The 288,358-nt window shown below is 43.6% G+C and overlaps 1 protein-coding gene across 2 annotated transcripts; it reads right to left on the bottom strand.

Annotated features, from left to right (window-relative positions):
- Positions 1-95,861: 95,861 nt before the first annotated feature.
- On the bottom strand, positions 95,862-255,249 carry LOC145359954 (D(2) dopamine receptor A-like). 2 transcript variants are annotated; one of them, XM_080214842.1, is made up of 8 exons: positions 254,972-255,249; positions 141,984-142,289; positions 116,183-116,292; positions 113,117-113,253; positions 110,682-110,878; positions 106,225-106,311; positions 103,018-103,357; positions 95,862-97,182 (listed from the first exon to the last, which is right to left on the bottom strand). In XM_080214842.1, exons 2-8 carry the CDS (start codon positions 142,260-142,262, stop codon positions 96,986-96,988), a joined length of 1,347 nt encoding a protein of 448 aa, XP_080070968.1. In that variant the 5' UTR covers positions 142,263-142,289; positions 254,972-255,249; the 3' UTR covers positions 95,862-96,985. The 2 variants fall into 2 exon arrangements, with proteins under 2 accessions (XP_080070968.1, XP_080070970.1); XM_080214844.1 differs by lacking the exon at positions 254,972-255,249 and adding an exon at positions 146,669-146,766.
- Positions 255,250-288,358: the final 33,109 nt, after the last annotated feature.

Genomic DNA, 288,358 nt, shown 5'->3' with positions numbered 1-288,358 from the left:
GCTGTGAGGCTACGTCACATTCTACATTGTTCTGCACTTGAATGCAACGAGGAATGAGATTTGTGGTCTTCAGTTACTGAATGTACAGTAAACTATTTTCTATCGGTAAATAAATGGGTGTTAGTGAATTGTCAGCCTGTTGTACACTTTGTGTATCACCTGGAAGGACGTACTTGCCCTTGAGCGAGAGAGAGAGTGCAGTGAAGGTCCACTAGATTGTCCTTGGGATGAGTGGATTGTCCTGTGTGGAGTGGTTGACCCTGGTCTAGACCACTGGGCCACAGACTCAGAACAAGACATTAGCCATTTATCATAGAATAATAGAACCCTTGCAGTGCATAAAGAGGCCATTTGGCCCATCGAGTCCACACCAACAACAATCCCACCCAGTTCCTATCCCTGCTAATTTACCTTGCTAATGCCTCTGACACTAAGGGCAATTTAGCCTGGCCGATTCACCTAAGCTTCACATCTTTGGAGTGTGGGAGGAAACCGGAGCACCCAGAGGAGAGCCACACAGAGACGGGGAGAAGGTGCAAACTCCGCACCCAAAGCCATAATTGAACCCAGGTCCCCAGAGCTGTGAGGCAGCAGTGCTGACTATTACGCCGCCGTGATTTAGAACTGAGTCAAAGAGTTGTGAATCTTTGGAATTCTTTGTCCATAAAGCTGTGAATACTCAGAGCTTGGGTATGTTCAAATCAATGATTAATAGATATTTAAGGAAATTAAGGGATAAAGGGATAATGTGAGATGGTGGCATTGAGATAGAAATTCAATCATGATTTCATTGAATGGAAGAGCAGGCTTGAAGGGCCAAACGCCTAATCCTGCTCTTATTCATTGTGTTCTCATGTTTTCCCCTGCCACCCAAGAGGAATTTTGTTCCCAATATGTGACAAGTCGACTCATACCGCTAGATCTCTTTCAACTCCTCCTTTTGGTAATTTTAATCGACTCACGGAGCACCAATGCTGGGACAATAGCTGTGATACTAATGGACTAACAATCCAGGGGCCTGGAGACATGAGTTGAATTCCCACTATCAAGGTTATGCAATTTCAATTCAATTAGGCAAGATCAGAATTAAAAACCTAGTAACAATAATGGTGACAATGTAACAATACAATGGTTGTAATAACACATCCAGTTTACCAAAGTCCTTTAGAGGGGCACATGGGGGCACAATGGTTAGCACTGCTACTTCACAGCTTCAGAGGCCCAGGTTCAATTCCTGACTTGGGCCATTGTCTGTGTGGAGTTTGCGCGTTCTCCCTGTATCTGTGCAGGTTTCCTCCGGGTGCTCCGGTTTCCTCCCACACGCCAAAGATGCGTGGGTTAGGTTGATTGGCCATGCTAAATTGCCCCTTAGTGTCCTGGAATGCGGAGGTTAGAGGGATTGGCAGGATAAATATGTGGGGTGATGGGGGTGGGGCCTGGGTTGTTGCCAGTGCCGACTCGATGGGTTGAATGACCTCCTTCTGCACTGTAGGATTTCTATGATTTTTATGAGATGGAGCACAGGGAAAAGATAGAGAATCTGGTGAAATGATAGGTGCAATCTCTCCCTCAATGTCAGTAAGACGAAAAAGATAGTCATCGACTTCAGGAAGTGCAATGGAGAACACACCCCTGTCTACATCAATGGTAACAAAGTAGAAATGGTCAAGAGCTTCAGGTTTTTAAGTGTCCAGCTCACCAACAACTTGTCTTGGTCCCTTCATGCCGAATTTATTGTTAAGAAAACCCACCAATGCCGTCACGTTCTCAGGAGGCTTAGGAAATTCGACATGTCCAACTCTCACCAATTTTTGCAGATTCACCTTAGAAAGCTTTCCAGATGTATCACAGCTTGGAATGGCTCCTGCTCTGACCAAGACCATAAGAAAATATAAAGGTCATAATGTAACCCACAAACCAGTCTCCCATCCATCGACTTTGTCCATACTTTCTGCTGCCTCAGAAAAGCAGCCAGCATAATCAAGGACCCCATGCATCCCGGACATTCTCTGTTCCACCTTCTTCGATTAGGAAAAAGATACAAAAGTCTGACATCATGTTTCAAGCAACTCAAGAATAGTTTCTTCCCTGTTGCCATTACACTTTGAATGGACTACCTTATGTTAAGTTGATCTTTCTCTACACCCTAACTATGACTATAACATTATATGCTGCACCCTCTCCTCTCCTTCTCCCCTATGTACTCTATGAATGGTATGTTTTTTCTGTGTAGCACACAAGAAATAATACTTTTCACTCTATACCAATACACGTGACAATAATAAATCAAATCAAATCAAATCAAGGAAGGAAAGTTGCCATCCATAAGCAGCAAGGGTCACATACGAGTTCAGACCCACAGAATGTAGTTGATCCTTAAGTCTCCACTGAATTGGCCTATGAAGCTTCTCAGTTGTATTCGAAAAGGTAGCTCACCACAATCTTGTGATGATTAACAAATGTTGACTGTTCCAGTGTTACTCACGTTCTCTGAATGAAGGCAAAAAAAAAATCAATGGGTGATCACTTACGGCCCCCCTCGCTGGTGGGATTTTTCTGTCCTGCTGAAGTCAATGGAGTTTTGAACGGTTTGCTGCATTTCCAGCCCCTGACGGGACTGTAAAACTTTGTCCTCCATCTCCTATTTTTGCTTCCAATTTACAATATCTGCAAACAGTACAAACATCTAATTTCTTGCTTCCATCACAAGGAGACTTAAAAAATCCTGATATGGAAATTCCATCACTCACTGAGTCAAAATCCTGAATCACCTTTCCTAACAGCACTATGGGTTGACCACATGGATTGCAGCGGGTCAAGGCACTACCTTCTGAAGAGCAATTAGGGGTGGGGATTAAGCACTGGCTAAGCCATTGGTGCCCACATCCCATAGAGAGATAACATTAAAAGGTGTTTCATGATTTGTTTGGAAATCGGTCATTTAATATTGAAAATTGTAATGACTTTGATTCAATCTTATGCCTTGTAGTATATAAAGCAGTGATTGGCTACCCAAAGCCCAGGGGCCACATGCAGCCCATCAGGGTTCTGAGGGTGAGACATTCTGTTCACCATTGCCCATGTGCAAGGTTACAGATTGCGCTAGTTTTTTTAAAACATTGTAAAGCTTATTGGTGCCTCTAGTAGATCTATACTAACACTGCAATGAAGTTACTGTGACAATCCCCCTATCCCACACTTTGGTGCCTGTTCAGGTACACTGAGAGAGCATAACCATTGTACCTAATCAGCATATCTTTCGGACTGTGGGAGGAAATCAGAGCATCCGGAGGAAACCCATGCAGACATGGGGAGAACATGCAGACTCCACACAGAGAGTGGTCCACCTGGGAATTGAAGCTGTGTCTCTGGCACTGTGAGGCAGCAGTGCCAACCACTGCACCGCTGTGCCACCCTATTATTAAGGTGATAATCAGGTAAAGCAAAATCCATGTACCTCTACGCTGTCCTTCAAAGTGTACAGAATATGATGTAAGTAAAGTAAACGTACATATTCATTTTGTTTTTATTTGAAGTTGATGTCAGTTCTATTAATAAATGAATGACTAAGTTTTTTCTATAACTGATCATAGAATATTCGGTGTGTATTAAATGTATTTTGTTTTATTCATGAGGTTGTGGGTTAGTGAATAAAACCTATTTCAGTCTTGTTGCCCAGTGAGATGAAGCAGGGCCACTCTTGCTGCCTACTCACTGGTCTAGGTTGCCCATCACTAATATAGAGCCTGTGAAGGAAGGCCTTTCTGGCTTAATTGGGATTTAAACCTTTGAACGCGTCTTGTCACTATGAATTAAGTCTCCATTGGCTAGCCTCTCCTCTAATCCATGTGATTTGACAGTTGTCTCAGTAAGTACCCTTTTAACTTTTACCAAAGTGACAGTAAAACATCAAGGTAATAACTGTAAAATTGCCGATAAGACAGGAGGCCTCGTGGTTCACTTCAAGTTGATGAGGAATGCAGCTTTCTACTGTTCATCTGGAATCACCTCAGTTGCATTTACTGATTCAACGGATGTTTCTTTGTATCATCTGAATGAGAATTAAAACAACCCTGCAGAATTTTCACTCTTCAGATGTAAACTTTCCATCCCACGGGAATTGTGACATGGACCATGCAAAGGCCCACTGACCTCGGGTGGGATTTTCTGGTTCTGGGGTGAGTGGAAAATTCCGCCCTTCAAGTTTCTCGATCCCAACCTCAGAAGCGCAGCCTTACTCATCCACCTTCAGTTTTCTTACTGATTGCCAAGTTAGACACAGTCATGTGCTGACAAGGATTGAGTTTGCCACAGCTCATATCACCGAAATGGGTGACGGTGTAAATGGTGCCTTAGCCGCCTCTTACACATCACCTCCCGTTTCTGTTTCCATGTTGTCCAGCTTTAAACTGTCCCCAAAACAAAAATGACCACCAAAGGCAAAAAAAAATTGATTTTCATTCTATCAATAAGATCTGTACATGATGTGAAGATCAGTGTTTAATTGACTGCATCATTCAGAACCCTGAATGCAACCTTTAAGTTGAAGTTTATTTATTATGGTCACAAGTAGGCTTACATTAACACTGCAACGAAGTTACTGTGAAAATCCCCTAGTTGCCACAGTCCAGCACCTGTTTAGGTACACTGAGGGAGAATTTAGCACGGCCAATGCACCTAACCAGCATGTCTTTCAGACTGTGGGAGGAAACTGGAGCACCCGGAAGAAACCCACACAGACATGGGGAGAACACGCAAACTCCACGCAGGTAGTGTCCCGAGCCGGGAATCGAACCGAAGCAGCACTGACCACGGTGCCATCCAGGGCTTTTAAGAAAGAAAGCAAACAGAATATGGCACATGTCGTATCTTGGAGCAGCAGCATTTGGTATTGAAGAGTGGAGGATTAATTAAATTGACTATGCTGAGTTTTGATCTTGGGTTTGCTGTAGTTGGGAGGGGCTAATCAAAGAATGGGATGGGGCAATGTGGGTGGGGGAAGAGGGAGACTTGTTGCTGGACAGTTGTTCAAAACCTTTTCCTATTCATGTGTTGGGCTTGCTTGTTAGCTTTTTGTGATTCACACACAAGAACACTGAACCCCTCTGTATTTCACTCACCTGCAGTCACTCCCCATTTAGGTGATAATCTGCCTTTTGATTCCTCTTAGCAAAGTGCATGACCTCACACTTCCCCACATTAAACTCCCATTTTCTACGTTTTCCCCCAGTCACCCGACCTATCTATATTCCGTCGCAAAATCGCAATGCTCTTATCACAACATGATGCTCTTCCACCTATCTACGTATCATAGACAATATTGGAAACGTAGGACAGAATCTAACCGGCCGATAATGCCACAGTCCCGCTGTGGCAAAGCCGCAGACCTTGGTGACCAGCTGAATCTCCGTTCAGATGGGGAAATCCCGCTGGTGTGAACGGCTGTAACATTCCGCCGTAGTATATTTGGATTTTCTTAAAAGTATTCGATAAGATGCCACACAAGAGGTAGTTATATTAAATTTGAACTCATCAGATTGGGGGGAGATATATTAGTATAGATTGAGGAATGGTTCATGAACAGGAATAAATGGGACTTTTTCAGGTTGGCAGTTGTAACTAGCAAGGATCAGTACTTGAACCTCCGCTACTCATGACATATATAGAATCATAGAATCCTTACAGTGCAGAAGAAGGCCGTTCAGCCCATCGAGTCTGCATTGACCACAATCCCCACCCAGGCCCTATCCCCATACCCCCGTGTATTTACCCTAGCTAATCTCCTTGACACAAAAGGACAATTTAGCATGGCCAATTCACCTAACCTGCACATCTTTGGGAGGAGACTGGAATACCTGGAGGAAACCCACACAGACACAGGGAGAATGTGCAGACTCCACACAGAGAGTGACCCAAGGCTGGAATTGAACCCTGGGTGCCTGACGCTGTGAGGCAGCAGCGCTAACCACCATGCCACTTTGCCCTGAATTATGTGAAGAGACTGGAACTAATTTTTCTAATTCATTGCTTTTTTTTTTCAAACATGTAAATTTATTGCCACTTGATGTCAAATATTTTGATGTTTATGAATTTAACTGCCACTCCTACATATTTGGCTGTGGCGCAGCGATAAAATGAAAAAAAAAATTGGAAAACCTGACATCTGTCGCTAATAATGTAATGAGCAGCATGCTGGTTAGTACGGTGCAGATTAATGTAACCAGTGCTGGTTGAGGAACATTGGTTCTGTAGATATTCTTTTCATATTATGTGGATTCTGTCTTGTAGTTAATTAGTCAAGGGTATAATTCATAATGCAATTTTTTAAGAACATCTTGGTTTGAATTGAGATCCTTCTAGGATCAGCTGTTCTTCTCTCCTTCAGTTTAATTAGCAATGTGTTTGAAGAATGTTGCCTCTCCTGAGGCTGCCTGAGCTTCCTCTGTGGATAAGGCAGCTGTAATCCTCCCGTAGACCCATTCAAGCTGAAAAGACACTTCCTTCTCTGCTGCCACTGCTCATGACTCCAGGGGTGCTGAAAAAGGACATTGCTCCAGTTGCCCTCCTGTTCCCCCGCTCCCCCCTCCCTCCCAACCTGGAGGCCTGACTTTCATGAGTTCTGCTCTGCGAGGAATGCTTTACAATATCTTTTTATCGTTAAGGGGACCAAAACTGTGTGCAATACTGAAGATTATACAAATATTTCAGATTCACTTACAAGGAATTGGGAGAAAATGTAGCATATTGAGTTAGGGTCTAATCTGGTGAGGCCTCACCAACACCCTTTGCAATTACGACAAAACCTCCCTATTTTTAAACTATAACCCCTTCGCAATGAAGGCCAAAATGCCATTTGCCTTCTTAACTACTTGTTGGACCACAGGTAAAGCACAAGTAATGGTGAAAATTCCACCCAACCAAGTCCATTCATTCTGAAGACCTGGGTTCGAATCCTGCCATAAGCAGATGGTGGAATTTGAATTCAACAAAAAAAATTCTGGAATTAAGACTCTATGGATGATCATAAAACCACTGTCGGAAAAACCCATCTGGTTCACTAATGTCCTTTAGGGAAGAAGGAAATCTGCCGTCCTTACCTGGTCTGGCCTACATGTGACCTCAGAGCCACAGCAATGTGGCTGACTCTCAACTGCCCTCGGGCAACTAGGGATGGGCAATAAATGTTGGCCAAACAGCAACGCCCATGTCCCATGAACAAATAAAACAAAACAAAGACTTTGGTACAACCTGCTTGATCATAGACCGTAACTCAATGTGCTACATTTTCTCCCAATTCCTTGTAAGTAAATCAGATGAAATATTTGTGTAATCTTCAATTTTCCCCTTAATTGCAGCTCTTAAGGAGAGAATGTGTGAGTCCCCATTGCTGGCATGGAACCAGAATAAGTATTAAACCTAAAGAGACATGAGCTCTCAATTTGTAATTCCTGCCCTAATATTTAAAAGGTTGAACGCACAAATCATGTTGCCTGCAGGATTTAATTATTGTTATCTGGATGTATCCCCAATTCATTGCATTTTTACACCATATTGATCCAGTTACAATTTTAAGCCTAACTGTTTTAGCTGAAATTTACTCCACGTATCAATGATTCTGCGGGGGAGAAAAGTATTTATTTTTCTAATTTCAAGCCTTGCTTGAGGTTGAGTAATTTTCCACTCGCATCGTTTGATTGAAGATCTTAGCCACCCTGACAATTATTGGATAATGCAAATGGATAGTTTAAAGTTTATTTATTGTCACAAGTAGGCTTACATTAACACTGCAATGAAGTTACAGTGAAAATCCCCTAGCCGCCACACTCCTGTGCCTGTTTGGGTACACTGAGTGAGAATTTACATGGCTAATGCACCTAACCAGCACGTCCTTCCAACTGTGGGAGGAAACTGGAGCACCGGAGGAAACCCATGCAGACAAGGAGAGAACGTGCAGATTCTACACAGACAATGACCCAAACCGGGAATCGAACCTGGGTCCCTGGTGCTGTGAGACAGCAGTGCTAACCACTATGCCGCCCCGGTCCTGGATATCTGGGGCTACCTTAATTCATAAATCTCATCTGAGGAGGTGATATTGTGGATCTGAGGGATGGTAAACTGAGCTTATTGTTGTACACCAGGTCGTAGCTGATTGTGGTGACATTTTAGCAGAATCTTGGTATGGACATTTCTTTTGTTTGCCTTAGTTTGATATCTCTGGAAAGCAATGGAAATTGAAGAGTACCAAAATCTTTCCACTGACTGGTTTAATTGTCCTATTTGTCTTTTGTTGTGCTCTAGATGGCCAAACCATACTGTACTTGTAATGACCACAGTAAGAAGTCTCACAATACCAGGTTAAAGTCTAACATGTTTATTTGGTAGCATGAGCTTTCAGAGCACTGCTCCTTTATCAGGCACTCACCTGATAACCTGATGTTGTGAGACTTCTTACTGTGCCTACCGCAGTCCCACAGGAGTGGGGTGGCATGGTGGCACAGTGGTTAGCACTACTGCTTCTCAGCGCCAGTGACCCAGGTTTGATTTCTGGCTTGGATCATTGTCTGTGCACAGCCTTCACGTTCTCCCCGTGTTTACATAGGTTTCCTCCGGATGCTCTGGTTTCCTCCCACAGTCCGAAAGATGTGAAAGTTAGGTGCATTGGCCATGCTAAATTTTCCCTCAGTGTACCCAAACAGGCACCGGAGTGTGGCAGCTAGGGGATTTTGACTGTAACTTCACTGCAGTGTGACTGTAAGCCTATTTGTGACTAATAAATACTTTAAAAAAAGTGTAGCATCAACTTTTTCTTTAATTGTTCTTGAGAACTGAGCATTGCTGGAAAGGTGAAAATCCATTACCCATCCTTAATTTCTCTCCTATGACTGTCGCAAATGCAACGACAGGTAATTAATGGATTATTGTGTTCATTGTATGATTCATCCTGTTCCAAATTGCAAGTAATTCACAATAAAACCTGATTTATTTTATTGCAAATTTAAGTTACAGACATAAGGTATAGCGCATAATAAATGTCAAAGCTGAGAAAAGGCCATTTGACACATCAAAACTCACCCCACTGGTGTCGTAACTCCACAATGATAACATCCAGATGCACTTTGAATGCACCTTCACATTTTTGTTGGAAGTGGTGTGAAATGTGTCCTGGCATTGTCTCTGCAGAAACATGTGTTCCCTTGTATCTAGCTGTGGGAATGTTGCCTTGTAGCATTCTTTGCTAACTGGTTGACACACATTTTTAAATGAGCGCAAATTGGGTAAAGAAATAATAGAAGAAAAGTGCTTGTTTCAGATTTAGCCTTGTTGTGAGCGAACTAGAACACCTCAGAATGACTCATTGATGAGGCCATGTGCAATATTTAGATGAGCAGAGTGCAATGTTAAATCACTGAGGCATTTTTATGTAAAGGCTTTATTAGAAAATAGTGTAAGTGCGTCCTAGATGTCTAAGTTTTTATGGTTGGATGTGAAGGTGGCTTGATTCTTTTTGACATTCATGTAGTATTTATCTGTCCATTGATGGTAAGCAGTAAAAGGATTTGATTTTCCCTTTGCACCAAAAGAAGTCCATTTCACCGTGTAATTTATAGACTGTTAATGAAATTTTAACGATGTTTGCGTTTTGGGGCAGAATTTTCTAGTCTCATCTCACACGGCTGCCAGTGAGAATGGGTAATTTGCCGCTCAGCCAAGTCTCCTTCCACAGCAGCGGGACTGGATAAACCCAGCCATGTATGAGGTCTGAGAATTCTGGCCTTTTTTCCTGACAGTATACTTTTACTAGAAACAGTGTAAGTTAATCTTAACCATGTAATTTTTAAAAAGAATTAATTTGTGGGACGTGCTGGGCCAGCATTTATTGCCCATCCCTAGTTGCCCTTGAACTGAATGGCTTGCTAGGCCATTTCAGAGGGCACTTGAGAGTCAACCACATCGCTGTGGCTCTGGATTCACAAGTTGGCCAGACTGGGTAAGGAGGGCCAATTTCTTTCTTTAAAGGACATTGATGAACCAGATGGGTTTCCCGACAATCAACAATGGTTTCACAATCATCAATAGATTCTTAATTCAAGATATTTTTTATTGAATTCAAATTCCATCATCTGCCATGGCAGGATTCGAACCCGAGACCCCATGACATTAGCTGAGTTCCTGGATTAATAGTCTAGCGATAATACCATTAGGCCATCACCTCCCCACAATAATAATGGTGACCTTATAGTAGATGAGAAGTTCAAAAGGACTTAAATTTCTACCGCACCTTTCACAACCTCAGAAAATTCCTAAATATTCTACAGCCAATTAAGGAACCTTGAAGTGCAGTCACTGTTTCTGTGTTGGAATAACAGCAATCAACGTGTGCACTGCAAATCCCACAAATTGCAATGTGATAATGAGCAGTTCATCTGTATTGGTGAGGCTAGGGTTAGGGTTAATTGGTGAGGTTAAATATTAAGTGAAATGCTGCTCTTCATTGCAAGAGCCACGGAATCTTTTACATCAACCTCAGAGGGCAGTTGCAACCAAAATATTAATGTAAGTGGCTAATGAGGGACTGACCGAGACAGACAAGTGTTGGACAATCCATTAATTTAGCAGTGGAGTATAAATTATCTGCAAATAATGATTAAAGAATCATTTTCATGGAGGCATGAAGCCATTTATTCTTATTTTTAGGTTGCAAACGCTACTTTCTAATATGATATAAAACAATTCTTGCCATTTAGTCGTAACATTTTTTAAAAATTCACTTTGGTGTATGTGAGATAAGTTAACAGCAAGATTTGTGATTGTATGTGTTAGAATGAGCAGTTCATCTGGGTGGCAGGTTACTTTAAGAGCTGATCAGATGATTTGACGGCAATGTCATTAGGGTGTTGGAAGCTGCTGTTACAGCTCTTTCAATAAAACCTGTTGTGTGTTAGTTCCAAGCTACGTATGCAAATCATAGTCTTTTCTTTTTGTTAACACTCACAATTCCAAACATAGTTAGGACATTACAATATGGTATCTATGAAATAACTTCCGTGAGGCCGGTGTCCCTTCACAAAAAGCAATTGATTTACAATGGTTTGCAATACTCAGACAGATACTTTGCAGTACAGAGTATGTATCCCAAGTGCCGGTGACCCAGGCATTCACATTATATGTCTCTGTTGAGCTCCCTGACTGTGCAGCTTTAACAGGCCTCAATTAAGGGAGCTCATATTCCAGAAGATCCAACTGATGGATCTCTTTGAAGTCATTATGATCCACAAAAGGATATTCAACTTATTTGTGACATTATTGTAAACGTATCAATATAATTTGGAGTTGATGTCGGGGAAAGGCCCCGTAAACCATAACCGGCATTTGCTTAAAGTTGACCTGGAGACTCAGGCAGTGAAGACTAAGAGACAAATGGGGCAAAAGTGAATCAGTGGGATCTACCCAGCGATGTTTTGTTAAGGTTTTCTGTCCTGTGGCATTTGTGACATTTGAGGTTGCTTTCTAAGTGAAACTCTGGCAACCAAACTGAGCTGAAACTAGTCTAAAGAAGAAATAAATCAGCTGACGTTCTATTGTTGCTGCTGAGAATCCCCCATCTGGTAAAATTCCTGACCTCCATCTGTTGTATCAGATGTGTAGATAGTCGGCAAAGGCAAACGTGCTTCCCCTCAGGGAGGTAGACTCAGAGGGCACAACTCCCAGCTGCTTGTCATACAGCCACAGAAACCCAGGCCTTGGGAACAAGGTAGCCACCTGGGGAATCCCGCAGGATATATGAAAGCCAAGACAGAGGGAGGGTTAAGAAACCATTCCGCTCGATTCACCTCATGATCTTCATCATCTTTACCTTGTTTCTTAAAATTAACTAAAAGCAAGAACTGATTTTCATGAAACACAAAGTAAAACTTTCCCTTGATATTATTAAAGGTGCAGCTTAATCCGGGATAGTCAGCACGGTTTCGCAAGGGGTAAGTCTTGCCTCACAAATTTGATTGAATTCTTTGAGGAGGTAATTAAGTGTGTAGACGAAGGTAGGTTGATGTCATATACATAGATTTTAGTAAGGCATTTATAAGGTTCCCCATGATAGGCTCATGAAGAAAGCAAGGAGGTGTGGGATAGAAGGCTGATTGGATAAGTAACTGGCTGTATCATAGAAGATGGAGGGTGGAGGTGGAGGGAAAATTTTCAGACTGGAGGCCAGTTACCAGCGGTGTACCACAGGGATCAGTGCTGGGTCCTCTGTTTTTTGTGATTTTTATCAAGGACTTGGAAGAGGGGGCTGAAGGGCGGGTTAGTAAATTTGCTGATGACACCAAGATTGGTGGAGTAGTGGATGAGGTGGGGGGTTCTTGTAGGCTGTAAAGAGACACTGATAGGATGCAGAGTTGGGCAGAAAAGTGGCAGATGAGTTTAATCCTGATAAGTGTGAGGTGATTCATTTTGGTAGGACAAACTTGAATGCGGATTACAGGGTCAGCAGCAGGGTTCTGAGGAATGTGGAGGAACAGAGAGATCTTGGGATTCATATCCACAGATCTCTGAACGTTGCCACTCAAGTGGATAGAGCCGTGAAGAAGGCTTATAGCGTGTGAGCGTTTATTAACAGGAGTTTGAGTTTAAGAGTCGTGGGGTTATGCTGCAAATATACAGGACTTTGGTGAGACCACATTTGGAATATTGTGTGCAGTTCTGGTCACCTCACTATAAGAAGGATGTAGAAGCATTGGAGAGAGTGCAGAGGAGATTTACCAGGATGCTGCCTGGTTTGGATGGTAGGTCTTATGAGGAAAGGTTGAGGGAGCTGGGGCTTTTCTCTTTAGAGCGGAGGAGGATGACAGGTGACTTAATAGAAGTTTATAAGATGATGAGGGGGATAGACAGAGTGGACATTCAGAGACTATTTCCTCGGGTGGATGTAGCTGTTGCTAGGGGGCATAACTATAAGGTTCATGGTGGGAGATTTAGGAGGGATGTCCAAGATAGATTCTTTACTCAGAGAGTGGTTGGGGTGTGGAATGCACTGCCTGGTGTGTTAGTGGAGTCGGACACTTCACGAATTTTCAAGTGGTTATTGGATAGGCACATGGAACACATCAGGATGACAGGGAGTGGGATAGCTTGATCTTGGGTTTGGACATAGTTCGGCAAAATATTGAAAGCTGAAGGGCCTGTTCTGTGCTGTACTGTTCTATGTTCTATATTCTATGTTCTAAAATAAAACAATCAGATTGTATTCGAGTAAAAACCACTTTCATATATGAGTCCATTGTCCACGGTTTTGGCAATGCTTGAATATATTTGAAATAGAACAAAGAATCATAGAATCCCTACAGTGCAGAATGAGACCAGTCAGCCCATCAAGTTTGTACCAAACACAATCTCACCCAGGCCCTATTCCTGTAAACCCACATATTTGCCCTGCTAATTCCCCTGACACAAGGTTCAATTTAACATGGCCAATCAACCTAACCCGCACATCTTTGGAGTATGGGAGGAAACCGGAGCACCCAGAGGAAACATATGCAGACATGGGGAGAACATGCCAACTCCAGACAGACAGTGCCCCAAGGCCGGAATTGAACCTGGGTCCCTCGCACTGTGAGGCAGCAGTGCTAACCACTGTGCCGCCCGTCTTATTAATGCCATGTCAACTACAATAATCTCACAGTGAGAGTTCAAAGTCAGTGTTGTAGTTCACTAGTTGCCTGGATGAATATTAATAGCAGTGTGGTCAAAGACTCATTTAAAGCCTGCGTTTTAATGATTTAATGTTTTTCTTACTTACCATGATGTTTAAAGTGTCACTTACAGGTGATCATTACTCAAGGTGTACAATTTTGAATAAGAAACTCTTCAATGTGATTCTGGAGACAGCTAAGTAATTGGTTAAGAGGGAATGCTTAGTGATAGAATCTCCTTTTGTGAGCTATTCTTTCTGAAGTGCCTACACAATTCCATGTACAGGGCTACCTGGAGGATGTGTTTGGTATGGTCGCAGACCAGCTGATCTTTCAGCAAGTTGAAGCCCTTGCAGTTGACAGATTGATGTCCCTGAGATCTGAGTGCCACCTGAGTGCAGTCGATGGCACCCTGCACCTGTGGAAAACCAGAGATCTGTGCAATTCCCAGTGCCCTTGATTCCTGGTATGCCTGTTCCCGGACAAAATGAACACACTTGTGCGCCCCCATGAAGATCGCACCTGTGATCTCCTGGATACGGTTTTGTGTGGAGAATTGTGAGAAACTACAGAGGGAGGGGCCTTGGAAGGAGCCACAGGCTGGGAAACTGAGTTCCACAGTCAATTTCAGTGACACTGACAGTTGGTGCCCTCCAAGCATCAAATTTTGCAGCAGGAGGCAGATATGACAAACCAGTTCCCTGATCAAGAGCAACCTTCAGCGACACTAGTTCTTGGTCACTTGCAGCATTGACCAGCACTGTCTGTAGACTCTGGGCCTAGTGAGGTGCCTAAGAGCAATGGCTCTTTGGGTTCATCCTCTACACGCGAAGGGGGCTCTGTCACAGGTTGGTCTTGATGTTCTGCTCCTGCCCTTGGTGAGATAAGCACTACCACTGTATTCTTCTTCTTCTTCTTTCCTCCTGTGAGGTCGCCTGGTTCAAGCTTCATGATAGCCTCCTGACTGCAGTATCAAAAGAGAGAGACTTGGCGGTCAATGTTTGTCTGCTATGAAGTATGACACGGTAGCACAGTGGTTAGCACTGCTGCCTCATAGTGCCAGGGACCTGGGTTCAATTCCAGCCTGAGGTTGTTGCGTGTGTGGAGTTTGCACATTCTCCCCATGTCTGTATGGGTTTCCTTTAGGTGCTCCAGTCTCCTCCCACATTCCTAAGATGTGTGGGTTAGGTTGACTGGCCATGATAAATTGACCTTAGTGTCAGGGGGATTAGCAGGGTAAATATGTGGTGTTACGGGAATAGGGCCTGGGTGGGATTGTGGTTGATGTGAACCCGATGGCCCGCATGGCCTCCTTCTGCATTGCAGGGATTCTGTGGTGAACTACTCTTTGTCCATCACCTGCAGCTGCCTCTCAAAGCCTATTAAATCATGCCCTGATCACAACATTGATTCTGAGTCCTTAGTCTACATGATGGCTGGCTGAAACGCCACCCACCCTTCTTCTCACATCACATGACCAAGTGGACTCATGCATCCTGAGCTCCCATCTCAGGTGGGGGCATTGTCCTAACCTTCACTCTGAGGCCATACACATGTTAGGGGGCACACTTGTCAATAGGCACTTCAGCTTAGTGCAAAGAGTTAGGAGCGTTAGCACTGGGCAGCGTGCCATGGCCAAGGGGATGGTCTAGCTTGCCCACAGTCACACTATCAGAGTCATTGAACTTGGAAGGGTTAATTGCACAGCTACAATCAATGACACCTACACACATTCATGCTGCTTGAGTAGGGACAACTGTGAGGCTATCTGACTCGTGGCTGGGATTTTCCAGTCCCGCTGTAGTAAATAGAGTTTCAGCTGAGTGCCAAATTCTCCACTCCAACTGGTAGCGGTGATGCGGCGAATGAAATTGGAGAGTCCCAGCCTGTGTTAATTGAGCTGAAGCTAAGCGGGATCAACTGCAACAGGGAATGCGGGCAGGATTTTCCGGTCATGCTCACCCCAAGACCGGAAAATCCTGCCTGAGGTCAACGATCCTGCATGATCCTGTCCCCCCGCTACCATTCCTACGGCAGGTAGGATGGGAAAATTCTTCCCCTCGTCTTTCACATAGATATATAAATATCCAGTGCAGAAGGAGGCCTTTCAGCCCATCGAATCTGCACTGACCACAGTCCCACCCAGGTCCTACCCCCATAGCCACAGGCATTTACCCCAGCTAGCCCCTCTGACACTAAGGGGCAATTTAACATGGGCAATCCATCTAACCAAAACATCTTTGGACTGCGGGAGGAAACCGGAGCACCTGGAGGAAATCCAGGCAGACACGGGGAGAATGTGCAAACTCTACACAGATAGAGACCCAAGCTGGGAATCGAACCCAGGTCCCTGGCGCTGTAAGGCAGCAGTGTTAACCACTGGGCCCCTGTGCCACCCTGTTTTCCTATTTGCCTTGCCTTTGTCTTCATCCCACCTTTATACACCATCCTCCCCTGCCCATCCCCCTCCCCTGTCCCCCCCCTGCAGGCCAGGTCATTGTGAGGAACCTTCAGTTGGCTCTGACGTCCCCCACCTCACTGAAGCTTGTGCCAAGGGCATCCCTTCCCTCTCTCCAGCTCTAAGCTGAAGCCTGTGGCCTGGCATCAGAAGAAGCTGCTGTGCCGACTCGCCTGTGATTCCACCACCACCACCACCACCCCCCAACCCCCTTCCATTCAGCCCAAGTGGCCTCTGACTGCTTGAATTTTCCAATTCCATCTGTCAACGAACGATTATATTCTGTCATTGATCGCAATGAGTTTGAAAGCTGTCAAAGAGCAAAGGTTTGAGTGAGGTTGTCTTGTCTCCCACGATCTCAGCATCTTAATTAGAATGTAATATGCTGACAGATTGCCAGCAGGCCCATTGTTTCAAACAGCTTGAGCACTGCATCCTCTTTAAGTACAGCTTTAGCCAGAAGGGAAGCGTTCAACCCTTAAGGCAGTTTGGTGGCATCAAGGGCTTTTGGGCTGTGTAGAGATAGCTGTTGCATTATTTCTGCCGTTGTACATCGCGTTCCGTCAAACAGGACGCCAATTCCCTCTTTGCGTTCCGAAAGCATTTCAAAACGCAGGGCTGCAATGTCGCTCCGGGCTATTCCTGTTGTAAAGTCTACTCTTTAGTTTTGAGAGCACTGGACCTGAAGTTGTTGTGTGCGTCCAGCTGTGTGAAAGTCATTGTTCACATTCTCCAAAAGCACAACACTGCGGATACTGGGGATATCAAATAAACACAGAAAGCGCCAGCGGTTTAGAGACAAGGGAGTCAATGATATTTTTTAAAGTAAAAGGGTTAGTCAGAATATTTAATGCACAACGGGTCATTGAAAGTTCAAAGTGACGGGGAGGAATTTTAGGACTGAGTCAGAACTCTCTTCACACAAGAAGCGATGGACACATGGAAGAGACTCCCGGATATTATAGTGGAGGGATCATTCATGCCACAGCTCTGTATTGTGAGGTGAGGTTGAGTTGTGGGCAGGCAGGGAGGGGATTTGGTCAGTGGAATATTTGGGTGGGGGTCGTTTGGTTCATTGGTAGGGAAGGCATGGGCAGGCTAAAGTTTCTTTAAAGTTTATTTATTGCAAGTATCAAATTAATACTGCAATGAAATGACAGTAAAAATCCCCTAGTCACCACACTTTGGCACCTGTTTGGGTACACTAAGGGGCAATTTAACATGGCCAATACACTTAACCAACACATCTTTCGGACTGCGAGAGGAAACCAGAGCACACAGAGGAAACTCACGCAGACACTGGAGAATGTGCAAACTGCACACTGACAATGACTCAAATTTGGGAATCGAACCCTGGTCCCTGGCACTGTGAGGCAACAGTGCTAACCACTGCGCCACCGTCCCATCCGGGATGTGAATGAATGATTGGAGGATCAGTCGGGGAAAAATGGTGAGAACAGCTGATGTTTTCTGCGTGAATACACACTGGGGTGGCTGGTTATTCTTCATCGTTCACATCTACCTCGTAAGCTTCTGGTTAAAGATAGAGATACAGATGTTCCAGTCATTTGTCAAGTTGGACATTTCTTCAGAAAAAGTCTCCTTTAATAGTTTAAACATCGTGCGCAATATTAAAACTGTTATTTGGGACCAGAAACTCCAAGGTATATTATGAAGTTAGCCTTGAACCCAACTATTTTTGATTTTGGCATTAATGTGAACAGGAGGTGTTTTGCTTCAGCTGTGATTCTATTCAGCCACTGGGAAGCTTTTATTACAGCAAACTTTATTTAACAATACAGTTGAAATATAACAAAAACAATGAACATACCTTTTACCAATGAAAATACTTAAACATAGAAAAGCATCATTTTTAACTGCTGTGTATCTCTAATTTTCCAATTTAAGCAATATTCCCACAGATGTTAAGCTCGCTTCAGAATCAGGTGGCAAAAACACGCAGGCTGACATGGGACACGAGGTTTCCAGCCTTTTAACAATTCTGGGCAGGAATACACAAAAATATCTGTCTTCTGATTTCCAGACAGCAGCCTTCAGACAAATATCTATCTTCAAACAGCAGAACCTCAGAGAAAGAGACCTTTTGTTTTGGCAGGTACCAGACTCCAATCTCCAGAGAAAGAAAGAGAAAGAAACAGAGCTACTACTTTAAAGATTCAAAACAGCAATTGACTGCTTGTTTCTTTCTTAAGCCTAGCTCTGCCCAGTCACATGACTTACCTGTCAATCAGTCAAGGTAGTCAAGAAGGCATAAGGCATGCTTGCCTTCATCGGCCAGAGTATTGAGTTTAAAAATTGGCAAGTCATATCGCAGCTTTATAGAACCTTAATTAGGCTGCACTTGGAATATAATGTTCAATTCTGGTCGCCACATTACCAGAAGGATGTGGAGGCTTTGGAGAGGGTACAGAAAAGATTTACCAGGATGTTGTCTGGTATGGAGGGCATTAGCTTTGAGGAGAGGCTGGAGAAACTTGGTTTGTTCTCACTGGAGCGACGGAGGTTGAGAGGAGACCTGATAGAAGTCTACAAGATTATGAGAGGCATGGACAGAGTGGATAGTCAGAAGCTCTTTCCCATGGTGGAAGGGGCATAGGTTTAAGGTGCAAGGGGCAACGTTTAAAAGAGATGTATGAGACAGATTTTTTACACAGAGAGTGGTGGGTATTTGGAACTCGTTGCTGGGAAAGGTACTGGAAGTAGATATGGTAATGATTTTTAAGGGAGTCTTGACAAATACATGAATAGGATGGGAATGTTGCAGATACAGTCCCCAGAAGGGGAGGGAGTTTTAGTTCAGTCAGGCACCATTGTCAGTGCAGGCTTGGAGGGCCGAAGGGCCTGTTCCTATGCTGTAATTTTCTTTGTTCTTTGCTCAGAGGGAATTTGAGTCAACCATATTGTTGTGGGTCTGGATTCACAGGAAGGACAGACCAGGTACAATTTCCTTCCCAAAAAGATTTCATGAACCAGATGGGTTTTTACAATTGACAATGGTTTCATGATCATCATTAGACTTTTATTAAATTCAAATTTCATGATCTGCCATGGTGGGTTTACAAACCTGGGACTACGGAGCATTGCCCTGGGTCTTCCGAATTACTTACCCAGTGACAATACCACAATGCCACCACCTTCCCTAATCAATTATAAAGGAACATAGACACTCCAAGTGGGCAATGTGATTGATCATAGACACTGAAAGTTGGCAAGGTGAGGTGTAAGGTCCAGTAGACTTAATGGGCTAGGTTGTATGACCTTGTTTTGTGCACTGTGAACCATTGGAAAATAAGCTCCAGCCACTGATAGAGTCATGGAGGCTCACAGCATGGAAACAAGCCCTTTGGCCCAACTCTCCCATGCTACCCAGCTTTTAGCAGAAAGCTGGCCCCAGTTGCCCATGTTTGGCCCATATCCTTCTATACCCTCTTACCCATGTAACTGTCAAAATGTTTCATGAAAGACAAAATTGTACCCGCCTCTACTACTGCCTCTGACACTCAGCAACCTCTGAGTGAAAAAATTGCCCCTCTGGACCCTTTTGTATCTTTCTCCTCTCACCTTAAACCTATGCCCTCTAGTTTTAGACTCCCTTACCTTTGGGAAAAGAAACTATCTACCTTATCTATGCTCCTCATTATTTTATAGACCTCTATAAGATCACCCCTAAGCCCCCCTACGCTCCAGTGGAAAAAGTCCCGGTCTATCTAGCCTCTCCTTATAACTCAAACCATCAAGTCCTGGTGCATCATAGTAAATCTTTTCTGAACTTTTTCCAGTTTAATAATATCCTTTCTATAATAGGGTGACCAGAACCGATGGTTTTGAAAACTGCTTACGGCGACATTTGGTGTATAGTTTGCAGGGAATAACGGATTGGTTTAAACCTGTATCCAAGGAAACTCTTCCTGATCTCCTTCCTACAGAGACTCTCGTCCCATTTCTGAACCCGTATACACCCTGTGAATCCATCTGCCATTAACCAGCATAGAGTTAATTAAACCAGGCAAATGAATTACTGAATTCCATTATTGATCTGCTTCTTGATCAAACAAAGGAGTGTGTCAGAATCTCTATAAGGTCTGCTTTGTCATCTGATTATCGAAACAAAATGTATCCTTTCCTTTGACCTCCTTCAAACACAAGTGAACAAACAACACTGATCCTAATAATGAATGGACAAAAGAGTTCTGAAGATTTAATGAATACTTTAACCAAAATACATGCAGTGAAAACAAAATTATTTGCTGTCATTTTTTGCCAGCTGTCTGGAACAAACTTTCTGGAATATTTATTTGGAAGCTTGAAAACTGATGTTTAATTTTGATAGCTTGAGTCTTGTGTGTTTTTAAAATCCCTGAGCAAATATACACAGCATGGGGCAGCACGGTGGCACAGTGGTTAGCACTGCTGCCTCACAGTGCCAGGGATCCGTGTTCAGTTCCTGGCTTAAGGGACTGTCGGTTGGATTTTGCACATTCTCCCTGTGTCTGCATGGGTTTCCCCCGGGTGCTCCTGTTTCCTCCCACAGTCCGAAAGGCCTGTTGGTAAAGTGCATTGACCCAAATAGGTGCTGGACTGTGGCAATTAGGGGAATTTCGCAGTAACTTCGTTGCGGTGCTAATGTAAGCCTTATTTATGATTAATAAAGAAATTTTAAACATGCTGGCGGAGATTTTCCTATCCCGCTGTGCTGGTTTGTTTTTAGTGCAGTGGAAGGGGAGATTTCAGTGAGACCGGATTCTCATAATCCACGCTGGGCATCCATCCCGAGCACATCTCCCATCACCGTCAGGCCCACACCAGAAATTGCCGTGGAGCTGCATGACATCTGCAGGATGCCATTTTAATCTATTTTGAATGCAATTCCAGATCCTAATTACTTGCTGCGTAGAACATTTTCCCTCATGTTACTGATCATTCCTTTGCAAACCACCTTGAATTGGTTTCCCCTGGTTCTAAATTCTTTGAACAGTTTCTCTTTGTCAGCTCCTTCCAGACCCTCATTATTTTCAACACATCCAAATCTACATCTCCCCCCTCATTTATCCAAGGAGAACTGCCTCACCTTCTCCAATCTATTCACACAACTGAAATCTCTCGTCCCTGGAGCCATGCTCACCAACTTTTCTGTGCCCTCTCTAAAATCTTTATTTTCTCTTCTGTGGTGCCCAGAATTGGACGCAATACTCTACGTGAGGCTGCAGCTTTATAAAGGTTCATCTTAACTTCCTTGTTTTACTCTATTCCTCTATAAAGCCCAGGATCCAAATTAGGGGCAGCACGGTCGTTAGCCCTATTGCCTCACAGCACCAGGGACTCCAGTTCAATTCCCAACTTGGGTCACTGTCTGTGTGGAGTTTACATGTTGTTCTCGTGATTCTATCTTAGTCTTTTGAGCTATTTTCTCAACCTTTCCTTCCACAATCAATGATTTTTGCAGACGTACTCCCAGGTCTTGCTGTTCCTGCATCCACTTCAGAACTTACTTTTTATTTCATATGGCTTCTCTTCATTCTATGAACATTTACTAAGCTGGTTCCTGGGGTGGCAGTTTGTCATATTAGCAGAGACTAAATTGGTTAGGGTGATATTAATTAGAGATGACATCTCATAGAAACTTTTAAAATTCTAACAGGATTAGACAGGGTAGGTTCAGGAGGAATGTTCCCGATGGTGGGGGAGTCCAGAACTAGGGCTCGTACTTTGAGGATAAGGTGTAATCCTTTTAGGACTGAGGTGAGGAGAAATTTCTTCAACCAGAGGGTGGTGAATCTGTGGAATTCACTAACAGAGAAAGTAGTTGAAGCCAAAATATTGTGTGATTTCAAGAAGAAATTAGATATAGCTCTTGGGGACCAAGGGAGATGATGGCCTAATAGTATTATCGCTAGACTATTAATCCAGAAACTCGGCTAATGCTTTGGGAATCCAAGTTCGAATCCCACCACGGCAGATGGTGGAATTTGAATTCAATTAAAAAAGAATCTGGAATTAAGAATCTACTGATGACCACGTGTCAATTGTCGGAAAAACCCATCTGGTTCACTAATGTCCTTTAGGGAAGGAAGTCTGCTGTCCTGGCCTGGTCTGGCCTATATGTGACTCCAGATCCACAGCAATGTGGTTGACTCTCAGCTGCCCTCAGGTAACTAGGGATGGGTAATAAATGCTGGCCCAGCCAGTGTTGCCCATGCCCCACAAATGAATAAAAGAAATGGGGGGGAAGGCGGGATCAAGATATTGAAATTGATGAACAGCCGTGATCAAAATGAATGATAGAACAGGCTCGAAAGGCCGAAAGGCTTACTCCTGTTTCGATGTTTCCTAACAGAACATCTCATTTCACAATTGTGAAGTGTCTGCAGTAAATTTAATCTGCCACGTGTCAGCCAATATCACCAAACTGTCTTAGGTCCTCTTGAAGTCTATCACTATCCTCCTCACAGTTTGTAATACTTCAAACTGTTGGGTCAGGGAATTATGCCCTGCTCACCTGAGCTTGTTGATTCCCTCATCAGCATCAAGGCAGCAGTTTAACTGATGTATGGATTTGTTCTGTGGTGTTTTGTCTCCCCTAGCTTGTATCTAAATCCTTGTATAGAACTTCAAATAACCTAACAAATTCACACTTCGTTCTGACATATTTATAGCCAAACTTGCAAGAAATATAAAAAATGCTGGATAAACTCTGCAGTCTGGCAGCACTTGTGAAAGGATCAAATTGTGTCACCATTTTAACTCTGTTTTTAAACTCTGTTTCTCTCTCTACCGATGCTGCCAAACCTGCTGAGTTTATCCAGAATTTTCTGCATTTGTTTAAGACTTCCAACACCACAGTATTTTGCTTTTATTCTTGTTGTTATTTTCTCTCATGGGATGTGGGCATCGTTGGCTGCCATTGCAGTCCATCCCTAATTGCCCCTTGAACTGAGTGGCTTGCAAGACCTTTTCAGAGAGCTGTTAAGAATCAGCTGCATTGTTTTGGGTCTGGTATCACATATTGTCAGGCTGGGTAAGGACAGCACATTTCCTCCCTTGAACATAGACAGTGAACCAGATGTGTTTTTACAACATAAGAACATAAGAAATAGGAGCAGGAGTAGGCCATCTGGCCCTTCGAGCCTGCCCCACCATTCAATAAGATCATGGCTGATCTGTCGTGGCTCAGTTCCACATTCCCGCCCTTTCCCCATAACCCTTAATCCCCTCTCTTATCAAAAACCCATCAACCCGCGTCTTAAAAATATTTAGCGAGGTAGCCTCCACCACTTCAACGGGCAGAGAACATTCCACAATAATTGCTTACATTCCACAATTACTAGCTTACATTCCACATCTATCATGTAGAAGATAGGAGCAGGAGGAGGCCATTTGGCCCTTCGAGTCTGCTCCACCATGCATCATGATCATGGCTGATCATCCAACTCAATAGCCTAATCCTGCTTTCTCCCCATAACCTTTGATCCCATTCACCCCAAGTGCTATATCTAGCCTCCTCTTGAATACAGTCAATGTTTTGATATCAACTATTTCCTGTTGTAATGAATTTCACTTGATTACCACTCTTTGGGTGAAGAAATGTTTCCACATCTCCGTCCTAAATGGTCTACTCCGAATCCTTAGACTGTGACCCCTGGTTCTGGACTCCCCCACCACTGGAACATCCATTGAATTTAAATTCTACCATCTGAAATAGTGGGATTTGAACCCATATTCCCAAGTCATTAGCCTGCGCCTCTGGATTAGTAGTCCAGACACATTAAAACCATCTGCCCCTTTTGCCTGACTCCTTTTTAATTCTTACTTTGTGTCTTCCCCTTCTGGAGGCACAGGGTCAAATTGACCTCTCCAGCACTTGCTCGATTGCCTTTGTGTTGTCTACATCAAGCCCTGCTTAAAATCTAACTTCTTCCATCCCATCACCAAGTAGACCAAAGCCACCACATCTGTTGCTGGAGAGAATTGGTTCTGCTGTAAGTTTCCCCCCAGTCAAATTAACCTGCTGATGATTGCTTGGCTAGACTCAAACATCAGGAGTGGACATATGGACCAGACAATGATGCACTACGCTCCCTGTGGAACTGCTCTCAGCAAGAGGAGGCACCTTCAAGTCTGCAGGACACAACTTCAATTTTTTTAAAACACTTGTTCATGGGAGGTGGGCGTTGCTGGGTGTGCCAACATTTGTTGCCCTTCCGTGAGGACATATAAGAGTCAACACCAATGCTATGAATCTGGGGTCACGTGTAGTCCTGACCAGGTAAGGACAACAGATTTCCTTAAACATAGAACATAGAACACTACAGCACAAACAGGCCCTTCGGCCCACAAGTTGCACCGATCATATCCATACCTACCAGGCCTATCTATAACTCTCAATCTCATTAATTCCCATGTACTCATCCAGAAGTCTCTTAAAAGATCCCAGCGAATTCGCCTGTACCACCACTGATGGCAGCCGATTCCATTCACTCATCACCTTCTCTAAAGTTCTTTCCTTCTCTAAAGTTTTTTTTTAAACAACAATCGACAATGGTTTAATGGCCATCATTAGATTTTTAATTCCAGATTTTGATTGAATTCAGATTTCACCATTTGTCATGGTGGGATTCAAACTCAGGCCCCCCAGGTCATTACCCCTGAGTCTCTGAGTTATTAGTCCAGTGTCAATACCGTTATGCCACTTGTTGTAAAGTTGAGTTTATAAAGATGTGCAGAATGTGTGTAAAAGATGTAAAGAGGAAACAACAGTCTGTGATCCCTTTAAAAGCTGGTTGTGTTCAATGCTGAGCTGTTTAAAATACAGACTACTCACAGACTCGAAGTTGCAATATTTGTTTTGAGCACCAAGGCTCAGGGTTGCCTTGGTAACTGGCTCTGCAGGTTTTTGCATTTTGTTGGGAATTTAAAGAAAGACAACACTCAGCTAAAGGGAACCTATCAGATTTGAATGTGCTGTTGTCGTCAGCATCAAATCAATCCTGACATAGAGAAAGCAGAGGTCATCAGGAATATGAAAAAGGAACTCAACTGCCTTCAGTTCAGTTCCACCGGGGGTTGAGCCAGGAGTTCAAGCAGAAGCAGGGCCCGACCACCTGAAGCAGTTGAAGGCAGTTAGATCAACCGGAGTAGTTGGTTCTTAACTCTGCCAGTTTCAGAGAGGTCTCAAGATAACTTACCCAGTAACCAGCGAAAAGTACCAAATCAGACAGTGCTTATAGACAACAGACAACTACCGAAGAACTCCAAAACTTCCGAACGCTATCAGACCTAGTTGTGTATTTTCTTTGAGAGTAACTAAAATTCTGCTAATACTGTTTTGGTAATGAATGCTCCTTGTGTTTACTTGAACAGCATTTCTGTCAAACTTTCCTTTAATTAAAATGTTACTGGTTTAGTTAAAGTTCCTGTTTGGTTAAAAACAAAATAACTTGTTAATTATTGTCTTAAAGTGAGTGTCAGGTCTTTATATTAATGAACCTCTAAACGTTAATGTAAAACAGTTAACACTTTCACAAACACTTACCAGTTTACGAAGCGAGGTAAAGGGATTAACCTCTGCATCATAACACACTACCTCCTTGCAGCTAACATAAAACTCAGAAGTATTATGAACTGTGAGGAGGATAATGATGGACTTCCAGAGGAAATTTGAAATTAAGGATCCGGTAAAAAGTTTGGAAGAGGCTGAACACTAGTTGATATGGTCCAGTACCTTAATTAATGCCAAATACTGTGGATGCTAGAAATCTAAAATTAGTTTATTTCAGTGCTCAGGTGGGTGAATCATTTACTCAATAACTCATAGAGGTTTCCATTCCTGGTTGAGTTTTTTTGGGGGTTGGACAGATAGAGGGCATGTCCCCTGTTCTTCTTGCTCTGCCTCTTTTTACTCAGCCCATGTCCAACTCTTGATGCCCCTTATGATGCCTTACTGATTGATAGATTACTTAAAGGGCAGAATTCTTCAACCTGGCAGGTTTTCCCATGGTGGAGGCAACTTGGCATCGACTGTCCACAGGATCTTCCAGTCCCACCAAAGTAAATGCTGGTTTACATTCCTCGCCCACACTGCCGTGGGGGAACTTATGGTGAGGGTCGATATTAGCGGGGCTGGAACATCCCACTGGAGGGAAGGTTTACAGATGTCAGAACAGTTGTGTAGAATTTACTTATTGGGAGATGCATAAAATTGAATGATTTTAGATGATCTTTTTAAAACAAGGACTCACATTTAGAAAGTGCTTTTCTAGACCTTTGGGCATCCTGAAACACTTAATCCTTTTGAAGTACAATCAATATTATAATGTAGGAAATGTGGGAGCCAAGTTGCACACTGGTGTAATATTGCAATAATTTTAAATGTAATTTAACAGCATAACGAGATCATTTTAATCACCACAGAATGAATTAGGCAGACATTGTGCCTGACCTCCATCTAGTTGATCGTGCAGTTATTAAAGTGATGTCTTTATCCTATTAAATCATATTTAAAACTATCACTGAGATTGTTCATTTCAAACTTTACTTCCATTAATGAGAAACTGATATCCAGTTATTTTAGTGCAGAAACTGATTTGTTTCTTAACTGGGTGGCTATTTTTGTCTACAGCTGTTTGATTAAGTAAGAAAGCTTGGCCTCAGCGAGAGGGGAAGGAGTATGATAATAGCAGACGCCACTCTGAAAGCTGAAACTTGGTGTTGTGCGCTCTTGGAGATAAACAATCAAAGCTGGAAGAAAACGCCTTCTTGTACACCTCCCTTGGCACTAGTTTGCTGCACTATTTTCTTTTTGCAGGCTTAGGGAATTGTCAATATAATAACTGAATGAATCCAACATGAAAGAGCTTGATATGATTGTTTTTTTCCCCTCTGAAAAGGCAAAACTTTGTGCTTGATAAAAAGAAAGACAAATTGCGAAGGATAGCCTGGAAAAAACTTTGATCTGATCTCAAGGAGATAATCCACGAGCACTTGGCAAAGTGTTGATAAGGTATTTCCACAAGAAGACCTGTCTGCACCTTCATCCCCTGGTATCTGATATATACCCAGCTCTAGGTTAATTGTAATGAAAGATGAACAATCGACTTTTGACAGTGAATTGTATCGACTTACAAATTAAGACGCTACTGAGCTGAGCATGTTCTGTGCATTCTGAGACACTTGTGGCCATTGCTGACAGAATTAAAAAGCCTCGAATTGATCTTCAAAGTGGATAAAAGACTGATTTTTTTTTTGCCACTTGTGTTTGCCAAATCCACAAGAACACACAGTTTCAAAATACTTTGGATGTGTTTAGTGTGGAGGTAATGCAAAGTCAGCCAAAAGTCACAAGGGGTGGTGCAGTGGCACGATGGTTAGCACTGCTGCCTCCCAGCGTCAAGGATCCGATTCAATTCCCAGCTTGGGTCACTGTCAGTGCGGAGTCTGCACATTCTCCCAGTGTCTGCGTGGGTTTCCTCCGGGTTCTCTGATTTCCTCCCACAATCAGAAAGACGTGCTGGTTAATGATGGCGCTGTTACTCTTATTTTTGCTTATTTTTGTGATAAACAGCATATGTTGATTTAACTTATAGAACATAGAACATAGAACACTACAGCACAAACAGGCCCTTCGGCCCACAAGTTGCGCCGATCACATCAATACCTACCAATCCATAGACCTATCTATAACCCCCAATCCCATTAAATCCCATATACTCATCCAGAAGTCTTTTAAAAGACCCCAGCGAGTTCGCCCCCACCACCACTGACGGCAGCCGATTCCATTCACTCACCACCCTCTGAGTGAAAAACTTACCCCTAACATCACTTCTGTACTTGCTTCCTACATGGAGGCTGTATCAGTAAAATTTCACCAGATTAATGCTCTTAAATATATCAAAGAGTAATTATTAAGGGAAAAAGGATTATGTTCTACAATGCTGCCTGGTTGTGTTAATTCCCTGGAAGATTTAATGTCCGTGATTTTGAAAATGAGTTTGAGCTGAAACTTAAATCGCTGCATCTGGAATATTGTGTACAGTTTTGGTCTCTTTATCTCAGGAAGACAAAGAGAGGAAGAGCAGTGAAGATTCACCAGACGGATCCCTGGGATGGGGGGTTTTGTTCTATTAGGAGAGGTTGAGGAAACTGGGTCTGAACTCACGAGAGTTTAGGAGAATGACTGGAGATCTCACTGAAACTAATAAAATTCTTATGTGGTTTGACAGGGTAGATGCGAGGATATCGGTCCTGGATTGGAGGGTGGGGGAGTGGTTCAAGGACCAAACGACGTAACCTCAGAATAAGGGTGATTTTATACACAGCAAGCTCCCCCAAACAGTCACCTGGTAATGGGAAAATATCATCTGTTTTTTAATATACTGATTGAAGGATTCATATTGTTGAGGACACCAGGGATAACTTTCCCTTTGAAATATTGCCCTGGGATTGTTTTACATTCACCTGAAGAACCAGGTCTCTGTTTAAACTGCCATCCAAATACTGCACCGGAATGCCAGCCCTGCTTCTTGCGCTCAAATTGCAGAATGGATTTGAACAGACAGCCATCTGACACAGAGGTGCAAGTGCTGCAGACTGAATGACATTGATAGCAGTTTGAGAAGAAGGCTGGTGCCATTCCTTCTTGTTATCTTGTCGCCAGCCTGAGGTTCAAGTTAAATCAACGTATGCTGACTTGATGCTTACGAACGCAGGAATTAGGAGCAGGAAGGGGGCCACTTGGCCCCTTCAGACTATCCCACCATCCAATAAAATTGCGGCTGATCTGATTGTCACCTCAATTCCTGCCCACCCCCGTTAACCTTTCGCCCCTTTTACTTATCAAGGATCTGGCTGCCTCTGCCTTAAACATTTCAAAGACATTGGACGAGATTTTCCATCCCCTCCCTGTGTTTCCTGGCAACCAGCCATTGGATGGTGGTGGGATCTTCTGGAGCCACCACTGTCAGCAGGGTGTCTGTTGTTCGCACCCTCTGCTGCTGGGGAACCTGCGGTACAGGGTCACCGCAAGCTGGACAGGAAGAACCCACCAACAGGAACTGAAGGAAAATCCCACCCTGTTCTTCCATCAATGTTGAAGAAAGATAGTTTCATTGATTCGCAACCTTCTGAGAGAAAGAGAAAGCTCCACATGCCCTAAATGGACAACTATTATTTTTAAACTGTGTCCATTAGTCAGTGGGCAGGGAGTACAGGATGGGATTCGGGGGAGGAGGTGGATAAAGAGATAACATTCGTAGAATTATAGAATCCTACAGTGCAGAAGAAGGCCATTTGACCCATCGAGTCTGCATCAACCACAATCCCAGCCAGGCCCTATCGCCATAAACCCACGTATTTACCCTACTAGCCCCCTGACACTGTGGGGCAATTTAGCATGGCCAATCCACCTAATCTGCACATCATTGGACTGGCGGAAACCAGAGCACCAGGAGGAAACCCACGCAGACGCAGAGAGAATGTGCAAACTTCACACAGACAGTGACCCAAGCTGGGAATTCGACTCAGTCCTTGGCACTGTGGGGCAGCAGTGCCAACCACTTGTGCCACCGTGCCGTCCCATGCCTCCTTTAGCTCTAAACTTGACTATTCCAACATTCCCCAGCTAATTATCCCACTTTCCACTCTCCAAGAATTTGAGGTCATCCTGAACTCTGTCCAATTCCTAATTCCCCCCAAGTCCTATTTACCCATCGTCCTATGCTCAGGGGCCTGTATTTGCTCTAGCTTAGGTGGCACCTTGATTTTTCATCCTGGTTTTCATAACTTCCAGGCTTTCTCCGCCTTCTTATCTCTGCAACCTTGTCCAGTCTGCCCTCCATGATAGTTGTACTCGGCCAATTCTGGTGCATCTCTGTTTAGTTGTCCCCTTGTGTCTGTGTTTTACCGGCTAAGGCCCAATGACCTGGAATTTCCTCCCTAAGCTTCTCCTCCTCACTATCTCTCATTCCTCCTCTGAGACACTGCTTAAAATCCATATTTTTGAAATCTGTGAATCACATGTAGACCTTTACTATTTTTAAGACACTAGATGCAAAAGTTGTTGTTTTAACTTGCAGAGAGTGGCGCAGTCTGTTGGCAATCCAAGCATTGAGATGAGGTTGCTGTAGCCTTAACGTTTCTAGGATGAGTAAGAGAGCCTGGCTGAAACAGATGACAGATATTGGTGTCCCATTCCAGTTACGTCTGACTGACTGAATTGTTGGCATTGATTATAAATGGATGATGTTTGCAATGCGGTGGTCAGCCCAGTCCGTGGTGACGCATTTGAATATCATTGAATCCTTACAGTGCAGAAGGAGGCCATTCAGCCTATTTAGTCTGTACACAATCCTACCCAGACCCTATTCTCGTAACCTCACATATTTACCCTGCTAATCCCCCTAACACTAGGGACAATTTAGCATGGCCAACCACCCTAACCTGCACAGCTTTGAACTGTGGGAGGAAACCAGAGTGCCTGGAAGAAACCCACGCAGACACGGGAAGAATGTGCAAACTTCACACAGAGAGTGACTTAAGCCAGGAATTAATCCCGGGTCTCCAGAAATGTGAGGCAGTAGTGCTAACCACTGTGCCATTGTTCCACCCTTGAAGGTCCACCTTGAAGGTTATTTTAAAAGTAATGAGAGATTTACATTTCTATAGCACTTTTGACAACCACACGATGCCTGAATAACCAATAAAGTACTTTTGAAGTGTGGCCACCTTTGTGATTTTGGAAATGTGGCAATCATGTGAGTTGTTGTCTGTGTGGAGTTTGCAATTTCTTCCCTTGTCTGTGTGGGTTTCCTCTGGGCGCTTTGGTTTCCTCCCATAGTCCAAAGATTTGTGGGTAGTGTTGAATGGCCGTGCTAAATTTACCCTAGTGTCAGGGGATTAACAGGGTAAATATGTGGGGTTATGGAGACAGGGCCTGGATTTCATTGGTGTTGGTGCAGACTTGATGGCCTGAATGGCCTCCTTCTGCACTGTGAGATCCTATGATATGCCAATCACTGACCTAAGTCCTGTTGACAAACGAATTATCTCCAGTCCTGTTTGGTGAGCATTAAACATCCAATTTCTTAATCTTTACAGTTGGCAATCGTACATATCCCCTAGCACCAGACATAACTACTTCCAGTCATGTTAGTCTAGAAATGACTCATAAGTGATATTTGCTGTTGAGCATTTTACACTCATGTAAAAATCCCTGCTAGCTATTTGGATGGGTTAATACTGCCATTAAAATAACAAACCAAGGAATATTATACAAAAGCCTCAAGGATTTGGCTGTTAATTCTTCCCACAGTCATTCTCAACTTACTTTAAACTAAAACAAATTGACTGGAGGCTTCACCTAAGAAAGAGGTGCAGAAGTATACCATCTGGGTAACATAGAGAAAGGATTTGAGTATAAGGATAGGGATGTTTTGCTACAATTGTATAGGGCATTGGCATTGGTGAGGCAACATCTGGAATCTTGTGGGTAGTTTTGGTGTCCTCGTCTGAGGAAGGATGACCCAGTTAGCAGTGTAGAGGATCAAAAGGACCTTGGGGTCCGGGTCCATAGGACTCTTAAATCAGCCTCGCAGGTAGAGGATGTGGTTAAGAAGGCGTATGGTGTACTGGCCTTCATCAATTGAGGGATTGAGTTTAGGAGTCGGGAGATAATGCTGCAGCTTTATAAGACCCTAGTCAGACCTCTCTTGGAGTACTGTGCGCAGTTCTGGTCACTTCATTACAGGAAGGATGTGGAAGCTATTGAATGGGTGCAGAAGAGATTTACAAAGATGTTGCCTGGATTGGGTGGCATGCCTTTCGAGGATAGGTTGAGGAAGCTCAATCTTTTCTCCTTAGAGAGACGAAGGATGAGAGGTGGCCTGATAAGATGTTGAGAGGTATAGATCGGGTGGATTCTCAGAGGCTTTTTCCAAGGGCTGGAATGGTTGCTACGAGAGGACACAGGTTTAAGGTGCTGGGGAGAGTAGGTACAGAGGAGATACCAGGGGTAAGTTTTCACTCAGAGGGTGGTGGGTGAGTGGAATCGGCTGCCATTGGTGGTGGCGGAGGCAAATTCGATAGGGGCTTTCAAGAGACTTCTGGATGAGTACATGGAACTTAATAGAATTGAGGGTTATAGGTAAGCCTAGTAGGTATGGATATCATCAGTGCAACTTGGGGGCCGAAGGGCCTGTTTGTGCTGTAGTTTTTCTATGTTCTATGTTCTACTATAGAGGGAGTACCACAAAGGATTTCCAGGCTGATTCCTTGGATGGCTGTAATGTGAGGAGAGGGTATGTTGGTTAGGATTATATTCACTGGAGTTTAGAAGAGTGAGAGGGGATTTCAGAGAAATTTATAACATTCTAACAGGGTTAGACAGGGTAGATTCAGAAAGAACGTTGCCAATGGTGGGGGAGACCAAAACTAGGGGGTCAAGGTTTGAGGATAAGGGATAAACCTTTTAGAACAAAGGTGAGGAGAAATTTTTTCACCCAGAAAGAAGTGAATGGTAGTGAATTCCACACACAGAAACTAATTGAGGCCAAAACGTCTGATTTCAAGAAAAAATTAGATGTCGCTCTTGGGGCTTAAGGGATCAAGGGATATGGGGGGGGAGTGGGGGGAAGGGGCAATTAGGATATTGAATTCGATGGTCATCCATGATCAAAATGAATGGCGGAGCAGGTTCGAAATGCTGAGTGGCCGCCTCCTGCTTCTAGTTTCTATGTTTCTATGTAACAAGGACTTAGTTTGAACTTTTCATCTTTTTGTAGGTACATACATTCAGAATAAAGCTCTAGTGTCACAGTACTCAAGTGGAATTCAAGAAGATTGCTTTCTCTTATGTTCCTTCTCGTTCCAGCAGTGTGACTAGATGTGTTCTAGAGGTTGAAGAGAATTCCTAAAGCCATGACTGCACAGTCCCTTAAACATTGCATAAAGACTTCCATTACAAATGCAGGGCAATGGAGGGGCAAAAAACAGTGCAATAGGACTAATTGGATAGCTGTTCCTGAGCCAGCAAGGAAGCTATGGGCTGAATGGCCACTTTTGCATTGTAGGAAATTCCCTTCCCCTTTTAAGGTCAAACCAAATAGACAAACTCAAATTAAATTAGGACAAAGTAAAAGGGGCAGCTCCCCAAAAGGAAGGGGAAGAAATTGCCTTAAACCTGACTATCTCTTGGCCTTAATATTTATGAAGTTGCTTGTATTGATAGTCACCTACCCAAATATCTTTATAAATACCTTGATGTCCAACTCTGTCTGATGTCCCTCTGGTGAGCCTTATGACATTGCACTCATTAACAATGTTATGCAAATTGCTGTGTTGTACGATTGATTCAGGACTATTGATTTGTTACTAAATTGAAACATTATTAAATTCAATTATTTTGACTGCAAAACAAATGAAGATCAAATTATGAAGCTAGATAGGTATCTCTGTGACAAAATATTTACAGCATAATGCTGTAATTATGGAAATATATAACTAGCCTGAGGGAAGATATTTTTCAAGTTTCTGGCATTAGTAATCTGGTGGTGTGATCCTTGATGAGTTTAGCTGAAGACACTGGGCAAGATATTGGGCTCAGTTTCAGATGCTTTTTGAGTGCAGTGTGTTTCCTTAATAGGGTCCACGGTATGCGTGAACATCTTAAATAAAAGACAGTTCCAGAAAATTATGTACTGATTTTTATTTTATCCATTCCTGGGACATGGGCATCGCAGGCTGGCCAGCATTTATTGCCCATTCCTAGTCATCCTAGGGTGGCTCACTGACTTGAAAGGCCATTTCAGAGGGCAGTTGAGAGTCAATCATATTACATAGAACATAGAACATAGAACATTACAGCACAGAACAGGCCCTTCGGCCCACGATGTTGCGCCGACCAGTTACAAAACAATGACCCACTAACCTAAACCAATCCCTTTTCGTCCATAAACCTATCCACGGATCTCTTAAACGCCCCCAAACTAGGCGCATTTACAACTGCAGCAGGCAGGGCATTCCAATCCCTCACCACCCTCTGGGTAAAGAACCTACCCCTGACATCCGTCCTATAACTACCCCCCCTTAATTTAAAGCCATGCCCCCTCGTGCTAGATTTCTCCATCAGAGGAAAAAGGCTATCACTATCCACCCTATCTAAACCTCTAATCATCTTATATGTTTCAATAAGATCCCCTCTTAGCCGCCTTCTTTCCAGCGAAAACAATCCCAAATCCCTCAGCCTCTCCTCATAGGATCTCCCCTCCATACCAGGCAACATCCTGGTAAACCTCCTCTGCACCCTTTCCAAAGCCTCCACATCCTTCCTGTAATGTGGGGACCAGAACTGCACACAGTACTCCAAGTGCGGCCACACCAGAGTTGTGTACAGTTGCAACATAACGCTGCGACTCCTAAATTCAATCCCCCTACCAATAAACGCCAAGACACCGTATGCCTTCTTAACAACCTTACCTACTTGATTCCCAACTTTCAGGGATCTATGTACACGTACACCTAGATCCCTCTGCTCATCCACACTATTCAAAGTCCTCCCGTTAGCCCTATACTCGACACATCTGTTATTCCTACCAAAGTGAATTACCTCACACTTCTCTGCATTAAACTCCATCCGCCACCTCTCCGCCCAGCTCTGCAACCTGTCTAAGTCTTCCTGCAAACTATGACATCCTTCCTCACTATCTACCACACCTCCAACTTTGGTGTCATCAGCAAATTTACTAATCCACCCAACTATACCCTCATCCAGATCATTAATAAAAATTACAAACAGCAGTGGCCCCAAAACAGATCCCTGAGGCACACCACTCGTAACCGAACTCCATGATGAATATTTACCATCAACCACCACCCTCTGTCTCCTATCCGCTAGCCAATTCCTGATCCAATTCCCTAGATCACGCCCAATCCCATACATCTGCATTTTCTGCAGAAGCCTACCATGGTGAACCTTATCAAACGCCTTACTAAAATCCATATACACCACGTCCACTGCCTTACCCCCATCCACCTCTTTGGTCACTTTCTCAAAAAACTCAATAAGATTAGTAAGGCACGACCTACCCGCCACAAAACCATGCTGACTATCTCCAATCAATTCATTACTCTCCAAATAACTATAAATCCTATCCCTAATAATTTTTTCTAAAACCTTGCCCACAACAGAAGTGAGACTCACCGGTCTATAATTCCCGGGGAAGTCTCTGTTCCCCTTCTTAAACAATGGGACAACATTCGCTAACCTCCAACGGTGGCTCTAGAGTCACATGTAGGCCAGATTAGGTGAAGACGGCCGATTTCCTTCGCTAAAGGACATTAGTGAACCAGATGGAATTTAACCGACAATTGATGTGGTCATCTTTACACTTATTATTCCAGATTTTTTTTATTGAATTCAAATTCCACCACATGCCATGGAGGGATTTGAAGCTGGGACCCCAGAACATTAGCTGAGTTTCTGGATTAATAATCTAGTGGTAATATCACTAAACCATTGCCTTCCCTGAATGCAGCCCATGTTTAATGTTATGAATAGGACATGCCGTTACTGGGAATGACAGTACACCCACGGCGCTGTTAGGGAGAGAATTGCATGATTTTAATGCAGAGCATAAGGAATGGTGATATTGTTCACATCAAGATAGTGTCTGGCTCAGAGGGGAACAGGTAGTGTTACCATACATCTGCTACCCTTGTCCTTGAGGTGGTGAGTCTAGAAGGTGTTGTCAAAGGAGTCTGAGTAAGTTTCTGCAGCGCATCTTGTAAGATGGTACACATGGCTGTGCATCAATGGTTGATATGATGCTAATCAAGTGAACGGCTTTGTCCTGGATGGTTTTTGAGCTTCTTTGGTGTCAATGCACAGAAAAATAATGAAAAGCAATAAAAAAAGGAAATGTTTTCATATTGTGTTTTGGATGTTTGTTTTGCCTCTTGGCCACTAGGTAGGTTTCTATTATTGTAATTTTTTTATTCATTCGTGGGGCATGGTTAATCGGCCATGGGGCATGGTTAACCGGTTGTCCATCCCTAGTTGCCCTTGGGAAGGGCATGGTGAGGTGCCTTCTTGAATCGCTGCAGTCCATGTGCTGTGGGTTGACCCACAATGCCGTTAGGAAGGGAATTCCAGGATTTTGACCCAGCGACTGTGAAGGAACGGCAATTTACTTCCAAGTCAGTATGGTGTGTGGCTTGGAGGGGAACTTGTGGGAGGTGGTTTTCCCATATATCTGCAGCCCTAATGAACATCAGCAACCATTTCATTCTTCAAATAAAACCTTGGGTAGGATTCTCTGGCTGTGCGTGTCCCAAGACTGGAAATTCCCACCCGAGATCAATAGATGGTCCACCAAATTTTCTGTGTTGCCTGCTATGATTCTCAAGGCGGGTCTGTCGTAGGAATCATAACAGGCGAGATGGAGAATTTCGGCTCCTGTTTCAGAGGGACAACCAGCTCTCTGAATTTTCTGGAAACCTAACCCCAAAATACCAAGCCTAAACAGCAAGCCTTGAAAATAATCCCAATGAATTATGATTGAAAGATATTGCTTTTGAAAACTTTCCAATTATTTCCAGTCAGCTCTCAGCAACAGCGTTCGTTCAATTGTCCTTCAGAATTTTGATTCCCTCTCAATTTCTTTTGTTCACAAGATGAAAGTCTCATCCAGGTCACCTCTGCAATTCAGCGACTCTGGTCTTGTTTGATTAAAGACCATGATGAGGTTTTCAGCTGAGTGGCTCTTGTGGAACTTGAACTGGGCATCACTGAGTCATTACTAGTGAGTCAGCGCTGCTTGAGATCATTGAGGACAGCTCCTTCTGTCATGTTGCTGATGACTGAGAGTAGGCTGATGAGGAGGAAATTGGCCAAATGGGATTTGTCCTGCTTTTTCATAGCTAGGATGTATTAGGGCCATTTTCCACTTTGTCAGGTAGGTGCCATTGTTGTACCTGTACTGGAGAAGTTCAGTTGGAGGTTTCATTATTTGGGTGGTCACCAGAACTGTAGGCAAAATTTGTCTAATCCATAGTCTTTGCTGTATCCAGAGAGCTCAGCCGTTTCTTGAGATTGTGTGGAGTGAATAGATTGGTTTTCGGGATTATAAGGCCTTCAGAAGGCAGCTGTTATAAACCATTCAGTTGGCACTTCAGTCTGAAAATAACTTGAAACATTTCAGTCTTGTCTTTTGCACTGTGCTGGTTTCCATCACCATTAACGATTGGGGTATTCATGGAGTTGCTTCCTCTTTCCGTTCGTTGTTTAATTATCAACCATCAGTATAATTAAGGATCCTGTACACCCTGGGTGTACTCTCATTCACCTTCTTCCATCAGGAAAAAAATACAAAAGTCAGAGGACATGTACCAGCCAACTCAAGAACAGCTTTTTCCCTGTTGCTATCAGACTTTGGAATGGACCTACCTTATGTTAAGTTGATCTTCCTCTATATCCTAGCTATAACTGTAACATACTATCCTCACCCTCGCCTTTCCTTCTCCCCTATGTACTCTATGAACAGTATGCTTTGTGTAGAGTGCAAGAAACAATGCTTTTCATTGTATCCGAATACACGTGACAATAATAAATCAAATCATAGAAACCCTACTATGCAGAAAGAGGCCATTTAGCCCATCGAGTCTGCACTGACCACAATTCCACCCAGGCCCTATCCCCATATCACTAAATATTTACGCGCTAATCCCTCTAACCTATGCATCTCAGGTCACTAAGGGGCAATTTTATCATGGCCAATCAACCTAACCCACACATCTTTGGACCTTTCTCAACTCAGTCTGACAAGGCTACAGAGTTTTAATCTGATCCTTTGTTTGTGGGATTTCTTTGCACTATCTATAAATTAAGGGGAAGGGATGGGTGAGTGGTATTGCCACTAAACTATTAGTCCAGTTACTCAGCTAATGTTCTGGGGACTTGGATTTGAATCCTGCCATGGTGGATGGTGCAATTTGAATTCAGTAAAAAAAAATCAAGGATTAAGAACCTACTGATCACCAGGATAGCATTGTTGATTGTGGGAAAATCCCATCTGGTTCACTAATGTCCTTTAGGGGAGGAAGTCTGCTGTCCTTACCTGGTCTGGCCTACATGTGACTCCAGAGCCACAAAATTGTGATTGATTCTCAACTGCCCTCAGGTAACTAGGGATGGGCAATAAATGCTGGCCAGCCAGCGATGCCCATGTCCCACAAATTAATTAAAAAAAACTGCAGCTCCTGCTGGTTAGCATGTGTGTGTTGTAGTTGCATTATGTTGTCACCTAATTCTCAAGTACACCTGATGCTGTTTCTAACTGATTCCTCTATACTTCTCATTGATCCAGGTTTGGCTTCAAGTTTGATAGCAGTGATGGAGTGAGGGCTATGCCAGGGGCCAGGAGGGATTTGTCAGACCATGAGGTTGCAGATTGGCCATGCTAAATTGCCCCTTAGTGTCAGGGGGACTAGCTAGGGTAAATGCATGGGGTTATGGGGATAGGATTTGGGTGGGACTATGGTTGATGTGGACTCTATGGGCCAAATGGTCTCCTTCTGCAGTATAGATTCTATGATCTAAATAACTCTAGATCCTTGGGGCAACATGGTGGCACAGTGGTTAGCACTGCTGCCTCACAATGCCAGGGACTCAGGTTCAATTCCAGACTCGGGTCACTGTCTGTGTGAAGCCTGCACGTTCTCCTCGTGTCTGCATGGGTTTCATCTGGGTGCTCCGGTTTCCTCCCACTGTCCAAAGATGTGTGGATTAGGTGGATTGAGCATGCTAAAGTGCCCCTTAGTGTCAGGGGAGCTAGCTAGGGTAAATGCATGGGGGTTACTGGGATAGGGTCTGGCCTCCTTCTGCAGTGCTCCTATGTTCCTATGATCCACAGCAATGTGGTCAACTCTTAAATGCCCTCTGCAATGGGTAATTAGAGATGTGTATGAAATGCCCAGCCTTGGATATCCCTGCCTTGGATGGAGGCAGATTCAATTGTGGCTTTCAAAAGGGAAATGAAGAGAAAAGCTTTGTAGGGCTATGGGTGGGGGAGCGGGGAGGTGGGTGGGTGAGACTCTGTGAGCTGCTCTTGCAGAGAACCAGCATGGATAGGGTGGGCCAAGAGGTCTCCTTCTGTAACCATTCTTTAATGCTGTAAATTGTGTTCCACCAAAGTTGCAAAGCAAAAAGAAGAAGTGAACTTGCCTAACTCTCAGCCCCCACAGTTCACTGCCATTCCAATAGATAACACTAGCTTCCAGGACTGAAGAAATAATTTCATTGTCCTCTTGTTGTGACATCTCCCAGACCGTGGGATCTGGTAATCTTCAAATTTCTTTTGGGGAATGGAAATATTCTCTTTATTCAACTCACTGCAATTCCTAACTCCACATCTTGGTGTTGCAAAGTGACATTTAGATTCAAAGGCTGCTGCCGAACAGGTCAACTATCTTATAACTCACGAGGGAGTCCTCTATTGTATTGCGACTGATACTTTACAGGAGCTTGAAAAGCTAAGGACAGACAGCTGAAGGCATAATATGGAATATAATGTCAAACAATTCGTAACACAGAACTACAAGAAATACTCATTGAGATCATGTCCACGGAATTATTTCACACTGCGTGGGTCTAGGAGTTTGAATAAAATATTTGACAGGTTATATTTCAATATTTTAAAATTAATGACTCACTGCTAATTGGCAGATCACCCGTGGAATTACTTGCAATGGAGAGGAGGTCAGAGTGTTTCATGTGTGATGTGGGGGGTGTTTTGTGATTAAGGGAGACTAAGTCGGTTAGGATCATATTCACTGGAGTTTAGAAGAGTGAAAGGGGATCTCATAGAAACTTATAAAATTCTAACAGGATTAGACAAGGTAGATTCAGAAAGAATGTTCCCACTGGTGGGGGAGTCTAGACCAGGGGTCATAGTTTGAAGATAAGGGGTAAACCTTTTAGAACTGAGGTGAGGAGAAATTTCTTCACCCAGAGGGTGGTGGAATGTATGGAATTCACGACCACAGAATGTAGTTGAGGCCAAAACGTTATGTGATTTCAAGAAGAAATTAGATATCGTTCTTGGGGCTAAAGGGAACAAGGGATATGGGGGGAAGGGGGGATCAGGATATTGAATTTGATGATCAGCCATGATTAAGGTGAATGGCGGAGCAGGCTTGAAGGGCTGAATTGCCTACTCCTGCTTCAAGTAATTATGTTTCTCTGTTAATAGGTGCACTGAAAGGATACAGGAAGAGATCTCTGAAAGATGCGTTCCTTAGAAATGAAGGAAGTGTTAACTGATGATCCCTTGAGGGAAAGAAAATCGCTAGTTTCAAGCTAAATTAAAAGAAATCCTTATACATAAGACAGTTACATCAGTCAATCTATAAATGTACAGATCTCTCACTCCACAAATGGCTCTTTGAATATAGGCACATCATTCTGCTTTTGTTAGAATTACTTCAAATACAATTCAAACTTTACATTAGTTTTCTGTTTTTATACAAAGGAAGTTAATGCAGGGTTATGACTGGGAATTCTTGCTGACCTAATCACAGGAATCACATGGATTTATGTAATACCCATGAACATAGAAAAATGCCTTAAGATGCTTTATAGAAAAATGATCAGAGAATAGTTTAAGGGCACAATTCCTCCATGCTTTAATTTTGGTATATAGTTTGCCACTATTGAGCCTAAATGCTCTTCCATCATTAGGAACACAATGTTACTGCTTCTATCTCAGAGATATAATTGGTACAGTTTATACAATGCCACTGCAGGCGCCATCCCACACAAGGAGAGTATGAATCCGTTCCCATGGCAATGCCAGAAACAGCTCAACAGTTGTGAGCAAAGGTTTATTTTTGCATCTGTGATCTTCGAAATCTTCCAAATCTTTGCGCTGATGGAACGCAGGCTCACTTTCTCTTTCAGCTGCTAGTCAAACAAGCCTCTAAGAATTGAAGTGCTGAAGTCACCTCCTGCAGAGAACGTGAGCACCTAATGCAGACATTGCGTAGAACGCCTAATTTCTGGATTGGAAAAAAGCAAACTGCAATCCAGTCTGACAGTACCATCTATCGCCAGTGTCTCTAGTGAGACCCAAAAGTCTAATAGTAACTTGGAGGAGGGGAAGATAACGGGAGTGGACAGTAAGATTTGCAATCAGGAATTAAGGGTTTCCCAGAAGATTCTGCTTTCAATGATATTGACAGATTTCCTGCCCAATGCTTAGCCAGTTTGGCAGGCTGGTCATCCTGGTGGCCAGGACTTGATGGCAAGGAAGACCAACGCTGTGGGTGGTGGAGGAGGAGAGGGGGTGTGGAGAGAAAAGAATCACACTGTGGTGAGGTTAGCAGAATGTTTAAAAGGAGTAAACATATTTATGGGATGCAAGCACTTCTGTTTCTCTTGGCCCACAAGCAGTGCCATAAAGGGACTTGCATCAGAGATCTGGTCCTTAATCCCTTCCTTTAACTGCCTGCTTTGCTGAGGCCCAAGGATGAGTGAAAAATAAAGCACTGCTTTCAAATCGAGGCATGTAGCCTCCTTAAAAATCTTAGCATTCAGCCTGTCTGCTGAGTGTGATTTTCTCTGATCCATCTGTGTTAAAACTGGAAGGTCAGGGGTCAGGTTTCATCTTTTTTCACATTCACCCCATTCGCTTTCTCTCCTCCTGATTTGCTGAGATTAAAATCCCCCCCCAAAAAATTTGTGACAAATGTCTTTTTGTATGGGGAAGTCTCAACAAACCTTGAAGGACCTAAGTTAATATAGTTTAAGGAAACAATGTATTCAGAACCCACTTCAATCCCCACCAGGCTCATTCTTACATCCCATGGCTCTACTGAGAGATATATTACTGATTATCTCTCTCCTGATGCCATCAATTCATGTATAAGTAATACAGTTTGAGTGAGGGCATCTCTGCTGTTAGCAAGGAGCGAGTCAAAGCTGAGGCTCAGGTAATTCCAAGGCTTCTGAACTTAATCTCTTATAACAATATCTTAACAAAAACCTTTTTGTACTCTTTCATTTATCTTACCTTGGGATCAAATATTAATAGATGATGAGTTCATACAAATCATTTTTCTTGCAAAGGTTTAGCACACAATCACACTGTCTTTTTCTATGGAGCTGTGAAGTAACTAAAATAAGAAAGCTTTTTATTACCTAAAAGCTTTTTTTATTCTGTTTGGTGCAATAACAATAATATTCAGCCAAGTTTTGGCAGCAACTGTGACAACTTGAATTTATATATCTTAGATTCCTTAACATGGAATATTTTTATTTGGCAAAGTAAGTAGTCTCACAGCATCAGGTTAAAGTCCAACAGGTTTATTTGGTAGCACGAGCTTTTGGAGCGCTGCTCCTTCATCACTCACTCAGCTGATGAAAGAGCAGTGCTGCGAAAGCTCGTGCTGCCAAATAAACCTGTTGGTCTTTAACATGGCATTGTGAGACTACTTACTGTGCCCACCTGGCAACTGCACATCATTACTTGGCAAAGTTTGGAAAAAAAGAATTTACTCAACAGTGGCTTGGTGGTATTGTCATTGGACTAGTAATCCCAGAGACCCAGAGTAATGCACCAGGCAGATATGCAGGTTAGGTGGATTAGCCATGGTAAATACTCAGGACTATACCAGCAGTGTGAGCCTGAGTAAGATGCTCTATCAGAGAGTTGGTGCAGACTCAATGGGCTGAATGGCCTTATTCTACACCAAGAATTCTTTGATTCTATGACCTTGGGATCAAATCCCACAACAACAGATATTAGAATTTGATAAGAAAAAGTTGCAATTAAAAGGCTAATAATGACCATGATACCATTGTTGTAAAAACCAATGTCATTGAGTATGTTTAATTTAGAGATTGATAGATTTCTGATTAACAATAACATAACAGATGATGGCGATAGTGTCTCAAGGCATGGCAGTTTCCATGATCATATTAAACGGCAGATCATGCTTGATGGGCTGAATGGCCTACTCCTGTTCCTATGTTCCAAACACAAATCTGTAATTTGAAGATGAGGTTTTGTCCAAGTATCAAGGTGGCATGGTAGCACAGTGGTTAGCACTGCTTCTTCACAGCTGCAGGGACCTGGGTTCGATTCCTGGCTTGGGTCACTGTCTGTGTGGAGTTTGCACATTCTCCTCGTGACTGTGTGTGTTTGCTCCAGTTTCCTCCCACAGTCCAAAGATATGCACGTTAGCCATGCTTAAATTGCCCCATAGTGTCCTGAGATGTGTAGGTTAGACGGATTAGTGGGGGAAATATGTGGGGGTAGGGCCTGGGTGGGATTGTGGTCGGTGCAGACTTGATGGGCCGAATGGCCTCTTTCTGTACTGTAGGGATTCTATGAAAATCAAAATATTGCAGATGGCGGAGATCTGAGACAAAGTGCTGGAAAAACTGAGCAAGTCTGGCAAAATCTTTTGAGAGAGAAACAGAATTAACATTCTGAGACCTGTGTGCTTCCAATTCTGAACAAGAGCATTTTCTGTTTTTAATCAAATTAAAGAAGTTGAGTTCCAAACTTACTGATTTCTTTAAGGCCTTAATTTGCCTGGATACTTCAATATCTTTTAATGTTGTTAGTTTATCAAGACGAACAGCTTTCCTGTTCTCAACCTCCTCTTAATTATTTGATTTGCTTCAGTCAACAAAGAATTTCATTAACACTTTTTTCCTAACATCCAGCGGATGGCCTGTCAATCAAAATAGACTGCGGAGGCTTCTTCTCAAACTCTCAATGACAGCTGCAGCTTTTTTAAAATTTAAAGAGCAGGAGATTTATAGGAATCTTTAGATCATGACAATTATACAGATCTTTTTGATTTGGTTTGATTTATTATTATCACATGTATTAACATACAGTGAAAAGAATTGTTTCTTGCACACTATACAAAAGACAAAGCATATCTTTCATAGAGAAGGAAAGGAGAGAGTGCAGAATGTAGTGTGACAGTCATAGTTAGGGTGTACAGAAAGATCAACTTAATGCAAGGTAGGTCCAGTCAAAAGTCTGATAGCAGCAGGGAAGAAGCTGCTCTTGAGTCAACTGGCATGTGACCTCAGACTTTTGTATCTTTTTCCCTACAGAAGAAGGTGGGAGGAGAGAATGTCCAGGTTTTGTAGGGTCCTTGATTATGCCGACTGCTTTGAGGCAGCAGGAAGTGTAGACAGAGTCAATGGATAGGGGGCTGGTTTGTGTGATGGACTGGGCTATATTTACGATCTCTTATAGTTCCTTGCAGTCTTGGGCAGAGCAGGAGCCATACCAAGCTGTGATACAACCAGAAAGAATGCTTTTAATGGTGCATCTGTAAAAGTTGGTGAGAGTCATTGTAGAAATCCTACAGTACAGGAACATGCTATTCAACCCATTGAGTCTGCACCAACTCTCCAACAGAGCATCCCACCCAGATCAGAGATCCGTAACCCCACATTTTACCCCACTTATCCCCCTAATCTCTATATTTTGGGACACCTTAGCATGGCCAATCAACCTAACCTGAACATCTTTGGACTTTGGACGTCCAAGAGCTTTGCAATGCCCATACTATAGGTTAAGGCCCTTGCAACACCCAGAATGATGTCTGTTTGAATTCAGAATTAAGTTCCAATGGCCCTGCTGTGTTTGGGTTTCTCTGTAATGCAAATGACAATGCTTTCCTGACTGACAAAATTAGATCTGTTGGAAATGAGGGAAATACTTCTGTGTTGGGTCACTCTGACATTCTTAAAGATCCACAAAATCTTCTCATCTCTGTGAAAATCCATCCCTAAATGTGGGAGAAATACATGGGCAGAGAGGATGTATGTGCTTAATTGAGATACAAAGAGTCACTGCGTATTTGAGAGAAAGGCAAAGGAAGAGTTAGTGTGTGTTACAGAGAGTGTAATGTGGAGACAGATGATGACCAATTAGGGTCAGTTGCTCTTATGTAGTTATTAATTAACATTTTTCCCATGTTCCAATGAATTTCTCAGCCCTTACTCCCTTAGACAGCTGTTAAACTACCTTCATTTAAACTATAATGAAATGGCCATGAATGTAATAAAATTTAACTTGTTATCGTAAGTATGGCATAATCATTTAACATTTGCTTAATGCATCATCATGTTTTACTTTTATGATTGCTTTAATGTTTAATTTTTATTACCTGTAATTTCATCACATTAATATGAATACATTAATTTGTGAACTTGTATAAACGACTGAATTTATTTTTCAGTCTCTGTAAAATATTAAACAAACAAACTTAATGGGAGATGGTATTGTGGTGGTAATATCACTGGACTAGTTATCCAAAGATCTGGGCTAATGCTCTGAGGACACTGGTTCAAATCCCATCATGATAGCCAATAGAATTTAAATTCAATGAATAAATCAGGAATATCAAGCTACTCTCAGTAACAGCTATTATCATGTCCATTGTTGATTTTTGTAAAAATTCATCTAATTCACTAATGTCCTTTAGGGAGGGAAGCCTGCAGTCCTTTCCTAATCTGGCCCACACGTGACTCCAGAGCCACAGCAATGTGTAGTGGGCGGTGCAGTGTTAGCACTGCTGCACCACAGTCCAGTGATCCAGGTTCAATTCTGGCTTCGGCTGTCTGTCAGTATGGAGTTTGCACATTCTCCCTGTGTCTGCATGGGTTTCCTCCAGGTGCTCTGATTTCCTCCCACAGTCCAAAGATGTGCGGGTTAGGTTGATTGGCCATGCTAAATTACCCTTTAGTGTCAGGGAGATTAGAAGGGTAAATATGTGAGGTTACGGGAATAGGGCCTGGATGGGATTGTGGTCGGTGCAGGCTGGATGAGTTGAATGGCCTCCTTTTGCACTGTGATTTGATTGCCTTATAACTGCCCTCTGCCATGGCCTGGCAAGCAACTCAACTCAAGGGCAATTAGGGAAGGACAGCAAATGCAGGCCCAGCCTGCGTTACCCACATCCCATTGAAGGGGAAAAAAGCCATGCAATTTGATCTTGTGTGACATTGCTCTTTGAATCTGTGGAAATCTTTGCCACAGAAGGCTGTGGAGGCCAGATCATTGAGTGTCTTTAAGGCAGAGATAGATAGGTTCTTGATTAATAAGGGGATCAGGGGATACAGGGATGAGAAAAATATCAGCCACGGTTGAACGGCGGAGCAGGCTCGATGGGCCCAATTCTGCTCCGAAGGTCTTATGGATTCGATAATGATAAGAGTTCTCAAGTGGATTGTGGTGCCAGTAATCCATTATGCAACACCATATCTCCTTCACTTGGCAGGGCTGGGATTTGGGCAGACACATTCCAGTTCAGCAAATCAAAACTAACATAATTGCAGACACTCGACGCCTGAAATAAAAACAGAAAATGCAGCAGCGACTCAGCTGCACATTCTGCAAAGGCAAAAAACAGAGTTAATGGACAGAATTTAGCCATCTTTTGGCAAAATGTCAAGTCAGGCGGGAAAACAGAGTCTAATCCTTCTTCTGCCAGCTTTTCCTGCCATATTTTTTGACACGTTGTCAAAAAGAAGGAAGGAGTGGGTTCCACAACGTCATGCTGGGTTCTGACAGATCCCAGGCTGCTTGTAACAGCTTAGGCTCTTGAAAGATCAGACACCCTTTTTAAATAGAACCCCGATATAAAACAAAATAGAAAAAAAAACACCCCATGGACATGGACCCCGAACCCCTGGCACTGCCCACATAGAACGCCCAAGCAGTGCCCAGGCAGTTCCAGGAGTGCCAGGACAGTGCCCAGGAATGTGCTAAATTGCCCCTGAGTGTCCCAGGATTCCTAGGTTGGAGAATATACTTCTGGGGGATTCTGTACTTTGTAGGGATGTACTTCTGAGACTGTATAAGGCCCTGGTCAGACCCCATTTGGAGTATTGTGAGCAGGTGGATAACCTTTTATCAGAGCTGGAAGTAAATACAGAGCCAGGGAAAGAGGAAAATGGAAAGGAAGGGCAATAGGGAAGGTCTGTGATGAGGGAAGTAGAAAACAGGAGACATTAAAGTAGCAAAGGAGATGACTATGAAAGGCAAAGATAAGAAATTACATTAAAGCTTTTTTATTAGTAGCAAGTAAGTCTTACATTAACACTGCAATGAAGTTACTGTGAAATTCCCCTAGTTGCTACAATCCGGCACCTGTTTGGGTCAATGTACCTAACCAGCACATCTTTGAGACTGTGGGAGGAAACCAGAGCACTTGGAGGAAACCCACGCAGACATGGGGAGAACATGCAGACTGCACACAGACAGTGACCCAAACTAGGAATCGAACCTGGGTCCCTGGAAAGCAATCACTGGTTGCTACCAAGGTTCACTGGTGTTCTTTATTGAGCAGGCTGTGTATCTCACTAATTACCTCTGGAATATTCATTCTAGGGGGTCACTGTTTGAAAAAGGTCTCACCTATTTAAAACGGACTTGGGGTGAAATGTTTTTATTCAGGAGGGGGAAATCTTCCCATCCCGACCATGGCAAGAATCATAGTGAGCGCAGTTTGGGGTGGGGGGGTGGGGGGGTGGGGGGGGGTGCAGACCATGCAAAGGCTCATTGATCTCCGGCAGGATTTTCCAATCTTGGGGTGACTGCGGCAGGGAAATCCTGCTCTCTAAAGAGTTCTAAGGCAGAAGAAGGGTTAGACTCTGTTTTCCTGACTGATTTGACATTTTGCCAAAAGATGGCTAAATTCTGACTATTAAGTCTGTTTTTTTTTGCAGGATGTGCAGCTGAGTATCTGCAGCATTTTCTGTCTTTATTTCAGATGTTGAGTGTCTGCAATTATGTTAGTTTTGATCTGCTGAACGACCCAAATCCCAAGCTGGGAATCGAACCTGGGATCGCTGGCGCTGTGAAGCAGCAGTGCTAACCACTGTACTACTGTGCCGCCCCTAGTTGACAAGCTCACTGAAGACAGGCCAGTCTGGCTAGCATGGATCACTTTCTATAACTCTTGATCCTAAAGGGATTAAGGGATATTGGGGGAAGGGGGGGATCAGGATATTGAATTTGATGATCCGCCATGATCTTAATGAATAAGGGGGCAGGCTTGAAGGGCCAAATGTCCAACTCTTGCTTCTAGTTTCTTTGACCTGAATTCTACCACCTTGCCTGCCCTGGAATCGTCATGGGCGAGGGTCCCACAACGGAAATCTCCGTTGGCCTCAGACTGGATCTTACAGTCTCACTCGAGCGAGGCCACAAAATCCTGTCCTATGTTTTTATGTTTACCCTTAGTAGGCAAAAAACAAGAGCTTTAAAAGACAAAGAAAAACTCCAGGTTCAATGTCGCCAATTAAATATCGCTTGAAGACTTCGGCTGTAGAATCAATAGCTATACTATGTATGAATTTAATATGGGATCTAAACTGGAACATGTTACCACAATAATGGAAAAGATTACTTCTTAAAAGCTCATTGTTTTTCATTAGATTTTATTATGTGATGATCTTAGTTTTGAACTTTATATGATGGACACGCTTACATATATACAAACTTATGAACAAGGAACAGAAGTAACCCGCTTGGCCCCTCAAACCTGCTCCACCATTTAACAAGATCGTTGTTGATCTGATAACAACTTCATATCTGCATCCCTCCAATAACTCATTGCCCCTTTACTTACGAAAAATCTACCCAAACTTTGCCTTAAAAGTCTTTAGAGAGCAGGATTTTCCAGCCGTGGTCACCCTAAGACTGGAAAATCCTGCCTGAAGTCAATGGACCTTTGCACGGTTTGCCTCCTGCTCGCTATGATTCCTGTTATGGGCGGGACAGGAAGATTCCCCCCTCTGAGTGAAAACATTTCACCCCATCTCCATTTTAAATTGGCGAAACCCTTTTTTAACCAGTGACCCCTAGAATGAATATTCCAGAGCTAATTAGTAAGATACACAACCTGCTCGATAAAGAACATCAGTGATCCTTGACAGCAACCAGTGATAGCTTTCCAGTTATCAGTACAGCAATTAGCTTTATATTCCAGATACATTAGTTAAATTCAAATTCCACCAGCTGATTTGAACCCACGTCCCCAGAGAATTAGCTTGGGCCACAGGCTTGTGTAGCGATTCCTATGTTCTGATGGTATACCTTTCCATGGCAGATACCCACCAAGTGAAAAGGGATGCCAAGCAGTGGGCAGAACTTTCCTGTCCTGCCCCCCCAGGGAAATTGTAGTGGGTGGGACATAGACCATAGCAAGGTCCATTGATCTCAGGTGGAATTCTCGGACTTGGAGCGAGCGGGCATGGAAAATCCTGTCCAGTAAAGGTGACCGTATGGCTGTCTAAACTGGTAGTAGTTTTTTGCTGGGGAGAGTTGGGAAGGTGGAGTATTATTAGTATTCCCATGACAGGTGGAAACTGGCCATTTTTGGTAGAACAGAGTCTGTCAGAAGAATTGAAACACTTATTGGCATTTAGAATGGGACAAGTTTAGGGGGAGGCGATGGCTTAGTTGTATTATCGTTAGACTATTAATGCAGAAACTCAGCTAGTGTTCCAGGGATCCGAATTCAAATCACAGCAACGGCAGATAGTGGAACTTGAATTCAATAAAGAATATCTGGAATTAAGAATCTACTGATGAGCATGAAACCATTGTCAGAAAAACCCATCTGGTTCACTAAGGTCCTTTAGGGAAGGAAATCTGCTGACCTTATCTGGTCTGGCCTACATGTGACTCCAGAGCCACAGTAATACAGAGACACTGCAGAAGGTGCAAAGAGAAAGATTGACACAGGTCGCACACAGACTGGTTCGAGTTAACAAGAAAAATGGAAGCAGGCTGTGCTATTTTCGGAAAAGTAGAGGCTGGGAGTTGACCCAAATGGAGACCTTTATAATTATGAAAGGGTTCGATAAGGTACATTTTCCCTGCCAGGCCTGCTGAGTTTTTCCAGCATGTTCTGTTTTTTACTTCATGAATACGTGGTTGACTCTTAACTGCCCTCTGAACAAGGGCAATGAGGAATGGGCAATAAATACTGGCCAGCCAGCGGCGACAATGTCCCATGAATGAATGAAAAACTGCTTGCAGAAGTAGGGCAAAGTGAGGCCATGGAGGATGTTGTAAATCAGGGCAAGGAATTTGAAGTCAGCAGTCAGTGAAACTTAGGAATTGGCAGGAGATTTGTGAGGCATGATATAGGACAGAGCAAGACATGGCTGCTGAATGGTCGATAGGCTTGTAACAGAGAACGTTGGGAGGCTGGTAAAGAAAGCCATCTAAAGGATCCTTCCCCAGCCAATTGTAATTAACATTTTGCGAAACAAAGAGTCTTCGAAGAAGATAGTTTGAAACCTTTCAGTTTCTTATTTCATTGGGATGGTTTCCATTGCTATCAATCATGTCGTGGCTTATTTTCGAGTATAAAAGGGAAAAAAATGCTACTCCAAAACACAGATGAAAATGACAGCTTTGTAAAGAGTGAGTGCAGTCTACCAATCAATCAGCTGCAAGAGCTATACCTAAATCCTGAGGTTCATTTTTACTGCTAAATTCACTTAATATTTATGTGGGAAGGAATCCATTGCTGCTCTCACTAAAGATGGTACATGGTACAGAAAATGAGGCTTTATTGATTTATTTTTGATTTAGAGTCTGAGCGAATGGTAAATCTCTGACACAGCACTTTACAAGTGTTTCTATAGAATTAATAATATTAAGGGATTACAAGCAAATGACTGCGGATGCTGGAATCTGAAACCAAAATAGAAAATGTTGGAAAATCTCAGCAGATCTGGCAGCATCTGTGGAGCGAGAATAAAACCAAAATTTTGGGTTTGGTTTATAATTGATAAGCTTATATTTATGGTCCCTAGGTTTGGACAGTCCCTCCAAAAACTGGGGACATTTATCTAATCAAACGCCTTCATAATTTAAAGGCCCCCATTTATGTCACCCACAGCTGCCACTTTTCCAGGCTGCATGGTGATACAGTGGTTAGCGCTGCTGCCTCACAGCGCCAGGGACCTGGGTTTGATTCCCAGCTTTGGTCACTGTCTGTGACGAGTTTCCTTTTGGGTGCTCAGGTTCCCTCCCACAGTCCAGAGATGTGTGGGTTAGATGGATTGGCCATGCTAAATTGACTTAGTTTCTGGGGGATTAGCAAGGTGAATAGGGTGGGATTATTATTGGCGCAGACTCAATGGGCCAAATGGCCTCCTTCTATACAGTAGGGATTCTATGATTCTAAGTATGGTCACCCAGACTCAAAATGTTGAACTCCGCAGATGATGTCAGACCTGCTGAGATTTTCCAACAATATTGAGGGGTTATTTTGTTTTAATTACAGAGAATTGCATCAAGCAGTTTTTGTTTACATTTTACATTCCTCTCCATTTTGCATCAATATGTGTCACAGTATAGAGCAAAGAACAAGCCACGCACCTACACAATGGGTCAGTGTGCTCTTGAAGAAAGGAAAACCTGCACACAATGACCTTTTGTACTGCAAAACAGCCTCTTGCCCTTTCTGTTGTCAGTTGTCAGCCCACACTTGTTGTGCTTTACTGGTCTCCGTTCAACAAAAGTGGATACAGAGACACTGCAGAAGGTGCAAAGAGAAAGATTGGCACAGGTGGCACACAGACTGGTTTGAGTTAACAAGAAAAATGGAAGCAGGCTGTGGTATTATTTTCAGAAAAGTAGAGGCTAAGAGTTGACCCAAATGGACACCTTTATAATTATGGAAGGGTTCGATAAGGTACATTTTCCCTGCCAGGCCTGCTGAGTTTTTCCAGCATGTTCTGTTGTTTACTTCACAAATATGAATACTCCTTACAAGGCAGCGAGGGAAGGGTCGCCATTGTCTCCATTGCCGAAACCCTAAGGAATTTTGTAACTGCTTTGTCTGCATTGAGAGAATAGGTGTGATTATGTGTGATGTGGAGATGCTTCATCTGATGGGAATAGTACCTTGGTGGAATTGTGGTCGGTGCAGTCTCGATGGGCTGAATGGCCTCCTTCTGCACTGTAGGGATTCTATGACTCTATGGTAGTATGATTCAACTTAATTTCTTCCACAAACAGATTGTGATTGGTGGCCAATCCAACGCCAGGTTAAAGACCATAAGGTTCATTTGGTAGCACGAGCTTTTGGAGCTGCTCCTTCATCAGGTGAGTGAATGTCAATGAAGCCCAGCCATTTATTTAATGGCTGGGTTTTGTTGACATCTGCGAGTGATCTTTGACATCTGCGAGTGACCTTTGACATCTGCATGATCCACCTGGTGGCAAGTCACTATCGATGGGTAAGGAACTGTACCGTGGCAAATTTTAAAATTTATTTGAGTGTCATGAGTAGGTTTACATTAACACTATGATGAAGCTACTATGAAAATCCCCTAGTCGCCACACTCCGGCACCTGTTCGGGTACACCTGAGGGAGAATTTAGCACATATTTCGGACTGTGGGAGAAAACTGGAGCACCCAGAGGAAAGAGATGGGGCTGAATGTGCAGATTCTGCACAGATAGTGACCCAAGCCAGGAATCAAACCTGGATCCCAGGCTGTGAGGCAGCAGTGCTAACCACTGTGCCACCATGGGATGCTTTGATGAGGGTGACTATATTATTTTGGATAGATGAATTGGCTAAGGGAGCTGGAACATTTTATCGATGGTTCTTCACGCAGTCCAATGAGAGGGTGTTATTCAAATAATTTATTTATTAGTGTCACAAGTAGGCTTACTGCAGTGAAGCTACTGTGAAAATCCCCTAGTCGTCACACTTCGATGCCTGTTTGGGAACACTGAGGGAGAATTTAGCATGGCCAATGCAGCTAATCAGCACATCTTTTGGACAATGGGAGGAAACCAGAGCGCCTGGAGGAAACCCATGCAGACATGGGGAGAATGCGCGGAATCTGCACAATGACCAAAGCCAGGAGCCGAACCCAGTCCCTGGTGCTCTGAGGCAGCAGTGTGGAGTTGAGGGAAGGAACTGGAACTGGGAAAAAAATGAAAATCACTTCAGAAAACATTTTTGCAAAAGAAGGAAATCAGAAATGTAATTGACTGCTAAATTCACTCCTGTTTTAACATTATAACCAGCAGGTGATATAATCAAAAGTGCTGTTCTCCAGCTACTTTCCGGGATGATTGCACAATGCAAACACATGATGGATGTTTTTGATGTGGTTGTTGCTTAATTAAACTCTGCAGGAGTGCCACTGCTGTGACTGCAATTAAAAAGACGGGAACTTGTTTGTGTGACGCCACTTCTGCCCAAGCTCTTATCTTTCTTTCCTTGCCTGGGGATAGATTGTGAAGACCCACACTGATGTGGGGAAAAATAAGTCAACTGGGTGCAATTAAAACAAGGTTGGTGAATGTGGCATAAATATATCTCTTGGAACACACACACGTGGCACTTTTTATTAAAGCAAATGCGACAGGGTGCTGGAATCTGAAACAAAAATAGAAAATGCTGGAAACTGGAGGAACAGCACCTCATTTTCTGATTGGATACTTTACAGCCTTCAGCACTGAACATTGAGTTCAACAACTTCAGAGCAGAAACTCTCCCCCCACCCACCTGCCTTCCATTTATTTTATTTCATTTCTTTTTATCTTATTTTTATTTTCTTATTTTTAATTTTCATTCCTTCCATCGTTTCACTTGTCCATCGTGTGTTTAATCTTTCTTCCCTCCCCACTCCCCCCATGTCACAAGGGCACTTTGCAACTTTGACACTCTGCACCTTCATTCTGCTATTTACACATTCTTATCCTGGTTACCCTCGTGCCCTTAAATATTTATAAAACACCTTAGGATTTTCCTCTATTTCACCTGCCGGTGATTATTCATGTTCACACTTTGCTCCCCCTGACTTATTTGTTAAGTTACTCCCTGCACTTTCAATTCTCTTCTATGGTCTCCACTAGTTTCAAACCTCTGTATCTGTCATAAGCCTCTCTTTTTTTTCCCTTATCCAATCCTGTATTTCCTCTGATATCCAGGGTTCTCAGGACATTTTGTTTCCATCCTTTACCTTTACAGGAACATGTTGACCCTGTACTCTAACTATTTCATTTTTGACTGACTCCCACTGCTCCGATGTGGATTTTCCTACATGCAGCTGCTCCCGGTCCATTTTGGCTAGACCTTGTCTTATCTTATTAAAATTGGCCTTCCCCCAATTCAGAGTCTTTATTTCCAGTCCATCTTTTCCCTTTTCCATAACTACTTTAAATCTTACCAAGTTATGGTCACTATTATCAAAATACTCCCCCACTGATACCTGCCGGCTTCATTCCCTAAAATCAGTTCAAACACTGCCCCCTGTCTTGTCGGACTTTCTACATGCTGGGTCAAGAAGCTCTCTGAATGCACTTTAAGAATTCCACCCCTTCAAAGCCTTTCACATTCTGCCTATCCCAATTAATATTGGGGAAGTTGAAACGTCTGACCATTATTGCCCTATTATTTATACACTTTTTTGAGATTTGCCTATACATTCCACTCTTCTATCTCTCCCTGACGCTTTCTTTTTATTCATCCATGAGGCATGGGCTTCACTGGCTAGCCAGCATTTACTACCCATTTCTAGTTGCCCTTGGAGGGCAGTTGAGACTTAACCACGTTGCTGTGGATCTGGAGTCATGTGTAGGCCAGATCGGGTAAGGATGGCAGATGTCTTTGCCTGAAGGGCATTAGTGAAGCAGATGGTTTTTTTTCAATAATCGACAATGGTTTCATGGTCATCAGCAGATTCTTAATTCCAGTTTTTTTTATTGAATTCAAATTCCACCATCTGCTATCTGATTTGAACCTGGATCTCCAGTACATTTGCTAAGTTTCTGGATTAATAGTCTAGTGATAATACCACTAGGCCATTAGCTTCCCACTATTTGTGGGGCCTATAGCACATTCCCAGCGACATGATTGCCCCCTTTTTGTTTTGAAGTGAGTTAGTACATGGACTAGAGATCTGTGCAAAATATGCTGCCAGTATTCAATTACTCACACTTATAGCTTTGGAGCATGATGTAATTTGATGATATAATGATTCTTGACGATAGCCATCTGCCCCAATATTACCTTATGTTGCTGGGTATCAAACCTTGCTCCGTAACACTCTTGTGAAGTGCCTTTCAATGTTTTATTCCATTAAAGGCACAATATAAATATAAGATGTTGCAATGATGCCTCACCTGTAGGAGTGTTGTATATGGTTACTCACGTGGAAAAGTTTATTTATTAGCGTCACAAGTAGGCTTATAAGATCCCCTAGTCACCACACTCCAGTGCCTGTTCAGGTATACTGAGGGTGGATTTAGCACATCTTTCAGACTATGGGAGGAAACTGGAGCACCTGGAGGAAGCCCATTCAGACACAGGGAGAAGGTGCAAACTCCACACAGAGAGTGACCCAAGCTGGGAATTGAACCGCGTCCCTGGCGCTGTGAGGCAGCAGTGCTAACTACTGTGCCACCATGCCACCAGATTCACTTAAGATCTGTCCATTGAATTACCCCAGTGACTCCAATTTATACAATTGTCACAGTCTAATGTTTGCTCTTTAGGAGGAATCCATCAGAGGATTGTGAATCTTTGGAATTCCCTACCCCAGAGAGCTGTGGATGCTCATTCATTGAGTATTTTCAAGCCAGTGATTGATAGATTTTTGGGCATAAGGAGAAGCCGGGGACAGCATGAGAGGGTATAGTTGAGATCAACTATGTTCCTTATGAATGGTGGAACAGGCTTAAGGGGCTGAACGGCCCACTCCTGTTCTATGATACCATGCACCTTGAATACCATCTGTCCTTTGTCCTAACTTACTATTCTTTATCTCTGAGATTTGGCAATTGTGGTTGGTCAGCATTTGGAAATGGGGCCACCGTAGGTGCGGTTTCCCAGTGCACCATTATGCTATCTCCAGCAGTGGATAATGATCAGACGCAAGAGTTTTGCCTAATTTTCCTTCCCTCTGCCGAAACCATCTCCACCCAACTCACAGCTCAAATTTAGGTCATTCAACACGTCATCGACCAGAAATCACATTATTATTGGGATTTTGAACAGTATTTCATGGCTCTATCCATTTGGAAGGTTGACCCATAACTATAATACTGAGAATCCAATTGAAGATCTTCCACGCGCCATGGTTCAACTTCACACTTGTCAGAACACATCGATGGAGACAGCAGGACACCACAAAAACATGTCTGGTTAATGTCTCTTTCTCTGTCTCGTAAATTGAGCAAGTTGGTAGCTCACCACACCTGAGCTCCAGTTTTACACAGCAGTTCAATGACGACAGAGGCATTGTGGGAAAATAGACATATTGGCCTCTACGTGGGGCCCGTGAACAGAACTGATAAAAGGAACAAACCAATTAACCCCTTGATTCTGAACCACCATTTAATTGGGTCACAGCTGACTTGTACTTTAAATGAATCTGCAGGTGCTGTAGGGTAATTCTTAACAAAAGGAATCATTGCTCGGATCTGTCATCCCCCTTTCCTCTCTGGGGAGGGGTGAGGGGGGTGAGGAAGGATTTGGAGTTAGTGAGGAGGATTGGATTTGGCGGGCAGGGGGGTGCTGGTGGTCCTGGGTGTTATAGTCCATCTCTGGAATTTTCCCCCAAAACCTCATTACTTTTTTCTCTTCTTTTCTCTCAGTCCTCCATGTCCCATTGAACAGTCAAGTCATCAATTCATCAATTAAGTGCCAATTTTTGACAAACATTTGTTCCTGTGAGCTACCTTGGGAAGCTGACCATATTAACGGTGTTTATCCATTGTTGCTGTTGTTAATGGCCTATCTAGGAGGGTGCTGAAGACAAATCTGAAAGTGAAGTCATCACATACCACTCTAATACTTATAAAGTTTATTTACATTTTTAGAACATTTATTTATTAGTGTTACTAAAAATTCAATTTAAAAAATCTGGAATTAAGAATCTGCTGATGAGCATGAAACCATTGTCGATTGTTGGGAAAACCCATCTGGTTCACCAATGCCCTTAAGGGAAGGAAATCTGCCATCCTTACCTGGCCTGGCCTACATATAACTCCACAGCAATAGGGTTGACTCTCAACTGCCCTTGGGCAACTGGGGATGGGCAATAAATGCTGGCCAGCCAGCGATGCCCATGTCCCACGAATGAAATTTTAAAAAAGTAGGCTTACATTAACACTGCAATGAAAATCCCCCCAGTCACCAGGCTCTGGCACCTGTGTGGGTACACTGAGGGAAAATTGAGTGCGGCCAATGCTAACCAGAAAGCATTTCAGATTGTGGGAGGAAACCAGAGCACCCGCAGGAAACCCACGCAGGCACAGGGAGAACATATAAATTCCACACAAACAGTGACCCGAGCCCAGAAATTGAACCCACGTCTCTGATGCTGTGAGGCATCATTGTGCCACCATGCCGCCCCTGAACCTCATCATGAATTTAAGAAGAAGGGCCAAATAGTGCTGATATCAACGATGGTCAAAACAACTACACAGTTATCTAGCATCATGTTTGTTACTGGACTAGATATCTGAGGCCTAGAACAATAGTTGCGAGACATGAGTTCAAATCCCATCACAGCAACTGAGGGAATTAATTTCCCCCATTGTGTAAGTACAGAATGATATGGGGTAACTCTGATTGATTGCTGATTCTTGCAGCAGGAGAAGAGAACCAATCTGAGTTGGGGAATGGATAACTGGATAACTGAATGATAGATTATTCCCAAGTGCTTTAGACATTCTCTGGCTCTTTTCTAAGAATAGGACCAACTTGATAGGTAGTGGTTTGTGTTGAAGCTGATATTTAATTACGTAGCCTGTAATTGCTTTGCCCTTATTGTCCTTTCCTTCTACATCTGATGTCCTGTCATATGTAGAGTGAGAACAAAGAAAACTGATAAAAGAAAAACCCAAACAGAACATCAATGCCAACCCACGTTAAGACCCAGTGAACTTTGAATGTTTTCAGATTATTTCCCTGCCATGCACTTTCAAGTGATGAATGGAAGATAATGCAATGTATTGCTCTATTTTCTGTAATTAATTCTGGGTTGCGCTGCAAAGTGAGGAGTTCAGAGAATTTCAGCAACAGGTGACATTGCCTTGTGTTAACTGAGCCAGACAAAGATGTCCACTTAGTCCAAAACATCCGCTGTGCACCTCCCACCTCCCCGTCCACAGTACACATCAAAAAATTCTGATGTTCAGACGCAAAGCTGAAAATCATGGCAAAAGTATAGATTAAAAGCTGTACTGTTTGTATATTCAAATGAAAGGACATGACGCGCTTAAAGGGATGAAATGCTTTTGATTGATAACAATGCAACCTGCTCATTCATCTAAGGACAAACTGAAGCAGTGTGTCTCTACGCCTCCCACTCTTATTGTAGTCAAAGAGATCTTGTTAATTAGGGACCTTTGTGCATTTTGATTTAAATGTTAGTTAAAATTTCGTTTGCATTCACATGAGCACTCAAACTGGAATTTCATTAATGCTCATTTTCACCTTTCATCCTCCGATGGTTTTGTATCCCTGCAAGAGGTCTCCCAAAGACCAGAGTTGCAATCGAGGTGTTTAAAGTGGTAATTTTCCTCTTCCTATGTAGATTTAATTTCCTGTGGTCGGCCCGTGCTAATTCCCAGGAATAAAAAAAATCTTTTTTTTGTTCAATCAATTTTAAAGTTTATTTTGTCAGTGTCACAAGTGGGCTTACATTAACACTGCAATGAAGTCACTGTGGAAATTCCCGAGTCGCCACACTCCGGCGCCTGTTCGGGTACACCGAGGGAGAATTTAGCATGGCCAATGCACCTAACCATGTCTTTCAGACTGTGTGTGAGGAAACCGGAGCACCCGGAGAAAACTCAGCAGACATGGGGAGAACGTGCAAACTTCCGCACAGATAGTAACCCAACCTGGGAATCGATCCCGGCTCCCTGGCACTGTGAGACAGCAGTGCTAACAACTGTGCAGGTAACTCATGCAGACACGGGGAGAATGTGCAAACTTCCGCACAGATAGTAACCCAACTTGGGAATCGATCCTGGCTCCCTGGCGCTGTGAGACAGCAATGCTAACCACTGTGCCACCATACTAGGATGTGGGTGTCACTATCTGGGCCAATGTTTATTGTCCTTGAACTGGCTTGCTAAGCTGAAAATTTACCCCATTATTTGGGAATTCTTGATCCCCTCTCCCCACTTCCCCCCACCCCACTGATGGGGCTGCTGTGAGTGGCGTACGGTCAGTTATTAGCTGGAAAGAGTTATTGGTGCTTGAATGAGAAACTCATCAATTGTCACCCAAATCCAAGCGGATCTTCCCTTGCAAGGTGGAATCACAAGTCCTGAAGCCATCCTGGGCTAAACACCAGCACTTCAAAGCTGCACTGAGGGAGTGCTGCATTGTCAGAGGTGCTTCTTCTCCTTTTGGCTATGAATTTAAATATCCCACCTCTTACAAGCATATCAAGGCCCCTTTTGGGGATGATACAGTGGTTAGCACTGCTGCCTCACAGTGCCAGGGTCCCAGGCTCAATTCTGGCTTCGGGTCACTGCCTGTGCGGAGTTTGCATGTTCTCCCATATCTGCATTGGTTTCCTCTGTGTACTCCAGTTTCCTCCTACATTCCAAAGATGTGCGCAGTAAGAAGTCTCACAATACCAGGTTGAAGTCCATCAGGTTTATTTATCAGGTGAGCCACCTGATGAAGGGGCAATGCTCCGAAAGCTTGTGGAAAGGGAATCTGCAGTCTTTAACTGGTCTGGAACAACACGTGACTCCAGAGCCACAGCAATGTGGCCTAGGGTGGATTCTGGACGTGTGATTCCACCTTCCAAGGGAGGATCAGCTTGGAATTGGGTGACCATTGCTGAGTATTTGAGCACCAATAACTCTTCCCAGCTAATAAGTGACCCTATCCCCGGCACAGAACTTTTAAGTTTGAATGAGTGTGTGTGGGGTGCCATTCACAGCCACTTCCGCCATTGGAGTGGGAGGAGAGGAGGAGGGAATCAAGAATTCCCAAATAACTGGGGTGATTTTTCAGCCCCATTCGACGTAGGTGCAAATCCTGTTAAGGCCACAAACTCTCCCAAGGGGGCTACAGCAGGATTTGTGCCGGGAAAAATCTCAGAGGGGTAAAGTTGATGGGAATTCCTACTGGAGTCCACGAATGGAGACCAAATGTGGTGACCATGCCAGGGTATGGAGGCCATTGTAACCCCTGGGTGGTGAGGGACACAGCTCTGGCACTGTCTCTGGATCCTGGCATTGCTAAACTGGTGATGCCAGGTTGGTACTGCCAAGGGATTGGGCCAAAAGGGGCAGGGCCACAGCCAGGGCCTCTAGGGAGACCCATAAGGGCTTTTGGGGGGCTTTTGCTGCCAACAGTCGTCAATTAGGGGATCCCAATGTCCATTAGGATGGGTAATAGGCGTCTTTAGCTTCATTTTGAGAACAGGGCACCTTTTAAAAATTGCAGCCTAATCTCTATGGAGCCGGGCTTGGCGGAGTCTTTAAGCCCCACCTTCACAATGATGGCGCAAAGCATATCCCTTCCTCCCCCTTTAAAATGGCAAAGTGTGGAAAGATCGGGACAAAAAAAAGACCTGTCTGTTTCTCTGGGGAAAATACATGCAGGTTTTCATTCAGAACCTGACAATTTGGACAGGATTCTCCAACCTCGCCCACAGCTGGGATTTTCCAGTCCCGCTGCAGTGAATGGAGAGTTGGCTGAGCGCCAAATTCTCTGTTCCCGCTAGCAGCGGGAGTGAGGCGTGTGAGACCAGAAATTTCTAGCCTTTGTCATTTCTTGGAGAAAATGTTGACAAAAAAGTCTTGACCGACTTCCCGATGTGCACACACACAACTAGAAAAAGAAGAGATGAGCAAGGATAATTTGATGATTTAGTGCGTCAAACACGGATTTAAAACTATTGAGCTTGTAACAAGAGTTTAGATGCAGAAATCAGCATCCCTGATTCTTGACTCTGTGATATTTCATCCGTTGATATTTTTAAATGGTTGCCTCATCTCTCCGAGATGGCTGCATGAAAGACAATTACTGATATAATCAAATATTCATGTGTGCAATTACAAGTTGAATAGTATATCTGCGGCTTATTTCAAACAATGTTGACCACAGCTTTTCTGAGCTTTCCCCTCTTATTCCTCTGAAACACTAAGTTTGTTTTGCTAAATATTCTTCCTCTGACAGAAGCTTCCTTGTCTTCCGAAAGTCATAATTTACTGCACCGCTCCATCTCTACCTTATTGTGTCAACAAAGGAAACTACAGCACAGGAACAGGCCCTCCAAATCTGCACCGGCTGAATTAAAACCCCCTACCCTTAAGGGGACTATATCCCTCTATTCCCATCCTATTCATTTATTTGTCAAGATGCCCCTTGGAAGTCACTATTCTATCTGCTTCCACTCCCTCCCCCGGCAGCGAGTTCCAAGCAGCCCCCACCCTCTGTAAAAAAAAACTTGCCTCATTCATCTCCTTTAAACCTTACCGCTCACACCTTAAATCTATGTCCCTTAATAACTGACCCTGGAAAAAAGCTTCTGACTATCCACTCTGTCCGTGCCCCTCGTAATCTTGTAGACTTCTATCAGGTCTCCCCTCAACCTTCGTCGTTCCAGTGGGAATAAACCAAGTTTCTCCAACCTCTCCTCATAACTAATGCCCTCCATACCAGGCAACATCCTGGTAATTATCTTCTGCGTCCTGTCCTGGGATTTCAGAACAGTCTACTGTGATAGAAAGTCTACAAAGCAACAAGAAATTGCAAATTATTTGATAACAGTCAAAATGACAGGTTAATCATTAAGTTAGTAAGTGAATTATGTTTTGAGATGAAAATAGCTGAATTAAAAATCCCTGAAATATAAACAGTCATAAAAGCTTCCCTGTAGTTCTGCACATGTCCATTAAATAATGGAAATTATTATCTGTGAACAGGAAGCCACTAATTATTTTCTGTAGGCTTTTCTCCATTACTTTTGATCCTGAGCCCTTCACCCCTCTGCTCACAGTGGGGCAGGAAAATAGGAAGCATTAACTGCGTAAAAGCCTGCAAATCCTTCAGTGACAACTTTTACTTATGTAACATCTTTAAAATAGAAAAAGAACATCTTTTACCGAGTGAGGGGAAAGAATGGTGCCAAGCCTTTGAATGAAAATTCATGGAGATGTGTGTTGAGAAACCATGCTTGGAAAATACCTTTTTTTGGGTAGCACAATGATTAGCACTGCTGCTTCACAGCTCCAGCAACCTGGGTTCGATTCCCGGCTTGGATCACTGTCTGTGTGGAATCTGAACGTTCTCCCCATGCCTGCATGGGTTTCCTCCGGGTGCTCTGGTTTCCTCCCACAATCCAAAGATGTGCGCGTTAGGTTGATTGGCCATGCTAAATTGCCCCCTAGTGTCCCAGGATGTGTAAATTCGAGGGATTAGCAGGTAAATGTATGAGGTTATGGGGATAGTGCCTGGGTGGGATTGTTGTTAGAGCAGACTCGATGGGCCGAATGGCCTTCTTCTGCATTGGAGGGTTTCAATGATTCAATACGGGGAGGGATGTAGAGAGATGGAAGATCTTGGGGAAGGAATTCTCAAGATGAGGATTGAAATGGTTGAAGGCTAAGCCATCAGAGGCTAGGTAGAGGCAAATAATATCTGGAAGCTAAGTCCACAGAGCTGGAGAATGGGGCAGGAGGGTAAAGATGTTAGTAACAATGACTGCAGAGATAGAAGAAAACTGGGCCACACAATGGTGAGAGTGATAGACATTGCCAAGCAAAACAGGACAGGATGACAGCAATGTGAGCTAAGGTGATCTGGAGAGTTTTTGATTGATTCATGAGATGTGGGTGTCAATGGCAAAGCCAACATAATTGTCCAAACCAATTTCCCTTGAGAAGGTGGGTGTGGGCTGACTTCTTGATCCACTGCAGTCCATGTGATGTCAGTACATCACATGGGAAAGAGTTCCAGGATTTCGAAACAGCTCCAGTGAAGCAATGGCAATACAGGGGAGGCGATGGCCCAGTGATATTATTGCTAGACTATTAATCCAGAAACACAGCTAATGTTCTGGGGACCAGGGTTCAAATCCCTCCAAGGCAGGTGGTGCAATTTGAATTCAATAAAAAATGTCTGGAATTAAGAATCTACTGATGACTGTGAAGCCATTGTCGAAAAAACCATCTGGTTCACTAATATCCTTTAGGAAAGGAAATCTGCCATCCTTTCCTGGTCTGGCCTACATGTGACTCCAGACCCACAGCAATGTGGTTAACTCAAGTGCCCTTGAGCAACTAGGGATGGGTAATAAATGCTGGCCAGCCAGTGATGCCCATGTCCCACGAATAAAATAAAATACCATTTCAGAATAGTGTGTGCCTTGGATGCATCAACACCTGCAAGCTCCCCCACATGTGTCTGCTACCCTTGTTTCAGAAGGTTGATGACTGAGGCTGGCAGTGAGGATATTGAACAAAACAAGTTTGGGGGACTGGTCATGTATTTCATTGGTGTGAGGGGCAAGGTAATGATTGAGACAAAGTGTTTTGCAGAGATAGAACCAAGCATTCTTGGTGGTGAATAGGATGTGACATTTAAGGTCATCTCTACATAAAAGAGAAGAGTAGGTTATATTGTAGTCCAAAGATGTGCATGTTAGGTTGATTGGCCATGGTAAATTGCTCCTTAGTGTCAGGGAGATTAGCAGGGTAAATAGGTGGGGTTACGGGGATGGGGTCTGGGTGGGATTGTTGTCAGTGCAGGCTCGATGGGCCAAATGGCCTCCATCTGCACTATAGGGATTCTATGATTTTTATTTGTATTCTTCAAAAGACCAAATGGCTGGGGTGGGTTCGAGTCCATGGATTGGGAGCAGAGTTTTCAAAAGACATGAATGTGCAGGAATAGGGAAAGGGTAAAATTTTCAGTCGACAAGTTTAGAAAATAAATTTTAGAAAATTGAACTTGCGTCCCCCAGTCAGCTTAGCAAAGCTTTTAGAATGTTTCCTGGAGGAGTGAAGAAAATGAAAACAGGTCAAAAGAAGTAAGGAACAAGCAACAAACTCTCAGTTTTTCCAAACTGCAACAACAAATCACATTTAAATAGTGGCCGGAGTTGTTTGACCTTTCACAGCCCCAGGACTTTCTGGTCCTGTTACAGTAAACGGAGATTTGGCTGAGCATTAAATTCTCGGTCTTCGCTTGCAGCTGTGGTGAGTGAACATTCACCAGAGAATCCATAGACTCCCTACAGTGCAGGAGGAGGCCATTCTGCCCGTCAAATCTGCACCAACCACAATCCCACCCAGGCCCTACTCCCATAACCCCATGCATTTACCCTGCTAATCCCCTGATACTGGGGTCAATTTAGCATGGCCAATCAACCTAACTTGCACATCTTTGGACTATGGGAGGAAAAACATAAAGAAATCCCACAACACCAGTTTAAAGTCCCAAAACTGGTGTTGTGGGGTTTCTTTGTGTTTTACCTCAATCCAACGCCAGCATCTCCATATCAGTGGGAGGAAACCAGAGCACCTAGAGGAAACCCACACAGACATGGGGAGAATGTGCAACCTTCACGCAGACGGTGACCTAAGGCCAGAATTGAACCTGAGTCCCTGGCACTGTGAGGCAGCAGTGCTAACCACAGTGCCACTGCGCCACCCTCATGGTGTGGAGGTAAACAGCTGGAGAATTTGGCCAGTGTCTTTAATTTTAATCAAACTTGATAAGCTGCAATGTCAAATTTGACAGCGAGTTACCAAAGTAATTTAACAGGACAATATCTAAAATCTTGGTCTATGAATCAGACTTTAAGGACTATCTTTAAACCTGGGAGAATAAGATAGGGACTTTCCAAATCTAGGCAGTTGAAGGCATGGCTGTCAATAATGGAGATGCACAAGAGTTCGGAATTGGAAGAGCGTAGTGGTATGTGTCGATCTGCTACCCTAACCCCCTGGCTGTACTGATTCCATTGGGCAACGCTGGGGTAAAATTTTGACCTAAATTGGATCTGGACTGGGAAGTGTTTTGGTGAAGGATATTTTTGCACAACCACATTGCTCTTTCTCTGCGTTTGTCATTCTTTCGAATTCAATCTCCCTGCCACGTTAACCACTTGACAGACACTAACTCGATCATCCTCCCAGCACTTTGACTCATATTGTTAATTTCTCTAATCAGGAATGAAATCAGTGATAATTGGTTTAATGGCTTCCAGAAAGATTAAACAGACAGGATTGTTAAGATTAAAAAGCAAATTTATTAAACTTTGATGTTTTGCCATTTACTTTTCCTTTTAATAAAATTAAATAACACACTGAGACAGTCTGAGATGCACTGTCTGAACTGTGGCTGCTACTTGCAGGATAATTCTGAGAGACTGTTTGTTATTAGAATCATTGAAAGTACCCTGTAAGATCCTAAGTGACGAAAAGCTAGAAGCAGCTAGGATCCAGAGATTTCAGGATCCAAGTAGACATGCCATTAACAGTGGCATCAACAAATTCAGAAAATAATCAAAAATGCTAATGCATTTAGCCTTTTGGAGAATACAAAGGGGAATCTTAGAATCCCTACAGTGCAGAAGGAGGCCATTCAGCTATTGAACCTGTACCGACAACAATCCCACCCAGACCCTCTCCCTGTAACCCCACCTACTTACCCTGCAAATCTCCCTGACATTAAGGAACAATTTAGCATGGCCAATCAACCTAACCCACACATCTTTGGACTGTGGTAGGAAACTAGAGCACCTGGAAGAAATGGACGGCACAGTTGTACACTGGTCAACACTGCTGCCTCATAGCTCCAGGGACTCGGGTTGGATTCCTGGCTCGGGTCACTGTCTGTGTGGAGTTTGCACATTCTCCCTATGCTTGTGTGGGTTTCTTCTGGGTGCTCTGGTTTCCTCCCACACTCCAAAGATGTGCGGGTTAGGTTCATTGGCCATGCTAAATTGCCCCTTCGTGTCCTGGGATGTGTGGGTTAGATGGATTAGTGGGGTAAATATATAGGGTTACAGGGATGGGGCATAGGTGAGGTTGTTGTCGATTCAGACTCGATGGGCCAAATGGCCTCCTTCTGCACTGTAAGGTTTCTGTGATTCTATGAAACACATGCAGATATGGAGAGAATGTGCAAACTCCACACAGACAGTCACCCAAGGCTGGAATCGATCCCAGGCTGTGAGGCATCAGTGCTAACCAGTGTGTAATCGTGCCGCCCGAGAAGAAGTTACGCTTCAATGATATAAAATACTGGTTACACCACAGTAGAGGCTGATGAGTAGATTCGTGCAACACCCTTTAGGAAGATTGCATTGGCCCCAGATGGACCGCAGCTTGAATTTGATACATGGACTCCAAGGATTAAGTCACACGAAGAAAGGTATACAAACTAAGGTTGCATTCCCTGGAATTAACCCAATAAAGATGATTTAATCAAAGTTTACAAGCTATTAAGCAGAATAGATGAAGTAGATTGGGAGAAAATGTCTCTGCTAGCCATGGAGCTTAAAGTTAGTAATCTAAAAATTGGAGTTAGGAGCACTTCCTTACACAAAGGATAATTGAAGTTGGGAAATTTTTCACAAATAATAGATCAATTGCTAATTTTATATCTCTGAATCTGATGGATTTTTATTAACTGAAGGTATCAAGATGTATCGGAAAAGGCAGGCCTGTGAAGCTAGGTCACAGGTCAGGCATGATCCATCTTATTGATTGGCAGAACAGGCTCGAGGGGTTAAATGATCTATTTTTGCTCCAGTGTTTCTGGAAGAAATTCCGTACGATTTCTTTGAAAGAGCCATCCAATTAGTCTCACTGCCTTACCCTTTCCCCGTAGCTCTGCAAACAGTCTCGCCATGACGTATTTACTCAATTCCCTTTTGAAAGTTCCTATTGACTGTGCCTTCAGGCAGTACATTCCAGATGATGGACTACATGTCATGAACATATCTGACTTCAAATAAGAAATGGTGTACATTAATAATAACTGGTGCCATTTTGGGAGTGATTAATATATAAAGGTGGCAGAAAGAATGTTCCTCTATTTACCCTGAAAGTCATAGTGGCCTTTTTCAAGCGGGTGAGATGTTGTGTCAGTATCTTTTCTTATTTATTCTTTCATGGAATGTGGGCGTAGTTGGCTAGGCCAGCATTTGTTGACCATCTCTATTTGGGCTTGAGCAGGTGTTAGTGAGCTGGCTTTTGCAGTCCCTCTGGTGCAGGTGCACACACAATGCTTTTAGGGAGAGAGTTGCAGGATTGTGACCCAGCAATAGTGTTTACAAGTTTAAAGTTCCTTTATTAGTGTCACAAGTAGGCTTACATTAACACCGCAATGAAATAAATTGCTCCTGGGATGTGCGGGTTAGAGGGGTAAATATGTGGAGTTATGGATAAAGCCTAGGTGGGATTGTTGTTGATGGGCGGAATGGCCTCCTTCTGCACTATAGGGTTTCTATCATTCTAAGTTACTGTGAAAATTCTATAGTTGTCACATTCCGGCACCTGTTCGGGTACACTAAGGGAGAATTTAGCATGGCCAATCCACCTAACCACGTCTCTTGGACTGTGGGAAGAAACTGGAGCACCTGAAGAAAGCCCACACAGAAACGGGGAGAACATGCAAACTCCACACAGATGATAACCCAAGCCAGGAATCGAACCCAGGTGCCTGGCACTGTGTGGCAGCAGTGCTAACCACTGTGCCACCATGCTGCCCTGTAAAGGAACAACGATATCATTCCAAGTCAGGGTGGTGTGTGGCTTGAAGGGGAACGTGCAAGTAGTAGCTTTCCAAGCATCTGCAGTCCTGGTCCTTTCAGCTGGTAATATCTGCAGGTTTAATTGGGCCACGATATGGCTTCCTCCATCCAAGGTCATATGAAAGCCAACAGGGATAAAAAGAATTCCTTTCTCAAAATGTTTCACGAGCAGGATGTACTTTGGAAGTATGACCATTGTTATGACACAGGTAAACTCTGCAGCCAATTGGTATACAACAAAGTCCCTTGAACAACAAGGTGATGATGACCAGCTCAGCTGCTTAAGTGATGTTGATTGAAGGACAAAAATTGGCCCATAGAACCAGGGGAACTCTCCTGTTTGAACATTACCTTGTGATTTTCTACAAATGTTGGGGCTTCAGCTAACAGCCCATCCAAAAGACAGCACCTCTGACACTGTGGCACTCCCTCATACTGCCCTGAGTTGTCAGCCTAGCTTAGGTGCTCAAGGCTGTGGAGTGAAGCCTTCTGACTCAGAGATGATGGTGCCACTCTTTGGGCTAACGCTGGCACTCAAGATTGGGAACTTGTGCAAGAACGCATTTGTAACAGAAAGGAGTCACTACTTTCAGAAGGGACGATGATGGAGAATGGTTTGTTTCATAAAAGGATTACAGTTTACAATTTTTTAAGTTTAATTATTATTGTCACAAGTAGGCTTACATTAACACCGCAATGAAGTTACTGTGAAAATCCCCCTAATTGCCACACTCTGGTGCCTATTCGGGTACACCGAGGGAGAATTTAGCATGGCCAATGCTTCTAACCAGCACACCTTTTGGACTGTGGGAGGAAACTGGAGCACCTAGAGGAAAGCCACACAGACACGGGGAGAATGTGCAGACTCCACACAGACAGTGACCTGAATCCCGAATCGAACCCAGGTCCCTGGCGCTGTGAGGCAGCAGTGCTAACCACTGTGCTGCCCACATGACTTGACCATATGCGTTCTCAGCCAGACTTGAAATTCATTGATCTTTTGGCAGTAATTCCAAATCATGCTGCTTTGTAGTTTATTATTTGAAATTTGAAAATGTATCCCTGGATTTTGCAGTCTGTTTTAATTGTCACTTCCACTTTGGTTCCCTGATCTGCAATAAAACAACCAAACTGTAATGAAAAATCTAAACCTCCCTCCAAAAAAGACGTGCATTCTCATAATGTTTGTATTACTGTGGAAACAAGAGGACAACCTTGTATCAATGAATAATCTACACTGTCAGATTGGAACAGGAATCTGAGTTGTATAAATCAGGCCAGCGCCCTTCTCACTTAGGGAACATTAAATCACTAGATAAATCACCAGATAAATCACCTCACCTGCATTTATTTTAATGCAAAGCCTGTAAACTAAATCAATCAAACTCTGGGACAACGCAAGAAGGGCAAGAAAGGGAACTGCCCAAACCAAAAGACAAAATGTAAAGGAAACTTAAAACGTCAAACCAAAATATGATTAAAAGTGTCAATGGTACATCCCAGCCCCTGCGGGGTCCAACGAGCACGGAAGGCCTTGATGGAATCACCTCAACTGCACTTATCTTTGTTACCGGTTCACCACAGCAGGGGCCTGGCAGCTCTCTCTCCATCTGTCAGACCTCTGCTGTTGCTATTGAGCATGTGCAGAATCAGAGATCCGCACAAGCGCAATAGCTCCCTCTTTAGGCTGGCTGACGAATTAAGCCCAGCCCGCTGCCTGAAGCAGCTAGAAATGGTCTAACCCATATTTCCAATGTCCAAGTACGTAGATCGGGGGTGAAAACTCTTCTAAAAAAAACGGATCAGAAATCGTTCCATTTTCATGCTAGCTGGATACTTCTTGTAAAAATCATTTGCGTAAAATTCCACCGACTGTGCAGTCTCAGACTTGCTGATAGTAAATCAGTCTTAGACATTTTTATTGTCATGGAAATTGAGTCCAAAGGGAGGAAGGTTATATTTCACCTGTACTGGGCTTAGTGAGACCACACCTTGAGTATTGTATGCAGAATTGGACACCTTATTTAAGGAAAGATGTGAATGCATTGGAAGCAGTACAGAGAAGTTTACCTGGAATGGATGGGTTGTCTTATGAGGAAAGGTTGGACAGGTTAGGCATGTATTCGCTGGAGTTTAGAAGCAAAAGAGGCAATTTGATTGGAACATATAAGATTTAAAGATTTAAGATTTAATATTTAAGATGTAAAATTTAACATTTAAGAGTTAACATTTAAGATCCTGAGGGGTATTGGCAGGGTAAGTGTGGAGAGGACGTTCGCTTTTGTGGGAGAATCTCGAACTAAGGATCACCCTTTGGAAATAAGGTGCCAGATTCTCCGAACTCACCTGAAGCTGGGATTTGGCTGAAGTTCTCTGCTCTCGCTGGCAGTGAAAGCGGAGTGTGAATGTCTGAAGAACTCCAGCCAAGAGGGCATTCCTTTAAGACAGAGATAGATTTTTGGTTCCATTGTTGTTTTCCCCATGCCACCACCAGTTAGCATTCCTAGTAATTTCTGTGTGTCAATATTTCTGTAACCAGCAGGTCACAATGTGCAACACAAAAGCAAAATCCTGCAGATGCAGGAATCTGAGACAAAAACAAAATATCATAATATCCCTGCACTGCAGAAGGAGGCCACTCAGCCCATTAAGTCTGCACTGACTCTCTGACATATTATCTTACCAAGGCCCTCCCCCTGCCCTATCCCCCTAACCCCACACATTTACCATGGCTAAAACATCTGATTTACGCATCTTGGGACACAAAGGGGCATGGCCGATCCACACCAACTTGTACATCTTTAGACTGTGGGAGGAAACCCACACAGAACGAGGAGCACATACAAACTCCACACAGACAGTCACCCATGCTGGCAATCGAAACTGGGTCCCTGGTACTGTGAGGCAGCAGTGCTAGCCATTGCGTCACCGTGCTGCCCCCTACCTTGGAATATTTTGTGGCAGCAACCAGGGAGAGAGTTCACAGATGGTTTTTCCTGGTTGGGCCGATCCACCACCAGACTGGAAAATCCCACTCAAAGTCAATGGACCTTCAACTGGTCCATCAATTTTCCATCACGCTTGTGATGGGAGTCATCGCAGGTGAGACTGGAAAATCCTGGCCAATGGGCAGGATTTTCTACCCCCCCCCCAATGCCCTATCTCCCTGGCATGTTTTCTGATAGCTGGAGGTGATTCGCCAGTGACCACCGACAGGATTTTCCAGTCTATGGTGTATTGCATGGCCTACTTATCCTGCCTCTAGGGAACCTGTTGTGGTGGGGTTGGTGGTAGGAATTACCTTTGGTGGGATTAGAAGATCCCACCAGTGGGAAAGGGGGAATGTCTCACCCAATGTTCCATCAGATCCTTCTGCAGATATACTTTTTCAAAAGACTAAGGAAATTTGGCACGTCAGCCACGACTCTCACCAACTTTTACAGATGCACCATAGAAAGCATTCTTTCTGGTTGTGTCACATCTTGGTCAGAGCAGGAGCCATACTAAGCTGCAAGAAGCTACAAAGGGTTGTGAATGAAATTCAGTCCATCACACAGACCAGCCTCCCATCCATTGACTCTGTCTACACTTCCTGCTGCCTCAGCAAAGCAGCCAGCATAATTAAGGACCCCACGCACTCTGGACATTCTCTCTTCCACCTTCTTCCGTCAGGAAAAAGATGCAAAAGGTCAAGGTCGTGTGCCAACCGACTCAAGAACAACTTCTTCCCTGCTGCCATCAGACTTTTGGATGGACCTATGTTGCACTAAGTTGATCTTTCCCTACACCTTAGCTATGACTGTAACACCACATTCTGCACTCTCTCCTTTCCTTCTCTATGAATGGTATGCTTTGTCTGTATAGTGCGCAAGAATCAATACTTTTCACAGTATATTAGTACATGTCACAATAATAAATAAAATCAAAATCAATATCAAAGATCCTACAGATTTATAGCATCTTTTGTTTTTATTTCACTGTGAGATTCCCGGCTGCAGCAGAATCTGGGCCGTATGTTAATGTGAACACTTAACATTTGCAGCCAAACTATCTCCCAACTGTACACTCAGGAATGATCATTTTATTCCCCATTGTGTTTGTGCAATGAAATGACAAGACAGAATGTTAATCTATCTAAAAAAAAACACTCCACGTAATCGAGTGAATGGTTTGCATGCATTTGGATATCTTTTCTTCTGTCAATAATTGTGTTTTGCAAATCTGCAACATTGGCAAACGTCCAAACTCATTTTCAGATGTTTTGCAAAGGGCCTCTGGGGTTGCTCCTCGGGCATTTTATTGGATATGTCTCAATGGAGAGAACTTTTCCATTCTGCCCACCATGGGAATCGTAGCGGGCGAGGGGCAGAGCTTGGAAAGTCGGTTGACCTTGGGCGGGATTTTCCAGGTGAGTGCGGCCGGAAAATCCCACCGAACGTGTGTCCTTGCAATCTACTTGTTTCAGCACATTAGCTCTGCTAATAGAAATGAGCTTGCATTTACATAGTGCCTTTTGTGATCGCAGGATGTCCTCAACCACCTTACAGCTAATGACATGCTTTTGAAGTGTTGTCACTGTTGTAACTTAAGAAAAATGACAAACCAATTTGTTCACAGCAAACTCCCTGGACATCAGTGAAATCGATGACCAGGTCATCTCTTTGCCCAGTTAGTCTACAATGCTTGGCTGAGCGTGGGGTGGCACAATTGTTAGCACTGCTGCCTCACAGAGCCAGGGATCTGGGTTCAATTCCCGGCTTGGGTCACTGCCAGTGTGGAGTTTGCACATTCTCCCTGCGTCTGCGTGGGTTTCCTCCCACATTCTGAAAGATGCGCTGGTCAGGAGCATTAACCCGCACAGGCGCCGGACTGTGGCAACTAGGGGAATTTCACAGTAACTTCATTGCAGTGTTTAATGCAAGCCTTACTTGTGAATAATAAATTAACTTTATTTTACTTTAAGTTTTAATGCCCTCAGGGCAGATAGGTTTGGGCTTTAAAGTTAGTCTTGTCATTCTGAGGTTTAATCTTTTCTGATGATGCCATTTCTCTGGCTACTTAAATCCGGCGTTTGCAGAGCAGGATGAGCTCCAGTTGCTTCTCCTGAATTGACCCATCGTGGATTCAGTGTTGTCCACATGCCAAGTGAAAAAAAGAAGGAATGAAACACTGACCGAGCTCATTTGGGGGTTAGTTAAGGGACTCCAAACTTCCGGACTCCAGTACTTACTGTTCTGGGAAAGTTATTTTGATGTTTGAAATTGCAATGCTTAAAGAGTGATAGATAAAAAATCTGTGCAAGATGTAACTGTTATTCAATATTAGAAACAGGAATAAATACTACAAAGTTATTTTTAAGTATGTTCTCAAGCCATACATGATTAATTGTTGCAGTTGTGTTTTGTCAACATCTGGATGTATGTGCCAAATACTAAAAATCTCTAAGTGTACTTAGAAGAATCATAGAATCGCTACAGTGCAGAAAGAGACCATTTGGCCCATTGAGCCTACACCGACGACTATCCCACCCAGGCTCTATCCTTGTTAACCCACATATTTACCTTGCTAATCACCCTGATAGTAAGGGGCAGTTTTGTATGGCCAATTAACCTAACCCATACATCTTTGGACTATGGGAGGAAACTGGATCACTCGGAGGAAACCCAGGCAGACACAGGGAGAAAGTGCAAACTTCACACAAATAGTCATCCAAAGCTGGAATTGAACGTGGAATCCTGGCACTGTGAGGCAGCAGTGCTAACCACTGTGCCACCCAACTTCCCGGTTTGGACATGCAACACTGTTCCTTCAAGATTTCATGGCTGGGTCAAAATCCATAGAATCCCTATGGTGCACGGAGGCCATTTGACCCATTGAGTCTGTACCAACTCTCCGAAAGACCATCTTATCCAGGCCCACCCTGGACCAAGCCCAGGCAAGTCTGAGTGAGTCCACAAGTTGGCTCTGAATTGGACCAGCAGGTCACATGATCCTTTCAGGGCAACGCCCCTTAAAGGGCTACAAAACCACACCCAACATTCGATCTTTGGGCTCACACATGAAGAATGATCACGTGGAAGAAATAATGGGGGAATGCTAAAGACAGCAGCTGCTCCATTCCAACACAGATGCATTCAGGGAAAGAGGAGAGAAAAGCTGAGTGAGTAGTGCTTGGAAATAAGTCTCTGCTGCTTGATTTAAGATCAGAAAATCCTTGGATCAGGATTGGACGCCCTTAGCAATCATAAATTCAGAAAAGGGTAGAAGGCTGGAATAAATGACATGGCAAATTGTTGGCTTCCTTCAAACATAATCGAAACTTGTCCCAGAGTAACGCTCACTGTCCCTGGGAAATGCGCCAAGAAACTAAATATGTCTAAAGGCTGCCATTTCCAAAAGTGAACTATGATGTTGCGTGTTCAAAATGGAAAACTGAATTTTTGTAAGTAACTTGAGTACACTAAATTGAAACAATCATTTTAATAACAGTGTCAAAGCTGTGTAAGAATAGAAGGAGCAGTTTTTGTTGTTATTATTCTTCACAGCTTGGAGACTTCTGGAAGTTTCTTCCTCGGATGCATCTCATTCAGGCCTTTCTTACCTAATTATTCATTAGAATGAGCCCACCTTAATTGCTCACTTTATTCTTATATGCCTTGGACACTGTTATTAAAACAATAGTTACAATTTAGTATATTCAGCTTAGTGTTATTATTATTTGAACACACTCTTGGATGACCTCTCATGTTCCACTCTTCATGACCTTGAGGTCAACTACACCCTTCTCCTGTGTCTTAACAGGCAGCAGATCCTATTCTCCAACAGCTCTGCCCATGCTTATTGACCTACATTGACTCTCAGTCGAGCAAAGTGTTAATTTTAAAATGATCATCCTTATTTTTAAATCCCTTCATGGCCTTGCCCATCCCTATGTCTGTAACCTCCGCCAGTCGGACCCTCCAAGGTACCCATGTTCCTCTCATTCTGGCCGCTTGTGCATCCTCCTTTTCAATTGCTGTACCATTGGTGGCCATGCCTTGTGTTGGGTGGCCTCGAGCTGGAAGATTTATTCCCATGCAATTCTGTTACATCCACTGATATGTTCCATCTTTGCCCCTGATTATTGCTTAGAATGACCTGCATTTATATATGCCTTTCATGACATCCCAAAGCACTTACAGACAACGCATTGGTGGTTGTGCTTTCAGTTGCTCAAGCTCTAGAATTCTTTCCCTACACCTCTCCAACTCTCTACCTCATTATCATAGAATCCCTACAGTACAGAAGGAGGCCATTCTGCCCATCGAGCCTGTACTGACCACATTCCACCCAGGCCCTATTCCCGTAACCCAACACTGCTAATCCCCCTGATACTAGGGACAATTTAGCATGGCCTGTCAACATAACTGCACATCTTTGGAGTGTGAGAGGAACCGGAGCACCCAGAGGAAACACATGCAGACAAGGGGAGAATGTGCAAACTCCACACGGACAGTGACCTAAAGCCAGAATTGAACCCGGATCTCTCTAACCACTGTGCCATTGTGCTGCTCATCTTCCTCCTTGAAGATACCCCTCAAAACTAACCTCTTTGCTGGGATATTTTTGGTCATCTGACCAAACACCTCCTTATGTGGGTCAGCGCCCTGCTTTGTTTGAAAATGTTGTTGTTCCTGTTCAGTAAAGGAGTCTCCCTCATGGCATGACCTCTGGCAAGTTATTGGAGATTGGCCTGGGTGAGGGAGATGGTGGCAGCTTGGTATGTCAACGGGCTAATAATTTAGAGGCTCAAGTGAATTCTTGGAATGGGGGGGGGATGGTGATTCATGGGTTCAAATCCCACTGGGGCAGCTGAGGGTATTTAAATCGAATTTATGAAGCCTGGAATTAGGCGCAAATCTCAGTGTTCATGGCCATGTAACTATTGGTGATTTTGTTTTTGGTAAAAGCTGATCTGGTTCACTGTGTCCTTCAGGGAGGGAAATCTGCCATCCTTACCCAGGCTGGCCTAATGTGGTTGACCCTTAACTGCCGTCTGAAATGTTCAAGCCAGCCATTCAGATCAAGGGCAATTTGGAATGGGCAACAAATGGTGGCCTTCCACGCAATGTTCACATCCCATGGAGGAATAAAAGAAATTATCAAGTATAATTTATGTGGCCTGGTCAATACTTTTCCTTTGGCAAAAATGACTAAAAACAGATAATCTAGTTATTATCATGCTGTTGTTTTTAAAAGCTTGCTGTGTGCAGTTTGACTAGTTAATTTTCCTACACTATGCTTCAAAAATGCTTTATTAGCTGTGAAGTGCTTTGGGCCAATCTGAGGTTCTGAAAGGTGTGACAGAAATGCAAGATCTATCTTTTTCTATGCTTATACAGTCAGCAAATTTAGCTGAGGTGGGAAGTAAAAAAATAGTGGCGGGATCACAATTACCATTACAGCAAACAAGCTATTCCAGATACTTGAGTGGCACTGCTGCTATTGTGGAAAGAATAAAAATAAAATAAATATCATCAGTAATAGGCAACGTTGAGCCCCCACATGGCACAATAATGTTGCATCCCATGTGCCGTATCACAAAGGAAAAAACACACACCGTTCGTCCTCCAAGCCTGTGCCGATTATGATGCCTTAACTAAACTAAAAAAAACCTTCTGCCCATACTCGGTCAGTATCCCTGTATTCCCTCTCTATTTATGCACTCAACCAGATGCCTCTTAACTGTTGCTAATATGCCTGCTGCCACCACCTCTTCTGCAGTGTGTTTCAGGTACCCACCACTCTCTGCATGAATAACCTCCCCTGCACAACTTCCTTAAACTTTCCCCCTCTCATCTTGAATCTGTGTCCCCGTGTAATTGACACTTCCATCCTTGGAAAAAGTCTCTGACTATCCACCCTGTCTATGTCTCTCATAATTTTGTGGACCTTTATCAGGTATCCCCTCAGCCTCCGTCTTCCCAGTGAAAACAATCCTAGTCTATTAAACCTCTCCTCATTGTCAACACCCTCGAGACCAGGCAACATCCTGGTGAACTTTCTTTGCGATCTCTCCAAAGCTCCCATGTCCTTCTGGTAGTGTGGTGACCAGAACTGCATGCAATACTCTGGTGCCAGTCATTCTCTCTTACCCAATGGTGACTGAATATACACTTGATTTTGCTATATTAAAAACCGTTTGGCATCTCTGAGCTTTACTGAGGAGCCTGGGTTCCTTGACTGATTCCTGCATCAACTTTCTGATTTCTGGTGAAGATTTGTGCCTAATATTAAAAAAATGTCGAAGGATTTATTTCAAAGACAAATCGCACAAATTATCCTATGTTCACATGGCACTAACTGTGGCTCTGGATGCATCCATCTTGATCATGAACTTGTGGGGCATATCAATGGTGGAGCTGGTTTGTCACTCCCAATGAATAGTCATCTTTTCACTGACCGCAATTCTCCACCATAATCAGGAAGGGAGCGAGGCTGCACCCACCCACCCCCCCACCCCCAAGCACCATTGCACTGGGAGGGGAGAGGGTGCAGTTGCCTGATCAAGCTAGATTAGAGTAGATTCGGTGGCACAGTGGTTAGCACTGCTGCCTCACAGTGCCAGGGATCCGGGTTCGATTCCAGCCTCAGGTCACTGTCTGTGTGGAGTTTACACATTCTCCCTGTGTCTGTGTGGGTTTCCTTTGGGTACTTTGGCTTCCACCCACAGTCTGAAAGACATGCTGGTTAGATGCATTGACTCAGACAGGCACCGGCATGTGGCGACTCAGGGAATTTCACAGTAACTTCATTGCAGTGTTAATGTAAGCCTTACTTGTGACTAATAAATAAACATTAAAACTTTTTTAAAGGGTCAGGGTAGCCAATGAGGTTAATCTGAGGCTTTTACCTGATGCAATTTTCCAAAGCCATCTTGGCTTTTTGGCTAGGATGAAATGTTATATAAAGCCCAGGGGAGGAGGTGCAATGCTTCATCCTGTCAGCTTGACATCGGGCAGGAGTTTCCAGTCTCTCCTGAGCGAGGCTGTAAAATTCCGCCCAATGGGTTGAATGGCCCCTATCGCACTGTAGGGATTCCATGATTCTATGAAATTTGCTCGTGAACAATAAAAGGATAGCTCAGATATATAACCAGAAATGTAACCAATCGGACAATTGTTCTGCAGTTTGCGTGCATGGACCATGGTGAAAGAAAAGGATATAATAGAATGTTGTGAGGGTGGTTACATATGAGAGAACTATTTGATGAATCAAAGAGTAATTATATAGAACATCTCCTTGGAACTCTGCTTAAAGTTGAGCCCACAGGTCAGAGTGAGAGGGGGGCTTGATGGGCTGAATGGCCATTTTTCTCATTTCATGATTTCTTAAAGCTTTAAGTTTATTTATTAGTCACAAGTAAGGCTTACATTAACACTGCAATGAAGTTACTGTGAAATTCCCCTAGTCACCACACTCTGGCGCCTGTTCAGGTCAATGCACCTAACCAGCATGTCTTTCAGAATGTGGAAGGAAACCGGAGCACTCGGACAAAACCCATGCAGACACAGGGAAAATGTGCAAACTCCACTCAGACCGTGATTCAAGCTGGGAATTGAACCCGGGCCCCTGGCGCTGTGAAGCAACAGTACTAACCATTGTCCTTCCATTGCTTCCAGTTGCCAGAGTTAAATCTTTTGAACCTTTTCGAAGCTCGAGACAGCAGCATAGTTCAACATTGAGATGTCTTCTGAGACACTACTAAATGTCATCTTTATCTTCCAAGAAAAGATATGAAGAAATACAAAGGCCAACAGGCATGCGGTATTTATTAAAAACACTCCTCCTCTGTGAGGTCAAATCCCTATTGTAAATTGACCCGCAGATAAACATTTCAGCAAGTGTTAATCTCAAGTGCGGAGTTGGAGAGGGATTTTAAAAAAAGTGATTAAATGCTACCACTTCAAAGGATGGCGCGGTGGCACAGTGGTTAGCACTGCTGCCTCACAGTGCCAGGGACCTTGGTTCAATTCCCAGCTTGGGTCACTGTCTGTGTGGAGTTTGCACATTCTCTCTGTGTTTGCGTGGGTTTCCTCTGGATGCTCTGGTTTCCTCCCAGTCCAAAAATGTGCGGGGTAGGTGAATTGGCCATGCTAGATTGCCCCTTACTGTCAGGGGGAGTAGCTGGGTAAATGGGGTTACGGGGATAGGGTGGGATTGTGGTCAGTGCAGACTCAATGGGCCGAATGGCCTCTTTCTGCACTGTGGGATTCTATGATTCTAAACATTACTCAATAATGGTACCAGTCTTTCATCTAAAATTGCAGTTACAAACTACTTGTACTCCCTATAGATTTAATCACACCACTAAATATAAAACTCTCTCTTACATCCTGTGACTAACACTGAGTCTGTTAATTCTTTTGCTTTCTCATTTTAGGTGACTCTGCGCTTGTCACACTGTTCCACCAAGAACACCCACAAATTATCCACAGTCATCACTGTTTTGAAGCTTGCAGACGTCTGTCTTGATAACAATTGGGTACGCTATGAAGGTTCTGCTTAGCTTCCATTCTTATTCCTAACTTCCTCACTTTTAATTTTTGCCTCCTGCTGCTGAACCCTTAACTGATGAAAATCATGAAGTCATTTCCTTGAATCGCAATTGCTGTTCCCTTATAATCTTGAAAATATTAATGAGGTGACATTCATTAAACTTTTGCTCATAACTTCTTAATCCTTGTGAACATTTGTGTCTTCTCAAAGGCAAGAATATGAAATGACTACAGCACTTCAGCATTTGTATTGTTTTTTGAGAATGAAGCTAAACACCAAATAGATAAGAACTTTATTTGAATATTACCTCAAGGTGCATTGCGCCTCAAGGTCTAGGCTGGAGAATGGGAATGAGAAAATTATCAGCCATGATTGGATGGTGCAGCAGACTCGATGGGCCGAGTGACCTAATTCTGCTCCTGTGTCTTATGGTCTTATTGCATTGTTGAAAGAACATTAGATCAATCACAGAATTGTTATAGTGCAGAAGGAGGCCATTTGACCCATTGTGTCTGTGCTGGTTATCTGAATGAGCAATTCACGCAGTGCCATTCCTCCAACATTGCCCCTCAACCCTGAGTTGAGAGTGTTGGCTTATTAGGAGAGATTGAGCAGACTGGGGCTATACTCATTGGAATTCAGAAGAATGAGGGAAGATCTTATAGAAACATACAAGATTATGAAGGGAATAGATAAGATAGGAGCAGGGAAGTTGTTTCCACTGGTGGATGAAACCAGATGCAGAGATGCCGGTGTTGGACTGGGGTAAACACAGTAAGGAGTCTCACAAACCAGGTTAAAGTCCAACCAGTTTATTTAACACACACCTGACGAAGGAACAGCATTTCCGAAAGCTTGTGGGTTTACCATCAAATAAACTGGTTGGACTTTAACCTGGTGTTGTGAGACTTCTTACTAGATGAAACCAGAACCATAGGGGGCATGGCAGATTTAGGACTGAGTTGAGATGGAACTTCTTCACACAGAGGGTTGTGACTCTGTGGAATTCCCTGCCCAGTGAAGCAGTTGAGATTACCTCATTGAATGATATATTTATGAATAGTAAAGGAATTAAGGGTTATGGTGAGTGGACGGGTAAGTGGAACTGAGTCTACAAAAAGATCAGCCATCATCTTATTGAATGGCGGAACAGGCTCGAGGGGTCAGGTGGCCCAGTCCTGCTCCTAGTTCTTATGTTCTGATGTAACCCTGCACAATCCGCCTTTTCATGTAATATTCCAATTCTCATTCTGTTGGCTGCCTTTTTTTAAATTCATTTGTGGGACTTAGATATCGCTGGCTCGGCGGGCATTTATTGCCCATCCCTAGTTGCCTGAGGGCAGCTGAGAATCATAGGATCATGGAATCATATAACGCAGAAAAGACCCTTCGACCAATCGAGTCAGCACCGACACATTAGGAACACTTGACCTCCCACCTAAACCCATCTGTCAGCACTTGGCCCATAGCTTTGAATGTTATGATGTGTCAAATGCTCATCCAGATATCTTTCAAAAGATGTGAGGCAATCTACCACCCTCCCAGGCAGCGCATTCCAGACTATCTCCGTCCTCTGGTACAAAAGTTTTTTCACGTACCTCCTGAGCCTTCTGCCCCTCACCTTGAACCTATGTCCCCTCATGACTGATTCTTCAACTAAAGGGAACAGTTGCTCCTTATCCATGCTGTCCCTGTCTCTCATCAACCACATTGCTATGGCTCTGGAGTCACATGTAGGCCAGACCAGGTAAGGATGGCAGATTTCTTTCTCTAAAGGACGTTAGTAAACCAAATGGGTCTTTCTGACAATCAACAATGGTTTCACTGTCATCAGTAAATTCTTAACCCCAGATTTTTTTATAGAATTCAAAATCCACCAGCTGTCATGGCGGGATTCGAAGCAGGTTAGCAGAGTTTCTGGATTAATAGTCTAGCGATAATACCACTTAGACATTGTCTCCATCACATTCTTGCTGTGGAGATGCTGGTGTTGCATCCTTAATATCCCTTACTGTGCCCTGGGTTGGGCACAGTAAGAAATCTCACAACACCAGGTTAAAGTCCAACAGGTTTATCTGGAATCACGAGCTCTTGGAGCGCTGCTGACCCGATGAAGGAGCTGTGTTCCAAAAGCCCGTAATTCCAAAGTAACCTGTTGGACTTTAACTTGGTGTTGAGAGGCTTCTTACTATAACCACACTCTTGGACAGTGCGTCTAGAACCTAACCACTTGCTGCGAGTAAAGGATTCTCCTCATGTCTTGATTGTTTCTTGCCAATGACTTCAAATCTGCCCTCTGTTTCTCAATCCTCTCATAATGGGAACTGTTTCTCGCTATCTACTCTGTACAAATCTCTCATGATTTTAAAAACCCCTACTGAATCTTTGCCCAAGCCTCTCTTCTCCAATGAAAACAGTGCCAATTTCACCAATCTATCCAGATAACTAAAGTAAAATAACACAGATATTGAGAAGATTGGATACCAAGCAGTCTGTAATTGACTGAGTGGGAACCTGGGGTTGGCGCTGTAGTATAAGGGTCTGACACATGTATGGTTAATGTGGAACCGAGTATAGTAACACCCACATGGTGATGTAAGAAAGCACGTGACCCCCCTAATCTAGTCAGTGTGGTGTTGGGCTGAGTCACGTGTGGACCAGGCATGGAGACAGTTCTGAGTTTGCCCCTTTTACTGTGGATGGGGTTATCTAGCCCCTCCCCCAGCGGGATCTTCCAGTCCCGCTGAAGTCAACTTCTTGCAGCAGGTTCTCCAGCGACAGGGCAGGTGAGCCACACAAAAGTCCATAGTCTTTGACGGACCAGAAGATCTTGATGGTAGCCAATGGTTTGCCACATTGACCATGAGAAAACGGGGCAGTGGGAGAGGAGGGTGCAGGGAGAATCCCAGCCAATATCTTTGTGAATGGTTCTTGTAGTTAATAAAGGCTTACAGATAACCTGTTAAAGACTACAAAGACTTCATCAAATCTACCAACGTAACCAACATCCCACAGCAGGAATCACCTTTCACACTCTGCCTGTGTCTGTCCAAGTAACATGTTGGAAAACCTTCATGTCCTAGCCTCAGTTTTGTACTCTGCTGTCTGAAGGGGGTGCTTATTGAGTAATGAATTCAGTTGATACTTGTGTTGTTAAATAACATTGTCATAGCAATCCAAGTGAATCCTTACTTTTCGCCATTTGGCCGCTGGCAGTTTTCTAGAAAAATGACAAATCCAGCTGTGTTCCTCAAGCCCTTTGGAACAGAAAAGAACAAGTCGACTTATCCACTCCAATCTTAAGATACATGGTGACAGAAGCCCTTCGATTTAGACCTCAGAGAAGTTTTCTTGATTGTGAACAGAGGATAGCATTAAAAGAAGACACAGTAAGTAGTCTCACAACACCAAGTTAAAGGCTTCAAAAGCTCATGTAAGCAAATAAACCTGTTGGACTTTAACCTGGTGTTGTGAGGCTACTTACTGTGCCCACCCCAGTCCAACGCCGGCAACTCCACATCATTCAAAGAGGGGACAGAGATTTTCCTCTGCGTGATAATTTTGGTCCACTTACCTGTACCGTTCCATCAGATCCTACTGTTAATTTAGCACAGGCTTCAACTTGTTTATTTTAAACATATTGACAGATGGGTTAAGGCAGAAATAGGATCTGGGAAGAAGGCAATCTGACTTTGTTTCTGAAAGTGTGCATCTAGGTTTGAATAAAGATTCCCATTTTCAGCATTGCAAATGTTAACATTTGCAGACTGTCACATAAACTGCCTTCATGATGTTCTGTACAATCAGAGCAGCAAGGTAGATTTTGGCTTTGAGCCACAGTGTAGCGGCAGGTGATGATGGCAAGTCTGTTTTCCGTTCACCCAAATGGCAATGAATGATCAGGAAATATGTAAAACAAGGGCTGCCAACCCCCACCTCCTTTTGACTGAAGCTACTGCACACACAGTCAACATCTACCTAATGCCATTCGAGTAACTCGCAATAGCATGCGAGTTCTCATTGCATCAGAGTTGCCATTAAACAAAAATACTTCTCAGCAGAGAAGGAGACTGCTTATTAATTCAGCTCAGTTCCCGTTTTACAGCTTGTTACTCAGGAATGGTTAAAGTAGAATTGCATTCAGGGAAGTACTTTTGACAAGCTATGGGATAGGGAGGTACGACAAAGTGGCACGTTATTGCAGGGTAGATAAGCGATATATTTGCAGTATATTTGATGTGATTTGGTAAATGTGATGAGAGTTTTTAGCAGCAGGTATTTAGTAAGCACTTTAAAACATAAACAGCATTCCTTTAAAGTCTTGCCAATTTCTATTCTCACACATTTTGGGCAAGGGTGGCACAGTGGTTAGCACTGCTGCCTTATAGTGCCAGGGACCCGGGTTCGATTCCCAGCTTGGGTCACTGTGTGGAGTTTGCACATTCTCCCCATGTCTGCGTGGGTTTCCTCCGGGTGCTCTGGTTTCCTCCCACACTCCAAAGGTATGTAGATTGGCCATGATAAATTGTCATTTGGTGTCAGGGGGATTTGCTAGGTTAAATGCATAGTGTTATGTGGATAAGGCCTGGATGGGATTGTGGATGGTGCAGACTTGATGGGCTGAATGGTCTCCTTCTACACTGTAGGGATTCTATTCCATTATAAACCTAGAAAATTATTTTTTCTCAGAATAGCTGTGTGACCGTGATCTTTCTGCATCTAGTCTATTTTTAAGCATCTGTTAAATGCAGCTGTTTGTCCAGATTTCATACAAAAACAATTTGTTCTTTTAAAGGTGTCACAATGTCTTAGTCTCAGGCACTTCTTGAGGACAAGAAGATCCCAAATACTTCTGCTTTCGTGCTCACTGGAGAGGGCAAAATAATGGCGTGCAAATCTTGCCTTATAAACATTTCCCCCTTCCCAAAGAGGGACTTGAGATCAGGAAGCAGTGAAACCATGGCAGTTAGCTAATGTCCCACCATTTCTTATTTTGGCCTTCGTTGGCTGGGCCAAAATTCATTTCCCATCCCTGAGGGCATTGTGAAATCAACCACATTGCTGTAGCTCTGGAGTGACCTGTAGACCAGCGAAGGACAACAGATTTCCTTTCCTGCAGGACATTAGTGAACCATCTGAGTTTTTATGACAATCATCAATGGTTTCACCGTCATCAAATTCAAATTTCACCATCTGCTGTGGTGGGATTCAAACCTGGGCCCCCAGAGTATTAGCCTAGGTCTCTGAATTACTAGGGAGAAGGGTGGGGTGAGAGGACAGGGGTGGGGAGGGGAGAGAGGGGGTTAGGGGTGGGATGAGAGGACAGGGGTGGGGGAGAGGGGAAAGGGGGAGATGGGAGTGCAGGGAGGGGGAAGAAGGGGGAGAGGGAATGGGGGAGGAGTGGGGGTGAAGAGATGGGGAAGAGGAGAGGGGCTCGGTAGAGGAGGGAGGGGGAGTGGGGAAGAGGGCATAGTGGGGGAAGTGGGGAGTGGGCAGAGAGAGGTGGGGGTGAGAGGAGAGGAGTGGGGGAGGAGGAGGGAATGGGAGGGTAGGGAGAAAATGGAGAAGGTTTGGGGAGAAAGGGGTGGGACTGAGAGGAGAGGGGGGGAGAGGTAGTGGGGGAGGAATGGGGGGAGAGTGGGGGAGAAGGGATGAGGAAAGGAGAGGGGCTGTGTAGAGGGGAGAGGAGGGAGTGAAGGAACAGGGAATGGGGGGAAGCAGGAGTGGGGGAGAGGGGGGATGGGGGGAGGGAGGTCAGGCACCCTATCCTTAAAATTGGAGTTAGGCCCTTCAGGGGTGACATTAGGAAGCATTTCCAAACACATTTTTATTGGGGCGGCTTAGTGGCACAGTGGTTAGCACTGCTTCACAGTTCTAGGGACCTGGGTTTGATTCCTGGCTTGGGTCACTGTCCGTGTGAAGTTTGCACGTTCTCCCCACGTCTACGTGGGTTTCCTCCACGTGCTCTGGTTTCCTCCCACAGTCCAAAGATGTGCGGGTTAGGCGTATTGACCATTCTACATTGTCCCTTAGTGCCCCAGGATGCGTAGGTTAGAGGGATTAGCAGGGTAACTATGTGGAGTTATGGGGATAATGTGTGGTTGGGATGGTTGTTGGTGCAGACTTGATGGGCCGAATGGCCTCCTTTTACACTGTAGAGTTTCTATAATTCTATGATAAAGAGCAGTGGGAATCTGAAACCCAGTCCCTAGGAAAGTGTTAAGTCAATTAAATAATGCAAAACTGAAATTGATAAATTTTTATTGAGTCAAGCTCGTTGAGTATTTTTCATTGAGTAAGACTCTTAAGGGATACGGCAGGTAAATGGAGTTCAGATGTAGACCAGCCATCACATTGTTGAATGTGGAGAAGACTCAAAGCCCTCAGTGGCCTTCTCCTGCCGTTGAACCACTCCTGCAATTTAGGAAAGGTATTATTTTGTGTCAGGATATATTCTGCACACGGTTATTTCAGTAGAAATAAACAGCAGCAAAGGTCTGACTTCAATTCAGGCAAATCTTTTTTTTAACTCCTTTCATTCTTGGTAGGAATAACACCACCAAAACCTTTTCCTTTACCATTTGAGTTATATTTTAAGTCAAGATTTCTGTGGCTCTTCCAACTAATTTATTAATTTGAATACTATTACAAAATATATACAGTGAGCTAAATACATTTTAATTACATTGCACACTGGAGAATCTGATGGATGTCTGCTCAGCTGGAGGATCAGACGTGAAATTCACGTTAAAAAGAGCAGCCGTGTGTATGAATTATACAGCTACTTACATTTGTGTTGAAGTTTCAGAGGAAAGTGCAATACTGTGCTACGAAATTCAATATTTTTTTGTGAGGACCAACACTTTAAAATGGATGTGTGAGCAACATTTTTTTCCCACTTTTTAATTCCTGCGTTCTGTTACACGACATGCCTGCCTACATTGGACACCACTAATCTTTACACGGATGGTTCAGTCTATGGCCGGAATTTTACCGCTATGTCCGCCCCAGAATCGGGGCGGGCGAGGCTCGCAGAACATAATTTTCTATTGGCCTTGGGTGGGAGTTTACAAGCCTCGCTTGAGCGATGTAAAATCCTGCCCTATGAGGAGTATTGCAGTTAGAACTGGGAACTGTGCGTGACCAACCAGATGGAAACATGATGTATCTGCAAACGGGAAGCCCATCCCTGCCGTTACACAAAGTGTAGCTCCTCTAATCAGATGTCCAAGGATAACTTTTTATTACTCATTCATAGGATGTGGGCGTCACTGGCTAGCTCAGCATTTATTGCCCAGCCCTAAGTGCCCTTACAAAGGTGGTGGTGAGCCCCCTTCTTGAACAGTTCATGTGGTATAAGTACACTCACAGTTCTGTCAAGGGAGGGTGTTCCAAGGTTTTGACCCAGCAACAATGATGGGACAGCAATATAATTACAAGTCAGGATGGTTCAAGGAGAACTTGCAGGTGGTGGTCTTTCCAGACTTCGGCTGCCCTTGTCTTTTTAGATAGTAGAGGCCATGGTTTGGAAGCCACTAAGGTCAAAGTTTGTGAGCATGATCTTATTGGCCATTCATGCCACACTCCCACCGCAGTGCAGTCGGAGAATTTGGCATCCAGCCAAATCTCCATTTGCTGCACTGCGATGGGAAAATCCTGCCATTGTGAATGGGCATGACATTCCAGCCTGTGGTTCAAGACCCAATCCAAGATTTGAGCACAACAATCAAGGTTGATATTCCCAATACAGTGCTGAGGGAGTGCCGCACTGTCAGAGATGCTTTCCTTTGATTAGATGTTAAACTGAGGCCCTTCCTGTCCTCTAAAGCAAATGATCCCATGGTAATGCTTTGAAGAATAGCCAGGGGAGTTATCCTTGGTGTTCTGGTCAATGTTAATTCCTCAATGAACATCACAAAAATGGATGATCTAGTCATTATCACATTCCTGTTGGTCAGTCAAGGAACAAGATTCATGATGTTGATGGGAAAACCCTGAGAGTTGAACTGTGGGTGTCTCAATTATGGAGGCACCAACGTAGATGGCTAATGAGAGTTTACTTTCTGCAAATTGGCAGCTGTGATTGCTAGTTTGAAATGGTGACTACATTTCAAAGCAACTTAATTGGCTTAAAAGATAATGAACGACCCTTGACAGTAAAATGTGTAAATGGAGGTCTCGTTCTCTTTAAATATTTTTAAGCTGTATCTATTCAACCGTATGTATTACCAAAACAAATTTGAATTTGAAAGGACTTTAAAAAGTGTCCCTTTGAGTGTGAAAGTGAGAGCACAGTGGTTAGCACTGCTGCCTCACAGCGCCAGGGGCCTGGGTTCAATTCCAGCCTCGGGTCACTGTCTGTGTGGAGTTTGCATGTTCTCCCCAAGTCTGCGTGTGTTTCGTCCGGGTACTCCAGTTTCCTCCCACAGCCCAAAGATTGCGGGTTAGGTTGATTGGCCATGCTACATTGCCCCTCAGTGTCAGGGAGATTAGCTAGGGTAAATATGTGGGGTTACAGGGATAAGGCCTGAGCGGGATTGTTGTCGGTGCAGGCTTCTCCTGCACTGTAAGGATTCTATAATTTGCATGACAAGGACTACAGGCTGATATTAGCAGAAGAATGGCATTTCAGGAAATGTGCTCAGAGCTGTTTTCCTCTTCTCTTCATCCTGGGTTAATTTGGTCTCATTAGCCATCTACATTGGTGCCTCCATAATTGAGACATCCATAATTTAAGTTCCAGGGTTTTCCTATCAACGTCATGAATCCTGTTCCTTGGTTGACCAACAGGAAGTGTATTTTGTCAAGTAGGAGAAGACACCTTTTCCAGTTAGTTTTGATGCTTCCCTGAACTGAGGCTTGCAAATCTTACCCTTGAGCTAGATGGTCCAAGCATTTTGATTTCATGAGCTGCTTGGGTAACACCAAGGACCTTCAGAGAGCCCACGGAAAGTCTAAAACCAATGCCTATTGAGCTGCACATGTCTGCTGCAGACAGCTCTCTCGAGCCTTCTTCAGCCCTAGAATTCTCCAAGACCCCTGTGTTTCTGATTCTGGTTCCTTGGACAATGATGTGGAGATGCCAGCGTTGGACTGGGGTAAACACAGTAAGAAGTCTTACAGCACCAGGTTAAAGTCCAACAGGTCTATTTGATAGTAAACACCACAAGCTTTCGGAACGCTGTTCCTTCGTCGGGTGATCTGACCTGTTTCTGATCATAACTTTCCACTCACCTGACGAAGGAACAGCGTACCGAAAGCTAGTGTCATTTACTATCAAATAAACCTATCGAACTTTAACCTGGTGTTGTGAGATTTCTTACTGCCCTTGGACAATGCCAGTTTCCTTCGCACCACTATGCCTGCAGCTGTTTAGGTCCAAGGTTCTAGAGTTCCCTCTCTAAACGTCTCCACCTTTCTCTCCTCCTTTAAATCGCTCCATCAATTGGTCAGCTGTCCAAATACCATGGGCCAGACTCTCCGGCTATAGTCCCTCTGCCACTGCCAGAGAGGATTTTGCTTCAGACAAATCTCTATTCACAGCAGCGGGACTGGAGAATCCCAGCTGAGGGTGAGGTCGGAGAATGCGGCCCTGTATCTCCTTATATGTGGCCCGGTGCCACAAGTTGTGAAACACCTTGGGCTGTTTTAGTATCTTCAAAGTACTTAAAAAAAACAAGTTGCTGTTTTTCCCTCAGTGTCCAATTTTGGAGTTGTCTCCCAGTAAGGCAACAGTTATGAAGATAAACTTTGGCACATCTTTAAGGCCAATGATATGCAGTTAGGAATAGGATAATCCAGTGAGTAAATTTCATGGACTGGATTGATGGGATTGACGGGTAGACTTTGGTAAAATCATTGTGTGTTGGAGCCCCTGAAATCAGGAGAACAAATAGCAGTTAATATTGGTGTGTCAGCATTTTAGGCTCTTTAGTCAGACCCACATATTGGCCAGAATTCTCTATACCCTGCCATCTCTGCCAGCAAGAACAGAGACTCCGGCGCTCAGCGAAACCTCTGTTCATTGCAGTGGGATTGGAGAATCCCAGGCACGGACAAGGTCGTAAGTCCCAACTATTGTCCCTTTACTTGTCTTGCATTTCTGTATAGAGAATCATAGAATCCTACAGTGCAGAAGGAGGCCATTCAGCCCATCAAGTCTGCAACAGCCATAATCCCATCCTGGCACTATTCCCATAACCCTATGCCTTTAGTCCTCCTGACATTAAGAGGCAATTCAGCATAACCAATCCACCTAACCCGCACATCTTTGGACTGTGGGGGGTGGGTGGGGGTGGGGGGAGTGGGGGGGAACTGGAGCACTCGGACAACACGGAGAGAACGTGCAAACTCCACACAGACAATTTCACAAACTGGGAATCGAACCTGGGTTCCTGTGAGGCAGCAGTGCTAACCACTGTGCCACCATGCCGCCCCCAATTTAAAATAAAATGATTATTCTCGCATGTATTGGGACTACAGTGGAAATTATTGTTTCTTGCGCATCATACAGGCAAAAGCATACTGCTCATAGAGTACATGGGGAGAAGGAAAGGAGAGGGTGCAAGATATAATGTTGCAAATACAGTTAGGGTAAAGAGAAAGATTAGTTTAAGATATGATTGGGAAAGAGTTAGAGTTCAGGTTTAAGAGCACAGAATGAGAGTAAAAGGTGGAATTAGAGGGTATGCTGGCGGTAGCTTGCAAGAAGTCGCCTCGCTCTGGTACCATCTTGTCCTCAACGTGGATGCTCTTGAGAAAGATATGCTTCGTAACTGTTGATATTGTGTTATTCTCGCGGCAATTTTCTGCAGAAAATGAAGTCTAGGACTTATCTTGCCGCTGGCAGCCTTCTGTTCACCCTCTCCCAACTTCCCTCACTGACAAGTGGCCGCAGCCAACCTAAAGTGAGTGGGTTGCTGGTCAAACAAGAGCTGCTTTTAAAATTTGTATTCACTGCCAGCAGGATTTAGAACTGGCCTTCCGATGTCAGCATTATGTTTGCAAATTGGATTCTGTCTAGTATTTTAAAATGTACTCGTTTCAGAGACACGCTCAGAGAATATTTAATTCCGAAGCGAGCCCATCCTTTCCTAACTAACTTAGCCTTCACCTTCCTCAATGACCTTGCTTGGAAAACTTGCACTGCCTAAATCCGTGACTTAGTGCAGGAACACAGTGAAGGACCAATGTTTCCCCTGTGGCATCCAAAATTCTGGACAAATCTGGAAAGACGTTATCGGGGAACCCCCGTGTGAATTTTAAGTGAGAGTAGACTTTGATCTCGGATCTTGCGACTGAGGTATCTTTCATTTCAGATAGGCTAGTTACCAGACCAAATTTGACCAATATTTACAGACAATCACACTACCACTCATTTTCTGTCAATTAGGCTCTGAGATCACCTGGATTGTCCTTCACGATTTAAACGTAACACAATTGGATGCTAAATTTATTTATTCTTAGCTCTGTCTGACTTCCAACTGTTTTTTAAGAATTATTTTGTGGGGTGTGGACATCGCTGGCTGGGCCAGCATTCATTGCCCATCCCTAATTGCCCCTGAATTGAGTGTCCTGCTAGGCCATTTCAGAGGGGCAGTTAAGAGTCAACCACATCGCTGTGGGTCAGGAGTCATATGTAGGCCAGACTGGGTAAGGACATGAGATTTCCTTTCCCAGAGGGCATTAGTGACCCAGATGGGTCTCTAACGAGAATCAATCATAGCTTTAGGGTCAACATTACTGAGAATAGCTTTCAATTCCAGATGCTTTCAAAATCGAATTCCAATTCCACCAGATACCATGGTGGTGTCTGAAACTGTGTCTCCACAGCATTCGCCTGGGTCACCATCTCCGTGCCCATCATGTTGGGTTGTACAGAGCCCCAAAATGTGAGCACCACTTTCCCCCTTTTAATGAGAAAAGCACAGAGAAATCCAGTGACAATACAGCCTTATGGCCTCAGGTTTTTAAAGAGAGACTAATGCGTATGCACTTGGATTGTGATTGTCAGTAAATATTTTTCTATTGCTGTGGCCATGCATGAAATAACGGTACAGTCATTGAGACATTGTCAGGTGTAATTAATGCTAAATCACAGCTTCTCCAACAGCTTTAATTTGATAAATAGTGTATGGTTCAGTGTTAGGATTGTCAGTAAATATTTTCCAAAGTTAAAGTTTATTTATTAGTCGCAAGCAGGCTCACATTAACACTGCAATGAAGTTACTGTGAAAATCTTTTAATCGCCACAGTCCAGCGACTGTTCGGGTACACTGAGGGAGAATTTAGCACGGCCAATCCACCCAACCAGCACGTCTTTGGACAATGGGAGGAAACAGGAGCACCCAGGGGAAACCCATGCAGATTCCACACAGACAGTGACCCAAGCCAGGAATTGAACCTAGATCCCTGGCACTGTGAGGCAGCAGTGCCACCTGTGCCGCCCACATTTCTAACAATGTAGCTATGCATAAAATAGTGTTGCAATAGGGGCAGCACTGGATATACCAATTCTATGGTGGAAGATTGAGTTAACATTAATCGTGCTGTATGGTGTATTGTCACTGGATCACGCTTGATCCAACCCATCAGAAGGCCAATCAACTAAAATTGTCGTAATTCAAGTCTTTTTTTTAATGATGCGCAGAATTCACCATTGCATGAAGAAGCATCATACACAAATACTGCAGGTTGCATTGAGTGCAACTGACTTTCAAATCTGAAATTGCCTTAAAGTCGATTTGAGCTGATCTAGACAAAATGGCTTCTCTATAAAGGACGAGTACAATGGTCAATTAGTTCCTTTGGATGACAGTTGCATAGAAAAAGACTGATGCAAATGCCAGCGACATAGAATTTACCAAGTTCAAGTTGAGCAGAATATTTCCACGTGCCTTCATGATTTTGCAAAAACTTAACATTGTGCACAACTTAACAATGTTTACTTTATAGGTAAATACTGGAATCACCTCAGAAGATTTACTCAGTAATTAGCATTCTGTGGAAAATACTGTATTTCTTATCGAATAGTTTGAAATGTTTGGTTACAGTGTAGCTTGGCCAGTAAATTTCCAGTTTCTTTTCTTTTGCACCTTTTGTGATTCAGTGTTGTAATTGAATTTTCTCCTTGCCAATCTTGGGAGGTGTTTGATATGTTCCGATCGATCCCAGGCACTCCATGGAATCTTCAAAGCTTAGTTGACTTGGTGAAGATTCATGGGCCAAGCCTTCTCCTTCCTGTGGTCAGGGATGGGAGGATACATTCTGAACCCAGAGAAATCCTTTGAGAAATTGTTTGAGCAGGGCAAACACCTGACTTTAGAAAAATTGTAGTCAATCTTTATAGTCTGGCTTTACTCGCCATCCCCCACCTTGATATCGCTCAATTAATTTGCTTTCACTTGTTGAGCTGGCTAATTTGGATAATATTAATTGTCCATAAACCAAGATATTAGAACTTGGAATTGGCATAATTTTTGATTACATTTTGTAGAATGCTAGTCTATTGTATCAAAGTTTTGTTTGTCTTTGTTCGCAAAATAGATGTGATTTATGAAGATTTGTGGGCCACGTTGAGGGGAATGCACTTTTAAGTTTATGTTTTTAAGTTTATTTATTAGAGTCACAAGTAGGCTTACATTAACACTGCAATGAAGTAACCGTGAAAATCCCCTGGTCGCCACACTCCGATGCCTGTTCGGGTACACTGAAGGAGAATTTAGCATGGTTAATGCACCTAACCAACATGTTTTTCAGATTGTGGGACGAAACCGGAGCACCCGAAGGAAACCCATGCAGATACGGGGAGAAGATGCAGACTCCACACAGACTGTGACCCAAGCTGGAAATCGAACCTGGGTTCCCGGCGCTGCGAGGCAGCAGTGCTAACCACTGTGTCACCGTCTATTGTATCAAAGTTTTGTCTGTCTTTGCTGTCAGAATAAGCGTGATTTATGAAGATTTCTGAGCCACATTAAGAGGTGTACAAATGGTCTGCATCAGAAATAGGCCAGTAGTGAATTGATAGCTGATTTTTTTATCACGTGAACTTCTTTCCATGACGTTCACAGGATAAGAGTTCACATTTCGACAGCTCAATTCCAAGCTTCACTGGATCTGAGATTAAAAATTTTGATGTGGAAATGCCGGCATTGGTTTCCAAGTCAGCAGGAAGTAAAAGCTAGCAGGTTAGAAAATCAACTGCTACTTCACCCTGAGCACATTTTGCACTCCTCATGCAGACCCGTTTCACCACAATAATGTTTAAATTAATGTTCCCATTAACTTCCATATATCTTGAGCTGTGAGTACCATACTGCTCTCGGTGGACCCAAGCAAACAGCAGGAGAAAGCATGCAGGCTCAAAAAAAAATTCAACAGATAAACTACAAAGAGTAGTGACTTCAATCTAGCCACTGAGGTTAGCCTATTGGAATATGGACTCCCTGATTAAGGAGTCAATTGATGGGCCAATCAGGGAATCTTTTCCTTGTATTTAACTGGGAGTGCCAGTTCTCTCTGGTACTCTTGAAGGTAGCATGTAGTTGGAATTGTAAATAAAAGGATTTGGTGAAGGAACTTATGCCTGCAAAGACTTATTCCAGAATGTAGAGCCAAGAGTTAAGGAGGAACTTCTTCACTCAAAGGATGGTGAATCTCTGGAATTCTCTGCCTGTTGAAGTGGTGGAGGCTACCTCGCTAAATATATTTAAGATGTGGGTAGATAGGTTTTTGATAGGCAAGGAGATTAAGGGTTATGGGGAGAAAGTGGGAAAGTGGAACTGAGCCACTTCAGATCAGCCATGATCTTATTGAATGGTGGGGCAGGCTTGAAGGGCTGGATGGCCTACTCCTGCTCCTATTTCTTATGTTCTCATAAGTGTGCTCTTTTTGCAATCTTGTGGAGTCTGTGGACCATGTTTATGTTAAAGGCTGCACAACCTTTTCAGTTTTCTCAAAAACCTTTTTATTGGTGTTTTGTTTGCACTTCAGTTCCATGCTCCTGATCAATGGGCACCTGGTGTGGAGGGAGGGTGGGGAAGGAGGAGGACCTCCTCATGAACCTGTTTCTGGGGCTGGTGAGACATTCCATCTACAGGTCCAGGCAGTGAGTGATTGAGGGGGTCATCCAACCTGACTGTCTGCCCCTGTGCTGCGGTTGTATTTGCAGCTGGTTGTCTCTGGAGAGGAAGCATATAGTGTCTGAGGGCAGAGTTGATGCCTTCAGTGCCTTCTGGGCACTGCAGGGACTGGGGTGCATTATTGATCATATTTTGATTTGATGTTTTAAATTACCTTTCTGCTTTGTCTTTTTTTGGGTGGTGTCTGTCCTTCTAGGGACAACTCAAAAGGGGCAGTTCCCTAAGTTAGTTTGATTTTGGTTTAACAGGAGAAGATATCCCTGATTAAGGAGTCAATTGATGGCCCAATCATGGAGTCTTTTCCTTGTATTTAATTGGGAGTATCAGTTCCTCTGGCACTCCTGAATGTAGACTGTTGATTGCTAGCACTCTGAGTACTGCTTGGGAATTGTAAATAAAGGGATTTTGGTGAATGGACTTGTGCCTTCAAAATCTTCTCACAGAAAGTAATAAGTAAGGGCATAATGACTAAATTTCCCAGGCTTTGAGGGTCAGATGTCCAAATTGACAGTTTAGACTTCTGGTCTAAAGTATCTTATCTCAATGCTGTTCTTGGCCATTGGACAGAATTACATACGGCCATTAATTTTGTTAGTGCCCTTTTACTGAGATCACAAAGTGCCATTGCCCTTTTCTGAACTTGCACCAAACATTGAGGCAGAACCACACACTGTCATAGTATCATACAATATCCCCAATGAAATGGTACAGTTTAATTGAAGTATGATCCCAGGGAATTAATTCATAGCATCATATTGTCTTAATCTGTCAATGTCGTCCCTGTGTGTACTGCGCTGTTGGTGTTTTCTGGGGTTTTTTTCCTGAATATTTTTCTCTCTGTTCTGTTGAATCTTTGTGCTGAGGGAGTTACAGGCCCTTTCATACCCTACTCAAATGTTTTAAATGAGATTAATTATTGGGTTGTAAGACTGGCATTTGTTACCTGTTCCCTTGTTGGGTGGGTGCTGAGAGTCATCTTGAACGGCTGCAGTCTGCACTGAAAGTTTCCAATCCATTATTGAAATGAGTACTTGGGGATCAGCTTTTCCATCCTTGGAGGGCAGCACACTGGCACAGTGGTTAGCACTGCTGCCACAGTGCCAGGGACCCAGGGTCAATTCCGGCCACGGATGACTGTGTGGAGTTTGCATGTTTTCTCCCTGCCTGTTTTCACTGGAAGCTCCAGTTTCCTCCCACAGATGAGCAAGTTAGATTGATTTACCATTGCTAAATTGCCCTTTAGTGTCAGGGGTATTAGCAGGGTAAATGTGTGGGGGTGCAGGGATAGGGCCTGGGTGGGATTGTTGTCAGTGCAGCCTCGATGGGCCAACTGGCCTCTTTCTGCACTGTATGATAATCTCACCTGACAGTCACACCACTCCTGTCTTCAGGCAAGATCCTTGGATGAGCAATAGGAATCCTAGGTGATACTTGTCCTCATGAGAGGAGGAACATTGAAACATGTGGGCCAATTGTTGATATCAGATTATCACAGTTTATCACACCCCTTGCATCTCTTTATTCTACACATGTGGAAAGGAGCATGTTGACATTTACATTCATCACTTAGCTGGAATTTGATAGTAATTTAGTTTGGTTGAGAGCCATTTCTATCTTCAATACAGCATCTCTAATCGAGATATAAACAAACACTGTACAGTCTTAGTTGGGGTTGGTCCAAGTGAACAGTAATTCAGGGTTTTGAATCTGTCACTTGAGAAAAACTTCCCCAGGCAACCAGTCTGTAATAATTCGAATAACAAAATTGTCTTGGTCCAATACTAGTTTCAGTAATTACATTCAAGGTATAAAGTAAGCTCTTTACATCCTCTTCTATCAGGAAGCTGTCTCTTGTTGGCGTGTTGCTGGGTGGAGGTTCTTTGTTCTCCACAAAAATGTTCATAAATGAGAGAAAGGTGTCCGAATCTCGTGTTCACTGGTTAGAGTTGCTTTCCAGTTACCAATCCAACGCTCACCAGTCCATTCATCCACCAAACTCACGGACCCTAAACCAGTTTTTGGCAGTCATGGAGTAATTACATGGAAATTTCTAGCCATGTGGATGGATTTATTTTACATCACGCTATTGACTCTTAGTGCTGGAAGGACAGGTGGCATCAGCAGTGAAGAGGCACAAAGTCCCCTGAGCGTCCTCAGAGATTGAATTTCATTTTTCTCCATTCTTTTTCCGATCCATAATGACACATGAGTTAGACGCAGGTCTTTTATAAAGGAGAGCATACAAAGTGTGTCGTTGATGAGAGGAGCTTTCTCTGTACACTGTCAGGGTGGACCTTCGAAATTGGCACAATTACATCCTTTGGGTAAACTCTTCAGCAGTGGAGGATTTTGATGAAAGCTTTTCTGAATTCCACATTGAAGGTGGTGTAAATGATTGGGTTCACAGCACTGTTGACATACCCCAGCCAGGTGACAGCGCTGTACATTGCTGGAGAGATCAAGCATTTTGTGCAGTGCATATTGAGGATATGGGTGATGAAGAATGGCAACCAGCATATAACAAAGACACCTAGAAACAAGAGGAGCAGAGATTAGTGTTCAATATTGATGGCAAAATTAAATTAAATTTGGGGCAAAATTCAGACCCAACACTCTTCTTGTTGGTCATCCATCTTTCATTCACACCCAGCCAAAACACTAATGCCCATTTCTGACTTGGGCCCCTGGCGCCATGAGGCAGCAGTGCTAACCACTGTGTGGTGATTCTGATTCAATTAAACATGTAACATTATACAGAGTGTTTATAAAATCCTTGCGCATTTTTAAAATTTAATAACAAAGTAACATTATACGAAAGAAAAGCACCATTAGGAGAAGGGAGAGGTGGTGAGGTTTAAAGATAAAATTTCAGAACTTTAAAGCCTAGATGCTAAAGGCATTGCTGCCAGTGGTCGGACAAAGGAACCTGGGGATGCAACAAAGAATTCTCAGTAGATTGTGGAGCTGGAGTTGGTCACAGAGAGAGGGAGGGTGGAGCAATGGATGAATTTGAACGCAGGAATGAAAACCATAACCAAGCTATCCCAATCTTGCACACACCAGGCCTGGAAATTCTTGCCCAAAAATTAATGGACTTTTTGCTGCCTCTCCAGATTTTCCATCCTGCCTGCGGCACCATCCCTGTTTAACAATCATCACCATGTTTCCCTGACTTGCATAACTTCCTGGCCTACTGATGCCTCAGATGTAGAATCCATAGAATTCCAACAGTGCAGAAGGAGGCCATTCAGCCCATCAAATCTGCACCAACCACAATCCCACCCATTTACCCTACTAATCCCCTGACACTAAGGGGCAATTTAGCATGGCTGCTCAACCTAACCCATGCATCTTTGGACTGTGGGAGGAAACCCATGCAGGCACAGGGAGAACGTGCAAACTCCACACAGAGAGTGACCCAAGCCAGGAATCACACCCAAGTCCCTGGTGCTATGAGGGAGCAGTGCTAACCACTGTGCCACCCTTTCACTCCCTAATGGACAGGGATTTTGCCGCAGGCAGGACGGAAAATCTGGAGAGACAGCCAAAAGTCCATGATTTTTGAGCAAGAATTTCTGTTCCCACTGCGTGCAGGATTGGAATAGCTTGGCTATGGTTTTCATTCCTGAGTTCAAATTCATCCATTGTTTCACCCTCCCTCACTCTGTGACAAGCTCCAGCTCTATAATCTACTGAGAATTCTTTGGTCCATCCCCAGGTTCCTTCGCCCGATCATTGGCAGCAATGCCTTTAGCATTGAGGCTTTAATTTTTGAAATTTTATCTTTAATCCTCACCACCTCTCCCTTCTCCTAATATTGCTTTTTCCTTGTATAATGCTACTTATGCCCAAAGGTGTTCAATTTTAAAAATGCGCAAGGATTTTATAAACATTCTATATCATGTTTAAATGAATCAGGTTGACCACAGAGTGGTTAGCACTGCTGCCTCACAGCGTAAGGGGCCCAAGTCAATTCAGTCTCGGCTCGCTGAAAGTGTGGAGTTTGCACATTCTCCCTATGTCTGTGTGGGTTTCCTCCAGGTGCTCCAGTTTCCTCCCACTGTCCAAAGATGTGCGGGTTAGGTTGACTGACCATGTTAAATTGCCCCTTAGTGTCAGGGGATTAGCAGTGTAAAAATGTAGGGCTATGGAAATAGGGCCTGGGATTGTGATTGGTGCAGACTCGATGGACTGAATGGCTTCCATCTGCACTGTAAGGATTCTATGATATGGGGACAGGTTATTGAAAGAGTTGATGGAGGGATGGATTGAAGGAAAAAGATCAAGAGGGAGGAAAAGAAGGATTCCTGTGGATCAGCCAAAAAATTGGAGATCGTGTGGACAATTAAAAAGAGTACACATCAGAAAGATTTAGAGGAGAGGTTAGACCCTCGCTCAGTAAAGATACTCAGAATACATGCAGTTACTTAATAACTTGCAAGGTAAATAGTATTGTCTATGTGTCTTCATATATCTTCAGTGTGCAGCTCTCATTCAATTTTTTAACCTTCTCTCAGGGGACATGAGTAATGCTGACTTTTGTTGCCCACCTCTGATTGACTATCCTGTAGCAGTTTGGCACAACTTGAGTGGCTTGCTGATGCCCAGTTCAAAGAGGAACTTAGAGTCTAGAAGATCTGAGTGAACTAAATAGGTCTTTATGACAATCGGTGATAGTTCATTGTCACTGTTGCTGAGGCTATTTTACAACTCCAGATTTATTAACTAATTAAGTGGGGGGAAGTGGGGGCATAGTGGAGTAGTGGTATTGTTGGTGGATAAGTAATCCAGAAACCCAGGTAATACTCTGGCAACCCAAATTCAAATTCCACCCTGGCAAATAGTAACATTTTAATTTCAATAAGAACATAAGAAATAGGTGCAGGAGTAGGCCATTTAGCCCCTCAAGCCTGCCCCGCCATTCAATAAGATCATGGCTGATCTGATAGTGGGTTCAGTTCCACTTATCCACCCGCTCACCATAACCTTTAATTCCCTTATTCCCTTAAAAATCTATCTATCTGTGACTTAAACTCATTTAACGGGGTAGCCTCTACTGCTTTATTGGGCAGCAAATTCCAAAGATTCACTACTCTCTGGGAGAAGAAGTTCCTCCTTCACTCTGTTCTAAATTGACTCCCCTGTGTTTTGAGGCTATGCCCCCTAGTTCTTGTTTCCATTGTAAGTGGAAATAACCTCACTGCTCCTACCCTGTCTAGCCCCTTCATTATCTTATATGTCGCTATAAGATCTCCCCTCAACCTCCTAAACTCCAATAAATCTATTGTGGACCATGAAACCATTGTCGATTGTCATAAGAACCCATTTGGTTCACTGAGATCTTTTAGGGATGGATATCTATCATCCTTACCCAGTCTGACTGACATGTGACTCCAGACTCACAGCAACGTAGCTGACACTTAAATACCTTCAAGGATGGGCAATAAATGCTGGCTCACCCAGCGACACCCACATCCCAAAAACAAATATTAAAAAAAAATTGAGTTCAAATTCCACCAGCTGCCTTGGTGGGATTTGAATCCATGTCCCCAGAGCATTTGCCTGGACCACTGGATTACAAGTCTAGTGACTACCACAACACCAGCGTCTGTCATACAAATAGACAGGGAGGTCTTAACGTAGCAAGACCTGAATTTAGCCATGATCTATTAGCAGAAGAGTTGTGGTGATCTTTGGTGGGAGCCTAGGTTCTGATTAAAAGCAAATGATTTCTTCAATTCAGATTTCTGATTTTCAGCAGAAAATACTCTTTTTTGGTTCAGTGAATCAATCTGCTTATTTGATCTTTTCAAGCACGAGGCTTAGAATTTTCTCTCTTTGACAAATATTATGATTGTATTGACTTTGCACTTGCAAATGTGTCAGAAGCATGGAATAAATTGTAATGCAGATTATTTCATATCGGTGGCTTTTTCTTGATGAGACAATGTGAAACTGCTTATTCAATTTTTATCTGTGGCTGAATGAATGGAATTTCTTTATAGTCATGAATAAGCGTCATTTGTATTTGATCACATCTGGCTGGCACCTGAGACTAGTTGAGCTAGGGAGACTGCAAAGAAAGTCAGACCATAAGCGCAGTGCGCTGTACACATCAGAACCATTGGCACGTAATGGAATGTCACAATGCCAAAATCTCCTCTGTGACAATTGACCTATTGAACCTGTTTTTCAGCCATAGTTTCTCAAAGAAAGATCTCTGATTTCATAGAATCAATCCCAGTCTATCCAGCCTCTCCTTGTAACTCAATCCTGGTAGCATCCTTGAGTTCAAAGAGGTGTTGAAAGAATTGGGATCAAGGGGAAAAAATGGATAGATATTTAAGGGAAAAAGTTGAGCTGAGTTTTTGTTGGCTGTGTGCAGAAGACATCCTGGGAACAGCTCTATGCTGAGTGAAAGTGCAAAATCTGTAGCAGCCATCCAGAACCAGAAGAGTATTTATTTCAGAAAGTAGTCTTATTTCTTAGATTTCCACAACAGAGTGAGGTGAATCATAAGTTACGTGCTATATTGTCATCACTTTATTGAAGTGATGACAATTTTTGCCTTGGTAATAATCACTGCTTTTTATAGTTAAAAATCTACAATGAAGTGCTGCCTTGAAGGTATTTAATTGTATGTTCCAGTTTTTATTGGGGAGATATTTTGTTGGACTGTTTTAACTGTGCAACTGTGATCTTACATGCTTAAGTTTCTTTTTTTCTTGTCAATAATTCTTTTATTCTTTTAATCCCAAAAGTGTTGCTGGAATTTTACGCTTCTGCAATCAATAGTTTTTTTTAATCCCTGCTTTAAGAATACAAAAAAAGGTTATGATTAGTAAGACAAGTTTCCCTCTGGGATTTGGCTTGCTCAACAAATGACATCTGCTGCGGTCATTACAAAATAGTCAGTAACAAACCCAATAAAGAATTCAGGATATTTTGTCTTTGCTGAGACAGTGATTGGTTTGTGTATCTTGCCACCACAAGAAATATTAAGGCAAATAGCTTGGGTGCATTTAAGGGGATTCTAGATAAACACCTGAGGGATAAAAAAAAGGAAGAATATTCTGATTGGGCTTGATGAAGTTGAGTGAAAGGAGGTGTGTATAGTCAGGAACATTAACACCAACACAGATACTTGGGTTGAATGGCCTATTTCTATACTGCCATTTCTATGCAAATACATATTCTCTCTATTACTGCCTTAGCCTGAACTTTTAAACTATGATTTCTTATTTTAGATTCCTCCACAAGTTGTAAAAATAATTTCCCTGTCAACTTCTTCATTATCTTAACACCACAATCAAACGATCCTTTAACCGCCTGGGGGTGGGGGGAGGGAATTTTCCCATCCTGTCCACCACAGGAATTGTAGCAAGTGGGAGGTGAGCCACACAAAGGTCCGTTGACCTCAGGTGGGATTTTCTGGTCTTGGGGTGAGCGCGGAAGGAAAATCCCACCCCCTTATCACTAGTAAGTAATCAGAGCTGTGGTCCATCATTGAAGCAACATTGCTGATCTATGCTACATTTTGTAATAAGATAATTTGGTCACAATATAACAGGATGTTTTCAGTCAAAAAGTGGTTAGTTTTAAACTCGTCCAAATAGTTAACTGAACGCTACTTCAGTATGTTCTTTAGATCAAACTCTGACAAGCAAACCCTCCATCCATTAACTCGATTTTGTATATTTACCATAGTCTGATATTTCTGATTGAGGCTGGCAACTTATTCCCAAGTTAGGAGCACCTTCCAAAATATAGCTCTTTGGTTTAGACTTTCCAAACACATTTTGTTACCTCAGGCAGAGCGCCAGGGACCCGAGTTCTATTCTGGCCTTGGATCATTGGCTGTGTGGAGTTTGCACATTCCCCCCGTGTCAACGTGGGTTTCCTCTGAGGTGTTCCGATTTCCTCCCATTGTCAAAGATGTGCAGGCTAGGTGGATTGGCCATGCAAAATCACCCCTTAGTGTACATGCAAACGCCACACAGAGTGTGGACCAGCAGAGTAAATATGTGGGGTTACGGGGGTAGGGCCTGTTTAGGATTGTTGTCAGAGCAGGTATAATGTGCTTCTGCACTGTAGGAATTCTATGATTTTGCATCAGACCGTTGTAGCGGATTGGGTGAGGTCACTGTGAATTGGATATTGATGGGAGGTATATGTCTTTAGTAAATGTAATGGATTCTTCCCCATCCATTGTCAGCTAAGAAATAGTATTGGACAGAGGTCTTGCCATTCCAATTTAGAAGCACAACAAGATACCAGTGTGGCAAATGGTCAGCAAGGAAAATGAGAGAACTCACTTGGGGCAGCGTCCAGTTACAGAAATGAGTGAAATAAGGGCAATACTAACCGAGTACAATGGCCAACATCTGAGTCGCCTTTTTCTCCTTCTGCTGAGACAGCTTCCTTTTGCTCAAACTCTTGAGTGAAGTTCTTGTTTTGCCATTTGGCAAGGACTGGATTTCGAAAGCTTTGGGTGCTTTGGTTATGTCTTTGGGGTGTCCGTTCTTCTCACCTTTCACTGGGCTACCCCCAGGTGATTGCATACTAGAGCTGGCGCCCTGGTTAGAGGGAGTTGGCACCGTCAGCTGGCGGGTGATCGCTACCATTTTGTGCTTGGGCTTCTCCAGCGGGGGGCTGGCAGAGGACATCATCTCCATCTCCAGAACTTCTTGGTGGTTAACTGCTTCCTGAACCAGGATCAAATATCCCAAAACAAAACCAGATAAATATGCAATGTGCATGTTAGGCCAATGAAAATCAATGCCAGCAAGAATGGACACTGTGAGGACATTGAATAGAGAACTTAGAGCAAGACATCGCATCAGTCATTTTTAAATTAGTGACATGAATAGAGCATGAACCCCTTCAAGTTATACCAGGTGGCATGGTGGGTAGCACTGCTGCCTCATGGCACCAAGGAACCGGGTTCAATTCTGACCTTGGGTGACTATCCGTGTGGAGTTTGCACGTTCTCCCCATGTCTGCGTGGGTTTCCTCTGGGTGCTCCGGTTCCCTCCCACAGTCCAAAGATGTGTAGGTTAGGTGGATTGGTCATATGACATTGCCCGTCAGTGTCCAAAGATGTGTAGTTTAAGTGGATGAGCCATGGTAAATGTGTGAGGTTATGGAGATAGAGCAGGGGGACGTTGAGAGATGGTGGACCTGGGTAAGATGCTCATTCAGAGAGCTGGTGCAGAATTGATGGGCTGGATGGCCTCCGTCTGCAGTGTAGGGATTCTCTCACAGCACCAGGGACCCGGGTTCAATTCTCAGGGGTTTCCACGCAGCTGCCAACCTACAAAAACTCCCCCCATAATCGACCTCAAGATCTAACTAGCCAAGTCATGTCACTGCAGGGAATACACAAACAGCAGAACTGAAGAGAAATGCCACACTGAACAAGGCAGTTTGCAGCTAAAACATAACAGTGTGGAGGTCTGACCATTGCTGAGCAACAGCACAGGTGGTTAACTAATAAAGTGCTCAAGAGCGAACAAAATTCTACCAGGACAGGTTCAACCTGTGAATGGGAAACTTTAGATTGATTTCAGGAGCCTCATCCATCACAAACTGTGATTAACATTTGGAAAGGAGTTTTGGGTAAAATATTGGAGGCAAAATGCCTCATTATCTAATGGGATTTAAAATGTATTTATTACTGTCAAAAGTAGGCTTACATTAATGCTGCAATGAAGTTACTGTTAAAATCCCCAGTTGCCACACTCCGGTGCCTGTTCAGGTACACTGAGGGAGAATGTAGCATGGCCAATGCACCTAACCAGCACATCAAACTGTGGGAGGAAACCAGAACACTCAGAGGAAACCCACACAGACACGGGGAGAACGTGCAAACTCCATACAGACAATTACCAAGCTGAGAATCGAACCTAGGTCCCTGGTGCTGTGAGACAGCAGTGCTAACCATTTTGCCACCATGCCCCCCACATTTTAATGTACTAATATTGAATAGTATTGAAAAAAACTCTTTGAACTGCCCTTGAATTTAATTCTCCCGGGTCATGTTTCAGATTTGTTATTTCTAAACAAAAACGGAATACAACCTATCCCAGAGCGAGTTGTGCATAAAATACTTGGGTTCAGGATCTGAAAAAAAAATCCTTTCACAGGAATGAGAGGATTTCAGTAATCTAGAAAGGCTGAAAGATCTGGGAGTGTTCTCCTTTGAGCAGAGATGGTTAAGGAGCAATTCAATAGAGATATACAAATGTCACAAGTACTTTTGATAACATAGCTGGAGTGAACTATTCCCATCAGGAAGAAGGGTTGGGCAATCAGCGGTCATAGATTTTAAGATAATTAGGAAAAGAACCAGAATGGAAATGTGCTCCTGCGGTGAGTTACGATTGTGATCGGGATGTGCTGCCTGAACGGACAGTGACAGTAGATACAGGAGTAATCCTCAAAAGCAAGTTGGAAATGTACTTGAAAGGGAAAACATTTGCAAAGGTACAGGGAAAGAGCAGGGGAGTGGGACTAATCGAATCGTTCTTACCGTGAGATAGCACAGTCGTGATGGGCTGAATGGCCTCTTTCTGTGCAGTATATGGTTCTATCATTTACTTTTCGAGCCTTTTGTTCAACAAAGAGTTCAGATACAGTACCATTTTTACAATGATTCCACAATGATAACTCAGTCATGGGGAATTCTGGGAATCCTGAATTGATTTTGTTTGATAATGAGAGTGTGCAGCCTGTGTTTTATCAAATAACCTTAAAACCTGGATCCAAACAGGTACACCCTGAGCTCCTTTATGATATTTGGATGATACTTTGGCAACCTATGGCCGTGCACACTGAACTGTGTGACTGGGGCTTTCCAACTGGTCTAATATTGGTAGTTGGGGAATAACTGCAACAAGTCAACAAGGTAATAACATACACATAGAACATAGAACATTACAGCACAGAACAGGCCCTTCGGCCCACGATGTTGTGCCGACCAATTAAAAAAGCAATGACCCTCTAACCTAAACCAATCCCTTTCCATCCATAAACCTATCCACGGATCTCTTAAACGCCCCCAAACTAGGTGCATCTACAACTGCAGCAGGCAGGGCATTCCAATCCCTCACCACCCTCTGGGTAAAGAACCTACCTCTGACATCCGTCCTATAACTACCACCCCTTAATTTAAAGCTATGCCCCCTCGTGCTAGCTTTCTCCATCTGAGGAAAAAGGCTATCACTGTCCACCCTATCTAAACCTCTAATCATCTTGTATGTTTCAATAAGGTCCCCTCTTAGCCGTCTTCTTTCTAACGAAAACAACCTCAAATCCCTCAGTCTCTCCTCATAGGACCTTCCCTCCATACCAGGCAACATCCTGGTAAACCTCCTCTGCACCCTCTCCAATGCCTCCACATCCTTCCTATAATGTGGGGACCAGAACTGCACACAATACTCCAAGTGCGGCCGCACCAGAGTTTTGTACAGTTGCAACATGACGTTGCGGCTCCTAAATTCAATCCCCCTACCAATAAACGCCAAGACACCGTATGCCTTCCTAACAACCAAATAGAATCATTGATACTCACCACTTTCTTCTTATTGACAGGAAAGCTCCCGTTTGATTTCACGATTACCGTGCACAGCTTCACATCCTCCGGATGGGTACATTTATCCTAAATGTACAAATAGACTGTTTATTCCAACAATTAAAGAATTCCATGTATTCTTTTGCCACTTTACACTACTTCCTGCACAGTCCACCAATTATTTCGTAAATCATTAAAATATTACAATACAAAATCCTCCTGAACATGATGGGAAATGAGATAGATTTACCAAAATGGGTAACAGGTCCTCAAAGTGGTTGATGTACAATGAATTACTTGGGAGTATATTAGACAATGATTTTTTTTAATGTAATAGCCCAGAAAGAGAAGTTGGATGAATGATCAGGTTATTTGTTTTTTGTAAAGTTTGTTGAGGTAGGAACTTAAAGTAACCAGGATAAATCTCTGATCTTTAAATCCTTTTTGTTATATCTTAGAGTTGTTGTGTTTTCTGTGGTCCCTTTGAGCGTTTGGTCAGATGATCAGTCTGTGACATCATCAGCTACTTTGCGGGCTTTATTCAGCTTTGAGCCAGCCACGCGGAGTAAACAGCTATCTAATAAACCCGTTCTGTTGTTACACTCAAAACCCAAGTGCTATCACTTTCTATTCATTGATCCTGCAACAAGTACTACAAATATAACAGGGTCAAAAGAAAACTGGCAACAAGGAGCAGGTTTTAATTTTCTAACTGAAGAAAAAGACAAGAAAAATCAAAAGACAACGGGAAATTCTGACATTGGACAAAATCAACAACAGTTTAGGCAAGGGTGCCTGGCATCTGGCCAATAAGTTCATGGGTAAAAGAAGGTCCCTAGTTAATGAAACCAGCTTACAAACAGAGCAGGTATATTAGAAGATACACTGGGATAAGTGAAATGAGTTCAAGTATCTCTCAAAACCAAATCAAACAGTTAACCTAAGAGTCTCAAGGTCAGAACAATGCCTTATGCTCTATGTCCAAAGGCAGAATTGGAATTGATGAGTTTTGTAGAAACAGGAGTCTTAGAGCCCATCAATATCAGTGACTGGGCAACACCTATAGTGCCTGTAATGTGACAGGACGGCGCTGCGTGTATTTGCAGAGATTTCAAGACGAAAATAAATCTCATTGTCTATGTGGATCAATATGCATTACCATTGATTGAGGGCTTGTTTCCGGGTCTGGCAGGAGGACAGAAGATCAGCAAATCGACTTGTCGCAAGCTTATCTGCAAATGCATGTTGCAGCTGAATCTCATCACTTGCTTTCCATCATCAATCATAAAGGCCTTTTCCATTACTAATGATTGTCTTTTGGAATTACATCAGCCCCGCTTTAATCCAACAGTCAATGGATCTGATCTTAAACAGTCTACAGGGGATACAACATTATCTTGATGGCATCTTAATTACAGGCTCAAGTGAACAAGAATATTTAAGTAATCTTGAAACAACCTTACAATGTCTTCAGATGCATGGTCTTCTCATCAGGAAAGATAGATGTGATTTCTTCCAGACATCCATCCAATATCTAGGCCATATCGTTGACAGCAAAGGTTTACACAAAGCACCTGAGAAGATGGAAGCTATATGGAAGCTCCACGGCCAACAAACTTAACAAAACTGAGGTCATTTCTGGGGTTCCGGGTGGCACGGTGACACAGTGGTTAGCACTGCTGCCTCAGAGCGCCAGGGACCCAGGTTTGATTCCCAACTTGGGTCATTGCCTGTGTGGAGTTTACACATTCTCCCCATGTCTGTGTGGGTTTCCTCTGGGTGCTCGGGTTTCCTCCCAGAGTCCAAAGATGTGCGGGTTAGATTAATTGGCCATGGCAAATTGCCCATTGTGACAGGGGGATCAGCAGGGTAAATGCATGGGGGTTAAGGGGATTTGGCCTGGGTGTGATTGTGGTTGGTACAGACTCGATGGGCCAAATAGCCTCCTTTTGTACTGTAGGGATTCCATAATATTATGGGAAGTTAGTCTCAAACGTCGCAACACTACTTAAACAACTGCATATCTTGTTATGTACCAAATAAGCATGGCAATGGATGCCAGATTGTGAAAAAACTTACAATGCAACTAAAGGAGTGTTGAAAAAGTCGGAAGTGTTTCTACGTTTCAAACCTAAAGTTGCCACGACAACTTGACTGTGATGCAGCTCCATATGGAGCGGCAATGTCACACATAACAGGCGGGATTTTACAGCCATGCTTGTCCCGAAACTGTAAAATCCCGCCCAAGGTCAATGGACGTTTCCACAGTCTGTCTCTTGCCCGCTCTTACTCCCATGGCAGGCAGGTCAGTAAATTTTCGGCAATTACTTTCTGGGGAAGAAAGACCAGTAGCTTTTGCATTGTGTGCTCTAACAAGTGTCGAATCAAACCATGCACAGTTACAAAAGAGCTGAGATTTGGTTTTGGATTAAGGACTAAGAAAGTTCCATCAACACCTTAATGGTCGTCACTTCACATTGCTGATGGATCACCGATCCTTTAACAATCATCTTCGAGCCATATGTAGGTATTCCATTGTTTGTTGAAAGCACATTTCAGTGATGCTCATTAATACTGTCAGCACATTTGTATGAAATCAAGTACCATCAATCTGAAAGCGATGCCAATGCTGATGCGTTGCCATGTTTACCGATACCTGCTGGACACAGACCATCAAGCATTGTTTCCAATATCTTTTACCTTACGCAGACACACAACATCCCAGTGAGTGCTGGTCAAGTCCAATGAGACACCAGAAATGATCTTGTGATGGGGGAGGTGCTGGAAACAGCGTTGGATCGGAAGTTAGCCAGAACACCTCCTGATTTATGTTTCCAGAAAATTTGAGTTGACACCACAGAGCGAATTCCTATTGTGAGGATGACAGTTTAATTCCTCCAAATTGGTGACAAGGAGTTTTGGAATAATTGCAAGAAGGAATCCCAGGTATGGTCAGAATGAAAGAATTGGTGAGAAGTTACGTCTGGTGGCCTGGACTTGGTGCCCATATCGAGGAAAAGGTCAACTGTGTCAGTCATGCACGTGGGTCAGAAACACACTGCCATTGTCCCCACTACATCCATGGCACTGGCGTAAAATACCTGGGCAGCATTTACACATAGAATTTGCTGGCTCATTCATAGGGCACATCTTCATGGTTGGTATTGATGCCCACTCAAAGTGGCCAGAAACTTTCATGATGGAATCCATCACTGTGGAACAAACCATCTAAAACCTCAATTAGATTTTCACCAGATTTAGGAAATCAGAACAAATTGTAAGTGGTAATGGACCATGGCTCACGGCTCAAGAATTCCAAGATTATCTTAAGAAGAGTGGTATCCACCCTCTGATGAATGGTTTGGCTAAAAGATTTGTCCTGTTCTTCAAGTATTCACTGAAAGTCTCCGAGGACAAAGGTTGATTAAATGACTGCCTATCTAATTTCTTGATAATGTATCGCAACTCCACACATGTGACAACACAAAATTCTCCAGCTCTACCAAAGCTGATAACCAGGGATATGGGGATAGGGCCTGGATGGGATTGTGGTCAGTGCATACTCAATGGGCCAAATGGCCTCTTTCTGCACTGTAGGGTTTTTATGATTCTTTGAACCACTTTTGATCTATTCATTGTGCAGGAGATGATGGGAAGGTCATTCAAAACAATACCTATTTCAGCAAGGGAACAAATTTTGAACATAGATATACCACCAATGAGAAGTGGATTCCTGCAACTATCTTGGCTCAAACTGGTCCACCAATTCAATTCAATTCAACTTTATTGCTATTGAATAATGCACAAATACAATTACAATGAAACAAGAGCTTGCAGGCTCCCGAGATACAAAGATAAAAGCAAATGCAAGTAGTCATTATAAAATAGTCCCAATAGTCATTAAGTGTATACATGCATGTTGCACAATATCCATTGCCTGGGATTATGTTAAAGGTTAGAGTTCAGCTGGGTAACAGTTCTGGGAGAGTGGCTGTTCTTGAGCCTGGCTGTACCGGCTTGAATGCATCTATAGCCCCTCTCAGATGGCAGGAGACAAACAGTCTATGGCTGGGGTCGGCGGGATCTCTAGTATTGCTGAGAGATTGCCGCAGATAATATTTGTGATAAATATCCTGGTTGGCTGGTAGCTGGGTGCTGATGATGTATTGGCCAGTTTTGACGACCCGTTGCAGAGATTTCTGGTCAGGAATGGAGCAACTGCCGTACTGCACACTAATGCAGTTCGACAAGATGCTGTCTATAGTGCACCAGTAGAAGTTTGAGAGAAGTTAGGGGAGATAGGTTGGTTCTCTTTAGCCGCCTCAGGAAGTATAGGCACTGATGAGCCTTCTTCACTAGGCAGGGGGAGTTGAGGGACCATGAAAGGTTCTCTGTGATGTGGAGTCACAAACGGAGCTGAACATTTTGCAACGGTTATCTTGCCGCAACAGATTTACCTTTAATGGCGCCCGGATCTCTGAGTCAAACCTGCTACTCCTCTTCGTGTTCACTCGCTTCCTCCGTTTCCGCAGCACTACGTAAATTTGGACATACACCAGCAGAGTGACGATGAAGGGAATGTAAAAGGAGAAGATGGAGGAGTAGACAACAAAGTCAGGATTGATAATGGTGCAGATGGCATCATCCCTGGTGTCTGTAATTAGAAATGATTGACGGATTATTCCCACTGTCACTGAACAGTACTGTTGCATACTATAACTCTCTAAGTTTGGCCCATTCGTGGAAAATCTAAAAGCAGAGACCACTGTTGCTAGGATCCCATTATATTATTGCTTGGATTTAACCTGCATCTCCTCCCTTCAATAATTTCAGAAGCAAAGTTGGCTGTTAGATAAATCTCTATCTTTAGCACTAAAATCGTCAACAAGGAGGTTCCATTCCCCTCATGTAAGATTTACATTTCCAGCCTCCACATGATACAGAACTTTATAGGTTTTGCAGACACTTGCAGGGAGGGATTTTCCAGCCACGCTCGCCCCACTGCTGGAAAATCCCTCCTGAGGTCAACAGGCCTTTGCATGATCCATGTCCCGCCTGCTATGATTCTTATGGCAGGCGGGACAGGAAAATTCTTCCTATTGTGTGTGGTACACGGCAGCAAATGTGATAATGATCAAGTAATTAACTTGTTTCGGTGTTGGTTGAACCTTAGGCAAGCCAGGATGTTGGGGAGAACTTCACTCTCCTTTGAATGTTGTCACGGGGCATTTATAAGGGCTGCTGATTTGATTTATTATTGTCACATGTATTAACATATTATGAAAAGTATTGTTTCTTGCACACTGTGGACAAAGCATGCCGTTCATAGAGAAGGAAATGAGAGAGTGCAGAATGTAGGATGTAGAGAAAGATCAACTTAATGCATGGTGGGTCCATTCAAAAGTCTGACAGCAGCAGGGAAGAAGCTGTTCTTGAGTCAGTTGGTCTGTGGCCTCAGACTTTTGTATCTTTTTCCCCGAAGAAAGAAGGTAGAAGAGAGAATGTACAGGGTGAATGGGGTCCTTAATTACGCAGGCCACTTTGCCGAGGCAGCGGGAAATGTAGACAGAGTCAATGGGTGGGAGGCTGGTTTAGGGGACTGGTTTAAAGTCTCATCTGAAAGGCGGCACCTCTGACAGTGTGGTAGTCCCTCATTTGGATTTTGTGTTCAAGTTTCTGAAGTATGATGTGAATCCACAACGTTCTGACAGAGCAGTGAGAGTGTTACTGAGGGAGCCATGGCTGATGCAATACCAGCCACTGGAGAATTGGAATGGCCATCATACTATCTGCCAGAATGGTGAACTGATACATCGGTATCCTTTGTCACTGGACTGCACCTTGGGATTTAATTTTCATTCATTGAAAATTATTTTGCAGAATACTAGTAGTTTTTCTTATTTCACGTGGGCTATTAGCTGTGTTAAAATATCCTAATAAGGGCTTTAATGTATTTAATGTATTAGTCAGTTTGCTATCAGGGAGATGTAAACTCTCAAAAAAAATAAGAAATGTAAGTTGCCTTAAATGGCACATAATATTTCAACCTCATCATAAATTGAGAAAGTGAAATTATCTGAATAAAATCAATTCTCTATTGGAACTATAGATTTATTTTGCTTCCTGTAAGAAGCATTTAACCTCCCATTTAACAATTGTCCCCAGTGACTGCATCAAAAGTTTTTCATTCTTTGCATACGGGCATCACCAACAAGGCAGCATTTTTTTTTGGCCTTTGAAAGAGTGAGGGTGAGTAATTTTCAAACTGGAATTGGATAAGACTTGGAGGGGAACTTGAAGTGGTAAAGGTTGTGGATTTTGAAGGATGCTGTTGAAGAAGCCTTGGTGAGTTGCTGCCGTGAATCTTGCAGTTTAGTCATGGTGTGTGAGTGTACATGGGAGGTTGCGTGTCTGTGTGTGCGTGCGCATGTGTGTGTGTGCATGTGTGTGCTCATGTGTGGACATATGTTACGTGTGTGTGGGGATTCCATAGCCTCATAGAAATCATAGTATAGAATGAAGGCTTCTATAAGTACAAATACCTGCACTAGCTATTCAACTAGTGTTCTATAATCCAAACTCATTTCTCCCCCTGCTATTTTATACTCTAGGGGTCAAATTATCCCATATCGCCCACCATGGGAACCGGAGCAGGCAAGGGGTGGACCATGGTAAGGTCTGTTAATCTTGGGCTGGATTTTCTGGTTTCAGGGCGAGACTGGAAAATCTCGCCCTATATCCTTCTTTTTCAAATACTTTAAGTTGCTTCAAGTTAACCCGAGCTGCACCTTTTGAAGATGAACATCTAACAGTACTCTGAGAAGAAACAGTACAACAACATGTCAAAATATGAAAATAAAGACATGCTTTTCAATTAGAAGCATAATGCTACCTGAATCATTCAGTCCAAATAATAACGGGCAGGATATGGCAAAGGACAAGGCCCAGACAATGGAGATCATTACGGTGACCCTGCGTTTGGAGCTGTACCGGGTATTGTAAAGCATCGGCATGGCAACAGCAGTATACCTGCACACGACACAGCTTATTAAGGAAATGGCAAAAGCATCATGTACAAAAAATATTTATGTCTGACTCCTTGCTTGCACCATTTGTTTGTGCACTTTTACATCGAAAACTTGTTAATTTTTAAATATTTGATGGCTTGGAATTTAATGTTTATCTGACCTTCCAATTGTAACGTAGTAATCAAATACAAGCAAAGCTATTTTTGACTTGTGAAGACAGAGAGGGATAGAGAGAAAGAAAGAAAAGTATAGACAGGCACGCTGAGAGAGGCACAGAAATGAGAAGCACACAGGCTGAGGTAAGTTGCCAGAATCCATTAAAGACCATAACCATCTCTCTCCATTAGAGAGAGAGAAAATTGGCTGCATAAACCTCAAGGGGCAACACTCCACGTCACACGAGGGACAAGGCAAGAAAGGAGGCCTCCATGAGCTACCACAGTTAATAAAGGATTGAGCAATGGAACTAGCTGAGGCAGGCAGGGAGTCATAGACAGATACATGCAGCTCGAGAAAGAAACATGCGCATCTTGACAAAAAAGGATTGATTTTCACTTTCACCTCCCGGGCAGTAATCCGCTCGAACAGGTCACCCATTTGTTGAAGAAATTGCCAGATTTATTCAGAACAGAAGGAGATCAATCCACCTTTCAAGCTTGGCCTACCAATCAATTGGATCATGGCTGATGTATGCCTGAGCTCCATTTACCAGCATTGGGCTCATAACCCTCCTTACCCCCTGCTTAAAAATAAATCATGATGGTTTGAGTCAAAAGGAGAGGTTGAATAGACTGGAACTTTTTCCCCTGGAGCACAGGGGTGATCTCAATGAGCGGCATAGATCAGCTAGATAGGCAACATCTTTTCCCAAAGGCAGGGGAGTCTAAAACTGAAGGGAATAGGTTTAAGATGGGAGGAGAGATACACAAAAGAGTCCAGAGTAGCAATTTTTTCACACAGAGGGTGGTGAGTGTCTGGAATGAGCTGCCAGAGGTGTCAGTAGCAGCAGGTACAATTTTATCTTTTAGAATCATAGAATTGTAGAATCCCTACGGTGCAGAAGGAGTCCATTTGGCCCATCATGTCTGCACCGACCACAATCGCACTGAGGCCCTATTTGGGTAACCCCACATATTTACCCTGTTAACCCCTTTTGTTAAAGGGTCATCTGGACTCAAAACGTCAGTTCTTTTCTCTCCTTACAGATGATGTCAGGCCTACTGAGATTTTCCAGCATTTTCTCTCTTGCCAGCATTGACAATTTGGGCTGAAGGGGCCTGTTTCCATGCTGTAAATCTCTATGACTATCTCATTTTTGAAATTTCCAATTGGCTGTCAGCCTCTTCAACTGAATGGGACAGTAAATTCCAGACTTCCAATCGCCCATATGTGAAGAACTGCTCCCTTACACCTTCCCTAAAGGGTTTAGTTCCAATTTCAAGATTGTGGACTCCCCCACCAGAGGAAGCAGTTCCCCTCTGTCTGCCCTATCTCCCCAACTCTATTATCTTAAACACTACAGTGAGAAAGGCAGGTAAACATAAGGGTGGCATAGTAGTTAGCATTACGGCCTCATAGTGCCAGGGACCCGGGTTCAATTCTAGCCTTGGGTCACTGTCTGTGTGGGGATAGTAGGTCCTCCACCTGCCTGCGGTGGGGAGATGGGCTGAATTGGGCCTGATGGGCCGAATTGCCTCCTTTTCCAATATGATGCTATGATCTATACTTGGCCAACTCAAAGGTGACTTTGGCTCTTCAATCTTCTAGGTCACTGGGTGGACCAGTACTTATTGCCCATCCCTAATTGGTATTGAACAGGGTGTCTCGCTCAGCCATTTCAAAGGGCAGTTATTGTCATGGGTTTGGAGTTACATGTAGGTCAGACTAGGTAAGGATGGCAGATTTCCTTCCCCAAAGGATATCAGTGAACCAGATGGATGTGGTTCAATGGTGAACAATGGTTTCATGGCCTTCATTTGACTTTTGTTTTATTGAATTCAAATTTCATGATCTGCTGTGGTGGGATTCAGACCCAGCTCTCTGCATTACTAGTCCACTGACAGCCACTGCGTCACGCAGAGTCACATTAGTGAACCGCACAGGGTTTTTACAACAATCAAAACTAATGGTTGTCACCTTTCTATTTTTTAATTGAATTTAAATTCCACCAACTGACTTAGTGGGATTTGAACCCATGTCCTCAGAACTTGGGTGTATAGATCACTAGCCTAGTGACAATACCACTATGCCACCATCTCCCACAAAGTGCCCTACGAGGTGACTTATCAAATCTCTCAGTTGTATCAAATCATTACCAGTGGTTAAAGAATACCATCTTCTCAGGGCAACTGTGGCTAGGTAAGAATTTTTTTTAATTCATTCATGGGACATGGGTATCACTGGCTGGCCAGCATTTATTGCCCATCCCTAGATGCCCTTGAACTGACTGGCTTGCTTGGCATTCCAGAGGACAGACAACCACATTGCTGTGGGTCTGGATTCACATGTAGGCCAGACCAGATAACAATGGCAGATTTCCTTCCCTAAAGGACATTAATGAACCGGATGGATTTTTCCAACAATCAATAATGGTTTCCTGGTGTAGATTCTTAATTTCAGATATTTTTTGTTGAATTCAAATTCCACCATCTGCCGTGGCGAGATTTGAACCCAGGTCCCTGGAGCATTAGCTGAGTTTCTACATTAATAGTCCAGTAATAATACCATCACCTCCCCCTAAATTGTGGCTTTGCCTTTGACACCAGCATCTTGAGAATGACTGAAAGATATAGACCCCTATTTGCAAGTCGCCCGCACAGTTATATCTGCAGCTGCACACATTGCCCATTAGATTAAGCTGGATATGTAAGGCTGGAAGCTGTAATCGTAAATCTACAATTGCAGAGTTATATTGTAAGCGTGTGCATTACCTGTCAATGCTAATGGCACAGAGGTTAAGGATGCTTGCTGTGCACATCATGACATCGAGAGTCACGAAAATATCACAATGGATCCTGCTGAATCTCCACTCTCCCACCACCTTGGAACGTAAAAAAAAATTCAGATCTCAGTGCAAAGGGAATTAAAAAATCTCAATTTATATTGCATATCATAACATTAAGGTGCTTTGCATGATAAGGTATCATTCTTGTTGTTATAATGCCAAACACAGCAATAGTTCTATGTCAACAATACCCTTCACACAACCATGGGTCAAACCTGCCTTGGTGGTGTTTCAAATCACATCACATAATATTTTAACTACTTGAGTTAGAAGGTGGATAGAATGCCTAAAATTCAGGAGAGGTCATTCAGCCCATCAAGTCTGCACCAACTCTCTGGCTGAGCATCTTATCCAGGCCCTCTCCCCTGCTCTATCCCCATAACCCCACACACTCACCATGGTTAATCCATCCAACCTACACACCTTTGGACACTATGGGACAATTTAGCACGGCCAATACGCCAAACCTGCACGTCTTTGGACTGTGGGAGGAAACTGGAGCACCCGGAGGAAACCCATGCAGCCACAGGGAGAGAATGTGCAAACTCCACAGATAATGACCCGAGGCTGGAATCGAACCCAGATCCCTGGCACTGTGAGGCAACCATGCTAACCACTGTGCCACTGTGCTGCCTCTCAACTTAATGCTTCATGAGAAAGACACGTTCTCCAACAATGAAGAACCCTCTCCATGAAAAATGCATTTCTACAGCTTTTTTGACTTCAGGATGTCCTGATCACTTTGCCACCATAAAAGTGGTTTTGTCGAGCTGTCATTGCTATAATGTAGGAAAACTGGTACAGCAAGATCCCACAAAGTGAATGCAATATTGGTCAGACACTTCATTTCTATGGTGTTGTTTAAGGGATAAGTTATGGCTAGGATGTTGGGGTGAATGCCCCTCCTCCACTTCACAATAGTGCAACAGGAGCTTTCACTTGGAGCTCAGAGGGCAGACGGAGCCTTGGGTTAGTGCCTAACCTGAGAAACAGTGCCTCTCACAGAGCAGCACTCCTTTGGGGTACTGCTTTGGAGACTCAGCCTGGATTTGGTGCCTAGGTTTTTGCAATGGGACAATGTGAACCCACAACATTCTGACTCAGAGGTGGGAGCATTACCACTGACCTACAGCTGACACTGCAATGACACTGGAGGGTTGTGAACATAGCCCAGTCCATCATACAAACGAACCTTCCATCCATTGAATCCATCTACTCTTCCCGCTGCCTCAGAAAAGCAGCCAGCATAATCAAGGATCCCACGCACCTCAGACATTCTCTCTGCCACCTTCATCCAGCAAGAAAAAGATACAAAATCCTGAGATCATGTACCAACTGACTCAAGAACAGCTTCTTCACTGCTGCCATCAGACTTTTGAATTGGCCTACATTGCATTAAGTTGACCTTTCTCCACACCCTAGCTATGACAGATGATTGTAATGCTACATTCTGCACTCCTTTCCATCTCTTTGAACGGTATGCTTTGTCTGTATAGCATACAAGAAACCAATGCCTCTACTTTCTCAGAAGACAAAGGAAATTTGGCATGTCAGCTACAACTCTCACCAACTTTTACAGATGCACCATAGAAAGCATTCTTTTTGGTTTTTTCACAGCTTGGTATGGGCTCCTGCTCTGCCCAAGAATGCAAGGAACTACGAAAGGTTATGAATGTGGCCCAATCCATCACGCAAACCAGCCTCCCATCTATTGACTCTGTCTACACTTCCCGCTGCCTCGGCAAAGCAACCTGCATAATTAAGGACCCAATGCACTCCAGACATTCTCTCTTCCAACTTCTTCCTTTGGAAAAAAGATACAAACGTTTGAGGTCACATACCAGTCAATTCAGAAACAGCTTCTTCCCTGCTGCTGTCAGACTTTTGAATGGACCTACCTCGCATTAAGTTGATCTTTCTCTACACCCTAGCTATGACTGCAACACTACATTTCTCCTTTCCTTCTCTATGAATGGTATGTTTTGTCTGTATAGCGTGCAAGAAACAATACTTGTCACTGTAAACAATTCATGTTTCAATAATAAATCAAATCAGATTATGAAAACAAACCCTGGGTATTAGGTAGAGGTGACCTTCAGCTTGCAGTTTGCTAATCCAAAGCAGACACAAATTGACACGAGATGATTGAGCAAAGCCATCAATAAACTGAAAACTCTTTGAGTTGAAGGAAAGGTGCAGGGCTTGGATCCTCAACACTCAGCTGAAACACTTAAGTGTCAAGGACTGGGTGACAAATTGCATTTGAACATAGTCCTTTTAGCTGTGAGGCTTCATGCTGACTGAGCGACGCACCATCAAATCTAATATATAAATGATTCCCCCCTTGCTTGTTTTATACCCTTTGCGCCAGTGGATGTCATTTGCACCAGGTTTATGGAGAAGACAGTGGCAAGATGAGTCTTCAGTTTACACACCAGGGAGTCATTTTGACTTCTGAAATGAGAAGTGCGTCATTCAATATCTCTTTTGATGCTCATTTTCATCACTGTCACTGAGATGTAAAATAAGCAACTGACCCAATATCATTTACTGTAAAATATCGGCTAATTCAAGGTTTTTAGGAGAGGTGAATTCAATCAACCGTGCGAAGAAAGTGACTATGGGAAACTTACAATCCCAGTGGATAAACCTCCTTTGTCCATTCTCCCAGTGAGCTCGTGTCTCTGTTGGCAGTGTGGGGTGTTAGGGTGTCCCACAAATTCTCACAGATTTCTTTCCTCTGAGGCACACTGTCACTTGTAAATGTAACAACGTCACTTAACTCAGTCCACCCCTCCACACAATGAAGGAATTGCTGTGGATCAGGTTGCTGTGTAGTTGCTTTATAGTGTGTTAAGACTCGCTACACTGTGTAGGATCACTAAATAAGTTAGTGCTTTATCTCTCTTACCTGGCACTGTCGCCTGGGCTTTGATTTTTGTTCTCTCTTCTCTCCCCCTTTCCCTCTCCACTTCTCTGACAGGGATTGAGGTGGGAAGCAGGAAGGGGAAGTGGACAATTGGCCAAGGTCTAGGAGACGGAGGCCCCGTCGGTGGGTGAACCTGCATACCCAGAGCAAGAGATCTGAAAATGGTCAGAAAATGGCATGGGGTTGGGGGGATGGGTGGTGATGGTGGGAGTGGTAGGTGGTGATGCAGGTTGCGAAGAGATGGTGGGGACAAACAGGTGAAAAAATATTTTAAATAATTTTCCAGCCCTTCCCACCAGTGGGATCTTCCTGTCCTGCAAAAGGTGGCCCCAGCTGGCGAGTTCCCCGGCACAGAGATGAGCAATCACACAAGATGGTGTAGACCTCGGCGGGTCTGGAAGATCCACTGCTGGCCAATGGTAGGCTGCCTCCGTCATTGGAAAGCCCACGCTGGGAGTCGAAGTTATGGCAGTGTGACTGTCACTGGAAGTGAATGCAGATGCAACTTTGTTTTACGTTATACGATAGCCTTATAGCTGGTCCCCTGATCGAGCCATTGCTGCATCCAAAACCTTCATGATTTCTCCCCTAGTTCCCTTCATTTCCCAAGAATATAGGTCACTCAGCTCAGTCCATTTGCTAATCCACAGGGCGGGATTTTCCAGCCATGCTTGCCCCAAGGCCGGAATATCCCGCCTGAGGTCAATGGACCTTTGCATGGTCCATGTCCTGTCTGATTCCCATGGCGGGTGAGTCAGGAAAATTCCACCCCCAGTCTCTGTTTAATTTCTCAAGTATCTACTTCCTCCTCATCGATTATTTTGGTCTGCGAGGGCCAGATGCTAAAGTGGAAACTGCTCTGATAGCCAAAACTATCATCCCCCTGTGAGTCCAAAGTTCATACCAACCAAAATGAGGCACAATAAAGCCTCACACACAAGCAGCAAATCACCATAATACCACACAGCTCACTTACTTACATGATAACCTGGATATTTCTCCATTTGTGGGAATTCAAAGACACACATTTAAATCTCTTTCTCCAATAAAATGTAGGTTATTCGCAAGACTGGGTAAGATCAGTGAGGTTCTGGGAATCATTTAATTCACCAGATTTCAGAAATATAAAACCAGCTAGCTTCGAAGAAATCTGTGCAAAACCTGAACTCATTCCAATGGCACAAGGAAAGCCTGTTCATTTCCCATGTGTAGTATGGATATATGAAGGATTGTTGAAACATTCTCAAACTTTCTCAAACAATATGAAAGCAAGTCTCAAAGCCAAAAAAATGTTTTTTTTTAAAGAGGTAGACTTCATCTTGTATAGCAGAGACTTGGGCTAGAAGCTATCTGAGTAGTGTCCTGTGTGCATGTGGGATATTGTTGCTGAGAGACAGAGAGAAGGGCCAAGTATCTTCATCAGAGATGGGTTGTTGGTGTTGTTGGCTGGGTCAGCATTTATTCCCCATCCCTTATTACCCATGAATGGAGTGGCTTGTTAGGTCATTTCAGATTGCTGTGGATCTGGAGTCACATGTAAGCCAGACCAGGTAAGGAAGGCAGATTTCCTTCCCTAAAGAACATGAGTGAGTGGCACAGTGGTACAGTAGTTGGGCAGCATGGTGGCACAGTGTTTAGCACTGCTGTCTCATGGTGCCAGGGACCCGGGTTCAATTCTGGCTTCGGGTCACTGTCTGTGCAGATTTTGCCCGTTCTCCCTGTGTCTGCGTGGGTTTCCTCCAGGTGTTCCGGTTTCCTCCCACAGTCTAAAGATGCGCAGGTTAGGTTGATTGGCCATGCTAAATTGACCCTTAGTGTCAGGAGGATTGGCAGGATAAATATGTGGGTTACGGGGATAGGGCCTGGGTGGGATTGTTGTTGGTACAGGCTTAATGGGCTGAATGGCCTCCTTCTACACTATAGGGATTCTATGATTCTACTGAACCAAATGTGTTTTACGATAATTGACAATAGTTTTGTGGTGACCCTGAATTCCAGACTTTTATTGAATGCAAATTTCACCACCTGCCATGGTGGGATTTGAATTCTAGTCTTTAAAACATTACCCAGGGTCTGTGAATTGCTCATTCAGTAACAATACCACTATACCACCACCTCCCTAAATGTAGATATTCCTTTCTTTGATGCTTGCAGTATAGTGATATCAATGACAAGGAGACAAATCAGATTGTGATGAATTCAGGGCTGATGTAGAGCCATGGAACCTCAGAGTGTCCAGACTGAATGTTGCTCCATTCTTAACATCACAGATTGAAGGGACATGACTAAGCAAATGCATTGAGCCAGATTTTCACTGTCATAATGAGGCGCTTGACTCCATATGAATGTCCTTGCACGCACTATTTACAGTCCTTTGAGGTGGAATTGAGATCCAGTTTAGTCCACTGGCCCCGGGAGAAGTTTGGATGTGGTCGTGAAGTGGGGTGAGTGTTGAGGCAAGCTCATGGAAAGGCCCTCCTGAGATCTCTAGGACCTTGAAGAATGTATCTCTGTTGTCCTAAACCCCATCATGTTCCCCCATCTCCTCACTTAATCCCATTCCCCCTCCATGCCACCATCCCCATTCCACAATCCCCTGCATCCTCCATGCCCATTCATGTAGTATGCACTATAGAACCAATGAGCCACATAATAAGAATGGCAAGCCACTCATGCAATTATTTGCTTTGAAACGGCTTCTTTTACAACCCTATAAATGTACAGACATGGAAAGAGTAATTCAAAGAAAGAATACTTTATTATGACCTTGTAAAGATATAAATCAAAGGAAGCAATCCACTTGCACCTTCTGAACTAATCCATTAGTGAGTCCAGGAATCATTCATAATGAGGCCATCTGTGAACTTTATCAACAGAAACATGGTACGGCTAGAACATGGAGAGGAATTTGATAAGGTTTTTAAACATGCCTTACAAAAGGTTCCCAACTCCAGACTATGGTTCACGTATGGGGCTCTGGACTGAGTGATAGCGAGTACCTGACTTCAGAAAATTGCAGGGGCTGGTAGTGAATGCAAAAAAAGTCACCCTTTCTCTATTCAATCCACCAAAACACTGTGAAAATTGTTCATTTCAATTAAACTAATTCAGCATCAGTTAATCCAACCCATGTCAAAACACTCGTTGAGAACCTCTCATGCACAACTACATTTCCCAAACAAATATTTTCCTTTAGTTTCACACACAATTGTTCCAAAAATAAGAAGCGTTATATTTGAAAGCAGGTGAAACATGATCACCCTGAACTTTAGCAAATTGAGATCTGCGAGGTTCAATGAAGGGTGAGGAAGAGAATTTTTTTTTTGTTCCAAGTACATTTTGGCATATCCGCTACGAATCTCACCAACTTTTACATATGTACCATAGAAAGCATTCCTTCTGGTTTTTTAAACAGCTGGGTATGGCTCCTGCCCTGCCCAAGGTTGCAAGGAACTACAAAAGATCATGAATGTGGCCCAATACATTAAACAAACCAGCCTCCCATCCATTAGCTCTGTCTATACTTCCACAGCCACTGCCAAAGCAGTCAGCGTAATTAAGGACTACATGTACCCCTGACATTCTCTCTTCCACCTTCTTCCACCGGGAAAACGATACAAAAGTCTGCGGTCACATACCAAATGACTCAAGAACAGTTTCTTCCCTGCTGCTGTCAGACTTTTGAATGGACTTACCTGGCATTAGTAATTAGTCTCACAACACTAGGTTAAAATCTAACAGGTTTATTTGGTAGCACGATCTTTCGGAACGTTGCCCCTTCATCAGGTGTGTGCCAGGAGTGGCATTCACCTGATGAAGAGGCAGTGCTCCAAAAGCTCATGCTACCAAATAAACCTGTTGGACTTTAACCTGGTGCTGTGAGACTACCAACTGTGCCTACCCCAGTCCAACACTGGCAACTCCACATCACACCTTGCATTAAGTTGATCTTTCTCGACACCCTAGCTATGACTGTAACACTACGTTCTGCACTCTCTGCTTTCCTTCTCTACGTACAGTATATTTTGCCTGTGTAGCGTGCAAAAAACAATACTTTTCACTTATGTTAATACATGTGATAACGATAAATCAAATCAAATCAAATCTTCAATGCCCATTACAGAAAAAAATACTTGTATAACTGTGATATAATGGACTGGATTTTCACAAACCTGAAAATGGGCAATGGGAATCTGGGAATTGGATCCCACCTGCCATTTTTAAAAGCCTGGAGTCTGTGAAAATCCAGCCCATTATATCACAGTTATACAAGCATTTTGTTCCTGTGATGGACATTGAAGATGTGCTTGGAATAAAGAAAAACAATCCTCTTCCTCACCCTTTATTGAATCTCGCAGATCTCAATTTGCTAAGGTTCAGGATGATAAGGTTTCACCTGCTTCCAAATATAATGCTTCTTATTTCTGGAACAATTGAGTGTGAAACTCAGGGAAAGTATTTGTTTGGGAAATGTGGTTATGCATGAGAGGTTCTCAGTGACTGTTTTGATATGGGTTGGATTATCTGATGCTGAATTAGTTTAATTGAAATGAACAATTTTCACGGTGTTTTGGTGGATTGGATGGAGAAAGAATGACTTGTGAAGCACTGATTGAAACTGTATGTTACAGGAAGCCTGGAATTAACAAAATTAATTTGCTGTGATTGAATCATTTCCACTGATTATATTGCAGTATTTTCAGGTTCTGGCAATTCCCTTATGGAGACGGTTCTGTGTGTTTGCTATGTAACATTGTGATCCCCTTTAAATGCAGAACTGCCTCTCCACAAAGCAGTTCTGTAGTAGATTGAGACTCCTGGCACTGCGGACTTCACTGCATTTATTCAGTGACAACTCCTATTTTTATTAATTTGTGGGACATGGGCATTGCTGCTGGGCCAGCATTTATTGCCCATCCCTCGTTGCCAGAGGGCAGTTGAGAGTCAACCACATTGCTGTGGCTCTGGGTCTGGCTCACATGTAGGCCAGACCGAGTAAGGATGACAGATTTCCTTCCCTAAAAGACATTAGTGAACCAGATGACTATTTCCGACAATGGTTTCATGGTCATCAGTAGATTTCAGACTTTTTTTTATTGAATTCAAATTCCATCATCTGCTGTGGCGGGATTCGAATTCAAGTCCTCAGAACTTAGCTGAGTTTCTGTATTAATAGTCTAGCTAAAATACGACTTCACCATCACTGGGAAACGTACCTGCTAATGCAAGCACTGTTCAAGAATTGCACCTTTCTTTTTAGAATTGTACAACGCACTTCCCTACCTGTGCAATGCACCCCCCCCAACCCCCTAACCCCAGCCCCCTGCCGCTTTGGCGGTGCAGTGGCATAGTGGTTAGCACTGCTGCCTCACAGCACCAGGGGTCTGGGTTCAATTCCAGCCTTGGGTTACTGTCTGTGTAGAGTTTGTACATTCTCCCCATGTCTACGTGGGTTTCCTCCGATGCTCCGGTTTCCTCCCACACACCAAAAGACATACTGGTTAGGTTGATTGGCCTTGCTAAATTAACCCAAGTGTCAGGGGGATGAGCAGGGTAAATACGAAGGGTTATGGGAATAAGGCTGGGTGAGATTGTGGTTGGTGCAGCCTAGATAGGCCGAATGGCCTCCATCTGCACTTTAGTGATACTACGATCCCCTCCCCCAGGGTTTGTACCCCGATATTGAAGGAAAACCTACGCAAGCCAGAAATATTGAAACTGCACCTCCAGCATGTGTGAGCAATTGGAGAAAACCAAGCTAGCAACTCAACTGTCAACACTGCCAGTATCACCAACTCTGCCACTGCATTCTCTTCTAACTGTTACCGATTCAGTAAATCTTATTTCACATCTTCCAAGGATAGTTCTTTTCTTCAACAGAGCTATTTACCGAGTTGCTTCTTGATATGACCTTCAGCACACGGGCATCCAAGAGGTCATGTCAAGGACAGTGGTAATTATCTGGGAATCAAAGACATTAAATGATTTTTTTTTCTCTATACTTTGCTGAACAGCGAGGCTGGGAAAATGTCAGAAATTACAAGTTACCCTTCGGTGTTCAACTCTTAAAGAGCAAATGAAATCCATTGCATCGCGCTCTGGATTCTAATTTTACCTCCAACATCGTTCTTTGTTACACTGCTGTTACAAATTGCGGCTGACCCTGTTTCACTAACTAATCTGCGGCCTCTCTCGGCATCACAACACGCCTTCTGCAATTACAGGCACTGTGTGACAGGAGCTTCGGGCCTCCGAGCATTTGGGGCTGCAACTCTGGACTTTAATTACACCGTGTCATTTTCCATGAGACTTCACTTTAATATGGATTTATCAAGAAAGACGGTGAGGGAGGAAAGGCCAGGGCGTGCACATAATGTGTGTCCCAGAGCTAAGATGGGTCGAGAGAGAAACACTAGATAATACTTGGATTTTAACCCTTTGGAATCATTTCCCAACTTTGCCTCAGTATGTGCCAGCTGCCTTTCTCTCATGATCACAGAAGTTTATATATTAGTCATAACTAACATTAACACTGCAATGAAGTTACTGTGAAATTCCGCTAGTTGCCACAGACTAGCGCCTGTTTCTGTCAATGCATCTAACTAGCACATCTTTCGGACTGTGGGAAGAAACCAGAGCACCCAGAGGAAACCCATGCAGACATGGGGAGAACATGCAAACTCCACACAGAAAGTGACCCAAGCCGGGAATTGAACTGGGTTGCTGGAGCTGTGAAGCAGCAGTGCTAACAACTGCACCCCACAATGGCACAGAGTGGTACAATGGCACAGAATGAATTAGGGCGGAATTCTTCCATCTGGGATAAGGTGGGGGCGAGGACATGGAGGGCGCAATTTTCCCATCCCACCCAGGACGGGAATTGTAGCAGGCGGGAACAGACCATGCAAAGGGCCGTTGAACTTGGGCACGATTTTCTGACAATGAAGCATGGCTGGAAAACCCTGCCTGGAGTGCTTCCCGCTGTGGAGGCAGGCAGGAAACCACACTATATCTTCCAGCCCTGACCTCATTAATAATGCACCCGGGGGGTTAGCACCATATTTCGTGGTGGAGCGGGCATGATTGCCCTAGTCCTGCCATCAGATTTGGGTACCATATTGATCAGGCGCCCAATATCACTGACCCACTGCTGAAGAATGAAGATGGACCTCTTGAAAAAGAATGTGGGCAGGATTTTACAGCCTTGTTCGTCCGAAACCGTAGAACCCTGCCCGAGGTCAACGGACCTTTCCATTGTCCGCTCCTCGCCCGTTCCGATTCCTGTGGTGGTAAAATTCCAGCCAGTGGATCTCCAGGCACTCTGAGGCTGGAAGATGGATCTCCACAATTAAAGTGACTCTGGAAAATCCGTCTTTAGATGCAGCCCCCTCTCACTGCTGTGGTGTTCCGGGGTCCTGGGTTACGGATGGCCTCCCTCCTGTAATCAGAAGGCAGCGCCAAGCTTTGCTCAGGTGTGGCCCCACTTCTGCATGCCATGTTGTTCTCAGCTGGTGTTTTCCTGCTGGCGTCGTGGAGGATCAGGCGTGGATGGAAAATTCCAGTCGGGCCTTTATCTACATCTCATTGCAGGGTCAGTTTCACTCTGGCCTCCAGTGGTTTCCCAATCCGCCAAGATGAGCACCAACAGAAGATCCCATGAGAAATTCACGCCAGTGTAAAACTAATTTTTATTCTCACGTCAAACACTCCCCACCTGCCATTAAATCCACCAACGAGGCCACGGGAGAATTCTGCAGGTAGAATTTGGAACTGTTATGGACAGGGGAGGGCTTAATTTAAAAATTTTGATTTGTCCTTTTACCTCCTGTCTATAAACAGAAATGTGACTTGATTTTGACTTCTCCCCTTTGGTGTAATGTATCATCCCAAACTCTTAGTTTTGGGGTGATCCAATTTCTACTAATAGCCCCACTGCAAACTTGAGATAGGGTAAGCTCAGAGGGTTAGTTTATTCGGGCACTCAAATACGGGAGGTCACAATTTTGGCTCCTTTTCACAATACAATTAAAGAGCAATAGAGAAAGCAAGCTTTATTGTGCAAAGACCACAGAGTAAAGAATTATTCTTTCACCTGTGGCCAGGGTCCTGAATCAAGTTCCAGTGGCATGTTCATTCATCAAGCTTAGCAAGCCGAACTGACACCAGATAGTTCCCTTTTTCCCCAGGGTTGATTTCCACACTGAGATAAGCATGCACCAAGGAATCAGTCTTGTAGTTGTTGTTACAGAAGTTCCAATAGAAACAGTGTAGATGGGACCAGGTATTTAAACCTGGACACAGTCCCTCTTCAGTGCTGCTACTTGTAGACAGAAAGATTGCAGATTTGAGTTCTGCAGTTCCACAAGGCAATATTACGGATTCCATCAGCTAAAGGGGTCATGTCACAAGGCTCCCATCTCACCACTTGATCTTTCACAAAAGGTGTATATCCCTCTCTCTGGTTCCTGAGATTGTTAATGTTCCAAACATTAAGAAGTTGAAAGGAAGTTTGCTGGGCTCTTTGTCCTGGCAGACTAATAGACTTGAGTTTGCCAGCCTGGAATCTGAAATGCAGATGGCCTTGGTATAGTTCCCTTTGAATTTGGTCTCTGTAGTCCCACAGATGTTGTTACAGCCTCTTCAGAGGTATCAGGGTGCTAATTTCCCTAACATGTCAAATTAGCTCCTGTTATGTGAAGCTCACAGCCAGACACGGTGGCACAGTGGTTAGCACTGCTGTCTCACAGAGCCAAGAACCCGAGTTCAATTCCCGACTTGGGTCACTGTCTGTGTGTAGTCTGCACATTTATCCCATGGCTGCGTGGGCTTCCTCCAGATGCTCCGGTTTCCTCCCACAGTCCAAAAATGATCTGGTTAGGTGAACTGGCCATGCTAAATTCTTCCTCAGTGTCCACGAGCAGGTGCCAGAGTGTGGCGACTAGGGATTTTTTCAGTAACTCCATTGCAGTGTTAATATAAGCCTATTTGTTTTGATTTATTATTGCCACATGTATTAGTTTACAATGAAAAGTATTCTTTCTTGTACGCTATACAGACAAAGCATACCGCTCATAGAGAAGGAAAGGAGAGAGTGCAGATTGTAGTGTTACAGTCATAGCTAGAGTGTAGAGAAAGATCAACTTAGTGCAAGATAGGTCCATTCAAATGTCTGACAGCAGCAGGGAAGAAGCTCAAAAGCAGGAAAGAATCGATTGGTACGTGACCTCAGATACTATTCCCTGTGACAGTAAGAAATAAACTTTAACCATTTTATTCGGTCATTATCCAGTTTCAATATTTTAGATATTAGCATGAGGATATATACATATATTCATGAAAAATATGGAGACTGGAAGTCCCGGTAGGATCTTCTGATCCCGTTGATGGTACACCCCTGCCACAGGTTTCCCATTGGAGGCAATGGGAAATCCACAGGAAGGCCAGAGAATCCCACCCACAGGATCAGATCTTAGCCCCATTGCACAATTCAATTCAGGACTATGCCATTTGGGCCAAATGTTCAATGTCATGTTAATATTCCACATGGACATTCTCCCACCCTATATAATTTCACCCAATCAGAATAGCCTTCTATTCCATTTTTTCTCATGTGTTTATATATGTTTCCCTTTAGTTATTCAACTCAGCCACTCCTTAGAATCATAGAATCCCTGCAATACAAAAGGAGGACATTTGGCCCTTCGAGTCTGCACCAACGACAATCCTACCCAAGCCCTATCCCCAAAACCCCCATGTACTTAACTTCCTAATCCCCCTGACACTAAGGGGCAACTTAGCATGGCCAATGCACCTAATCAGCACAGCTTTGGGAGTGGGAGGAAACTGGAGCCCCTGGAGGAAACCCACACAGACATGGGGCAAACATGCAGACTCCGTGTCAACAGTTACCTGAGGCCGGAATGGAACCTGCGTCCCCACCACTGTGAGGCAACAGCGCTAATCACTGCGCCACCACGCTGCCCTTGTGGTAACAAGTTCCACATTCACACCACTTTGCTAGCAACATTATTTCTGATTTTCTTAATAGATTTATTAGTAATTATCTTATATTTATGAGTCCCTAGTTTTTGGACAAGTTCATCCACTATGCCAGCCAGTGGAATTTAAATTCGCTTAATAAATCTGGGTTGTAAATCTTTTCTCAGTAATGGTGACCATGACAACTATCAGGTATTATGGCAACAACCCATCTGGTTCACTAATGCTTGCCCTTCAGGGAAGAAAATCTGGCGTGCTGTCAGTGCAATGTGGCTGACTCTTAACTATTCTATGAAATGGTCTAACACGCCACTCAGTTCAAGGGCAATTTATTTATTTGTGTCACAGGTAAGCTTACATTTACACTGCAATGAAGTTAGTGTGAAAGTTCCCTAGCTGCCACACTCCGCACCTGTTCGGGTGCACTGAGGGAGAATTTAGCACGGCCAATGCACATAACCAGCATGGGAGGGAACCAGGGCACCCGGAGGAAACCCACACAGACACGGGGAGAATGTGCAACTCTGCACAGACAGTGACGCAAGCTGGGAATCAAACCTGAGTCCCTGGCACTGTGAGGCAGCAGTGCTAAACACTGTGCCAATGTACCCAATTAGGGATGGACATCAAATGCCAGCCTTGTCAGCGATTCTCCACATCCCATGAAAGAATTAAAATATCTTCTCGACATCTACCCTATTAAACCCTTTCAAAACTCTAAAGTATCACACATCAGCCCTCGATCTTTCCTTTCCTTACAAAAAGATCCCCAGTTTGTTCAATTCTTCCTTATGGATATTGTCATAGGTCTGGAATCATCTTTGTAACTCTTTTTTGCACTTTCTCCAGTGCCTCAATATCCTTTTTCCTAACATGGAGAGCAAAACTGTGCACACTACTCCAAAGATGTGCGGGTCAGGTGGATTGGCCATGCTAAATTGCTCTTTAGTGTCAGGGGACTAGCTAGGGTAAATGCATAGGGGTTATGAGGATGGGGCCTGGGTGGGATTGTGGTTAGTGCAGTCACAATGGGCCAAATTCCCGGCTTGGGTCACTGTTTGTGAGGAGTCTGCACATTCTCCCTGTGTCCATGTGAATATCCTCCTGGCGCTCCGGTTTTCTCCCACATTCTGAAAGATGCGCCGGTTAGGGTGCATTGGCCATGCTAAATTCTCCTTCAATGTACCCAAACAGGTACCGGAGTGTAGCAACTAGGGGATTTTCACGGTAACTTCATTGTAGTGTTAATGTAAGCCTTACTTGAGACTAATAAATAAAACTTTAAACATCTAACTCAAAAAACGCAATGGTGATCAAAGTAGATGATGCTGTGTACTTGGTTCACTATGAAAGTGGAATATACTGGATTCAGGAACCATTATTTCAGAAACTGGCCCATTATCATTTCAAGTTCAGGTTCAAGTTGAGGACAAAGTGATATGCAGTCACATGGATCACCTTCGAGGGAGTGAAACATCTGAACAAATGCAAGATCAACCTGTGATTGATGTTTCACTGTCAAACGCTGAAGCGTGCAGTAACTCTGCAGCTGTTGACCCTGACACATCCAATCGGCTATCAGGCATCGACCTACCCAGATCCAGTGACGCACCTTACTGTGCGGCTCCAGATCCCATTGTTCCTGTTCGGGAACCTCCCTCTGTAGAGCTACATTGCTCTGACCAATCCCGCAGAGCATCTCAGAGACTTAATTTGTGAAAGAGGACAGAGTGTTCCATTCCTTGTTTACAGGGGAAGTTAAAGACAAGAGAGTTGACAAGTGTTTTGTTACGGTTTAGGCATATTGGCCGGAATTCTCCAACCTCGCCTGCAGCCGGAATTTTCCGATCCTGCTGCTGTGAACGGAGATTTGGCTGACGGCAAAATTCATTTCCACTGGCAATAGCTGCGGGGTGTATGAGGCCGGAGAGTTCCAGCTGTTGTTGTAGTAAGTGATAAGAAATTTAAGAGGAGAAGGAATGTAGTGATGGGATTAGCTGAACCTTCTTCCCACTAATAAACTGGTTCCAATGGCTGTTGTGCCTACGGGTAGTAAGATAGAGATAAGTCTGTAAGGAATGCAATGTGTGTTCCCTACAAAAGTTAAGTTTATTTGCACCAAACCTGTTCTCAACTTATCACAACGACAATAACTTGAATTTATATAACGCCTTTCAACATAAGAAAACATCGTACAACGCATCACATGAGCAAAATTTGGCATGAGCCACTTAAGGTAATATTACAAAATATTAGGATAAGCTTGGTTAAAGAGATAGATTTTTAAGGTACATCCTGTCGCAGGAAGAATGGATGAAGAGGTTTAGGGAAGGAATTCCAGAGATTAGTGCCTTGACAACTGAAGGCATCACCACCAAGGGTGATGTGATTAAAATTGAGAATGCTCAAGAGACCAGAATTAGAGGAGAGCAGCTATCTCAGAGAGTTGTGAAACTGGAAGAGATTACAGAGATAGGGAGGCATGTGGAGGGATTTAAAAACCAGCCATTATATTTTTCAGATCAAGACGTTGCTTAACTGGGAGTCAGTAATGGTCAAAGAGCATGGAGGAGATTCGTGATTGGGTCAAGTGAGGGTTAGGATATGCAGGAGCAGAGATTTGGATGATCTCAAGTTTCCAAAGAGTACGGGATAGCAGACAGGAGCGCATTGGAATAGTTACATCTAGAGGTAAGCTCAGTTGACGGTTACGGAGACAAATGAACAGGAATGGAGTTGGGTGAATTTTTAAAAATATTTAGTGTGACAAGTGGGCTTTCATTAACACTGCAATGAAGTTACTGTGAAAATTCCCCTAGTCACCACACCCTGGCGCCTGTTCGGGTATACTGAGGGAGAATTCCATATGGTCAATGCACCTAACCAGCATGTCTTTTTGATTGAGGGAGGAAACCAGAGTACCCAGGAGAAGCCCACGCAGACACGGGCAGAATGTGCAGATTCCACATAGACAGTGACCCAAGCCAGGAATCAAACCCAGGTCCCTGGTGCAGCGAGGCAGCAGTGCCAACCACTGTGCCATTGTGCCATCTACCATGCAGAGTTGGAAATAGATCTTTTTGAGTTTGTTGGTCCTTCAGAGCTAATCATAGAAAGCCCTTTGAAGGCCAACTCACTCAGAATAGACCACACATTGAACATTTAATCTCTGGACTACTCTGCTACATATCTCCATCCTATCCTTACCCAATTGGATGAACTTTCTCATATGTGCTTGCTTAAAATTTAGTTAACGTCTATCCTGCTTCAATTTGCTGTGGATCATGATGGTGGGGAACATTTTGCAGGATGCGCACGAGAGTCAGTTTAATAACCATCGATGAAGGAAGTCTGATAGTACCATCGTCAACATCCCTGCCCCTGAGCCGGAAGCTCTGGGTTCGAATCCCACCCAAGGAGTTGAGAGGCAAGGAAGATGCATTCATAACATTGCCAAACAGATTTTGAGTATCAACTCTGCAAATCCTTCCTATACACACACGCTGGTAAGAGTTGGAAGAGATTCCTAGTCAGACTTGTGACGAAAAGAAAGTTGAAGCTTCAATCGTACCCCAGATTACGACATCAATGTAAAAGTGCATGTTGTCACAGCAATTCTGAGTACAGGAGTGTACTGTAACATGCCCAGCATTTTATAATGCCACTTTCACATTCAAACCCATTGGTGCTGAACTGAACTAATCCTATATAATTTATTTGCTTTCAGACTGCTTCAAATTTGACATCTCATTTGTTTTCCATCCATATTTTAATCATCAATGGGTAGGTACAAAAGAAGGAACTCTTTTGCCAGCTGCCAGTTGGGGCAACACAGTGGCACAGTGGTTAGTACTGCCGCCTCACAGCACAGGGACCCAGGACAGAGATGTAAAGCAGAGTCGTCTGGAGATCAGATGTTCAGTGCATGGCCTATTCTGAGTGAGTTGGCCTTCAAAGGGCTTTCTATGATTAGCCCTGAATGACCAACAAACTCAAAAAAATCTATTTCCAACTCTGCATGGTGGACGACAAGGTGGGACAATGGTTAGCACTGCTGCCTGGCTATGCCAAGGACCTGGGTTCAATTCCCAGCTTGGCTCACTGCCTGTACACAATCTGCAAGTTCACCCGACGTCTGAGTGGGTTTCCTCCAGGTGCTCTGGTTTTCTCTCACAGTCCAAAAGGCATGCTGGTTTAGGGGCATTGGCCATGCTAAATTCTCCCTCAATGTGCCCGAACAGAACTGGAATGTGGCGACTAGGGGATTTTCACAGTAACTTCATTGCAGCATTAACGTAAGCTTACTTGGGACAATAAAAATTTAAAAACAAAGGGGTAATACTAAGACTGAGGTACCATCTGGGTCATTCTGTTCCTGTGCCATATGATGGAAAATAAATGTTGTCTGAAAGACATGCTTGTTAGGTGCATTGGCCATGCTAAATTCTCCCTCAGCTTACCGGAACAGACACTAGAGCAGGGGATTTTCACTGTAACTTTATTGCAGTGTTAATGTAAACCTATTTGTGCCACTGGTAAATAAACTATCACTTGAAAATGTTCAGAGAGGAGTATAAACAAATGTTGGTGTGAGAGGGAGAGAGAGAATCTATTTGTAAAGTCAATAATCAAACAATTTTATCCACAATCTCTGCATCTGTTAATTGGGATAACATTTTTATGACAGGAAGTGTTCAAGCTGCAAGATGAAGCACCATAATTTGTTAAAACCAAGGTAACCTTGTCTAAAACTCTTGTCTTTTCAAATGCAGTTGAATCCATTAGTGGTTGATGAAGCTGTCAGATTTAAATCTGCTCATTTTTCCCAGTGAGAGCACAGAAAGATCAAAGATCCATCACTCAGGAAACAGCAAGCCCAGTACCCACATCCTGCTGTGAAAAACGTGATTCAAGTGTAGATTTTGAGCCCTTTTCTTTTGTGAAATATTTCCTATATGTCTAGTGCTGAGTAATAATTCAGAGGCCCTGATATGTGATTATTGTAACAGACTTTCTTTTCTTTCTGCCACTTAGCCACCATCTCGTGGATAATATATTCACCCATTTTATCAATTCAGAAGCAACTGGCTTGGTTATCTTGAAGGTGCCAGCTCCCCTTCAGAAACACACTATTACAGCAATTCAAATGAGCAGCACTAAAGATAAATTGCCTCGCTGAAATCATTTGGAATAGAAAAAAGACACTTTCACAATTACTGTTGGGTTTAACCTCAGCCTGTTTATCCGGCTTTCTGCTCCAAGTGTTGAATGTATCAGCGTGTAACAAATATTCATTAATATTGTCAATGCACATGTGCCCTTTAAAGGCCAGTCAGCGCGGATAGTGTCGGGGAGGTTGGAGAACCTTCTTATGCCTCTTTTTCAAGGCCTCGACAAGATGCCAATTCATAGGATGAGAACATCGCCTCTCCTGTGATCTTGTCCTTGCCCATGGCACCCTGGGGAGGGGTGAGGCCTTTCGCAACCCGTGTGGACACCACAGAATGAAGAGCGTTCGACAGACGCACACAACAACGTGATCTGGTTCAACTTTAGAAAATTCCTTTTGGACTCCATTTCAATTCTTTCATTTGTTGCACCACCTTGAAACAGAAAGGCATGCGGTGTACAGATGCAGGTAGTTGTTGTAATCAATCCTACCTAATTCTTATCTTGTGGTGGGATGAAAATCGCAGGGGTTCTATGATGAATGGAATATTCAAGTAAAAGTAAACATGTTTATATAAGGGTGGCACAGTGGTTACCACTGCTGCCTCACAGCGCCAAGGACCTGGGCTTGATTCCAGCCTTGGGTAATTGTCTTTGTGGAGTTTGCACGTTCTCCCTGTGTCAGCGTGGATTTCCTCCGGGTGCTCTGGTTTCCTCCCACAGGCCAAAGGTGTGTAGTTTAGGAGGATTGGCCATGCTAGATTGCCCCTCAGCGTCCAGAGATGTGCAGATTGGGTGAATTGTCCATAGTAAAGGTGTAGGGTTACAGAGATAGGGTAGGGGGGATGGGTCTGAGTATGGAGAGTCAATGTAGACCCAGTGGTTTGCAAGACCTCCCACTGCACTGTAGGGATTCTATAGATTCTATCTTTCACTTCATCTCTTCAGACGTCAGTTGGTGAATTGGGGGTTTATTCACTTTTGAGGGGTCAGGTACGCACTCAGGGCAAGTTCCAACATCAGCCTAATTACAGTTAATGCCCAAACAATGGGTTTCCTCATCCAGTTCTGCCCCCTCTCTGGGTGATGTGTTTGCTGGGTGACTTGAACTTATCCAATGTTGGAAAATGGCATCTATTTGTGTGAGCGGTAAGTTTATGAACCCATTTAACCCAGTGGCAGGGCTTTCCCTGGGCCTGTCAACAGTCTAAGCATAATTCTCAATAAATTGGATAGACTGACAATAAACAGCTGGTTACACCTGAGAGGCGATAATAAGTCATGAAAACTGGCCATTAAACTAAGAGGTGGATTTGGTCTGTGAGAGATCTTAGTCATTTTATTTTTTGAAGTTCTGGGATACATAAGGTGGCACGGTGGCACAGTGGTTAGCACTGATGCCTCACAGCGCCAGGGAACTGGATTCGATTGGATCGCTGTCTGTGCAGAGTTTGCACATTCTCCTCGTGTCTGCGAGGGTTTCCCCCGGGTACTCCGGTTTCCTCCCATTGTCCAAAAGATGTGCTGATTAGGTGTGTTGGCCTGTGTTAAATTCTCCCTCAGGCACTGGAGTGTGGCGACTTGGGGATTTTCACTGTGACTTCATTGCAGTGTTAATGTTAGCCTACTTGTGATACTAATAAGTAAACTTTCAGCCAGTCACCAGAAGATACATCAGAACAATACCACCTTTCTAGGTATAGTATCATGGTCTGATGGTTTTGTTTCTGGACCAGGAATCTGGATTCATAACTAATCTTCAAGAGAACATAAATTGAAATCCTATTTTGTTAGAAATTTAATCGAGAATAAAATCAGGCAGTGTGTAACGAGGCAGCTGAGGAATTCACTTACATTTGATATTGCCTTTCAAGGTGAATTTTCATCATCCTCATTCCCTTTATTTCCCCAATAGTGCAATACTTTATAATTCAACTTTATAATTTGACAGATGGTGAAATTTGAATTCAATTTTAAAAATATCTGGAATTAAGATTCTACTGCTAACAGTGAAACCATTGTCAAAAAACCCCATGTGGGTCATTCATGTCCTCCAGAGAAGGAAATCTGCCATCCTTACCTGGTCTGGCCTATCTGTGACTCCTGATCCACAGCAATGACATGGGTGTCACTGGCTGGCTAGCATTTATTGTCCATTCCTAGTTGCCCTTGGAGGGCATTTGAGAGTCAACCACATTGCCGTGGCTCTGGAGTCACATGTAGGCCAGACCAGGTAAGGACGGCAGATTTCCTTCCCTAAAGGACATTAGCGAACCAGATGAGCTTTTACGACAATCGACAATGGTTTCATGGTCATAGACGATTCTTAATTCCAGGTATTTTTTATTGAATTTATGTTCCACCATTTGCTGTGGTGGGATTTAAACCTGGGATCTCTAGAACGTCAGTTGCTTTTCTGGATTAATACCACTAGGCCATCACTTTCCCTTACTCTACGCTGTGCTGTGGTTGATTCTTAAGTGCTCAGCAAGGGCAACTAAGAATGGGCAATAAATGGGGCCAGCCAGTGACCCCCATGTTTCACGAATGAATTAAAAAAATCTCTCTTTGTTAGAGCTTTTAATTAGATTTTAAAGTTGTATTGAAATCCCTCCTTATCTCCTCCAGATTTCCAACTGTCTAGGATATTTTGACTCCTCCAATTCTGGCCTTTTTTCTCATCCCTAATTTCTAGCACCCCATCATTGATGGTAGCTTTCAACTAATGAGGTCTTAAGTTCTGGAATTCCTTTTCCAAACTTCATCCTCTGGTGCTTTCACCCATTTCTTATAAAACATATTGCACCTGTCCTAATATCACCTCCAGTGCCTTGGTGTCAAATTTCCTTTGATTGTCGCTCCTGTGAAGTGCTGTTCTTTTTCACTAGGTTGAAGATGCTATGTAAATGCAAGTTGTTGTTAGTAGTAGTGCTTTTGTGAAGGCATTTAAGCCTTTTTACAAAGGGATTCATAAAATAGAACCCCTACAGTGCAAGAGGAGGCCAATCGGCCCATCAAAACTGCACTGACAACAATCCCACCCAGGCCCTGTATAAAGGCCGATTTAGGACAGCCAATCAATCTAACCCACACACCTTTGGACTGTGGGAGCAAACTGGAGCACCCGGAGGAAACCTACGCAGACACGGGGAGAATGTGCAAACTCCACGCAGGCAACGTGCAAATTCCACGTAGATAATTGTCTGAGGCCAGAATTGAACCCGGTTCCCTGGAGTTGTGAGGCAGCAATGCTAACCACTGTGCCAGCATACCGCCCAGTGGATAGCCTGTATCCACCTGGAATACAGTGAGAAGTCTCATAACACCAGGTTAAAGTCCAACAGGTTTATTTGATAAAGACTGTTGGACTTTAACCTGGTGTTGTGAGACTTCTTACTGTGTTTACTCCAGTCCAACGCTGGCACCTACACATCATGTCCACCTGGAGTAACAATGCATGCACACTACCACATCAATATTGATGATTTCCAATTGTTTTCAACACGAGGATTTTTCGCTCTACTCTGCTCTGTGCTGTGAGGGAAATGAAATAACCTGGTGTTTTTGTCATTTGTAATCCAGAGACGATAATAGCTGTGTCCTGGGTGGTGTTATGCCTCATTTACTGTTGGGTAAGTTAACAATCGCTGTAATCTTTAGTATTCAATCTCATTCTTGAATGTGAAGGATGCATCAAGCCAGCCACCTGTGTATACTGAAAGCCATCCATATATACTGAAAGCAGTATATGGAGATTTATCACCCATTGATATCTTTGCTCCATTCAACCCAAATCATCGAGTCAAATATGTTCTCTTTCTCACTATATCTTTTACAAATATTGCCGGTTGGATCCAACTTCAAATGCTTCTTAAACTGTAAAAATAAATTGCATTTTCTTTCCATATGAAAGACCCAGCTAATGTAAATTAGGAAAGCTCTGATTTTCCAAATGTTTCCGACATGATAATGGGATGGCATGGTGGCACAGTGCCAGGGACCTGGGTTCGATTCCTGGGGCTTGGGTCTGTGTGGGAGTTTGCACATTCTCCCTGTGTCTGTGTGTGTTTAATTCGGGTGCTCCAGTTCCTTCCAAAGATGTTTGGGTTAGATGGATTGGCCATGCTCAATTGTCCCCTAGTGTTTGGAGGGGTTGGGGGGGTGCGTTGCTAGGGTGGATGCATATTGAAAGATCAATTGTACTTTCAAGGAGCCAAGTTGAGTTTCACTTGGCACAAAGGTAAGAATCCCTACAGTGCAGAAGAAAATCCTTTGGCCCATCAAATCTGCACTGATCACAATCCCACCCAGGCCCTATTCCAATAGTCCCTCAAATTTATCCTACTCATCCTCCTGATACTAACATTAATTTAACATGGTCAATCAACCTAACCCGCACATCTTTGGACTGTAGGAGGAAACTGGAGCACCTGGAGGAAACCCACACAGACACGGGGAGAATGTGCAAACTCTGTCACAGACAGTGGCCTGAGGCTAGAATTGCACCCAGGTCCCTGGATGCCGTGAGGCAGCAGTTCTAACCATTATGCCACCGTGCTGCCCCTTTTAATGATTCGTGCAGGTCATGCACTTTGGTGGGAGGAATCAAAAAGCAGATTATTACCTAAATTGAGCGAGACATCAGGTGAGAAAAGCACAGCGGGACTGAGGTGTTCTAGTGCATGAATCACAAAAAGCAAGCAAGCAGGTCCAACAAGCAGTTAAGAATGCAAGCGAAATTTATTGCAAAAAGGTTAGACTTTAAAAATAGGGAAGTTTTGTTGCAATTTTACAGGGTGTTGGTGAGGCCTTATCTGGAATACTATGGACAACTTTGGTCCCCTTATCGTAAGCATGTTATAATAACATTGGAGGCCACGCAAAGGAGATTCACTGGGCTAATTCTTGGCATGATAGAGTTGTCGTATCAAGAGAGACTAAATCTTGTGGGTCTGTACCCCTTGGAGTTTAGGAGGCTGAGAGGTGATTTTATTCAAACATGTAAGATCCCGAGGGGGTTTGACAGGGTAGGTGATGATATGTTTTCAGAAGTGGGTGAGTCTCGAACAAGGGGGCATAGTTTTAAATCATCGGCCCTTTATCTTGGAGCTGAGGTGTGTAGAAATAGAGGACGGTGAATCTCTGGCATTCTCTGCCCCGAAAAGAGTGGTGGAGGCTGGACTGGATCGTTAGAAGCATTTATTGTGAACGTGGATAAATGTTTGATAGATCGAGGAAAAAAGGGCTACAGGGAAGTGGCGCAGAAAAGGAGTTGAGAATGACATAGATCGGCCAAGATTATATTGAATGGCAGGGCAGGCTGGGAGGGCCAGGTGGCTGACTCTTGCCTCTACTTCTTCTCCATTCAAGCTAGACAATTTTGGTTGGGGCAGGAAATCCACATGCAGCTGTATCGCTTTGCAAACTTTTATTTATTGGCAGTCAGCTCCTACAAATGCTTTTGTGCCTAAGATGCATAAAATGAACATACATCAACTCGCATCATTTAAGGTAAGGAATATAGGCACAAGTCGTGTAGTAACATCCCTCAGAGATCTGATCTGATTAACCGTTATTTCTTCAGATGTTTTGGAATACCGATAAGGAAACCCAAATCGATGCAATATGTAGAAAGTGTTATGATCTTGACAGGCTTCAAGCAGAGACGATAGCGTCCCTGTATGGATTTTACCAGTTAGTCTAACGACCATGGGAACTTTGGTGGTCAGAGTTCCATGAAAACAAATGAGTGCCAGAAGAAAAATGTCACATTATGGTAGCGATCCCCAATATTAACACCCAAAGCAGTAGATATTTAAACTGAAAATATTTAAATGGTGAAATCATTTGTTTCCAAATACTATTCCTCCTTCACTTATTAGCTACGATTGCTTCTCAGGTATTTCTTGTCCAGGGGAATGCTGCCTCTTGCTCATGGGGTGAGATGCCATGGCTTCTTCATAGAATCATTACAGTGCAGGAGGCCATTTGGCCCATAGAGTCTGCACTGACAACAATCCCACCCAGGCCCTAGCCACGCAACATATTTACCCTTCTAATCCCCCTGACATAATGGGACAATTTAGCACGGCCAATCAACCGAACCTGCTCATTCTTGGAATGTGGGAGGAAACTGGAGCACCCCCACACATGGGGAGAACATGCAAACTCTACACAAGATTCACCCAAAGTCGGAATTGAACCTGAGTCCCTGGCACTGTGAGGGAGTAGTGCTAACTACTGTACCACTGTGCCGTCCCATTCCTTCTGCTGCAGCTTTGGTGGAATTGGTGTACCTGTATCATCAGAATAAATTCAAAGATGCTGCACTGTAAACATAGAAACTTTCAACACTGGAATGTAGGTAGCCCCTTCCCCAGTGGAAGCTGGATTTTGAATATATTTAAGGCTGAGTTCGATGGATCCCAAAATTGGGAGGGGGGTGTTGGGTGGGATGGGAAGGGATTGGGAGGACAGGGTGGGCGTTAGTCAGCAGGAAAGTGTCCTTAAGGATCTTATTGGGGGCACGGTGGCACAGCGGTTAGTGCTGCTGCCTCACAGGGCCAGGGACACAAATTCAATTCCCAGCTTGGGTCACTGTCTGTGTGGAGTTTGCATGTTCTCCCCATGTCTGTGTGGGTTTCCTCTGGGTGTTCCAGTTTACTCCCTCAGTCCAAAAGACATGCTGGTTAGATGCATTGGTCATGCTAAATTTTCTCTCAGTGTACCTGAACAGGCCATGGAGTGTAATGACAAGAGGATTTTCACAGTAACGTCATTGCAGTGTTAATGTAAGCATACTTGTGACTAATACATTAACTTTATCGAATAGTGGAGCAGGCTTGAGAGGCTGAAAGGACAACTCTTATTTCTGATGTTGAGATAAGGTGATTCCGTGAGGCAAGATTCCACATTAAGGTCCGACCACTGCAGAGTTCATAGACAAGTCTATCCAGTGTCTTAGCTTTTAATCACTTGACCATTGGAAATCCAAAACATTGTGGTCCTATCAGCTGGTGAGAAACCACACCCATTGGTGAATTGGGAATTTGTAAAACAGTGCCCGCTGTCATGATTTAGAGTCAAAGAGGTTTACAGCATGGAAACAGGCTCTTCAGCCCAACTTGTCCATGCTGTCCTTTTTTTTAAACCCTAAGCTAAAATCAATTGTCTGCATTTGGCCCATATCCCTCTATATCCCTCTATATCCCTCTATACCCATCTTACCCATGTAACTATCTAAATGCTTTTTAAAAGACAACATTGTACCCACTCCGACTACTACCTCTGGCAGCTTGTTCCTGACACTCACCACCCTCTGTGTGAAAAAATTTCCCCTCTGGACTCCTTTGTATCTCTCCCCTCTCACCTTAAGCCTATGCACTCTAGTTTTAGACTCCCTTACCTTTGGGAAAGGATATTGACTATCCAGCTGATCTGTGCCCCTTAATTCCTTAAATGCTAATGGATGGAACAGTGTGGTCAACACTTCTGAAGTTTGCTGGGGGCAAGCCTGCCCACCGGCACCAGGACAGAGGCGATCTACCCTCCAGGTGGACATCAGGAAGAAACCTGTCTTTCACACCTTTCCATAAAGAGAAACAATTTTGGACAAAAACAAGAAGCTTACCTCCACGTAAACAACCCATGGCATCACCAAAGTGGCCACAAGCAGGTCAGCCACTGCTAAGCTGACAATGAGATAGTTGGTGGTGGTCTGGAGGGCTTTTTCTCTGGACACAGCTATGCACACCAGAACATTGCCAAACACAATGACAAAGATCAGGAGGGTCAGGAGCATGGCGTAATAGTTGTAATGATATTCCTGCTCTGCCCCGGTGCCATTGAACAGTCCAGTCCAGTTCCCTTCGTAGGTCTCATTGAACACAATCATGCTAAAAGGATCCATGGATGACGCGTAGATTCACCTTGTGGCCTGGAAGGGAAATGGGAGAGTCAGTTCAGTAGAAACATGCACCAGGAAATGCGATGCAACCAGCTAAAGGTGAACCAAAGTCAGAAACATTAGAATTCCAGAGTTGTGATTTTACTTTCTGAAGAGAATGGGCCCATTTTCAAAATGTGATGCGATTATATTTAATCACAGCGGCTGAAAAATGGCTGGTTCTCTCTCGAAGACAACTGATTTTTTTTCCCCTCTCTCCCCCTCTTCCTTCGATGCTATTGAAATGATAAAACCACAATGGAGCTGTTATTGGAACCTGCAGCGAATGACAATTAGTTATGTGCAGTGGACACGGATTTCTCTCTGGAGGGTCGGGAGACATTATTATCATTATTGACCAGTCTGACAGTGTCTGTTAATGACACCAGCACATTGCCAAAATATAGTCACAAAGAATAAGCAATGCGGCATAATAGTTCATTAACAAGGTCTTTATTAGAAACAAATCTGGTTCCAACTAATCAATCTTCCTCACAGAGGCCATACGTGTCACACAGCAGTAATAGAAGGGGCTGGGTTAAGAATATAAAGGCCTATAATGGAGCAGAATAGATAAGCTTTTATTCTGCTTCAGGTCTGAACTTGGCTTGAGAATAATTTGTAGTGGCCTTGGTGACATTCTCCAACAATGGCATTTTTCATCTTTACGGTTTTGCACGTAGTTCACAGATAAAATCACAGAATCACAGAATCATTACAGTGCAGGAGGAAACCATTTGCCCCATTGTGTCTACACCGGCTCTCAAACGAGCGTCATGGCTTTCTGCCATTCCCCTGTCTTTTCCCCATACCCCTGCGCATTATTTCAATCAAAAGAATCATCTAATGTCCTCTTGAATGCCTCGATTGAACCTGCCTCCACCAACTTCCAGACAAAGCATTTCAGACTCAGACCATTCTCTGTGTGAGAAAGTTTCACTCATATCGCATTTGCTCTTTTGCAAATCTCTTTAAATCTGTGCCCTCTCAATCTCAATCCTTTTACAAATGAGAACAATTTCTCTCTATCTACTCTGTCCAGTCCTCTCATGATTTTGAATATCTCTATCAAGTTTCCTTTTAACCTTCTTCTCTCCAAGGAGAACAGTCCCAGCCTCTCCAATCTATCCTCATATCTGAAGTTTCTCATCCCTGGAACCATTCTAGTAAACCTCTTCTGCACGCTCTCCAATGTGTTGACATATTTTCTATAATGTGGTGCCCAGAACTGTACTCACAATCCAGCTCAGGTGTTACTAGTGTCTTGTATAATTTCAGCATTAATTCCTTGTACTCTATGTCCCTATTAATAAAGCACAGGATACTGTTTGCTCTATTAACTGCTCTCTCCACCTGTTCATGATCTATGCACATATACATTCCAGGTTCTCAGCTCCTGCACCCCCTGAAGAATTGTACCCTTAATTTCATATTGTCTCTCCATGCTATTCTTACCAAAATGCATCACCGACACTTCTTTGCACTGAACTTCACCTGCCATCTACTTAAAGGTTTTAAAAGTGAAAGGTTTATTTATTAGTTGCAAGTTGGCTTACATTACATATCGCAAGTAGGCTTACACTGCAATGAAGTAACAGTGAAAATCCCCAAGTCGCCACTCTTCGGGTACATTGAGGGAGAATTTAGCATGGCCAGTGCACCTAGCCAGCATGTCTTTCAGACTGTGGGAGGAAACCAGAGCACCCAGAGGAAACCCGCGCAGACACAGAGAGAACATGCAGATGCTGCACAGACCAGTGACCCAAGCTGGGTATCGAACCCAGAGCTCTGGCGCTGTGAGGTAGCAGTGCTAACCACTGTGTCACCATGCTGCCCAGGAACTTCTGCACTGTCCTCCTCACGTGGAATACTTCCACGTTTGGTATCATTCACAATCATTAAAATTGTTCCCTGCGCACCAAGATCTCGATCATTAATATACATCAGGAAATACACGGGTCTCAGTACTGATGTCTGGGGAGCAAATCTTCCTCCAGCCAGCAAAATATCTATTAACCTAACTCTCTGCTTGCTATTACCCAGCCAGCTTGGTATCCATGTTGCTGCTGTCCCTTTTATTCCAAAATGAAGAGAGGAAAAGCCTGTATTGGTATCGCCTCATATATGATTATGGGATGTCCAATGTGTTCTCGACCAATTCAATACTTTTAAAATGTAAACACTGCTGTTATACAGGAGACAATTTGAACGTAGCAAGCTCTCACAGACAATATGTGATAATAACCAGATAGCCTGTTTCTGTTACACCAGCACACCAGGGATAAATCATAGAATCATTGGATCATAGAATCCCTACAGTGCAGAAGGGGCCATTCAGCCCATTGAGTCAACCCCAACTCTCTTACAGAGTGTCTTACCTCAGCCTTCCCCCATCCTATTCGTGGAATTCCACATACTTCCCATGGCTAATCCACCTAAGAAGTCCCACAACACCGGGTTGAAGTCCAACTGGTTTATTTGGTAGCATAAGCTACAAGCTTTTGGAGTGCCGCTCCTTCATCAGGTGCGTGTCCTGCAAAAAACAAAGTTGGCACTGCCAGGGGGCATGTCCCCTACCACCTAGGGGTTATATCTAACTATGTTCCCCAGGAAATTTGGCATGTCAGCTATCATTCTCACCAACTTTTACAGAAGCCCCACTGAAATCATTCTTTCTGATTGTATCACAGCTTGGTATGGCTCCTGCTCTGCCCAAGATCGCAGGAAACTACAAAAGGTTGTGAACTTAGCCCAATCCATCCTGCAAACCAGCCTCCCATCCATTGACTCTGTCTACATTTCGCACTGCCCTGGCAAAGCAGCCAGCATCATTAAGGACCCCACACACCCCAGATATTCTCTCTTCCACCTTCTTCCATTGGGAAAAAGGTACAAAAGTCTGAGGTCGCGTACCAACCGATTCAAGAACAGCTTCTTCCCTGCTGCTGTCAGACTTTTGAATGGACTTACCTTGCATTAAGTTGATCTTTCTCTATACCCTAACTATGACTGTAACACTACATTCTGCACTCTCTCTTTTCCTTCTCTATGGCCGGTCTGCTTTGCCTGTATAGCGCTCAAGAAACAATACTTTTCACTCTATACCAATATATGTGGCAATAATAAATCAGATCAAAATCAAAACGATTAGTTTTTGGTTCTAAAGACCAGCAGTGATTCGCATTGGTATGATGTCACGGTGGGAAGATACATTGAGGGCAGACGTGGCAGTGTCAAGCCTGCTAATGATATTACAATATATGCCAATAAATGCTAATCAGGCTCACACACTTTCTGAACATGAACCTAATTGCATCATCAGAGGATGGGCATGGAGGTGGGGAAGACCTTGAACTGATATCTTGCTGACACAAAACCCATTTTTGGTCTCTCGCAAGATTTAGTAGCCATTATGAGATTTGCTTCCATGGATGGTGGGGCTGCTAAATTATAGACAGCGTCTCTGACAGTGCAGCACCCCTCAGCACTGATTTCTTGGTCTTGATTTCCTGGATTGAGGCTTGGACCCACAGCTCCCCGCTTTCAACTGAGCCACAATACACATATAATGATGTGTTGATCTCAATTATTGCACATGGAGCAAAAGATTTGAAATTTAGCTTAGCACATACTGCACAATATTCCCTGTTCCATATTTTTCAAAAGCTTTCCTAAGATAACATCACTGCGGTAGGTGATTCATCTGTTGGAGGAAGGTGGAAATGTGGGTGGAAAGATATCCAGGACATGTATTTAAATATATAAATACATACTGTACTATCTTGTATCTCATGTATTTACCGCAGCCAGTTGCCCTGACTCTATGGGGCAATTTAGCTAGGCTATCTGGTCAGCTTGCATCTTGTTTGTCTCTCTTGAGGGGACCATAAATTGGATTCAATTTAAATTTGGTGTCTGGAGCAAGCAAGGAGATGGATTCAAGCTTAGAATTGAATCCTTCCAGTGCAGAAGGAGTACATTCGGCCCATTGAGTTTACGCCAACCACAAACACACCCAGGCCCTATCCCCGTAACCCCACATATTTACCTTGCTAATCCTCCTGACACGAAGGATCAATTTATCACGGCCCATTAACCTAACCTGCACCTCTTTGGACGGTCGGACAAAACCAGAGCACTCGGAGGAAACCCATGCAGACATGGGGAGAACATGCAAACTCCACACAGACAGTCACCCAAGTCAGGAATCAAACCTGGGTCCCTGGCACTGTGAGGCAGCAGTGCTAACCACTGTGCTACTGTGCCGCCCTAAATGATTGAATCAGGGCTTGCCTGATTCAATGGAACTTTAAGAATGGAGTAAAAATATTTTTAAAAAGTGAAATTAGCAATAGCCAATAAATACTGACCTCATCATGAATAGATGAAAAGAAACATCAACATCGCGATTGGCAATTCCTCCCCATTAACTCCTGCTAAGGTATTGTAAAATAGAAATAAACTCATGTTAAATGAATTCTTTTGTTCTGATTCCATTTTACCTAAATTGATACCATCTGCTTGTTACCAGGTACTCTCATGCCTCTTCTTATAGGTGATGTGGAGCCCAAGCTACCTCTCCAGCTGAAGTATTTTAATTTGATTTAATTTATTATTGTTACATGTATTAGTATACAGTGAAAAGTATTGTTTCTTGTGCACTACACAGTCAAAGCATACCATTCATAGAGAAGGAAACAAAAGAATGCAGAATGTAATGTCATAGCTAGTATTTAGAGAAAGATCAACTTAGTGTGAGGTAGGTTCGTTCATTCTGATGGCGGCAGGGAAGAAGCTGTTCTTGAATTGCTTCGTACATGATTTCAGACTTTTGTACCTCTTTCCCAACAGGAGAAGATGGAACAGAGTATGTCTGGGGTGTGTGGAGTCCTTAATTAGGTGGGCTGCTTTGTCGAGGCAGTGGGAATTGTAGACAGAATCAGTGGATGGGTGGCTGGTTTGCTTGATGGATTGGGCTACATTCATGACATTTTGTAGTTTCTTGCAGTCTTGGGCAGAGCAGGAGCCATACCAAACCATGATGCAACCAGAAAGAATGTTTTCTATGGTGCATCTGTATAGATTGGTGAGAGTCGTAGCTGAAATGTCAAATTTCCTTCATCTTTTGAGAAAGTAGGGGCTTGATGATAGCTATCTGCAATGAGGAGCATTGCTTATTCACAAGGCATGGAATTCATGAACTAGGAAACACACTGAAAGCTTTAAAAAAAACCTCAATCTTAAATTATTTCTTCTCCCTGCAGGATATGATCCTTCTTACAGAAAGACCAAGATGCTCAAATTTCTAAACTCCGTACCACCATCTGTGTTGTTGCACATTCAATGATTGCAGACATGTTCAGTGCATCCTGAAGAGAGCCATTGGAGTCTGAACAGATTTCTATTTTCACATTTCAGTAGGGACAAAGTGCTTAGCAAAATTAAAACTGATTTCAGTCTGAAGCCGTTCTACCTAGCCATGCAATTAACAACCGAACAATACCTGCTTACAGAGCGTAGCCTAGTTTTATAATTTCCTTCCATATTTTCTATTCGCTCCCCTGAAGGTGCTAATGATTAAACTTTTGATACCTCGCCTCGGCAATCATTCTTCACGTACAAATCCCGATAAGAAACGTGAACTGATTGAGAGTGGAGGGCAGTTTGATCACCCTCTCTTCTGGCATTCAACCTATAAGCTGTCCTGCAGAAGTTCTTGAAAATACATATTTTGGCTGACATGGCATGGTGGCACGGTGATTAGCACTGCTGGCTCACAGAGCCAGGGACTTGGGTTCAATTCCGACTTCAGGTCACTGTCTGTGTGGAGTTTGCACATTCTCCCTAGTTGTAGGGGATAAGCAGTGTAAATATTGGGGTTACAAGAATAGGGCCTGGGTAGGATTGTGGTTGCTTCAGAGTCAATGGGCCGAATGGCCTCTTTTGGCACTGTAGGAATCCTATGAATTTAAAAAAGCCCTGTACCTCTACTGTAAAACTCCCTTACTTTCGTGTTCCTCTTCCCCAGCAGTAAGCACCAATATTATTATTCATGGAATCACTACAATGCAGAAGGAGGCCATTTAGCCCATAGAGTCTATATCAATTCTCACCCAAGTCTACCAATAACCCACATATTTAATACCCCCAATTTATATATCTTGGGACACTGAGGCACACTTTATCATGGCCAATCCACCGAACACACACATCTTTCAATAGTGGGAGGAAACCGGAGCACCTGGAGGAAACCCACGCAGCCACTGGGAAAACATACAAACTCCACACAGACCATTACCCAAGGCTGGAATTGAACTTGGGTCCCTGGTGCTGTGAAGCAGCAGTGCTAATCACTGTGCCACCATGCCGCTTAAGGAAGGACAATGAATGCTGGCCTAGCCCACGTCGTGTGAAAGAATAAAAAAATTTATGCTGTACCAGCATACTAAGTCTTTGTGATTTGTGTACAAGGACACTCATATCCCTCTGCACCTCCGAGTTCTGCAATTTGTCTTCATTTAAGGAGTATACTGTTTTCCTACTCTGTCTGTCAAAGTTCACATTAATGCGTGTTATGCTCTGTCGCCAAATTGCCCACTCACTTAAACCAATTACATCCCTTTGCAAAATCTCTACCTCCCCTTTTACAACTTACTTTATTGCTGTCTTGGTGTCATTGGCAAATTAAGCTAATGCTCGTTCAGTGTCTTAATCCAAGTCATTGATGCAGATTGTAAATAATTGAGGCCTAAGCACTGATCCCACTAGTTACAGCTTGTCAGTGCAGAAATAAAGGCCCATTTATCCCTACTCTCTGCTTCTTGTTAGCCAACCAGACCTCTATTCATGCTAATATATTACCCTTGAAGCATGTTCTTTCATTTTATGTGGTAGCCTTTGAAGTGACACCTTCTCAAATGCCTTTGGGCAATTCAAGTACACCACATCTTCAGGTTCTCATTTATTAATCTTGTTAGTCACTTCCTCAAAAGCTCTAATAAATGAGTTAAACACAATTCTCCATTCACAAAACCATATTGACACTGCCTGATCACATCATGCTTTTCTAAGTACCCCGCTATTACCTCCTTATTAATGAATTCTAGCTACTTTACTGTGACCGATATTAAGCTCACTGACCTATCATTTCCTGCTTTATGTCTCCCTCCTTTCTTGAACAAAGGTGTTAAATGAGCTACTTTTCAATCCATTGGCACCCTTCAAAATCCAAGGAATTTTAGAAGATTATAAGTTTGGGTTTATTTATTTATTTGTCACAAGCATTCTTGCAGTCACATTGCAATGATGTTACTGTGAAAATCCCCTAGACACCACACTCTGGTGCCTGTTCTGAGGGAGAATTTAGCGTGGCCAATGCACCTAACCAGCATGTGGGAGGAAAATGGTGCACCCGGAGGAAACTCACGCAGAAATGAGGAGAACATGCAAATTCCACACAGGCAGTGACCCAAGCCAGGAATTGAACCTGGGTTCCTGGCATTGTGAGGCAGTAGTGCTAACAACTGCGCCACCATGCCGCACCAGTGTATCTGTAACCTACGCAGCCGCAAGACCTACAAACTCGCTTAAAATCAGAAGGAAATGATTGTAATATGAATGAACTACTGATTATTTGGAGAATGTATCTTGAGGTTTCAAAACTGATGCGACTTTGATTTATTAACTGTGCAGGAAACTCAACCCTACACGTATAATTCCTTCAGTTGAGTCCAGTTATTTTGTAACAACCTGTATAGCAAAGCTACAAATCCAGTTGGCAAAGCTCTACCCAACTAAATTCATATTGAAGGGATAGTATTGAGAAATTCATATGTTCAACAGTCATTTGGATCGCAAATTATTCAGACTGCCAAGCAATGATTTTCATTTCTAGGTACCATATGTCCCCAGAAAACAAATCCCAATGATAAATGTGCATGACACAACACTGACTCTTCAAAGTATTAATGCCTTAAGAGGAAGTTTCATCAACTGCGTTGCACATGACTCATAGAATCATAGAATCATACAGTGCAGAAGGAGGCCATTCAGCCCATCGAGTCTATGCTGAACACAATCCCAACCAGACCCTATCTCTATAATCCCATGTATTTACTCTAGCTAGCCTTCCTGAACTAAGGGGCAATCTAGCATTGCCAATCCACTCACCCACACACCTTTCGATGTGGGAGGAAACCGGAGCGCCTGAGACGTCGTGAGGAGAAAATTCATTTACCAATGTTTTGTCATCACTGCCTATTGTTCTGCTTCAGTTATTAATTGTTGGTTAGGAAATGGAAGCAGAGCATTGGTGTCGAAACTTTCTTCGTGTAGAATCACAATCAGCTCTGCTCCTTGCCATTTGGACAGATCAGTTTGCAACGCCATTGGAGTGTCTGAAGGTCACATCATGAGAAGGTCTACTCACAAAGTCTGTTCCTGAGCTCTATGAAGCAATTATAAATTATAAGAGAGAGTGACGTGCAATAATTAGGATATAAGGGCCTGATTCACATATCAAACTGGGGGCATTTAGAATTTCTTTTCATTAGGTGCCCTATGCAATGCTACATTTCTACCAAAGTAATACTTGGCCTCAGATCGATCCCAATCACTTTTGCAGAAAGATATTCAGTGAGACTTTATCCACATAACATTGTGTAGCCTCAGAAAAGGAGCCAGCATAATCAAGGACCCCACATGCTCCAGACATACTCTCTTCCACTGAAGATTCCCCTCAATTCAACTGAAACAAGCCAAAAGTTTGCACAATTAATCCTCATCTTCTTCTCCTTAGGCAGTCCCTCAGATTCGAGAATGATTTGCTTCATTTTGCTTGAAGGTGGTCACGATCATGACCCCTCTGGCATCTATAAAATAATGAGGGGCACAGGTCAGCTCATTAGTCAACATCTTTTCCCAAAAGTAGGCGAGTCTAAAACTAGAGGGCATAGGTTTAAGGTGAGAGGGGAGAGATACAAAAGGGTCCAGAGGAGCAATTTTTTCACACAGAGGGTAGTGAGTGCCTGCAACGAGCTGCCAGAGGTAGTAGTTGAGGCAGCTACAATTTTGACTTTTAAAAAGTGTTTAGACTTTACATGGGTAAGATGAGTATAGAGGGATATAGGCCAAATGCAGGCAGTTGGGACTAGCTTAGGGATTTAAAAAAAGACGGCATGGACAAGTTGGACCAAAGGGCCCCTATGACTCTATAACTAAGACTCTATCTCCTGGCACGTTCTCCTGCCAGGTAAGAGAAATGAGGTCATGCATTTGCACCAATTCTGCTTCTTTGCCATGTTTTAGTGCTTTGGCAGGTATTCCACCTGTTCCTGATGCCTTCTTGTTCTTTAGCTGTTGGATATCCTGTTCCATCTTGTGCTGGGTTGAGCTTGTGCTGAGACGGCGGGAAGCATGCTGCGTGTTGGAGTTGAGAACCACTTGCACAGAAGACAAAGTTTCTGTTCAGGTTTTCAGTGTGCTCCTTCCAGTGGGTGCTGAGTGCCTTTCTCTGTCCCTGGCCAGCAATGGGGTGGAGCCTTGGGTGCCCAGGCCATGGTTGGCCTTGACTGCACGAAATAAACCTTGCGCATCATGGTTATTGGCCAACTGCTAAATCTCCTACTCTTTCTCCACCCATTGCCTGTTCTTTAGGCCACAGGTTTTTTGCTGAGCCTCAGCTTCCAGTGGTCTGTAGAGCTACTTGGAGTTGTGTTGCTGTTTCAGCTTCTGAAAAGCATTGCTCTTGCAGTTTATCGGATCCTGGATCTCTGATCCATCTCATCGAAACAGCTTTGGTGCTTCCTGGTCAAGTGTCCAAGCATCTTCCCGCAAGTGCTGACTACTGAGGCATTGAGGGCAAATCAGGAGCTGTGAACACTCTGCACCTTTGGGTCATCAGGAGTCATCAGGCTGGCAATGTGGCACTGACTGAATAGGGCTCTTACCAAGGTCTTTGAGTGCCTCAGCGTTGATTATCCTGCAGCATTGTGTCTGGTGCCAACGTTGCTTTGGGGCAACATTGATGTTGATCACAGAATGGACTAAGTGATGGACTGTGCAGTAGTTGCCTGCTCCTGATATGACACGGGTGAAACACATGTCCCTGTGGTCCCTCATTAGGGCAATGGTATAGTTGAACAGGTGCTAATAGTTGGTGTGAGGATGTTGCCTTGAGGTCTTGCACTTGTCTGTCTGGTGGAATAAGGTGTTTGTTATCACAAGGTCGTGTTCTGGCCGTTGCCTCTTTAAACGCATTTCCATTTGAAAGGCATTGCCTCTTTAAGACTGTCATTTTTTCTACTCAACTCTCCGCTTTTCCCATGCTTTAGGAGTTTTGGCGAACTTGGCTGCTCTTTCATCAATTTCTGAAACTTTTCCTCCTCTGATTTTTTTCTTGTCTTTGCTTGATGTTCCAGTTTATGTCTACTTCACTCACACTCGAGGTCCGTTGGGGCCATTGTTTTGAAAACTTGTTAACCTGTCTTCTTTGTTTTTGAAAAGGTTGAGAATTTCTCTACCTCTCTGACATGAGATCCTGTCATGTCTCTTTGCCTGAGGATGCTTCACCCTCTGGGGTGACTGCCCACTCTGTAGTCCATCCGTGCAGTGATTTCTGTCACGGAATGCCCGCAGGCTCCAGTCTGATTCTGTACAACAGGGGGGCGTTCAGCTGGATTCAGCTTCTTGATCTTTCCTGCGGTTCAGAACAGCTCGCTGCAATTCACTTGGGGCAATTCTTTAACTTAAATCATTGTGTACAATGAAAGCACGGTGGCACAGTGGTTAGCACTGCTGCCTTACAGCGTCAGGGAACCAGTTAGATTCCCAGCTTGGATCAACATCTGTGTGGAGTCTGCATGTTCTCCCCATGTCTGTGTGGGTTTCCTCCAGGTGCTCTGGTTTCCTCCCACACTCCAAAGACATGCTGGTTAGGTGCATTGGTCATGCTAAATTCCCACTCAGTGTACCCGAACAGGTGCCGGAGTGTGATGACTAGGGGATTTTCACAGTAACTTCATTGCAGCGTTAATGTAAGGCCATTTGTGACACAAACAAAATAAACTTTAAAAATTTAAAGCTCTCCGTGTGTTTTCTTCTTAAAAAGTCTTTGCAGCAATCTGTTGTTTCTTTTCAACTTAAATACTTTTTTAGAATTAAAGCCACAGCTCTAGCTTCACATGGTTATTTTCCCTCTTTTTTTTATATGCTTCTTTCTGAACTTTTGACTCTGCTCAAATCTAGGTTTGTCCCTCAGTGTCTGACAATATCTCAATATCTCAGATGAGTCTACTCACCCAAAGATGGGCATTCTAGTGAGTATTGTTTTTAGACTTCCATTGAAACAGGATACTCACAGGCGTTGGGCCAGAGGCAGCATCAGGATAATTTATCCTCATCGCCAGATGTAGAGATGCACTTTCACAGACTTCATTAGTGAACACCAAAAGGATTTATTAATTAAGATTTGTTCAACAATCTGCAGCGACCTCTTGTCTTGTCTTTTTCCCTGAGGATACTCTACTTTTCAGGATAATTAACCTGGAGAGTCCCATTTGGTCCCCAGGTCAGGGAACACTTTTCTGCTGTGTTGCCCTTAAAGGGACAATCACCACAACGAGTGTGTGCACTGATCTAAAGAACCATTTTTACACACCACAGTGAAGAGATAATTAGTCAGACATTCTCAGGGGGTGCTGCACCTTTGAAGTGCTGTTTTTTGAATGAAATGTTGAAAGGAGGCTCTTTCAGCTGGATTCTGACGCTATTGACAGAAGGGAAAGGTCTTTTACCCGATGCCCTGATCAGTATCTGTCCCACAAATCTCACTAGACATCACTAAAATAGATGGACTGGTCATTATCACATTGCTGTCTGTGGGACCTTGTGTGCAGTTTGGTTGCTGCCTTTTTCTGCATCACTTTAAAAGCACTTAGTTGGGTGTAAAGTGCTTTGGAATGCCAGCTGAGGTCATGAATGAATGTAAGTCTTTCTTCCTGTTCGCACAATATCGCTAAATGGAAACTTAAGTTAAAGTTTATTTATCAGTGTCACAAGTAGACTTACATTAACACTGCAATGAAGTTACTGCGAAAACCCCCTAGTCATCACACTCCGGCGCCTGTTCGGATACACCAAGGGAGAATTTAGCCTGGCCAATGCATCTAACTAGCATGTCTCTCAGACTGTGGGAGGAGACCAGAGTGCTAGGAGGAAGGCTGTGTGCCTGTGTTTGTGTCTTTGGGAAATCTATCTATATCTGAGCTCCTTTGGTGTGCAATATTCTGCAGAATTGTAGGGCAAATTATCTGCCACAGCTCAGAATGTCACTTGATGGGAAAGTGGATTGATTGGCTGCCTTGGTCAGCTCACTAAATTTCCAATTGTTAATTTTAATGGCCAGTAAATTGGAAATGACGCATTCTGACACCCTGGCACCTGTGCCTGATCTAATGCCTAATCCCCAAAGAGTAATACTCTGCACTGGGAGTTGTGTGTCCCAGAACATTAATGCAGCAAGTCCAATCATTTCCTTATTAGTAGTATGCAGGCTTTCATAGTGACAACCCTTTTATTCATCACTTCCAGCAAAGCACTCTCCCACCCCATTCTCAATCATCCTATAACTTGATCCTAGAAGATTTATGAAAGGGTCACAGGATTAGGCCTGACTTTTCTTTGTCTTTCTCCATTTGTTCTGCAGAACACACCTCACAACCCAAATGTTTATTTATTAGTGTCACAAGTAGACTTACATTAACACTGCAATGAAGTTACTGTGAAAGTCTCCTAGTCGCCACACTCTGGCGCCTGTTCGGGGATACTGAGAGAGAACTTAGCATAGCCAATGCACCCAATCAGCACATCTTTGAACTGCAGGAGGAAACCAGAGCACCCAGAGGAAACCCACGCAGACAACATGCAAACTCCACGCAAGTTGGGAATCGAACCCAGGTTCCTGGTGTTACAAGGCAGCAGAGCTAACTATTGTACCACCATGCTGCCCCTATTTAGAACCACGATTTCACAGAACATTGGATCGCAGACTAAGGTCTCCATGCACTGACTTTAAAGCCAGTGCCTTCTCATTGATGTTAAGTACTTGTGAGGATTCCCCACTCCTGTTCTTGTGGGGGGGGTGGTGGTGCAGGAATGGCGACAGGTTGGAAAATCCTGTGGGAGTGTCAGAACAGCTTTTACACTAGCAACACATTCCCTAGTTGATTGTCTCCATCTGCCATCAAAGACATAACAGGTAAGCCAATGTTGAATGCTGGAATCCCCATTTGAATAGTCTTAAATGTCATTATCAAGCCTTTACACCAATGGTCCCTCCATTGTCCATTCGTGCTGACATGAATCACAACAGATACTCCACAACAAGCACTTGGTGGGAAGAACCTGCCGGAAGCACACAGGTGAGTGCAGCCTCCAAGGAGGAAGGGGATTATTCCTGGGCAATGCCGGGGACAGCGCCAGAAGATTTCTGTGGATGGGATGTTGTGTGGGTGTGGGAAGGGAGTGTTCCCTGATAGGGTGGAGTGTCCATGGTTGGGGGCAGGGGGGTTCAAGTGGAGGTGGGGGTTGCGTGATGAATGAGAGGGTTGGGGAAGGAAGTATTTTTAACGGGCACCCCAATCTTTTAAAAACCCAAGTTGGTGGGTCAGCTTCGTTGCATTATCCAACGCTGTTTCTTCATCAAGGGGCCCCCAGAACGGTGGACGAAGCCTCTTTTGGGGCTTGGGTATGGTAGCCTAGTCATTAGCACTGCTGCCTCACAGTGCCAGGGTTCAATTCCTGGCTTGGGTCACTGTCTGTGTGGAGTTTGCACATCCTCCCCATGTCTACATAGGTTTCCTCCTGGTGCTCCGGTTTCCTCCCACAGTGTGGGTTAGGTGGATTGGCTAAATTGACCCTAGTTTCAAGAGATTAGTAGGGTAAATATGTGGGGTTAAGGAGGTGTGAGGTGGGATTGTTGCTGGCACAGAATTGATGGGCCAGATGGGCTTCTTCTGTACTGTAGGGATTCTATGATACATGTAACCCTTGGGCCTGGAGGCCCATTTGGCCTGGGCTTGCAAAATCCTACTAACTATCCTGGCTTGAGGCAATTCTCTCATCATTAACTTGTGATTGTCCGTCTCTACACTCGCACTGTCTGCACCTGTAAAGACTTGATTACCTGTAAAGACTCACATTCCAAGCATTATCTTGCAATTGTGTCTCTGTTTATGTATGCCGTGTTTGTGAACCCACCTTTCCACTCAACCTGATGAAGGAGCAGCTCTCCGAAAGCTCGTGATTCCAAATAAACCTGTTGGACTTTAACCTGGTGTTGTGAGACTTCTTACTGTGCCCACCCCAGTCCAACGCCGGCATCTCCACGTCATCTCTTGGGCAGCTTCCCACCCATTGCGTCACTGCCAAATAATCAGAGAATTTTGCCCCTTGTCTTTTATGTGTGTTTTTTGTTTTCTAATTTTGCATCTGAAAGGAGAATCTAGCTGGAGAAACGGAAGCGAAAATCTCAGATAAATTGGGACAGGATAAATTACTGTTTGAATATCACTTGAAGAGAGCAAGAGACCAACAAAGCATCATTGGGTCAAACAGCAATATAGAGTTACACCCGCAACTCATTGACCACTTTTATGAACCTCAGTAGCAGTTCCGAGTTAATTTAATATAAGTTTTCATGATGATAACATTCTGTTGATTTGCTTTAGCTGGAAATAGATTGATAACAATGTGAATGGCTTCTGGCTGCAAAATGTAAGCAATGCTTCACCATCACCGTACTATGAACAACAAAAAGTATTGAAAAGGTCTAGTCGAAAGACAAAGCAACTAATGCTAAAATTTAATCTTACAGTACATTCTATGAGGTTTATTATGCCAGGGAGTCCAAAGATGTGCGGGTTAGGTTGATGGGCAGCACAGTGGCAGTGGGTGGCACAGTGGCAGTGGGCAGCATGGTGGCACAACGGTTAGCACTGCTGCTTCACAGCACCAGGGACCCGAGTTCAAGTCCCGCCTCGGGTCACAGTCTGTGTGGAGTTTGCACATTCTTCCCGTGTCTGCGTGGGTTTCCTCCGGGTGCTCTGGTTTACTCCCACAGTCCAAAGATGTGCAGAATTAGGTGGATTGGCCATGCTGAATTGATCCTAGTGAGGGGGATTAGCAGGGTAAATATGTGCGGTTATGGGAAATGGGACCTGGGTGGGATGTGGTTGGTACGGTCTCGATAGGCCAGATGTGCTGTGGGGATTCTATGATTGGCCATGATAAATTGCCCCTCAGTGTCGAGCAGATTAGCAGGGTAAATACATGGAGTTACAGGGATAGGATCTGAGTGGGTTTGTTGTCGGTGCAGGCTCAACGGGCCAAATGGCCTCCTTCTGCACTGCAGGGATTCTATGATATTACACAAGACATGAAGATGGGCGTTTTGATAGAATCCCTAAAATGCAGATGGAGGCCATATGACCCCTAAAACCTGTCCTGCCATCCTGTCATGTTGGAATCTCAACAAGGACTCCTCACCAGAATCATCTGCCCACACTGGGCTAACGGAGCACATCAGCATGCAATTACAACAATGTGTTTCACAATGGTATATAAGCAACATTCATCTGGCTACCTGCACTTTGCTCATGACTTGGTAAGATGGGGCGAGGAGGGGGGAGGGGGAGTGTAGTACATAGGGCGGGGGGGGAGGTTCGGGGGACTGTCTTTTAATGGGTGGCAGGGTTAGGGCTGAACTGGAGAACTGGTAAGGGGAGAAAACTGGTCTGAAACATAGGAAGGGACTGCAGGGCAAAGGCTGAACTGGGGGGTAAGAGTGGAGAAGGTTGCAGAAGAGTGGGGTGTGCTCATGCCCTCCGTGGCAGAATGGGAAGGCAGTGGGTGGGTTTTTCTGGCTGTGGAAAGCCAGGAAGTCCCTTCTGAGATCAAAAGACCTTTGCATGGTCTGACCGCTATGATTCCCGTGACGGCGTGATAGTAAAATTCCGGTATGTACACTACAGATTGACTCAAACCATTTGGGGCCCAGTTGACATTGTTGAGCTTGAGAAGACTGTCCTTGTCCCACACCAGGAACGAGGGATGAGTATGTTGGACCAGTCTCAGCCATGCCCAGGATATCAGGGGATTGCACTCACACTGCGGCTGGCTAGGGGATGAGCTGGTTCAGGACCCTTTCTTGGGGATGCACTGCCCACCTCACCATCACCACAGGAATATCCTTCCGGCTAGCTCGATGGCTCAGTACCTGTGGGGAGCGAGGATGTTGATCCCTTGCAATCCACCCCCTGTCTGGGGCCTCTCCCTCCACTTGTGTGTGAGCTTGTCCTGTGTAAACACAGACGGGTGTGTGAACAGGAAGCATGCTTGTGCTGGTGATAAAGATGCCTGCTGTGTGTGAGTGATGAGTGCAGCCATGGATGGGGTGAGTTGTAGAGGAAATGAACCCTGCCAGAGATGTGAGGGTATATGAGAGAGTGAGTGCTGATGTCCATTTACCTGGCAGAATATTTGATTTGATTTGAATTATTGTTGTCGCTTGTATTAGTATACAATGAAAAATATTGTTTCTTGCGCGCTGCACAAACAAAGCATACCGCTCCTAGAGAAGGAAATTAGAGGGTGTACAATGGCACAACCATTGCTAGGGTGTAGGGAAAGATCAGCTTAGTGCGAGATAGGTCCATAGAAAAGTCTGATGGCAGCAGGGAAGGAGCTGTTCCTGAGTGGGCTCCTCAACTTGCCCAGACTGTGTCCAGGAGGCAATTCAGGGAGGCGTCACTGGATTTGGGTTCAATTATCTTCTTTCTTACCGATGGCAGTCTTACCAATACAGACATTGAAAAATCTGGTCAAGGGATGTGTACAAACGTGGCCCCTAGGATGAAGAAGTGGCAAGTTCGTGGCAGAGGTGAACCAGAGGGCAGTAGCCGGGGTGTTTCCCGTGTGTGCATCATTAATGTAGTGGGTAATGTGGCTTGGAAACCCACCATTGTGACCGACGGATGGAATGCCATTTTTCAAAACTCCCCCTGGCACAACTCCCCACCCCACCCCCATACTTAACGCACTTAGGGCAAAATCCCACCCCCTGTAATTCTGAGAATGATCTGTTTATTCCTCTATAAAACTCCGCATCGAAAATCCTTGATATAACGAGTGTCAGATCTCCATTTAGCTGATTACAGTATCATGGAATATTACAATGCAGAAGAGGCCCTTCGGCCCTTTGAGACTGCACTGATGCATGAAGGGTCCTAATGTGGTAAGCTGCTAAGTGAAGACAAGGTACTTTCCCATAAAGAGAGAGGAGCATTTGGAAAGGGAACTGAACACGTTGCAACGTGAGTGAGCACCTTTAGATCTTAAAGGACCATAGAATCCTTACAGCGCAGAAGGAGGCCATCTTCCATGGCTAATCCACCTAATCTAAACAGCTTGGGACACTAAAGGGAAATTTAGCCAATCCACCTAAACTTTTGGATTGTGGGTGCCAAGTTTATTTTTTGAGTGGTTTAGTGAACATGAAAAAGGTGAGGGAGAATAACATTTCAAAATGGTCACTCGGTCACTGGTTTCAGTAATGGCGATGACGGAAGCAGTGATATTGATTATCATTGCTACGAGATTAGAATTCCCATTCTTGAATTTTACCTAGGCAAAAGCCAAGATGCATTAACATTGGATAAGGAGAACACTAGTCCCAGCAGTGATCCTTCTCACAATTACTTCTTGACATTTAATATCTAACGGAAAACTATCAAAGAATTGCTTGCTCTGTCTATTGTGACTCAGCATGAGGGGTAGCTGCTGTGGGGGGAAAGAACAGAATAACTGCATACTCTCCTAAGTGCTGTGAGAGAAATATTAATTGTGGCAGAATACAATGCCACTGTGATCTTACTGAACAACTGCTGTAGTCCCCAGGAACCAGAATAATGACTTAACAAGATTCACTCGCAATTTTAAATTTAACTCTGTAGTCTGGAAAGACAGCCGTGGGCTCTGCCACATTCTAACACACATATAATCGTAGAATCCCTACAGTGCGGAAAGAGGCCATTCGGCTCCTCGAGCTTACACCAACAACAATCCCATCCAGGCCCTATCCCTGTAACCCCATCAATTTACCCCGTTAATTCCCCTGACTCTAAGGGGCAATTCATTATGGCCAATCCTAAGGTGCACATCTTTTGACTGTAGGAAGAAACCAGAGCACCCGGAGGAAACCCAAGCAGACACAAGGAGAACGTGCAGACTCCACACAGACAGTGACCAGAAGCCAGAATTGGACCCGGGTCCCTGGCACTATGAGACAGCAGCGCTAACTGCTGTGCCACCGTGCTGCCCAAAAGATCAAATAATATACCAAAGATCATCTCATTTGGCAGTTTTTGAAATTTCCTCACTAACTCTCTTCAGCCTTTGAAATTTCTATAAATGCCTTTAATATAAAATTTCTTTAATGTAAAATTTATACATTAGCTCCTCATGTCTACTCCACCCACTTTAATACTTTGCTTGGAATTTAAGCATGCCCACAGATCAGTAAAACTAAACTGCATGAGGTTGGGGCTAGTGTATTGAGATGGATAGAAAACTGGCTAGCTGACACGATACAACAAGTAGGAATAAAAGAGTCTTTTTCCAAATGGCAGGCAATGACTCGTACTGCTACGATTGGTCCTGGGACGCCAGCTACGTATATATCAATGATTTAAATGAGAGAACTAAATGTAATACATCCAAATTTGCAGATGGCACAAAGCTGGGTGGGAGGGTGAGCTGGGAGGAAGATGCAGAGATGCTTCAGTGTGACTTGGACAACCTGAGTGGGCAAATCTAAGGCAGATGCAGCATAATGCAGATCTTATCCACTGACATCCACAAAACCAGGAAGGAAGATTATTATCTGAATGGTTATAGATTGGAAGAGGGGAAAGTGCAACAAGATCTGAGTGCCTGTACAGATTCAGCGTGAAACAGACATGGTCCGTAAAGGTCCGATTCGGGTGCTCCAACTTCTGAGGAGGTAAGTTCAGAGCTTCCGGCTCTGACTCAGATTGATGGTGGGAGGGAGGGAGGCGGGTCAGATAGCTCTTTGGTGGGGGTGTCCGTGGGGGGGAGGGAGGGAGGAGGGGGACAAGGGTGGTGGTGGGCCCGCTGCCACTCTGCATGCGATTGGTGTTGGGGGGGGGAAGGGGGAAGGGGGCAGGGGCCGCGATTGGTCTGAGTAACGGGAGGTGGGGGGGAGGGGACATGGGGTCAGTTATGTTGTGGGGATGAGGCAATGTCTGTGGGGGCTGGGGGAAGTATTATCCGGCCTGGGAGCGAAGTGGCAGAGGAATGTTTTTCAGTTTATTTTATTGCGCACGTGCAGTTGAAGGCTCCGATCAGAGCTGCAGGATTTTGGGCGCGATAACCCCCACCCACAGGGCTTCTGCAGCACAATTGAGAATCACTGCTACTTTTTCAGGCAGAGTGGGTATGGGGGCACCTGAGAACAGGTATAAAAGTCAGATCTAATATGTTCCCAGATTCAAGTCCACCCAGCACTTAGAATCAAAATGGTAAAATCGGCCTGTACGTTTTGAAGAAGGAATTAGATGCGGCTCTTGGGGCTAAAGAGATCAAGGGATATGGGGAGAAGGCAGGAGGTGATGATCAGCCATGATCCTAATGAACGGTGGAGAAGGCTCGAAGGGCTGAATGGCCTAGCCCTGTTTCTAATTTCTATGTTACTTTCAAGTTCCAAATTCGAACATGGAAGATCATTTTTCCTGCTCATTATTTCTGCACAACTGTATACGAAGAATAAAGAGCAAAGAAAATTACAGCACAGGGACAGGCCCTTCGGCCCTCCAAGCCTGCATTGACCATGGTGCCTGACTGAACTAAAACCCCCTCCCCTTCCGGGGTGTATCCCTCTATTCCCATCCTATTCATTTATTTGTCAAGACCCCCTTAAAAATCACCACCATATCTGCTTCCACTACTTCCCCCGGCAATGAGTTCCAGACACCCGCCATTCTCTGTGTAAACAAATGAATCGTAAACATAATTTTGGAGATGATGTGGAGATGCCGGTGTTGGACTGGAGTGGGCACAGTAAGAAGTCTCACAAGACCAGGTTAAAATCCAACAGGTTTATTTGGAATCACGAGCTTTCGGAGCGCTGCTCTTTCATTCATCGGGTGAGAGGTGAGGTGGGTCCACAAACATGGCACATATAGACCGAGGGCTCAAGTTTACCATCAGTTTGTGCCGTTTTTGGGCATGAAAAGGTCGGGTGTGAGGCAAATAGCGCAAACCATGCAGGTTCCTCCTTTACCAAGACCCGAAAATGGGCATGACGGCCACCTAAATGCATTTGCATACATTTAAATTGACTTAATGGATTGCATGCTCAACCTTATTTGTCCTTCCCCCTTTACCTGCGTTCGCCCACTCAGAATCGGCACGAAACAGACACGCTCAACAGAAGTCCAATTTGGGTGCTCCAGTTAGTGAGGAGGAAAGTATCGAACATCCGACGGCTTTCTGCTTGGGATCAGTGGGAGAGGGGGAGATGGGACTGATGGCTCTCTGCTTGAGATCGGTGAGATGGGCGGGGGGGGAACCACTGCCACTCTGCTTGAGATTACTCGGGAAGGGAAGAGGAGGAGGAGCCCGCAATTGGTATGGGTGGCAGAGAGGGTGGGGGGATAAGGGGGCCAGTAATGTTGTGGGGGTAGGGGAATGTCTGTGGGGGCCAGGGGAAGGCATTATCTGGCCCAGGAGCAATGTGGCAGGGGAGCTGCACTCTATCATTTTTTTTTGTGCGCATGCGCAGTTGGAGGTGTCGATCGGAGTTGCAGCATTTTGGGCACATTGACCCCCCCCAACAGGCATGTGCAGCGCGATTCGGAATCGCTGATAGTTTTTCAAACAAAGTGCATATGGGGGTGCCTGAGAATGGGTGTAAAAGTCAGATCTGAAAACACTCCCAGTTTCAAGCCTGCCCTGCACTTAGAATCAAAATGGTAAAATAGGGCTCAGAGACTCAATTGCAAGGTAATGGTTGGAATGAGAGTCTTTATAAGTAATCAAGTTTTTACAGGTACAGAGTATGCCAATGGAGGGAGGGATAATCACAGGTTAAAGAGGTTTTGGAGAGATTTTTGTGCAGGGAGACACAACTTTTCTGCTTTGCCATTTTACAGACTGCAAGGGATTGCCGCGACATTAATTGGATGCATAAATGGAAAAATGAAATGGTTAACTGAAGAAAAATTCACCAGCACTGTTTCTGAGATTCAAGAACAGCTTCTTCCCTGCTGCCACCAGACTTTTGAATAGACCAGCCATACATTAAGTTGATCTTTATACCCTAGCTATGACTGTAACACTACATTCTGCGTCCTCTCCTTTCCTTCTCTATGAAAGGTATGCTTTGACTGTATAGCGTGCAGGAATACTTTTCACTGTGTACTAATACATACGAAAATAATAATATATCAAATCAAATCAAGTAGGCTAACATTAACACTACAATAAAGTTACTAAGATTCCCCAATTGCCACACATTAAGTTGATCTTTCTCTGCACCCTAGCTATGACTGTAACACTACATTCTGCACCTTCTCCTTTCTGTCTCCTCTATGTACTCTATGAAGGGTATGTCTTATCTGTATAGCACACAAGAAACAATATTTTTCACTGTACCCCAATACATGTGACAATAATAGATCAAATCAAATCAAAATCAAATCATTTCCCCAACCTACTTGTTCCACAAGCCAAAAGTTGAGTTGAAGGACCAGAGCAAACACAGAAAGGACTAGACTGATGTGGCCAAACATTCAAGAAACCTGTACTTGGGAATTCATTGTGCGAGGACAGCATTAGCAATTGCTCTTTTGATATTCTCCACGCCTCCTTCCATCTACTTGATTGCAAAGAGTTTAAAAGACCTCACTCTTACTTCAAGTGGTAGCAAGACCAACTGCAATTGTACGTAATTGGCCAATCTCACTCCGAATGCCCAAAATGATACGTTTTTCCTTCTGCAGAGACAAAGCTAACATTTGTAGGTGTCATACTGATACTTAGTTGAGATTAACGTTGAGTGCAATATATTTGAAGCTTAATCCTGGGAGGTCTCGCACCACCTCTTAACTCAAGGGAATGCTGAGCACTGAATCAAACGTATCTCATCAGTGCTTCTCTATGGCTAATTGGCACAGTGGTTAGCACTGTCACCTCACTTGGGGACCCCAGGTTTGATTCCTGGCTTGTGTCACTGTCTGCGTGGACACTGCACGTTCTCCCCGCATCTGCGCGGGTTTCCTCTGCTTTCTCCGATTTCCTCCCACAGTCCGAAAGACGTGTTGGTTAGGGCACATTGGCCATGCTAAATTCTCCATCAGTGTACCAAAATAGGTGCCAGAGTATGGCAACCAGGGGATTTTCACAGTAACTTCATTGCAGTCTGAATGTAAGCCTACTTTATGACACTAATAAATAATCTTAACTTAAACTTAATTGGAAGGAGGGGTGGAGAACGAATGCAGAGTAACACAGATGCAATACTTCTATCTCGTGAATGCATTTCTGATGAAGAAAACCTATGCTATGAACCACATGCTATCAATTAAACAAGTATTGGGAGCTAACTAAAGATCTGATTTGGTTACAAAAAACAATGATTAGTTTGAACATTTATTAAACAGACGAAGGATAACCTCATTAATCACATTTACAAACTCATTTAGTTGCCTAATCAGCATGCATTATTACATTTTAATGCTTACATTGTTTTTTCTCTCTGATTGCTTTGATCGTCTTTCAAGAGGCTGCTATGCATAATGAAAGAACTGTCAATGGCAGATGCGTTATTTAACATCCAAATAAGACGCAGAGCTTGCTGTGCTGACTTGTAAGAAGTAAAATTGGGGAACCCCAGAAGGAGGCGCTTGGGTTGAGTACTTGACACGCCATAACATTCAAGGCTATGGACCAGGTGCTGACAAGTGGGATTAGTTGGGCTTGTCAGGGCATTTCATGCAGAATCGATGGGCTGAAGGGTCTCTTTTGCACTATAGTAATCTCTGATTCTGTGAGTCTATGAGGCTATTCGGCCCATCGAGTCTGCACCAACTCTCTGGCAGAGCATCCCACTCATGTGGTTTCCTACAATCCCACATATTTACCCCACTAATCCCCCTAGCCTACAAATCTTGGGACATTAAGGGGCAATTTAGCATGGTCAATCCGTCTCACCCACTCAAGGTGGCACAGTGGCACAGTGGTTGACACTGCTGCCTCATAGTGCCAGGGACCCTGTTTGATTTCTGGTTTGGGTCACTGTCTGTGCAGAGTTTTCACGTTCTCCCTGTGTCTGCATGGGTTCCTCTGGGTGCTCCAGTTTCTTCCCACACTCTGAAAGATGTGCTGGTTAGGTGCATTGACTCGAACAGACACTGGAGTGTGGCGATCAGGGGAATTTCACAATAACTTCATTGCAGTGTTAATGTAAGCCATACTTATGACACTAATAAATGTCTTTATCTTTGGATTGGGGAGGAAACCAGAGCACCCAGAGGAAACCCACGCAGACACAGAGAGAATGTGCAAAACTCCACACAGTTGCCCAAGGTTGGAATTGAACCCCGGTCCCTGGCACTGTGGGCGACAGCAGTGCTAACATGGGAGAGTTGCAAGCTGAATCATTTAAGTAAGGCCAACGGTGAAAGATATCAAGGTCAAAAACAGTTGGAGAGAAGATTGCAGAAAAAGAGAAGCAGTGTGGAATTCTCCTAACAGAAGTGTGGTCAATAGTGTAAAATCCAGTGAAGTTCCCGCTGGGTGGTTGGGTGTGATTCAGTATGCAACACTCCCACATTAGCATGCTACCTCACACAGTACCAGGGACCTGAGTTCGATTCCGGGCTTGGGTCACTGACTGTGTGGAGTTTGCGTGGCTTTCCTCCGGGTGCTCCGGTTTCTTCCCACAGTCCAAAGATGTGTAGGTTAGGTGGATTGGCCATGATAAATTGCCCCTTAGTGTCCCAAAATTTGTAGGTTGGGGGGGTGGTGCTAAATATGTGGGGTTATGGGAAAGGGCATGAGTCGGATGCTCTGCCAGAGAGTTGGTGCAGACTCGATGGGCCAAATAGCCTCCTTCTGCATGGTAGGGATTCTTTGATTCGATGCTTTAGAAATGTTTTCAAGTCTTGGGAGATTGTCACCGAATACACTCTCCACCCCTTCTCCCACTACTTGGTATCACCATCTCCTCAAAAGTGAGCAACTCCCAACTATGGGATTGCCAAAGGCACCCCCCCCCCCCCACCCCCCCCGCCAAAAATCCTCACTCCAGGCCTCACCCAGGCACCTAACCCCATGCCCCTCTTCAGGCTCCTCTTTTGGCGCAGATATCCTGCCAATCTTGGCACCGTGGCCATCACGAATGGTCTCCACTTGTGACCTCCAGAGATTTGTGTCGAGTTCCCGCTATGGGTGAGGGTCGGAGAATTTAGCTCCAAACTGAGCGTGAATGTTTAAATGAGCATTTAAGTATGCCAATCTGGTCCATGCCCTCACCAAAAGGGACTTGGAGCATCCCAAAGCGGGTTTCCGCTGTCACTAGCTGTGCTATGGCCCCTTCACTGTGATTCTCCAGTATGAGCGCGATTTGCATATGAGAGCACGCGGGGCAGGAGACTTGCGCCCACAGACTGTCATAGAATCCATAGAATTATAGAATCCTATAGTGCAGAACAAAGTCACTCGGCCCATCGAACCTGCACTGACCACAATCCCACGTCCTTTCCCCATAACCCCATGCATTTATCTTAAATAATCCCCCTGACATTAAGGGGCAATTTACCATGGCCAATCCAACTAAACCACACATCTTTGGACTGTGGGAGGAAACCGGAGCATCTAAAGGAGACACGAGGGCAATGTGCAAACTCCACACAGCGACCAAAGCCAGGGATCGAATCCAGGTTCCTGGAGCTGTGAAGCAGCAGTGCTAAGTACTGTGCCACCGTGACAACCCTGTCAAACTGATGCCAAACTTTGAACGTTAAAGAATGAAGATTTTAAGTGTTGAATTGTGTTCAAGGCTCTTGTGCAGTATTCTATTCACTTCGATATAGTGTCTTTAAATCATGAAAACTTTCAAGGCACTTCACAGGAGAATATCCAGATCAAAATTGATGCAAACTGAAATAGGAGATGTTAAGACAGGTGACTAAATGCTTGATTGAGAAGACAGATTTTGTATAATGTTTCAGAGGAGGAGACAGTGGCAGGGAGATGGAGATATTCAGAAAGATTTGAGAAATACACGGGCTGAGTTTGTTAAAGTTTATTTCTTATTCTCACAAGTAGGCTTACATTAACATTTCAATGAAGTTACTGTGAAAATTTATCTAGTTGCCACACTCCGCGTCTATTCAGATATACTGAGGAAGAATTTAGCATGGCTAATGCACCTAACCAGCACATCTTTCAGACTGTGGGAGAAAACCAGAGCATCCGGACGAAACCCATGCTGACACACGGAGAGCATGCAAACTCCGCATAGACAGTGACCTAAGCTGGGAATCGAACCTGTGTCCCTGGTGCCATGAGGCAGCAATGCTAACCATCGTGCCACCATACTGCCCCAATACATATAAGTCAGGCATATTTCCCGTGTTGCAAGAACAAGAGAAGACAGCAAGACAATGGGGAGAAATGTGCAGAGCAGCCATTGGAGATGGTGGTGAAGGGATTGGAATTGGACGGTTGAGATACTTGCCAAAGTTGGGACAAAGTTTTTGAAGCACAGTTAACCAGGGAATGGAAATGAAGACTGAACCAAATTGCAGTTAGGGTACCACAGTTTATCTTATTTATAGAATTATATCGAACAGAATTGTTAAAAATTAAGTGAGAAGAAATACCACTGACAATGAGTTAATGCCTGTTTAACAATGACTGTAATAAAACAGAGAAACTAAAGGTAATAATATGTCAGGAAGAATAAGTGTTACTGAGATATGGTTACAGAATGAATTAAACATTGCTGGCTTTCGCATTTTGGGTAATGATAGAGTGGGACGTAACATAACATAACATAACAGCAATAAAAAAAAGTGCAGAATGTGTGGACAGAAATAGAATCCATATGGAAAAAGTTAAGAGATTAAAAATAAAGCATCATCACACTAGTAAGGGTAGTCTATAGCTGATTGTGCAGCTTGGTGGCGCAATGGATGTTGTGTTAGACTTCCAAATAATGGCAAGTCAGCCATTCAAAGATTGTGGGTTTGAATCCCACCAACGCCAGATTTTGGGTGAGATTAGTAGCAAACAAGTTGCTGCTTCATTGATGCCCTTCAGAGAGGGAAAACTGTGGCAACATTTCCTGCTCTGCCATCTCTCCGTGCTGTTTCTGTTTTTGGGCAGCTCGGTGACACAGTGGTTAGCGCTGCTGCCTCACAACACCAGGGACCCAAGTTCAATTCCAGCCTCAGGTCACTGTCTGTGTGGAGTTTGCACGTTCTCCCTGTGTCTGTATGGGTTTCCTCCGGGTGATCCAGATTCCTCTCATAGTCCAAAGATGTGAGGGTTAGGTTGATTGACTGTGCTAAATTGCCCCTAGTGTTGGGGAGGTTAGCAGAGTAAATATGCAGGGTTACATAAACAGAGGCTGGTTGGGATTATGGTCGGTACAGATGGCTGAACGGCCTCATTCTGTTCTATTCTATTCTATGATGTAATAGTTTTCTTTTATTCAATCATGGGCTGTTGGTGTCACTATCTAGGCCATTCCTAGTTGCCTTTGAGGAAATGATGGTGAACCATGTTCTTGAATGTTGGGGTACACCTCCAGCGCTGTTAGGAAGGAATTTCTAGGATTTTGACTCAGTGACAGCAGTGAAGGAACAGCAAAGGCCTAGTGATATTGTCATTAGACTATTAATCCAGAAACTCAGCCAATGTTCTGGGGACCCAGATTCGAAACTCGCCACATTCGAATTCAATACAAAACATCTGGAATTAAAAGTCCGTGAAACCATTGTTGACCATTGGAAAAACCCATCTGGTTCTCCAATGTCCCTTAGGGAAGGATGTCTGCTGTCCTTAACTGGTCTGGCCTCTATGTGACTCCAGAGCCACAGCGATGTGGTGGATTCTCTACTGCCCTCCAGGGGCAACTTGGGATGGGCAATAAATGCTGGCCAAATAGCGATGCCCTTGTCCCATGAATGAATAAACAAAAAACAGTTCTATGTCAGGATGATGTATGACTTTGGGCGGCATGGTGGGGGGAGGGGGTGTAATTTGCAGGTTTCCATGCATTTGGTGCCCTTGTCCTTCTAGATAGTAGAAGATACAGGTTTGGAAAATGCCGTTGAAAGAGCCTTGGTGAGTTGTGCTGTGCACTTGGTAGATGGCACATACTGCTGCCACTGTGTGTTAGTGATGAATGTTTGTTGTAAATGTGAAGGACTAAGTCCTCACACTATATATTTTATAAAATTATGTATATATATATATATATATGTGAACATCCATATTTCTAAAACATATAAAACTGAACAAAATGGCTGACCGTGACCTTTCAACAATAGAAGCTACTTAGCAGTTTCAGGAAAACACACATCTAGTTATCTCTGAGGATCCATTAGCAAATCCTCTGTGGAACGTACAGCCAAATTTCAAAGGGAATTATACAAAGGCCATCTGCATTTAACAGTCCAGGCTGGTCAGACGGATCATCCACCAAAAAAAAGGCCCTTCAACCTTCCTTTCAATTCCCAATGGCTAAGGCTCCTTGGAATCCAGATGATGGATATACATTCTTTGTCAAAGATAGTGGCGAGGTGGGAGTCATGTGACATGGGACTCTGACATAATGTTGTAAGTAATGTTGCCTTGCAGGGATAAATCGTTCAATCTGCTGGCGCCACACTCAAAGGAGCTCTTGCTCAGGTTGGATATCTGGTCCCATCTATCCTACTTCTGCAGGTTCTGTACTGTTACCTACAAGACCGATTCACTTCCATTTATAACAGAGCAGTTCATAAATCAAACTGGATCCTGGGCTTTGTAAATAGCAGCTTTAAGTACAAACTCAAAGGATGTTATGATAAACCTATATAAAACACTAGTTCAGCTCAACTGGTTTGGTGTTGAGTTCTACGTACCACACATTAGGAAGGACATGAAAATACTGGAGAGAGTGTAGATTGATTCTGGAGATGGAGAATTCAGATCTAATGGAGAAACTGGAACTGTTCTTCTTGGAGAAGAGGAGGTTGACGCGAGATTGTAAGATGAATCCAAAATCATAAAGTGTCTAAACAGCAAACCAGCACACAAACCAGCCTCCCTTCCATTGACTGTCTAAACTTCCTGCTACCGTGGCAAAGCAGCCAGCATAATTAAGGACCCCACACATCCTGAACATTCTCCCTTCCAGCTTCTTCCTTCGGGAAAAAGATACAAAAGTCTGAGGTCAGGTATCAACCGACTCATGCTGTCAAACTTTTGAATGGAATTACCTTGCATTAAGTTGATCTTTCTCTATGCCCTACGTATGACTGTAACACTGCATTCTACACTCTTTCGTTTCCTTCTCTATGAACAGTATGCTTTGTCTGACTAGCGCACAAGAAACAATACATGTGACAATAATAAATCAACTCAAATAAAAAAATCAGAGTAGATAGAACAAAGAACAAAGCGCAGAGAAAATTACAGCACAGGGACAGGTCCCTGGGCAAGCCTGCACCAACCATGCTGCCCGTTTGAATCAAAACTCCTACCCTTCTGGGGACCATATCTCTCTATTCCCAGTCTATTCATGTATTTGTCAAGATGCCTCTTAAAAGTCACTATCATATCTGCTTCCACTCTGTCCCCGGGCAGCGACTTCCAAGCACCTACCACCCTCTGTGTAAAAACTTGCCTCATACATCTCCTTTAAACCTTGCCCCTTGCACCTTAATCCTATGCCCCTCAGTAATTGACTCTTCCATCCTGGGAAAAAACTTCTGACTATCCAATCTGTCCATGCCCCATAGATATGGAGAAACTGTTCCCGTTGGTGGAAAGTTCAAGAGCCAGAGTGCCCAATTTAAGGTAATTTGCAAAAGATGTAAAGGCAACAGGAGAAAAGAGTTTTTTTTATAGAGCGAAGGTAAGGACAGTGTGGTGGAGGCAGTTTCAGTCATGGTATTTAAAAGGGAATTGGATCCATGCCTGGAAAGGAATATTTTGCAGAACTCCAGGGAAAGGCAGGGGAATAGTACTGAGAGAATTGGTGCTTCAAAGGGCCAGTGATGGCCTAAATGGTCTCCTGTGCTGTAACCATTCTAGGAATCTGAGAGTTCTCAGATAAGTCCATGCTCACATACTTACAGACCAGACTGGCATTCAGACTTAGGCTGACAAGTGACGAGTAAGACTTGCATTACACAAGTACTAGCTTGTAACCATCACAAATAAGTGGGTCAAAGTATCTCTTGTTGATATTCAATGGCATTACTACTGCTAAATACTCCACTATCAACATCCTAGGATTCACCACCATTGACCAGAAACTTAACTGGACCAGCCACATAAATGTAGGTCGGGATTCTCCAAACTAGTTCTCCCTGCTACCACTGCCAGTGAGAACAGAGAATATGACACTCAGCCAAAACTCAAGTCACAGCAGTGGGACTGGATAATCCCAACCACAGGCAAGGTCAGAGAATTCTGGCCATGATGCCCTCAAGAGCATTATAGAAGCTAGGCATACTGAAGCCAATAACCCTCTGCCTTACTTCTCAAAGCCTGTTCGCCGTTAACAAGGCACAAGTTGAGAGTGTAATGAAACACTTGCTTGGCTGAATGCAGTTCCAACCACACTCAAAACGCTCAATGCCATTCAGGACAAAGTAATCCATTTCATTGGCACCCAGTACACTTTAAACATCCAATTACTCCGCCACTGATCTAATGTGACTGCAGGGTGTAACACCTACAAGATAGATTGAAGCAACTCGTAGGTTTCAGCAGCAGCACTTTCTAAGCATGTGACCTCCATTAGTTAGAAGGATATAGAAATTATGCACATGGGAACACCATGTGCAAGTTCCCCTCCAACTCACATAACACCCTGAGTCAGATATTATTAAACTAGAAAGAGAGCAGAAGAGATTTACTAGAATGTTACTGGGACTTGTTAGATCTGAATTACAAAGAGAAGCTGGATAGACTGAGACTTTTTTTTCCTGGAGGCTTAGGGGTGATTTTACAGAGGTCTATAAAATAATGAGGGGCACAGATCAGCTAGATAGTCAATATCTTTTCCCAAAGGTCGGGGAGTCTAAAACCAGAGGGCATAGGTTCAAGTGAGAGGGGAGGGGAGGCAATTTTTTTCACTCATAGGATGGTGAGTGTCTGGAACGAACTGCCAGAGGTAGTTGTAGAGGCAGGTACAATTTTGCCTTTTGAAAAGCATTTAGACAGTTATATGTATAAGATGGGTATGAGGGATATGAGCCAAATGCGGGTGACTGGGGGTAGCTTCGTAGTAAAAACTGGTCAGGCTGAAGGGCCTGTTTCCATGCTGCAAAACTCTATGGCTCTATATATATATGCCTTCATTGTTGCTGGAACTCTCTCTCCAACAGTGCTGTGGGAGTACTGTCACCACATGAGTGGCAGAGGATCAGAAAGGCGGATCATCACTTTCACAGGGACAACTCGCGAGTAAATGTTCGTCTTGCTGGTGGTGCACGCATTCCGCAAATAAGACCGGAAGATTAGATTAGGAATGATACAATTGCATTGAAAATTAAAAAAAGAGAACCAATATTAAATATATGAATAAACCTCAAAGAGGATAAAACATCTAGCCCAGTCAATTTACATCTGCACATTCTAAAATAATCTCTGGAGGAGTTAACAGATGTTCTATTATACAGACTTAGTAATTCATTAGAAAATATGATAATGCCAGAGGACTGGTAGATAGCTGATATTTAAGGAATATTTATGAGATTGGGGCACTGCTTTTAAATTCCGCCCTGATCTCCGACCTAAATAAAAATCCCTCGCCCACCCCCCCCACCACTGCAACACCCCCCCACCCCCCCCACCCCCCAAACCACCACAGGAAATAGGGCCCACCCCCACTCCAAACATTGGGGCATTCCCCACCACCCCCATCATAATGTCAACTTTGGGGCATCCACCCTCCTCCACCATATCCTTACCTTGCCCCCCTCTTTCACAGGCATTGGGGCTCCCTCTCCTCTGTACCCTACCCCTGCACAGGTATTGGGGTTCTGCCCATTCTCTCCCTCCCCCCCAGTCATACCACACATAAGGGGACCCCCACACCTTTCTCCACTAGGGCTTCCCCTCAGTCTAGATCCCAAACAGTTTCCAACTCGCCAAACTGGGAGTAACTCTGGATTTCCCTGTGAAGGAAACACCTGACCTTGGCCTGTCGATCAGTTGCAAACCAGTTAATTCAAAAGGGTCACAAACTCCAGGACATTGAATTAGGCCAGGATTAAAAATAAATATTGTTGCAATTATCCTGTTACAGCAACCATGAAAGATACCATAACAACAACAAGCACAAAAGGCCAGGTCCTCTTAAAAAACTGCAGAGAAACATCATTAGTATACGTTCCTTAAAGGCACAATAGCATCACACTTGTGGTACCTGAATGTTATCTTTCAGTGACACATGAACAAGGACACCCAAGTCCCTTTAAAGTTCAACATTTCCCAAGCACTCATCGTTTAAGAAATACTCTGCATTTCTATTTTTCCTACTCCTCCACAATCATCCTCAACACCGGTGCCCCATAAGGCATGTTCTCAGCCTCCTACCATACTCCTTATACACCTATGACTGTGTGGCCAAATTCCCCTCCAATTTGAATTTCAAGTTTGCTGACGCCACCACTGTAGTGAGTCGGATCTCAAACAATGATGAAACAAAGTACAGGAATGAGATAGAGAATCTGGTGAACCGGTGCAGCAACAATAATCTCTCCCTCAATGTCCACAAAATGAAGGAGATTGTCATCGACTTCAGGAAGTGTAAAGGAGAACATGCACCCCCCCCCACATCAATGGGGACGAAGTAGAAAGGGTCGAGAGCTTCAGGTTTTTAGGTGTCCAGATCACCAACAACCTGTCCTGGATCCCCATGCCGAAATTATAGTTAAGAAAGCCTCTACTTTCTCAGAAGACTAAGGAAATTTGGCATGTCCGCTACGACTTTCACCAACTTTTACAGATGCACCATAGAAAGCATTCTTTCTGGTTGTATCACAGCTTGGTATGGCTCCTGCTCTGCCCAAGACCTCAAAGAACTACAGAAGATCGTGAATGTAGCCCACTCCATCACGCAATCAGCCTCCCAACCATTGACTCTTTCTACACTTCCAGCTGCCTCGGCAAAGTAGCCAACATAATTAAGGACCCCGGACATCCTCTCTTCCGCCTTCTTCTTTTGGGAAAAAGATACAAAAGTCTGAGGTCACATACCAACTGACTCAAGAACAACTTCTTCCTTGTTGCTGTCAGACTTTTGAATGGACTTACCTTGCATTAAGTTCATCTTTCTCTACACCCTAGCTATGACTGTAATACTACATTCTGTACTCTCTTGTTTCCTTCTCTACGAACAGTATGCTTTGTATAGCATGCAAGAAACAATACTTTTCACTGTTTGTTAATACATGTGACAATAATAAATCAAATCAAATCAAAATCTAAGTGGATAATCACATTTCACCATATTTTGAGTTCAAGTTTATTTATTAGTGGGCTTACATTAACACTGCAATGAAGTTACTGTGAAAATTCCGAGTCACCACACTCTGATGCCTGTTAGGGTACACCGAGGGAGAATTTAGTTTGGCCAATGCACCTAGCCAGCATGTCTTTCGGACTGTGGGAGGAAACCGGAGGAAACCCACATAGACACGGGGAGAATGTGCAGACTCCGCACAGACAGTGACCCAAGCTGGGAATTGAACCTGGCGCTGTGAGGCAGCAGTGCTAACCACTATACCACCGTGCCATTGTATTTAAATCTGCTAAATTTCTGCCCACTCACTTTGCATCTTTAAATGCTCCTGAACAGTCTTTGCATCCTCAGGCCATATTGATCTTGTATCTTGAATTATTATCAATGGTTGCTTTTCAGCTCAGGAGAATATGGTTTTAAATATTCTTTCACTATTTGAGATGGCGTCGCAATAACCATTTTTCTCAATCCTTCTTCCTGTGCTTGTTGGGTTTTGGCACTCTCCCATTGCGATCACAAACCAATCTCAAAAGGGTTGATTTTACGTCAGCAAGCCTTTAATTTAAAGGTATGGAGCACAAAATACATTTCTGGAGTTCGGGGAACAAACTTCTTTTTTCGACAGAGCTTGACCACTTAATGCGTTATGGCATGGTTTCTGTACTGGACAGGCAGCGGTGATTAGTAAAACAGACTTCGATTAGATTTTCATTTGATTTATTGTTGTCACATGTCTTAGTATACAGTGAAAAGTATTGTTTCTTGCACTCTATACAGACAAAGCATACCATTCATAGAGAAGGAAAGGAGACAGTGCAGAATGTAGTGTTGCAGTCATAGCTAGGGTGTGGAGAAAGATCAACTTAATGCGAGGTAGGTCCATTCAAATGTCTGATGGCAGCAGGGAAGAAGCTGTTTTTGAGTCAGTTGGTACGTGACCTCAGACTTTTGTATCTTTTTCCTGACGGAAGAAGGTGGAAGAGAGAATGTCCGGGGTGCATGGGGTCCTTAATTATGCTGGCTACTTTGCAGAGATAGTGGGAAGTGTAGATGGAATCAATGGATGGGAGGCTCGTTTGTGTGATGGAATGGACGTCATTCATGATTTTTTGTATCTTCTTGCTTTGACTGATAAATGGCTGAAGACTTTTAAAGGCTAGTTTAGCCTTGGAACTGAATTTTTGCTCACCCTTGCTAGGTTCTTTGACGTTGCAATGGATAGGGATTCATTATGAACTTCTGTATGCTCTGATGGAGTCCTTTAGCTGCACAGTGGAGTTTTCTACAGCCTTCACGTTTGTAACAGGACTTCTTTCTGGGTGATCGCCAACTGTGTCTTTGACTCAGGTGTACTTCACTTAGGTCAGAATGCTGTTCCTTTCAGACCCTTCTCCAGTTGCTCCAACTGGTTTGTCAGCTGCCACCATTTTGTAAATGTTTGCTCAGTAGATCTCACGAAAAGGTTCAGAGGCTTGGGAGGTTGAACAGTCATGTTTATCGGTAATGTATAACTATACACATATGTACAAAGTACAGTCCAAACTAGGAGCTCACTCCATGTTGCCTTCTACTCGAGTCTCTCCTATTCCTCTGGCTGGAATTTTCTCGTCCTGCCCACCACGGGAAGTGTAGCAGACGGGACAGGACTACACAAAGGTCTGTTGACCTCGGGTAGAATTTTCCGGTCTTGGGCTGAATGCAGCTGGAAAATCCCACTGTCTGTCTCCTGTCTACTGCCGTGTGTCTCTCTACGTCATGCTGTTGGTGATATTGTTCTCCAGTCCCACATTAATTTTTGCTGTGCAGAACAGCCTTATACTACAAGCACTCTGGTGTATTTGTAGTGAAATGGAATTGAAAAATAAAGAAATTACACAACCTGCAATCGAAATTTAAGTAAATGTTTACTTATTAGTGTCACAAGTAGGCTGACATTAACACTGCAATGAAGTTATTGTGAAAATCTCCTCGTCACCACACTTCGGTGCCTCTTCGGGTACACTGAGGGGGAATTTTAGCATGGCCAGTGCACCTAACTAACATATCTTTTAGATTGTAGGAGGACACCGGAGCACCTGGAGGAAACCCACGCAGATACAGGGAGAATGTGCAGACTCCACATAGACAATAACTCAAGCTGGGAATTGAACCCAGGTCCCTGGTACTGTGACGCAGCAGTACTGAACATTGTATCACACCTATGTACAAGTACAACCCAAACTGGGGCTAAGTCCATTTTGTTTCCTATTTGAGCCTCTCCATATAACTCGAGGTGGAATTTTCCACACTAATATTAAATCACACTTAGAGTACAATGTGCTGTCCTGGTCACCACATTATAAAAAGAGTATAGGTTCACTGGGGAAGGTTCAAAAAAGATCTACAAAAATTGTACCAAAACTTCAAAATTACATATCTGTCATAAAAGAATGAATCAACAGGGATTCTTTTGAAGGGTGAATTTATGTCAGTTTTCAAAACTATGAAAGATTTTGACAGGGTAGATGTAGAGAATGTGTTTCTGCTGGTGGGGAAAGAAAGAACAACCAATATAAACCAACCACAAAAAAATTAAATACAGAATTCAGAAGAAGCTACGTCACCCAGAAAGTGTTGAGGATGTGAAACTCGCTATCAGAGGGAGTGTTTGTGATGATGTGTTTATGGGAGACGTGATAAGCACATGAGGGAGTTAGGAATATAAGGTTATGCTAATAATGTGGGATGTTTATCAGGGTGTTGCCTGGTATGGAGGTATAAGCTGTGAGGAGAGCTTGAATAAACTGGGATTGTTCTCCCTGGAAAGACGGAGGCTAAGGGGTGAACTGACAGAAGTTTATAAAATTATGAGGGGTATAGATAAGGTGAACAGTTGGAGGGTTTTTTTTCCCCAGGGCAGAAATGACAATTACAAGGGGCCACAAGTTCAAGAAATGAGGGGAAAGGTTCAGTCGAGTGGGGGAAGTTTTTTACACAGCGGGTGGTGGGGACCTGGAATGCACTGCCAAGTGAGGTGGTTGAGGCAGTTGCATTAGCCACATTTAAGACTTATCTTGATGGACATACAATTAAACAGGGAATAGAGGGATATAAGTGGTTGGTTTAGATAGGTAAAAATGATCAGCGCAGGTTTGAAGAGCTGAAGGGGCTATTCCTGTGTGGTACTGTTTGTTGTTTTTTGTTGATCTTTGATGAAGGGTGGGTGGATGCTTGGGCGGAGAATAAATGCCGGCATGGACTGGTTGAGCTCAATGGCCTACTTTCGTACTGCGTATTCCCTGTAATTATATGCAATTTTCTAAAGATCTTGACTACATCAGTAATATTTCTTTAATTCTGAAAGTAGCTCTTTGTTCACATCTGCCTGGTTTTTTGCCAGCTGTAGTAACATGAGGCCAAGGATTATGTACTTCATTGAAAGTGTTTCTTCAAGATCATGTTCAGTCTTTCACTCAGTCTGAAACTTTTCTATGAAGAATAGCTTTTCTATCACGTGCTATTGTAAAACTTGGCCACATCGCTCATCTTCTGTCTGCAAAAGCTTTGATAATATAGAAATTGAAGACATTCAGACCTTCCATTGTGGCTGTCTGCCGTCCTTACGTCATCTACTCTTCGAAAATTAATACCACAGTGTATTCAGTTCTGACAGTCATTCCTCGAGAGACTCAATTCCTTATTCTTCACGGACCTGCCTTGATTCCTTCAGAATTTGCTTGCAAAAGACAGGTCTGCCATAACATATCTCATGATGTCAAGTTGCTTTCTCTAGACCTTCTGCATGTAGATTTGGTGTAAACCTTTGTCATTAAATGTCAAGAAGCATTCTTTCTGTCTATTTCGCAGCTTGGTATGACTCCAGCTCTGCCCAAAGCCACAAGAAACTACAAAAGCTCATGAATGTAGCCCAATCCATCACGCAAATCAGCCTCCCATCCATTGATTCTGTCTACACTTTCTGCTGCCTTGGCAAAGCAGCCAGTGTAATTAAGGACCTCACGCACCCCAGGCATACTCGCTTCCACCTTCTTCTGTTGGGAAAAAGATATAAAAGCCTGAGGTCATGTACCAACTGACTCAAGAACAGGTTCTTCCATGCTGCCATAGGGACCTACCTTGCATTAAGTTGATCTTTCTCTACACTCTAGCTACGACTGTAACACTACATTCTGCATTCTCTCGTTTCCCTCTCTATGAATGGTATGCTTTGTTTGTATAGCGTGCAAGAAACAATATTTTTCACTGTATGTTAATACATGTGACAAATAATAAATCAAATCAAAACAAGATTTAGCATGTTGGGATTTGATTATTTTAAATTTACTGTTGTCACATTTACTGGGATACACTGAAAAGTACTGTTTCTTGCACGCTATACAGACAAAACATACCATTCATAAAGTACATAGGGGAGAAGGAATGGCAAGGATGCAGAATATAGTGTCACAGTCATAGCTAGGGTGTAGAGAAAAATCAGCTTAATATATGGTTGGTCCAATATAAAGTCTGATGGCAGCAGGGAAGATACTGTTTTTGAGTCAGCTGGTAGACTTTTTTAACTTTCTCCCGACGGAAGAAGGTGGGAGAGAGTATATTCAGGGTGCGTGGCGTCCTTGATTATACTGGCTGCTTTCCCAAGGCAACAGGAAGTGTAGGTGGAGTCAATGGATGGGTGGCTGGTTTGTGGGGTGGACTGTGCTTCATTCACAACCCTTTTGTAGTTTCTTGCAGTCTTGGTCGGAGCAGGAGCCCATACCAAACTGTGATACATCTGGAAAGGATGCTTTCTGTGGTGCACCTGTAAAAATTGGTGAGAGTCATAGCGGACATGCTGAGTTTCCTCAGCCTCCTGAGAAAATAGAGGCATTGGTGGGCTTTCTAAACTATAGTGTCGGTGTGGGGGGATCAGGGTAGTTTGTTGCTGATCTGGACACCTAGAAACTTGAAGCTTGATTGACCCAGAGCAGAAACATACCAAAACAGGGAACAGTTGCAGTAATGCATTTTTAGCTGGTGAATAAATGAATAGATTCAGGCAGAATTCCATTTTGCCTTATCGAATGACATCAGAATTCATCAACCTCTGGCTTGTTCTCCAAGGCAATATAGTGCACACAAAGACTTTGCAAAGTCAAACACAACACATCTGCCCAGGCCCTCCTAGTGATGCCAGTCTTTGAATTCAAGTGACTCAGCCTTGTAGATCCCACTGTGAAATAAAGTGGTGATCCATTCAATGTAGCATGCGTGCAACCCCAGACATCTAAGGGCATCGCAGACCTGTTATTGCTCAATCTCATGTGGCTGTACGCCACTTGTCTCTCTAAGAAGTTGGATGTGGACCGCCCAGGTCCACTATTTAGCGTGCGTAACTATTTAGCATGGAGAAATCTCGTTCGTTCTCGGAATGAACCAGACAAAACGCTCCACCAAATAAAGAAGGCCATGTGCCATCTCCCACAGAATTGCGAAAGAGCTATCAATCTGTCAATCCCTTCTGTGTCCGGGCTGGGTGGGGTTTCCCATGTTGAGTCAAATTAAGCCACACACTCCAATCCTGGTGGTGCCCTTCATTTAAGTTTCAGCTCTGCTCATTACTCGTAGAAATCATTTGTAAAGAAAAACATTACAAAGCAGAAAAGCAAAGGATTTGCAACCGGTACCTATGGCACCAACATCGGCAGGACAGCTATTTCCACATAGCAAACAGTTTAGATTAAAACCTGTGAACTGTGACTTTCAATTTTCAGAATTTTTTGTTTCAGATGCTGGCATTAGCACTACAAAATCTATCGATTTTACCGAGTGTATGATTCAGGGAAAAAAATAGAGTGTGGCCAAAATGAATAACACTGAGATGAAGTGGTCACCACCTGCTCCAGAATGGGAGTGGGGCATAAGGTATCTGTTACCATTTTACTGTGGTTTTCTCTAACAATAAATCATTGGACAGGATGGCATTGGATTTGTTCTATCGGAGTGGGTTGCTATATATCAGTCTCTCTGTGCTCATTAGAGGGGGGGAGCTGTATGCTATTAATCTATGTGTTCAATATAGGCAAAGGTTTCTCTGTTAGTTTCTGTACTCAGCGTAGGCGATGTGTGCACTATAAATCTGAGTTCCGTTTAGATGGGATTTGTACCGTAAATCTTTCTGTGTTCAGTGGAGTTGAGGATCTGTGCTGTTAATCTCTCTGTGTTTAGTGCAGTTCGATCAGTTAGACTCTGCATCGTGTGACTTCCGGGCTTGAGTTAACCCTTGTCCACATGTATCTGCATTACCTGGCACAAAACTCTAATCATATTGTTGCACTGAGGTAATGTAGCCTTTTTCCCTAACTTTCTCAATGTCAGCAGTAAGTACTCCTCTGTGCCTGTGCGTCCGCTCTGCCAGGAATGTGCCTGCCCGCCAGACCAAATCCCCTCTCCCGCACCAAAGCAGCATTATCAATTTCTTCCAGCGTCCATCCGACAGGTTTGTCTCAGTACGATTAGTGCTTACTAGTGCCAAGATACTGGCAGTTTAGTGCAGTTATAGGAATAGGAATTGGGCTGACAGCACTAGATTCTAAAGAACAATCAGTCATGGGGGAGAGAAGACAGTCACCCCACTTTTCTCAGTTATATACAAACCCAAGCCCCATTTTTGTGGGTGGCACAGTGGGACAATGGTTAGCACTGCTGCCTCACAACGCCAAGGACCCGGGTTCGATCCCTGACTTGGGTCACTATCCAAGTGGAGCTTGCACCCTGTGTCTGTGTGGGTTTCCTCCCACAATCTGAAAGATGTGCTAGTTAGATGCATTGACCTGAACAGGTGCTGGAGCGTGGCGACTCGGGGAATTTCACAATAACTTCATTGCAGTGCTAACGTAAACCTTACTTGTGACTAATAAATAAACTTTAACTTTTACTTCTGTTATATACAAACCCAAGTCCCACCTTTCTCACCATTTTTATGGGCAGCACAGTGGTTAGCACTGCTGTCTCACAGTGCCAGGGATCCAGGTTCAATTCCATTCAGGAAGATCAAGGCTGATCTCAGCTATACTTCCCACACTATCCCCATATCCCCTTAAAATCAAACATCTATCAATCACTGGCTTGAAAATACTCAATGAATGAGCGTCCACAGCTCTCTGGGGTAGGGAATTCCAAAAATTCATAAACCTCTGATGAATTCCTCCTGAAGGGCAGTCATGAGAGTGTGATAACTGTTTAAATTGGAGTTGGTGGGGTAATTTAATAGACAGATCTTAATTGAATCAGGCGGCACAGTGGTACAGTGATTAGCAGTGATGCCTTTCAGCACCAAGGATCCGGGTTCAATTCCCGTCTTGGGTCACCCTCTGTGCCGAGTCTGCACATTCTCCCCCTCTCTGCATGGGTTTCCCCCCCATCGTCAGAAAGACATGCTGGTTAGGTGCATTGGCCATGCTAAATTCTTTCTCAGTGTACCCCAACAGGAGGCTGAGTGTGGCGATTAGATTTTCACAGTAACTTCATTGCTGTGTTAATGCAAGCCTACTTGTGACACTAATAAATAAAGTTAATACAAACCCAGGTCCCAGGGTTAGAATCATAGAATCCTACAGGACAGAAGGAAGCCATTCAGCCCATCGAGTCTGTACCAACCACAATCTCACACAGACTCCATCTCCATAAGCCCATACATTTACCCTAGCTAATCCTCCTGACACTAAGGGGCAATTTTGCATGGCCAATAATCTTCTTATCAATGTGTTACTCTCCATTTCTTGCTTCCTCTTTTAAACCTTGTCCTATGACCGTTGGTATTTCACCTAGGGCCTCTCAGCCAGAAAACAAAAGATCAACAAGAAACATTCCCTGGCATCAATTTAATTGTTCTACAAATAATTAAGATGCTTGGGACCATTTGGGAATAGTTTGGAATCCATATTTGGTCCCTTGCAGAGGAAATTAATTTGTTTTCTTTATCCTGTGGGATTTCAGTTCTGTCCTGTTGCATAGCACTTGCTAGCACGAGAAGCAGGTAAAATTCCCACGGAAATTAACGCACAGTTCAAGTCTCGCTCGTTCAATGATTACTTGGGTCATATCAGGCACTGTTCCAGCCTTTACGGATGTCATTTCCAAGCAATGTTCACACAATCTGAACAGCAAAAACAATTTTGGATGCTTTAGTAATCTGAAGCATCCTGATGCACCCACTCGATCTGCATGCAGTGGACCCCTGACTGATAAGCAACTGAGACGCAGAGAAGTGAAAATGACTTGGTTTGTGTGTGAAAGCGTACAATGAGCTTGAATACCCTCCTATTGCCTCAAGGCTCAATACTGTACGCTTCTGACATTTTCGAATTATTGGTGCTGACGGATTCCCAGCAGAGACCCGTGTCAGACTCGCCAAAGATTTTCCAACTGAAAACAGATCGCTGTGCAGTGTGTGACAGTCAGTTATGTAGAAAAACCCATACCCTGAGCAGAACCAAGAATAGTAAAAAGTCTGACAACACCAGGTTTCAGTCCAACCGATTCAGTCCAATTGGTTGGACTGAAACCTGGTGTTGTCAGATTTTTTACTGTGTTTACCCCAGTCCAACGCCAGCATATCCACATCAGAACCAAGAATGTCAGAGGCACCAGATGCATCAGAATATCAGATTTTGGGGCGGCACAGTGGCACAGTGGTTAGCAGTGCTGCTTCACGATGCTGCGTTCAACTCCCGGCTTGGGTCACTGTTTGTGTGGAGTTTGCACATTCTCCCCGTGTCTGCATGGGCTTCCTCCGGGTGCTCCAGTTTCCCCCCATATTCTGAAAGACGTGCCGTTTAGGTGCATTGAGCTGAAGAGGCGCCGAGTGTGGGAAATTTCACACTAACTTCATTGCAGTATTAATGTAAGCCTTACTTGCGACTAGTAAATAAACTTTAACCAAATTGTCAACTGGGCAGCACCTGAAGATTTGTCCAAGCGTGAAATAGGAACCTCCATCCCTGTTTTCTCTTTATCTCAGCTGAAGCTGTTGATTGATGCTGGGTTACAGCCACAGCAGGAGCGCAGGCTGGCTGCTGCCTGCAACTTCAGCCAAAGAGTCAATCCTTCTTCAATGGTCTGGACAATGAGGATCAAAGAGAGGAAACCTCACATTGAGGCAGCAACTTCAGGAGCGCAGGATGTCATAAAGAGCTCAGGACTCAGTGAAACACATTTGAAGTGTAGTCACTTTTGTGATGTAGCAAATCCCTCACACAGCAATGCAATAAAGACCAAACTACCTGTTCCTTTTTTCTGATATTGATTGAGGGGTAATTGAGCATTGACCAGGACACTGGGGACAATTCCCCTGGGTTTCTTCAACATGGTGTCCCCCTGAAAGACCAGGTGGGGGCTCAGTTTAATTCAGAATCATAGAATCCCTATAGTGCAGAAGAAGGCCATTTGGCCCATCGAGCTTGCACCGATAACAATCCCAGCTGGGCCTTATCCCCATAACTTTGGGTATTCACCCTGCTAATCCTCTGAGGGGCAATTCAGCATGGCCAATCAACCTAACCCACACATCTTTGGACTGTGGGAGGAAACCAGAACACCTGGAGGAAACCCACGCAGTCACGGGGAGAACGTGCAGACTCCATCCAGACAGTGACCCAAGGTCGGAATTGAACGTGGGTCCAAGGTGCTGTGAGGCAGCAGTGCTAATCACTGTGCCACCATGCTGTTCTTTGACCATGAGAGGATAGCACAGGTGTGTCAAACCCAATCCTTTCATTTGTACTTTCGTGCATTCAGAGGATTTGAATAGGTGAATGAATCTTGCCTGATTTCATGAGTTGAAGAAGTGTAGTAGCATTAAGCCTAGCCTCAGTGAGCATTAACTAATGGCGGCACAGTGGCACAGTGGTTAGCGCTGCTGCCTCACAGTTCCAGGGACCTGGGTTCAATTCCAGCCTCAGGTCACTGCCTGTGCAGAGTCTGCACATTCTTTCTGAGTCTGCGTGGGTTTCCTCCGGGTGCTCTGGTTTCCTCCCACAGTCCAAAAATGTGCAGATTAAGTTGATTGTTCATACTAAATTGTCCCTTAGTGTTGGGGTGCTAGCTAGGGTAAATACAGGAGCTGTGGGGATAGGGTCTGGGTGGGATTGTTGTTGGTGCAGGCTCAATGGGCTGAATGACCTTCATCTGCACTGTAGAGATTCTATGATTAACACCCAACTGCATTTCACAACTGGACCCTTCCCACTCTATGGGGCTCATTTCCACACTGGGCATGAACAGATAGATGAACAGTGGTATTGTAAATTTGATTTTTGGAACTATTAGCCAAGTGATGATATTATAACAACTCAAACAGAAACTTGGCTTGCACTGGGCATTCTCAATAGATAAATGCATCAATGAATGGCTTGTGTCTCCAGCAACTCTCTAATTGCATTGATCTGCATCTCGACATGTGTTTGACTGCCTTATCACCAAATGTGAGTCTTTGATGTAATTCATAGACAGACAGAGCCCAGTTAGAAATCATCATCTCTGAACCCATTCAATATTTAAAAAGTTAAAAGCTAAAGTTTATTTGTTAGTCACAAGTAAGGCTTACATTAACACTGCAATAAAGTTAATGTGAAAATTCCTAGTCGATACACTCCAGCGCCTGTTTGGGTACATTGAGGGAGAATTTAGCATGGTCTCAGCACCTAGTGGCACATCTTTTGGACTGTGGAGGAAACTGGAGCACCTGGACATAAAACATAGAACTTAACTGAACTGTATACAAAACAAACAACCAAACAACCTGATAGAAAAAGTGAAGGCTCATGGGATACAAGGCCAGGTATGTAGATGGGTGGAGAACTGGCTTGGGAGGAGGAGACAGCGAGTAGTAGTGGAAGGCTCCTTTTCCAATTGGAGGTCTGTCACCAGTGGTGTGCCGCAGGGCTCGGTACTAGGGCCTCTTCTATTTGTGGTATATATTAATGACTTGGAAGAGGGGGTAGGTGGTGTGATCAGCAAATTTGCTGATGACACTAAGATGGTTGGATTGGCGGGTACTGAGGAGCAGTGCCTGGCAATGCAACAGGACATAGACAGGCTGGTAGATTGGGCAGATAGATGGCAAATGGAATTTAATCCGGAGAAATGCGAGGTGATGCACTTTGGCCGGAATAATGTGGAGGGGAGTTATACGATAAAAGGTAGAACTATCCGGAGTATAGATACGCAGAGAGACCTGGGGGTGCAAGTGCACAAGTCCCTGAAGGTGTCGGTGCAGGTGCAGAATGTGATGAGGAAAGCGTATGGTATGTTAGCCTTCATAGGAAGAGGTATAGAATATAAGAGTAGGAGTCTGATGTTGCAGTTGTATAGAACGTTGGTTAGGCCTCACTTGGAGTACTGCGTCCAGTTCTGGTCGCCGTACTACCGGAAGGATGTAGAGATCCTGGAGAGAGTGCAGAGGAGATTTACCAGGATGCTGCCTGGTATGGAAGGGCTGTCTTACGAGGAAAGATTGAACGAACTTGGGCTGTTTTCCCTTGAGAGACGTCGGCTGAGGGGGGATCTAATAGAGGTTTATAAGATTATGAAGGGGATAGATAGAGTAAATGGTGGTAAGCTTTTTCCGCTATTAGAAATGGATAGAACGAGGGGTCACGGGCTTAGGGTGAGGGGGGCTAGGTATAAGACAAATATTAGAGGGCAGTTTTTCACGCAAAGGGTAGTGGGGGTGTGGAATGCACTACCGAGTAAGGTGGTGGAAGCAGGCACGCTAGGGTTGTTTAAGAGTCACTTAGACAGCCACATGAGCGGGCTACATATAGGGGGATATAGTAGGCCTTACTAAACATTGTAGGCTTGGGATTACGTTTTTGCCTCAGGAATGTTACAGTCTTTGCCTGTTTAATAATGAATTTTTTTGTCTCCACAGGCATTTAAGTCCAGCAAGGGGCATGCATGCGGCAGGTTGTAGTGGGCTGCTCTTGGACATTGCTTCGGGAGTTGCCTATTGCTTCATGTCGTTAGTGTGCTTAAACTGGACCATCTCGAGGGCAACATGACAGCTCAGAGACTATCTCTGTTGCTGTGCGGACACATGGATTTGGGCCTGTGTCTGTGGGAGTTTGCACGTTCTCCCCGTGGTTGCGTGGGTTTCCTCTGGGTGCTCCGGTTTCCTCCCACATCCCAAAGATGTGCTTTTAGGCCGATTGATTGGGTACTAAATTGTCCCTAAATTGGACCTCCCTGATCCTCGCACATTAGGCCTAGACTAAAATCATGAATAGGTCACTGGGACAGTGGGACGGCGGCGCGGGCTCGTTGGGCTGAAGGGCCTGTTTCCCGTGCTGTGTTGTTCTTTGTTCTTTGTTCTATCATATAACTTTCATGCAAGCCAATAAGCTTTAGGATGTTAAAGTGTTTAAGTTTATTTATTAGTGTCACGAGTAGGCTTACATCAAAACTGCAATGAAGTTACTGTGAAAATCCCCTAGTCGCCACACTCCGGCACCTGTTTGGGCACACTGAGGGAGAATTTAACATGGCCAATGCACCTAGCCAGCATGTCTTATGGACTGTGGGAGGAAACCAGAGCGCCCGGAGGAAACCCACACAGACACAGAGAGAATGTGCAGACTCTGCGCAGACAGTGACCCAAGCCATGAATCAAACCCGGGTCCCTGGCGCTGTGAGGCAACAGTGCTAACCACTCTGCCACCGAGCCGCTGTGCGACAAAGACTTGCATTTATGTTGTGCCTTTCAAGGCATCAGTACCCATGTCCTTGGCAGCCAATTAAGTACTTTTTGAAGTGTAGTCATTGCTGTAATAAGAAATGTTATAGCCAATTTTCACGCAGCAATACTCCACAAACAATAATGTGATAATAGCAGTCTGTGTCCCTATGTAGCAAGACCGTGACAATATTCAGGCTTCGGCTAAATGTGGCAAATAACATTCCACACACGTGTCAGTCAATGACTGCCTCCAACAAGAGAGAATTAAACCATCTCTCTTTGACATTAAATGACATTACTATCACTGAACCTTCTAATATCAACATCCTGGGGGTTGCCATTGACCAATATTTATATAAATACTGTGGCAACAAGAGCAAGTCAGAGGTTGGAAATTTTGCAGCAAGGAACTCACCTCCTGGCTTCCCAGAACCTGTCCACCATCTACAAGGCACAAGTCAGGACTGTGATGGAATGCTTTTCACTTGCCTGGATGAGTGCATCTCCAACAACACTCAAGAGGCTCAACACCACTGAATTGGCACCTCATCCACCACCTTAAACATTTGTTCCCACCACCACCGATGCACGACAGCAGTGAGTACCATCTACAAGGTACACTGCAGCAATTCTCCAAGGCTCCTTTGACAGCACCTTCCAAAACTGCGACCTCTGCCACCTAGAAGGGCAAGGAAGCAAATGCATGGAGCACCATGACCAACAAATTGCCCCCTAAGCCACACACCCATCTTGACTTGGAAATATATTGCAGTCCCTCCATCTGTTATGGGGTCAAAATCCTGGAATGCCCTGCCTAACAGCACTGTGGGTTTACCTACACAACTGGCAGTGCAGAAGTTCAAGAAGGCAGATCAGCACCACCTCCTCAAGGGCAATTAGGTTTGGGCAATAAACGCTGGCACAGCCAGCGATGCCCACATGCTGTAAACAAATAAAAAAAGACGCAAGATAATTTACATTAATGAAGTTGGATGAAGGATAATTATTGGCCAGGACAGGGTGAAGAAATCCCCTGCTCTGCATTGAAGTTGTGCCATGGGATCATCTACACCAACCTGAAAAGTCTTCATTTTACTTCATCTGAAAACTGGTCCTCTGACAGTGCAGCACTTCCTTGGTACTGAACCAGCCTAGATTTTATATTCGAGCAGCTGGAGTGCAAATTAAAAACCTCTGAAAGGTAAGGGCACTTCCACTGAATCATGGCTGGAACACTCCAATAATCTGCCTACAAATGAGAAAATACCATGGAGGTAATTAGAATCACCAAATGCTCCTTCATCAGCTCCAAGAATTTGTTTGATGGCTATGGAGTGGGGGAAAAATGGGACCCCGGTGTCTTTAAAGAATCACTCAGCACTACAAAGGCTATTCAGCCCATTTTCCGCAATCTTACCACCATTCACACCAAGAGGATTTTCCCAAACTGCTGCAGTGAACGGAGATTTAGCTGGCCGCCAAATTCTCCGACCTCGCTGTAGTGGGAACATGGCATGAACAGCTGGTAAGATCGTGCCCACTGAATTTGCACACTTTTGATAAATAATCCATATAATCCCCTAATCTTTCCGAGATTTCTTCAAAAAACACCCCCTCCATGTATTCATCCAATTCCCTTTCGATGGCTACTGTTGAAACTGGGCCACCACCCTATCAGGCAACACATTTTGAATCCCAGCCCCTCATTGAATAGAAAGATTTTTCCTCATGTCCAATTCCTTTACTCTTTTTCTATCACCTTTTTTTTTCTGTTTTAAGTTCTTTATTTGCTCATGGAATGTGAGCATTGTTGGCAAGGCCAACACTTACTGTCCATCTTTAATCGCCCTTGAGTGGCTTGCTAGACCATTTCCAGTTAAGTTTTTATATCTTCAAGACTGAGATATAAATTCACTTTTCCCAAGTATGCTGCAATGCTGCAAATAATTTCATTTTAACAGGATTGTGTTGGCAGGGAGGATTTGCCATAACCTTCAGTGACATTTTGGATCCATTAATTATTAGCGAGCGACATTAAGTAGGACTACAATTCGCAGGAGGTTCAAGTAGGTGGAGAGCAGTCACACATGTCACAGAGACCCATAATGTTGTGGGTCTGGAGTCACATGCCAGCCAGATTGGGTAGAGATGGCAAATTTCTTTCCCTGAAATAGTCACTATTACCGAGACTAGTTTTACATTCCAGATTTATTTGATGGATTCAAGTTCCACCAGCTGGCATTTGGACCCATATCCACAGGGCATTAGCCTAGGCCAGGAACATTACCATTACATCACCATGAGGGGGAGGAATCTCATTGAAACTTACAAAATACAGAAAGGCCTGGATAGAGTGGATGTGTTTCCATTCGTAGGAGAGACAAGGATCTGAGGGCACAGCCTCAGAATTAAGGGAAAACCATTTAGAATTGAGATGAGGACAAATTTCTTCAGCCAGAGCATGGTGAATCTATGAAATTCATTGCCACAGAAGGCTGTGGAGACCAGGTCATTGAGTGTACTTAATAAGAACATAAGAACAAGGAGCAGAAGTAGGCCATTTGGCCCCTCGAGCTGCTTCACCATTCAATTAAGATCTTGGCTGATCTTTTTGTGAACTCAGCTCCACTTACCCGCCCACTCACCATAATCCTTAACTCCTTTACTGTTCAAATATTTATCTACCTTTGCCTCAAAAACATTCAATGAGATAGCCTCATTGAATTCCACAACCCTTTGTGTGAAGAAGTTCCTCTTCAACTCAGTCCTAAATCTGCTTCCCCTTACTTTGAGGCTATGCCCCCAGTTCTAGTTTCACCCACCAGTGGAAACACTGCTTCTATCTTATCCATTCCCTTCATAATCTTATATGTTTCTATAAGATCGCCCCTCATTCTTCTGAATTCCCATGAGTGTAACTCAGTCTACCCAGTCTCTCCTCATACTACAACACTCTCAACTCCAGAATCAACCTCGTGAACCTCCTCTGCACCCTCTCCAGTGCCAGTATATTCTTTCTCAAGTAAGAAGACCAAAACTGTACACAGTACTCCAAGTGTGGCCTCACCAACACATTATACAGCTGCAATATAATCTCGCTGTTTTTAAACACCATCCCTCTAGCAATGAAGGACAAAATTCCATTTGCCTTCTTAATTATCTACTGCACCTGCAAACCAACTCCTTGAGAGCTCTGCACAAGGACCCCAGGTCCCTCTGCACAGCAGCACACTACAGTTTTTTACCATTTAAATAATAGTTCATTTTGCTGTTATTTCTACCAAAATGATGACTTCACATTTACTGACATTGTACTCCATCTGCTAGACCCTTGCCCACTCTCTTAAATTATCTATATCTTTACAGACTTTCAGTGTCCCCTGCACACTTTGCTCTTCCACCCATCTTAATGTCATCTGTGAATTTTGACACACAACATTTGGTCCCCAACTCCAAATCATCTATATAAATCGTAAACAACTGAGGTCGTAACATTGCTCCATGAGGCATACCCCTAGTCACTAATTGCCAACCAGAAAAAAATCCATTTACCCCTACTGTTTGCTTCCTGTTAGTTAACAAATCCTCTATCCATGCTAATACATTACCCGTAACACTGTGCACCTTTTTCTTATGTAACAGCCTTTGGTGTGGCACCTTGTCAAATGCCTTCTGGAAATCCAGATACACCACATCCACAGGCTCCCCATTGTCCACTGCACATGTAATGTACTCAAAGAATTCCACCAAATTAATCAAACATGACCTGCCCTTCATAAACCCATGCTGCATGTTACCAATTTATGTCCAGATGTGTCGCTATTTCTTCCTTGATGATAGATTCAAGCATTTTCCCTACTACACAAGTTAAGCTAACCAGCCTATAGTTACCTGTCTTTTGTCTACTTCCTTTTTTAAATAGTGGTGTCACATTTGCTGTTTTCCAATCTGTGGGAACCACCCCAGGGTCCAGTGAATTTTGGTAAACTACCACTAGTGCATTTGCTATTTCTCCCACCATCTCTTTTAGTAGCCTAGGATGCATTCCATCAGGACCAGGAGACTTGTCTACTTTTAGCCCCATTAACTTGCCCAACACTAGACTGAGATAGAACATAAGAACATAAGAACATAAGAAATAGGAGTAGGAGTAGGCCATCTAGCCCTTAGGTTCTTGTTTGGCAAAGGGATCAAAGATTATAGGAAAAGGCAGGAGAATGAAGTTGAGTAACACATCAGCCATGATTGGTTAGTGAAGCAGACTCAATGGGCCGAGTGGTCTAATTCTGCTTCTACGTCTTATGGTTTTACCACCATTTCCTCCCACCTTTCAAGAATATCAGCGGGAATTTTCCATCTGCACACACCCCAAAATTGAAAATTCCATCCGAAGTCAACGGATCTTTAAATGGTCTGCCAAGTTTTCTGTCCTGGCCACTATGATTGCCGTGGCAGGTGGAACTGGAAAATTTACCTCTATATCTAATTCCTTGTTGAAAGTAACTATTGAATCTGCATCCAGTAACCTGCAAACAGCAGTGGATTCTAGATAACAACAACTCACCGTGTAAATAATTCTCCCCGTCACTCCCAGTTTGTTTGTCATTTATTTTCAATTATCTCTCCCTCACACACACACCATTGTTTATCAATTAAAACACCCCAGAGGCCCAGCATTGACATTACATTGCCAATCAATTTAAGGAGCCGAAAGCAATTTAAAAGGGCTAGAATTTTAACTGATGCACTCCTCTGGATTAATCATCAGCGGAAGGCAATAAATTTAAGTCTCAGGAATGGGAGAAGGCTCAGAGGATGATTTGATCCTACCCTGAGCAAACAATTGCTGTAAATTGGTGGAGAAGAAATGCTTCAGGTTAAGATAACTTCGAATGAAAGTAAATTTTTGGGTATTTTCAAAGCCTTGACTAAATCAAAGAATTGTCTCTTTAAGTTGATTTCTTCCAATCCATCTACTTGAACGTCCGGTGAATTGTAACCCTACTTAATGTCACCCACTAATATTTAATGAATCCAAAATGCCTCGGAGGCAATTGTCGCTGAAGGTTATGTTAAGTCCTTTCTGCCAACACAATTCTGCTGAAAGTAAATTATTTGCAATATACACGGTCAGACTGAATTTATACATTGTTCTTGGAGGAAAAGCGTCGCCAAACTACTCTGTGTTGACATTCGGAAGTAGTAATTTCGTTGTAGTTCAGAATAATCTTTGAAATGCCGAGTTCTTAAACACTTGTACAAGTATTCCATTTGGAACATTAACAATATACATTTCTACAGCACCGGTCATATCGTGAATTGTCCCGAGGTGCTTTGCAGGAACGCTGACAGACAAAAGCTGGTACCAAGCTACATAGAACACATTACAACAAGTGATCAAACATGCTTTTATTTGGACAAGAGGAGGGCATAAGAGAGTGGTGAGGAGAGCATTGGCTTTGTTGGGTCTGGAGTTCACAAAAGCTAGGATGAGTGTCTGAGTGACAGACTGGTTGAGGCAGGGTGGAGATGGGAAAATGTTCAGGAAGTGAAAATATGGGGCAGCACAGTGATTAGCACTGTTGCCTCACAGTGCTAGGGGCCCAGATTCAATTCCCGGCTTGGGTGACTGTCTGTGTGGAGTTTGCACGTTCTCCCTGTGTCTGCGTGGATTTTCTCTGAAGCCTAGTTTCCTCCCACAGTCCAAAGATGTGCAAGTTAGGTGAATTAGCCATGCTAAATTCTCCCTCAGTGTACTTAAACAGGCGCCGGAGTGTGGCAACTAGGGGAATTCCACAGTAACTTCTTTGCAGTGTGAATGCAAGCCTACTTGTGACTAATAAATAATCTTCAAAAAGCAACTTTTATCTAATCTCAGCGACAGAGGTATTATGGAGTCAACAGCTCAGCTCAGGGTTAAATAAGACATTGAGGTTTAAAATACTTAAAATGTGTTTATATGCCCAGGTCAGTTAACACTTCAACTCCATGAGCCCTTTAGTTTCAAACTCTGGGCAGTTGTGTCCATAGAATAGAATCTGTACATTTAGCACATTGAGTCCGCACTGACTCTTTGAAAGAGCATTTTATCCAGACACTCGCTCCTCCTATTTCTGTAAACTTGCACATTTACTACGGACAATCCATTTAATCTACACATCTTTGGACTGTGGGAGGGAACCCACACAAACACCCAAAGCTGGAATTGAACCTGATGTTGTGAGGCAGCAGTGCTAACCACTGTGCCACTATGATCCTCCCATGTCCAAGTTGAGAAGTAATGAGAGGATAATATTAGATGCCACTTTTCTTGCCTTTGTTGCCAAAACAATTTTATGAAGTGGAGATGCCGGCGTTGGACTGGGGTGAGCACAGTAAGAAGTCTCACGACACTAGGTTAAAGTCAAATAGGTTTATTTGGAATCACGAGCTTTTGGAGCATTGCTCCTTCATCATTTCAGATGATGACATTTAACTGGTTTTTCACATTGCAATGGTATCGCTCCCCTAGAGAGATCTCTTGACCCCTGCAGCCATCCCAACTCAATTGTTGCAAATGTTCAAACCATCACTAGAAGAAGATTTTCTAGCAGAGAGGGAAATCCTCAGTGGATGGGGAATCTCCAGCGGATGGGGAATCTCCAGTGTAGAGGGAAGCCCCCAGTGGAGGAGGAGAATCCATCTCCGAGGAGATGGAAATCCTCAGTGGAAGGGAAAGCCCCAGTATAGAGGAAATCTCCAGTAGAGAGGGGGTCTGCTCAGAGTAGTGAGCTGTACCTCCCGTGTGTCTCACTGAACCACTTTAGGAGCAGTTTAGAATCAATCACATTGGTGTGGGACTGGAGTCACGCATATTCCACAATGCGTCAGGACAATTGGATTCTTTCGCTGAATGATATTGGTTAGGTTTTTAGAACAAACCATAGTTATATTTTATCAAATTGTAGAATAATTACAGGACAAAACGAGGACATTTGGACTGTCGACTCCTAGTGAAAGAACAGTTTAGCCAGTCACAAACCCCAATTCCTTCCAAGTTTCCTCGCAATCAATTTCTGTTTAGGTGCTCATCCAAAACCCATTAAAAACCGCAGTTGAATTTCTATCATAATCTCAGGCAGATCCTAGCAACTCACTGAGTGCAAAGCTGTTCCTCATTTGCTTTTGGGTATTTTGCCAATCATTTTAAATCGGTGTCCTCTGGCTCTCAACCCTTCCACCAATGGGATCAGTTCCTCTCTATCTACTCTGTTCAGACCCCTCACAAATTTAAACACCTCGAACAAATCTGCTCTTAATCCTCTTCCCCACAGTGAACTCTGTCCAGCTTCTCCATATTATCCACATAATTGAAGTATTTTATCCCTATAACATTCAAAATCTTTTCTGCACCCTCTCTAAAACCTTTATGTTATTCAAGAAGTGCGGTGCCTAAAATTGGTCAAAGCAGGATTTTATGGAGCTTCATTATTTTACTGCTACCAATTTTTTATTTCCTTTCTTTAAGGAAAGTGGCACGGTGACACAATGGTTATTACTGCTGCCTCACAGCACCAGGGACCTGAGTTCAATTCCGGCCTCGGGTCACTGTCAGTGTAGAGTTTGCACATTCTCCTGGTGTCTGTGTGGGTTTCCTCCAGGCGCTCCGGTTTCCTCCCACAATCCAAAGATGTACGGGTTAGGTGGATTGGCCACGCTAAATTGCCCCTTAATGTGAGGGGGGCCAGCCAGGGTAAAAGTATGGAGTTATGGGAGTAGATCTTGGGTGGGATTGCAGTCAGTGCAGACTCAATGGGCTGAATGGCCTCCTTCTGCACTGTAGGATTCTATGATAAACTGAACTCAGATTCGCAATCTGCCAAAGTGGGGTTTGAACTTATGTTTTCTGCATTATTAATCCTGTAACCTAACTCCTACACTGCTATACTCATTACAGAGTGGGCTCTTGTGCACCAGGAATAAATCCAAATACGAGGAAAGTTTTAATCCAAGCTGAAATGAGGCTGGGAGAAATACTCTTCCCAGTGCCCAATTTGAAATACAGACCCCCCTTGGAGACACAATTTTGTACAATCATAGAATCCCTACAGTAAGAAAGAAGCATTTCAGCCGATCGAGTTTGGACTGACAACAAGCCCACCCAAGCCCGATCCATGTAACCCCAGGTAGCCCATGGGTTACAATGGCCTTTGTGCTCCCCAGCATTGACATCATGTCTGGTCTCTGTTTTTGGAGACCAGCAGTGAATCCCCCCAGCTTCATGGGTGAGTGAGCACTTAACATTCCAGAGGATTCCGCTTATAAATGATTTGAAAATTTATATCATTATTAATGTACAGGATCTCTACAGTGCAGAAGGAGGCCATCTGGCCCATCAAGTCTGCACTAACCACAATTCCACCCAGGCCCGAGCCCCTTAACCGCATCTATTTATGCTGCTAGTCTCCCTAACACTAAGGGGTAATTTAGCATGGGCAATCAACCTAACCTGCACATTCTTGGACTATGGGAGGAGACCGGAGCACCTGGAGGAAACCCACACAGACACGTGGAGAACATGCAGACTCCACTCAGACAGTGACCCGAGGCTGGGATTGAACCCGGGTCCCTGGCGCTATGAGGCAGTAGTGCTAACTACTGTGCCACCATGCCGCCCACTATGTTAACTACATCGTTGGCCCGAGACAGGGAGAACCTCAAACCTGCATCTTGCCATTTCAAATCCCATTATGGCATTCTCACGTAAGTCTCTGGCCATGGCGGGATTTGTGCCTTTGCGAACAGGCCAGAGAATTGCCTCTGTGTTGTTAGAACTGGTTTTAATCCCTCTAACTTTTCCTGCATAACCATTCTGCAAAGAGGGTTGGAACCGTCCAAAGTCTCCAACTTCAAAGCAGTGGAGTTTAAATGAGGAAGTTCACTCCCTCTTTGGTCATTGACATAGTCCCATAGTACAGCTCTCAGACTGTCACGTGTTGGCACTTCAGAGCATGCAGATAAAAACATAAGAACATAAGAAATAGGAGCAGGAGTAGGCCATCTGGCCCTTCGAGCCTGCCCCGCCATTCAATAAGATCATGGCTGATCTGTCGTGGCTCAGTTCCACTTTCCGGCCCTCTCCCCATAACCCTTAATCTCCTCTCTTATCAAAAACCCATCAACCCGCTTCTTGAAAATATTTAGCGAGGCAGCCTCCACCACTTCAACGGGTAGAGGATTCCAGAGATTCACCACCCTTTGAGTGAAGAAGTTCCTCCTCAACTCCGTTCTAAAACGCCCCCCCTTTATCTTGAGGCTGTGCCCCCTAGTCCTACTGTCTTTTTTGAGCGGGAAGAGTCTCTCCACCTCTATCCTATACATCCCATTCATCATCTTATATGTCTCAATGAGATCTCCCCTCATTCTTATTAAAACCTACTTATTAATAATGGAAATGTTAATAGCAAGGTGTTACATTTGGTCTCCACGCAGTTTGTGATAGTATGGTTAATGCTGTTTACTCTTAACGGAGTAAAAGTCTGCAACAGTTCATCATCTGCTATACTTGTTGCTTTTCATTGCATGTTTTTCTCCTGTGCCCCATCACTGCGTAGCCCTCAAACAAAGTGGCATTCTGAAATCCCGTACTGTCAATCCTAGTTAAGTGTTATGGAGCCTGCAATCCTGGATTAGGCACCTTGGGTGGAATTTTCCGGCTGTGCACACCCTAAGAAATTCCCACCCAACCTCTACAGACTGTTAAATGGTCCACTGAATATTCTGTCCCGTCCGCTATGATTACCGCGTTGGGCGGTGCGGGAAAATTATTGTCCATATGTAACCAATTGGAGTGTATCTTCAGAATCACTGTGTAATCACTGTTGAAATGTAGGCAAACATCGCAGACATTTTGAGGACTTCAATGCTCTACAAAAAGGTTCAAGATAAAAGGCAAGGTAATGGGGAGATTTTGGTTTCAGACCTATTTTGGGTCTAGGCTCCTGTCGCCCTCACTGAGAGACCTAAGCATTGATAAAAATTGTCCCCAGGTTCTTGCAAGCATCCTGAGGCACCCCAACTGGGTGCACCTCCAACGAGAGCTCAGCAAGCCTGCCTCACTGCTTAGAGCCCTCAAGTCAGTCTCAACATTGGAGGGAAGGATTTGAGGGCTGAGGGCTGAGTTGGACTTCGGGGGAATGGGCTGGGAGTTGGGGAGGGGGTGGTTGCAAGTGTGGAGTGACGACTGTGGCTGCTATGGAGGATTCTTTTCAGAAATGACATTGATTTTTCTTTGTATAGCTACTGAATCCAGAGCAGATACAGGTCGAGAACCTGTCCTGCTTCAACAAGCACCAGGTACCCAACTTGCAAATTTAAGGGGCCTAACAAGTATTTTATGTGACAGCATCATATGCCTAAAAGAAAAGGACCCCATGAGTTTCAGTAGGACAATTTGTACAAGTAGTGAACCCGTTCCTCAACTCATATGTTTTGCACCCATTTTATTCATAAAAGAACCCTAATTTCTAGCCCAGGATATTTCAGTGGTGTTACGTGAGAGATAACATTTTGGCAGGGATAGATTGCCTCTTTTTTTTGACCAGTGCTGCAAGATCCTCTAATTGAGGGTGCTGATGGGACTTTAGAGATGAGTGGCAAATCAGATCCAAAAAGTGTGACCTCCAACAGTGCAGCTTTCCTTCAGCACTGCACCAAAATGTCAGCCTAGCTTGCATGCTCAGGTATCTGAAATGGGGGTTGAGCCCTTCACAGTGTGTCACCAAGGAGGCTGCTACCACTGAAGGAAAGATGATAAATGTTTTACATTTTGGGGATCATTGATGGCATTATGGGTGGAGAAATGGGCAAAAGAGGAGTTTTTTTATGCAGTGAGTTCTGATCTGGAGAACATTTAGCTAAAGGGCAGTGCTGGAATCAGATTCTATTACCTTCGAAAGGAAGTTGGGAAGATGCCCGCAAGGAAAACATTTGCAGGTCCAGAGGGAGAAACCAGGGCAGTGGAAATATTTAGGTAGCTCCTTCAAAGTGCTGGCATAGACACGATGGGCCAAATGGTCTCCTTCTGTCTTTCTGGTTCCATGATTCTACTTGGAAGTGTACAGCAGGGGTCATTTTTAAGATAATGGATATCATATAATCATAGAATAGTATCATAGAATCCTGACAACAATCCTACCCAGGCTCTATTCCTGTATTTACCTTGTGAATCCCCCTGACACTAAGTGGAAATTTAGCATGGCCAATCCACCTAACCCACACATCTTTGGACGGTGGGAGGAAACCAGAGCACCCGGAGGAAACCCACGCGGACACAGGGAGAACATGCGAACTCTACATAGACAGTCAACCAAGGCTGAAATTGAATCCGAGTCCCTGGCGGTGTGAGGCAGCAGTGCTAACCACTGCACTGCCCTAAACAGAAAAACAAAATCTAATTGGATCCAGTTTATCCAGGTAGATCCATGCAATTAATTGACAGCAATTGTCAGTCAACAATGGACAGAAGCTGATGTGGTTATTGGATACTGCAGAGGGAAAGTTTATCTTGCAAGAATATCTGGCTGACAAACCTGTGGCTCATGATTGTAAGGAAACCATTCTAATGGTAAAGGCTGTTGAAAGTGTGTCAGAAAGATACTGCCAGAGTTGAGAATTCTTTTTGACAGTGAGACACGGCACAGCTCATTTACAGGGTATGTGTTGTCTCCCTGGTGATAGATTAGGATCAGTGAGTAACTCATAATCTGAAGGGAACTTGACAAACTTTAAGACATGACAGGCATCAACTGCCTCGGCAGGCAGGAAGCAAACTAAACAAGCGAGACAGGCTGAGGGATTTACAACCTGAGTCTCAACTCAAATCTGTTACCTCTTCAAATTACATTCAGGTACGTCGCTGTACGAATGATTTCTCTGTCTGCTCAGCTTAATTTCTTCTTTTAGCAATGACAAAGAGCAATTTATTCTAAATGGCCCATTGCCAAAATAATGGAGTGAGGAATTCCAGGTGACTATTTTAATCATTCTTGTCCTAATCTTCTTATATCATATAAACTCTTCCATTCTTATATTACTCTTGCTGTCCTTTGACCATCCATTCCGAGGTAACAACAGGTGGTTTGCCCTGTCAGTTTTTCTCAGTCTACTTCAATACGGACGACGTAGAAAGGATCGAGAGCTTCAAGTTTTTAGGTGTCCAGATCACCAACAACCTATCCTGGTCCCTCCAAACCGAGATTATAGTTAAGAAAGCCCACCAATGCCTCTACTTTCTCAGAAAACTAAGGAAGTTCGGCATATCAGCTACGACTCTCATTGACTTTTTACAGATACACCACAGAAAACATTCTTTCTGGTTATATCACAGCTTGGTATGGCTCCTGCTCTGGCCAAAACCACAAAGAACTACAAAAGGTCATGAACGTAGCCCAATCCATCAAGCAAACCAGCCTCCCATCCATTGACTCTGTCTACGCTTCCCACTGCCTCGGCCAACAGCCAGCATAATTAAGGATGCCAATCACCTCAAACATTCTCTCTTCCTTCTTCTTCCTTCGAGAAAAAGATACACAAGTCTAAGGTCATGTACCAACCAACTCAAGAACAACTTCTTCCTTGCTGCTGTCAGACTTTTGAATGACCTATCTTGCATTAAGTTGATCTTTCTCTGCACCCAAGCTATGGCTGTAACACTACATTCTGCACTCTCTCCTTTCCTTCTCTATGAACACTATGTTTTGTCTGCATAGCACAAGAAAGAATATTTTTCACTCTATGATAATATATATGACAATGATAAAGCAAATCAAAAAAGTTTCTACCCCTTGTTTGCTCTCTCAGTTGCTCTCCTTTTTAAAGAAGATAACATAGGCCAGGATTTTCTGGCTATTCATGCTGGAATTTGGTCTTCAGTCAAATCTCCGTTCACTGCAGCAGGTCCAGGGAATCCCACAGTCGGAAAATTCTTCCCATAGTTTTTCATTCGTCAACTCAAAACTGAAGGTTGATAACTTTCCCCTCCCTTAGCTCGCTGCCACTGTAGCCTCTTCAATGCCATTGTGATATCCCAATTTAGTATTTAGCACTATGGATGAACTTCCATTCCTGTCAAAGTCAATGGACTTTTTGAACAGCCTACCACAGCTTATAGCTCCGTCGCTAAATTCCACCCTGCTTTGTGTTTTTACCATGTTGCTGCAGCTTGATGGCCCTATTCTCTTCTGTACATCTCACAAGAGGTTATTGCAGAAGGTAAGGGGGCATGGAGTTGGGGGTAGGGTGTTAGCGTGGATAGAGGATTGGCTGTCAAATAGGAGGCAGAGAGTGGGGGTTAATGGGTGCTATTCGGATTGGGGGTTGGTGACTAGTGGACTGCCCCAGGGGTCGGTGTTGGGGCCTCAGCTATTTACCATTTATATAGATGATCTGGAGGAGGGAACCGAGTGTATGGTGTCGAAATTTGCTGACGACACCAAGATTGGTGGAACGGCAAATTGCGCGGAGGGTGTGGAGAGTCTGCAGAAGGATCTAGATAGGCTGGGCGAATGGGCCAGGAACTGGCAAATGGAATTTAATGCTGGCAAGTGCGAGGTGGTCCACTTTGGTAGGAATAATGGTAGGAAGGACTATTACTTATGTGGCGAAAAACTGCAGCAGGCAACGGTGCAGAGGGACCTCGGGGTCCTTGTGCATGAGTCGCAAAAACCCAGCCTGCAGGTGCAGCAGGTGGTCAGGAAGGCTAATGGGATGCTGGCCTTCATAGCGAGGGGGATTGAATATAAAAGTTGGGAGGTCTTGCTGCAGCTGTATAGGGCATTGGTGAGGCCGCAGCTGGAGTACTGTGTGTAGTTTTGGTCGCCGCACTTACGCAAGGATATTTTTGCCTTGGAGGGAGTGCAGAGGAGGTTTACTAGGCTGATACCGGAGTTGAGGGGGTTGAACTATGAGGAGAGGCTGAATAAACTAGGCTTGTACTCGTTAGAGTTTAGAAGAATGAGGGGAGATCTCATTGAGACATATAAGATGATGAATGGGATGGATAGGATAGAGGCGGAGAGACTCTTCCCGCTCAGAAAGGACAGTAGGACTAGGGGGCACAGCCTCAAGATAAAGGGGGGGCGGTTTAGAACATAGTTGAGGAGGAACTTCTTCACTCAAAGGGTGGTGAATCTCTGGAATTCTCTGCCCGTTGAAGTGGTGGAGGCTTCCTCGCTAAATATTTTTAAGACGCGGGTTGATAGGTTTTTGATAAGCGAGGGGATTAAGGGTTATGGGGAGAGGGCGGGAATGTGGAACTGAGCCACGACAGATCAGCCATGATCTTATTGAATGGTGGGGCAGGCTCGAAGGGCTAGATGGCCTACTCCTGCTTCTATTTCTTATGTTCTTATGTTCTTATGATTGTAGGTTATCCTGGAATCCAAACACATATCTTTGGCCTATCAACATACTGAGGGAGTGCTGCATGATTGGTGAGTTGCTATGTTATGGATGAAATGTTACACCAAAGCCCCACCTGCAACTTTTGGTATGTCAGGCAGATATAAAAGACACCATCTTGAAGATATTTACCTCATGTCCTTGCCATATTCCTCCTTCAATAAATGGTCAAGAACTTCAGTTTTCTAGGTATCCAGATCACCAACAACATACGCTGGCCCGTCCATGCCAAAGCTATAGTTAAGAAAGCCCACCAACTCCTCTACTTTCTCAGAAGACTTAGAAAATATGGCATGTCCCTACGACTCTCACCAATTTTTATAGATGCACCACAGAAAGTATTCCTTCTGGTTGTATCACAGCTTGGAATGGCTCCTGTTCTGTCCAAGACCGCAAGAAGCTACAAAGGATCATGAATGAAGCACAGTCCATCATGCAAACCAACCTCCCACCATTGACATTGTCTACACTTCCTGCTGCCTCGGAAGAGCAGCCAGCATCCCAGGCATATCTCTTCCACCACCTTCTGTCCAGAAAAAGATACAAAAGCCTGAGATCACATACCAACCGACTCAAAAACAGCTTCTTCCCTGCTGCCATCAGTCTTGTGAATGGATTTACCTCATATTAAGTTGACCTTTCTCTACACCCTAGCTATAACTGTAACACTACATTCTGCACCCTCTCCTTTCCTTCTCTGTGAACTGTGTGCTTTGTCTGTATAGCGTGCAAGAAACAATACTTTTCATTGTATGTGAGAATATTAAATCAGATCAAATCATAGCTCATTAAATGGCCATTTATCTGATTGTTGTCTGTGTGATTGTACTTTGCATTATTGGCTTGTGTTTTTCCACAGAACAGCAGCGACAACACTTTACCTTGATCCATTATGAGGGATGTTGAGCTGCTGGACATGCCGCAAAAAATCAAGGTCACTTTTTCTTTAGGTAACAGAACCCTATCCTCACACAATATCACAGGACAGGATGCAAGCAATAACCATGCGGCTAATTATCAAAATATCACCAGTTCTTGTAGACTATATTCCCTTACACTCCACAGTAACTCGTGGCAGCCTCAATATTCAAGCAAAACTGTTTTAATGCAATGTCTTCCAATGGACTAGAATACAAATGATGTAGAGTTGCCGGCATTGGACTGGGGTAAACACAGATTACCATGAGATATAGGAGCAGAATGCATTCTAATCAGTATTCTGTAAACTGTGTGTGACTTTATATGCCCTTCTCTGATCAGAACCTTCCACACACCCGACGAATAAACACCGTTTCCAAAAGCTTGTGGGATTACTGTCAAATAAACTGGTTGGACTTTAGCCTGGTGTTGTGAGACTTCTTACTAGAATACAAAAGCAGGGATATACTTCTAAGACTTTATAAGGCTCTGGTCAGACTGTATTTGGAATATTGTGAGCAATTTTGGGCCCCATGCCTAAGGAAAGATGTGTTGGCCTTGGAGATCATCCAGAGGACATTCATGAGAATAATCCTTGGAATGAAAGGTTTGACGTATGAAGAGCATTTGAGGACCCTTGGTCTGTACTCAAAGCAGTTTAGAAGGATGAGGGGTTGAAACTTACGGAATACTGAAGGGCCGGGTAGAGCGGATGTGGAGAAGATGTTTTCATTAGTAGGAGAAAAGGATCTGAGGACACAGTCTCAGAGTAAAGGAACAACCCTTTATAGCAGAGGTGAGGAGGAATTTCTTCAGCCAGAGCGTGGCGAATCTGTGGAATTCATTGCCACAGAAGGCTGTGGGGGCCAGATCATTGAGTGTATTTAAGACAGAGATAGGTTCTTGATTGGTAAGGGGATCAAAGGTTACAGGGACAAGGCAGGAAAACGGGGTTGAGAAACTTATCAGGAATGATCAAATGGTGGAGTGATGGGCCAAATGGCCTAATTCTGCTCCTATATCTCATGGTCTGATGGTTTTATATACCCTTCCCATATCTTTCACCCTAAGACTAATAAAGTCTTCAAACAACTCATCAAACATCTTAAAAACGTATCAAGTTGTACGCTGAGAGTGCCAGCAGACATGGCATAAATATAGTACACAGTACGATATCGTGGTCATAAAAGGGAAACCACTCAGATTGCACCTCCCATAACTGGAACTCAAATGACCTGCTAGTTTCTCATTTTCCCCGATCCACACTCGCCCTTTCAATGAAGATAGAAATCAAAGAGCATTTTATAACACATCATTACAGATATATATTTTACCTTCTCTGATGTCCTGGAGCGAGCGGACCAGAATCTCTGTGTGTTTTCCCTGTGACTCTCAGAGATTGAAGAGGTCACAGATTGCAGTCTGGCACTGACAAGCAGGGGAAATGTTTTCATCAGCCGATGTTGTACGCAACCTCCTACCTCTCCAACTCTTCCCCTCACCACCCCCCACTGCTCTCACCACCCTCCCCCTACCCCCCCGCCCTCTCTCTCTCTCTCTCCACCGCCCCCCTCCCGCCCCCCAAACCCCCCCCACCCCCACCCCCAGCCCTCTCCAAAATCCTAGCCTGAGAAAATCATGACATTATGCTGAGGTCAAAGTTTGGTTCCGTAATGCCACGAACTGCAACTGTCAGCTGAGGAAAACACAATGTCATTTTTCTTAAAAGCTAACTCTAATGCATATCGATTTTTCCACATCAATTTGGCTTGATGGGGAAGCATTACAGAGACAGCATTCGGAAATTGCTATTTCTTGTCATTTCTTTACTCCAAGGAGAGGAATATCAATGTCGGGGAGCTTGCTACAGTTGTTGTATCTACTGTTTGAAATTAAGCACAGATTAAATACCGTTCTCTGCTGTAAGAATGCACTTAATTGCATAACAGCATCCACAAGTGAATTATTGGCATGTCCCACAGCAGCCATCCTGGAGATAAGAGTTAGAAATATTCACTGGGGGATTTTTTTTGCTGTGAAATTTCACACGCACATTAAAGAAAGAAAGTTTGCCTGAACATCCCAAAGCATTTACAGTCAGCTAAGCACACTCTGTCTGGCAATGCAGGAACCATGGCACAACAGGGAGCTCCCATGTTCTTCTTAGGGGCAGCATGGTGGCATAGTGATTAGTACTGCTGCCTCACAATGCTGGGGACCCAAGTTCGATTTCTGGCTTGGGTCATTGTCTGTGTGGAGTTTACACATTCTTCTTGTGTCTGCATGGGGTTCCTCCAGGTGCTCTGATTTTTCTCCCACAGTCCAAAGATGTGTGAGTTAGGTTGATTGGCCATGTTAAATTGTACCTTAGTGTCAGGGGTGAATATATGGGGCTACGGGGATAGGGGCTGGGTGGGATTGTGATAGGTGCAGACTCGATGGGCTGAATGGTCTCCTTCTGCACTGTAGGGATTCAATGATTCTATGAAATGATGTGGAGATGCCAGCATTTGACTGCAGCGAGCACAGCAAGAAGTCTCACAACGCCAGGTTAAAGTCCAACAGGTTTATTTGGAATCACGAGCTTTCGGAGCGCCGTTCCTTCCTCAGGTGAGTGGAGAGGTAGGTTTCACAAACACGGCATATATAGACAAAGACTCAATTGCGAGATAATGGTTGGAATGCTAGTCTTTACAGGTAATCAAGTCTTTACAGATATAGACAGAGTGAGTGAAGAGAAGGATAGTCACAGGTTAAAGAAGTGTGAATTGTCTCCAGCCAGGGCAGTTAGTAGGATTTTGCAAGCCCAGGAAAAATGGTGGGGGTTACATGCAGTGTGACATGGACCCAAGATCCTGGTTTGGAATTTTTTGGAAATCCCTGGGGAATCTTTTACATCCAACTTAGAGGACAGATGGGACTTCAGGTTAATATTTCACTCAACAGTACTGCTATCCCTCATTACTGCATTGCAGTGTCAACCTTGCTTAAAGCCCTGGAGTAGGATTTGACCTGCAATCTCCTGATTCTGGGATGAAAGTGATACCAATGAGTGATGGCTGCCACCGAAAATTGGGGTTAATTAAGACTGGGCAAATCCATTTCAATTTAGCTCCTGATCATAGCAGAGACATTTTGTTTTGGATTTGGAGTGGGTTTCCTCCGAGTGCTCCAGTTTCCTCCCACAGTCTAAGATGTCCAGATTAGGTGGATTCGCCACGTTAAGTTTGATTGTCACGTGTATTAACATACAGTGAAAAACATTGTTTCTTGCACAATATACAGATAAAACATACTGTTCATAGAAAAGGAAACGAGAGAGTGCAGAATGTAGTGTTACAATCATTGCTAGGAAGTTGAGAAAGATCAACTTAATGCAAGGTAAGCCCATTCAAAAGCCTGACAGCAGTAGGGAAGAAGCTGTTCTTGAGTCGGTTGATGCGTGATCTCAGATTTTTGTATCTTTTTCCGGATGGAAGGAGGTGGAAGCAAATATGTCCGGGGTGCGTGGGGTCCTTAATTACGCTGGCTGCTTTGCCAAGTCAGTGGAAAATGTAGACAGCATTAGTGGAGCCACAATATAAGGGTAAGGTACCTTAAGGGGCAACAAGGGTTGTACATCAGCCGATCGAAAAGTGGCAGAGCAAAGGGGACCTATCCTCTCTTTGTGTCCGACCCCAAAAATGTAACTCTAACCCTAACCTGAATGCCAATGCAGCAAAGGAAACTCCCTTGCCCTTCTACAATAGTGTCGTGTGGATCTGTTATATTCACCGAAATTGTAGATAGGGCCTTGGTTTAGTGTCTCATTTGAGAGATGCGTGTGCTGTATGTGGTATCAGTCTGGCTACACTGTGATACAGGAGGCCATCGTCAATCTCCTGCTTTGCCACTGGGGCTATTAGCCTTTCTACATTGCGCAGTGCAAATGCAAAAAAGAAAATTGCAGAGTGACATTATTAGAAATAACAGGCCATCGATCATGAAAAATAACAAGTGTCTGGCAGTGGATTCAGGGAGCCAATCGCATTCTGTGAGTTTAACTGAAAACTGAGGAGGTTTTGCCCGCTTAGGTGATGATGTCATCAGAGACACGCAATTAAATTACCGTTTTATAGTTCATTGTTAGACATCCGATAGCGAACATCCAGCATTACACTGTGCAATTGTATAATTGTGTAAAATGAAAGCAATCCTTTATAGGGAGTTCTCTCATAATAAAATCTGCCTTCTTTAATTACCATATCTCATGGCTGATCAAGAGGCCTAGTTAGCCGGACATTGTCAGAGCTGTTGAAGACAAGCCTGGTTACAGAGTCTCCATTTTCCTCCCACTCCATCTATTATATATGAAATGATGGAACCGTAGCTCCAATATTCAGTGGAGCAGCATTTGATTCATTCGATAAAGTATTTCACAGCAAAGAAACTGGCCAATTAAAGACAGAACTGCGGTCGAGCACAGGCCTTGCTTAGTTGGGGAAATGGTGCGCGAGCGAGCCTGTGCCAAATTCAACATTGTTCACCATGTTATTATTGTTCACCGTATTATTATTATTGTCATTGTTCACCCTCTTTGCTAAGCTAATCACAGAAAGAAGACATTGACCTTGAGCTGAGTTGCGAGGAGAGCATAGGAACAGAAAGAAGCCATTCATTCTCTCAAGCCTGTTTGATTTGATTTGATTTATTATTGCCACATGTATTAACATATAGTGAAAATTTTTGTTTCTTGCACGTCAAACAGACAAAGCATACCGTTCATAGACAAGGAAAGGAGAGAGTGCAGAATGTCGTGTTACAGTCAAAGTGAGGGTGTAGAGAAAAATCAACTTAATGCAAATTAGGTCGATTCAAAGGTCTGACAGCAGCAGGGAAGAAGCTGTCCTTGAGTCAGTTGATACATGACATCAGACTTTTGTGTCCTTTTCCACTGACGGAAGAAGGTGGAAGAGAGTGTGTCTGGGGTGCTTGGGGTCCTTGATTATGCTGGTTGCTTTGCTGAAGCAACGGGAAGTGTAGACAGAGTCAATGGATGGGAGGCTGGTTTGCGTGATGGACTGGGCGACCTTCATGGTCTTTTGCAGATCTGGACACCCAAAAACTTGAAACTCTCGACCCTTTCTACTTTTACCCCATTGATGTAGACAGGGGCATGTTCTCCCTTACGCTTCCTGAAGTCAATAACAATCTCCTTCACTTTGATGACATTGAGGGTGAGATTATTGTTGCCTCACCAGTTCACCCAATCCCCCATCTCATTTGGCCAATCCATTAGATTTTTTTCATTTGTACGTGCGTGTGGACATCATTGGCTGGGTCAGCACTTATTGCCAATTCCTTAAACTAAGTGGCTTGCTCGGTCATTTCAGAGGGTACTTGAGTGTCAACCACATTGCTGTGGCTCTGGAGTCACATGTAAGCCCGACCGGGTAAGGACAGCAGATTTCCCTCCTTAAAGGACATTAGTGAACCAGATTTTTTTTTGACAATCGACAATGGTTTCAGATCATCTTTTAATTCTAGATTTTTATTGAATTAAAATTTCACCATCTGCCATGGTGAGATTTTGAACATGGGTCCTTAGGGCTGTTTTTGCCTTACTAGTGACAATACCACTACATCACTGCCTCCCCTTCTCCTCATTGCTGTTCTGTATCTTAACTTCATTTATCCGCCTTTCCTGCATTAGTGGTATTACCTCACAAAAATCCATCAATCTCAGTCTGGAAAGTTTCAACTGAGCCCCAGTTTTTGGAGGAGGGAGATACAGGGTTGGAGTGTCCAGTTGTTCACACCAGCGGGGTTCTCTGGAACCACTGCAGTGAACAGAGATTTGGCCGAGCGCCAAATTCTCCATCATCGCTTGCAGCAGTGGTGGGGCGTTAATGGCCAGGGAATTCTGGCTGCAAGGCTCCATTATTCTTTGCATGTAAAAGTGCTTCCTTTTTTCACTCCTAATCAGCCTAGCTGTAAAATTAAAATTATGCCCTCTCATACTGGATTCCCTCACCAAAGGATTTTTTCAAAGCCACGAACCATCTTGCAAAGTTACTTAGAAACATAAAAACTGGAAGCAGGCGTGGGCCATTCAGCCCTTTGAGTCTGCTCCTCCATTCATTTTGATCATGGCTGAACATTGAATTCAATATCCTGATTCCCCCTTCCTCCCATACCTCTTGGTCCCTTTTGCCCCAAGAGCTATATCTAATTTCTTTTTGAAATCAGACGACGTTTTGGCCTCAACTACATCCTGTGATAGTGAATTCCACATGTTCACCACCTTCTGGGTGAAGAAATTTCTCCTCACCTCAGGTCTACCCCTTATCCTCAAACTATGACCCCCTAGTTCTGGATTCCTCTACTATTGGGAACATTCTTTCTGAATCTACTCTGTCTAAAACCCTGTTAGAATTTTCTAAGTTTCTGTTAGACCACCTCTCACTCTCCTGAACTCAAGTGAATACAATCCTAAGTGGCTTAATCTCTCCTAATGTAACAGACCTGCCATCCCAGGAATCAGTTGGTAAACCTTTCTGTACTCCCTCTGTAGCAACTCCTGTTGTTGTGAAGGGTGAACTGTTCTAATGCAAAGATGTTATTTGTCACATATTTTCCTATATTGTATAGAGCTCCAACTGATACAGAAGTTGCAGAAATTATTATCCTGAGGATAAGCATTTCTTTGTAATTCCCCTTTGCATTCAATCATCTGCAGAGCTGCTGAATGTTGTAGTTGCTACTGGCATTTTTTATGATTCCATTCTTTTCTGGAAATGACCTTGATTAATGATCAGGAAGAGGAATAAAATGTATCTCTGGGATCTTGTTTGTGGAATTGGGTAAATTGTAACATGAGAGGCAAGACATTGTGCAATAGAGAAACACTGAAATATTAAAGGAAGAACCATATTGATGGATGCCAGGCACAGTGACAACAACAACAATTTGCATGTTGGTATAATGGTTAGCACGGCTGCCTCAGAGCGCCAGGGACCCAGGCTCAATTCCAGCCACTGGTCACTATCTGTGTGGAGTTTGCACATTCTCCCCATGTCTGCGTGGGTTCCCTCCGGGTGCTCCAGTTTCCTCCTACACTCCGAACATGTGCAGGTAAGGTTGATTGGCTGTGCTAAATTGCCTCTTGGTCTCGGGAAACTAGCGGAAAAATATGTGGGGTTATGGAGATAAGGTCCAGGTGGGATTGTTGTTGGTGCAGGCTTGATGGGCTGAATGGCCTCCTTCTGCATTGCAGGGATTCAATGATTCAATAATAAAGGATAAATGATGGAGAGATGGCATGCTGATCTTACTGTGAATGTGTTGAGTTTCATTTTATTTTACTTGACAAGGCCTGATTAATTATCTAGTCGGCAGCATGGTAAACTCACTCTCTTCATTCTGCTCTACAGGATGTTTCTATTCAATTGCATTTTCCGGGAAATTGAATCTCAACTGGAAAAGGAAAATATTCGTAGGCATAAGAATCCTATTTTTTTTTGAAAATCTTGCTCATTCATCTTCAAGACAAGCCCTGGACTCTTATTCTGAAATGCCCCCATCACCTTCTGGACCCATAGAACTCTGTGAAATGGATTGGTTTTGCATGGGTTAAAATTGGGCCCATTATATCTTGCCTGCGTAATGCCTTCCTATCACAATTTCACAAGTTACTGACCTACTTGATTTTCCTTCCGACCCTTATTTGAATCATGTGTTGGTTCTCCTAACCGGGTGTTGCAGCTGTGGTTCATATCGATATCCACATTACACATGGTTCATTTACTTTTTAGCTTGAACCACATAGCATGGTACTGACATTGCCATGAAATAGGGAGAATGAATGCTCCCCACTGGGGTGAGACTAGATGAGGTCATGAATCACTAACAGTCCCTGACAGAGTCCATTCAGCTGGCAAAAGACATTCGGACAGTCTAGTTAAGGCAGAACACTTTAGCAAATCTTTTCAATTCAGAAATAAATAAGAATCCATTTTTCAATAGAGTCATGGATATCGAATGGACTTCCTCCATGTGGCTGTGGGTTTGTATCCATAGTTTGAAGGATGTATTTTAATCATAACTCTGGTCCAAATGACCCAAACACATTGCTAAAACAGACCATGACACTTAATCCAAAAATATAATAATTGAGTCAGGCACCATTCCTCACATACTGTGTTGTTTCAAAATGCTCATGATAAATTACTTTGCGTCAGAGAGTCTCCTCACATATTTTGCGCCAATGACCTTGACGGATAAGCTCAATGCCTTGCACGCTGGAGTTTGAGTACAGGGTTGACGGTCCCGATATGAATCAGCGTTAATCAAGGCTGAAAACCATGGGAAAGTTTTGACTTTGCTGCTTCAGGTCTTTCTGTCTGTCAACAATCCTCAGTGTTCAGTTTGTGAAATATCTGGACTATATCATAGTCATGCCCTATTGTCATTTCAGATGCGAAATGAGAACGTTGCTGCCATTTTTGTTTTCAAAGTTGCTCAAACTGTCTGCTATCTTCACTCGAAGCCTGCTATCTGTTGTCAGCATTTCCAAATCTACTGCCAGCCTTCTCGACACCACTGCCAGTATCACTTGCACCGTAACTAAAAGAAAAATGAGCGTCCTTCTGCTTTTGTTGCTGATTTTGACGCATCTATGGGCCCTTCATCTCTAATACCTGAACTATCCACGCACCAAAAGGATAACACTCTCAACTATAGCTATGAAGAAGAGTTTCATGAGTGTGGGATCTACTCAAAAGAGGTGTGGGATCTACTCAAAATTTTGTGTGACATTATAATCACGTATGCCCATTGACCACCAAATCGGCACACTGTTCCCTCCTGCTGTGTAGGTGGTGCCTGTCTCTTTAAGACAGCACAGTAGATGAGAGTCACTTGACTTGAGGAATCAATGGAATCCAAGAGTATTTAAAGTTTATAGTTGAAGTATTAGTGTCACAAGTAAGGCTTACATTAACACTGCAATGAAGTTACTGCAAAAATCCCCTAGTTGCCACATTCTGACGCCTATTTGGGTTCACTGAAGGTGAATTTAGCATGGCCAAAGCACCTAACCAGCATGTCTTTCAAACTGTGTGAGGAAACCCATGCAGACATGGGGAGAATGTGCAAACTCCGCACAAATAGTGATCCGAGTCAAGAATCGAACTCAGGTCTCTGGCACTCTGAGACAGCAGTGCTAACCACTGTGCCACCGTGCTGCCCTCTGGTGTGAGCAATCATCCCAAAGGATGGTGTCCTCTCTTGGGCAGGATCTTCCAGCAGCCATGAAGTTAACATCATCAGGACTGGAGTTGCTATTTCAGTAAGAAGTCTGACAACACCAGGTTTAAGTCCAATCAATTTATTTGATAGTAAACTCACAAGCTTTCGGGGTTTGCCCCTTCGTCAGGTGAATGGAGAGTTCTGGCCTCAGACAGAGCGTATAACAGCACAAACAGTTTACAGATTACTGATTTTGGGCAAACTCCGAAAGCTTGTGAGTTTACTATCAAATAAATTGGTTGGACTTAAACCTGGTGTTGTCAGACTTCTTACTGTGTTTACCCCAGTCCAACGCCAGCATCGCCACATCATGGTTGCTATTCCAGGGCAGCCAAGAACTGCAAACTCCTGCACCAAAGTTTCTCATATCAATAATACCTTTTGTTTCTACCAAAGCCTCAACTCTCTTGACAACGTTGGAGTGCTACGACATATATTGGCAGCAAGGTGGATCAATTAGATGGCAAAGCCTATCTGTGAGGACCGACTTAATTGAAATTTGGAAAAGATGGATTCTCTCCTGAGTTCCTGTTCTGGGCGAACAGACTAAGCGAGAGTTGCCCAGGTCGTGCCAAACCCTGAGGGGCAGACAAAGTAATGAACCTGGTGTCGCCAGCAAGTCAGGAGATTTGGAAAGAAATAAGCAAAACCAAAATGAAGAGAGATTAGCCTTCAGGAACAAGTGAAACTTGAGTAAAACAAAAGCTTAAAGTTTATTTATTAGTGTCACAAGTAGGCTTACATTAACACTGCAATGAAGTTACTGTGAAAATCCCCGAGTCGCCACATTCCGGTGCCTGCTCAGATACACTGGGGGTGAATTTAACATGGCCAATGCGCCTTTCAAACATTGGGAGGAAAATGGAGCACCCGGAGGAAACCCACACAGACGCAGGGAGAACGTGCAGACTCCACAAAGACAGTGACCCAAGGTGGAAATCGAACCCGGGTGCTGTGAGGCAGCAAAGCTAACATTGTGCCACCATGTTGCCCAGGACAGGAGTTTTTGAAATAAAAGGAAAATATAGAAGCACAGCAGATTTAAGGGACGAATGGAATCTGAGAGTGAGTGATCATCCCAAAGGATGGCGTCCTCTCTTGGGCAGAATCTCCTAGTAGCCACGCAGTTAATATCATAAGGATGATATTACTACTATTCCAGGGCAGCCAGAGAGCTGCAAACCAAGTTCCTCTTATCAACAAACACCTTCCATTCCAAACAAAACATGAAATTTCTTGATGAAGCTAAAAAGCCACAACATAACACCTCCAATTCAACTCACCACCGGGAACAATGTCATTAATTGCCTATTTCCTGAATTCAATAATTAGTTCTTTCATCTTGTTTTCATTCAATTTAAGAGAATTGTTCTGGCACCATTTTATGAACTTCAATGCCATGTTCCAGTAGTTCTATTTATTATTCCTGATGAGATGCACAACTACTGTTTCAGCAGCATACTTCAGGATTGTTATGTTGTCAGAGGTTGATTGTTCGTGGAGAAGATGAAAGGTAAAGATGAACCCTGAGGAGATCAATTAATATGGCTTTGTGTAAATCCTGGAAAGTAACACCCGCTGAACCCTTTTCTGAAAGAAACCATTCATCAAAATAGGAGAGTAGGATTGACATCAAGGTGTTACAATTGTCCAGTAAGTTTGAATGCCACATGGTTAAAAAGCTGGAGAGGAATCAACAAAGGCAGCACGATCATAGTGGCTTATTCTACCCGTGTGGATCAGATGGACCAAGGAGTGAACAGCAACATCCAAAGGTGTGAGGTTGAAAAGGAAACTGTAACTGATCAATATGTGGAACTAGAAGATCTAAAAGGCACTTTAATGTGTTTGAAACCCTTCATGGCTAACGATGTAGGAGTAAATGATCAAAAATTTGCCTTAACCTGTTCCTGTGGCAGCAGGTTCCACATTCTAACCACTCTCTAGGTAAATAAGTTTCTCCTTGTTTCCCGGTTGCATGTATTACTTATTATCTTGTATTTGTAACCCCTACTTTTAGATTCTGCCACAAATGGAAATATATCTGCACTGCCCAGCCCATTCATAAATTTATTCAAGAATCATAGAATGCCTACAATGCAGAAGGAGGCCATTTAAAGTTTATTTATTAGTCATAGGTAGGCTTACATTAACACTGTACTGAAGTTACAGTGAAAACCCCCTAGTCGCCACACTCCGCGCCTGTTTGGGTACACTGAGGGACAATTTAGTGTGGCCAATTCACCTAACCTGTACATCTTTGGACTGTGGGAGAAAACCGGAGCATCCGAAGGAAAACAATGCAGACACGGGGAGAATGTACAAACTCTATACAGTCAGTGACCCAAGCAGGGAATTGAACCTGGGTCCCTGGTACTTTAAGGCACTGTGCCACAGTGCTGCCCCCATTTGGCCCATTGAGCCTGCACCAACAACAATCCCACCCAAACCCTATGCCTGTAACCCCATGTATTTGCCCTGCTAATCACCCTGACACTAGGGGGCAATTTAGCATGGCCAATCAACCTGACTTGCACATCTTTGAACTTGGAGGAAACCCACACAGACATAAAAACTTATTTATTTATTAGGCACAAGTAGGCTTACATTAACTCTACCATGAAGTTACTGTGAGAATCCCATAGTCACCACACTCTGGCATCTGTTCGGGTCCACAGAGGGAGAATTTAGCATGGCCAATTCATCTAACCAGTCTTTCAGACTGTGGGAGGAAACCAGAGCACTCAGAGAAATTCCGCACAGTTATGGGGAGAACATGCAAACTCCGCACAGGCAATGGTCCAAGCCAGGGATTGAACCCAGCTTCTTGGCACTGTGAGGCAAGAGTGCTAACCACTGTGCCACCGTGCTGTCAACTCCTTTATAAGGCCACCTCATCTACTCCTTTTTAGAGAAAGAAGATACCCAACCTGTTTACTACGGCCGTAACTTGTCAATCCTGGTAACATCTTTCTAAATGGTTTCTTTGCACCTTTTCCTGCATTTCAATCTCCTTTTTATAGCATGGGGAACAGAACAGTCCACAGCACTCTAAGTGCTGTCCAGCCGAGGTGCTACACAAGAGCAATATAGCTAAGAATTGTATATCGTGGAAATCAATCCCAATGCTTTGCCAGAATTTGGATTTTCTTTGCTGACCAGCAATGTAGCATTCAGTGATTTGTTCAGCTGTATCCCGAGATCCCATTGTTGCTGCTCTCACTTTGGGATTGTATTTGACTATGTGGATCCTGGTAGAGTTTGTAAGGTCAGAAGATGGCCATTTGGTATACACGGGCAAGTGAGTCTCATTGAGTGAATCTCTGATGCCAGTTTGCCCGCTGGAAGCATTGCCCCACAGTGTGAGCAAACGGAGGTGGAACTACTCCAACCTTCCCAACTGTATCTCCCAACCCCACAACAAAGTCTTGGATCTGCCAGACTTCTAAGGGTTAGGGCATAAATTCCTTTGCAGACTCGTGCAGAGAGAGATGATACAATGCGACAATTACTCCAAAGGAAATAAATGACACGATAAACACGGGCTATTTTATGGTAGAGTTCTTTTTTGACAAAAGGCTTTGATTTGCTTTTCCACAATATATAAATTCAATCTGCTATCTCATAACCCAGGTTACAATAGATCTTTCAAGTGGATTTGTCATGTCGCTGAAGAACTGAAACGAAAGCCAGCAATGAGCACACATCTGATTCATCTGCCTGATTCTCCTGTGAAAATGTTGTGGGACGTATTTTGCACAGATAGATACACAGATAGATATATTTTTGTGTCTCTCTCTTGAGTGGGTCCAGGAATTGGATTTCCTACCGAAGATGATGCTTCACCTTCCTGTCATTTTCTTTCTGTAAGGCTGATAAGAGAGTCCGTAATGGAATGGGAGTGCTGGCTATTAGTTGCAGATTGGTACATATACTACTAGGAATGACTTTCATTTCTATAGCACCTTTCGTGACCTCAGGACATTGCAGAGCACTTTACAACCTATCAAGCACTTTTGAAGTGCTATCTACACTGTTGTAATTTAGGAAGAACACAACTGCTAATTTGTACACAGCAAGGTCCCACAAACAACAACATCTCCTGGAATGTTTTACCGATTAAAAAAAGCACAACATAAATTGCTGTGGTAACAATCAGTTTAAAGTTTATTTATTAGCATCGCTAGGAGGCTCACATTAACACTGCAATGAAGTTACTGTGAAAATCCCCCAGCCGCCACATTCCAGGTACGCTGAGGGAAAATTTAGCATGAATAATGCATCTAACTGGTGTATCTTTTGGACTGTGGGAGGAAACCGGAGCAAACCCACACAGACATGAGGAGAATGTGCAGACTCCACACGGACAATGATCCAAGCTGGGGATTGAACCCGGATTCCTGGCACTGTGAGGCAGCACTGCTAACCATTGTGTCACCATGCCACCCAAATAAACTGAATCTGTTTCAGCGATGCTGATGGGGGAAAAAGTATCGGTCAGGACACCCATGCTTTTTTTTGACATAATATTTGAGAGGGTATATGGGGCTTGGTTGGATGTCTCATCTGAACAACAGCAGGTGAGGTCCTCCAGCCTCCCTGCTGTGTGCTTTCTTGTGGTGCAAGGTGGTATGCTGTTCAGTAGCAGCAGGATTCTCTGGTCCCACTGTTATCAATGGGATTTCCCAGTAATGTCCCCCGACATCGCCATGAAAACCTTGGGCGGGACTGCGCTGTTTTCGGGCCTGGAGAATCCCACTGGGGTGAACGACTACAGAGAATTCTGGCCAGCAACTCTAACAGTGCAGCACTCCCTCAGTTCTCCACTGGAGTCTCAGCCTGGATTTTACATTCAGGTTTCTGGAGTGGAATTCGAACCCACGATATTCTGAGTTAAGACGTAAGAGTCAGACCCACTTGAGTCAAGGCCGGCACGGTGTGCAGCTAGGGCATGATACAGGGCTTGGAATATCATGAGCCTTCTGCCTGGATACAAAGTCGAGAACTGGTCTAACCTGGACGGTGATGGCCAAATGCTTTCACTGCTGGCTTTAACAATTGCAGCCTTTGTTGAGCCTGCAATTAAACTGGCATGAGCATCTTGATGGCAACATCAAGACGCTAATCTGTCCGTTAAATTAGATCCTCGTCTTCTGGGCTTGCTGACTTAGGGGTGGCATGGTGGCAAAGTGGATAGCATTTCTGCCCCACAGCGCCAGGGACATGGGTTCGATTCCCGGCTTGGGTCACTGTCAATGCAGAGTTTGTACATTCTCCCCCTGTCTGCGTGGGTTTCCTCTGGGTGCTCCAGTTTCCTCATACAGCCTGAAAGATGTGTTGGTTAGGTGCATTGGCCATACTAAATACTCTATCAGTATACCTGAACAGGTGCTGGAGTGTGGCAACTAGGGGATTTTCACAGTAACTTCATTGCAATGTTACTGTAAGCCTACTTGTGACACTGATAAATAAACTTTACTTTCCTGTACATGGTGTCTGGCTAGTTTACAAGTAGGAGCAGTGATCACACAAGGCATCCTGAGCCCCACCCATACCACGCCTACTAGGTGGGAGAATGGGTTCAAAATTTTCCCTTTTTAAATGGTTTTTGTTTTACCTTTGTATCTCAAAGGACTTGCTCTCAATGTCCCATTTACAATGAAAACATCCACAATAGAACATGCTGAGATTAATTGTAGCTTTTCTCCCTGTGCATTGATATGCAATTATTGAATATTCTTGTTTAATAAAAAGATTGAACTTCATGGGGCGGTGGAGGAGGTATTATTTAACACTCCCTCCACCCACCCCAGACACCCAACGCCTTGGTACGAAAGTCAGTTTCAAGCTAACTGACTTAAAAAAGGTTATCCTATGTTATAATGTGGTTTCTTTATATAGCTGTGGTGATCTCTCTGATAGATTTTTGTGTGTGTGGGGTTAAACACAAACACCCTTATTGGTAAGTTTTAACTATTTACACTTACAAGTATGGTCTTACATGGTATTGCTCCCATACGGACTAGCTGCTTAGAGTGTTCTGCTAGACTGTTTGACTGCTAGAAAGATTGCGGACGACATGAAGATTGGTGGAGTTGCTGATAGTGCCAGGGATTCTCACAGAGTACCACAGGATTTAGATAGATTGGAGACTGTGCACAGAAATGGCAGATGGAGTTTAATCCAGACAAATGCGAGATGATGCATTTTGGAGGATCAAATTTAGGTGTGAATTATATTGTAAATGGCAGAACCCTTAGAAACATTAACATACAGAGGTACCTGGGTGTGCAGGTCCACAGTTCCCTAAAAGTAGCAACACAAATGGCCAAAGTGATTAAGGAGGCATACGGCATGCTTGCCTTCATCAGCCAGGGCATTGAGTTGGGAAGTCATGTTGCAGCTAATTAAAATCTAGGTTAGGCCGCATTTGGAGTATTGTGTGCAGTTCTGGTCACCACACTACCAGAAGGATGTGAAAACTTTGGAGCGAGCGCAAAGAAGGTTCACCAAGATGTTGCCTGGTCTCGAGGGTGTGGACTATGATGAGAGGTTGAATAAACTAGTATTGTTTTCACTGGAAAGATGAAGGCTGAGGGGAGACTTGATAGAGGTCTACAAAATTATCAGAGGCATCGATAGGTTGGATAATCAGAGGATTTTTCCAAGGGTGGAAGTGTCAATTACAAGAGGGCACAGGTTCAAGGTGAGAAGGGGAAGGTTTAAGGGAAGTGTGCGGGGGAAGCTTGTCACGCAGGGAGTAGTGGGTACCTGGAACGTGCGGGCAGAGGAAGCGGTGGAAGCAGGCACATTAGCAACATTTAAGAGGATCTGATTGGGTACATGAATGGGGAGGGAATAGGGGGGCATGGATTGATTAAGGACAGAAGGTTTTTCTTAGTTTACTGAGGGCACCGTGATTGGCATGGGTTTGGAGGGGTGAAGGGCCTGTTTCTGTGCTGTACTTTTCTTTGTTCTCTGACCATGTGACTATATAAAATCACACTTTGGGTGGTGCCACTCTTAAACCTTAACCCTTGCTCTGCTGTTTTATATTAAGATGCATGCAAACAAATCTCATAACATCCCCCTTTCTTTTTCAAAAGGTTCCTTCCCCTCTAACAGAGAAGGTTCATGTTCTATCACAATGCAACATGGTCTTAGGTCTTGACAGCTTTTTTCACATATTGGTCTGTCACATGTGAAGAAATGGTATTAATACTCAGCATTTCTGGTATTTTGGTTTTGTAATAAAGTTTCTTCCCCTGCTAATAGGATATTGTAATCTGAAGATAGCCTGCCATGCCTTTCTCCAGTTTAGCTCAGTTGGCTGGATGGCTAGTTTGTGATACAGAGCAATGCCAACAGTGTGGGTTCAATTCCTGTACCAGCTGAGGTTACTCATGAAGGCCCTGCCTTCTCACCCTTGTCCCTGACCTGAGGTGTGGTGATCTTCAGGTTAAATCACCACCAGTTACCTCTACCCCTCACAGGGGAGCGCAGTCTATGGTCATCTGCAACAATAGCGACTTTATCTTTTCTTATGCCTTTCTTTTTTTTAATTCATCCTTCAGAGATTTGACAATATCCTTCATTGCTTTAGTTTATCAAATTAAACTTCCTTCCCTGCAGTTATTTTCTTAAGTTCCTGTTGTAAATCGACAGCTCATCCTTGACAGACATGTCATTTCGGCTGAGAAAGCTGGTGAGATTCACGATGGATATGCCAATGCAAAACACATTGCAATTTTCCCACCAGTCATTGTTTGGGAGAGTGGTGAGTTTTACACTGATTCTGACAGGGGCGGGGCCTAAACACACCAGTAAGCCCCGCTTCACAGAGATTGGGCACCCAGATCTCAAAGTGAAATTAAAGACCCCCTCACACTCCCCCATGGATGTCAGGGACCCCTCCCTCTCCTCATTGAAGATAAACATCCATACCCTCCGCAACAAAGATCGCTGGCATCAGGGCATTAAGGCTCTCTCAATATGTACTCCATCATGTCCCACTTCATGCACCCCTTTCATGACCCCCTTATGCTCCACCCCATCATTCTCCAGCCCCCTTGGCACTGCCCTAGCACCCTAGCAGTACCCACCTAGCAGTGTCAGGGTGCATCCTGGCAATGCCAGGTTTGCACGGTCAGATGGGCAATGCCCTGCCTTGTCCCTGACTGTCCCTAAATTGCCTCCAAGCCTCCAAACCATGCCCCCCCCCACCCCGGCATGGCTATCACACCTGATCTCTGTCCTGCTGGACTCCCTTTTTGCCTGAATGTCAGAAAATTCCCGGAGCAGAGAAGATCTAGCCTTGAACAGAATCAGTTGTTCATTTAAATCTGCTGATCCTTACTGGACAGGAACCAGATTATGGTCTGGTGGGTGGGAAGGTACCAATGATGTATCACTCCGGCATAGGATGGGCGAAACTGTGATTCCCCGGCACCGCTCAGCTCCACCGCGTTCTGTGTCGAGTGTGACGTGGCTGGAAAATCACGGCCATCATTTTAGTTTGTCTCTGTGCCTGAATTTGATTCTGTTGTCAATTTCAATGTCTAAACCTCATCAATTAATGTTTCATTGTCATCTTCCCTCCCTCAACTTTCTTCTGAAGCCTCTGATTATTTTCAGCAGATTGCTAGTTCAGACTTGACTGTTCTGAGTTCAAGTCTTCCATCTCAGTTTTATTGCACTTCTTAGTTTCTTCTATTAACTTCTTCCTCAGCCTCTTCTTCTCCTGCTTCAATTCTTCACTGGATTTGTTGTTATTTTCTAGTTGTCTCATGGGTTTTCAGCTTATTCTTCATTGTCTTCATTAATTTCCCCTTCTTCTTCATTTTATAAGTTTTTGCAACTTCCTTCCTTTTTCCTCATGTTTGCTATCAGCCATTTCATCTTGTTGTTTACATGTCTTCTCTAGGGCTTTCATTCCTTTTGCTGATTCCTCTTCATGCTTAATAATTTCTAGTTTGTTTTGGGTGTCTTTTGGGCCCTCCCTCTGGTGTCTTTACTTGCCTGTCATTTGATACTGTTTGTTGTCCTCCTCCTGGGCTCTTTCATTGCCTCCTCATTGCGATCTTAATTGGTTCTTCTTTGAGATCTTTCTTGCCTCCTCTTTGAAGACTTTGTTGTCTATGGACCTTCTTAACAATTGCCCACTCCCTGGTGTTTTCTAGAATTTTCCTGACCATTGCTGTTTGTATCTTCTTGTGGTTGTCGCTTTAAGTTCACTACCTCTCTGAGGGTATTGCCACTTTAAGGGTATTGCCGCTTTAAGACTGCCATTGTTTCTTTCACTCAGTTGTCAGCAGCTGCCTTTTGTTTATCCCGCACTTTTTAAAGAGACCTGTGATCGTAGCTACTTTTAAAAAAAGCTTTTTAGAACTTGTTGCTAATTGTTTTAAAGTTGTTTTGTAATGTTCCCTATTGTGGGAGTTTTCGCAAGTGTGCTTCCTTTCAAAGTGGCAAACCATCGACATTGTCATTCTTTGATCTACCTGCACTTTAAGTGCCCTAATGACACCGTTATTTTGAAAGCTATGACATTCCCACTTTGCAGGTTGGTTGCTCTCTTGCCTTGGCCTTTTGTTTTAAATTAAAAGCAACAACCTCTCTTGCGTCTGCTTTTTTGAACTTCCCAGCAATTCGTTTTTACTTTAAGTTCCTTTTTTTTTCCAAAGCCACAGCACTTCTTGCGATTCACTCCATGTGGTTCCCTAGTTTTTAAACTCTGTAAGTTTATGTTTTAAACTTTTAACTCTGTCAGCCAATTTTACAGCTTCCTTTGCTTCCTTGTTTACAGGGATTTTCTTTGTCTGTCTTTCAGCTTCTTCAATCTCATGAGTCTCTTGGGACTACCTAAAATGCAAGTATAGCTGCCTTTCACCATTTCACACACCATTCTTGTGGATTCTGAAGCAGAAGTTTTGCCGTGTTCGCTATATTGCTCACCCATCTCGTAACTGCCCATGTTCTTTGACTCTATATTACTCTATATCATGGGGAGGTAATAGTATTACAACTAAACTATTAATCCAGAAACTCAATCAATGTTCTGGGGACCTGGGCTCGAATCCCATCATGGCAGATGGTAGAATTTGGATTCAATAAAAAATACCTAGAATTAAGAATCTACTGATGATCATGAAACCATTGCCAATTGTTGGAAAAAAACTCCATCTGGTTCACTAATGTTGTTTAGGGAAGGAAATCTGCCATCCTTACCTGATCTGATCTATATGTGACTTCAAAGTCTATTCACTGTCTACAAGGCACAAGCCAGGAGTGTGATGGAATACTCCCCACTTGCCTGGATGGGTGCATCTCCAACAACACTTAAGAAGCTTGACACCATCCAGGACAAAGCAGCCCGCTTGATTGGCACCACATCTACAAACATTCAATCTCTCCACCACAGACACCCAGGAGCAGCAGTGTGAACTATCTACAAGATGCACTGCAGCAATTCACCAAAGATCCTTAGACAGAACCTTCCAAATCCATCTAGAAGGACAAGGGCAGCAGATACATGGGAATACTGCAAGTTCCCCACCAAGCCACTCACCTTCCTGACTTGGAAATATATCGCCGTTCCTTCGCAGTCACTGGGTCAAAATCTTGGCGTTCCCTCCCCAGTGGCATTGTGAGTCAACACATGGCACATGGACTGCAGCGATTCACCACCACCTTCTCAAGGGCAACTAAGGATGGGCAATAAATGCTGGCCAGCCAGCCAAGCCAATGTCCCACAAATGAATTTTAAAAAAGTGGTTGATTCTGAAATGCCCTCTGGCAAACAGGGATGGGCAATAGCCAGTGATACCAATGTCCCACAGATGAATAAAAACAAACTTGGGGCCTGCAATATGTCTTCTAAGGTGCACATCTCTCCAGTTTGGCTTCAGTGTTCCACAGTTTGTATTCTGTATTCCTGTCACCGTTGATCAGCATGGTAACTTTGTCATTTTTCAATCTTTATGTTGTGATGATGGTGTCTCATTGAAACTTGTGGGTTTAAATGTAAACACCTTTATTGGTAGGCTTTAACTATTTACAGTTCCAAGTATGGTTTGCAATGTGTTCCTCCCACCAAGTAGGCTAGCTGCCCACAGAGTGCTCTTCTGGATTGTTTTCTGACCATATGACTACACACATCACACTCTGGGCAATGCCATTCTCTGCTCCCATATTAACACCTTACTCTGCTGAGCCCCACGGCATTATAAAGTACTGAGGCACATATCATCACTTTAAAACACTGAATCTGGTCTAAATGAATGGAGGGTGGGTCTCCGTCCCTCACTGGGAGGAAGCTCGCCAACCCCCCCACATTCCCCATCGCGTCCATTCAAATATCTGACAGCAGCAGGGAAGAAGCTGTTCTTGAGTCGGTTGGTACGTGACCTCAGATGTTTGTACCTTTCTCCCGATGGAAGTAGAATGGAACAGAGAATGTCCAGGGCACAGGGGTCCTTAATTACGTCGGCTGCCTTTTCTATGCAGCGAGAAGTGTAAACAGAGTCAATGGATGGGAGCTACATTCATTGACTACATTCGTGATCCTTTGTAGTTTCTTGCAGTCTTGGTCAGAGCAGGAGCCATACCGAGCTGTGGTGCATCTGGAAAGGATGCTTTCTATAGTGCATCTGTAAAAATTGGTGAGAGCCTTGGTCGACATGTCAAATTTCCTTGGCCTCCTGAGAAAGTAGAGGCTTTGGTGGGCTTTCTTAATTATAGCATCAGCTTGGAAGGACCAGGACAGGTTATTGGTCATCTGGACACCTAAAAACTTGAAGTTCTCAACTATTTCCACTTCATCACTATCGGTACAGACAGGAGTATATCCTCCACTATACTCCCTGAAGTCACTGATGATGATCCCTGAGTAAGTCCTGACTTTTTCAGTCTGGGAGAGATCAGGAACCCTACAAAGGGGTTGGGGTGGGATTTGGAGACCAGACAGCGAGGCACAAAAGGGGGTACTCATCTTGAGATGTGCATAGGGCTGTGGGCAGGGATAGTTGTACCCCTGATATGCACAAGATACCCAGTAAAGGACATACCTTCACTCCATTCCTGTCTTTTGCCCAACTGCATTTAAAAAAGAGAGTTCCAGAAATCCAATCCATTGAGTCCACGTGAGCGAGTAAAATTGTTTTTTAATAGTCGCATAAACTGTGCAATGGAAAAACATTTTGCATCCATCTAATTTTTTTTTTGCCTATTCCTCTGGCCCTGCTGAGAGAAATAGCATTCACGTGGAGATGTTCAATGATAGCACTCGTTAAGCAAAGGCATTCGTGTTTTCAGATGTAAAATCGAGCTATTACCCGAAAAACAACTCCCTTCGACAGATAGTAAAGCCCCTTTAGTATAAGAAAGAACTTGCATTCATAAATAATTGCTCGCAATCTCTGGACATTCCAAGGCAAATTACAGAAATACATTTAAACTATTGCCACTGCTGCAATGTAGGAACTGTGATAACCAGCTTGCACATTGCTTTATGTCCCTCATCCCAGAAGCAAATGACACTTGGCAACACCTGTGTTAACAGACATGTGTTCGCTAATGCACATTGGCACGCTGCAGCCGCAGAACGAGATCCTTGGTCTCGCACGGTTTCTGTTACTGCCGTCTATTTCATCAATCCTGACTGCTTGTGACTGCCGGTTCTGCAGACTAAAGCAGCAATTAACTTTCCATTTCCCCGGCAGATAATGCCAGGCTACAGGAAGAGAACAGCCCAACATCTGCATTTAACCCCAAGCAAGGGCTATGATTAGCTTCCAATTTGGCCCAAGATTAAAAAAAATAAGAAATACACACTAGGCCAGACCATGCCTCAAACTCCATTTTCTTGCCCATTCCTCATTTCCTATCATTATGTGAGTATCTGAAAATCTATCAGTCTGACTCTTGAGTATACTCAGTGACTGAGCATCCACAGACATCTGGGGTAAAGGATTCCAAAGGCTCTCAACCCTCTGAGCAAAGAATTTTCTCCTCAGTTCAGTCCTAAATCCCTTCCCTAACCACCACATCCCTCATAAAAGATCCCCAATGTAACTGATAAAGATAAAATACTGCTTGAGTCAATCCAATTAACGGTTCTACAGTTCCTTCAGGGACTACCAGTCTAGAGACAGTGGAGAATGTCACTAAAAAAGGATTCAGACAACATGGACAACCTTTCACACATCCCCTCAGTCACTCTCTCCCCTGCTGTCAACAGCCCACTGACATCCATTCAAGGGGGTATAGGAGAGCACAGATGAAGACGAGTTGGCGTGTGGTAAGATACAAAGAACCAGGGAAGTTAAAGGTTGCAGGTACAGGAATTGACATTGGTGTTGTTAGGTACAGCATGCAGAGTGAAGAGTTGATGATGTCAGTGATCCGGCCAACAAGAGAAAGATGTGAACAGAAAATTGAACATTTATGGGGTTTATGCATAGCAGGGGACGGGAGCACAGTGCTTATGCTGCTGGTCTGTTAATCCAGAGACTGGGATTATGCTCCAGAGGTCTGGATCAGAATTTTACATTGGTCGGGTGGACATGGTCAATACTTCGGTTGGTAGGTGCATGCGAGAAAGTGCACTTTTACTGGTGGGCAGGCCGATTGGCCAGGTGGCCTTTTGATTTTAACTGCAAACTCAATCCTGGGAGTTGAAATCATAGAATCATAGAACCTGTACAGTGCAGAAGAGGCCATTCAGCCCATCCCGTCTGCACCAACTCCCTGACAGAGTATCTTACCCAAGCCCTCTCATCTGCCCTTTCCCTGTAACATATTTCCCATGGCCAATCCACCTAAAATCCATCTTTGGAGAGTGAGAGGAAATCAGAGGAAACCGATGTAGAAATGGAGAGAATGTGTAAACTCCACGCAGACAGTTACCCGAGACTGGAATTGAACCCCGGTCCCTGGCACTGTGAGGCAGCAGTGCTTACTACTGCGTCATCATGCTGCCCCAGAATGTCAGAGCTTAAATAAAATTCTCACAACACCAGGTTAAAGTCCAACAGGTTTATCTGGAATCATGCGCTTTTGGAGTACTGCTCCTTCATCAGATGAGGAAGGAACAGTGCTCCGAAAACTCATGATTCCAAATAAATCTTTTGGGCTTTAACTTAGTATTGTCAGACTTCTTACTGCGCCCAGCCCAGTCCAACATTGGCACCTCCAATCTTAAATACAATTCAGTTTGAACATGCTGCCACACACTCTTTGCAAAGGTTTTCCATCACAATTCACCTTTTACAGTTCTGCCATTCCCTGAGACTGAAGGCAAACATCAGAAACATCAGCCACACCCTCCCTTATCAGTGCCCATCCTCTCCCTGCCTTCCCGGGCATCACTGAGTGTTTCCCAGTGCATGGTTCACACTGGTTGCTCATTAATTGACAGGCAGTGTGAAGTTCCGGGGCCAATCGCAGCTGAAAGCACATTTCGCACCCACTTCCGTATCCATTGAGTTTGCACATTCTCCCCGTGTCTACATGGATTTTCTCCAGGTGCTCCAGTTTCCTCTCACTCGCCAAAGATGGATTTTAGGTGGAATGGCCATGCTAAATTGCACCTTCCTGTCCCAAGATGGATGGATTGGCCATGGGAAATGCATGGGATAACAGGTAGATGGCAGATGAGAGGGCCTGGGTAAGATATTCTGTCAGGGAGAAGAATTCAGATCATGAGTTCAAATCTCAACATAGTTGCTGGGACAACATAAATTCATTTAATTAATGAATCCATATTGAAATCTGATTCTCATTCATACTAACCAGGAAACTAGCAGATTGTCATTAAAAACCTCCTGTTTCATTGCCACACTCATGTGGTCTGGTCTGCAGGAGATTCCAGATCCACAACAATGAGGTTGACTCTTAATTTGTCTCTGGAAATGGTGTAGCAAGCCACTCAGAAACTGGAAAAAAGCACCATGGGTATACACCATGTGGAATGCAGTGGTTGAACAAGGCCGCTCTCCACCATCTTCTCATGAGCGATGAGTATTTGCCTTGACAGCAATGATCACATCACAAGGACAAATATAAAAGAGCAAAGTACCCCATGCTAAGTTGAGGTTAATCTGAGGCAAACAGACTATTCTGTTTGACACAGAACTTTTTCTTCCCAAAGTTGAGAAGATGTGAGGAACTTTCACAATAGTTTCATGGTCATCATTAAACTTTTAATTCCAATTTTTTTTATTGAATTCAAATTTCACCATCTGCCATGGTGGGATTCGAACCCGGGTTCCTAGAGAATTACTAGTTCCCTGACAATATCACTATCCCACCACCTGAGGCAATGAGGCAACAATGTTGTGTTTACAGCAAATTGCCACTGTATGTAGGAAGGGTACACTTGTGGTATAGCATGGATTCTCTTCTGATGCATGCTCCCTCATGCTTGGCTAGTTGCTTTCTGAATTGCCTCGACTGGTTGGACATATTTCTGGAGTCACATTTCCAGACCACCTGCTTCTAATAGTCTAATCTCTACACTCCCACCATTGGCCAGCCATCCCCTCTGTGCCGTACCCTCCTCTGCCAATTGGAAAGCAGATGAGCTGGCTGCTTTATCACATCAGTCAAACGAACTTTTGTCCACAATGTTTTTGTAATTAACAAACTAAAATATTCAAAGAAAGCTTTAACAAAAAACACCATTTTTTACTGCCCTTCTGATTTGCTCTGAGTTATTTGCAACTGCGTCTTGAAAATTAGGGGTGATTTTATCAGCTCGCCATGCCGGTCAATCAGCGTGGCAACTGGGTAAGATCAAGCAAGAGGCAAAAAATTGGGCTTACGCCTGGTTTCTCAACTCTCATGATGTTACTCTCCCAGATCTACCGATGAAATCAGCCTTGTGCCCAGGAAGGGGGAGGATGGGGGTTATGCCTGGGCAATGACCAAGGGAGTGATATCTGTAGGGGAGATGGAGAGGGTGGAGGTTAGGTGGCATGTATGGGATAGGTGGAAGGGAGTGACAGATCTCCCAGTGCACTATGTACACACCTGCACACAGTGCACTGGGAGATTGGGGCACCTGCACAATGGCACCCTGACATCTCAGCAGCTGGCTTCCCTGCATGAATAGATTCTGCCCACTACCCTAGATGGTGAGAATCACACCTTGCCTAATGTTTTTTTCCTAAGTGACATACGATTGAATTTGGGAGCTCGCCCAAAAAATGGGCATGACTCCCTTCCATTTTCATGTTCGTTTGGCACAGGTCACCCAGAAAAATGACGATTTTCATGTTCATTCGGCACTTAGGGGAAGATTTTTACCAAATTTCTAAGTCTTCAATTCCTGGAGATTGCAGGAAAATTCTGAAAGATTGGCAAATTTGATGCACTTGATGCTTAGGTACAAGATGAGAAAAAAAAGATCAAAATTCACACCAATATATCTGAAACTTCCAACGCTCATGCTTGGTATCACACGGAATGTGTTAGTGATAGATTTTTGTCCTGCAGACAATCAGATTGAAAACAGCAGTCTGGATTCTGACTGTGCTGCAAAATGTTTCATTATAAATATGTAGAAATTATTATCGCAGATGTTCCGTAAAAACAAACAGAATGTACTTGGACAGATGCATTATTCATTAAGGTTACAGAGCTCAGGATCACATTACATTTTTATGTTTTCTCTGACCCACAATGAATTCCACAGATGTTAAGTGCTCTCTGTTACTTCATGCAAGTAGCTATTTCCATGTCTGAGACGAGATGGTGAAGGTGGAAAATGGACTCATCACATACAAGATTGAATCGAGCTGGATCTGTTATCCAAACTCAAGCAAATCCCCAAGGCGACTGTGAAAGCTGGAGGTCAGCTGAATTCCTCGATGCAGAGAATACCAGATTATTATCGGGTGAAGATATCAGGGGATGTGAATCAAGAAGAGTTGATGTACATGATCTGACTGAAGGACAGAACAGTCTCAAGGGGCTGAATAGCCTACTTCTGTTCCCAAGCCAGCAGGAAAGCAGTGGACAACCATCAGGAGCAAAGAGATCTTTCTGAAGCCTACTTTTAGTGCCACCCAGTGAGATTAGCTGACCCAGTGCCAACTCTGAATTGAACTTGAACCGTCCCGTTCCCTCTGGTCCAATTCATAAGAACATAAGAAATAGGAGCAGGAGTAGGCCATCTAGCCCTTCGAGCCTGCCCCGCCATTCAATAAGATCATGGCTGATCTGTCGTGGCTCCGTTCCACATTCCCGCCCTCTTCCCATAACCCTTAATCCCCTCGCTTATCAAAAACCCATCAACCTGCGTCTTAAAAATATTTAGCGAGGCAGCCTCCACCACCTCAACGGGCAGAGAATTCCAGAGATTCACCACCCTTTGAGTGAAGAAGTTCCTCCTCAACTCCGTTCTAAACCGCCCCCCCTTTATCTTGAGGCTGTGCCCCCTAGTCCTACGTCCTTTCTGAGCGGGAAGAGTCTCTCCACCTCTATCCTATCCATCCCATTCATCATCTTATATGTCTCAATGAGATCTCTGACACTGGGTAGTGGATTCTAGGAGGAATCCATTGTGGAGCTTCCTCATTTGTTTCCAAATCTTCCTATCTCACCTGTTTCTGATGGCAGAAGCCAGTGGCACGGTGGCTCAGTGGTTAGCACTGCTGTCTCACAGTGCCAGGGACCCAGGTTTAATTCTGGCCTCAGGTGACTTTCTGCATGGAGTTTACACGTTCTCCTAGTCTCTGTGTGGGTTTCCTCTGGGTGCTCTGGTTTCCTCCAAAGATGTGTATGGGTTAGATGGATTGGCCATGCTATATTGACCCTTAGTGTCAGGGGAATTAGCAGGGTAAATATGTGGGGTTACGGGGACAGGGCCTGGGTGGGATTGTTGTTGGTGCAGACTCGACGGGCCGAATGGTCTCCTTCCGAACTGTAGGGATTCTGTGATTCTAAGACGCCCTTTCCATTGCTTTTCTTGACCCAGCCATTGGAAGGTACTTAACAGCAACCAATCGTTGCTCCCACTCTAAATTTTCCCTCACCCCAGGAAGAACCTATCCACTTATGCTTTACCAGGGCTGCCTCGACCCTTGCAGCTCAGAAATTCAGTGCTCTTTAAAAATATGTTTTCATGGGATGTGGCCTTACTTAACAAGGCCAGTTTTTATTGCCCATCAATAATTTGCCCTTGAAAAGTGTGATTAGCACATGTGACACACATCATGTCAGCACAAAGAGTTAAATCACATTGCAATTGAGACAACTGTCTTCCTCAAATAGATGAAATTACTTCTTTAAAATGTCAGGAGCGTGGACAACAACTAGTGTTTCTTTATCTTTTGTAGGATATGAACATGACTGGCAAGACCAGTATTTGTTGCCCATTGTTATGTTTCAGGTTAGAAACTTCAAAATGTTTTATGAAACTTTTTTTTTGAATTTGGTGAGAATAAACATGAGATGTTTCACTTCAGGTGTGTTTGCAAGTGACCCACTAGGGAGCTTTTATCAAACAAAAGTATATTTAAGGGTATAGTTAAGTAAATATAGTGAGAAAAAAGTCTATTAGTAAGAAAATTAGCAAGAACTTTTGTCAAATACAAACAAGAAGCAAAACAGCCACTATAATATATAACTCTTAATGAATATCTCTAATGTGTTCCAATTAAAACCAAAACCCATAGACAAGAAAAACCCTTTCCACAAGTTTAACACAACACTGATTATTGCTACTGAGATCAAGACTGCTATTTGAATTCTGCAGTTCAATGCTCATGAGATTCAGAACAGTTTGAAGACAAGACAGCCTCCCAAGGCACCCGAGAGACTCTGGCCCAGCCCTCGAGAACGACAGATTCTCACCCTTCAGGAAACCAACAGAGTTTTCAAAACAGCAGGGAGAGAGGGAAAACACTTCATTTTAGCTTGCTGTCTTTTCAAAAACCTAACTCAAATGTGCAGCTCAAAACTGAAACTCAATTCCTGTCACCTGACCTACATACAGTTCTTTTCTCCTCCCAACAATATTACAGAATCCCAGCTATACAGCCCGGGGCCACTCGACCTATCGAGTCTGCACCAACTGCCATCCCACCCAGGCCCTATTCCCATAACCCCATGCATTCAACCTAGCTAGTCTCCCCTGACACTAAGGGGCAATTTAGCATGGCCAATCCACCTAATCCACACATCTTTGGACTATGGGAGGAAACCAGAGCACCTGGAGGAAACCCGCGCAGGCACGAGGAGAATGTGCAAACTCCACACAGAAAGTGACCCAAGGCAGGAATCGAACCCGGGTCCCTGCCGCTGTGAGGCAGCAGTGCTAACCATTGTGCCACCATGCTGCCTTAACAATGGCGTCACCTAAGGCTGTGAACCTTATTAAAAAAAAAACTTAAAGATACACAAACATCACACCATTCCTAATGGCCTTGAACATAGAATGGCTTCAGAGCCAGCTCCATTGCTGTGGATCTGGCATCAGCCCGGACAAAGCATCATCCAGACTCAAAACATTGGCTCCCTCCACAGTTACTATTAAACCTGTTGAAATTTTTCAGCATTTTCTCAGATTCCAGCACCCACAGTATTTTGGTTTTTTTATCAGTCCTGATTAGCTGAGGATGGCAGATTTCTGCCCCAAAGAACATCAGATACTCCAGATGGGTGTTTCACATTTAAAAAAATCAGCGGTAGTTGTTATCGCCACTGTTACCGGGACCATGGCCAGAATTTTCCCATCCTGCCTGCCACGGGAATCGGAGCAGACAGTCTGGAAAAATCCGTTGACCTCAGGCAGGATTTTCCGGATTTGAGGTGAGCACAGTTGGAAAATCCTGCCCATTGTTCTGGATTTATGAATTGAGTTGTATCATGTCCCCAGCGCATTAAGCCCTGGGCCTTTGGATCTTTAGCCCAGTGATATTACCATGACAGAACCATCACTCTACTCACAGGACCTGAAATTTAGCTGCAAGTCAGAATGCATACCCTGCTGCTCGTCAGGGGTTGGATTTTTCCCGTGAACCTGTAAAGGCTCATTGTAGAAATTGCAGGGTTAGCAGCACAGTATTGGTCTATCATTATCGTGCATAGCGTCATCCATACTGCAGCAGGAGTAGATACATTATTTCAGCGACAAAGAAATTCACAGAAGTACTGCATTACATCCTTTGAGGGAGGAAGTCAGCCTGAGATAACGTAATATCCCACAAATGGATATTAAATAATAGAAATAACCTAATAGAAATTATACACTTGAAATACAGTCTTGTAGGAATTTTTATTTGACTAACTGGATTCCTATTGTAAGTAGTCAAAAATTATTATTATTAGACCTCAGACTCTCTCACGGTATTACTCACTGATGGTAAGGAAGTTCATTACACGTTTAAATTGACAGAAGAATTGCTACTCGAGATTTATGCACTTGTTTTTTCATGTTTTTGATTAGTACATCTTAAGTATGTCTTGGATAACACTGTATGGATTACTCAGAGCCTTTAAAAACTCTTCCATCTATACAGACATCGAACATAGGAACAGGAGGTGGCTATTCAGCGCATCGATTCGGCTTCACCATTCAGTAGATCATGATCAATATGTACAACTCTATCTATTGGCCTCATCTCCATATTCCTTGAAATTCTATTTTTTTATGTTTCATTCATGGAGAGTTGCTGGCTGGCCAGCATTTATTGCCCATCCCTAGCTGCTCTTGAGAAAGTGGTGGTGAGCTGCAAGCTTGAAATGCTACAGTCCACGTGCTGTGAGTTGACCCACAGTGCTGTTAGGGAGGGAATTAAATGAGTTTGACACAGCAATAGTGAAGGAATGGTGACATGTTTCCCAAGTCAGGGCGGTGAGTGGCTTGGAGAGGAACTTGCAGGTGCTGGCGTTCCCGTGTATCTGCTGCCCGTATCCTTCGAGATGGAAATGGTTGTGGCTTTGGAAAGTGCCATCTAAGGATCTTTGGTGAATTTCTGCAGTACATCTTGTAGATAATACACACTAGCTGCGACTGAGAGTAAGTAATGGAAAAATGGGTGTATATGGATTTGGTGACAAACAAGCTGACTGCTTTGTCCTGGATGGTGTCAAGCTTCTGGAGTGTTGTTGGAGCTGCACCCATTCAGGCAAATTGGGGGGGTCAGGAGATGAGTTACTGACCGCAGTATTCCTAGCCTTTGATCTGCTCTTGTGGCCACTGTGTTTATGTGGTGAGTCCAGTTGAGTTTCTAGTCAACCCCAAGGTTGTTGACAATGGGGGATTCAGTGATGGCAACACTATTGAATGTCAAGGGGCAGTGGGTAGAATGCCTCTCATTGGTGACAGTCATTGCCTGGCATTTGTGTGGTGTGAACGTTACTTGCCATTTCTCAGCCCAACCCTGGATATTGTGCAGATCTTGTTGTATTTGAACATGGACTTCTTCAGAATCTGAGGAGTCATGAATGGTAGCGAACATTATGCAATCATCGGCGAACATCCCCGCTTCCGACCTTATGACAGAAGGAAGGTCATTGATGAAACAGCTGAAGATGGACCTAGGACACTACCTTGGGCAATTCCTGCAGAGGTGCCCTGGAGCTGAGATGACTGACACCCCCCCCACCTCCCCCAACAACCACCTTCCTATGTGCCAGGTATGACTCCAATCAGCAGCGAATTTGCCCCCAATATCCATTGATTCCAATTTTGCCAGGGCACCTTGACTCCACACTTGGTCGAATGCGGCCTCAATGTCAAGAGCTGTCACTCCCACCTCACCTCTGGAATTCAGCTCTTTCATCCAATGCTTGAACAAGTTAATTTTTAATATTCATCCTCTTTCCCCATCCTATGCGCCCCCACCACCAAATACAAGTTGTTGTTGTCTTCCTTTTGAGTAGCAGTTGTGCAGACTCTGGGTGAATCTGATACTGCGTACAGGATGAGCTATGGCCCACCCAGATCCTCCCATGGCCCCTGCCCTGCAATGAACATTTCCAGTGCCCATTTGTGAACCATTTGGGATCTTTCTATTTAACTAACGGCACTGTCCAAACTCACCTTGTTGTTGAACATCGCTGGGAAATCATGCTCACAGGCCTTGGACCTTCTGCAAAGTCTGGTTTGTACAGAGGGACAGAATGTCAAGCCACCCTTGATCATGAAAAATGGCGGCCAAAAGAGCCACATACAAATGATAGTCATTTACATCCAATGTGACTTGTACCCCAGAAGGGCCTTTATAAAACTAACTCTTCAGGTGGATCATAAGCCCTACAAACCCCCTCCTTCTCTCAGATTTAGGCCTCATTGCAGTACAGCTGTCAATAATTTTGGCTATTGTTGGGAAACATTTACCCACGAACCGATTTATTTAAATTGTCACCATGTCATTTCTCCATTGGTGTTAATTTTTAAAGTTTAAGTTTATTTATTAGTCACAAGTAGGCTTACATTCACACTGCAATTAAGTTACTGTGAAATCCACTAGCTGCCACACTCTGGCGCCTGTTTCTGGTGCACAGAGGGAGAATTTAGAATGGCCAAACCTGCACACTTTTGGACAGTGGGAGGAAACAGGAGCACTCAAAGGAAACCCACGCAGACACGGGGAGAATGTGCAGACTCCACACAGACAACAACCCAAGCTGAGAATTGAACTCGGGTCCCAGTCTCTGTGAGGCAGCAGTGCTAACCATCATGCCATCCCAGTCCTTTTGCAGTTCACCATATTGCTGCTTTTTTTTTGCTACGGTAACAAGTGATAGGAAATTTAGGAATAAAAGGACATAACACCAAACGCAACCCCCGCCTCCACCCCGGTCTCCCCATCCACCATCACCCCTCTCCAAAACTACATTGGCCCAAGCCAAGAGTTGGATTGCCTTTCATTTCCTCCTTTACTGGCAAATGATACAGGGCAGAAAGAAACAGAAAACAAAGTGAATTTTAATCAACTGCTCGCTGACAACTACTGTCCTCGTGACACAACAAATATTTGTAAATGTTCCAAGGATCTTGGAGACTGCTTTACTTGACATCACCTCCCCCTTTGACGACAGTTTCACTGAAGTCTCAGAACACAATAATTACACATTGATTTCAATAGAATCGACTCTGATCTGAGGTAATGACTTGAATATTTATGAGTATATACATTCTTTTTTCTGCCTTGCAATTATGTGCCATCTTAAGAATCAATTTTAATGGAAAATATGAATTTTATGTTACATCGTATTAACATGGTTTCAACATTAATACTCTGAGATCTGAGTATCTCAAAGAACATTTACCATTAGCCCCTATAGTTCTCAGACACTAGACGTTATAAATTGAAGAAATAAAGAGAGACGTAGGGCTGGGCCTGGATTTAACCTCACAATAGCCCAAGTCTACATTGGACATTCTATTGGGTGGCCATAGAAAGGACCTAAACTGTCCAAATTGAGATTGAGTCAAATCCAGATAAAGCCCTTCAGGAAGGGGATAGCACTTGGAAGGTGGAATTCTAACAGCGGGTTTAGGAGCTCAAATAGGGAAGCAGCCTCTGGTCCTTTCGATCTGGAAATGCTCTGCTGCACCAAGGAGGAACCTGAAAAAGGTGAATAGGCAGAATGAACATTTCAAACAATGAACTAACACCATTTGAAGAATAAGATGAATTAAATTCTGTCACACAAGAAATAAAAATGTTATGAACGTTTACCTATCAAACTGACGGTCGGTCTAAGATTGCATTGTGTGGAGTTCAGAAACATCAGCCATGGATCAGTGAACACAGAGTGGTGCTGATGGTATACAGACGGTATATGATATTTTTAACACGTTTTCGACAAGGAATTGGATCTTGCTAAAAGTAAATTAACACAAAATAAAAAGTTCTGGATTACTAGCATCCTTGGGACCACTGGTAAAGTATCAGCTTTTATCTCACCTCAACATGGACAGGGTTTAAGAACCTTTTGGTTATTGCGTGGACTTTGCTGATGTAGAGGGGGAACACAGTAACGCTAGTTACCATGGGGTGACCAGGTAAAGTCTCATTCCCATGATTACCCTGCACGTTAAGTCTCTGTTTTCGTCAGTGCACGGTTTATTCTGTATGATACATTTACTCATAAGCTCACTCAGCCTTGTGTTCACTGAACTACATTAGCTTCTAGTCCAGCAATATCTCAATTTCAGCCTTCACCACTCCTTATCTTGGTAACCTCCAAGACATTAGCACTTCTCCAAATCTGGATTCCTGGTGGAAGTGTCTTCAGCTGCTTATGGATTAATCCCCTCCCTAAACTTTGCTGCCTTTTTTCTTATCTCTCTTTCTATAAGTTGCTCCTTAAAATCTACGATTTGGTTGAAGGTCTAGATATGTGTGTCCAATCCTATTAAGGATCTTGGTATATTTACCACATTTAAATGCAGGGCTTTTTTTTGCTGTTGTAGATCATAGGGTCCTCTACTCATTTATCAGTCATTTTCCTTCCCCACTTCAGGACATCTACTCACCCTGTGACACTCTTTGGACTACATTACACTTGAAGTGAGCATCCTTCTCAGTGAAGTCAAGGACTATCCATGGATGGAGGAAAGTTAGCAGACTGAGCACCCTAGGTATTCTTGCATATGTCTTCAGCTGGTCTTACAGTGAACGAGTGCCATCGACTGCAGATGTGCAAAACCACTGCAGTTGTAGGTGCTCTTCAATATAAAGCAGCCAATCTCTGGAAAGCCAACAGTTTTGCAAGTTGGTATGTTTTATGATTTTCGCAAGCTGTCATTGTGTCTCCAGTAATAACTTGAAATAGCAGAGCCAGGCTCCATCCCTCTGAACAATGAGAATGGTAGCTTTGATTGACAGGAAGAAAACTAAATGAGGGGCGTCTAGTTGAGGTTAGGAGCACATAGCAGTGGGGATGTAATACGAGGGATAATACTGACAGCCTAGAGGTTAGGCTGGTAGGAACGGCACTGCGTCTTTATTGTGGCTTAAGAAGGAAGTGATCTGAATGTGGGGAAGGTAAATGATGGATAAATGGATGGAGGATCCCATAACTTAATGATTAGTTGAACCATTTGGAACAGATCCTTGCTGCATTAAATGCTGGAATGGACTCCTGGGAGGCAGGGCAGAAGGGCAGGAATAGATGGAAGTTAGTCATCATTCCCTTATGTCTATGCAGTGACCTTTGAGGAGGGTATGTGAAGAGGTAGCTGGGGATAAAGCATGGTTGTGACACCTTCTCCTTTAGAGGAGCAACTTGCTGTTGCTTCTTGCTTACACACAGAAGATGACCAGTCAAAAAAGTTATATCAAACCATCAGGTACTCACATATCCTAGCAAGGAGTCATACCTTCAGGAATAGTAGAGGTTACAGCAGATAAAAAGAATGGGATCCCTAACTGCATTAATACAGAGATCCAAGGTGATGCTACATTTGGGCGTTGCATTGTGGAGAGAATTGGTTTTACAATGGAGAATGTGACATTTAAACGGATATCTCATGAAAGAAAGCATTCTATGCCTCACAAACAGTCTGCCAAGGTGGTGCATGCAATTCTTTTCTGATTCCTAACTTTTACTGTTTATTTGTCGTTGGTTATGGATGAATATTCTGGTGAGTCTTTGAAGAGATAAAGTTATGGGATGAGCAGCAGACTAGGATGATTCACAAAGTCAGCTGTGTACTTGCTGCTGATTGCAGTGGTCTCCAAGGTTTCCGAAGCAAGGGATGAAGAGGGTAGCCGCGTCTCCAAGAACCTATTCTTGCATTCTTTCATCCTTCCAATAATCCAGACACGATGCATTTCCATGCAACAAAGGCATCTCGACAGCAGCTTGGGAAGCAGACGCTCACTTCTATGGTGCTGTTGTGTTGGCCAAAGCCAACTTGCTTGTTAATGAGGTGCGAGTCCATGGTATTCATGAGGACAATGGGATTATGTGTAACGAGCTGTCTGGATGCAATTTGAGGAAACTGCATTACTCTCCCATTCTGTTGACTGTCCATTGATAAAAGAGTAGGATTACTTGTCTCAGGGACTAATACACTGGTTACTGTTTAAGACACCTGTGAAGAGTTATGCACAATTCCATGTTTTTCGCATTTAAGACACACAGCTAACGTTGAGCATGTACTTTTCTGCAAACTACTTTTTGGTTCAATATTTGGTTATGTCAAAGTGTTTTCAAACCTGGATTCAATTCAGAAAACAAGATGAACGTCTCCTGTTGTATTAATGCCCCAAGAGACCTATGTGAGTTTAAGCAGCCTTGATTCATTTCCCTGCAGCCGTATACAGCGAGCACAAATAGATAGCACAAAACTATCATTGTGTTAGATATTAAATTATATTAATCTGTTCACCTTGTTTCGAAAGGTCACAAGAACAGAAAATGAAGGAATTCATAATGACACACATGAGATTCTAGGCTGTGGGTTGAATTAAGCAGACTCAGGAAACTCAGACTTGGCTCTGCCTTAATAGTCCACCTGGACAGGGTAAGGGTCTTCTGAAATAAACAAAATACTGCAGATGCTGGAATCTGAAACCAACAGAGAATGCTGGAAAAACTTAGCAGGTCTGGCAGCATCTGTGGAGAGAGAAACAGAGTTAACATTTTGAGTCTGTTTGACTCTCCATCAGAACTAAGAGAAAGAGAAAATTTTGTTCGGAATTATACCATAGCCGGAAGAGACTGCAACAGAAGTATAGCAATCACAAGAGCAAGATGTGGATGACTGGGGGGCAGTTAGGGGGAAGCAATGATTTTGCATTGAGACGATATGTTCTTGGGACCTGCATTCAGATCCTGCCACAGTAGATGGTAGAATTTGAATTCAATGGAAAATCAAAATCTTGAATTAAGAATCTACTAAGACTATGAAAACATCGTCGATTGTCAGAAAAACCCATCTGGTTCACCAATGTCCTTCAGGGAAGGAAATCTGCTGTCCTTACCCGGTCTGGCCTACATGTGATTCCAGAGCCACAGCAATGTGGTTGACTCTCAACTGCCCTCCAAGGGCTAATAAGGATGGGCAATAAATGCTGACTGAACAGCAACGTCCATGTCCCACGAATGAATAAAAAATTAAATAAATGTATGGAATATTAGAAAATGGGTTGAGATGGAGGAAAAAGGTCAGTCTAAAGTTGTTGAACTCAATACTGAGTGCTGAGAGTTGTAACACGTCAAACTGGAAGTGCTGATTCCGATGTCCCAAAAATTTTTCAAACATTCTCTGTTTGTTTAAGCGTCTCCTGGGCCATTTTCCTTTCAAAACAATCATCCAAATCTCTTTTTTTTCAGTCTAAATCTGAAACAAATTGGTTACCATAGCCACAAAATTAACGCAACTAGAAATTGTAGCCTTTACTGCCCTTCCCTTTTTGCTTTACCTTTCTCTCTCCTTTACCAAAAATATTGTAGTTAGCTCTCCTTTGCTTCCTTCCTTCTCTTACTTTCCAAATAATTAATGGTGCTGACTGTTTCTCCATTTTGCAACCTCAGTGCGCTGAAATCAAAGCTCATCCTGATTTTATTCTCATATTCATCCCTTCCCCAGGTTTCAAAATTATGAATCTGCTCACCGTTTATCCATTTTCTCTTCCTCTGAAAATCTACAGGCCTTAAACCTTGACTTTGCCTGAAGACTACTTCATGACGTATCTCAACTCACCTCCCTGTCTTTTTTACAGTGAGTCATAGTTATGTTAATAGATTAGATAAACTGGCCAGCCCATGATTCAGAGACAGGAGTTTAAATCCCCCACCATGGTAGCTGGAAAATTGAAATTCATTTAAGTAAATCTAGAAGAAAAATCCCGAGTGCAGTTTTCCCAGTCCACTTTGTTGCTTGAATAATGTAATAGGCCAGGAAATGCCAATGGATGGCAAAGAACTGGAGTCACAACTTGCACCGGGGAACAGCGCTATTGGGATCAAAGGTCATTCAGATGCCCCAGTCGGTTGGGGGCATGAATGGGTGCCTGTTGGGTAGTGTCAGCGTTGCACTGCCAGCCTGGCACAGTGACACTGCCCAGTGGGCACTAGAGAATGCCAGTGAGGTTGGGCTTGAGGGGCAGGGCCAGATGGGGCAAAGCCAGATTGGGGGATGGGGGTAGATAGGAAGAGGTGGAATGTGGGGTGGAGAATTCTGCATGGGAGACAGTGGGGACTGATGGTGAGACTGTCTATGGAGCCCGGTCTGGCCAACAGGAGGCCGGCCATTGTGGGGGGGTGGGATTTGAGTCTGGCGATTGGCAGGGACTACGGCTAGTGATTTCGGGGGGAATTGGGACCAACCATCAGTGGGGGTCAGGGCCAGCAATGGGGGTGGGGGTGGGGGAATGGCAATTGGGGGGTGGACATAGCCAGTGACCTGGGTGGGGGGGGTGGAGTTTTGGAGCTGGCAATATTGGGGGGGGGTTGGGGGCTGGCGATGGGGGTACATTGCGGTTGATGATCAGTATACTGGGAGATCTGCACATGTGCACTGCTCACCTCAGCAGTCCAATGTTGATCTCTTGGCTGGGATTAGGCCCTGCCCTACCCTGTCCCCCTCGCCACACCCACTAGTGTAAAGCCCCTGACAGCCTCTGTGCTACACAGAGTGCCGGAAATTCATTAAATAAAGATTGCCTAAAAAAAATGGGCGGGAAAATCTCCTGTTTTCCACCCGTCGGGCATTTTATTTTTTTCAGAAAATCACATCCTAATAATGGTGACCATGAAACTGATAGATTCTCCGATCTGATTCACCAATTGTCCTTTAGGGAAGGAAATCTGGTGTTGTTATGTTATAACTCCTGACACACAGCAACGTGGCTGGCTCTTCACTGCCCTCTGAGATTAAGTAGCAAGTTACCCAGATGTATTCAAGAGGGCAGCTCACCTTCACCTTCAATTAAGGATGGGCAATAAATGCTACCCTTGCCGCTGACCCTCTCACACCACAACTGACTAAAAACAAAATGGTTGTGTGGGTTAATAAAAGCAACGAGCGCTCAAAAAGCCCAGCCAGTCTGGCAGCATCTGTGGAGACAGAATTACAGTTAACCGCTGGAATTTTACCAGCACACCCATCCCAGACTCAGGGCGGGCGTGGCTCGCAGAACGGTATTGTCTATTGGCCTTGGGTGGGATCTTATGAACCTCAGACGGAAGACGAGGTAAAATTCCAGCAAATATTTCAAGTTCATTATGATGTATTAAAACCATGTTGCATTCAAAATGTTAAGTCTATTTCTCTCTCCACAGCTGGAGCAGGAACTGTTAGCTGTTGAAGCATTTCAGATCTCCAGTGCCTGCAGCATTGTTCCTTTATAAAGGCTGTCTCTGCCTCGGCCAATCATATTAATAAAAAGCTCTGCCGTTAGGAGTACAGATGGGGTGAATAGGAAGCAGCTGTTCCCCTGGGTGGAGGCGTCAGTCTCGGGGGGGGGGCATTGTTTAGGGGCGAGGGGCAGGAGATTCAGAGTGGATTTGAGAAAGCATTTTTTCATTCACAGGGTGGTAGTAATCTGGAATGCACTGCCTGGGAAGGTAGTGAAGGCTGGAAACCTTGCCACCTTTAAAAAAACATTTGGATGGACACTTGAAACCAAAATATAAAGGATATGGGGCAAGTTTTGGAAAATGGGATTGTTTTATTCATTCATGGAACACGGGTGCTGCTGGCTAGCCAGCATTTATTGCCCATCCCTAGTTGCTCTTGGAGGCAGTTGAGAGTCAACCACATTGCTGTGGCCCTGGAGTCATATGTAGGCCAGACCGGGTAAGGACAGCAGATTTCCTTCCCTAAAGGACATTAGTGAACCAGATGGGTTTTTTTGACAATCAATAATGATTTTGTGGCCATCAGTAGATTCTTAATTCCAGATTTTTTTAATAAATTCAAATTCCACCATTTGCCATGGTGGGATTTGAGCCCAGGTTACCAAAACATGAGCTAAGTTTCTGGATTAATACACTAGCAATAATACCACTAGGCAGTCACCTCCCCTTCAAAAATTACTGCAACTGTAGTGGCAGTTTTCGATGCAGAATCAATGAGCCGAAGGATCTTTTCTGTAGGGTGGAGTATTACCAACGTGCCCTGCCCTATCAATAGGCGGAGAAAGCCGGTAAAATCCCACAAGAGCTGAGAAATCAGGATTACATCCTGGTTCTTGGCTGTCACAATTTTTATGAGAGCCGGATTTCCGGCGAGGTCAGCCTCCCTAAAACCATTGTCGATCGTCAGAAAAACCCATCTGGTTCACTCATGTCCTCTAGCGAAGGAAATCTGATATCATTACCCGGTCTGGTCTACATGTGGTTCTCAATTACCCTTCAAGGGCAATTTGTGAGAAGAAATGTGGCCAGCCAGCAACGTCTGTGACCCACAAATGAATAAAAAATAACTACATATAAAGAAATTAAGGTGCATCAAACTTCTTCCAATTATTTAATTCTTTAAGCCCTGCATGAATCTGCAGAGGAAGTTTAAGATTCTCACTGGGTAAAATCAATAACTGCATCATTTCAGATCTATTATACATTTTGAGATATTCTTGATATTTAGCATAATAGAGCAGAGTCTGCAATAAGATAGAGTCATAGAAGTTTACAGCATGGAAACAGGCCCTTCGGCCCAACTTGTCCATGCCACCCTTTTTTTTCAAACCCCGACTAATCCCAATTGCCCACATTTGGGCAATATCCCTCCATACCCATCTTACCCATGTAACTTTCTAAATGCTTTTTAGAAGACAAAGTTGTACCCAGCTCTGGCAGCTTGTTCCACTCTCTGTGTGAAAAAATTGCCCCTCTGGACACTTTTGCATCTCTCCCCATTCACCTTAAACCTATTCGTTCTAGTTTTAGACTCCCCTACCATTGGGAAAAGATTTTGACTATCTAGCTGGTCTGTCCTCATTATTTTATAGACCTCTATAAGATCACCCCTCAGCTTCCTATGATCCAGAGAAAAAAGTCCCAGTCTATTCAGCCTCTCCTTGTAACTCAATCCATCAAGTCCCAATAGCATCCTAGCAATTCTTTTCTGCACCCTTTTTAGTTTCTAATAATATCCTTTCTATAATAGGGTGACCAGAATTGCACACAATATTCCAAGTGTAGCCTTACCAATGTCTTGTACAACTTCAACAAGACATTCCAACTCCTGTATTCAATGTTCTGACCGATGATACCAAGCGTGCTGAATGCCTTCTTTACCACTCTGTCCACCTGTGACTCCACTTTCAAGGAGCTATAAACATGTACCCTTAGATCTCTTTGTTCTGTAATTCTCACCAACACCCTACCATTAACTGAGTAAGTCTGCCAAAATGCATCATCTCACATTTGTCTAAATTAAACTCCATCTGCCATTTGTCAGCCTACTGGCCCAATTGATCAAGACCCCATTGCAATTGGAGATAACTTTCTTCAGTGTCTACTATGCCGCCAATCTTAGTGTCATCTGCAAACTTGCTAACCATGCCTCCTATATTCTCATCCAAATCATTAATATAAATGACAAGTAATAGTGGACGCAGCGCTGATCCCTGAGGCACACTGATGGTCACAGGCCTTCAGTTTGAAAAATAACTCTCTGCAACCACCCTCTGGCTTCTGTCAAGAAGCCAATTTTGTATCAATTTAGATACTCACCCTGGATCCTGTGAGATTTAACCTTATGCAACAACCTACCATGCGGTACCTTGTCAAAGGCCTTGCTAAAGTCTACGTAGACAACATCAACTGCATTGTCCTCATTTACCTTCTTGGTTATGCCTTAAAAAAACTCAATCAAATTTGTGAGACATGATTTTCCACTCACAAAGCCATGCTGACTGTCCCTAATCAATCCTTGTGTCTCTAAATGCCTGTAGATCCTGTCTCTCAAAATACCTTCCAATAATTTATCCACCACAGATGTGAGGGTCACTGGCCTGAAGTTCCCAGGCTTTTCCCTGCAGCCCTTTTTAAACAAAGATGATCGGGGAAGCATCCTTGAGGACTTCATGATCTTAGCATGCAGAGTCCGATAAATATCCTGCGCTAGAGTATGCTTCACCTTGCAATGCCTCTCTGTCTTACAATGGAAAACATAGCCAAACCTGAAGCAGCCTCACCCCAATGGTAGTGCTCCCATCTTTGAACCAACAGGTCAAGAGTTTGATTCTCACCCCCCAGCATCTTTATTTACTTGACACAACTAAGGCTTACATTACCGCTGCAATGAAGTTACTGTGAAATTCCTCTAGTCGCCGCACTCTGGCACCTGTTCAGATCAATGCACCTAACCAGCACATCTTTCAGAATGTGGGAGGAAACCAGAGCACCCGGAGGAAACTCATGCAGACACAGGGAGAATGTGCAAACTCCACACAGTCACCAACCCAAGCCGGGAATCAAACACAGGTTCCTGACACTGTGAGGTTGCAGTGCCGCTCCAACTGTGTACAACTTAAAGGCTGATGCTCAAGACCAGGGCTGAGAGAGTACTATTCAGTTGCCTCCAGATGGAAAATTAAACTAATTCCTTTTTTGTCTCTCAGATATTTAAAAGACCTCGTGGCAGTGTTCCATGAAGAGCAGGGAGCTCTAATTGGTGTTCTGGCCAATACTGATCCCTCAACCAATGTCACAAACAAGCAAGATTGTTTGTCATTGCTATCCTTGGGACCCTGCTGTGTGCAAATTGGTTACACTATAATAGTAACTATACTTCTAATTTTTTATTGACTGTAAAGTACACTGAAAGTAATAAAAGGTGCTACATCAATGCAAATCCTTCTTTCATCCTCCAGTTCTTATTGGTAAGGTCCCACTCCAGTCAACCTGCCTTGCAGGTCACAATGTAGCCAATATCTCATCCAAGTTGTGGTTTTTTAATTCATTCGTGGGATGTGAGCATCACTGGATAGACCAGCATTTATTGCCCATCCCTAATTGCCTTTGTGTGTCAAAAACAAAATACATCAGAGTGTTTTGGGAGTAATATGGTAATATACCATGCCTCAGGCAATACAGCACAAAATTGAAATCTTCAATACAAAACTATTTCCTAAATCATTTTAATGTCTCATCTTTCATTCATTCCGAATCTATGCGAGGTATATTTGTGAATATTGAGTATAAATTATACACAAGTTCTGTAATTCACTACTGTTCTGTTCCAATAATTCACTTTTTGCATCCACATTTGTTGTAAATTTGAATTTAATTCTTAAGCATTGTTTAAAAAATAAACTTCAAACACAAATACGTTTTGGGACCATGTGCTCTTTACGAATAAAGCCTGGGAGGAACATAAAACCTTGTGCCATTCCAATTTCCACAGACAGTTCAAATTCAGTAATGTAATGCTTTAAGGTCCTGCTCTTTGTAATCCGCAGGGAATCAAAATATTTCCCACATGAGTCACTTAATACAATGCGAATGCAACATTTTATGTCAGCCACAACATACAATGTTCATGACCTTAGTACAATAGGATGGTTAATTGCCTGTCTGCTAGTTTGTTCAGTTGTTGGGCTTCATTCTTGGAATCTCACACTCAATCAGTGGTGCACATAGATAGTAATTTATTTCCCTGTCAACTTAAGTACATTTTCAAAAGCTCATAGTTTAAATTGAGGAGGTAAAAATTAGAACCCTGGTATTAACTACTTATAAAGATATGATGTGGAGATGTCAGTGTTGTACTGCGGTGGGCACAGTAAGACATCTCACAATACCAGGTTAAAATCCAACAGGTTTATTTGATGGCACAGGTTTTTGAAGCGCTGCTCCTTCATCAGATGAGTGGGTGAGTCACTCACCTGATGAAGGAACAGCGCTCCGAAAGCTCGTGCTACCAAATAAACCTGTTGAACTTTAACCTGGTGTTGTGAGATTTCTTACTATAACATAAAGCAAAAAGCAGGGAAACGTGATAAGCCTGTAGTTGATATAATTTTTTTTTGGAACTGTAGAAAGGTTACAGTGCAGAAAGAGTTGATTAAGCACACTGGGGTAAATCTTACTGTCCCGCTCTCCACGGGAATCAGAATGGGTGAGGGGATGGAACGTGGAAAGGTCTGTTGAACTCGGGCGGGACTTTCTGGTTTAAGGGTGAGTACAAGCAGAAAATTCCACCCAATGTGTCTTCGCTGGCCAAAATAAAGTAAAAATAAACTATCCTCTTGTTTTAATCTAATTTTCTGGCACCTGCTCCATTGTCTTGCAGTTTGCAGCTCTTCAGAGGCAGGTCCAGGAATCTTTTAAATGAGTTGAGCTCATTTATCATTTCATCTGTTCACTCACAAGATGTTAATTGGGCACCACTGGCAAGGCCAGCATTTACTGTCCAGCTCTTAATTGCCCTGGAGGGTCAGGTAGCTCAGTTGGCTAGATGCTAGACTAAAGGGATCAAGGTGTATGGAAGCAAAGTGGGACTGGGATACTGAAAGTGCATGATGAACTGTGATCATGTTGAATGGTGGTGCAGGCTTGAAGGGCTGAATGGCCTACTCCTACACCAATTTTCTATGTTCCTATGCCTTGAGTGTGATGCATAATGATGCCCACAGCATGAGTTCAACCCCAGTATCACCCGTGATAGTTCATGGAAGTCCTTCTCTTTCCCTTACCCCATGCTTGATGTGAAGCGTTGTCCCTCAAACTGTATAACCAAATTGTCTCCTTCTACAGGAGAGAGATATCTCTGGTCCTTCTGAACTATGGCTTATTACCAATTGCCCTTGAAAAGGTGACTTTTTAAAATACATTTGGGGGACATGGGCGTCGCTGGCTGGCCAGCATTTATTGCCCATCCCTAGTTGCCCTTGGAGGGCAGTTGAGAATCAACCACATTGCTGTGGCCCGGCAGTCACAGGTAAGCCAGACCAGGTAAGGAAGACAGATTTCCTTCCCTACAGGACATTAATGAAAGAGATGGCCTTTTCCAACAATCAACAATGACTTCATGACCATCTTAGTTCCAGATTTTTTTTTATTGAATTCAACTTCCACCATCTTCCGTGGCAGAATTCGAACTCGGGTCCCTGGAACATTTGATGGTGATCATGAGCTTGCCAGACTTTCCTGAGAGTAGTTAAGAACTAACTGCATTGCTGTGGGTCTGGAGACCCATGTAGGCCAGACAAGGCAAGACAGCATATTTTACTTCCTGAAAGAATGTTGTGAACAAGATGGGTTTTGCGGTAATCCTGTAGTATCATGATCATCATTACTCAATTAACTGAATTAACTTTTCCAGCTACCATGTTGGGATTGAACTGAAGACTCTGCATCATTAGCCCAGGCCTCCGGGTTACTGGAGCAGTAATATAACCATTCTGCAACTGTACATTGACTACATCTCTCAATTTCATACAAGACAGTTCTATTAAAGAATGTAAGAAAAATATACCTCAACGGAAAGAGGAAATCACCAAGGCTGAAACCTTGCTCCATTCCCACTCTCCCCAATCTGCTATGCTTACCCTACTTTTCCCAGCCCCACTAAAACACCATATCTAATTAATATTTTCTTTACAAAACAATGTTTAAATAAATAACCTGCATCTGAAGCAGACTGAGTAAAGAGAAAGGGAGGTATCTATATAGAGGTAAACAATGCTATTAATGTTCAAATACAAAACATAAATCTGTATATAAATCACGAGTATATAAGTTACACTTTTTTCATAGAATCATTGAATTCCTACAGTGTAGAAGGAGGCCATTCAGTCCATCGCATCTGCACCAACCACAATCCCACCCAGGCCCTATTCCTGCAGCTCCACATATTTACAGCACTAATTTCCTGACACTAAGGGTCAATTAGCATGGCCAATCAACCTAATCTGCACATCTTTAGACTGTGGGAGGGAACAGGAGCATGCAGAAGAGACCCATGCAGACCTGGGGAGAATGTGCAAATGCCACACAGACAGTGACCCAAGGCCGGAATTGAACCTGGGTCCCTAGTGTTGTGAGCAGCAGTACTAACTATTGTGCCACCATGCCACCCTGTAACAGCTGTGCCACTGTGCCGCCCCCTAACTACTGTGCCACTTGTTACCTTCTGAATAAACTCCCTATGAAGTGCATTGTTTTATAAGGTTAGCACAGCGGTTAGCACTGCTGCCTCACAACGCCAGGAACCTGGGTTCAATTCCACCCTCAGGTGACTGTCTGTGGGGAGTTTGCACATTCTCCCCATGTCTGCTTTGGTTTCCTCCCACAGTCCAAAGATGTGCGGGTTAGGTTGATTGGCCATAGTAAAATGCTCCTCCATGTCAGCGGGAGTAGGAGGGTAATTAAGTGGGGTTGTGGGGATAGAGCCTGAGTGGGATTGTGGGTGGTGCAGGCTCGATGGGCCTAATGGCCTCTTTCTGCACAGTAGGGATTCTTTGATAAGCCATACCCCTGTAGTTGGTGCTCATAAAATGTACATGACGTTGCAGTCATTGAGGAATAGAGGTATACAGCATGGAAACAGGCCCTTCGGCCCCACTTGTCCATGCTGCTCTTTTTTTAAAAGATAGTCCCAATTGTCCACATTTGGCCCATATCCCTCTATACCCATCTACCTGATCTGTGCATAAGATTTGATGGTAGTACTAATACTAGACTGGACAGCATTAATATTGCAGCCCACATGATGACCGATAGAAACTGTTGCCACTATCTTTGTCCTTATTTAAATTGATTGCAGAAATCCACTCTCCACGCCTCCCTCAGTACTTTCTGGTCTTCTCAGCAGGTTGAGGGCAGCTGTGAGCAAAACCCGAGATCCAAAGGCGCATATTTTCAGCAATGGAAATGCAGAAATTTGTCTCCAAACACAGATCCAGTATACACAAAGCAAATTTGGAGCACAGGAAGCTCTGTCAGTCCAAAGCAGCTTTCACTGCAAACAGTTCCAAGATCAATTTGAGCAATAATTTCCCTTACCCTATTGATCTGCTAGAATTTTCAAGCATTTTAAAAATATATATTTTTTCCCAGGATGTGGATAAAGTTGGCAGTTGTTGCACAGCCTTAATTGCCTCAGAGCAGTAAGAGTCAACATTGCTGTATGTTACTGGCATCACGGGTAGCCCAGACCTGATCGAGCGAACAGAATTCCTTCCCTGAAGGGCACTCATGAACCAGTTGGGGCTTTACAATAAACTGCGGTTATTTTTCAGTGTAGTTTTATCTCGAGTTAGCCCAAAAATTACCATACTTACTCTCTGCTGAGATTTGAACTCTCAACCTCTATCACTAGTCTATTCCCATAACCATTTGACTATTGCATTCATCTCAATGGTTGTCTCCAAAATGGACCAACTGGTGATTAACTCTTGATGTTGTTTGTGGGATATTGCAATGCATAAGATACTGCCTTTGCATTTGTACCAAGAGACACTCTGATTATTCAGTGTATGTGGAGCGGTTTGAGGTGTTTTATTGAAGGAGGCAGTTTTGCAAGTTGTAAAACTGGTTAATAAAACATTCAGGATCCTGGACTTAACAAATAGGGGAATTGAGTACAAAAGCAAGGAAGATATGTTAAAATTGGATCAAATACGCCGTCTGGTGTCTTGTATCATCCTGGCCACCACATTTTAGAAAGAAAAGATTCAGGAGAGTGGTTTCAGGGATGAGGAACTTTAGTGATCTTCTTCTTAGAGAAAGTTGAGAGGAGGTATTCAACATCATCTGGGATCTGGGCACAATAGATAGGGAGAAGCTGTCCCCATTGGTGGAAGGATTGAGGATCCGAGGGCACAGATTTAAAATGATTGGCAAAAGAAGCAAGGGTGGCACAAGGAAAAGTCATTTTGTGCAGCAAGCGGTTGGGATCTGGAATTCACTGCCTGAGAATGTGATGGAGGCAGATTTAATCAAGGCTTTCCAAAGGGAATTGTGTCATTATCTGAACAGGAAACATTTGGAAGGCTACAGGGAAAAGGTGGTCAAGTGGGACTAGGTGAATTGCTGTTGCAGAAAACTGGCACAGACACAACGGGCTGAATGGCCTCCTTCTGTGTTGTAACTATTCTGATTCTGTGCTTCTTAGAAATGAGATAAGGTGCCATTTAAATGCAAGTCTTTCTTTTAAACATGTTATCACAAGAGAATCGCTGGCTTGTCTTATATTATTATGCATAAAAAGTTGACAAGGCAATCAGTTCTTCACTATACTTTAAATATGCAGAGCTTCATTATTGCCTGGCCAACTGAAGCAATCTATTCTAATGTTATGCTTCCAGCTGATTGTGTGACAAGGCATTACACTAGTTATTGGGGTTACCCCATTAAAGAAACTGTATGGGACATGCCTTTCCTTGTGTTTCACTGTGAAGCAACAAGAAAAGACAGTCCGACAGATCAAATTCTGAAGCGCTTGACTCCTGATTAGAATGTTCCAGTTTCCAGCCCTGAGGCTGCTTCAGATGGCTGAGCCTCATCTGCTTTGAGCTTGGTTACTCGATGTAATGCCATTTGGAACTGTGGCATTGCATCTTAGAAAGTACAGGGAGTGGAGAGGGAATGACTGACAGCCTGTCTAGATGTTACAGAAATGCATCCCCCACATAAGAATCTGGACTACAAGGTTGAATTATCTGTGTTTTGGGAAGGTCACTTTAGTGATGAGAATTGTCTAAAGGCTGGATTGAAAACTGGAAGGAAATAGATTGCTGTATTCTAAAGCTCCCTGTGTTAATTTGCTATTGATACATATTTGCTGAAGAAACTGTTTTGTCTGCTGAAGATTATGTATGATACAATAGGCTTTCTTTATTATGCAGAGCATGCACACAGTGCAACACTTTCACATGGGTGCAAACAATATTAAATTAGAAACTTAATTCTGCATTTATTTAATTAGAGATAGGTGCCACACAATCCGTATTTTAAACCACACATCAATCTTTAAATCATACACCACTTATACTATTGCTATTTAGTTACAGGCAAAAAATAACTGGAGTGAGCTTCATGTTTATATTTCCTTCCTATATTTAGAAAACATCAAAGTGTACATGAATATGTGACTCATATACTGCATCTTATATTTATCCCTCAGGATGAACACGAGATTCACTTCTATTACCATTTGTTTAACATCACAGCATCTCAGTCATGGAAAGATGCAGAGTGATCGAAATCCAATAAACATCTATATACCTGCATACAGAGGCAGGATACCATAATATCTAGTGTAAATGTCACAGTTGCATATGTTACACATCCCTGTTTAATGGGTGAACTTGAATCACTTTATGTATCAACAGGATTTCTGTATTATAAAGAATAACTGAACATGAACTTGACTGATCCATAGCCACCAACAGTACATAGTTGGAGAGGTCATAGAACCATAGAACCCTACAGTGAAGAAAGAGGCCCTTCGGCCCATCAAGTCTGCACTGAACACAATCCCACCCAGGCCCTACCCCCATATCGCTACATATTATACCCACTAATCCCTCTAACCTACGCATCCCTGTACACTAAGGGCCAATTTCTTAGCATGGCCAATCAACCTAACCCGCACATCTTTGGACTGTGGGAGGGAACCAGAGCACCTGGAGGAAACCCACACAGACATGAGGAGAATGTGCAAACTCCACAGACAGTGACCTGAGTCGGGAATCGAACCCAGGACCCTGGAGCTGTGAAGCAGCAGTGCTAACCACTGTGTTACAGTGCTGCCCATCATATCTATAGCTGACTCATTATCTTACACTGCGCAACCTAAGATTTGGATGCATAGTTAGTGCAACATCTACCTAACAGTAAGAACATCAAACATGTAAATATGATTCAGTGTGACAATTAATATATTGAGCAGAACAGATATGTGAAATGATTGTCCAACTCTAAAGTTCAAAGGGTCTTCAGAAATCATTGGACCTTTGAATGTTTCATATATTAGAACCCCTGGATTGCCCTTTTGTTTGGCTGTCGTTTTGTCTTTTTCTTTCACTCTATCTCGCTTCACTCTTCAATGTATGATTTTCCAACAAATTTTAGTTGAAATTTAAATTTAATTGAATTCAATCTTTGAACAGCCGCAATAAATGGATTCAAAATCGCATTGCTCATATGTTGATAGAGAAAAAAAATTAAACTCAGCCAGAGCGATGTAACTCGCAGATAAAAGATGACTGAACAAGGAATAACTAACAATAGATGCTCTATCAGAACAATTGATCTTCTGAAGCGACTTTTCCCTAATCCTACATAACACAGTGAAACATTCCACGAATAATCAATTCCCAAACTGGCAAGGAATTCAGACATCAGTTCTCAATATCTACTTGCTCTGCTAGATCTGTCATCAATAATGTAGTGAAACAAAGACACTGAACTGAAGCTGGAAGTCAGACAGTGTGACTGAAACACACTGCTGCTAATATTCTTATCCAGTTCCAAGGAACAGAACTCCCAATTGTCTGCTTAAGGGACAGGTGCAGTTGAAATGTAACATTCTGTGACAACATTACAGAAGATTTCCATGATGTAATTCATTTGGAGGATGTGCCAGAGTCAAGTAATTTATTTATACAACACAACACAATTTGATGCAGATGAACACACATCTCTAATTGTAAGCCATACTATAAGCCACTCAGAACATTATTTAAAATTAGAATCCATTTAATCTATTACAGATGAATACTGCAAGCCCACTTAAATATCGTACAACTTGAAACAATATTTCATTAGTATTTATCTTATTGAACGTTGTTCAATGCCAGATCTTTTTTAAATGAAAAGTTCCATGAATTAATAATTAATCCATCAGTTCTGGATATTACAACAGCCTCTCCTCCCAAGTCCTGGTCTTTATATCTATGTGCACCATCTGAATATGATGATTTTAATTAAATATGCACTTTTATCTGTGAATGCCTGAAGGAGGGCTTTCATTATGTGAAAACTCCTCCCTCACCAATGGTCCACTGAGCACCCAGTGTTGTCATTAACATTGGGGATCTGGACTCCATCCACCTCACTGGGAGAAAAATCAATGCTCACAAGACATAGATCAGCTCATTGACATCATAAGGTGGGGTCCATTAAAGCTGGTCTGCACCCTAACAATAGAATCTAATCTCCAGTCAATGTTGTCTCTGTGGTGAGTGCCGCTGTACCTGTGCTATATAGTGTATACTGTTCGTACACCACACAGCCCCCAGTTAGAACTCTTCCTTGTTAAGAAAGTAAATGTGGAAACCTAAAGATGTAAAACGTGTTATTAAAAACAAAGCAATCATCAATTCAACATTTCCGCATCTTAGCATTATCACCAGTAAAAAGGCTGTCAAACATACCGATATAAACATCCCACTGTACAAAAAAGCAATGGCTGGCGAGATAACACTCCGCGGAAGCTTTGTTAGCAAGTTCTTGTAGATCTAGATACACCTGTGTCTGTTTGTAAACACATTTTATAGAACTAAATACAAAAATAATGGTGAAGTAACTTAGTGATTATTTTGCCGAGAGCTGGTTTACATATCTATCTACAACACGCTGTAGCAATTTTAGATATTGATATATTTCTCATTTATGAGACGTGTCTATGTGTGTGACAATTGTAGATATACTCATACATGTATGTGTAGCCTTGACTGGTTTCAGTTTGACCATATGTCCATGAACATAATGTGAGACAGAGAAGCGGTCCTGCTCCTCTTTGACTTCGCTACTTCAGTGCATGTGGAACGGTATTGGTTTAAAAGCAGAATGTAAATAGTTGACTTTCAGTCTGTTTTAAGGACTGCACTTTCATCTTATCAGAAGACATGGGAGCACATGTAGGTCACTCGGCCCATCGAATTGCAACTAACAACATGAATTACAGAGAGGGATACAAAGTGCAAATTTGATCCTTTTCAGCTTCGGAAAGCTAGAATTCTCTCACTTTGTCCTCAGTCTTCAGACGGCAGACCTAGGCTTAAGTGCAAAAGGGTTGACGGTCCTACAAGGACTTTTTTCCCCTGAGAGATTCTTTCGGATGTGATCTGCTTAATCTGCTTGCTCCCGCACGGGATTCTCATTTTCGAAGTAAGTGAAAAGCTGAGCCATCATTAAAACAAATAACGTCGAAATTAACAGCATTATTCAACCGGAACAGTATCCTTTGCAAGCAGCAACTAGGAAGACTGTCATTGAACAGTGAGGTTGCTTAGAACAAGTACCGTGCTCAAAACTGGGATACAATATCTGATCCTTTATCAATTCTTATGGGACGCATTTCGACTAAAATACAGCTTAAAATCCCAGTTGCTCTGTCAATAGATTTGAAAGTATATTCTTTTAGAAGTTATACCACAGCAAATACTTTGATTAAACCTCGTTATATCCTAGTTTGACACAACCACTCTTTGCCAACAAATAAAGTTTGTTTAATCTATGTAGTTAATTGGTTTACATGCGTTCCCCCCACCCATCCCCGCACAAACACACAAACAGGGCGTGGACACAGTTTGATCCTTCCAGCGAGGATCTGAGTCTTACCTTATCGAGCCATAAAGTGTCCAAATTCAGTTCCAAATTGGCTACAAAAGTCCTCCTTGCCTGCTGATAAGATCCAACCACAAATGAGAACAAAGTAAAAGAGGATCAAAGAAAGCAAAGAGGGGAAATGTGTGTTGGGGTGGTGGTATCCTTTCCAGGAAGTCTACAGCTCAGAGGGAAAGGTGGGGGAGAGCCTTCCCCATGGATGGACCACCGTGGCTGCTCCGTCCCTCTGTCTGCAAAGGTGCTGGATGGAGTGAGGATTTCAGCACCAGCACCCGTGGACAGCTCCCAGTATCTGTGCTTCGTGCGCAGGTGGAGCTGCCGTGACGGGCATAAGCAATCCCAGGCTGAGAGAGACTGGGAGGGAGGGAGGGAGAGAGAGAGAGTGCCTTGGATAAGACCGGGACAACAGCTTCTCAAAAAATAAAAGGGAGAATTAGGAATGTTTTGCAGCCAAGCCCCCGCGCACACAGACCTGTGTGAAGGGGGAAAATCTGGCACTCTGTACAATGGATCCACATTCTGCTTTGAGCGCTGTCAGCTTTACAAAAAACATATCTTGTGAAAGGAGTCTGCTTTTGTCTCTCTCTCTCTCTCACACACACACACAAGCTTTCTGCCCACCCAGAACCATTGCGTGTAATAGTTTCACTGACTGCAGTTTGCAATTGCATGTTAACCTGATACTAACATATACGTTACATTTCATTGTTGCTATCCTGCGCCCATTCTTCTGGTCACCTGTGCTAATATCTCCTCATCTGACTCTTGTCAAATTTAGTTTGATGACCACTCCTCACCGCTTTGGGATGTTTTGTTACTTGAAGGGCGCGATATAAATGCAAGTTCTTGTTATTTCTACCCATGAGTAGTGCCAATACTTTTGATGGGGTCAAAGCACTTCAGCCAAGCCTTCACACCTTACACCTGTTTTGAAGGTTTTAAACAGAGGCATCTTCTCATGTTTCAAATCAACATCTTTTCTGTCCATACCCGTGAACTGATTCCTGTTGAAAGCAGTATCTTGGAAACAAAAATGGCAAAATAACCTCGCCGAATTTTAACCGCCTTGTTTCTGTCTGTTGCATTGGTAACGTCCTATAGAGGATAGCTGCTCATGTTATTATGAAGGGAGTTAAGTGGTAAACTGTTTAGGGTGAGGGGAGTGAATCAGTATTTTAACACAAATCTCTAGCAGGAATGTGTTCTCTTGGCACATTCAACGTCCCTATTTTGGATGGAATGTAGCAATCCCGTTCAACCAGGTACCTGGTGAGCGCAACTATACAATAATCAGGGACATAGATCAGATAGATAGTCAATATCTTTCCCCAAAGGAAGGGGAGTGTAAAACTAGAAGGCATAGGTTTAAGGAGAGAATGGAGATATGCGAAAGGGTCCAGAGGGCTTTTTTTCACACAGAGGGTGGTGAGTGTCTGGAACGAGCTGCCAGAGGTAGTAGTGGAGGTGGGTACAACTTTGTCTTTTAAAAGGCATTTAGACAGTTACGTGGGTAAGATGGGTATAGAGGGATATGACCCAAACGTGGGCAACTGGGATTAGCTTATTTGTTTAAAAAAAAGGTGGCATGGACAAGTTGGGTGGAAGGGCCTGTTCCCATGCTGTAGACCTTTATGACTTTATAACTGATTTTACAAATTCAAGAGATTGGGGTGGCACGGCAGCACAGTGGTTAGCACTGTTGCCTCACAGCGCCAGGGGCCTGAGTTTGATTCCCGGCTTGGGTCACTGTCTGTGCAGAGTCTGCACATTCTCCCTGTGCCTGCATGGGTTTCCTCCCGTTTCCTCCCACAATCTGAAAGATGTGCTGGTTAGGCGCTTTGACCTGAACAGGTGCCGGAGTGTGGCAACTAGTGGAATTTCACAGGAACTTCATTGCAATGTTAATGTAAGCCTTACATGTGGCTAATAAATAAACTTTACTTCTATTTTGACTCAATCCCTTCCTAAATTGGATGTCAGTCTTTGGTCCCATAACCACTGAGGCCAATTCTATAGGAATCCATCTTAGAATGCATAAAAGTATTCAGTTAATATTCCTTTATTCTGAGCAGTTTAATTTTAATGATCTAAAATGGGGTGCGGGAAACTGATGTTGAAATTCCATCTTTAAAAGTAACACTTACCAATAGGCAAACACACAAAGCAGAAAGAGAAGTAGGCTATTTGGCCCTTTGAGCCTGTTCTGCCACTCAATAAGTTCATGGCTGATCTGTTTGCGTTTCAAATCTGTATTCCAATCTACCTCGATACCCCTGTTTCCTTTTCCTAACAAGAATCTATCTACTTCTATCTTAAAGATATTCAATGGCCTTGCCTCCACCTGATCTAAAGCAGAGTTCCAAAGTCACACAACCCTCTGAGAGAAAAAAAACTCTTCACCTTTGCCTCTAAAAGGGCGACTCCTAATTTTAAAACAGTTCTCTCTAGTTCTGGACAATCACAGAGAGAAACATCCTTTCCAAGTCCACCTTGTCAATGTTGTTCAGGAACTTACATATTTCAATTCAATCACCTCTCACTCCTCCAAACTCCATTGCAAATAAGCCCAGTGTGTCCAACCTACCCTCGTAAAGCAATCTGCTCATTCCTATTATCAATCGAGTAAACTTCCTCTGAATCACATCCAATGCATTTACATTCTTCATTAAATAAACAGGCCAATGCTGTATAAAAGTTCAAGATGTCTCACCAATGACTTGTATAACGGAAGCATAGAATTCTTACTTTCATGTTCAATTCTATTTGAAGGGATTCTCAGGATTGTTCCAGGTTTAGGAGGAGGCAGATTGATGTTTGGGTTTACAGGAGGTGCATTTGCAATACATTAAGAAAATGCAAAACAGTTAAATAAAATTGTGACCATTGTGTTGGAACACTGGGTGGCACAATGGTTAGCATTGTTGCCTCATGGCACCAAGGACCCAGGTTCGATTCCAGCCTTGGGTGGCTGTGTGGAGTTTGCACATTCTCCTGATGTCTACATGGGTTTCCTCTGGGTGCTCCAATTTCCTCCCACAGTCCAAAGATGTGCGGGTTAGGTGGATTGACCTTGATAAATTTCCTCTTAGTGCCCAAATATGTATAGGTTAGGTGGATTGGCTGTGGTAAATGTGCAAGGTTCGAGGGATAAGGTGAAGGAGTAGGCCAAGGTGCGATGCTTTTTTAGAGAGTTGGTGCAGACTTGATGAATGGCCTCCTTCTGCATTGTAGGGATTCTACGATTCTATTACATAATAATTAGCCTGAATAAGGCTGAGGCAGAGATTGCAGGTTGCAATGGCATTTGTTCAGTGTGAGAAAGAAGTGATTTAGGGTGTGTACTGCCTTATCAAGACAATCAGGATTTACTTTCTTATTCCTTGTTTGATTTTCTCCCAACATAAGTATTTTATACTAGCTCAGATCAAAAGAAGAAAACATCTATCTGAGCTTCTGTAATACACTGTCTTCACTGAGACTTACACCTCATTCTTCCTAAACATTCAGAATGGAGGGAAGCTGGCAAAGTACATCAAGAATAGAACTTAACAAACACAAATAAATCTCTTCTGCTCAACCGCTGTTCTTTTTCTCCCAAGATATATTTTCGCTGGCAGGGATCCAGTGTGCTGGTTGAATGAAAGAACATTTTGGAGGGGATGGATGCTCCTTCTGATATCTGCCCCAAAGCATCTCACCTGGAAGAAAAGATTTAACTATGAGGAGAAGTTGGAGAATCTTGGTTCATTCTCACTGGAATGACGGGGATCAAGGTAGCAGGGCCAGGGGAGGGGGGGAGGGGTGGACATAAGAAAGGTCTACAAGATTATGAGGGTCATGGACAGAGTGGATAGTCAGAAGCTTTTTTCCAGCGTGGAAGAGTCAATTATTATAGGTTTAAGGTATGAGGGGCAAGGTTTAAAGGAGATGAACACGGTAAGTTTTTTACACAGAGGGTGGTGGGTGCCTGGAACTCGCTGCTAAAGGAGGTAGTGGAAGCAAATACAATAGTGACTTTTAAGGGGCATCTTGACAAATACATGAATAGGATGCGAATATAGGGACATCGTCCTCGGAAGGGTAGGAGGTTTTAGTTCAATTGAGCAGCATGGTCAGTGCAGGCTTGGAGGACCGAAGGGCCTGTTCCTGTGCTGTAATTTTCTTTGCTCTTGTTCTTTGTTGACCAGAAGTTGAAAGTCCAAATCCCAGTCCTAACTGAAGTGAAACCCACCTGCTGGGATTGGTTGTTTGTGACTTGGTGTTCAGCTGGACCAGTGGGTTCTGATATGGAAATTAAGCATTCCATCTACAGGTGGGAAAGCCTACTTTCAGAAAGCTTTCGACTTTCAGGAGGCTTTCAACAAGGTGTCATATAACAGACTGCTATGTAAAGTTAAAATGCTCTTGAGAAGTGATTCTTGAGATGAATGGAAAGCTGGTTAGCAGGTAGGAAGCAGAGAGTTGACATAAATGGATCTTTTTCTGATTGTCAGACAGTTTCTAGTGGAATACTGCGGGGATCTGTGTTATGACTCCAACTGTTCACATTGTATATTAATGATTTGGAAAAGGGAACTAAATGTATTATCTCCAAATTTGCAGATGATACATAAGAACATAAGAACATAAGAAATAGGAGCAGGAGTAGGCCATCTGGCCCTTCGAGCCTGCCCCGCCATTCAATAAGATCATGGCTGATCTGTCGTGGCTCAGTTCCACTTTCCCGCCCTCTCCCCATAACCCTTAATCCCCTCTCTTATCAAAAACCCATCAACCCGCTTCTTAAAAATATTTAGCGAGGCAGCCTCCACCACTTCAACGGGCAGAGAATTCCAGAGATTCACCACCCTTTGAGTGAAGAAGTTCCTCCTCAACTCCGTTCTGAACCGCCCCCCCTCTATCTTGAGGCTGTGCCCCCTAGTCCTACTGTCTTTTTTGAGCGGGAAGAGTCTTTCCACCTCTATCCTATCCATCCCATTCATCATCTTATACGCCTCAATGAGATCTCCCCTCATTCTTCTAAACTCTAACGAGTACAAGCCTAGTTTATTCAGCCTCTCCTCATAGCTCAACCCCCTCAACTCCGGTATCAGCCTAGTAAACCTCCTCTGCACTCCCTCCAAGGCCAAAATATCCTTGCGCAGGTGCGGCGCCCAAAACTGCACACAGTACTCCAGCTGCGGCCTCACCAATGCCCTATACAGCTGCAGCAAGACCTCCCTACTTTTATATTCAATCCCCCTCGCTATGAAGGCCAGCATCCCATTCGCCTTCCTGACCACCTGCTGCACCTGCAGGCTGGGTTTTTGCGACTCATGCACAAGGACCCCGAGGTCCCTCTGCACCGTCGCCTGCTGCAGTTTTTCGCCACGTAAGTAATAGTCCTTCCTACCATTCTTCCTACCAAAGTGGACCACCTCACACTTGCCAACATTAAATTCCATTTGCCATTTCCTGGCCCATTCGCCCAGCCTATCTAGATCCTTCTGCAGACTCTCCACACCCTCCGCACAATTTGCCTTTCCCCCAATCTTGGTGCCATCAGCAAATTTCGACACCCTACACTCGGTTCCCTCCTCCAGATCATCTATATACAAAGTTGGGTGGTTGAGTAAGCTATTAGGAGGATACAGAGATGTTTAAGTGTGATTTGGACAGGCTGAGTGTGTGAGCATGTGTATGGCAGATGCAGTATAACGTGGATAAATGTGAGGGTGTCCACTTTGGTAGCAGTAATAGGAAGACAGATTATTGAATGGGTGTAAATTGGGAGATTGGATACCCAGTGAGACCTTGGTGTCTTTGTGCATCAGTCACTGAAAGTAAGCACGTGGGTACAGCAGGCAGTAAAGAAGGCAATTGATATGTTGGCCTTCGTAGTGAGAGGATTTTTTATTGCAATTGTATAGGGTGTTGATGAGGCCGCGTCCAAAGTTTTATGTCTAGTTTTGGTGTTCTTATCTGAGGAAGGATGTCCTTGCTGTGGAGGGAGCACAATGAAGGTTTACCAAACTGCTTCCTGGGATGGCAGGTCTGTCGTATGAGGAGAGACTAAGTCAGTCAGGATTATATTCCCTGGAGTTTAGATGAGTGAGAAGGGATCTCATAGAACCTTATAAAATTCTAACAGGGTTAGACAGGGTAGATTCAGAAAGAATGGGGACAATTCTCCCAAAAGTGCCGAATTGGCAGGAAAACTGTTCTAGATCACAATTGTTTTTTCAGTTCAGCTTCTCACCCAAATCTCTACACTCTATGCACTGCAGAGGTCTTAATCATGCATCTCATTAAAAACCCAGAGGGGCAGGGCATATTCATGTCGGAGTTTGAAAATTCTGGAACTCTGTGCATGAGGATTTGCCTGGAAAGAATTTACTGTACAAATCATCCGTTACGGAGAAAGTGATTTAGCTTGTGTGGGTGAACTTTAAAAATCACACTGAACATAGTTTGTGGATGATTTCCTCTATTACTTTTGTTCTTGGACTAGCCTGAGCTTTGGGTAGGGGAGATAAGTAGCTTCATGATTTACTCACTGAAGCAAAACTCTCTTGACTACATAGAGAGACTTTAATCTTCTCAATAGCATCTTCTGGTCTAATGACGACGGTGTTTGTCCATTTAGAAGACGTTTAACAACAATAGTAGACTTGTAACTTATACACCCTTGTTAAGAGCTTAATGTTTCAATGCATTTGCTTTCTGCTTGTCAAATATTGAATCTTCTTAACTTTAAAATGATACTGCAGCTAGCTAACAGCTTGTCACTACTCTCCTCCCATGTTCCCATCAAATAACGCTTCAGTTACTCATTTCATGTGCTGCATGGAAGTTTTATGCTATTATGATTGAGGCTTTATTTTGGTCAAATAAAATAAATGTTAAACCGCAATTTGTTATGTTAAAACTGGTATAAGAGACACTGCAATATCACAATGACTTTATATCTTCAGGATAATTTTCATCTTGAATTCAACTGACAGCATCTGAACTCCACCAAAGGCTCAGTCAGTCTTTCCAGTGAATGTTTGAACTATAATCCAAGAATGCCCTGAGTCTTCAGTGCCTCAATGGATGATGCATTATGGATGGCAGAAAGACATCTTCTGTGTTCCCCTGAACTAGAAAAACAGAGATTGACCAAGGTTCCAGCTCTTTTCTGACCTCTATCCAAAGCATTGTTCGAAAATTCAAAAATGTGCTTGTGTAAATGCTTTGGTGAAATGATGTACATATGGTTGAATAGCATGCTGTGTAAGTTATCAGAATGGGAAAGATGGGGGTGTGGACCAGGGGTGGGATGGAGGGGGAGGTGTGTGTGTTGGTCGGGGGATGGTGAGGAGCTGACATTGCAAAGCATTCCTTGAAAGTATCCAGCCATATCAACGTGATGCAGAGTGATATTGGTGTCCAGTGCATGATTCACAAAAGGTTAGTATGCAGGTACTGGAAGTACTTAGGAAAGTTAATAGAAAGTTATCATTTCTGTAAGGGGAATTGAAAGTCAGTAGGCTATTCTTCAGTTGTACAGAGTATTGGTGAGGCCACATCTAGAGTACTGTGTGCAGCACTAGTCACCTTATTTAAGGAAGGATGTAAATATGATAGAACCAGTTCAGAGAACGTTTACCAGACTAATACCTGAAATGGGTGGGTTGTCCGATGAGGAAAGGTTGGACAGGCTGGGTTTGTGTCTGCTGGAGCTTAGTGGGGACTTGATTAGAAAAATAAGATCCTGAAGGGTTTTATCAGGATGGATGTGGAGAGGAGCTAGGGGGTCATTGTTTCAATATAAGAGGTTGCCCATTTCATACAGAGATGAGGGGAAATATTTTCACTCAGAGGTTTGTAAGTCTTGATCTCTATTCCTGAAAGGTTTGTGGAAGCTGAGTCTTAGAATGTTTTTAAGGCAGAGGTGGATAGATTTTTGGCAGACAAGCAGTTGCTGGGTTATCAGTGGCAGGTGGAGTGCAGATTTGAAGTTACTCTCAGATCAGCCTTGATCTTGTTAAATGGCAGAGCAGGTTTGAGGCAATGAATGGCCTGCTCCTGATGCTTGCTTGTATCTCGTATCAGCAGAAATCATTACGCAGTAACACAGCTAATTGGTTTCTCTTTCCAGTCCAACAGTACTGTGTTTAATTGTAATATTCTTATAGTCATCGCTTTGTTGAATTAACATAGACAAGGGAAGCTACAGTGTCTCTGGGCCAACATGGCTCTTTACTTATTGATTCATGTACTCACCAGTGATGCCATTAGTGAAGATCAAGGTTTTATAACATTCGATGTATTGACATTCTGCTCCTAAAAATAGGCTTGTGTTTCTCCATGATCTGTGTGTTACACAATATTATTTTCATCATTTTATTTTGCTGTTCTTGGAGCTAAGTTATGGATTTTCTTGTTGTACCATTTTTCATTAGATTGTGATGTCTATCTTAGAGGGCTGTCTTCACCAGGTGATCCTCTGTTACTCACTCGAAACATTATTCTTTATCTGTTGTTCCTGTTACTTTCTCAGTATTGAAATCATAGAAACAGAGAGAGGCCATTTGGTCCATCGGGTCTGCATCGACCATAATCTCACTCAGGGCCTACCCCCATATCCCTACATATTTTACCAACTAATCCCTCTAAACTACACATATCAGGACACAAAGGGGTAACTTAAGAATGACCAATCAACCTAACCTGCACATCTTTGGACTGTGGGAGGAAACCGGAGCACCCGGAGGAAACCCACACAGACACAAGGAGAATGTGCAAACTCCATACAGACAGTGACCCAAGCCCGGAATTGAACCCAGGTCCCTGGAGCTGTGAAGCAGCAGTGCTAACCACTGTGCTATCGTGCCACCTATATTGCTTTTCACTTAGTGACCCACCGTTACTCCCTTGAGGAGTTGTCTTCATCTGCTGATCTTGTGTTGTTCATCTAATCTGTATCTTTTTCGAGGCATTGTGTTGCATCTATACAGCAAAGTGTGTGAGATCTTGAGTGTGGCCAGCACTTATCAGATTTTGATTTGATTTATTATTATCACATGTATTAACATACAGTGAAAAGTATTATTTCTTGCACACTATACAGACGAAGCATACAATTCATAGAATAAGAGAGGAGAGAGTGCAGAATGTAGTGTTACAGTCATAGGGTGTAGGGTGTAGAGAAAGATCTACCGAATATGAGGTAGGTCCATTCAAAAGTCTGATGGCAGCAGGAAAGGAGCTGTTCTTGAGTTATATTGGCAGAATGGGACAGTGGTCTCTGGGTCTTGTACAATTTATGCTTATGTTTCTGTGCTATTCATAATTCTACATTCCTCTGATAGTCCTACAATGATAGCATAGATATTATGGAGGAGATAAAGTAGTATTTCCATTTCTCATTCTGCACCCAGCATTCTTAATGTATATGCGATATGAACTGACAGTTCCTTCAAACAACCTCAAGCGCAATAATCTATATTAGTGACCTTGTTTTTAATTGGAAGTGACGCACCCTGTTTATTCGATAACCTCTTCTGAGCCAGACACTTTAATCATTGTCACTTTATTGTTTTCATAGTCAAGAATAAAAATAGAGGAGTCATTGTGATCTGAGAATTTGGCATTTTGGAAGAAACCTCCTGAAGGAAGAAGGACAATCTGCAGGAAGAAATGTGTTAGATAGAAAGCTCTTTGCCCATTTCTCCTCTTTCAAGGTCTTTGTGGTAAATCTCTTCTAAAATGTTCATTTCATAAATCCTAGTTGACTGGCATTTTCTGAATCCACCTTGGAGTCCCAAATAATCTGTGCAATTGGACTCTTGTCCTTCTCTTGTTTGACCTTCATTTTGTTCTTCATCACTTCTCCACTGAATGTGGTACCATTTGTGTTAACATTTGCTCTTGTGGATGGTGCATGGCATTCAGCATCTCGCCAGAGCTCTGTGTTTGGATAGTGAGTTGATTCGGAGAATGTCAACCCAGGGATATGATGTTCTCATCCATATACCAGTGCAAAAACCTGACAGGCAGGAATAGATCAGCTGGTCCATCAAACCTGCCCAGAAGCAGCTATGTAATAATAACCTGATTATTGGTTTCCATGCATTTGTTGATGAATAAATTTTGGGTAGAAATGAACAGAAACAAGACAAGGGATTTTTGCAGTGACTTTATTGCAGTTTTAACGTAAGCCTACTTGTGACACGAGAAAATAAAGAAAACAGGGTGATACTGAAATCTACCCCCCTGAAATTGTAGACAGGTGAACAAGCAGATGGGAGGTAAGGAGAAAAAGGATCATGCTAAACTGAAAATTCTCTTTCATGTGTCTGTGTGGGTTTCATCTGCGTGCTCCAGCTTTTCCCCGTGGTCCAAAGATGTGCAGGTTAGGTGGATTGACAATGGTAGATTGCCCGTTGGTGTTCATGGAGGTGTAGGTTAGGTGGATTTCCATGATAAATGTGTGGGATGGGGCAGGGCTGGGCCTTGGTAAAATGCTCTTTTAGAGAGTGAGTACAGGCTGGATAGGCCAAATAACCTCCTTCTGCAACGCAGAAGATTCTATGATACCAATGCAGAATTAACCTTGCACAAGTGGAAGTCACATTGAAATATGAAAAAAGCATCAGTTTCTCATGATTAATCTTCCCCGCTCTTACAAAGAACAAAGAAAATTACAGCTCAGGAACAGGCTGTTTGGCCCTCCAAGCCTGCACCGACCATGCTGCCCGACTGAACTAAAACCCCCTACCCTTCCAGGGACCGTATCCCTTTATTCTCATCCTATTTATTTATTTGTCAAGATGCCCCTTAAAAGCCACCACCGCATCTGCTTCCACTACTTCCCCGACAGTGAGTTCCAGGCAACCACCACTCTATGTAAAACATCTGCCTCATACAACACCTTTAAACCTTGCCCCTTGCACCTTTTACTTATGCCCCCTAGTAATTGACTCATCCACCCTGGGAAAAAGCTTCTGGCTATCCACTCTGTCCATGCCCCTCATAATCTTGACTTCTATCAGGTCGCCCCTCAATCTCCGTCGTTCCAGTGAGAACAAACAAAGTTTCTCCAACCTTTCTTCATAGCTAATGCCCTCCATACCAGGCAACATCTTCTTTAAAATATTGCCATAGGATCTTCCCTGTCCATCTGAGAGCATGCACAAAGCTTCAGTTTAATGTTTCATTGGAAAGGCGACGCCACAATCTTGTGCAGTGTTCCTCAGTACTGGCACTGCTGACACAAAAACAACAGTGTTCAGGCTTTCTAAGCCAATGTGACGCATTGTTAATTTCATCCCAGTTATTGTGGCAACCTAGGTGCATGGGATGGAAGTAGGTAGCTATGTAGATAAATGACTGAGAAAGGTGAAGGCAGCCTAGTGTGGGTTTGCCAAAGGCGATACCATAGAACCATAGAAAATTACAGCTCAGAAATAAACCTTTTGGCTCTTCTTGTCTGTGCCAAACCATTTTTTGCCCAGTCCCACTGACCTGCACTTGGACCATATCCCTCCACACCTCTCATTCATGAACCTGTCCAAGTTTCTCTTAAATGTCAAAAGTGACCCCACATTTACCACTTTATCCGGCAGCTCATTCCACACTCCCACCACTCTCTGTGTGAAGAAGCTCCCCCCCCACCCCACCCCCCCACCCACAATATTCCCTTTAAGCTTTTCTCCTTTCACCCTTAACCCATGTCCTCTAGTTTCTTTTCTCCCCTAGCCTCATTGGAAAAAGCCTGCTTGCATTCATTCTAACAATACTCATCAAAACCTTATTCACCTCTATCAAATCTCCCCTCATTCTTCTACGCTCCAGGGAATAAAGTCCTAACCTATTCAATCTCTCTCTGTAACTCAGCTTCTCAAGTCCCGGCAACATCCTCGTGAACCTTCTCTGCACTCTTTCAAATTTATTTACATCTTTCATGTAACTAGGTGACTAAACTGTATACAATACTCCAAATTCGGCCTCACCAATGCCTTATATAACCTTACCATAACACTCCAACTTTTATACTCGGTACTCTGATTTGTAAAGGCCAATGTGCCAAAAGCACTCTTCACAGCCCTATTCACCTGTGACATCACTTTTAGGGAATTCTGTACCTGGATTCCCAGATCCATTTATTCAACTGCACTCTTCAGAGTCCTACCATTCACCCTGTATGTTCTACTTTGGTTTGTCCTTCCAAAGTGCAATACCTCACATTTGTCTGCATTAAATTCCATTTGCCATTTTTCAGCCCAGTTTTCTAGTTGGTTGATGGCTGTCAAGAGCTGATAAGTACTGTGACCAGATGCCTTTAGGTTCTGTAGAGATTTGCCATGGTGTGATGATCTGAATTATCAATTATGTTACCATGAACTGGTTGTCAATAGTCACAAAACAGATGCTAATAGTTGAGGCAGCGCTTTCCGAGATCCTTCAAAGTATGTAGTGTGTTGAATGTTTCAAGTCCTTTTCTGCATAATTTTAAGATGTATGGCACATCCAGTGGAAAAAAACGTCCAAGGGAGCCAAATGGAGACACTCATCTTGTGATCATCATTTTATCTGTTAAAATGCGAACATGAAAGATGCTGAATAAATTCAAAATATCTTCTTGTATCTGCACTGTTGTAATGCAAATTCAATGCACTGTTTTGGATGCTTAGCTAAGGTTCGGAACTTGTCTCTCCTCTCATTGTCTCCTGAAGGCACTGATTCACGCTGGGAGTTGATTCTAAAATTGCTCCTAAGCTTGATTAGCTGGTCTTCGAATTCAGCGCAGCACTCAGCCTTCCTGCATGTTTAATCGTGAAGACAACACAATTGAGTCCAATCCAGTTCTCATTTGATAGGAGCGCTTTACAGTAGAAGTCAATGAAGAGGCAGCGCAATGGTTAGCACCGCTGCCTCTCAGCACCAGGGATCCTGGTTCGATTCCAGCCTTGGGCATTGTCTGTGTGGATTTTGCATGTTCTCCCTGTATCTGTGTGGGTTTCCTCCAGGTGCTTCTGTTTCCTTCCACAGGCCAAAGGTGTGTGGGTTAGTCTGATTGGCCATGCGAAATTGACTCTAGTGTCAGTGGATTGACAGGGCAAATAGCTGGGATTGTCTGATTGCTGCAGGCTTGGTGGGCTGAATGGCCTCGTTCTGCACTGTAGGGATTCTATGATTCTCCTACAGTCCAAAGAAGGGCAGATTATGGATTAGCCATGCTAGATTGTCCTTTAGTATCCTAAGGTTCGGGGAATTAGCAGGGAAATATCTGGGATTATGGGGATAGGGTCTGGGTAAGATACTCTGTTGGAGAGTCAGTGCACACTTGATGGGCGAAATGGCTTTCTTCTGCACTGAAGAGGTTCTATGGTTCTAAGAGTAGAATCTTAGAACCATAGAACTCAATCCATCTAACCTGCACACAGAATCCCCAAAGTGTGGAAGGAGGCCATTTGGCCCATCGAGTCTACACTGTCTCTGACCCAGGCTTACTTCATAATGCCATGTACTTATCCCGTTAGTGTCCCAAGATACATAGATTAGAGGGATTAAGGGCAAATTTAGTGTGGCCAATCAAGCTAGCCTGCACATTTTTGGATCCTTTGGATCAATGTATAAATATTCCAGAAATGTTACAATCATCTCACTTTATGAATTAAAATAAAGAAATGCTTAAATACTCAGCGGGTCAGACAGCACCTGTGATGGGACACAGAATTCACATTTCTGATCGGCTTTACCTTTCATCGGAACTGAGTAGCTTTTTTGCATACAGATTATTTGAAGGAAGCAGTTTGTAATCCTCATTTTATCATGGTATTAAGATTCCTGCTCTGAAATCAATCTTTGCCATCTGTTATTCTTTCCCAATCCTTGTTTTGTGTGGAGATTGTTGTGGTGGTAATTGTAAGTATGTGTTTACATGTAAAAATCCATTCCATATCCTCGTTATGAATGAATATGTTCTGAACTTTTTTTTATACTCAATTTTCTTCACTCCTCTATTGTGAAAACGCTGATCTATTCTGGGATAGTGCGAGCACTCTTCACACCTTGTTGCAATGTTTGTGATACAATCGTGGCACAGTGAGCATGATGGCTGATCTGGATCCGGGTCCAGCGTTCGGCAGCTGGCTCGCAGATGGTGATGGGGACATTTTGGCTACATTCCTTCCCCCTGAACCAGAGGAATCTGAAGTCAATTGTTTAGCCTAGATCGCCACGCCAGCTGACTCAGCACAGCTCAAAATAGAACCTGGCCACATTTCCCTCCCGGGCCATTTGGATCAGTCTGGGTGAATGCGCTGTGCCGTTTGGAAATGAGTCATCACATCATGGGTTACACTAGATTTTGGAATGTTCTCTGTCTTTCGGGAAGTCACAAACATAGCTTTAGGAAAGCAGGAAGAGAGAAAACAGGAACCTAAGGGAAGGGAGTGGCATTGTGTATAAAATTATGAAGGGCATAGATAGGGTGAACAGTGGGAAGCTTTTTCCCCAGGTTGGAGGTGACGAGCACAAGGGGTTCACAGGTTCAAGGTGAGGTGGGGCAAGGTTTAACACAGGTATCAGACGGACGTACTTTACACAGAGGGTGGTGGGAGCCTGGAATGCACTGCCAAGCAGGGTGGTGGAAGCAGACAAGCTGGGATTGTTTAAGACTTATCTGGATAGCCACATGAACAGACTGGGAATGGAGGGATACAGATGAATGGTCTAGTTGGACCAATGAGTGGAACAGGCTTGGAGGGCCGAAGGGCCTGTTTCCTGTGCTGTATTGTTCTTTTTTCTTTGATCTTTGTCATTGGACTAGTAATCCAGAGACCAAGGATAATGCTCTGGGGGCCCAGATTTAAATCCCACCATGGCAGATAATGAAATTTGAATTCAATAGAAATCTGGGCCACGATTTTCCCATTGCAACCTGCAACTTTTTTGTCAGGCTGCAATGGGCGACATGTGTCTGTGGCCCTGAACTTGGATCTGCATGTGTGCCGGGAAGCAAGTGCATCTCCCAGAGCCGGCGAACAGTTGCCGGTCAGACCATGCTGGAAACTGATGGGAAGGCGGGTAAGTCATTTAAATTGTTTTTAATCTGTTTTAAATATGCATATTAGGTAATTATCAGGACTTTTCAGGTGCCGATTGAATCTCCCACCCCGCCAGGAGTACTTTGTTCTGGCGGAGTTCAGACGAGCTCCCCACGTTCGAGGAACAGTGGGAGGCCCCGCTGAATGAAGAGGGCAATCGGGGCCTCCCAGGGTGTTGGACGGAAGCGGGAGGATCATGACCCCTGGGCATGGGCACCTTGACAGTGCCAGCCTGTGCCCCCAGCACTGCGCAAGGGGCAAAGTGCCCATGGGACACCTTGGCAGTGCCCACCAGGCATCGGCAGTGCCAAGGCAGAGTCTATTGTGGGGAGGGCCTATGGGGCTATTGGTGGGGATGGGGGTCCCACTGCCACTCTGCAGACAGGGTCAGTCTGGGATGGAGAGAGGGCAGTGATTTGGGCGGGCTGGGGGATGTGAGGAGGGAGGCAGGGGGTGGTCTGCCAGGTGAGGGAGGTGGGGGGCTTGCCGCTGCTCAGGGTGGGGCCTGGACATCAGGGGAGGTCAGGGCTTGCCTGGGAACTGCGGTGGGGGCTGCGACCGGGGCCATGGTGGGGGAGGGGGCTGGAGGGGCAGCACTGCGGGGGTCTCAGGCTAGCCAGCGATTGGGCTGGCCAGCAAACGGGGTGTCTGATAGACTGCCCATGCACCGAGTTCCAAACCTGTCAAACCCTGGCGCGAATAGGCCCCGCCTCCCTGGGTTTTTAATGATACGACTGGGACCCGTGCAGTGCACAGAATGCGGAGATTCAGGTGAGAAGCTGAACTGACAGAACAGTTGGGTTTAGAACAGTTTTCCCTCCAATTCAGCTCTTTTGGGAGAATCGCTCCCCCCCCCCACCCCCCGAATTAAAAGTCCCAGTGACCTTGAAACCATTGTCGATTCTGTAAAAAATCTATCTGATTCACTAATACCCTTTAGGGAAGGAAATCTGCCACCCTTACCTGGTCTGGCCTACATGTGCCTCCAGACCCACAGCAATGTGGTTGACTCTCAGAGATGGGCAATAAATGCTGGCCCAACCTGCAATGCCCACATCACATTAACGAATTTTTAAAAATGAGTCAGTTAACCTGACATCAGTAATAAGGAAGATTCTGGAATTATTTCTTAGGGACAGAGTAAGAGGACATTAGAAAACATAATGGCCCAGATCTGAACCAGGATGTGAACCCCTATTTCGGTCACACATAGTAAACTTCCTGCAATTTTTCAGGGCACTCTTTCAGTAGAAAATCATTCAGAACTGGCTCAGTGAAGAAACTAAATTATAATCTGATTGTTTAAAAAATAATAATAATTCATGTAGAAGCCATGCCCCACACATGGCACACTTTTTGGAGTTTGCCCAGTCTTCCACTATCCAGAAACATGGTATGATTGAATAGAGTCAACACTGATTTGTGAAAAGGAAATTGTTTTCAACACATAGGTTTTTTTTTGAGGTTGTAACTAACTGGGTAGATAAGGGCAAATCCTTATATAGAATATTTAGTGATTTAAAATTGATGAAGTGTCACAGAAGATTACAAGATCAAAATACCTTGTCCACATCAAAGGGGACGAAGTGGAAAGAGCTTCATGTTTCTAGATTCCAGATCACCAACAACATATCCTGGTCACTCCATGCCGACACTATAGTTAAGAAAGCCCATCAACGCCTCTATTTTCTCAGGAGGCTAAGGAAGTTTGGCATGTCCGCTACGACTCTTACTAATTTTTATAACTGCACCATAGAAAGCATCTTTTCGGGTTGGTCTGGCTCCTACTCTGACCAAGACTGCAAGAAACTGCAAAAGGTTGTGAATGTAGCCCAGTCCATCACACAAACCAACCTCCCATCCATTGACTCTGTCTACACTTCCTGCTGCCTTGGAAAAGCAACCAGCATAATCAAGGACCACCGCACTCTGGACATTCTCTCTTCCACCTTCTTCCTTTGGAAAAAAGATGCAAAGGTTTGAGAATGCGTACCAAGCGACTCAAGAACAGCTTTTTCCCTGCTGCCATCAAACTTTTGAATGGACCTACCTTTTATTAAGTTGATCTTTCTCTTCACCCTAGCTATGACTGTAACACTACATTCTGCACTCTCTCGTCTCCCACTCCCCTATGTGCTCTGTGAACAGTATGCTCTGTCTGCGTAGCGCACAAAAAATACTTTTCACTATATCCCAATACATATGACAGTAACAAATCAAATTAAATCGCCCTTGGTTGTGCATCTCAACTGAAAAACAACACCTCAGACTGTGCAGAACCACCTCAGTGACAGTCAAAGCCATTTGCCCAAGTTTTTTGAGTGTTGTTTGAATCTATGATGTAGCGTTGTTAAGTGTTACTGACTTAACCATGTCTATTCCTCTTCCGGAGCAGATCTATTGAATATTCTGGACAACTTCTGTGCCTTTGCCATCACAGATTTTCATTCAATCCAAACAAATTTTGCTTTCCCCATAGCTGGGGCAAATTGTTCCGATGAATTTTTCAGAGTCTGTGGGATTTGGATAAGACTGTTGCTATCCCTTCCCCTACATGAATTTTAACAATGGCACAGGTGCATGTGTGGGTAGCAGACAGAAGGTGACAGGCAGTGGTAAGGCAGATGCACGGATCAGTTCAATGCCATTGTTGGCCCCAATCCCAGTGATATCCAAGGCAACATACGATTCAGTTCAGAAGTGATATTTAATCCCTGTTATTAATTCAGCATGGTTGGATGAGCAATCATCCATCTGGCAATCAACAAGCGCCTGTAAATGGTAGATTTCTCTCATAGCGGCCATTATTCAACCCCTTTAGTATTTCAACAATGGACGCTTTCATCTTTTGGGACGAGAATCAATTTCTTGTTTTCCCATTCCCCTAAAAGGGACATGGATACAAAGATGCTAAGTACCCTCTCACCCGAGCAGCTATCTCTCATGTGCAAGCTTATAGCGTCAGAACCTGGAGTTCTTCTTCACTTCTTCACTGCCTTCTCATGGAGAAGAGTGTGGAGTAGTTGAAGGATTCATAGATTGATTAACAATCTGACAGGCCACGCTTTGAAAGTTGGGTCCTTGGTTGGTCATGTGGTTAGCCCTAACATAGAGTCATAGAGGTTGACCGCACGGAAACAGGCCCTTCAGTCCAACTTGTCCATGCCATTGTTTTTTTTAAACCCCTAAGCTAATCCCAATTGCTTACATTTGCCTATAATCTTCTATACCCATCATACCCATGCAACTATCTAAATGCTTTTTAAAAGACTAAATTGTACCTGCCTCTACTACTGGTTCTGACAGCTTGTTCCAGGCACTTACCCCCTCGCTGCGTGAAAAAAATTGCTCCTCTGGACACTTTTGTATCTCTCCCCTCTCACCTTAAACTTATGCCCTCTAGTTTAAACTCCCCTACCTTTGGGAAAGGATATTGACTATCTAGCTGATCTGTGCCCCTCATTATTTTATAGACCTCTATAAGAACACAATTGGAAATGTTTGTTGGCTCCCAAAACCCAAATATTAGGCGGGAGGGGTGGTGCGAAGTGACAAAGAGCACTTACAAAAGTTGAATATCCGGTTCGATATCCAGGTATTTCAAGCTGGAGCTACTTTGTGGGATTGAATCCTGCATCTTTTAATGTGGGAATGCTGACACTAAGCCAAAGGCTCCCATTATTTGATATTCCTACCTGCATTCGTTCCAGTGAAGTACCGGAGAATTCCATCTCCACTTTCCTTCCCTAACCCAGAAACAATTCAGTTAGTAATGGATCACCTATTGCAGCCCTGATTCACGACAATCAGGTCTGAGAGATGTGCCAGATGGCATCCATCCCAGATGACTGAGGGAGGCAAGAAATGAAATTGCTGGACCTCTAAAAGAAATTTTTCTTCCTTTGTTGGCCACTGGTGAGGTACCAGAGGATAGCCAATGTTGTCCTGTTATTTAAGAAGAGCAGCAAGGATAACCTGGGTAATTATAGGCCAGTGAGCTTGGAGTCAGTGATAGTGAAACTGTTGGAGAAGATTCATAGGGATAGTTTTTTAGGTGTCCAGATCACTAACAACCTGTCCTGGTCACCCTCATGCCTACACTATAGCTAAGAAAGCCCACCAATGCCTCTACTTTCTCAGAAGACTAAAGGAAATTTGGCATATCAGCTATGACTCTCACCAACTTTTACAGATGCACTATAGAAAGCATTCTTTCTGGTTGCATCACAGCTTGGTATGGCTCCTGCTCTGCCCAAGACCGCAAGGGACTACAGAAGTCTTGAATATAGCCCAATTCATTACGCAAACCAGCCTCCCATCCATTGACTTTGTTGACACTTGCTGCTGTCTCAGCAAAGCAGCTAGCATAATCAAGGACCCCACACACCCCAGACATTCTCACTTCCAACTTCTTCCTTAGGGAAAAAGATACAAAAGTCTGAGGTTACATACCAACCGACTCAAGAACAGATTCTTCCCTGCAGCTGTCAGACTTTTGAATGAACGTACTGTTCATAGAGAAGGAAATGAGAATGCAGAATGTAGTATTCCAGTCACATATGGGTGTAGAGAAAGGTATGCTTTGTCTGTATAGCACACAAGAAACAATACTTTTCACTGTATGTTAATACATGTGACAATAATAAATCAAATCAATTCAAGGATCCATATACATTTGGAATGGAATGGTCTTGTTAGTGATAGGAGGCATGGTTTTGTACATGGGAGGTCATGTCTCACTAACTTAATTGAGTTTTTTGAGGAGATGACTAAAATGATTGACGAGGGAAGGGCTGTAGATGTTGCCTACATGGATTTTAGTAAAGCATTTGACAATGTCCCTCATGGCAGGCTAGTTCAAAAAGTAAAATATCATGGGATCAGGGGTGAACTAGCTAGATGGATTCAGAACTGGCTTGGCCATAGAAGACAGAGGGTAGCGGCAGAAGGGTATTTTTCTGAATGGAAGTCCATAACTAGTGGTGATCCATAGGGATTGGTGCTGTTTGTAATACGTATAAATGACTTGGAAGAAAACGTAGTTGGTCTGATTAGCAAGTTTGCGGATGATACTAAGATTGCTGGAGTTCGAGATAGTGATGAAGATTCTCAGACAATACAGCAGGATATTGATAGGCTGGAAAATTGGACAGAAAAATGGCAGATGGAATTTAATCCGGCCAAATGTGATGTGATGCATTTTGATAGATCCAATTCAGATGGGAGCTATGAAATAAATGGCAGAACAATCTGGGAGTACAGATCCACAGATTCTTAAAAGTGGCTGCACAGATGGAAAAGGTATTGAAGAAAGCATATAGCATGCTTGCCTTCATCGGATGGGGCATTGAGTACACAAGTTGGCAAATTATGTTACAGTTGTATAAAATGTTGGTTAGGCCACATTTGGAATACTGTGCCCAATTTTGGTCACCACACTACCAGAAGGATGTGGAGGCTTTGGACAGAGTGCAGAAAAGGTTTACCAGGATGTTGCCTGATATGGAGGGTATCAGCTATGAGGAGAGATTGAATAAACTGGGATTGTTCTCCCTGGAACAATGGAGGCTGAGGGGCAACCTGTTAGAAGTTTATAAAATTATGAGGGGTATAGATAGGGTGAACAGTTGGAAGCTTTTTCCCAGGACAGGAGTGACAATTCCAAGGGGGCGCAAGTTCAAGGTAAGAGAGGAGAGGTTCAGTGGAGATGTATGGGGGAAATTTTTATGCAGAGGGTGGTGGGGGCCTGGAATTCACTGCCAAGTGAGGTGGTTGAGGCAATTATGTTAGCCACATTTAAGACTTATCTTAACAGACATATGAACAAACAGGGAATAGAGGGATATAAACAGTTTAGATAGGTAAATGTGATTGGCGAAGCTTGGAGGGCTGAAGGGCCTGTTCCTAGGCTGTACTCTTCTTTGTTCTTTGACAACTTTCTAATCCACAGGGCTCAGATATCGGACAAAATCTTACCAAAATATAGCAGTGCTGTTTCTGGTGAGAAAGCCGATGTGTTATTTGCTAGTGAAACACGTTGGTTTTCTCTCCAGATCTTACCACACTCTGCCTAAAAAAATCAAAAGGGCGTTTTTCAGGCCATCAAGCAAATGGGCGGGGCTTCAACACCTCATCTAAACCAGGCTGCACAGAGATCAGGGCGCCATCTTTACAGGACGACCCATCAGAACCTGAGTAAACATCCCCCACAGCCCACCACAGAGGTGTCAGGGGTTAGTATACAGATAGTTCGCATATAGATGATTAGCATATCATTAGTAATAAACAGTTACCATAAGGTAAGCCTATTCCACCGATATGGGAAAACAGCTCTCTGGTAGAGAATGTTGGCACATGCACAGTTCCCCCCTTCCTTGTTATCTCATTATATTTTAACCCCCTACCATCTTTGTGTCAATTTCAAGCTCACTTTCCTTTTCTATCATGGAGTTCAGTTTGGGAGATTTGGGAAGCTTCTGCACTGGGCAGGCATGGCTAAGCATTGAGGATAGATTTTTTTGCGGGAGAGTTATGGAGGTAAGTGTATTAGAGGGAGACAGAGGGCAGGAAGCAGAGCACTCGTTGGCCTGGCTCCACTATCAATTGCTGGAGCCCATTGTCGTGGAGTTTGTAGTGGGATGGAGGATCGTGGTGGCATTACCATCCATTCAAAGATGTGCAGGTTAGGTTGATTGGCCATGTTAAATTGATCCTAGTATATGGGGGATTAGCAGGGTAAAAGATTATGGGAAAAGGCCTTGGGTGGGATTGTGGTCAGTACAGACTTAATGGGCCAAATGGCCTCCGTTTGTACTGGATTCTATAATTCTATATTTATGCAGAGATGGAGGAAAAGTCTTGAAAGTTGACCGGGGTGGGCCTGTACTCATTAGAGTTCAGAAAAATGGGAGCTGATCTTATTAAAATATGTAAGACCCCAAAGAGACTTGAAGAGGGTGGATGCTCAGTGGATGTTTCCTCTTACAGGGGAGATGAAAACCAGGGGACACAGTTTCAAAATAAGAGGTCTGTTTCTTAAAATGGAGATAAGGAGCATTTTTTTCCTTATTAGTCTGTGGAATTCTCTTTCCCAGGAAGCCGTGGAGGATGGATCGTTGAATAGGTTCAAGATCGAGTCAGATTTTTGATTGACAAGGGACTCAAGGGTTAGGGATGGGGGTGGGCAGACAGAGGAGTGCGGCTCAGAGCATAACTAGATCATTCTTCGTATTGAACAGTGGAATTAATTTGAAGAGTCAAATGGTTTAATCCTGTGTCTAAATCCTGTGTTAAGATAAATGGAACCAAAGCACGTAGATGGATTTAAAACAATTGACCTAATTGAATAGCAGAACAGGCCTGAGGGGTTGAATAGCCCATTCTTTTTCCTTTGAGGTACTGCATAGCTTGATCACAAATTTAAGATTGTCTCAACTGACTTTCATTTGCAACCCTTTTAAGTTGTTAAAGGGAAGCATAGCCAGTCGACACTCGTCAGCTCATGATCAATTGCAGTGCTTATTCATCTGACTGAAAAAGCCATCCTATTAAAGTAATACCTGCTTCCCTTTCACTGCTCTGTGGAGCCAGTCTTCAAACATTAACTGAGCACACTACAGAACCACTGCAAAGAGCTCAACCATTGGGTACTTTTAGATCCAGAAAAAAAATACTCAATATATTAAAATGCTAATTGTGTGTTTATAGGAAATTATATTTAAATTAGGCACAAAATAGCCCTTACAGTCAAATGGTGTTGTGACTGAAAAACATATAATTTGTTATTATATTTCTGAATTACTATTATATTCCTGGTCAGAGACCAGTTAGCTTATTAAAGCTGCAGGAGCCACATTAGTGGTTTGCTCGTAGGGAATATAAATTCTGTAACAAAACAGAAATACGGTTAGCACTGCACACACCTCTGTGTGTATCAGAAAGTTGGATCCATTTAAGGTCTATTTCAATGAATAGCTGCTCCTCTAGTGGCTAATCTTTGTAAATACAGTACCAATGATTATTTCTCATGACTAATATACCATAATTTTACTGCCTTGCCCGCCCAAGGCTCAGGAGATCCCATCCCAGGCCAATGGAGAATCCCATTCTGCAAGCCTCGCCTGCCCTGATTCTGGGGCGGGCAAAGGTGGTAAAATTCTGGCCAGGGTTTTCCCTTCCCTGGGGCAGCATTGCTGCCTCACAGCACCAGGGATCCGGATATGATTCCCAGCTTGGGTCACTGGCTGTGCGGAGTTTGCTCATTCTCCCCGTGTCTGCGTGGGTTTCCTCCGGGCACTCTGGCTTCCTCACACAGTCTGAAGCTGGTTAGATGCATTGACTGTGCTAAATTCTCCCTCAGTGTGTCCCAACAGGCGCCGGAGTGTGACGACTAGGGGATTTTCACAGTAACTTCATTGCAGTGTTAATGTAAGCCTACTTGTGACACTAATAAAATAAATAAACTTTAAGCTTCTGTCGTGTGCATCTAATCTTTATGTTGGCCCATTCTTACCACACTAGACTGCATTCCGCTCACGCTGCAGTGTTTTGTGTTGTAGATATTTCCAGTGGTGTCACTTAATGAGGAACGTGACCCTTGGGGATTGACAAGTCTGAAAGGTCAAACGCAGCAGTGAGTGATCAGCTTCCATTGCTATCATCATGGAATATTCTAAAAAGTTCAACTGAGAGAGCTATCCAATTAGTTCTACTCTTTCCCCATCACCCTGCACATTTCACTTTCCACACAAACACCCAATTTCCTTTTGAAAGTTCATGCTGTAACTACTTCTGTAACCCTTTCAGATATTGCATTGCAGATCATAATTTGAGAGACTAAGGTGGTTAGGATTATAGTCTTTGGGGTTTAGCAGAGTGAGAGGTGATCTCACAGAAACTTCGGAAATTTTAAAAGGGTTATACAGGGTAAATTAAGAAAGAATGTTCCTGATGGCGGGGGAGTCCAGGACTATGGGTTATAGTTTGATGTTAGGGGATAAACCTTATGGGACAGAAATGAGGAAAAATTTCTTCACTCAGAGTGTGGTAAATGTGTGGAATTCGCTACCATAGAAAGTAATTGAGGCCAAAACATTGTGTGATTTTGAGAAAAGAATTAGGTATTTTGGAGCTAAAGGGATCAAGGGATGTGGGGGGAAGCTGATCTTGAATTCAATGATCAAAATGAATAGTGGAGCAGGCTCGAAGGGTTAAATGGCCTATTCCATCTTCTATTTTCTCTGTTCGCAGTATAAGAAAAATAATCTAACACGTGCCTCAACTTCATGAGTCTAGTCAGAATCGTCAGGTTATTGGGCTGTGAGTGTTTGCCTATTTGGCCCTGATCCTTTATTGCTCAGTGTCTAGAGTCGACTGAGCCTAGACTCGCTGAGCCAGGTTATGGCACTCAATGTACCTGCCTGGCTTAGACCATTTCATTCACCACTAAGTGAGTACTGAACATCCTTCAATACATCAGTGGTATTTTTCTTCCCAGGGTGGCATGGTGACACAGTGGTCAGCACCGCTGCCTCACGGTGCCAGGGACCTGGGTTCAATTCTGGCTTTGGTCACTGTCTGTGCGGATCTTGCATGTTCTCCCCGTGTCTGTGTGGGTTTCCTTCGAGTGTGCCGGTTTCATCCCACAGTCAAAAGGTATGCAGGTTTACTGGATTGGTCATGCTAAATTGCCCCTTAGTGTCAGAGGGATTAGCAGGGTCAATATGAGGGGTTACAGGAATGGGGGGACTGTTGTCGGTGCTGGCCTGTTAGGCTGAATAGTGTTCCTCTGCACTGTTGGGATTCTATGAATCAATTTTTAACCCATTGTCTCTATTTTAACTATGAACTCACATCTTAAAAAGCGAGCGAAAGCATATTCAAATATGTGGAGTTTGCATGTTCTCCCCATGTCTGTGTGGGCTTCCTCCGGAAGCTCCCGTTTCCTCCCACAGTCTGAAAGAGGTGCTGGTTAGGGTTCATCGGCCGTGCTAAATTCTCCCTCAGTGTACCTGAACAAGCGCCGGAGTGCAGTGACCTGGGGATTTTCACAGCAACTTAATTGCAGTGTTAATATAAGTCTACTTGTGATACTAATAAATAAACTTTTGCACGTTCACCCTGTGTCTGCGTGGGTTTCCTCCGGGTGCTTCAGCCTCTTCCCACAATCCAAAGATGTGCAGGTTAGGTTAGTCAGTCAGGCTAGTAGGATAAATACGTGAGGTTATGGTGATAGGGTTGGGTGGGATTTTTGTTGGTGCAGTCTCGAGGAGCCAACTGGCCTCCTTCTGCAACGTAGAGATTCTTCTTCTTCCTCATCTATCTGGCACTTTTTTCTTCATTAGTGAATTGGTTTTTAAGGTTCTCTGCCATTATGGTGAAGCCATTGTACGTTTGGTGGTCTATGATTCCATTTTTTTAAAAGTTTATTTACTAGTGTCATAAATAGGCTGACATTAACACCGCAATGAAGTTACTGTGAAAGTCCCCAGTTCACTGCACTCCGGCACCTGTTCGGGTACACTGAGGGAGAATTTAGCATGGCCAATGCACCCTAACCAGCACCTCTTTCGGACTGCGGGAGGAAACCGGAACTCTCGGAGGAAACCCACACAGACCTGGGGAGAATGTGCAAACTCCACACAGACAGTGACCCAAGCCTGTAATCGAAGCTGGGAATTGAACCTGGGTCCCTGGTGCTGTGGGGCAGCAGTGCTGACCAGTGAGCCACCCTTACACTGAAAGGTTCTCGACCCCAAAACGTTAACTCGTTCTCTCTCCACAAATGCTGACTGACCTTTGAACTTTTCCAGCAGTGTCCATTTTTTTGTCTGTTTTCCAGCATCTGCAGTGTTTCGCTTTTGGATAAATATCACGTTTGGAGTGGAAGCTGCTGGAAATGGAGCGAGATATTAAAGAGCACACTGTACAAGCACAACCACTAACAAATGGATTATTTATGCAGCTTTCATTGATTTTTTAAAAAGTGCCGGTACTATCCCCTACAGCCAAAAACAGTAAAAGCTTAGAATTCTTATTCTCTATAGTTAGAAATAATACATTAAATACTGATCAGTTGGGAAGGAGGCTCGGATATGGGTTTGATATGAGTTGTCTAATGACTTTCATTTCAAAAGGATAACTGGTAGATACATGAGTACAGAGTCAACATGCGCCATAGAAAGCATCCTTTCTGGTTGTACCACAGCTTGGTTTGGTGCCAGCTCTGATCAAGACTGCAAGAAACTACCAAAGGTTGTGAACGTAGCCCAGTCCAGCACACAATCCAGCCTCCCATCCACTGCCCACTACCTCATAAAAGCAGCCAGCATAATCAAGACGTATTCTCCTCCACCTTCTTCCGTCGGTAAAAATCTGAGGTCACTCACCAACTGACTCAAGAACAGCTTTGTCCCTGCTGCAATTAGGCTTTTGAATATGTAAATTAAGGGGATTAGCGGGGTAAATGCTCGATGTTATGGGGATAGGATGGGGAGAGGGCCTGTATAAGACGCTCTATCAGAGAGTTGGTGCAGACTCAGAGAGTCATAGAGGTTTACAGCATGGAAACAGGCCCTTCAGCCCAACATGTCCATGCTACCCCTTTTTTTTAACCGCTAAGCTAGTCCTAATTGCCTGTGTTTGGCCCATGTCTCTCTATAGCCATGTTACCCATGTAACAATCTAAATGCTTTTTAAAAGATAAAATTGTACCGACCCTTTCTACTACCTCTGGCAGCTTATTCCAGACACTCGATGGGCCGAGTGGCCCCCTTCTGCACTGTAGGGATTCTGTGATTCTATGAAGACTTGTGTCTGTTGCTGGGGTGCTTGAAACTCATGACATTTTTGTCATTTTCATTCTTGGAAGATTATATTTTCCCCTCAGTTGAGTTTAGACTTTGCGGGCATTAACACAAATGACTGACCTCTTCTGCAGGAAATGCATCTCGTAATTGACACCCAGGTCAACCCAATATGGCCTGGGCCTTTTTTAATAATATTGGAATGCAGGAAGGAGCAGAATTGGCTGGCATCATTGCAGTTGACCCAGCTGATAACAACGTTTGCATGGTTTTGTGAACAATGGGACTGATAACATTGTGCTTGGGAAGTGGCAATTTGAGATTAGCTCAGTTTAGATGTCAGTTATACTTAGGGAATTAAACACTCCAGGATTAGTTTAGAGTCCTCAGGAATTCGCAGAAAAATTATAGAGGGATTAAAATTCAGATTTGCATCTTCTTTGGACATTTTTGTAAACATTTTGAAGATGGACAATTGAGGCTATTTGACAGTCATATTGTCCAGTTGTATGCTGAAGATGGTATGTTCTCTCTCCAAGTGGTATGTGTAATGTGCAAACTATATTAGGTATCGTGGGCTTCAACAAAGAGAAAAGAACATGGTTTGTATGCATAGATTTAAACTAAGGGCCCAATTTTACCATTGTGTCACGCCCATTTTCAGGTGCAAAAACTTGGTAAAGTCAGCCATGGGGTGAGTAGCGCAATCTGTGCCCGCGTCCATGTGGATGCCCACTTTACCAAAGCCTGAAAATGGCTGCAATCGGAACCGCCCCCGATAAGGGCACAATGTCAATTTAAATGCATTTACACACATTTAATTTGGCCTAATGAGCTGGACGCCCAACTTTCCCGGCAATTCCCCCTTTACCATCACGTTTGCCTGTACAGATTTGGCGCAAAACGGATATGCTCGGCAAAGGTCTGTTTTGGGGGCTCCAGCTTCTGAAGAGGTGAGTTTAGAGCTTCCAACAACTTTCTGACTCAAATCAGTGCTGGGGCAGGAGAAGGGAGTGAATCAGGGCAGGTCATTCTCTGGTGGGGGAGGAGATGAAGAGGCGGGTCAGATGTACCTCTGGTGCGGGGTGGGGGAGGCAGGAAGCCTGATCATTCGCTGGTGGGGGCAGGGGGGGGAGGGCGAGATCGCTCTCTGGTGGGGGAGGGGTAAGGAGGACAGATGGTTCTCTGGTGGGGGAAGGGGAGGAGGGAGGTCTGATCATTCTCTGGTGGGGTGAGGGGGAGGGGAGGAGGAGGCCAGATCGGTCTCTGATGGGGTGGAGGAGGCAAGGCCAGATGGTTCCCTGGTGGCAGGGTGGGGGTGGGGGGTGCAGGCAGGTTCGGGGGGGGGGTACACTGCCACTCTGCGGGTGATCTGTGGGGTGGGGCAGGAGGGCTCCTCTGCTATTCTGCGTGCGATCAGTGGGGGGGAAAAGGGGGCAGGGGGTCACGATTGGTCTAGGCTGTGGGGGGGGGAATGGGTGGATAAGGGGGACAGTTATATTCTGGAGGTCGGACAATATCTGTGGGGGCCACCGCAACCCAGCAGCGATGTGACAGGGAAGCATTTTTGTTCAATTCTTTTTCACTGCACATGCGCAGTTGAAGGTTGCAATTGAAGCTATAGTGTTTCGGGAGCGATAAGCCCCGCCCACAGTGCAATTCAGACTCGCGATTTTTTTTTCAGGCTAGGTGTGTATGGGGGGCGCCTGAGAACAGGTTTCCAAGTCGGATCTGAATTGCACCCAGATTTAGCACTTAAAATCAAAATGGCCAAATTGGATCCTAGCGTACAACAGCTTTACCGATAGAGATCGCCTCTGAATCGCAGAGTATAAACTAAGAGTAAAGCAGCAGCCTTTGCAAACACCCTGATCACATCATCGTTAAATCATGTGACCAGCTCTTAAAGCAACCATGCAATCCTTTTAACTATATAACACTATGGGAAGACAGTACACTCTGAGCACTGCCATGTTGGGTGCCCAATGTTGGGAGTTTGGAAGTCGGGTAGTCGAAGGCTGGAAACCATGTCCTAGATGAAATGTCCTGGAATTGCTATGCTGCCTACAGCACAACTTCAGCCCTCTTCCTCCAAGTAAAAGAGGTACTGAATCATTTTATGGAGGTTTACAGCATGGAAGTAGGCCCTTTGGCCCAACTTTTCTATGCCACCCAGTTTTTAATATTAAGCTAGTCACAATTGCCTGCATTTGGGCCATATCCCTTTAAACCAATCTTGTTCACGTAACTGCCTAAATGACAAAATTGTACCCACCTCTACTATTACCTCTGGTAGCTTGTTCCAGAGATGCACCGTCCTCTGTGTGAAAGAAATGCCCCTCTAGACCTTTTTGTATCTCTCCCCTCACATCTTAAACCTATGTTTTAGATTCTCGTACTTTTGGGAAAAGATATTCATTATCTACCTTACCATTATTCTATAGGCCTCTATAAGATCACCCCTTAGCCTCCTATGTTCCAGGGAAAAAAGTCCCATTCTATCCAGCCTCTCCTTATAAGTCAAACCATTAAGTCCCAGTAGCATCCTAGTAAACCTTTTCAGCATTTTTTCTAGTTTAATAATACTTTTTCGATTGGCAAAAGTGAGTTTCCCATGGAAAATGAAAGTGGGTGGATTATAAAACAGATCATTGATTCATTATCTCACTGTTTTTTATTGTCATCCAAGGCAAATTCCTACCCCTTTTAGTATGAGCCAGAATGAGACACAGAATAATTTTCAAAAACTGCAGTGCAACAGTAAATGTGACACTGCTAGCTCTTGACAAATAAAGCAACAATAAAATTGTTCCCAATTTTGCGAGGACTTCGAGACCCCTGTGTCTATTATGGTCAACTTTGTTTAATTCAACTTTGTTCGGGAGTCAGATCAGAAACCTCAAGGTAGCTAACGAAGTGAGACTAGATCCCAATACTTTTCCCTTTTTTTTGGCATTAATGTGAGGATAGGTTGTTTTGTTCCAGACATGATTCTACTAACTGGGGAGCTTTTCTCAAAACAAAGTTTTATTTAACGACACAATTTAACTATAACAAATGAATTAGCTTAACCTTTAACAATTGAACAACACTTAAACACGGCAAGATAGAATTCTTAATCGCTAACCTAATGAGGGTATATTTAGAGCTAAGTCTCTCTTTATAATTAGTTAGCAGAACACAGGAGCATTTGCTTTGACTTAGAGCTTTAAGAAAGTCTCTGGAGAGAGAGAGACAGAGAGAGAGTTGGGAACTTTATTCTTTCACCAGGTCGGGGCAACAGCTGGTCTTTTGTTTAAAATGAAAATGAAACATTGTTTTTCCTGCAAGCTTAGCTCCTTCCATTAACCACATGATGGTAGTACAGTGGTTAGCCACTGCAGTTTTCCAGTGCCAGGGATCTGGATTTGATTCCTGCTTGGGCCACTGTCTGTGTGGAGTTTGCATGTTCTCCACGTGTCTGCCTGGGTTTCCTCTGGGTGCTCCGGTTTCCTTCCCAGTCCAAAAGATGTGCTGGTTAGGTGCATTGACCTGGGCAGGCTCCAGGCTGTGGCGACTAGAGGGGTTTCACAGTAACTTCATTGCAGTGTTAATGTAAGCCTTACTTGCGACTAATAAATAAATAAACTTTAACACGTCTCCGTCCCTGTCAATCAATCTAATTAAAACTCATCTACTCTAAAATCCCAAGTTCTGGATTAAACAAAAGCTCATTGGGCCTTCTGATTAATATACACTTACATGGCTAAAATTAATAAGTATCTGGCTTCCCAGACAAACTGATTCTTGTATCAAAACACTGCCCCATAAAGCAACCCATCTTAAGCATTAAACAAGATTGGTGACCCACTGAGAGCAGAAATTCCTCTTCATCTCAGTATTAAAAGGGGGACCCCATATTTTTTAAGTTGTGTCCTAGATACCCCCTCCCGAGAGGGGAAACATCTTCTCAGTATCTATCCTATCAAGCCCCTTCAGAACCATGTTTCAATAAGACCACCAATAAGTGTAGGCCCAACCTGCTTAATCTTTCCTCACCAAGCAACCACTTTGTCCCAGGAATCAACCTAGTGACCCTTCTCCACCTCCAACGTAAAACCAAATCTGCATCGCTGTAGGAGGATGATGGTGTAGTGATTGTGTTGGTCTACTAGCTCTGGGCATCTGGGTTCAAATCCCATCATGGCAGTTGGTGGCATTTAAATTCAGTTAATTAAAAAAAAATTCAAGAATACAAAGCTCGTGTCTGTAATGGTGATTATCATTGGATGTCTTAAAAACCCACCTGGTTCCCCTGAGAGAAGGAAATCTGCCACCCTTACTTGGTCTGGCCTACATGTAACTCCAGATCCACAGCAATGTGGTTGACTCTTAATTGCCTGAGGAAATGGCCTAACAAGCTACTCGGTTCAAGGGCAATTAGGAATGGGCCATTCAGGTCAAGAGTCAATTAGGGATGGGCACAATGAAATTCAAATCCCATGAAAGAATGAAGAAAAAAATACCTGTTTGCAGTATTCCAGGTGAGGCTTCATTGAACTTCACCAGAGCACGGCGATTTCCTACGACCTGTACCCTGCAAACCCTCTAATTCTATTTTTTACTCTTCTTTTATGCTTCTAAAACTCTACTCTAAGGGTGGGATTTTTCTTCTCTGCCTGCAACGGGAATCGTACAGGCAGGATACAGACCATGCAAAGATCTATTGACCTCGAGTGGGATTTTCTGGTCTTGGGATGAACACAGCCGGAAAATCCCACCCGAACTCTTTTAAACTTTCCAACAATGCTCTAATCCAATAATTTGACCTTTCTCTACACTCTAGCTATGACTACATTTTGCAACCTCTCCTTTCCTCCTCTATGAACAGTATGCTTTGTCTGTAGCGTGCCTAAGAAACAATACTTTTCACTGTATGCTAATACATGTGACAATAATAAATTAAATCAAATCAATTCAAAACCATTCCCTCTACGCTTGGAACAAAATCTCCATACTTTAATACTCCATCAAATGCCAACATCAATTCTCCTAATTACTTCCTATATCTGCATGTTTGCTTTTACTGGTCCATTTACAAGACCACTCAGATCATTCTGCGTCACGTCATTCTGCAATCTCTTTCCATTATCATAATATTCAGCTGTTCTATTTTTCCTGGGACAATCTCACATTTTTCCACGTTATACACCATCTGTTACATTTTTGCACTTTCATTAACCTATCTACACCCCGAACAATTAAATACAAATTTTATTTCAGATCAGTGTAATATGGGCAGCATTAGTGACCCATTAGGAGTCCAATTACAGTATCAGTTTCCTATCTATGTTTTCATGTGCTTTCTCATCACTCAAATGAGAACCTTACAGGGAGAGCCCCTTTCATTACAATAAATAGAGTTCTCATCAATATCCTCATTGCTAAGCATTCAAGCTACTTTTCCTCTGGGTGTTGGAGTTAGCACATCGATAGACATATATAAATATACTTCACAGGTTATCCAAACAGGCAGGAATATTAGAGAATGGATCTGGAATTTATGAATTTCAGGCAATTTACATTCCTGTTACTAGAGGGTGCTGTTTTAATGAATTTCAAACAACTAGAAAGTCCTGCTCTCAATTTAGAATCATAGTTAGTACAGCAAAGAAGGAGGCCATTTGGCCAATCCAGGCTACACTGGCCCTTTCAAAAAGCAATCCAATTACTCCCAACTCTTGCCCCATATCCCTGAAAACATTTCTCGTTTGAGAATTTATCCCATTCCCTTTTCGAAAGCTGCTATTAAATCTACCAATCTATCAGATGGTTCATTCCAAGTCCCAATCAATCATCAGAATCATAAAATGGTTAAGGAACAGAAGGTGGCCATTGGGCCCGTTGTGTTTGTACTGACTCCCTGAAGGAGCAGTTCACTTTGTGCCTTCTCCAAGTAACTCTGCACATTCTTCTTTCCCAGATAACCTTCCAACTTCCTTTTAAATGATTTGATTGAACCTACTTTAATCACACTCTTAGGCAGTGCATCCCCAACCTTAACTGCTGACTGTGCAAAAGAATTTTCTCCTCACATTGCCAATGCTTCTTTCTCCAATTGCCTTAAATTGGTGCTCTCTGCCTCTCGATCCTTCCAAAAATAGGAACAGTTTCTTCCTACCTTGACTGTTCAGACCCCTCATGACTTTGAATAGCTCTATTAAATCTTCTTCAAGGAGAACAGTCTCAACTTACCCAATCTATCGACACAACTGAAGCTCCTGATGCCTGGAATCAACTTCATGAATCTTTTCTGCATCCTCGCTAATACCTACACATCTTTCCTAAAGTGTTTTGCCCAGAAATGGACACAACATTCTATTTAAAACTGAGCCTGTGTTTTATACAGACTTAACATAACCTTCTTACTCTCATCCATAATCCGATTAATAAAGTCCAGAATTACATATACTTCATTAACTGTTCTCTCAAATCATCCTGTCATCTTCAATGATTTATGC

Source organism: Carcharhinus amblyrhynchos, chromosome 29, assembly GCF_965287045.1.
Source record: "Carcharhinus amblyrhynchos chromosome 29, sCarAmb.v2.hapA, whole genome shotgun sequence".
Lineage (NCBI taxonomy): Eukaryota > Metazoa > Chordata > Chondrichthyes > Carcharhiniformes > Carcharhinidae > Carcharhinus > Carcharhinus amblyrhynchos.
Note: the sequence above shows the minus strand (reverse complement) of the source record. Positions and strands in the feature narration are given on the sequence as shown.

Bases quoted from the DNA above. Each gene is read 5' to 3' on its own strand.
- LOC145359954 (XM_080214842.1), bottom strand. From the start codon at position 142,262: ATGGATCCTTTTAGCATGATTGTGTTCAATGAGACCTACGAAGGGAAC. The intron at 110,879-113,116 runs GTAGCATTATGC...TTCTAATTACAG, and splicing joins ATTTGGACTGAATGATTCAG to ACACCAGGGATGATGCCATC. The intron at 103,358-106,224 runs GTGAGTATCAAT...ATCCTGGTTCAG, and splicing joins CTGTCAATAAGAAGAAAGTG to GAAGCAGTTAACCACCAAGA.